Below are 212,785 nucleotides of genomic sequence, written 5' to 3' on the forward strand. Positions count from 1 at the left end.
TGCTGGCTTTCATTGGCAGCAGAGGGCTGATATGGGGTCACCGCATGCAATCTGTTCGATGACCCCCTGGCTTTTTTTTTGTGAAAACACTCACGTGGACTTGTGCACACAAGCTCGCACACATGCGCTCACACACAGGCACCCACCCACCTGGACTGAGATAACAAGAAATGCCAGCCAAGTTTTTGTGAACAGGCTTTGCATTGGGCAGCTTCGGCAGGCTCTGTTTGGATTGTTCCCTCAGCAATATCTGCCAATTTATTCTTGACACAGGGAGAGGCAGCCCGCATTAAAAATACATTCCAATCTGAGGACAGGACATATTTTTCCTATTGTTAAATCGCTTTACATGTAAATAAAGCTTTGGTACAAGAAAAAAATATATAATTATTTATTTAATTTTTTTGTTTGTTTGTTTGTTTGCTTTCCAGCTGCTTTAGTACAGCTCTGGTTTGGCCAGACATAGCTCAAGCAGCTGAATGAGAACCTGCCTCACTTAGATTTCCCATAAACCCCATTTCCTGCTATAGATAACTCCTCATCGTCATAGAGACAGCTCTGTAAATTGCTGGAATCAAGTGCCGTACAGAGGAGGGCTGCAGCTACATCTCTTAGAAGACATATGGCAATATCCATCTGAAGCCTGGGTTGAGCACCTTTGTATAAGGGCCTACATTCCTGATTGTATCATTTGCTCTCCAAGAGAATAGTGTTAACAGTCACAAACACCTCAATGTATATTAAACAAATTCAACATAAAGGGCCATTCCACATTCTATAGGCTTTAAATGTCACGCAATGGATTTCCAAAATAGTCATTAAATCAAAGATATTTTCTTCTTCTTTTTTTTTTTACCCCTCAGGAGGTAATGCTCATGATACCACGTAAGACTCATCCATTTCTCCACACCATGGTATTTCTATTATTCCTGAAGCGCTTTCTCTTGACTGATTTGGTGCCTCTGTATTTTGACAGTATTCAGATGGTAGAAAGAGTATAGTTTGTCACAGAACAGCGCACGCTTCCCCACATAAAAATGTTGTCCCTGTCTAGAAAGGAGAATAAAACGATCATGCACACAAGCCTTTTGTCTAGATTGTAGCTCTGGTTTGGAAAAATGATATTTGATTAATTGGCATGGTGAATTGACGGCAGCTTAACCTTTATTTTCTTCAAATTAATAAATATTAACACTGATCATTTTCCACAATATCTTAAAAATTAAAGGCAGTTTTCACAAAATCAATCCGTTCCTTTTATTCAGTATCCTCATCTCCGTACCTCATTCAGTCTATTCAATATGCATTTACTAATGCACTTTTGAGTTCTCTCTCAACCTCACTTAAAGGTTTGCTTTTCGAACTGGATGCCTGTCTTTTTTCCATTATTCATCCCACGTGTGCAGTGGTCCTCTGACTCCTTCCTTCTTCATAGATGAAACGCTACAGCTACTGGCAGTGGTAAGTCATGTGCAATCCCAGAATTCCCATGATTTTGGCTCCCCTTCCCCTTGCCCCATCCTTCCCAGTCCCATGTCTGCAATCTCAAATGACCAAAACCTCACTGGGTGAAAGGGGAAAAGTACACTGTATGTATGTGTGTGTGTGTGTGTGTGTGTGTGTGTGTGTGTGTGTGTGTGTGTGTGTGCATGCATGCGTGCCTGCATCCACACGGCCATTATCCCCTTGAGAGCTGAGCGGGACCCAAAGACCAGGACATTCCACTGAATGGACGGAGCCATAGAGAGAGTTGGAGGAGGGGGGGCTTCAAACAACTCCAGGGGTTACAGTGCAACTCTCAAAAGAATATGTTTAAATCTGGTTCTGTTGAAGTCCCCCCCCCCCCCAACAACAACAACACACACACACACACTATCCCAACAGCCTCCATGGACCAGTGTTTTTTTTTTTTCCACACTGTCACATTAAGCACTATAAGCCATTAAATGTAACAAAAAGGCATCTTATGACTGTAATTTTCTTTCATAGCAGAGTCTCATTTTCTTTGCTTTGGGGGGTCTTCGCAAAATGTTTTGTTTTGAATAGGTCCATTCATCTGGTAAATCTCTGCTTCACATATCTACCTGCCTTTGAGGCATCCAGTTCACAGTGCAACAGTTCTTTATCGCTCCCTCATTTGATCTCTCTCAAGTGTCATATACTGAATATTATTTATACAATGGAAGAAAAAGAAAAAAGAAAAAAAGCTTTCATTTTCTTAAAAAATATATCACCCCATCCAACTGCATTAAACATAGTGCTTCTTCTTCACGTGCCCTTTATGGTTATGGGCACCCTTACTGTTTTTAACAGCATGATGTGCATGTTTTTTATAATGGGCTCTGGGGGAATGTGATGTCCTCATCCCCCCCATGCAGTTCATATATGAAGGAAGCAGGTCACCCCCAGCTTCCTCAGGTCCCCAGTTCACCTCTATTGTCGGATCCCTGTAACTCTCACCGGGGTTGGGGTAGGATGTGGCACCACCTTGCGTGGGGAGGTTAACGTGACTTGTTTCTTGGAAAGACTGCGAGACCTCTGCTTGAAGTTCTGGATTCTGTTGCCTGGATGGCAACTGCTCAGACCAAGGATGGCACTCTTGGTCCTGGGTGCGGTAGCGCTTCTCCAACTTGTGAGAGATGGCAAGCTGGAGGAGGTGGAAAAGCTCGAGGAGGTTCAGGAGCAGGGAGATGGCCGCGATCACCTGAATGTAGATGGTGAAGATGGTCTTCTCTGTGGGTCGAGAGACAAAGCAGTCCACTGTGTGAGGGCAAGGGTACGCTATGCACTCAAACTTTGCATTTATGAAGAAGCCGTCATAGAGGATCCATAGCCCGACGATGAAACCAGCTTCTAGGACCACTTTGACCACGATGCTAAGTGCATATGCACAAAGCAGCCTGCCTTTAAGCTTGGGCAGGTGAGGAGGAGCTTTGTCAACTACTTTACCTTTCACACCAAGCTCTTGTTTGTCTGTATCCTCTGCAGTGTTTTCAGTTACATTCTCAATGTCTTGCTTACTTTTACCACCACCTTTCTCATCATTTCCCGTCTTTTTCTCCTTGCCTTTCCTAGCCCTTATAGCCACATATCCAAAATAAAAAATGGTTGGTGTGGAGACAATGATGGCTTGGAGGACAAAGTAGCGGAAGTGGGAAATGGGGAAGGCTTTGTCGTAACAGACAGCATCGCAACCAGGTTGTTTTGTGTTGCAGATGAAGCCAGCTTGCTCATCGTCCCAGGCAGATTCTGCAGCAGTTCCCAGGACCAGCAAACGAAACAGGAAAAGTACGGTAAGCCAGACGCGGCCGATGCCTGTCGAATACTCCTGGCCCTCCTCCAATAAGTGCTCCAAGAAGGTCCAGTCAGCTCTGGACATCCTCTGCTTCTAAGAGTGACAGTTAGTAGATGAAAAGTTGATAGATTGACCAGGGAGAAAGGAAACAATGTGAGAAATAATGCTAGAATAGAGATATGTATTATCACCAACAACATTTGATAAGGATTTGTTTTTAAAGAGGCACAAAAAGCAAATGCAGATTTCTTCTTTAAAAGTGTTTATGAATACTTTCCCCTTAATTATTATTATTATTATTATTATTATTATTATTATATATAATTATTAATAAGGGGAAAGTGGCTGATATGAGAACCGTAACAGTTGCAGGATAGATATTAGGAGGGAGAAACTGCACACAGGTAAAAGCAGACCCTTTGTTTTTTTTTTGGTTTTTTTTTTTGGAATTAGTGACAGACCTGGACCCAAGCTGTTACTACACAAACTAACTCAAACCACTAAATTGTGAATTGTTGTATCAGGTGATTGGATCATAGTATACCTGCTCATAAGTGTAGTTGGAGATATGCACGTCATAGAGTTTAGCCATTTACAGCTACACTGCTCAACACACTGACTTCACAGTTGCATATAAGATGTATTTGATGTGTTTGATGTCCTCTATAACATTCTCAAAGGTTTACATAAACTCACAGCCAACGTGAAAGTATTTAATCAGTTCTGCGAGCAAATGAGCTAAGTTTGCTGAACTTTTCAGTATAATGATGCCTTTCATTACTTAACATGTATCTGACTGTAGGCTTATTATTTCTTCCATGAGCTCATTCTGTTGTTCGGTAGGGCTCCAGCTTTTCATCATTAAGGGGCCCATACACTAAAATTAAGTAAAACAAGAACACCTGGCACTTCAAAGTTATTTTATATGAATGGAAACACTGCGCACTTTCACTGTTGACAGTAAAACTGGAATGAATGAGTTCAAGAGAGGGTGCTAAAACCTTTATATTATACAGGAGCATTGTGTACATTGTGGATTTACGAATCAGTCCAAGCTGATTCAAATCATCCACAGTGAGCCATTTCATAACAATAATCATACAGCTAATGATGCATTGAAATCCAGTTGTTGATAATAAATGACCGGAAGCTCTGTATGCATGCGTACATGGACACACACGCACACATACAACTGAATAAACATCCTGTGTGGGAGAGTTGAGACACTGCTGTGACACTTGTCTACTTGTTTAGACTATTTTATGGTTTTTTGTTAGTTCTTCCCCTGTGGGGGAAAAAAAAAAAAAAAAAAAAACGTGCAACTTTTTCTAATTATAAAAATGCAAACTCCTCTCACAGGAAGAGACCAGACAATGGACTGTCAGGGATTGTGCCCTGCTGAACAGGCACAAAAATGATAACCACGCTGATCCACTTCAGGGAGTATTGTCTCACAGATTATTATTATTGCTATCTCCACAAAACATACCACAGACTACCAGTTTGCCATACCAGATAGAAAAACTGTATTTCACATAAGTGTAAAGAAATCCTATGGAATTGAAAAAAACAAAACAAAACAAAACACAGCTTCACAAAGACAAGTAGGAAATAACTGGAATCATAACAAAGGATTAATGTAATTTAACTAAAACTCCAGTGGTAATTTGAATCTTCAGGCACACAGAAGTTCACAACAGGAAAACAGGTTGTAAAAAGAGTCAGTAAAGAGTGTAATAAGACTTATGAAAACTTTCTCAAAAATATTAAAAACTAAAACTTAAACATCTTACAAACTAGAAACTGTGGAACTTGACAGCCACCGAAGGCTCATGTGATTATGGTTTTCCAGGGATGTGACACACAAATACGCAAAAACAGTCCTGATATGGTGTGTTTTCTTTTTTCATTATTATTATTAGTCGTAGTATTATAGAGGACGTTCTCACCTTTCTCTCTCTTGAAGCGGGGTTTGTCTCCTCTGTGGTTTCTCTGATCTGGCTCAGCACTGGGTGTACCTCAGCTGACACTCTAATGTCTACTCGACTTTGTACGAGCGCTTTTTAAGAAAGAATCCATGCAATCGGAAAAAGTGGGGCGAACTTTCCCATGCCTGCCTCACAGGCCCTCCCTCGGCAGCCCGCTGCAGGAAATGGGATGGATGAAGTCAATGTGATTTCTGCGTGAGTGCGCACGGACATCCAGAGTTTCAGCTTTGTGTGGAAAAGAAAACAACAATTTGCATTAATCACATCGGAAAACCGACCGCCGTTGGTTATTTGAAGGTTGTAGGTGGAATTTAAAGTGGAAAAAGAGGGAGCGTCTAAAATGTGTCATGAACCAATGTAGGTCTGCTTTTACACGCACGCCTCTTGTAATAAACCCACATATAAAATAAGGCACCTTCCTGCTCTCAGCATCGCCGCTGCTTTTATTTTTAAGAACAGGGCTTGTATGATATGAGGTTCAGTAAACTGACTCAGGCAGTAATTTTCCATTATGCCACGCAATGGCGCCAGCCGCCTTATTTCTAAGAAGCACAAGAGGCGCCGATCGATGAGGAGAGAGATGCGATTTCTTTCAGGATCGATTGATCCTCCACTGTTTCTGTCGCAGAGTACCGGGTAATCGTGTTAATTGTGTAAAAAACAAACAAACAAACAAACAAACAAACAAACAAAAAAAAAAACAAGTTCAAGCACTAGATACAAAAATTATTTTGGATTATTTTGTTCAATTATTTTGATTGAATCAGCAGTTTACGCTCAAATTTCAGGGTGTAAAATGTGATGCGTTCATGTCCCCCGCTGAAACCTGTTCATCTTAACTTCAACATAGCTGACTTCCAACTGTAGCGGGACCGTCGGCCACGGTGAGTTTCCTTTGCTGAGTAAATTTGGTTTGCTGCTGGAAGCCAGCAGCCGGCGGAGATTGTCGCCTGACAAGCTTCAGTCACGAGTTAGTACATTTTAGAATGGGGGTTTTCTCCGCAGACTTGAAGTGAGCTGCTGGGAGAAAAAAACAAACAAACACAAAGCGAGACAAGCTGTGGCTAGCTGATTAGCATGCTAACGTCAGCGCAAGAAAAGACGCAGCAGGTGAGGTTGGACTCAGCTGCAGGCTGAGGAAGGATGGAAGTTAGATGTCAAACATTTCTACCAGACTGCGAAGCAGAAGCAGGTAGTGCTACCGAGACAACAAAAGGGTCATTGAAAATGCCCAAGTGTTCGTGGATCAGTAGGAACAGTCTAAAATGGCGACACAACTCTTACTGGAGCCATTTTTGTTTGTTTTGTTTTTCGTTCACTTTTTCCTTAAAGTTTCGCACAGTGTTCACTAGAAATAGAAGTTAACTTTGGTGGTTTCAGGTCAAGGTCACTGTCATTTTGTTTTCATGCTCTGATAGGTTGACTGGCTTATTCCAGTTTGTAGTTGTGTTTTGATTGGTTGGCATTCATTTATTTATTTATTTTTGCATTCTTATTTGTTGGGTTATAGCAGTATTCTGACTGGTCGAGTTTTGAGTGGTTAATAAATAAATTGGACAACAAAATAAGCTTTTAGAATTCAACACCTTGCTAAAAGTCGAAGCAGTGGTTTTTGTGCAGTGATGTTTGTGTATTTGTATATACTGAGCTCACCATGTTTTTGTTCTGGAGTCTGTCCTTTTATTTTTTTCCAGCCAGCTGCCTGTGCACAGGTTGTGTATACAGATATGTGGCTGTCAAGACCCAGGACAAGTCCCAAAATGCTTTTATCTGCATTCTTTGTGCTTAATCATTGAAAACCATTTGGAGATAATGCAAAGCTTTGAGGAATAACTTGGCAGTATATCAGACAATATAATGCATCTTTTCAAAACAAGCCCTTTCTCCTTTGGAATATGCAAACAGCATATACTGCAAGTGCAAGTTTGCTCGAGGCCTCAATTCCATATCTTAAATCAATTTTGGCACAGGCTGGGCTGCACACTGCTGTGAGTCTTAAAGCCGGTGTCACCAAGAAATTGAAACTGTGATTGATTGTAAATGAGCATTTTATTTAAATGCATTTACTGCATGACAACACAAATTCCAACAGCAAGTCATAAAACTGTTCAGCACCTTATTACATGTTATCACACAAGCTGAAAGACTCCAGCATGCTTATGGCCACTCCAGTCATCGTCTTTTGACATTACACTCAGTCAAATGTAAGTGTTTACTGAGAAGTCATCAGTACACAGCCATTGTCAATCAGCATGCACCATCATATGTGTCAATATGTAGATTGGAAAGTGAGTTATTTGGCTGGATTTCTCTCTCTGGCTGCAGACATAGTGAAGCTTTATAAAAAGCCTGGTAAATTGACAGTGAATCATTCTGACAGATCAGCTTCTTGCTCTTTCCTTCCCTGTTTCCCTGGTCATTACATCTGTGGATGAATGGTGAGGAGTGAAGTGAGGACAGAGGACAGAGAGTAATGGAACTGCTTTCATTCAGGAGATGTGTTAGGCCTTGCTGTGTTGGGTGCGTTCCTTCCAGTGCCTACAGTAATGAATGAAACTAATTGCCAGCTTCAACTTCAATCAATTCCTCACCGCTGGACACATTTAACATGCACTATTGTATTTTATGACAGATTCGGCTCTGATTCAGTGAACTCAATAATGTAGATATGAAAGTGGAATCTGAGCACTAATTCAAAGATGAGTTGGAGCACCAAATTATGAAAGTACCAAGGATGAAAGAACTTTAGTCTGTTTTGATCTGGTAAAATTTCTGAGAAATCACACATGTAAAGTGTTTCCACATGCGTTAAAATGAAACAAAAGCTAAAGCAAAAAGGTAACCTGATCTATTTACTTGAAACCCCTGGTACATCAAGGAAAAAGAAAATGCTGACAGCTAACAAATCACACTTAAGTTTGTGATTACATTAGTATGTAATGGAGGGAATGTTCAATCAACCTTACCTTGCTTTCCTAAATGACTAACTGTCACCGGTAGGAAAACAAACCTGAGCACCATCCATGGAGGTGAAAATTATGTAATGGAATGGCATTAAAAGTTGTGTGGAAATTTTTGGACTCCAAAGAATGACCCCTATTGATGACCTGCTAATGTTACCAAATGTGATGCAAATGTGCCAGAAAAGGCCACTGGATGCTGTCCTATTATCTTCCATGCAGCCAGTCAGACTCATATTGACTTCAGCTGCACAGAGAAATACCTACACCAAGTTGTGGTACTGCATTGAAGATGGCTTCAAAAGCAACCACCAATTAACTTCTGATCGACACCACAAATTCCCCCAGGAAATGCGGCCATTGTTGTAGCAGATAGCAGAGACATAGTGATATGTATTTTAAACCCGTATGTTATAAAAAGAGGTATGTGCACCAACTTGTGCCATGAATTGGAAGAGAGAGACCAGGAATGACAAGCAAATGACACCGGTTGGAACCAAACCAGAGTCACTGACTTGGACCTTGTAGCTTTGTGTTTACATGACTTGTGTGTTACCTACCACGCCACTGGCACCACACAAATAGGGTCATTTTAGGCTTCACATGGCAGAGCGCTGAATTAGAAATGAGGTATAATTTCCCTCTGGAAAATAAAGGATCAAAAGCAGATATAGCTTAGAATCTCTCAACATCAATATGTTGCAGAAAGTCCATACAAAAAAGAGGCGCAGCTAAGTTCTTGAGACATGCCATATGATGTAAAATGAAATGATCTTGTACTGCTTGTCTCTATTGTGTGCGTGGGGCTTTGCACGTGTTGACGAAAGAGGTCTGTCACGTTAACAGTAAATTTGCAGCACAGAGAGCGTTCTGTGTCTATCAGCACTGCCGGGTTAGTAAAGATGTCAAAGCTACCTGAGATATGGCTCCCACAGTCTTCCATGGTGTTTGATGAAATATGCATGACACTGCCAGAGCTGTATATCTCCTGAAGTGAGATATATATACATATGAGAGAGAGAGAGAGAGTTAAAGCTGAGTATGCTTATAGGTCAAGGATGATAGCATACCATACTGACATGCTTTGTGACATCACCACTGTGCCTTCAGAAATTAAATGCAGCTGTGTTGTGTATCCTAATCATTTTGTCAGGTTTCTCCTCATTTATTGGACAATTCAGTGCCATCACAGGCTTTTGACAGTTTTAATAGCACTCCCAGTGGCTTATATCTAAGCGACTAATTTTCTCTGCTCCTTCACCATCCCATGTGTAAACACAGTGTTGTGCCTTCCTGTTGAAGTCTGGGTCCATATCCAATCTGAGAGCTGCCTAGATCCCCCTGTGGTTTACTTACCATGTATCTCCCTCCCTTATTACGCCTAGGGAATGCTTCTCTGACAGGCGCTATTGATCTCAGCCAGCTTGGAGTGATGCCATGAAAGTGCGCATTGGCAGCTGATGACAGCTTTATTAGAAAAGGAGGACACGGCAGATAAGCAAGTCTCCCCACATCAAAAGGGTCAAAGGGGATGAACTCTGGATAGAGCTGATCACATTTGTTTGGAGTTCTTTTGAAAGTGATCAATTTTGGTCCAGTTAGGTCCAGCAGGGATAATACACTCCAGACACAGGTTATCCTAACCCATCACAGTAGGAAAACCCTGCAGCAGGTATGAGAGACCCTAACGGACAGAATTTTAATGATTCTTTGCTGTAATGTTGCTTTCAGACCTGGTTACCTTCAAAGAATATATGTGGTTTTTATTCTTTTTATATCACTATTTCGAGTTCCTATCAAGTGTTTCAAAGCATTTTACTGGAAAACACAGCTATTACAGTAATTGTGATGTATGTGCAGGTGTGTATGTTAAATTTCCTTTAGACTTTCTACAGGGCTTGTGACAGAGTAAGATTAGTGTTTTGTTTTTGCCACTGACTTCCATTTGTTTTCATGACATTGATTCTTATGGGAAATACCTGCATTGCTAACACTTGGACTGTGAAACGACATAAGAAGGGCCATATGGTTTACAAATAACAATCCAGCCAATGCGGGAGCATAAAATTGCATTTCCAATTTATTTTCTGACTGCTGCAATTCAGGATTTCGATCACAAGACCTACAGAAAAGCACCAGTTTTGCAGGAGAAAAAACAAATCCGAATTCTTGCATGAAACAAAATTGTAACCAGCAGTGTGACTTGATGTGAAGTGAGCTGTGGTCGGGGCCCTCTGACGTCTTGCTTTAGAGTGGTTTGGATGAGTGCTAATGAAGATACAAACAGATCTCCTGGCAGGCTGTGAAGCAGGTGGCACAAGGCCAAGCCATAAACAAATCCACACTGGTGATGAATGCCCTGCCACATATGAGGGGTGAGGGCGCCTGTTGTGTCATGTTGAAAATGTGGATCTTACACCTTGACCCAGTGAATTGATAAATATTCATTAGGCTGCCTTCCGTTGTGAAAGAGGGAGACAATGTGTCCAGCCGTCTCAGCTGCCTTGTTATGTCAGAAAATGGTGTGCCATGGCTAAGGAGAGTGCAGCAGACCGTGAGGGAAGGGGACACCACCAACCTAATGAAGCTAATGTCCTTAGTATACTTCATTTTGAATGGTTCACAGATGCATGTTTTTGCCATGTAGTCAATACCCAGTGTTCGACACCAGGATACCCCCATGCAGGTGATCCAGACTAGCTCCTCTTTTCAAGGGTCCGGCCCTTCTGCTATGCGGATTCCTAATCCTAGAATTTGATTATGAGGCCACTGAGCTGGCGGTGAGGAGATTCCTACCTCTGAACCTCACCTCACCAAGTAGCCCAATTAAGGTGCTTTAAAGATTCAGTTGTCAGACATGCACATTACAGACAACTCTCATCCAAATGTGCACTTGTTAATTTGTTTGATATAGTTTTATGACTTTTTCATCCTCAAAGATCTGTTGTAATTAATTGGCTGAGTTAACCTTTTAAAACCAAATAGTGTATTATACACGTAAGTAACTTATTATCGCCTTTGAAGAACCAGTATTTCAATGAGTACAAATGCACTTTAATTAACCACATGAAGGATATGGTTTAGCAAAGGCAACGCATTCAGCTGCACATCAATTAATAATCAAATCCCTTTGGTATAACTCACAAATGTGTATAATCTATACAATGATCCTAGGTAGGTTGGCTTACATCTAACTTTTTAAAGAAAGATGGAAGGTGAGACCAGCTGGCCAGGGCTGCCGCTCCTTGTCTTTGGCTGAATGTGAGATATCCTCCGATCCTGGAGAGAGTCCCAACTTCCTCTTTCGAATCCCAGCTCTTTCTTGGCCATTTAAACTTCAGATTTCAGATAGCCATCTTCAGCTGATGGGAAAATTTCTAATCATAATCCCTCCTCTTATCTTTCTTACTTTTTTCTTACTTTCAGCTGTAGATTCTTGCTAGTTGTTTACCTACCTTGTATACTCCATCTCCCATGTGGATAACCAGGGAGGGAACTCGGTTGATAATGAGTAATGATGTATGTGCTTACTTTTCTTATACAGCTCTAGAGTGTATCAGGCAATCCTACAGTAGCTTGTCGTGTAACCAGCAGCATGTGTTTTGCCTTGCATTATGATTAACAGTGGCACGTTTTACAATCAATAGCCTTTCCTAATAGCCCAATCACCTTGCTTCATTACATATCACTGCTCTATTGTTCAAATACATTTTCCTCTCATTACAAGCTAGAACGTGCATTTAAGCTTTGAAATCAGTGTTTTACAATCAACATCACAATCATTCATTTTAATCATTTACTTGGTTGTTATTTCCCAGCCTACTTACCTTCCAACAACATTCCAAACTTGGACATGTATCAACAAGTTACACTCATTTCATATAATCAATAAGGCCCTTTTAAATTGAATATCTGAGGCCTTGTGATCTCAATCCAATCTGGACAACAGCAGCCTCATGATCTGAAACACTGACTTGTTTTAAATCTGAGGAGAAATGGCAGAAGGTGTGAAGTAATATTTAACTCTGGAAAAAAAAAAAAAAAAACATGAACCCTGGCCGTGTCACTGACCATGGTGCTGAAACTCAAGCCTGCTGATGGAACCAAACCACTCCTGTTCTACAACTTCCATCGCTACTATTAATAAGTCAACAGGACTATTTCAAGCATGTAACGACACATTAAACCACCAGTAAAAACTTAAAACCATCTTCACATTCCTTCCCATAATTAATAATATTAATCACACAACAAGCTCTTTTTTTTTTTTTTACAGAAAATAAGTTTACTGTTTTTGTAGTACACCCCTTCAAAGTAATGTAAGTAATATGTAATGACCCATGAATATTTAGTAGATAAACTCTGTTTTGTTAATGAATGAGGGGGAAGATGAGTTTGAGTGTTTGCTCTTGTTGGGACTGCACTTCCTGACTGGTTATTTAAAGAGAAATAATATGGGAAGTGTCACAGAGCTCCCTGCCTGTGCTCACAATCTTCTTCAAAAAAGTACTCCTTGTTGGTTGCAGTTGAAAAATAATTTTCCTACTCAGGTGACGGTGGTTCATATGGGGTGGGCCCCAATGCACCGACTTCTCTGAGCAGCTTCTGTGAGTTTCTGTTTGCTCGGCGGCGCTGAATTCATTTAGGCAGCATCGTGCCTAAAATATCTGACAGAGAGGGAGAAACTCCAGCACCCACCTTGTCATCCCTCTCTCCTTTCTCTTTCCCTCACATATGACAACGAGACGTGTGCATGTCATCAGCCACACACACACAAACACACACACACACACACACACACACACTGAGAAGTGTTTAGACCCCTCCAATGATGAAATGAGAACAAATAAATCTAGGTCATTATTTGCAAGTATAGGCCCATTTAGTTTTCAATTGTGCAATAAAACACGGTTGCAATCAGGAAATGGGCTTAAGGCCTATTGAAAACCTGTCTTTAGTTCCACTGTTTGGCTCTGTGAGTGTGTGTGTGCGCGCGCGCACGCGCTCTGACCCATTTATGGTACCTACCGTCGAAAGTTAAGTGTTTGACGTGATGGCGTATTCACAATGGGCGGCCACGCTGCTCAAAACGCGCCTAAGAATAACCTGCAGAGTGTATGGTCCTGCCTGAGCCGATCCAGCTCCTTACTGGGACATACACCTTATTCCCAGGGAGGGACAACGCTGAAATCTCGAGTGCAAATAGAAAAAGCGCTTCCTTTTTTAAGTCACGATTCTGTACACCAAAGTATCAAAGCCTCAAGACAGTAGTGTGATTTTCACTGTATTGTATAATATACGACAGTCCAGTCCTTTCAGAGAAGTCACTGGAAAGTGAAGCGAATTAAACTAAACACAGTATGCTGTATCAAGTTTATGGCATGGTTGACCACAGTTTAGGTCATAGTCTTAACTAAAATATGTATATACTTTTTAGAGTAACGTCTTAAAAGATTTTTGGAAAAACGCGACAGAATCTGCGTGAACAATGTAAGAAAACGCATCACTATTTTTTTTTTTTTATTTAGGAAAAGAGCGAATGGCTTTGCACCGGCTGAATCATCTGTTTGCTTTCTCTGAGGTTTTTTTTTTTTTTTTTTTTTTTTTGAGGCCGCCGAGGATTCCGCGGACCAATCGGTTGCCAGAAAGAGTGAGAGAGAGAGAGAAAGAGAGCAAGAAAGAAAGAGAGGAGCACCGCTGCTCTTCATTGCCGTTTCACCATCCTCTGTTCTCCTCCACACAGCGATCCTGGAGCTGCGGGAATAGGCGTGTGTTTCTCTTACTCCAAACCAAGACTGCGTTCAGCGCCGGGCGTCGTGAGGAAAGAGAAGCGCCTCAGCCAAAGGTAAGGAGACCGGAGAGGAGGAAGGGGGGGTAAAAAAGAAGAAGAAGAGAAGGCTGAGGGTGCAGATTCCTCCTGTGCAAACGTTGTGAACACACGCTCTCCGCGCGCATTGTGCAAAGTGGGCTGTCATGTGCTCCTCCGCCTTTCGCCTCCATGTGATGGAGATGCGGAGCGGAAGAGGGCTCGCATCGGCGCAGCCTCCCCTCACACATCCGGGACCGGTCGGTGTGCTGTCAGCGGGACTCCCAGCTGTGACAAGTTGACAGGGGGAAAAAGGAGAAGTTGCGCTATTTGTGAACGCGAGACATCCCCCCTCCTCCTCTACCCCTCTCTCTTTCACACACACACACGCACACGCAAAAACAGCAGATTGTGTTTGGTTTGAACATTCAGAACGGCTCAGAGACATCGGCGATGTCATTCGTGCATGAATGTTCCTCTATGAAAGCGCGCTTGTGCGTGTATCCGGCCTGTATGTTGAATATGTTGGCCTCAGCGTGTGTGTGTGTGTGTGTGTGTGTGTGTGTGTCCCGGAGAGGAATTCTCGCCAGCTGCAGGAGTATCGCGTTTACACTGCAAAGCAGAGGTGCAAAGCGGTTTAATTATTCCCATGAGAGCCGCCTACGGAGTGTTGCTCTTGGGACAGCGGGAGGGAATGATATATCGCTAAGACTCACCCCGGTCCGAGAGGCCTCAGTGGCTAAGTGGAAGTCATTTAAGGTGCTGCACTTTTATTTTTTTACTTTTTACTTGAATGATTTTTCTGCGGGGCGGGGCTCTGTCGGCTCGGTTGGGCCTCTCCTTAACATCTGGTTTAACGTGAATCGTGTGTGCCCGCCCCTTCTCCTCACAGCACACAGCTACAATACAGCCCCCCTTTGGGGACCACCATACTGTATCTGGTAGCATTAGTTGGATTATTTGGATAATGTGTCTAAAGGTCAGATGGCCCAGGCCTGAATCCACACTCCTAATAAGCCATTGCAATGTGAAGCTCCGTCCTATAGTGTGTGATGGAAAATCAGTTGTATCAGATTGTGTAAATTTCTGTGTAAACCACAAACGTATAAGCTTCAGTTGTTGTAATCTGATACCTAAGAAGTTAACTGGATGAGCTTGCGAGCCTTTCCTCCCCTGATCAGTAGGGATCAAGGCAGCATCCTGCCTTGATCCCTGTGTGCCTTGTGTGTGTGTATGTGTGTGTGTGTGTGTGTGTGTGTGTGCGCGCACGCATTCCTGTGTGTAAGTGAGATGTAGAGTGTAGAGTTAATGTTTTACATACCTTTGATGTGGGTGATCTATGAACTAAATGCCCTTCCATCCAACAACAATGTGCCTCTAAATCCTAGAACCAAAAATCATTGTCTAACAACACTGTGCTGTTTGTGGAGCGATGACTCTGACCAGAAACTGCAGATTTTAGTGTTAGTAGCATCAATTATTAAAGCTACAGTAGAACACAAGAGCTCTGAATACTCACACCCTTGTTGACCCTGAAATGATACAAACAACAAGAAGATATTTGTATTTTCTGTTTCAGTCAGTGAAGGTGCTATCCTGCCTCGCTGTTGCTCATAGACTCAGTTTAGACAACAGTGTGACAACAGATTCTGCTGTACACCACGATACATTTTGCCCCTTAGGTGGAAAAGAGGGTCCAGCCTATTGTAGTGTAGTGTAATTGCTATTATAGTAGAAATAAAAGTTTTTTGTTTTTTTTTTTTCCACTGCACCATGTGCCACCATGTGCACAGTCACAGTAAGATACAGAATACAAGTTAAATCTCCAGTTTATTATAGTATATTACAGTATATTATGTAGATAAATACATTCAACACACAAAATAACATCACTGCAAATTCATGAAAGAAGACATTGGAATAAACCTAATCCGTTTCTGTCCAAACAAATCTCCTCTTCATTCAGCAGAAAATTTTCCGTGTTAAGAAAGCAAGATGCTATCAAAATGCCACTTGTTTGCTACTTACCAAGCCTCATTCAACCTTAAAATTGATTTTCTTCCTTTTTTGTAACCAAACACAAAAAGAAATGACTTTTTTTGCACCGTGTGTAGGGTTGAATTTGCCAGGGCTTGTTTTGGTGCATCAGCACGCCTTGCACAAATCCCTTTATTTCTTTTCACTATCGCATAAGAGGCTCGATAATGATGCTCCGACGTGATGAGTGCATATTCGTCTTGGCGTCTGTGTGATTCCTGCATGCTGTGTTCTGTAAGTTGAATTAGCCACGTTACAAGTGGTAAACGCAACACCTTAAAGACACAGGATGCTTTCTTGGCGAGATGGTATGCACTGACAGGCATTAGCTCACATTTCTAATAACTTTGTACAAAAGCAGTATCTTGAGATGCCCTGACACAATATCCAATATCTGACGAGATAATGTGATTAATTGCAAAGATGAACTGACTGTCCTCAGCAACCTCAACCGTGAATTGCTTCCAAAAGTGATGTCATAAAAACAAGTGCTAACATCAAGTGTAATAAGATTTCCAGGCTTAAAAGGAAAACTTAATTTAACTTGATACAAGGTTGTATCTGACTTAAATGAACACACTGAGTGCTGCTGAGAAATGTAATCTGTAGAACCTTTTTGAAATGTTAAGAGCACACATCAGATTTCCTCCCCACCAATAGCTGCTGTGGAGTCATTCCCCTCTAATATGAGCAGGCACTGATTGAGTATCCCTCTGCAACTAAGCACTGTGTTACCATCACTACAGTATATCAAAGCTCTGTGCTGATATCCTGAAGTAGTGGGAAAACAATAGTGGTTTGGATGACAAGGTGAAGGGGCTTTGAGTGCTTTCGCATCTCTACAGTTCTGTCTGAAGCCAACCACTGTCTGGAAACTCTGGGAAGAGGAGGCGGTGCTTTTTGAAAGAAAAGCTTTCATTGTTGATCTAGTACATTCATTTCAAATCCAGATGGGCTCTCTTTATGAGAACAATTTCAGGAAGTAGCGAGCAGCAGAAACAGACACACACATGCTTATTCAGGTGCACAGCATCTTTCCCTCCCTCCCATCCCTCTCTCTAGATGTTTTCTGCCCCTTTCAGCCTTGACTTTTATGAGCCACACTGAGTGTTAAGCCACAAAGAGGCCATCTTTGCATATTGCATATCAATATAGAGCATTCAACTCTGACGCCGGGGGTTTTATTGGACTCTCACAAACATGGGCAGCAGATCGGCAGCGGTGTGTGCGTGACATAAGTGTGCTGTGTCTTGTCTGTTTACTTTTTTTAATGCAGTCTACCTGATCGAGCCGTTGGTCAGTTAACTTAGTTAGCAGCTTTTTTTTTTAATTAATCATCTAACGGCAGCACAAATTGTTAAAAACAAATCAAAGTACAGCAATAGAGACAGAAAGGAAGTCATCTTGGAGGATCAGATGTGGAGTGGAGCAATGAGAGGCATTGGCACGGCTCTCGAGCTGAATAATCAGGATGCAGGCTTATTGCTAGTGTGATAATACAGTAATATTCAGCAGAGCTTCAGAAGATGCTACCCTAATTGATCAACAACCTAGTTTTACTTGCTCACTACTATCCCAGTAGTAATTAACAATATAAAGTTTGCCTTTGAGTTAATCAGTGGATGCAACATTTGTTCTTTTAAATGTTGCCTGTCCTCCAACTGCATCTTCCTCACTGAACAAAACAGACGGGGAGGGTAGGGTGGGGGGGGGGATTAGTGTCATTATGAAACACTGGCTGGTGGAGATGAGATGATTAGATGCAGCAGACGTTATTGAAGCTAAAATAACCAGGTACATTTGTTGTTTTGCTAATGCTGAGTGGATCCAGCTCTGGTTAAATGCTTTGATAATTGAAAAATCTGCTGCAGCTTGTTGTTGACAAACATTAGCCAGGAAGACAGTGCGTATCCTGAGGCATACTGAGATGTTCCAGTTATACAAATGGGATGAGTCATGTTATATGAAATTGCTAAAAATGTAATTGATTCCAACCTTTCACCCTCTCTGACAAGTTAAAAGAGATGCTAGCAGTTTTCAAGTGTTGGAAAAGTTAAAGGACCAGCCCATCACTTTTACACATACACAAGTCTGTTAACTCATGAGTGGTACTACAATGTTTCCAGAAACAGTTGTGTGATGTCTCACGTGGGCCTGGAAGCTGTGGAAAGCTAAGACATAGCATAACCCTGATGATGTCATGCTCTGATTTCACTGGGGTCATTTTGGCTTCTTGTGGAGGAAAAAAAGTGGTGATACATTAAAAAAACTAGGGGATTTTGAAAGGCCTACCAAAAAGATGCTTTTGCTTGTATTGTGGGAAATGTAGGATCAGAGAAATGACTAAAATTGTGGTGTCACATCCATAGTGATTGGGAAAAGTAATTAATGTCGCTATGGTCGCTCTAATATTTTCATTGGCATTAAACAGAGTTTAGGACTGTTCCAACTGTACTCAATACCAAAGTGACATTTTCTGTGCGTGTTTGTAGAAATATTCAGGCTAATCTTTACTCCTGTGTCAACAGGGCTCTCTCATCTCCTCGTGCTGTTGGCAGGCGTGGAGTGCTGGCAACAGGACAAACACTAATAAAATAGTAAAGCCTGCATATTTAATCCAGGTTCGGCAGGGCTAAGGTGTCACACACATACACATGCATGGTCACACTTTTCCTTTAATTGTCAGTAAACCCACCACCACCAAATATTCATATTCATAGACATACCTCCATTGCTGCCATGATAGAGTCACTGTTGCTGGAGAGTTAGTATCATGTTTTGGCACATTTCTGCTGGAATGATGAGTATTAAATCACACCCACTACTACAGAATAACCAGTCAACCAAGTCATAATGTGCATACTCACAGTAGTTTTAGAGACCACTCATCATGCACGGAATGATGTAATGGAAAGAAAGTACCCCCCCCCCCCGCACACACATACCACCCCACCCAACCTAACAGTCCTCCGATGCAAACTCTCGTGGATGGGACCTGAAACAGAGCTTGCAGGCGAGTAGCAAGGTTAAAGAGGCGAGGGTAATTGGCGTAACCTATCTGGGTGGAAAAATGTTTGCTCGTGTTCCTAGTGTACTCTTCTCTGATCCACTTGGGCATGAAATTGTTCCCCTTTCCACCCTAGCAAGCCCCAAGCCCAAGTCCATTGCCCATCCCTTGCCAATTGAGTTGGCCTTTCTGCATGTGTGTCTTTATCTGTTTGCCTTCAGTTGCCTATGTTAGTATTTGTTTGTGTGTTTGTTGATGTGTGTGTGTGTGCGTGCGCGCGTGTGTGTGTGTGTTTGAGGACGGAAGGGGGAAGCAGAGGATGGGTTGGTGTTGGGTGTCAGCTGGTCCTCTCCACTCCTCTCTGACTAACAGAATAAGTGAGCGAGCACCACAATGATGGGCTGTATGGAGAACTGCGGCACAATGATCACTGAGCATGTCAAGCTAAAAATTGGAAGAGAGGCAGAAATAAAACAGAGTGCGAGAGAAGCTGATTCGAGGACTGTGGCTGAAGTGCTTTTGGAGAGAAAACATATTCACATATGTCCATCTATTGATTGAAGAGGGATGCGTTTGTGTGTGTGATCGATGTGTGGATGGATTTCAAGATTCATGACCACGACTCAAAGCTTCATTACACAAGGAATATTTGAGTTCAACAAGTCATATAGTATGAAAAATTTGACTCCATTTTCGTGTGTGTGTTTGTGTCTAAGCCCTTGTACCATGAGAAAACAACAATTGCATGAATCCAACACACTTCCTGCTGTGTTATGTGCTTGAAAAATGTTGCCCAAGAGATGTTTGCCCTGGATATTCTAACTGTATATTTTATAGTTATTGTCAAGGTGAATAGACATACAGACTCCGTTCGATGTTTCTCATGACAGTCGGGTGCAGGAGAAATAATATAAGTAGTTGGCACCCAGTTGTGAAGAATATATTCTTCTTCCACATGACTGCATTGATAGATCACACCCATGAAAATGCCACAAAACGACTCTTATCAAGATTGAAATGAAATTTTGAAAGCATCTTTAAGAGCACTAGAAATTATTTTTCTCAGAAGTATTGTGTATATTGGAAATGGCAAATAAGAGGTCATGTCTTTTGCTGAAATAAATCAGTCAGTCTCCCTGATTCCTCCTGCCACACACAGTGCATCTGCAGTTCACAGTTGAGAGTACAGTTTGTCAGTGTTTAAAAGAAACAAACAACAGTAAAATCAACTACAGGTGATATCCCCACTTAAATAAGCAGCATCCACATCTAAAGAAATCAGGTGCAAAACATTGTTTGAATTTTTCTGCCTGTATCCCTTCACATGGTTTGTCCTTTAATTTAACCTTAAACTGCCTCCCTTGGTTCATTTAACTGTGTAACTGTCTTAATGTGATTGTATTTGTGTCCAAAACACGTAGAAGGCTCTAAATTTACTGCTGTGTTTTTGAGTTTTCCAAAAATAAAAACCAAAGAAGCAAATATTGCTGTCATGGAACAGTCATATAAGCGTGAAAACGTTTGATTCATGGAAAATGCTTGAAATTAATTGATGGAATATGAAGTGGTCACTTCCCAGTGGCAAGAAAATAGGGGTGACATTAGAAGAGTTGATGTCAGATTAAAGGACTTGTAAAACTGGATGTTTACGGCGACACCTTAAGCGAGATTGCATTTTACCTGGGGGATTGAGACCCGGGAGTGAGAGAGCAGGACTGAAGGACAGTGGGATGATGGCCTAATGGAGTGGATGAGCAATTGTGTCTATGACTCAGGATGAAGGGATGGCAGTCACTTGATGAATGACAAATAGAAGGGAGTGGGGTGGGAGGGAGAGAGAAATATGAAATGATAGAGAGGACTGGTCTTTTAATGTTACATCATGTTGTTCCCATCCATTTCATTTATCTCCTGTTCTCTCCTCAAGTTGTGCCTTCTTATTCAATTTCATTTCCTTGGTTACTCAGTCCTACCTTCATCTTCTTTCCCTTCTTCCCTTCCTGCGTTTTCTCTAGTCTTTCCAGTTCTTTCTCTATTCTCTTTCTTCCCTTTTCATGCCTCCTTCCCTCTCTACTCTCATCACCTCATCTGCTCCTCCCCCATCTCATCTTCTCCCTATTTCCCTAATGCCCTCTTAATATCTGCCTCCATCACTTCTTACCCTGCCTCCATTTTGTAGACTTTGTCTCCCATTTTTATTTCACTACCCTTGTCTGACCTCCCTGCTTTATTCTAATAGCTGTCATGCTCAGCTCCTCCCCCCTCTCCTCGGTCGTCATTTCTTTGCAACCTCTACCTCACTTTTTCTCTGTCACTCCCCTCCTTACAGCCTCCACAATAACATCTCTGCCTCTCCATCACTCTCCCTTTGCATGTTTTCCTACCCATTTTACATCCAGCAGTCCTTTGTCTTCTCTCTGGAGCCCTCTCCAGCTCTTGTAAGCAGGGCAGGTGGTGGTTGGAGTATAGGCTTTCAGTGGGACATGCCTGCGCTCAGATTTAAATAGATAATGGCAGAGCCCCAGTGCTTTTTGGGCTCTCTGAATAATGCAGGAGATCCTGAAGGCATTGTTGCCAGGCATCACTGATGGTGACATGCATACACCAGCTCGCCAGTTTGCAATATTGATATCAAGAGAGAGTGGAAGACCTCAAGGACTCTTCTCACCCCATAAGCCACTTCTTTGTATGGAAACTTGTGGGTCAAACCATGACTACGTTTAACCTTGCCAGGACACAAAAGGATTTTCTTTATCTCACAGAGATTTGTTGAAGTTTTGGAAGGTCCAACTGATCAGGTTGTCACTGTGGAGCTGGCGCAGCACTAAATGCACTGTCACGAATGTATGTAGCATAAATGTTTAAATTTACAATAAAACTGATAAAACAAATTGCATTTTAAATGGTCTAGTGAAATCAAAGAAACACATGGGCAGCGTATCTTCCTTCAGCTGCTGGATAAAACCTTAAATATCAGCTTGGCTCCTTTAGGGCTGCCACTTTTCCAATAACTCAAGTTCAAACCAATTCAGACTGGCATGCAGTTCATTCAAACTAATTCAGACAAAATCTTGACTGCACATTCCTGCATATAAATCTTGCTATCTTAAAATGATGCGCTTTTAAGGAGATTCAAGGAGTATACGGATGAGTATGACAAAAAAGTAGGCTGTCTGAGATGGATACATTTTTCAGATGATTCCCTTTCACTCACTTTGGTGGCAAGCTAACAATGTGAGTGCTCAGAGTTTTGTCATTGTGGAGTAAAGCCACAAATCAGGCTCGTTTTAGTTGGTAATTTGCCAACAACAACAAAATTCTCTAAATACCTAAACACATCTCATCTCAGATGGTTATCTTTTTACAACCTTATAATCTTACTCATGCGTCCCTTTGTATTATTAGTTTACTTTACTGTTACATTATGAAAGCAGCAATAACTTGTGCTGTACCACAGCAGCCAAATATGCTCAAAGACAATAAATCTTGAATTTTGAAAATTTTGGAAAAAAAAAATCATATTAAAAGTGCTCACTCTGAAAATGATTAGTAAATAGAACAGCTGTTGTTAGCTAGTTTTTCTTTTCTTTTTTTTTTTTTTGTAATTTTTCCTCATTTATTACCGTTTGTAATTTTGCATTGATTAATCATCTCTAAGGATAATAACCACTGCAGGTACATTCAATCTACATGCTCTGTAACTGGCACTGATTAGCAGTTTGCAGTGTGGGCAACGCTGCCTCAGTTGCCAGTGCAGCAGGAGATCCAAGGTGAAAAATGCATCACGCTCACCTACCACCACCTCCTCCTCCAAGTCATAACTCAGTCAAAGCATGAATTAGCATGACTTGCACTTACAGAAGTCGTAGTTCCTAAGTCTGTTATGGATAAGCATCCGTAAATCAGCTTTATCCATAAACCCTTACATGACAGATAAAGAACAGGAGATCATCTGGGGAATCCCAATGCACAGAAGGGCTGTTTTTCATTCAAAACCAAGTGCTGTGTCATTTTAACTATAAGTAGGGGAATCTTTACTCCCGGCACATTCGTCCACCCTAAATAACCATTTACATATTAACTATTTGCGTTTGACAGGTGACAAGTAGTGATCACTCCAAAATAATCATAACTTGAATATTAAAAAAAAAAAAAAAAAAAAAAAAAAAAAATATATATATATATATATATATATATTTCATCAGCTAATTCAGCTTGTTGACAGTCTTTAAATATGAAAATGACCCCCTCAATTGCAAATACCATACTGCGTCCGAGGTGATGAGAGCTACATAACTCATGTCTGCTAATGGGTTAGTGGTGAGACACCTGTGGGTGATCTGCTATCAAGATAATATTAAGACATGCTGAGGAGATAGTGCCATCTGAGAATTTACTCATTAAGAAGTGAGAAACTATACATCAATAAGATAACATCGCTAACACGGCCCTCTTTATCTTCTCTTCCCCATTTCCTCTGATGATGTGGATGGCGCTGATATTGTCCTTTGATCTCATCTCATGCTCTTATGAATCATAATCACAATCATAGGGGTGATTGTTTACTTGTGTCTATTTCTCACAGGACACCGCACTAATGAGTATCAGTGTCATCCATTCTGTCGCAATCGGTAATCCTCTGGATTGCCAGGCAGCTCATCTGAGCATTTTAGATTTGCCTGGTCTTATCAGAATAGACAGTCGTGATTAGTTAGTGCCTCAAGTCATTTGAGGGGATGATGGAAACTTGGCTTATTGGTAGATTGACAGCCAGTTATAAACGAATTGTGACTTTTCCCCCCAGTTTTTCAAGGTTTTAGGGACAGTGGAGCAAGCAGAAAAGAAATGTGAATTAAAAATAAATAAATAAATAAATAAAAAATAGGCCTTGATGCCTCCTAGTATCCTTGCTGCAAGCTATGCACTGGTGGTTGAGGAAAAAGAGAGAGAGAATGATTGAGAGACTTGTGTTTGTGATCTTATCTTGTTATTTTTCTCTTTTGCTTGTTATTCACTACTTTTTCCCCACAAAGCCATCTCCTGGAGGGAGCTTCTCACTTTTCAAGAATACCGGGTTGGTCCCTCGGGGGGGCATTTTAGGGGAGCTGTTTGTGTGTGGCTGACTTCGATTGTCTGTCAGAGAGGCAGAGATGGGAATGGTGGAGAAGACGGACCAGACAGTGTTTGATTAGCGGGGTGCTGAGTCACACTGAGTTGTGATGGAGAGATTGGTGCCTTGCCACAGATGAGAGAGAGACAAAGAGATGGACGAAACGAAAGTTTTGAGAAATAACGCCTCTGCGGTTTCTCCTGCAGAACAAACACACACACGGACACTTAAGCACAATAATCCCCTGCCCCTAGTCTTCCTCTCTTTCTGCATGGGTCTATCTTTGAGTTGGAACGTAATCACAGATGAGGCAGATGAAGTAAAAATCCTGTCATAGATTTTGCAACCCGTCAGAGGTGTGGTACAGTGTGTGCCAGAATGTTGGCTGTCAGCATTGTTCTCACCAGAGCTGATAAAATTCAAGCCCCTAAAAGCTCTACTTTACACTGGGCCTCCTCTTGAAGAATGTTGATTGTCGTGGGATTCATAACTCTGCCACACGCAGTCACTGTGCAATTTCACCAGAAATACATGATTATCAGATTTGTGTACCATGGCAGCTTTGACTTTGAGTTTAGTCCTTTAATCAGAATTATTGAAAGATGTGAACCAGTACAAGATATTTATCAAATAAGAAAATACAGAGACCATATATGAACGGTCCAACCAAATATTTTAAAAGGCTTAAGACATTCTGAAGTGTTACCTTATTATTATGTGGCCATTTGATGAAACACTGTCACATCACCAAATGAATTTCCGCAGAGTTTATTGAAAGCTGGCAGGATATATGGCATTAGCTGACACCACATTACAACTTGTTCAATGTTAATCAATTCATAACAGACTTAGTCCATTTGCTTGTCACTTTTTCCATTAAGCTAAATGCTAGTCTTATTTAATCCAGTTTATTTGAGTTTCCATCTGATGGAATCTGTTTAATTTCTTTCATTGTTTCAAATTATATTTTGACATTGGAAAGAAAGGAAATTTTTTTCTCATACCACAGATAAAAAAGGGAGGTTTGTCATTTATATTTTTCCCAAAAGGAATGGTGTCAACTCTGCAGCGTGTCATTAAAAAAGCACTGCTAATTTCCATTTGGGGCCAGTTTGGGTTACATGTGGCTCGCCTGGACTCAGGCCAGAGGCAGCAGCCGCTGGCGGGGGGGCAGCAGGAGGAGCCAACAGCTGTCATTAAGCTCTGACCTGACTGCATACTGGGGAGCAAAGGTCCAGTGGCTCGACATGATACAGCAGGGACCCTGACCTCTGCCTGAGATGTGACAGACACAGCTAATGAGGAAACACACTTCATATGAATAATAATTACGAAAGAATACAATTATAGAAACACAAAGATTGATAGTTCTCATTCAGTTATCAGGAATAGTGATAGTAATAGTATTGGTGGTAAAACTTAAAGTACCGGTTGTCTGACATACATTAAAGGTTGTGGAGAGAATAGTGTATCTGACCCCTCACTGTGTAAACATTGGTGGCAAATGCAGTGACACCAGCAGGCAAATAAGTGGGCAAGAGACAAGCTCCACAGGAGGGCCACACTCGGAAGTTGCATACAACTATACACACACACAAGCCTGCCCCTGTGACAGTCATCTGCATCGGTTGGATCACCGGAGGGGCTGCAGGACCGAGGCCATTACAGACTGAGCACAGCGAGAGTTCTGGTACCCACAGCAGCCATTAATGAAATACATTCACTCTTCCTGTGAGAGTTGGTGTGTGTGTGTGTGTGTTTGTGTGGCTGTCAGTGCATAAACGCTGTTAGTGGAAAGCAAAACATTCAATACATGCACAGTATATATATGTGCGAATAACCCCATGCCTGTAAACGCATGGATGCATTATTCTATTCCCTCATTGCCACTCGCTCGTCCTTTGCCCCGGCTGCATTGGCCACTGATCTACTTTAGGAGGAAACTCGGCATAGTCTCAAGGATTATTGTTGGAACGTTTGTACTGTGTTACAAAATTGGCTGTTGGCATTTTGTTACAGTGCGAAGCAACTGGCAAGTATTCTTACAGTCAACACATCTTTTAAGTCATTTCTGAAAACAGATTTTCTGCTTCCAGTTTATCAGTTTTTGAAATGTAGCTGTTTTTAGGTTTGAGGTTGTTGGACTAATAATAAGCAAATGAACCTATGGTAGGGATTCATGGCAAAGCAACCATAACATGATCCTTAGAACAACTAATCATGACGTTGCAACCCCATAGATGATGTTGGGTCTCATGCAAAGAGAGTTACAATTCTGATGGCATCCAGTTTAGAGTTTCTAGACTAACTCTGTTTATATTCTTTAATTTACTTTGCGGCACAGAGCTGGACGTAGATTTATAGAGCTGGAGTGACCTTGTTTCACTATGTCTAATCACTGAAAAACAGACGACCACTGTGATGTTCTTTCATACAGAGAAGGTTGGCAGCATAATCGCTTTATTAGAGTTGGCGAACACAAGAAGGCGGCTGAGGGTTTCTTTCTTTAATGCTGTCCACTGATCAAACTTCACTAGTGTCAGGAACACAGGAGAAAACACAAGCAGCCGAACACAGCTCGTTGGAGGACACAGTGTGAAAATAGTGCAGCTGCCATGAACGCAACCTTAGAGCAGAGCTGTATTGTGACATTGCTGAGGAGGGAATGGTCTGACATGAAGTTGGATACAAGAACATGTCTTGCTGAATCAAGGTGGGCCACGACTTAGATGGGAAGCTATCAAAGGATCTATGAGTCATCCTCCTCCTATCCCCCATGTGAGTAGGGTATGTTCGAGTGTCAGTTTAGCCAGAGTAAAGACCCCAAGATATGACTCATACCTCACAAGTGATTATTAATTATTTATGATTTATTTAACACAGTCACTTGTCTCCACCAGAACCAGCAACCCTCATGATTTACGGATATGGGCATCGACATCCTGTTTCTCAAGTGTTTTCTTTAATTTGCCATCTGCCTGTATATAAAGCTACTGAAAACAGCTATCTGATCTAAGTATCATAGATCCTAATTTGCAGCAACAGTCCCTAGAAGGGCTTCAAACAAGAGATAAACTCAGTACAACAACGTTTATTAAAACACACATTTAGTCGCAACATAAATGTAGAAAATTAGACGTAAGTACAGGGTTGTAGCTGAATTAACTGGGATTTGGTAGCGCTCATAAAGAGTGTGAAATAAATTTTAAGTGATCAGGTAGTGAATTCCCCCATGCTTACACAGAAAAAGGTGTTTGAGCAAAAGATGTTTTATAGAATGAAATCTGAACTGAAACTGTGGTAGCTGAGTTGGAGCTCTGTAGCCTCATGAAGTAATGGCAGAATAGAGCAAGTTTATTTAAGCACAAGGTTTATGTTATATAAACCAACACTTTGTCAAACCTGAATTCCTCTATTTACTTAAATTTGCCAATGATGATACCTTATTTGAATTTAATCTCAGGTTATTAACTCCTCCTGGAGTTTACGAGAACATAAAGCACAGACTTCTGGGAATGCCAAAGGCCTTATTTTAGTTTGAAAACATCGGTGTGGTGTTGCAGGATGGGTGTCAACAAAGACTTTTGGAAAATATGACAGAGGGCTTTTTAATTGCTGCTACTAGACAGTGGTGAAACATTGATTTCAGGTGTCAGTGCCAAGTCCTACTAAGATGGTTCCATTCAGTTTTGTGACAAGCAGGTTTGATGCTCTTAATCACAACACAATGTTCACAACATGAACCATAGCAGTGAGCATTTTGACAAATCGAGCATAGAGAGCTTTGATTTGTGATTTGATTTATTGTTAAAGGCCTATGTTAAACCAAGGGACACTGTGCCTGCTGCATTTTCTTTTCAAGTGACTGTTTTATATTTTGTAATGTTAAACAAGTGGTCGACTGTTCCAAACCAAACTGTGTAAGTAATGGCTTGTCTTCAAGTGATGGATCACTTTTCCTGTGACATTCTTCTCCAGCACTTTAGAACTAGAAAAAGCGTAATTGGTCTGCAGCTGCATGTCTCCTCAGCATCTCTGCATTTTAAAATGGACATTGCAGAAGGATTTTTCCATCCATCTGGAACTATTTCAATTTTAATGGAAATTTGAACAATATTAGGAGATACCACTGTAGCACACTTGCCATCCGGAAAGAGATGAACAGTAGAAGAAGAATGAATGAATGAATGAATGATTATATACACACAGGGACAAGCACAGGATTTTAAAGGGGCAGGTGCCCAAATTCATAAAAAGTCACCTCGGTTCCTATGTGTACTATTTTATTTAACGTGGTTAGCAGAATATTTATAAGTGTAATGTAATGTAAGTTAATGATGTATGGCAACAAACTAAGGGTATTTCAGCAAATTCTCTCAATGTTACCTAACCCAAGACCTTCCTTACACTGACTGACACCCTTGTTTGGAAGGCAGAATTGCTTCAGTACTCAAAAGTCAGTAAGAATATGCTTACATTGTGTGGCTATGATACTATAGCATTACTATATAGCAAAACATTTAAGTATAATTCACATATATCATACTACCAAGGCTTGGAAGACTTCATGCATTTCAACCACAATGCTAAAAAGCCACACAATTAGCTTTGGATAGACACTGATTTATTTTGTCATAGATTGAAGATAGAAAAAGTAAACAAATAAAATAAAAAGAGCTTGAACTTCAATTATTTTCTGTTAATATTAAGTCTGTTACTTTGTTACTTCTGTTTGTTTCTGTGTGACTAGCCTGTTACTTCCTATTTAGCTTTCACTTTGTCAGTTTGTTACTCTTTTTTTCCTGTGTGACCTTTGAACTTCTTTCTCCTTGTGTGTTCTTGTGTCCTTGCTTCCTGTCTCTCCTTACAGCAGCAACCTTCTGGGGACAGTATATTTATACACTGTTTCTCCACATACCTGAATGATGGCAGCCTCAGTCAGTTTAGACTACTTTGCTATCAACTCACGGTCAAATTGCAACGTACATAATGTTCATCGCGTCTACACTCCTGCAGCTCAAAGCGAAGGGGATAGGGTAGGGTATGGTATTATGCTTCAAACTTGTTGTCGAGGGCACACTGTGCACAATAATTTGAAGGTTATATACATGTATGTGTGTGCACGCTCTCTGTGACAAGCTGCCACTTATCAATATGGCGATCTGGTTTATATACAAAATATATTGGCTAAAACTTTCAGTTCATTGACACAAAGCAATTATATGACATGAGATTATTGTGTTCTGTGTGGGATTTAGTTTTGAGTGAAAGAGGTCAGGAATTAAGACGGTGATGGGATTGTGTTTTGGTGTGTGTGTGTGTGTGTGTTTGGAGCTCACTTGGCTGTGCCCTGGGCAGCTCAGTGTGACCATTTTCTTTGACAGCTCTTTCTGTTTTTTTTTTTTTTTTTTTTTCCTTTCTGTGTGCACTTCGAAAATAATTCCCACAGCTAACATTTATACGTTGCTAGCCTTCCAATTTATATGATTTCTGCTGTCACTCACGCTTGACATTTTGTAACTTTGCTTTTTTTTTTTTTTCAGCTGCCCCCTTCCCCCCCCCCCCCCCCCCCTCTGCTCCTCTCTTCCTCCCCTCGCTTTTCTCTTTTCCAACCTCTGCTGTCAGGGTCCCTGCTGCAGTCAGTCTCTCTTTGCAGGGACTTTGGAGGGAGATGGATAAGGTGAGGGTCAAGGTGATGTAAGGGTCAGCAGCGATACAGAGCACAGAAGGTGGGGGGGTGATGAAGATGTCAGAAGGGAATGAATCATTGAAGGAAGAGGAGGGGTCAAAGTGAGGTGAAAATGCGTTGGCAAAGAAGGGGGATGAGGAGATAATTTAAGGATAAGGGAGAGTGAATGTGAAATGGTAAACAATACTGATCCTTGTTTTGTTTTGAAGAAAGTTCTGACCAACTGGTTGATTTGCATATAAACCAAGAGGGACCTATCTTTTAGCCCTTATATATTTGGTTCATAAAACCAAATATATAAGACATATGATGCTGGGGTAGCAACTTCTTTAGCCTAGTTTAGTCAAAAGACCAAAAGCACAGAGAGAAAAGATAGCTTGGCTCAATCCATAGGAAATAATTCATTCAGCGCGAGTGAAAAGCGACAGTGCCAAATTCCCCCTTAAGGAAAGTAGATTCCAGTGGATTCTAAAGGGGGCTGGAGCTTTAGAAATGCTACATGAACACTGCCATCAAGTAGCAGAAAATGTTGGCACGCAGGCTTTCAGTTTGAAACTTCAAGATGCAGTCATTGTTTATCCAGGCTGGTTACTGACTGCTCTGTCCAGTTTTAGTATGCTCTCAGTATGCTTATCTAGTCAAAGCACGTCCTGACTCCAGCTCTGTTTCTCTAGCACACATTCATGAGATCTCATCACACTCTGTCACTCTGAGAAAGCCAGCGACTGCTGTTCCTCAAAATTTGCCCCATTCCTTTAAGATCACCGTTAATCCTGCGTATGTAACCAGCTCGACTGTCAAACATAATAATGTGATCATTATTAACCTCCATGTGCTTCATTCATACCCATCTATTGAAACAACACTTTTAAGTGTGTAGGTCATTTGTCCTTGTTGCCACTCTGCCCTTCTCTCCCACCTCCCTCCCCATCTCCTTCTCATTCCATATTCTGTGCAGCCATTCGGGTCACTTCTAATTACTGGGGTCCAATTGGAATTGGCTTTTCAATTTTTGACGCTGCAGCAGTGGAAATCGCTAGGTGCCGGTGCTGCCGTTCACCCCCACCCCACCACTCAGCACCCTGCTAGTATGACTTAATATGCCTGATACATTCACCTCACTGCACCAACGCTCTCCAATGCAGTGTGACTGTCTATGTTTGTGTTACTCTGAGCTAGAGAGGAAGAAAGATGAGGCTATTACTGTAAGTCACTACAAGGCCAGCCAGTATGTGTGGCAACAGCAGAGTGTGCACACAGTCAGCATGTGTGTATGTGCATCAGAATCCTGCACTGGGTTGGGTACCAGCAAAATTTATGAGTGTAATTATTAAAAATTCATGGGTAGGGGCAAGGGTAAAAATGAACTAAATGCAGGAAAGCAAAGTGCAATAAAACAGAAGACTGGAATGAAGACCACGCTATTTTTAAACAGGTTATCTTTCAACACACAGTTCATGATCAATCTGGAATCACAGAATACAGAGAATAACAAGAAAAGGGAGTCACTTTGGATATATGGACGGATGATTCCAGCTCGATCAGCTTTTCATCACGCTGACGTGAAGTCAGAGTTCATGGGGCAAATGATTTGGACATCTGAATGCAGTATTCTTCGGAAAAACAGCAGGCATGGTGCGTTGAGCAATGCCCCGTGGACGGGAAGCTGCAGTGTCCTCGTCAGCAACGCTGGTTCAGTTCCAGCAGGTGTCAATGGCTGCGTGTCATTCCCCACTCTCTCCCCCATGTCCTGTCAATCTTCAAGCTGTCCCAACTGATAAAGCCAGAAACAGCAGGCGTAATGCAAGTGAATGATCGTGTGGCTCATGTGATTTCATTTTACGAGTCAGGTAGCGGGACCCAGATTTAATCTACACATAATTATGGGTTGATTCCAGTTGCAGGTTTGCAAAAATGGATGTGTGCAGGACTCTGGTAAACATATCAGAGAGAGGGTGAGGGAGTGTTACAGGACAAAAATGAGCGAGAACAGCAGAAAGAGAAAAGGAGCCATTCTTTGGAAGTCAAGGAGTTATGGGAGTGGCAGAAAGCGACTGGGTCTCTCTCTTCTGTCTTTCTTTGGGTCCGCAGTGCAGGAGAAGAGAAGATTAAAGTGGAGACGTTGCTTTTGAAGTTGGGCAATGTAGAAGAAGCAGCAGTTACATACACGCATAGACGGAGAGAGGGAGTGACTTCTTCCTTATAGCCTAGTAAAGCAAGGGAATATCAATGCTGCTCAGACTGCCTTTGATTCAGACTGCTAACATTCTCTCCTCACAACCACAAAAAAACAACTCTAAAAAAATCGAATCCCATCCCCTATTTTAATGAGAGCAAGGTGATAAAGAAGCCAACTTGATTAAGTCCTGACTGAGTTGTGTTTGTGGCCGTTATGGGGATTTGGAGCCTGAGCCCACGTAGATACACTGGCAGCCCCCGAAGCCCACTCACTATCAAAGGCTGAGGTGGAAATTACAGTGGTAAATGTTTGCAGTGCTAGTAAACATGCGGATTAATTGCCCACTTTTGACACAGACACACACACACACAGATACTCTGTCACCTGAGCCCAGTGGAAGAGGCCTAAATATGAGTCTGATGCAGAAATGTCAAGAGGTAATTGTGGAAGTAATATTCAGACTCCTGAAATGTCAGACTCACCATCCCATTAGTAAGTAGAGTCCAATCTGTACCCTAATGCCATTCATTACTGGCATATGGACGCTTCGTAAACCAATGGTAAACAATCATCATTGACCACCTCACACTAATGACTCTGTGCTGCGATGATCTATATGCACCATCTGTGTGCCTGTCAGTGGGTGCTTCAGAAGTCAGAAGGATTCAGGTTCATGCACACATACGCACATTTCTGCGAGCGCACGCGCGTGTGTTTGTTTGTTTGTAGTCACATCCACTCCTACCTTTCAACTCAATCTCCATTTATGGACATCGACGTGTGCCGAGCAGCCATGAGGAGTGATCAGGCTCACATTGCTCCTGGGGTCGCGGTCAAAAACCCAAAGTGACAAATCTGAAATAATGTTCCTGATGACACTCTAGAGGAGCTTGAACTGTCTCCAGTTCATAAAGAGATGTGTTTGTCCATGTGTGTGTCTGTGTGCAGTCTGGGGGAGGAGCTGTCAAAAATAACCTCACATAATGCCCGGCCCTCTTAATGTGAATATATTGGATTTTAATGTCCTTGTCAAGTCGAATGGTTTCCCATTTGAATCCTCTGGAGCACCCCTTACTTGACCTAAAATTCCATTTTGCTGCATGAGAAAAAGGCGCTCCATCTTTTTTCGTTTCATCATTTTCTTCCAAGGCTCTTCTCTCTACCTCTCTCTAGAAGCCTCAAGACAGGGGAAGGTTTAGCGGATTTACCTGCTTTATTCACACGCATTGGGCTGAATCTGCTTACCGTGTTTCAATTTGCATTCTCATTTTCCCTTTCTTTCCTCATCCATCTATCTTTCTATCTAGCTAACTAGCTGCAAGTCTGGGCAATTGATGGATTACAAGGCATTTCATATTTGGTTTAGTTTTCTTAGTGTGGAGAATTTAAACACTGCTAGCACCAGAGGCCTGCAGAGACGTAAACAGGAGTCTGCCGCTGCAGGGTATTTTATGTTTACCATGTACAGTTGACCAACATTTGTAAAATTATATTTTGACTTTAACAAACGTCATTTTTTTTTTTTTTTTTGGCAACTGCTAGAGTTTAGCACTGTTGAATTGTTTAGCTGACTAATCACGTGTATTTATAGTATATGATAGGTAATGTATTAATGAGGTATGAGTCACTTAATTAAAAGGATTTTATGACTTATGATATTTCCTACGTAGAGATTAGCTGTTAATGATAATTATTGCAACTGCTTGCAGCAGTCACTTGTCAAAACTAATATTAGCTAACTACATTAACAGAAATAATATGAAATAGGGTCTTAATATGTTCTGTGTAGTCATGAAAAAAAAAAAAAACACCTTAAATTACAAAATGTTTTGGCATAAATGATTTCATAACAAAATCTTTTTAATGAGGCTAGCCTAACAGATAAATACCCAAATATACTGCAGCATGATGTCATTACTACATTGCTACTATGAAGCACACATTTCCTTTTTATGTACCTGTAAATAATACAGAATCAGGATAATTAATAATCTATCTATCTATCCATTATGTAGTTGAGTGAAAATGCAGGAATCAAACTACAGACGCAGCCTTTAGACTAACTTCTTGAGTGCCACTGCTACAGACACACATATTCACATCTACAGTAACAATGTGGACACACTGGCCACACACACATTTATAAATACATGCATCCGAGTCCCTGCAATCCATTTCATCAGCTTTAAACATGCAGAACATTCACTCCACAAACGCACAGTCTCCCATCAGTGATGTTCCAGCTCTCAGGCTTGCTGTGTGTGTGCCTATAGGGACTGGTATCTCACATACCATACGCCAAGAGAAAAGGAGCTTGAATTATTGAAGTCACAAAGAGAAAGATGAAGAGTGAACAGGGAATGTTTGCATAGAGGAACGAGAAATAAGTGGACAGCGAAAATGGAGTAGATTTAGATAGAACATATAGGGGGTGGCCAAATTGGTAAGAAGAAGACAGAATAAGTTCATGCACAAGGGGGCACAGATGTTGTAGGAGGGGGCGGACACAGGAAGACAGTGAGACAGAGGTAAGTAGAATGTGCAGTTTTCCTACGGCGTGCTTGGCTGTTGATGTAAAGAGGAAATGGCTGTATCAGCAGGGCTTTTTTTCCCTCTTAACCTATACTGAGTTTAACTAGTTGCGGAAATACATGTGTGCCACACGCACATAAACGTCCATGCCCCACGGGACTGGAGGAGATGAAGGGAAAGGAAAACAGACATTGTGCAGTAATGTCTTCTTCATGCTCAGGTTACACTGCTCAATAAAGCTGAAGAGGCTGTTGGGTTTTTTTTTTTTTTTTGTTGTTGTTTTTTTCCACTTCATTGCTCATTTATGTGTGCAAACTTCGTGTGTCTGTGTGTGCTCTATGTGAGTGGATAGAAGGATACTATGCATGTATGTATGGGTGTGCGTCTGGGTATGTGTGCTGTAAACTAGCAAATTTGTGTTGGCTTTGAGTCAGCACCCAGGTGATTACATTTTCTCTACACACACACACACACACGCACTCACTCACACTTTACAGTTTACACAGCAGGTGGCATAGATAACATCCACTTAATCTGCAACCATTTGGACAACTGAACAACCCAAAAAGTTATTTGTCTTTTATTCTCAATCCCATCGATCAGTCTATCTATATCACTCTGTCATTCTATCAATCCATCAATTGTTGGATATGTCTGTCTCTCTCGCTGTCTGTCTGTCTGTCTGTCTGCTGACCCAATTAACTTTTGTTTTTTATAATGGTAACCATTACTTTTGTGAACTGGAACGTTATATGCCCACCAAATTTAGGATTTTGATTCTTTCCAATTTTGGGAATTTTGGCAAGTAGGCTGAAAAACAGGCAGCACTTAGTAGCTTCAAAGAGAAACCTAGACTTCACCATTGATGCATTTGTGACATGCAAATACATAACAACAAAACTCTGACTGTGCCAAAACCAATATCTTCAAAACTGCATACAGTATCCTGGCTTACCTACTTTTTCATAACCACTCCAGTGCTGATCATCATGTATTCACCCATACTTCAGTCAGTAAAGTGGAAAGGTAGGAAAGTTTCAGGCATGGTATTTCTCTTTGACGGACAACGTTGCCTTCTCACTGTGAAAGCTGTCTGGCAGCATGTACTTACTGCTGGCCAGCTGTGGTGATGCTAAGACGATACCTCAACTGTGTGTGTAATTTAGGGGATTGGGTCTGAGGGGTCTGTGTGTGTGTGCGTGTATATGCTTCTACATGGATCCATACATGTAGAATGCTCATTGGCAAGGCATTCTCCTCCCACAGCTATCCTCTGGGAGATGCCCCCGCCCCCTCCATTCCTTTCATCAAGCTGCGCGGAAAAGTGAGAAATAATTAAGGGATGAATGGAATGAAGTGGAAAAGAATAGATGAGGTAGGAAGTACAGTGACACGTGAAAGAAAGATAGCAATTGATCGTGCTTTAGCTAAAGTATGGAAAGCCAGCAATGCTAGTTGCGAGGGGAAGGCTCTACCGGTCACCATAGCAACCCTTTAAAGGCCGATCCCCAATGCAATTAGAGTGGCTTTGAGGCAGCCAGTCTGAGGGTAGGGGCTATGAAAAATAACAGCAAGAAAGAGCAGATAGACTTAAGAGAAACAACCCAGCGGAATGAATGGAAACCAGCTATTACGTGCCATAGTGTGTCAGTAATTGCATGGGATTATTATGGGGAGGCTACCATTCATCTACAGTGGTTGTCGTAGTTTTAATAAAGACAATACCTGTGGCAAGGCTTGTTTATAGGCTTGTGCGTGAGCTGTGCAACCTTTTACCTATGTGTATGTGTAGGCGAGTCTGACTACACAGAGCTGTAGCTTATTTATTGAAATCTTTGGCCTATGAATCCAAAGCAAAAAGCAAATTTACACACGTTGTCGATGCTTCAACAAGATAAGACAGAGGCAGAAAGAGGCAGGAGAAGTTTGATACATACCAGTGAGGAATGAGAGCGTGGGCTTAGAACACCAAGGTGATATCAATGAAAATCTGGATCATTATTAGTAGTAGTAGGAGTATTGCTTCCAATCCTCTAAAGTCCTATTGAAGCCCATTAAGTACAAATAAGCACAACACATCCACACACAAACACTCTTCTATGAGGGGAATCAGATGTGGTTTGTACTTACTGCTGAAACTCTAACAAGAACTACCTCTTTCTTTTTATCCAACACAAGATTAATAGTGAGACTCAATATTCAGCGTAGCTTTGTGAGGGCCTAGGCTGCCCGTAGATAATGCTCACTCTGTGGATCACCGTCAGTAATTAAACACTGAGGATTTAATAAAGAATGCACTTAGTGCTGCATCTTATAATGGCACCACGAAAGGCATGCAGGCAGATCTTTCAATGAAATTAAATGCTAAATGAATTAGTATAGTGCAAGATTGATGTGCAGTATTTTTGCACATGGACACAGCTAAAATAAATTGTCAGCATGATTGTCAGATTATTCAACAGCGTCTCAGACCGTCCATCCTCACAGATTTCAGGATTCAGGTTGAATCCCCCCCCATAAGAGTGAATTGTCGCTCCCATCATGGTGGGCTCTGAGTGTAGCAATTCAAAACAGACACAAACACTTTTGCCCTTAGACATTGTCAGACACCATTTCATACAAACTGTTCCTCACAACCAAACCTGCATCTCCAATCATGCAACCCGAAACACGAGTCTTACCCTTTGTGACTCACGCAAGGCGACGGTGACAAAAAAAGTCAGCTGTGTCGCTGAGATGGGAGAACTTTTAATGACACAGCACCAGCTCTGCTTGCTGCAGCAGGGTGATGGTTGTGCAATTGGGAGGTTTTGTCATAAAGGGCGGCATGAAATACTCTGAATGTCGACCTTATGAGATGTGAATTATGCTGCTTGTACGAGTGGTGAGTCCACAGTGACTCCGCTCATGTGGGAAATGCTCAGGAGGGAAACGATGAGGATCTTTTTCATTGCACATCCAGCGCAAATTGATGGCTTGTGTTGTGGCCGTAGCCTACCGAGTGTTTATGATGTAACATTCACACTCCACTGCCCTGATCTTGCGACCCCAAAAGGGAATTGATTTCTGCCGCTCTGTTGCCTTCTCTCTATCTTCTCGTTGTTTTGTCATTATCGCACATTCCATCGCCATTTTTTCTTTTCCCTTATCTTTTCCTCCCGCTTCTGCTCTTTCTTCCCTGTGTCCTCCATCCTGTTCTGCCTTTTTCTTTGTCCTTCATTTCACTCGCTCTTTTGCACCCTTTGCTCCCTCTGGCTCTCTTGTCATGCCTGCTTGTTTTATAGCTTCATACAATATCTCAAAGCTCCAGCTAGTCTTCGCTTCTCAATTCCTCCGCTCACGCTCTCCGCTCTCGGCTTCATCTTTGGCCACTGTCGCTCTGTACTAATTTCTTTCATCCTCCGTCTTCCCTTCCCCTCTCTCCTGTGTTTACACCCTCCATCTGTCTCACTCAATCATCTCCTTCCAGTCTTTCATTGCTGTTTGTCTTCCCCTTGCCTTCTATCTCTTATTTCCTACACCTCCTCTCTGTTTGCGCCTCCACCACCTAGTGTTATCCCTTCCTCTTCTTCTCCGTCTGTCTCTGTGTACTGGGTCCTGTCCTCAGCCTACAGCTTGGTTGACAAATGGATTATCTCTCCAAAGACACCATATAAACATCTCCAGACCTCTTTATTTAACCAGCTTCAGCTATTTTATGGCTGTCATTTCGGCAGATTGCTGTTGGTGAGGTGATACCCTGCAATAAACACGTTCCACGGCAATTTTTCTCGCCTTTTTTTTTTTTTCTTTTAAGTTACAAGTCTCAGCACCACTCTTAAAATGTCTTAACTCTAATGAATGTTTGTACTCCCTCATAGTTCAAGTTTAGGTTGTACTGGAAGCATTCCAAGTTATGTAATTTCAGCTTTAATAGATGAAAGTCAAATAATAAATAAGTCCCACTAGCTCCTCCATATTATTCCATACTTAAGATTTAATGATTTGTTTCATGCGCTTCCTGACTTCAGTCATGCATTTGCCACATGACCTGTAGTGACCTCCCTCTCAATCTTTCTCTTATTGCTCCACTCAGGCCAAAATACTAATGTGAAGAAGATCCCAGATGGGTTCTGCTGGTATTAGAGACACATTAGCTAAGAAGTAGGCTGAAATGAAAGTAATATTATTCAGTACTGGGGGTGAATTGTCCCCTGTACAATATTGGATAGGTTAGCTAAGGTGGTTAAGGCTTTTCAAAACTGCCCTTTTGTGGGGAATAATTTAGCATTTTCACAGTGGAAGCCTCCGGTAAAGGCTCAGGCCCATCACACCTGGACCATATTTGTATCGGGGGAGTGTGAACTTTAACCATGACACCAATTGGCCCGACATTTCTCACACACTGCATTTGAAAATGTATCAAAGACAAGATCTAGAAGTAATGAAATCAGAGAATTGACCTTGCTCCTCTTAATGATGGGGTTCTGTTATTAATTTCCTGTATTATATCTTGATCGCCTGTAAGCACGTGGTTGTGTTGCATTAACCAGTGTATAACAGAACCGATATAATAGTCAAAGTTCAGCTACATGTTCCTAAGCTACAGATCGCTTGGTCAGAATCAGCCTTTGCTGCTCTGCTCCTCTGTGCCTCTGGCATGTGTGTGCATCGATGTGTGTTACCTGCACCTCTCCAGCTGATTACCTCTTTTCCCAGTAGCTTGTATTTATTCTTACTTCCTAGTTTGGATTAAAATGCATTCAATTCCTTATTGTTTAGTGCCTTCAAAGATTTCATACTGTAATGACATGGAGCATACTGAATGCTGGCAATGTTTTTGTTAGATACTTCCAAGAGACTTTAGCAGAAACTTTGTCAGCCTTTTTGAAGCCATGAATTTCCTTGGAAAAGTGAATACTCCCCTGTGACCCTGTTGGATAAGTGGTTGAAAATTAATAAATGAAACAAATTCGTCTCAGGGACATGCTAAAATAAACGATGCCTTTGATTAATTTCCATGTGTGGGGAAACTGTATAGTTTTTTGGGTTTTTTTTGACACAGTAGCTGAAACAAAAATGGAAGAGGCAATTGATGTGTTTAATAAGTCAAGTCCTTAATGATTTTTTTTTTCCAGTTAGTTTTTTACTTGATATATTTTGCTGTTCCTACGTCTTTGGTATATGCAGAGCATAATGCATGATGGTACAGAAAAGCAAATGCATAATTCAAAAGGAATATTTTCAAAGCTGGAAGACCTGGGGCAGTAAATTAGCTGTGATGATTTTTGATGCCAGGTTTGTGCTATATCATTCATTCATCTTCTACCAGTTATCTGTTTCCAGTTCACGGGGGCCTGCTGGAGCCAATTCCAGCTCTCATTGGGCGAGGACAGGTACACCCTGGACAGGTCGCCAGTCCATCTCAGGGCCAACACACAGAGACAGACAGAGACCAACAATTTTAGACTCACCGATTAACCCAAACATGATGTCCTTGGACGGTGGGAGGAAACCCACGCAAGCATGAGGACACCATGCAAACTCTGTACAGAAAGGGCCCAGGCATGGGGACCAAACCTGTGACCATCTTGTTGTGAGCCTACAGTGCTAACTACTCAATATAGTGATCAGATAGTGCTGAAATAGTGAGATGTATACAAATCAAGCAGACTTGTGTGTGTGTGTGTGTGTGTGTGTGTGTAGCTTTGTATGGATGAATTTATGTAAATTGCAGCATCAGTAAGTCCGTGCTTTCTCTTTACCATTTAATCTCCATGCCATTAATGTGCCACGTCTGCATGGCACATGTGTGTGCGTGTGTTTCTCTGCCTCTCTGATTATTACATATTGCATACATTAGGGGATGGATGACATGTTTCTGTGGGGGATTCACAGCTGAGGAAGCAGGAATTGCAGAGAGAGTGAGGAAGATAGATGGAGAAGCATACAAAAGGGAGCAGGGAGGAGTTAGATGTGATGGTTTCTGTAAAGGAAAGTGTTGGGCACTTTCTGCTTGGGACTTAAAGGGATGGGTATAACACATGTGGCCCAGACAGGTGTTGCGGTCACAGCCATAGACTGGAGTGAGAGACAGAGGCACTGTGAAAAATTGATGTGCCCTACTTACAGCAGCTGAGCGGAGACAGGAACGGGAGGGTGGGAGGCTGGAATGATGTTAGATTTTGGAAGCGAGCAAGCCATGTTCTGTTTTCTCATCTTTTGTGCATTATATCACGCCAATTTGTTTCTGGGTGTGGGCGTGCTCCTCTAACTTGTTTAGCTTCATGTTCAGCCAACATGCAGCGCTGCTTTGTTCTGGTTTGTTTTTTTTTTTTTTTTTTTTTTTTTTTTTTGGTGTGTGTAATTTGTTTTCAAACCAGCGGTTCCACGCTGTTGTAGCTCTAGTCATTTACTAGGATTAGCTGTAAAATAGCCAAAATATAACAACATTATTTTATATATACATATATATATCAGTCTTGAAGCCCTGGTCACACAGGCGCTCATTAGCCGATCTCACACTCTTCTGCACTGTTTGACCAAGTGGAGCCCTTTATCTGGCCTCCTGTTTAAATGAGGTGGGGAGAGGAACTGGTCCCCGAAGGAGTCAGCAAAACCACCTCATGTTAATCAGCCGTCCCAAACTCCACAAGAAGCAACTAAGGGGCTGTGGCGTTTTACTCCCAGGAATATTTTAACGACCAAAAAGGTTTTGTGTAGGTTTACGTTGTAGGCCATACTAGGTGTTCAGTTTTGAATTTATGCTCTTCTCAGCAGCCTGCTTAATGCACTATGTTGGCCATGACACACCTGAGGACTGAGATAACTTTACAGAAGCCTAGTCCACAGCATTTAATGCTTATCTCTCTCTATTTGTTTGGTAGATATGAAATATGATATGGAAGGAATTTGAGTCGGGTGAAATCTGTAAAATCGCCAACAACTCACCTCTAAAAAAAAAAAAATAAAACAACAAAAAAAAAGGCCTTACCTCTTTGCCCTCCCCCACCTCTTGCATTTATTCATGCCCAATCAGAAATCTGGGAGTGACAGGATTCCCATTTTATTGTGAATGCAGCCTTCGCTTGTTCCAAGAGCGCTTCTCCGTTTTTCTTCCTAGTGCAATGGGTGCACTTTAATACATGCTATCATTTCGCTGAGTGACAGATACATCAAGCCAGCCAGAAAAGTGGTACAAACCAAAAATATCAATGCAAATATTTAATATACTGTCATTCAAGATGAAACATAACGAGACAATGTTGTTATGATGGAGAAACATGTCCATCATAACATTTTATCACTTGTCACAAGTGTGAAATTCACACTTGGCTGTGGCTCAGCAGGTGGAGTGAGTTGTCCACTAATCAGAAGATTGGTGGTGTTATCTCTGGCTCCTTCTTCTGTGTCCAAGAGGCTGCAAGAAGGGAGAAATGTTGTCAGTTTAGAGACTGAATATATGGGAGACTGTGGCTTGTGGTGTAAAGCACTTCCATAAGGTTGATAAGACCAGGAAAGTGCTGTGAAGTTTTTTTTATTGATAGTTTTCTTACTGTACCAGAATTTAAGCAGTCCCTCTGAGACATTGTTATGTAGCTTTGTGGTCAACTTCACTGTGGCCAGTGTCTTATCCAACTGCTGTTGTTTTTGCTATTTGAAATCAAATTGGTATCAGTATGGGTTGAATTTTTATTTTTCTTTCTTTCTCACATTAGTATCAGACTAAAATCCTCCGTCCGTGATCAGCCATAAAAAAAAAAAAAAGGAACATCCATAGCCCAAATTTTGATTCTAGGTTGACAGCGTTGCCTGATTGGGAACACATTCAAGGTGTTTGTTGTCAAACATTGGTAGTATTTTCAGCACAGTTAAAACCAAAAATTTACTTTGTAAATAATGCTCCGACAGAGGTAAGATCTGCCGAACAGCTCATCATAACTTGAGTTAGAGTTGACTGGAAAACTCAGGTGACTAAGTGGGATAATTTTAGCACCTGCTGCCTCTTGCTAAAGTCTTTATCTGTATTTTTATGTTTGTCCATCTGTCTCACGTTCACAGCACTATTGAATAGGCTCATTTCTCTGAGGGAGAAAGGCATGCTGGGTAATTGAAGAGGGGCAACTGGCACAAGTCAAACAGATGGAGATTTAGTGTGCGCCGAGTGTGTATGTGTGTGTTTGTGTGTGGAGCAGCGTCTGGCAGGAGTCAAACGGCTGTGGATTTATCAGCTCCTCAGTGAAGGCCAAAAGCATGAGCTTGCCAGATCCCAAACACTCTCTCACACACGTGCACACGCACACACACACACACACACCACACCATGCCTTACATCTCCCAAACACCCCTAACCCACTTCTTTTGGATGCCTGTTTTCATATCTGTTTTTTGCCGGCTTGCTGTTTGATTGTTTTCATTCATCCCTCCATTTATCCCTCTATCTTTTTGTAGTTTCTTAGAAGAGCCCTGAACACTACCAGCCACTTCCTCTTTCAAGTACTTTCCCTTCTCCATCTCTCCTCACATCTTTCCGCACTCTTCATTTCATCCCGCCCTTCATCTTTTTGCTCCTTCGTATTTGCCATTGGCACACTCAGTTAAGTGACAGATGCCAAGACAGAAAGAGAGAAGGAGGTATTCAGAGAAGAGGAAGAAGAAAATGGGCAAGTCTTGATGTGTGTTCTTTTTTTTTTACCCTGCACTTTTGTGTTTAAAAGGAGGGTATTTCCTGGGTGTCAGGGCCCACACACTCATATACATACATATACATATACGCATATACAATACACATGCTCATACATATATAGTTCCTTCATGCTTCAATATACAAACAAGAGTACACTGATGCTTTTGTCTAAAGCAAAAAATTGTTCTGTCACCCAAGACAAATATTTACAAATGACTTTTCCCAGCTGCTATCCTCTCCTTGACTGTTCAGTGAAGGACATAAAAGAGCTTCCTCAAGACGGGGAAAATAATCCAGAGCTCCTATAATCCTCCGTGGATGTACTCACTCAACCGGTCACTCACACGGTCGTGCATATTCAAATCGACATACTGGCAGACACAGTCGTGTCAGAGACATACAGAGACATACACCTGCTGCAGGTGTTCACCATGTTTCCGATAACCCGCTGAGAGTGTGTGACAATCATTTGCAGCCTTTATTGAAATTGCTCTGAACTAGATTTGTCAAATGTGGACTGAAACTTTGACGTTCGCTGGGCTTTTCAAACACGCTGAGCTCTTTTGGCCTTTTCTTCTCCTTTGGCTTTTTTCATTCAGGATGAAAATGAGTAGGCTTGTCAATCAGCTGGCTGGCCACCTGGAAATCATATGATTATATTTGATGTACTTTGTAGGGCATCACTGTGTGCTGCGAAAATGAGTGATCTAAATCATGATTGAGTGTGTGGCCCCTGTGGATGGCTGTAATTGCATGTGAGGGGGATGAAATATACTGCTGATGACAAAATGTCCTGTTATAAAAAAACAAAAAACAAAAACCATGCATTAGTTTTACACTGCAGGTTTCATCCCAAATGGCGAGGAGGAAACACAGGATTTGGCATCCATATGCCCCAAAAATGGGTAGCACGGCAGTGTAGTGATTAGTGCTGTTGCCTCCAATGAGAAAGTCGCAGGTTTGGTTCCTGGCCTGGGGCCTTTCTGTTTGGTGTATGTATGTTGTCCCCCTGCTGATTTCCTGTTTAACTGGTGACTCTAAATTGTTCTGTCTTCTGACTGCTGATTGGCTAAGCTTCATGGACAAGACTTAGTATGAAGACAACAAACAGCTCAATATGTTTTAAAGTGACTCCAGAGAGGACTGAAGACAAAGATGAGGGATATGAAAGCTCTCTTTTAGATCTCTGTAATGCCATTCTGCACAGGGATGGAGGGAGAGGAAGGGAAGTATGCTGTTTTTTTTTTTGTTGTTGTTGTTGTTGTTGGTGGTTTTTTTTTTGGCTGTCTCATACCTTTTAAAAGTTCTACAGTTTCAGAGTCAAACACGAATCCATCTATTGCCTGACAGAAATGCCAGGATGGTATATCCCCTGTACACACACACACACACACACACACACACACACATACACAGAATAGCCCAGATACTCCAAAAAGCAGGCAGTCTGTGTGTCAGAGTTTAGAAGTTTAATTGGCCAATGTGTCAGTGGAGGAACAGGGTGTGAGAAAATGTGGACAATTGCAGAGAACCAGCACATTTTTCGGATTTATAGAGCATTAGCACCAAGAATGTCTCAGTTTTGTGTGTAATAGTGTAAGGAGCAGTCCTTGTGTAATGTGTGGAGGTCCTCTGAACGAAATGGTCACTTTCACAGTTTGACCCTTGAAATAATGATAATTCCCGGTCACTTTGTTTCTTGAGGCTTAGTAACATTGAGACAAATCTTAGTGAAGCTCTGTAGCTTTATTCAGTCAATAATTTCTCCATATTATGAAAATGAATTGGCATTCAAACTAAACAAAAATAGCTTCCTTCATCTGGAACTCTCTAGTTCTCTGGTTTGTTGTTGGTCAATGATGTGACAGTAATTGTCATTTAATGAGTTTCTCATACAATGTTGTCATTTCACATACAAATGTGACTAGTTCTTTAAGGCAAAGTTGGGGCACATGGCATTAAGGTGAGGTGTTGGAGATTTCCTCAGTACGCTAATACAAACCTAGCTCTTTTGTCAATGTGTTTGCGTGTGTGCGCGCCGACACAAAAGGGTAGGAGGGCTCCCTTAAGGAAAGACCTCATTCCATGGTCGTGCCTGTCGATATTACTGCTACAAATCAGGCCTCCCACACCGCTGAGAGCAGCAAATAGTACACACTCACATGCACAAGCACACTGTCGCAGACACCATTGACTAAAGGAAAGTTTTATCGCAAGCTCTTCCTGATACAGCTCCCCCTGCTACAGTTTGGACTGTAGGGGAGAGGTTTCAGTGCTCTGTGCCCTGTTTATGTATGTACATTATGTGATTATGGATGCATATGTGTGTTTATGACCGTCTTGAGCAGAAATGTGTTTTATCAGTATGCATATGCACGTCTGCATCCTGGTTTGGCCTGTTTGCTGTTTGTTGGGAGAACAGATTGCACTCTTTGTGGACAGCAATGTGCAGAGCAGCAACACAGAGAGAGAGAGAGTGGGAAAACAGTCTCACCCAATACAATCAGCCTGTTGTACATTTATCACAAGGCTTTTAATGCTCCAGGTCCAAGACAATCATTTCAGTATTTTATTATGGACTAGGCGCATAAATTGAATAGAAATATGGCCTTTACATGTTTTAAAATACGTTTATAACTATCCTACATATCAACATGCAGAATTTAGCTTCTGTCTGGCAAGCCACTGTGATTAATACGAATGTGTCCATGGAATATATCTTCTATATTGGAAAATGTAAGAGGCTAGAAAGGGATGGAAGCTCAATGTCATGAAAAAAAATCTCATAAACCAGGCGTTGTCTGTAATGACGGATCCATGATCAGCGAGTTGAGCCTCTTCTCATAGCTGCTCATCTCACCCGCGGATCTCCCTGGATCCACTGAAGACTTGCTGCTAAACCTGGGTGCCACAGGCTCTTAGTCATCATCTGCCTGTTTTAGATCCACCAGACCTTGAGGTTGCCTCTCTTCCGACTTTGTACTTTTTCTCTACACCTGTCAATGGAGAAAAACGATACAGAAACAAACCACTGAGATCCACCAAGTCTCTTCCCACCTGCCATCTTACTTTAACTAGACATAGAGGGTGTCAGGCAGATAGATGTGAAAGTCATGTCCAACACATGTACTTCTCTCGAAGTTGTGAAGTTTGACACCAAACCTGAAGTCAAACTCAAGCTTTAAAAGTGAAAATGCTGCAAAAAATGAATGGCAAAAATGTTCTCGTATTATTGTTCTATGTTTTTTTTGAAATGCAATATTTCCCTTGTGGCCAAGAAACAAATATTGTTTGGAACCGAGGACCAGTCAGTAGCATTTGGAATAGAATTCAGATTTTAAAGCTTTACATCATATTAACAAACCTCATTAGCAATCTGGTTACCACAAATTTGAGATAAATATATATTACGCAGTTTTGCAATAGTTAGTTAGTTAGCTAGTTATAAAAGAAAAATCTCCCTTACCTGTGTGGCTTTCCTTCAACACATACAATTAACACCCAGTAATACCCTTTTGTTCTGTTTAAATTAAACATTTACGACGGTTATGCACTGAATTAAATTGTTTGTATTGGTGCATTCAATCGATTGCTTAAATTTGAACACACACACATACATCTGCAGAGATCTCTGCTCCCTGGTCATGCAGTTGCTTCTAACAGCATAATTCAAGCATAATTTAAACAGAATAATTCATTGGTTGTTGACAGATGCCCATGATGACTGTTCGTAGTCCAGCATGTAGTTTTGTTAGGATATATCATATCGACAATAATCTCAGATCTGTTATTTAAAAAACAAAACAAACAAACAAAAAAAAAAACTCTCCAGAGTCTGAGGAAACTAGAAGGTCTATCTCTGAAGAGCTTGGTCACTCTGGTTGCAGTCTTTCCTTCTGTCAGCCTAACTGCCTCACCAGGCTTTGATCCACTGGCAGAGGGCTTTGGTGGTTTTGTGGTTGGTGCAGCAGTCTTCCACAAATCGATTTGGCTAAGTAGCCATCTATTTTAATTAGCTAATAAATAGACTGTTTCAATGGGATGGACGCGGGGTCATTTGACTTGATGACATTTAGAAAGAAGCAATAGCTGAGTTTAGTGGAGGGCAGTACCCCAGTTGCAATGAATCAAATGGTGTATCCCACTGGGTCTTCACTCCAAGAGATACAAATCAAATTTAGATGAATGACATATAAACTAAAGAAGCTACCAGTGTGAGAGATCTATACAAGACAGAGGCCATAGAGGAGCTGGGAGTTTCCAGAATTTCAGAGCTATCTTTACAGTCTGACAGATTGTCCTGACTCCCAGCGTGTCTTCTCTTCTCATTACAGGCTTTTCTATCAGATTAATTTTCATTTTTCATGCCGTCAGCAGTATGTGGCACTCCTGTAACAGTAAGAGTCTAGGTATAGTCACTACACACCAAGTCTCTATCAGAGTAGATGTATGAAGCAATTAAACCCATTCCCTGAACAGGATTTCCAAGCCTTGGACTTCTCCACATATTGAGACGTTCAGGCACATAAAGAGCTATATGCAGCATTTAGTACGTGGAGAAGACTCATCTTCCTTCAGTATATATATATATATATATATATATATGTATATATATATAAATAGCCATAAGTATATATTACTGGATGCAACGTTAATAATTACAGAGTAGAAATGAGAGGGCCACTTTTGTCTAGCTCTGTCCAAAGGCAAGTGAGGCAAGTGGATTTACATCATTTTTCTTCTTCTTCTTCTTCTTCTTTTAATGTCTGCCATGTCAGCAGATCACTCCACTCCACTCCACTCCAAATTCAGGTTTTTAGGTAAGAGCAAGTCTTAAGACACTGTTTGCAAAAGGCTTGAAACAGTGAGAGGTGTGAAAACATAAAGGCCCCTGTTGCACAGGGCTGCTAGCATAAACATGTGACCAGCTGTTCTCCTTAGGTTGACAGAAGGTATGTGACATAAGATACTTGTTAGACCAATGTCTAACACGGTCTTTTAAATAACTGTGAATTCAGAATTTGCTCAGAACACAGGCCTTTAGCTCACTCACTGCAATCAGATTGATGAGAAAACAACCGTTTTTGCCGGTTTTAGGTAGATGTTAAAGGTTAAATTAACATGCATCTAATTTATCTTAAATGTGTCTGTGAAGGAACATTACAGCTCCCTGATCATCATCAGCAGCTGTGCTCCAAATCTCCAGCTACTTGTTAAGCAACAAACAAGCGAAAAAAAATCCAGGCAGTGTTAATACAACTTAGTTTTGCTTTGGTAAGAATAATAACATCTTGAGCCTGCTTTGAACTCAGGGTTAAGTTACTCTGGCGGAGCTAAAGCTAAACAAAGCACAATTAGCAGTCAGTGGCATGAGAAGAGGGAAACTGCACAGCTTTGTGAAGAAAGAGAGAGGGAAAGGGACCAAAGAGAGGCTCGAGAAACCATAAGCAGAAGCCGAATGGAGGCAGACTAAGAAGAGCAGATGGTTTCAGCATTTTTCTGCCCGGGGCACTCTACATAGAAATCACTACAAGGAAGGAGACAGATGATGAGTTGAAACACTAACTACACATCTGCACTTCCCCTCCTCCAGTGCATTAGAAGGGGAAGAGCAAGTAGAGAGGAAACTGGAGGAGTTTTGACAGGCGTCACCAGCGCCGTGCTGCGTTCAGTAGCCTCAGTTTTCAGTTTGCAATCTCAGTTGACACACGGCATCCATCATCTCTTGATATGTTTTACCAACACACTTTCTTTTACACTTTGCCAAGCCCACTGGATATTTTCTTTTTTCTGTCGTGGAGATCTGCTGCGACTTTCAGACACTAAAATTTTTTTGTAGATGTAGTTCAGTGCTTGTGAGAGCCATTCAAACAGAAAGACACAGCTGACCTGAAAGCCCGCAGCTGAGCTTCAGTGTCTGCGGACCTCTTTTTGGCAGCCAATCTCCTCAGTGTCGGCCCCCCCCCACAAAAAAAAAAACAAAAAACAAAAAAGCCAAACACACCCAAACACACACGGCTTGGCGAAATGAATGGTAAAAGATGGATGTGTGTAAGGCTTGGTAGTGTTGCCAGCTGTTCTGACATAGGGCAGGGAGAGTGAAGGGCTTGTGGTTTGTTGAGCTTGAAGCCCATCACAGCATTTAGCTCATCTGCTGTATACGCTCCACTGACACGTGGGTGGGTGTGTGTGTGCGTGTCAAAAAAAAAAAAAAGAATCCACTGTATAAGACAGAGTCCCTCTTGACCAATACCATTCACGTTACTGAGGCAGAAACAATGATCACCTCAAATATGGTAATAACTGACTCTGTGAGCACATAGTCGCACCTGGATCTCTGCTCAGCAAGTGATCCAAAGTCAATTTACTCTTTTTTTTCTTTCATTGAAAATCCCTCAGCATCACACTGCCATACAGTCAATTTTCTCTGACTTGGCTGCCTGTACCTTCTCCTGCACATGTACCCTCCAACAACCTCACTCCATCTCTATTACATGCCCTGCCATTCTCTCGTTACACCTTGGTGGTCACTCTGAACACAATTGCCATCGATCGCCTCATTTCTCCATTTTACCTCTTTCTAAGAGTTCAGTCTAGGTGAGAAGAATCACAGGTTCTAGTCAGGTTTCTGCAACGTCACCTCGGATGGACTGATAACGAGAGAAAACCGCCTGAGCTTTATCCACTTTCATGTTGCTCCGTATTGTCTGGCACATTCGAATTTGTAACAGCAATGACCCACACACCATGACATAAAAGTGTGGAGAGACACCATCCAATCAAGGATATGACACACGCACACGCACACAAAGCCTTAGAAAGTCATACACAGCGTAGCACGGTGGCATTTTGAGTGTTCTACTGTTGCAGTGTTTGTGTGTTGTGATGCAGTCCTTCTCATCCCTTCACTCATCCTCCTGATGACTGGAAGGTTATTAGAGGAGTGTCATGCCCAAAAGCCAGCGGACAGCTTTGCCCTTTACAGCTCAGTATCAGTGCTAATTAGAGACTATGAGTATGCTGCTTAACTTAAGCGTGTGTGTGTGTTTCACTGTGACCGTTCATGCATGGCTGCATCAGTCTGTTACATCTAGCCACCGTGTTACCTCAGCTCATCATTTCCAATGGGACTTTTGAGGTGTGATCCTCAGTTATGAGGCCATGTCTCCGGACAGCCACACATGGCCTAAAAATGTCTGTTATTCGTCTTGCAGGGATTTATTTATTTAATTGCTCACACATAGTCCCTTTTCCTGCTTACTCTGTGTCTTTGCACATGAGTGTTATGGCCATTGACACCAATTCAGACTCCATTTTGACTACCTAGTTGTTTATACTTTTTAAATCAGTCCAAATGTTTGCACACTGCACCGACTGCGGGGTCTCTATGAAGGGGTGTAACTTGAAGATGACCCAGTCACATAGGACCATATAAAATGTACTTTCTGAGATATTGTTGATGGCAGATGACCTGAGATTTTTCAGTTTGTAAATGCGTGTCTAAGAGATGAGTCAACGGATCTGTGCCGATGCTAGCATTGTTAGCAAGCCTGTGCCATTTTTGAATCCCTTTCAGACTGGGCAGGGAGGCACAGGGGAATGACATGAAGTCGATAAAATGCTAGGTGCAGGTGGCAGATGAAGAATTTTGCCTTAATAACTGTTGCTTCCCATCATCAGAGGGTAAATATACAATGCAATGATAACAGTGGCAGATTAGGCATTCAGAATAAAAAAAAAATTCCAATGGGCTCTTCATTTCAGATGCAAAGAGACAAGTAATTTTTGCTCACTTAATTCAAAAGCTTGCTAATTGAGATATCATATTTGTTTGTTGTTGCATGCTCAAAAATGGCTGAGACTTGAATCGAATTGAAAATCATGAAAAGCATCCTGAAAGATTTCTTATAGGTATGCTACATACAAAATTGTTATTATAGTGGTCAGCATGCCTGTGTGGTATGTGGGAGACCAGGGCTCAATTCCCCGACGAGGAGCCCCAGCCACAAGGCACCCCTTAATGGTACTCTTCTGCCGGTCCCAAGGCTGGATAAATGAGAGGGTTGCAGCAGGAAGGGCATCCAGTATAAAACTGTAGCCAAATCAATCATGCAAGTCGCAGGAAGCTTTGGCGACCCCCAATAGGGATGAAAGTGAAAGGAGAAGAAGAAAAAAAAAAATGGCACATACAAAACGGCATGCCAAAAGGAAAAGTCTATGTCTAAGTAAGATGTTATTTACCTCCTTCAACTACAAGGGAAGAAGCTTATAAGAACTAATGGCTGTAAGGAAGTAATGGCTTTACTGGAGTGTGAGTGTGAATATTCCCAAATCCAACCTGGATTTGGGAATATTTGGCTACAGTTGGTCCTCCATGCAGAACAGAAACACTACACAGTGGATTCGCTAGTTATGATTGATGTCTTGTTAAAATGTGATCTGGAGCCCAGCACATTAACATAGTTCACAGAGATGAAGTTATTTTCTGTCGCTAGTTTAGGTAAGCTAATAAGCCTGGCCTGCTAAGGTTTGCAGCTCAAAATAGAGCTGACTATTTAATTAATTCCTTACTCTTGATTTGAGATGTTGGTGCTTCAAGTAGACATTTCTATGTCCAAGTGAAAAGGTTCTGATTTACATATTCATCACTTGAAATGCATACTGTACATTACGGGACATGCTGTACCCATTACCATAGTTAATTCAAGAGTTTCGGGATGAGAGCACCGATGCACAGCACTTTAAAGCAAAAAGCACGTACTTACCTTACACGTAGTTGTGTGGCTGATTTTCCATTACCACGCCTTGTCTGTTAGAGTTTCACCTTCATAATGTAATGTGTGACTTTTTCTGGCACTGCGAGTGTTGAGAATGAAAACAACATTGTATGCTGTTATAATCTGGTTGTACCGAGGTTCAGGATTCAGGAAGCCATTTGTGAGTATTGTCAGCGCCGGTGCAAAGGGACACCAAACAATACAATAGACTTTGCTGTTTCAATATTTGTGGTGGATTTCTGCTTAAAGGGGGCTTGATAGAGCCCATTGTGATGGGATAGCATTGAGGCTTATATATTAACACATTCAGGTGGAATCCAGGCTACCTTAAAATGAGACATCGCCCCATTGGATTACAGCTCATAGTGTTTGAAGGCCTCCATAGCTGCCAGCAGATGCAACCTGGCTGAGTGATAAGAGTCCCTTTTGAAATGGTCTGAAGTTGCACCCCAAGTGAGGACTTTGGATGACATTTCAGGATTTACTCTCCCTTTTGACCGTCTCCCATTGTCTCATACTTTTCCAGGTGAACAGACTGGAACTGTAGTGCACACTCACCAAATGCGAGTTAGATTCTCATTTCATCACGCTCCCATTCTTTGAGAGAGCTGCTCTGAAATTTCCTGCGGAACCACCTCATCAGGAGCAACCTTGTCTCAGCGTGAAAGTTGTGCTGGTACAATAAAGGAAATTGCTGAAGCTAAGCAAGAAAAAAATTGCCCGCCAAAAAGGCAGCAGAGCAGAGGTTCACAATCTGGTAAGTTTGCAATAAGAGTTTTAAACTTTCAACGCAGATGTCAGCTTTTGTATTGCAGATTTAAGAGAGGACATTAATTTGGGAAACGGTGCATACATTTCTATACCTAATCTGCTAAATGCAGTCAGATGAATGAGCCGAGGTGATGTACGAGGAGTCTGAATGGGCCTTGTGAAAAGGTCGATGAAGAAAACAAAAACATATTGCTCTGGCTGCCATGTGTATATTTGATGGTCTGGATCTCTCCAGGGTGGGTCAAGGGGGTCAAGTTTACACACTCTCTACCGGGAACCACACTCTCTCTGCTGGCACTCAGCCCACAACCTCAGGGCAGGAGGGGAGAGAAAATCAGCAATATGCAGCAGGCAGGGAGGAGAAGGTTAATCTAAACTGTGAAAGACAGAGAAGTGGAAAAGTTTCATAATTAAATATGTACTCGGAGAAATACTGAAATATGCGACATGCTGTTTTTGAACAGTCCTCACACTCGCTCTCCTCTCCCTCAACTGGCAATATTTCCCTCCTACTTCATTTAACCTCCATCTTTTCTGCTGGCTCGTCAACATCAGAGGTTTGCTGAGCTACTCTCTGTAGCGGCGTTCTGTTGCACTGCTCATCAGATGAAAAATAACTGAGCTGCTGGCTCTGCTGTCATGTAAGGGACAATGGGGGGAAATGTAACTATACTTTATTTGGGAACGACTTGAGCTTTTGGCACAGGGAATAGTAAGCGATGTTTAGTGGAGCTTGTGGTGTGCAACTCTCTTTCTATGAATTAATAAAACTACAAGAAGAAGAGGCACGATACGGGATGCAGCAACTGAGGCATGAACCTGTGAACCCGTGCTTTAAAATTAGTCTTTCTGTGTGTTTGTGTGAGAGAGAGCTAGCATGCTCATTCCCTTCATGGGCATCCTACATATGCATGTGGCTTTATGTGTTTTAGTGAAAAAAAAAAAAAAAACATGCTTGTTTGTGTGACTAGTTCCCAGCAATATTCTCATGTAATATGGATGTGACTGAGTGCTCTTTGTGGACAAGAAGGAAGCACGACGGGATGGGCAGCAAAGCAAAACCACAGTAATTTTATGCAAGGCTGCATCTTGTGTGAAGTGGTTGTGCAGTGTCATTTGTGTACTGAATTGTTCCAAAGATTTTTTTTACCGGCAAATGGAAAAAATGCCGGATTTTAAAATTAAGCATTAACATGCACAGATGTAGACGGCAGGCACGGGGGGGGGTATGGTCTGGCAGGTTTCATTTGCGAATTGTGCAGATTGCATTTATTTATGTTTTTGCGGAGTGATAACTCATATCCCAGATTCCAACCTATACAAAAACACACTCCTGTGAGCACAGACATACACTGTTCAGCCACACAACCCTGAATAGCTGTAACAGATTTAGCCTTCAGTATATCCACAGACTGTTAAGTATGAAAAATTGATTAGTGAAAGTTCATATGTCATCTTATTGGAAATCTAAGGAGTATGTGTATGATGGAAGGAGAAGTGGCTCCATGATGTGAGTGACACATATGGAGAGAGAGAGAGAGAGAGAGAGAGAGCCACAGTGTGTGTCTCTTTGTGTGCGATGCTGCGCGTGAACACTTTCTCTGTGTGTTTGCACTATGTTCCTGTGGAGTTGCTGACAGCGTGTGGATGTTCTTGCTCTGTTTAATGAGCAGATCTCAAGATTAACACAGGAAGATAATGAGAAACGGCATCACAGGAAGAGACTGAGAGTGCCAAAACAGTTGTTCGAATTTTCAGCACCCTGCTAGTTTTGCTTCTCATCACATTTGCTTGTGTTTCCATAATGTGCTCATGGTCCGAAAGACAAGTTGAGCACTTGCCGGCTGGCTTCACATGCTAGCTGTGACATCATATTCATTCATTCATCTTCTACCGCTTATCCATTTCCAGGTTGTGGGGGGTGCTGGAGCCAATCCCAGCCAAGAAATAAGATAACAATTACATCCACCAAAAACCCCTTAAAGTTCGCAAATTGATACAGTGTATTATGCACACAAATTGTATTATTTGCATTAGTTAAATAATGTAATTGCCCATACAACCTTTGCTTTGTGTTTTCATTTTTTGTTTATGTCTCAGCGTAGTGTGAAGATATGGAGCTGAAAATAGTATAATAACCTTAAGAAATTATAAGTAGCATTCTGATGATTAATGTTATTTCAAAGCGAACTGTGCCTAAATACAGCTTCACAGATAACCAGTTCCATGAATAAAATCTAATCACCTGCAACATCTGCTTCCTTAGTGAACAGGCATGAAAGTGATATCAGTCTTCACATGTGACCTTTGGGGAAAAAAGGAAACAGTTAATCCCAAAATGATAAGATATTCTTTCAAACATAAATCTGTGACAGGAGAGAATGAAAAGGCAGAAAGTCCACGGTCCAGTCTTTTCAGCTCCCTGATATTCAGTTGCATGAGAGCAAAGATAACTGATATAAATAGAGCCTAAAGACAAAGTAAAGTAGCCCCAGTAATATTAAAATGTTCAATTGAAATAGCCACATCCGGTATCATCTTTTATGTTTCACCTCTGAAACATCGTGTAATCATTTTCACACAGAATGGATAATAAATGAAAAAAAAAAAAAAAAAAAAAACGTTGAAATTGCGTCATAAACAGACAAACACAGTAGAAACACCAGCAATACGTTCATGTTACTAAGTAACAAGGCAGGATCCAGATCTTGCATCCAGCCGTTTTGGGCAGAGAATATGCCCCCAGTGAACCTCTGCACAACACATAGCACATAGCTACACAGCACCTTAATCGACCTAACTTTTTTTTTCCCTTCTCCAACATAACGGAGTAAAATCAAGCTTCCCTCTTGAGTTGCCAGGTAACGTGCAGGTAACTGCATCCTTTTTTCATCTACCAATCCTCTGACAATCGAGGCCTGCAAGGATCTTACACCACCATGCAATACGCCCAGATCCTGCAGCAACTGTTTTCACTGAACACCTTCATCTCTTTGTTTTGCTTCACTCAGTGCATTAAGACCCGAGCTTTCCCTTTGGTCCTAATGCATTGAGATAGATTCTTTTAGAGCACAGCCACGTAGTACAGCAGGATCTTCACAGAACAAATTCTACGCTAATCCCTGTATTGCTTAAGGGCTACAAGCCAAGCAGTGATGGCATAGCACAGTTCCACAGCCTGTAGATGAGCCTCGATAGGAAACCAAATGAATTATCGCTCTTTTTATTTTGCTTTTTGTTCCTCTCTCTGTGTGATGCTGTGTGAAGGCATGGTGACAATTTTTTTCTCATTCTGTGTCCTCTAAATGCACACAGTCTGGCAAAACAGAGGCATGGGGACATTTACACACAAATATGCGCGCACAGGTGCATCAGCATGTCTTTCTCATTATTCCATCTATCCTGCATTTCCCATTTACTGCCATGTTGACTTTTATTCACATGCTCATGAAAGATTGAAAAAGTCAGGTAGAAAACAGCGAATATAGTCTGAAAATTGACAGATTGATGGAAACGGATGATGTGTGTGTGTTGGCCACCAATTCAGTTGGCATTGTCACATTGAGTAAGATAATCACCTCCCTCTAACAATGTGGTCCCTCATTGCCGGGGGCAACCGTAGCCCATGGTGGGCTGTCTGATGTTGACATGCATCAAGACACTCACAAGCATGACAGGTAATTAATGAGAGGGATGGGATGGAGGAGGAAGGAGCGAATGGGAGATTCAAAATTACAACATTCCTCATTGTCAAAACTCTTAGTGCTGCTTTGCTCCCATCCTGTAATCAGTACATCATCCCTCTCTCTCTCTGCTGGATGTGAATGCTGGTCTTCATGACATTTCCACTGCAATTCTGATCCTTGCAGATCCTTTCCCTGCTAATTGGTATAAGCTGAATATACGGTGTCAAAATGGTTGTTTAAATGCAGGTGCTGTTATGTTTTACATCAGAGAACATGAATATGCAGACAGAGGGGCAGTTTGTGGCATTTATGTTGCAACATATTGTTTATCCCAGCAGACCAAGCGTTGACTCCAACTGACACACAAGACAGATGCACTGGATGGTATCTTTTCCATGTAATGATGCTTGCTGGATGAATGTCGAGGCATGCTATGTGGGGATGTAGATTCGTGGCACATACGTAGAGCAGTTACCTGGAGACTTACAAAGCAGCCGTGACAGAACTGGCCCTCAGCAAAGCTCCACGTGATGGAGTATTTTACCTTCTCATCTCAGAAGGTGAATCTTTAACCCAATATGACACTCTGTATGTGGCACTTGTGTGTGTGCGTGACTTTTCTCCCCTCTTTCCTCACTTAAAGGCCACCAGATCACTTGCCTTTGCAAAACAGGAAAAAAAGAAAAATACACACACACACACACACACATATATTATATATATATATATATATATATATATAGAGAGAGAGAGAGAGAGAGAGAGAGAGAGAGAGAGAGAGAGAGAGAGAGAGAGAGAGAGAGAGAGAGAGAGAGAGAGAGAGAGAGAGAGAGAGAGAGAGAGAGAGAGAGAGAGAGACTGAGGCCAACTTTCCAAACGGGGCAAATATACACATGTAATCCATTTTGATGCTCCTTATGCTGTAATTAGATCCGCAAGTCAGTGTGTATTGTGCTGGAATATGCAAATGGCAGCGGAGGCAGCCAGTCCATGACGAATGTTACGCCCAGTTGTTCCGCTGCTGAATGTGGGTTCATGATAATCTTAAGATAAATAAACTCCTCTCTTGTTTGTTTACCATCACTTTTTTCTCTGTTTTTCAGTCTCACTCTTAAATGAAAATGATTCATCAACTGTATTTTCCTCATGTGTTTTGATGCCCCATTTTCCTCCTCCCGCCCTCCTCCTCATCCTCATCATTGTAATGGGACTGTTTGATGGTGCACTTTTTGATGATGCGTCCTCTTCCAGCAGTATCTGACCACAAAATGCTGCCTGCTTCTTTGAACAGCTGAATTTTAAACGCAATTAGCACCTCTGCACATCAAGTGTACGTACGCGCATGCATGAGCATGCAATTGTACACACTCACAAATTAGATGCACACACGTACCTCAGTGGTGGATCTAATTTGGCCGAGTGGACTTGAGTGAAAGGAATAATGAGGCTTTGATGACTTCACTCGAAGAGACTCACTCCTTCGTGACATCACCAGTGACCTTGGCGTGACCCCTGCACTTTTGCTCTGATTCATTTATCCCACCTCTCCCTGTGGAAATTTGCACTTCTGATAGGCTGAAGTCCTCTGTGCCAGATAGAGTGAAAGGTGGAGAACTAGAGTTGCCACTTGTCACAGACTGTGAAATGGGATTTGGCAGAGGGGAAGAAACAGCACTACACTGCATTTGGACATATTAAGAGGTGTAAAATGTAAAAGGAAAAAGTTTCAATATAGTTCTATCATTGCCAACATTTGTACCAAATCCATCATGGAGGGTCCATTTATTCTCATGTAAAAAAGACACATTGGAGAAAGCAGAAAAATATGCATTTTCCTAAAATTATGTGTGTGCTCTCATTCTGTAAAATTAAAGTGAGAATGTCCTAAAAAAAATTAGCAGTTTAGATGTCGAAAAGGACTTTCAGGTTTAATGGTAGAACTGAAGCAGCTGAAGTGCAGTTGCAATTGAAATCAGTAAAAGTGCATTTGCTGAAATCTTAATTTCAGCTTTGAACACTGCTGGCAGTGGAGTGTCAGTTGGTATGTGGAGACGCCCCTGAAAACGAGAGTTTCAGCAGTTAAAAAGTAAAAATCAGTTTGAGATTAAATTTTTGGGATGGAAGTTGAGAACAGTTCAACTTTTAATTGATACTAATGTGCCAGATCAGAATAATGTCAAAAATATAAAAAAAAAGAGCTTACATTTTCAGATTTTGATCATTTTATTTTCTTTCTATCCATCTTTGTGAAAGTAGAAAATATGACTGTCATTATATACGTTGATGCAACAGCTGTGGGACACTCTAAATGTTGCCCTGCAGGTGACCTTGAGTGAAAGCTGATGATGCGGTTTCAGATGACACTGCAAACTCCAACTCTAACCCCTGTGTCGTATTACCAATAGTCTCCCACTAATGGACATCCTATTCATTGCATTGAGACTGTCTCTCTCTAAATGACCTCTCTGTGGGCACAAGAGCACACATGATTGCAAGTGCATGCATTTATACACACAGACACACACGCACACACAATGGGGCAAAACAGCATGCATCATTCATTTTTGTAATCAGCTCACTGTCAGTATTTTTGTTTAATGATCCATTATCAATCATCGAGCTTGGAATTGGGTTTCAGCTGAAAGGACGTGGATAAAAAATCCTAACCCTAACCTGCACAAGCAAACATTTCAAACATTTGAACACCGTCCGTACACAAAATCTTCCTCAGGTCGGCCTGAGAATAATTAGAAAGATACTGTTTCTTTGGAAGCTCTTGGTCATCATCGCTTCTGCCCTCTTCATCGGCAGCAGTAGAATTAATTAATCTCAACTTCAGCCATTCTCCAAATTGCCTGCTTGCGACAAATTATGAGAGGCAATAAGGAGGCTATGTTGAACCAAATTGTTGCCTCGTTTTACTCTGTGTTTCCTCATCAGCCTGTTCTCGTGGAGAGCAGGGAAGATAAAGAAAGGATAGAGAAAAGCAATAAATGAGTATGAGAAAGAGAGAGAGAGAAATTGAAATGCTGTGAAAAATGGTGAGCTGCCAGGTGAGTACTGGAGAGGGATTAGAGCTTCAAGTGTTTTGCCCAAACCATGGAGAATATTTGTGTGCGTCAAAGTTAAGATTAGACTAAGATTAGATTAGAAGTTAAGACTACGGAGCAAAGCACAGCTGCATCTGTGCACCTGCACCCACAAATGTATTTGAAAAAGCACATGCCATGATAACACGATTCCAGTGAAGTAAAAAGAAGATTTTTTTTTTTTTACCTCGTGATCCATCTGAACCTTTCCCCTCTGTGTCCACTTTTCACTGTCCTTTTAACCCCCCCCCCCAGGCGCTTCTCTCCATTTCTCATTTCCCTCCACTGTTCAACTATGCGGTGCGCGCCCTGATTTATGCATGAAGTTCTGTGCCAGCATAAGGGCACTGTATCACTAGCACCTCACTCTAATGTTCAGTGTGTCTGCAGGCAAGTCTTGAGCTGGTACATTCATTTGATTTGTTTACAGTCAGAATAGACTCTAAAATCCATTTAGACAAGAGACGAGGCAGCTATTCATTTTCGCATCCAATTTCCTCTCTGCCACGTATTCAGAAAGTCTCTGTCCACCTGTTTGCTGGATGAAGAAAGCGAAGGTCCTTTTGACGTGACAGACCACTTGGAGACCACATTGCCATTGTTTTTGTTGTAAAATCTTGGCTGTTCCTGCTTTAACTGAACATTAAATTGACAGCCATTCCTCTCTGTCCCCACCTCTCTTTTGCGCTCTCTCTCCACACTACACGTCTCCTGTGAAGTAGGTTCTTTTGCTCAAGCGAAAAAGGCAACATTCTATACTCAGGTGATGTGAAAACGTTCTCCTTTTTGGAGGAAATTATCCATCTTCTGTTCTCTCAAAGGTCACCACTGGTAAAGTGATTTGCAATATAGACGGGGAAACTGTGACAGTGACATGAAAATTTTGCTAATTGCTATATTTGCATAACAGTGTAGTGATTTTGTTGTTAAAGGTGATGCAGTTCATGATAGCTAGCGCATATTTTATTATAGTTTACTGTTCCTTCTTTATTTTTATCACCGTTCCTCCAGAGCTTTGTTCTCATTGCCTGTCATCATTCTCCTGCTATCCATCTGCTTTCAGACACTGCCAGGGAATATCCAGCTATCACTCCTTCCTTGAGTTCTGCTCTCCCAACTCCCTTTTTTTTTCAGTCTTTGAGAAAACCTGACCCATAGAGTTTCTAAAGCTCTGTCATCTTACTTGCAGCTTAATCAAGCTCGTTTAAGCGGGAAGGGTGCATCAGGTCTGTACAGCATGTATGTTCTCCTAGAGATGTTATTAGCATATGATCCTACAGTATTCATGTTTGATAGGCATGACACTTTAAATAACTCAGAGTGTTATTCAAAGATATGCGTTGGTGGGATTTGGAGGCTATCACATAACGTCATGGTATACTAGGATGAGGAAAATCTGAACAGCATAGACAGTCCATATGGAAGGAATACATGCAAACTGCTGTTAAACTTTTTCCCTTCTGTTAAGTTGATGGAAATCCCCTATAGGGTGTTTGTGGAGCTGAAGTCAGTGTTCTGTTAATAGGATCTAATTGGAAATGGCTGGTGTTAAGAAAGTTGCTTGGGTTGTCTGAACCTAATCCTGTGGAAATCCCTAAGAAGTTATTAAGAATCTATGTGCTATGTCCTAAATGTAGGACAGAGCTTTGCAAATGGAACTAAGCCCTCTGATTCTTTGGGTTCAGCCGTTGCCCCAAAGTTGAAACTACAATAATACAATACACTTTACAAAGGCTATTTGGTAAGAAAAAAAAGCTAAACTCTGGAATACTTTGCTGCAGAATCTGTCCTGTACAGCAGACTGTTACAGGAATTTATTTGGTTGATAGCTGCACATAACCCGAGTCCTGTCATTCATCCCGTTTTATTGTCAAGTAAATTTGGATCTGTAATTTTCATGAAAATAGAAAAAGACAACTCAATCAGAAAATGAGGATGAGTAAAAATTACATCATCACAGTTGGCTCTTGCTTGCCATTGCTACAGGATACAGCTTTTCTCAAGGCGGGATGCTAAGTCAGAGTTCCGTTAGACTGAGAAGACTGCTTGTGTTTTCCCTCCATCTGAAATAAAGGACCTATTGTTTTAAAAGTCCCTAGGAATAGAGAAATTGACTGGTGTAGCAAGAATATCTAAAAGTGGTCCAGTCAACTCACTCAGAAATCCACCAAATAGAAAGCTTTAGATGACAGACGCTGGTGTCTTTTACTTACATAATCTATAAATAATTGCCAGAGTTAAGCAGGGCTGCTGTGGATTGCTGTGAGGCAGCTGCTGCTGCCGCGGTGGTCAGGCCAAACCTGTCCTCTCCTAGCCTTGAATGAACTGGTCTTGCTCTTTGGTGCATGTCAGGCCCTAATTAATGCCCATAATGCAGTCTCTTCTTAGAGAGGGAGATGAATAAGGGAAATTGGAAGGCGAGCGAGTGAGTCAGTGGAGAATGGGCACTATCAAATATTGATTGTATTTGCATACATAGCCACAGATGTTTATAGCCCCTCATGACCCCACTTGCTAGCTTTGCGCTCTATGGGCATGCATAGAGAGAAAAAGATAAAGACAAGCTGAATGAAAAAGAAAAGAGGTGATTATAGTCAATAGAATGCAAGGGTCTCCTGCAATGCGACACAACATAGGCCTCTCAATCAAGCTGTCCCAAAGGCTACGCCACTACTTGTACACTTGGTAATTTGCACCAATTATTGTCCCATTAGTGAGCTCACTGTAGTACGGCGGACAGAACATAATGATGCTTTTCTGTTGAGTAGGTCATTAATACAATTGGTTGGATAAATGGCCTCAGCACGCAAAGTCGTCACTTGGGTTGCACTGTTAACTGTGGCATTTGAAATCAAGGAGCAAGAAGTAAAGTGCATTGAGGAAAGAAGAGTGGCCTGGTCCGTCTTCATCCCAGTGGCTCCTCAGTTTGCAGTCCTAGCTCTGGGTCCTCGGTGAGGTGACCTCCTGTGACCAGGCAGTACCTGGACTACACTTGATTCTAAAGGATTCTGTGGAGGACAGAACAGAGTGTGAGTGAGTTTGCAAAAAAGTGCTAGACTGCATGACTGTGTGTGTGTGTGTGTGTGTATCTTATGCGCTTGAGAAACTATTTAAATGGCTGTATAGGCTCTACTGTTGACTAAGCTCCAGCTTTGCAGTTGTTGGGGTTATATAGAGGAAAACTTTAAATGTTCACATAAATTTGCTCCTCCCTCCCTCCAAAGAATTAAATGGATGAAGCGCAAAACACAGATGAACACGCTTTTGAGTCATTAACTGGTATACAAAATCCTTGGAGAGTGCTTCAATCTTTTATTTATTTATTTATTTATTTATTTATTTTCAGAAGTGATTTTAAACCAAATGGCTGTAGAGCGATAAAGCCACATGGACGCGTTATTTGACAGAAAATATTATGATACTGCATCTGCAGATAACAGAAAGCATCAACAGACAAGATTTTGCATCTTTCTCTCCAAATGTTTTGGCTGTAAATTTAAAGACTGCACTAAAGAGCAGAAATATTAAAGACCTATTTCAGATTTTGTCTCAGTATCTGAGACGGGAGCATCATTCCCTTTTGGAGCTCCGATTTGATAACTCCAGTTTGCCTTTGTTAAAAGCTTTTCTCAGCGCAGTGTCAATGAAGATCATATCACTTAAAGAGGTTGATCATCAGAGTTTAAGTCGATTAAATCTCCACATTCAACTTCAATTCAAATTTGCATTTGTTTTGTTCATAGTATTTGGTATCTATCACATGACATCAGTAGTACGAATGTATAGAAACTACTGCACGCGATTATGAAGTACACATTACTGTCAGAGACGCTAAGTGCAGTTTTCAGTTCCATTGATTTGGGAGCAAATGAATGAATTTGCATTGACTGTCAAAGTGATATTTTATTTCTTTCTGCGACACAGCTGACCTGAACTTAGTCATTTGCACAATGCACTGTACTTGTGAATTGGCCTGTGGGCGTTTTTTTTTTTTTTTTTTTTTTTTTCCCAGCATTAGACAGAAACTGGTGGGTGGTTGAAGCTTTCTTTCTTTCAGCTCATTCACCCATTGATGACAGACATCATTAATACAGAGGCTATATTGTGCTTATTTCTCTGCAGCGTGCATGTGTATCATATACATGCCAGAGAGCATCCTTCGTCCTATGAATGTATGACTGCATATTTTGTCTAAAAGAGAGCTAGCAGAGCTGATCAGTGTCCATGCTGAGGGCTTTGTCACAGCTGACCTATATTAGATGAAAGCAGCTGGATCGGTGGCCTGCAGGGACAGCAAAAGAGTTGTGTTCTAATTATCTCTGCGGCTAGCTAGCGACACATAACATCCCCCGCACACACATAGGCACGCACACACGCTCTCACGGAAACGTACACTTGCATACACACTTTCTGGCAAATCAATGGGAGCCTGTGAGAGCATCTGCCATGTAGATCCTGTGTGTAGGACGGGCGAGAATACAGCGCCTCAGTTCGCATAACGCATATTAGAATCCTTTTGTCATCATGGACTGTGCCCTTCGGTCTCCGAATGAGACTGTTCATGACACAACTCTATTTGCCTTAGCCAAATATTATTACCAGGTGATATGCTGCTCCTGAAATGAAATCAGGCTCTTGGCATTTGGGAATTGGAGGAAAACATCCAGTCATCTGGTAAATGATTCCCCACATGGGTTCAAACAGTAATGCAGTCTACATATTAGCTGTTGTTGTCATGGAGCCCCAAACGCACGCTGCGGCCGCACGTTAGCAATAATGAGCATAGAATAACAAGTCAGAGAAAAGCCCAGGGTGCTAATGCTAACAGCTAATAGATGGTAATCACTGAACTAAAGTTATGTTAATCGAAGGGTAATAAAAGGCTGGAAACGCTATGGCATCCACCAATAAGGTTTCGTTTTGACAAGGGTTAATGCATAATGGCATCCTGCATCTTTTTGGCATGTTATGTCCATCTGTATGAATGCAGTTATGTTCACATATGCGCACACCAGATGACACGTTTACTTAGTGGTGAGCCTCAGCATTTTCTGTTTCATAGATTCGCTTAGCTTCAGGAAGTAGCGGTTAGTCTCTAAATCATCCTCTCCTTTTTCTTTTTTGTCTTTTCCCCCGACTTCTCTCCATCCCTTGCGCTCAACCTTTTGTTGCCATGGCTAAATTTGCTCTCTTTGCCTGTCATATCCTTCCACCGTCCCAGCGTTTGGTGCTCCAGGGCTTAGCGGTCCAAGCAGGGGAGCGGTGGTATTAGCCAGGTGGCAGTCATGGGAGCTTCTCATTTTGGGACCAACAGGCACAGGCATTCATGTTCCACCACATCTCCAGGCAACACCAGGGAACCATTTGCAGGTCTGGGTTTAAATGGGAAGGGATGCTTTTCCCATGACATTGAGAGGTGCATATCACAGAGAAACAAAGGAGAAGTGGCCATGAACGCGCTTTGCCCAGAACCATCAAGTCAGAGCTTTTTTCACAATTGGAGTGTCCCTAACATTTTTCTTGTTTTCTTTGTCTCTTCTTTTCAGCAGAGTTGACTGACTCTGAGTAATTTAGCCGACCATTTCTACCTGAAGACATGGAGCACCATTTCCTGATGAGGCTGTGGTGAGTAGACCACGTATGTGCGTACACACATGCGCACATACGTATCTATAATTTCTGTACCTGCTCGTCAGCTGTACCCTCACATACAAATCCCACTTTAGTCTTGTGAGTCCTTGAAATCCATCCCTTGAAGGAGTGCATAAAAGATCCAAGTAGAACATCTCAAGGATTAACCCACCTCAGCAGACCAGCTCTAAGAAAGGGGAATACCAAGCACGTCATTCACTCTGTGCTCATTGCACGGCCGCTAGTGTCTTGTGTTTGTTCTCAAGTGTGAGCCATCAGTGATTGAGTTACTCCCCTGTTTGGAAGCTGCATTCCACATCCACGGCTCAACAGCACATGCATCAGTCTGGGTTGTACCTAACTACATGTACCACGTACGTACTATGTGTGGGAGCGTTTTCAGGTCACAAAATGCTTGCAGAATCTTCATTTCATAGGTACATAAATGTTGACGTGACTGATGATGGAGGAAGAGAGGAGAGAGAGATGTCAGACTAGTACCGGCTGGCACAGTAGTAAAGTAAAAAATAGCAAGCCGGGCCGACCGATTGCGCTGGCCCGAGGTTGTACTACTATTCTTAGCCTCAGTCTCCTCCTCTTCCTCACTCTCTCCTCCCTCCTTTCTCCTGAGTCTTTTGTTGCCACCAGTGACGTCAGTTCTCATCAGTCCATCTGGTGTCTGATAGCACTCCATCTACTCTCACGTTCTAATTGGCTAAAACCACGTAACTGTCTCTCATCCATCTACCTCCCATCTATTTGTCATTTTATTTTTTCAGCCACCCTATTCACTTATTTATCCATCACCACTTTAGCTGATACCTGTCTTACATCCCAGTTTTTTTTTTTAGCTTAGATTCACCAGACAAAATAGAGCTCTGAAGCTCTCACTTAATTATAGCTAGAGAGCAGGCCACTTAGAGACTGAGTGTCCTGTGTGAGTGTGTGTGAGCATGTGCTTTTTGTTTTTGTTTTTTTTTTCTCTCTGATGGGATGATTGGGCAGAGTTGACTGTGATGCTCTTTAAAAGTAAAAATCACATCAAAATGTTAAGATAAGAGCAGTGCAAATTGTGTATTTGATGCTGACATGGTTTTGCACTGTTGCCACGGTGATATGTCATGTGCCTGGTTGCAGTCGGGGCAAGTGCAGGGCATTGTAATAAGTGTTATTAGACGATGAAGTGTTCAAAAGTAAGAAAATAATAGACTAGGTGGAGGAAATTCTCCCTTCTGGCTTTTCATCATTTTCTATACAAAGACATCTCAGTTAGTCTGTGCTCAGTCAATACTTAATCAATCAGTACATCAATATTGTAACTAAACCTCTGAAGATTGTCCTCAGTTCAAATCATGGTTTAATTAAGTTTCTTCAGTGAAGCATGAGCATAGTTGCTATGGTTACTGGCAAATTATAGCTTCAACCTTGTGAGTTGCAGGAAGATGAATATGAGCTGTTGTGAGATGCTACATGGGCTTTAAAAGACGAGTAAAGTGAGCAAACTGCGAAGAACTGAAACATGAGAACGAACCGTAATGTTTGGAGAGCACTGATTTAAATTTAAAACGCTTTTCTTTCGGGGTGAGGGGGGGTGTTATCCACACATCTTTACAGTTGATCGGTAGAAGCTGGATCAGGGACAGCTTGACAGTTGTACTTTGGCCATAGGTAACCAATGGCTAAAAGTCACGGGAGAATCTTCATGGCACCTGCCCTTTTGTCAACTGCTACAGTAGCAGGAAGTCAAGTTCGCTTTCAGCATCAATACCCTGCTGCCGCCACAAGTGGGCAGAAAATGACATGATGGATGAAAATAGGAAATCAGATATTTTATGGGATGGAAAGCTGTTCCGAGATCAGATATGAGGGAAAATGTAGCTTTGAGTCCATTGTTGTTCTAAATTGTGTCCATATTTTAGCCTTTGCCGGGTGAGTTCTGCTCACCTTACTTGCTCGGACGGCACATCACTGATTACCTCCATTTCCATTTATACTATTGAGGTTAAATAAGTAGTATAGATGCCGCAAAATGATGATGTCACATCTTGTATATAGGATTTTAAAATGTGGTACAAGGTGGACTTGACATCATTTAACAATACAGTCAACACTGTGGAGAACAAGGCTTTAGACTGACGTCACGTGAGGAGCATTTCGCAGAGATGAGTCACTTTCCTCCATTTCCCCCCTTTTACTAAAGTTCCTCTTCTGAATGGGTGTCTGTGTGTGGGTATGCATTCATTACCACGTGCATGTGTGTATCTGTGCTTACATGTTTGTGTGTGCATATGGTTGTGTGGCTGTGTGCCCAGTCTCCCTGCTGTCAGTGTGTGGTTTCAGGGAGAGTGAAACTTCAAACAGAAGCTTTTTGTAGCACTGAAGGACGGCATCTCATTAGGAAGCACATTAGGTGGTGTGTAGTTTAGGTTGTGTAGCTGCGAAGAAGCAGACAAAAGTGAGCCTGCAGGAGAACAGGTTATCAATTCAGTTTCTTGATTATCTGCAGTGCAGCTTATCAGCAACAGATAAGAGAATTAGGCTGACAATCGTTTTCTCTGTAGCAGTGCTGGCATTCAACTTCACACCAGAATAACATTTTTTTTTAGATTTGAATTCTTATACAAAGCAAACTTTACCTTTGTTATTATTCCTGCTGGATTTTAAAGCCGTTCAGATGAAATAAGTTGTTCACCCCCCTGCCTCCGCTTTGAACAATACAAAAAAAGAAGAAGGCTGTCACTGTCAAAAGCTCCAGCTTCTGCTTTGTATTACTGACAAGGAAATGGACACAAAAAAGATTAGATAAAAAAAAATAAATAAACAAACAACAATAACATGCAATCAGTGTTCTCTATTTTCTGCCACTGAGGCTACTGTAGAATTTTACGATCCAATTATGCTGTCTTCGAGTTCAGAGAAGAAGCAACAGCATGGACTCGAACGGTAGCTAAATGAGTAGTTGGGGAAATGTGAAAGATCTTTTTTGTTCAAAAACTTTTGCAATTGCTAAATAGAATTGTCCTAAATATGAACTGTCTTGTATAAAACATGAAGCTGGTCATGTTAGTTTGTAATATCCTATTCTCTCTGAATTTCTGACTCTTTGCCTCCCTGTCTATGTGTTTTTCCCTTCGCCACTAATTGATTTGGTGTCACTCACTCACTCACCTCACTAGGCCACTCCAAAACCCTCATTTTGTTTTTGTATGCCATTCAGAAGTGGACTTGCTTGTGTGCTTTGGATCATTGTCCTGCTGCAGAACCCCAGGGCGCTTCAGCTTAAGGTCACAAACTGATGTCCGGACATTCTCCTTCAGGATTTGTTGGCAGAGAGCAGAGTTCATGGTTCCTTCAATCACAGCAAGTCGTCCAGGTCCTGAAGCAGCAAAGCAGCCCCAAACCATGACACTACCACTGCCATGTTTCACTGTTTTAATCAAATGCTGCGTTCATTTTACGCCAGGTGTAACGGGATTCACTCCTTCCAAAAAGTTCAACTTTTGTTTCATCAGTCCACAGAATATTTTCCCAAAAGCTTTGGAGATCATCAAGTTGTTTTTTGGCAAAATTGAGACGAGCCTTTATATTTTTTGTCAGCAGTGGCTTTCGACTTGGAACTCTGTCATGCATGGCATTTTTGCCCGGTCTCTTTCTTATGGTTGAGTCATGAACACTGACCTTTACTGAGGCAAGTGAGGCCTGCAGTTGTTTAGATGTTGTTCTGGGTTCCTTTGTGACCTCTTGGATCAGTCGTCGCTGCGCTTTTGGGGTAATTTTTGTAGGCCGGCCACTCCGGGTTCACCACTGTACCACGCTTTCTCCATTTGTGGATAATGGATCTCACTGTGATTCGCTGGAGTTCCAAAGATTTAGAAATGGCTTTGTAACCTTTTCTAGACTGAGACATATCAATTACGTTTCTTCTTATCTGCTCCTGAATTTCTTTGGATCACAGCATGATGTCTTGGGTTCAATATGGCCTACTTCACCTTGTCAGACAGGTTCTATTTAAGTGATCTCTTGATTTGAAAGGTCTGGCAGCAATCAGGCCTGGGTGGCTATGAAATTGAACTCAGCTTTCCACATTAATATGATTAATCACAGTTACGTCATCATTTCACAAGGGGGGCAATTACTTTTTCACACAGGATCATGCAGGCTTGGATAGTGTTTTTCTCTTAACAAATAAAATCATCACAGAAAAACTGCATTTTTTGTTTACTTGGGTTATCTTTGTTTAATATTTGAATTTGTTTGATGATCTGAAACAGTTGAGTGTGACACACATGCAAAAAAGTAAGAAATCAGGAAGGGGCAAATACTTTTTCACAGCACTGTACTCAAGTCCCATATTGTACATTGTAAGCTAAAGTACAAATTAAAGTAAGGGGTTCTATCTTTTATATACAAATGTGTGTGTATGTGTGTGTGTGTGTGCGTGGAAGAGGGGAGACAGAGAAAGAAAGAAAGGGAGTAGAAGCAGGCACTGACTGTGTCAGCCTTCGTATGATTTAATCAAAGCCATCCATCACATCTGGATAATTAGACAGCAGCATGGATCGCATGACCAGAGCTCATCAGTTAGGGCGCACACACACACACACACACACACACACACACACACACACACACACACATACACATACACACATGTATTCAAACCCTTCTCTTTCTCGTGACAGATATATAAGAGCCAGAAAACAGCAGAGAAGTGCTTCAGCGTAGTCTGATGTTGAACTATGTACTGTCAGAACAATCACAGCAAAACCGTGTTGGCACTAAATGCAGACATAATCAGTCAGTGAAAGACCGTTTGAGCCAGTTTGCGGTCCATCAGTGGGGTTTTCGGCACTTGATTTCCAAATAAATGTGTAGAATTAGTGCTGGCATTCAGAGGACTCTTCCCAAAGCCTGCTAATGACTATAACATAGGGCTTACTGCAAAAAATGGCACTAAGCAATCATTACGTGTCAAGGCCCTACAACCCTTAAAATAAGTAAAATTAAAAAAAACAAAAAAAAAAAAAACAGATACTATAACCACTTACTTGAAGTAGACACAGAGAGATAATGGTAGTACATGTTTATGACAGTTTGATCACAAGCAGGAGATTTTTTTGACTAACTGAATGATGTAATGCAAATGTGTTGCTCATAGTGACTAACCCACATACGATTAAAATTAGTGTTTATCAGCTCAGTATGTTGGTCTTACTGCCTTTAACTCTGCACTAGTGGCTCAGTTTCCTTATTGTCATAGACTTGTTTCCAGCAGTAGCTGCTGGAGGGAAGCTGTTTTTAGCAGTATGCTATGAAAGACCCACCATGCATCACCTGCCAGACACCCAGCAACTGGCAGAAAAAGTTGGCTACATAGATGGCGCATTTAGCAGCTAAAGACCCAGATAATTATTAACTCCCAGGTGCTGGTGAAGACCAAACTGGAGTAAAGAAAGAATGTATGTTCTTCTAGCATTCATGAGGTACAAAACTGGCTAAAAATGCTCATGTTGCCCAACTCTGTGTCTGCTGAATGTGTTAATAGGCAACCAGTTCTATATTTAATCCAATGCACGTCAAGTAGAAAAAAAATGATGTCACTTTTCTGTTTTAACTATGATATGGCCAAACATCCATTAATGCCCATGTAAATCCTTTTTAAATATTCTTGTTCTGAGGTGTCATTCATTTATGCTCACAAGATTATCTCTCACTGTGCAGTAATCCAGTAGCTACATCTCATTAAATAATGTTTGACCTCCTAATATATACTTTTTAACTAACATTTGTGTTGCCATCTACAAATAACTCAGACTCTGTTATAGAATATTGTAAATTGTTTTTGCAGAGAGGTTTCAAAACTGAGATAAGATGCTGGTTAGAATATTTGGATCATGCGTTTCCTTGCTGATATGTCATGTCGGGATCTACACCTTCATTACTTTCTATCATGTCTTAATATTATGAACATGATCTCATTGCCAACCTGTCTCATTTCCAAGTGCTTTAAAGACCCATGCAGCCTTTATTCAAATTGTTTAATGATGTGTGTCTCAATAGATTGCTGAAGAATGTAGAAATTAAATCCATCCCTCCATTAGCTAGGCTGCTTATCCTTTTTATCCTTTAAGGGTCAGGGAGAGGGACCTCTAACTTTCAGAATTTTACTGTTCAGCTTTGTTTATTTCTCCAAACAAATTGTTACAAACATTAGTTTACCATGACCAAGAAATGGGAGCCATGTTGTCATAAGTAACTCGGGGCTTCAAACCTTTTTTTCTGAGGCAATCAATGATGGTGAGAACTGACTATAATGAAATAGGAATAGCAAATTACAGATCCTACTGTGTGAATGCTGAATATAGAAAAGCAACTAAATAAAGACTCTGCCAATTACATGCACATCAGAGGATGATATGTACCGTAACTACAGATTAGCTGTAATCCTGCTAAGATGCTTTTTTTTATTATTGTGTTAGCTCATAATCAACCAACAATGCTGCTCTTACACTTCGAGTGATCCCGTTTTAATGGTGACTTTGCATTAACATTGATTTTATGAGGGGGAGTTGAGTGGATCTATAGGCTCTCTGAGGATTTAAAAAACAATATAGACTAATGAATGTGTGCATACTGTAATGAGTGCTGATACACTAAGGGGTTGATCCTGGGTGGGAGCAGCGGTCTGAGAAAGCGCTATTTTCTCCTTTTTTGTTCCTCACACATTCGCGTATTGATCATGTGAACGGGTGACAAGAATGCAGCGTCAAGAATTTTCAAAGGGAGGAAAACTTCCCAGCCTGCTTTTCCCCTCTTGTCACGCTGCTTTATCACGGCAGCGCGGCTTGCTCTCATTTTCTCTCTCTTTCTGCCACCTTCTCTTTAACTAGCTCCAATAAACACACACACACACATACATAAAGCCCGCAAAACAAATCACCACATCCTCATTTGTCATTATCACCTTATCTGTTCTTGAGCTGCAATCTTTCTCGCTGCATTTCATTCTCAGTCGTGAGTGAGTTGTTGGTGCAGGTAATAGGAGCATTTGAGCCTAAAACAGATCAGACTTGTCACCTAGCGGGTAAAATGAGCTCGGCGCAGTTTTGAAACTACAATCTGCAACAGATTCCGGCCTTTCATAAAAGGTGCTTGTGTGATCATGTGCGTACATTCACGTACGCATGTGTTTGTATGTCTTGTACGCTTAAATGACTGGGTGGGTATTGTGCCTAGGGGGACATGGAGCCCCTCAGATATTCTAGTCACAACCCTGTGTCCCACAGTGACTTGCCCTGCCAGTCACAGCTGAAACAAAATATGCTTGTGACGCCACGAATCAGACACACATACAGGACATGTACACACTGGCTAGTGTGAATGTTTAAAGACGTCAGCGAGCGTGCTCATTCAGTGCTGTAAAACTGTCAGCATATAGTGAATTCTGTGAGATGGCGTTACTGCTTACACCAGTCTCCTTTGCTGTGCAGAATCACTCTGTGTAGCATATATGATTATGATTTCTTAACATAACTTTTTTTTTTTCGTAACCACATTTTTGTGACCATTTCACAAAAAGCAACTAATCTGAAGCCCTCGAAATTACTGCCCAGCCCGTCTCATTTCTGTGTAATGCATTATTTAAATTAGTTGGACTTTAAGAAAGGTATTGCAGTGAGTATAATAAGAGTCCTGGCTTTAGGCTCTTGCATTAGGTCTAAATAATACATAATATATTTATTAGCTTGGCTCATTTACTACATTTATGTTGGAAGCAGCACACTTGATGGCAATCTGTATCCAGTGATTTATAGACATTGCATAGGAATGCATCAAGGGTGAAATATCCGTTGCAGATACGGTTACCATGGTGAAAGCAGACAATGGCAGGCAACCTGTGGAGTAAATGCAGGGAGATGAGTGTACCCTTGAGCATGTGGCACAAATATAGACCTGGACAGTACTCCACACAGACAGAGTAAGCACAGGAAATGGAATAAACTCGTACTGTATGTGATAGATATATTAGCAAACCCAAATTAAAGCCCCTTCATCATACATTTACCGTTGGAAAACCAAAACAAAAAATTGGGTTATGATTGAGCTGTACTTCTCAGTTCCTTTAAATTTGAACTGCTTTTGAAAGAGTCTATGTTACATGGGAAATGTAGTTAGGCTGGCAGCATGGAGCATCTTCATCTGCCAACACATTCATGTATGGCGCTTTTCTCCAGTTGGACGAGTCCATGTAGTTGACTTGGTTGGATTCTGAATGTAGAAATGTAATAAAGCCAGGCAGACAAATTGACTCTTTTAGGAAAGGAACGAAAGGGGAAAACAGATGATAGAGAATGAGCAGAGAGGAAATAAAGTCTATGACATAGAAAAAGCATGAGTGACACTTGACTTTTTCCTCTGATCTCTCCCTTATTTCATTTTATCCCCTTGCACCACCACCACCAGCACATTTCTCTCACCCACATCCACTTATTCTCTCCGTTACTTACTTTCTTCTTCTTTTTTTTTTTTTTTTTATCTCTGTTCCCTTGACTATGCCCTGACACTCCAAAGCTCTGCTCCCCTCATTAACTTTCTTTCATGGGACTGCAGATGACAATAATTGCTTTGAAAACAGGAGACAATGGAATACAAGGATTATCCCTGGCTCACACCCAGCACCACTACCCCATACCCACACCCAGTCTGCAAGGACACAACTGCTCGGCATGCATCCCTCACATTCCTGACACCAGCTCTGCTTGTCCTTCCTTTTTCATGACCTGTGTTTCATAATTGCCTGTTGATCTCGTCTCTTTCACCTTATTTTTTACTGCTGCAGCTGTAACTTTTTTCCCTCTTGATCTTTAACACACACACACACACACATACAAAAACTTACACGTGGTATTTTTTGTTATCACTCTTTTATTGCCTCTGCCACTTTCTACCCTCCGCTTTGTTCATTTTTATCAGAGACCAAGAGAGAGATGAGGCCCATAGGGATAGATCCTCTGTTCCTGCCGACAGTGGAAGTGACATTACTGACACACTTGCACGCGTGCGCACGCACGCACACACACACACACACTCATTAAAAAAGAGTTCTGTGAAATGATAATGACATTTGATTAAACGCTGTGACTAATGTGATGTCATCTTCCCAAGTAAACCACAAACCTGTGACAAAGTGGTGGAGGAAAATGGAACAGAGGGAAGGGGAGGGGGATGAGAACAGAGGAGCGGGGGGCAGGAATATAAAACAAACCAAAAAGGTACACCAGAATGTCAAAAGTTGTCGTTCCACTCCTTCCCTGTCATCCGATTTCCTGCGTGACCTTCTCCCCCATCTGTTTTGTCCTTGTCTCCATTTGTCTGAAAGTCACTCCCTCTGTTGCTCCCTCACTTACCCCACCCCCCCCCCACCCTACTTTCAACTACACTCTCTCCATCTACTCCCTGCAGTGATGGCTCTGAGGTTTCCGCTGCAGCTGCTTTAGCACAAGGGATAATGGTTGGTAATTCACCCAGAGCTCCTCCCTGCTGGTCAGGAGGCCCGCTCCTGTGCAAGCAGAGAGAAGTAATCAGTGTGTATGTGTGTGTGTGTTTGTGTGTGTGCAACGAGGAGATTTTAAGGATTTTACATGTTACTATACTTTTATTCCTGGTTGCATTCCTGCTTATTTGGGTGAGAGATTGCAATATTAGTGTGTATTTTCTGCATTTTCTTTTTGTGTGCACATAAAAGCTTGAAATCTCTGATCCACACTTACTGACAGTGTGTGTTTGTGTGGACATTTGTAATGTACGGCCTAATGCTGCATGGTGATCATCTCATAAGTTGCATAACCCCTTGACAAAATGAAATGCTCTCTTCATCCAAAAATATTGAATAATGCACACACACAAATATGCTTTGCTGCAATGTTGTAAATGGGAAGCAGTTTCCCACTCCCTGCTCCCACTGAGGCATCATGGTGCAAGACTCCAATGCTCTTCCTCCCCAGAGTATAAATAATAGAGAGATGCCATATGCGTCGGCTTGTAAATCTAGATCACCAACTGTGGGCCTGAGGAAGCTTGGTAGGCCCAAGGGTGCCCCAGGGCCTCTAGGGTGGTGTGGGTGGGAGGCAGGAGTTGAGGCTAAGCGGGATGTAGACAGACTGTCCACCATGCAGGTCCTCAGCTCAGGGGACAATAACAGAGTTGGGACTGGAAAGGCCCCAATGAACAGGACAGTAGCTTCTCAAACATCAATGCCCTGTCGCCCACCATTACTTTTTTTGGAAGGGAATTATTACCTGACTGCACTTTTCCATGTTTTATTACTGTCCGCTGCCCCATTCAGGTGAATGCTTTGGTCTTCGGTTCTGAACAATTAATCAAAATGTTATCAATGCTCCAGCGTCACCAAGTGCAAAATCAACATAACAGGAGCTGCAGTTTTTATGATGAGCACAACATGCCATTTATAAACTGAAGCAATGAACCCATGGGGTGCTACAAATCAGCTGTAAGCGATGTACATCTGACAAGAATAATCATTGGCATCGTGTAAAAAAAATTATTACTGACAATGAAATTCCGAAATTACAATTGTGGCTCATTTGCAATATCTGTGAAATACACATTAATAGGATCTTTTATGTGTTCCGCCCTCTTCTACTGTAGCATTATTCTCAGTCTCAGCAGGTGTTTGGATTTTTTTTTTTTTTTTTGTTTGATTTGATTATTATTATTATTATTTGTTTTTTGTTTTTTTTTTTGGAAATGGCTGGATTTGTGATATTGATACAACAGAATGCTAACACTTGTGGAACACCTGTGTCGTGTCCCACTGCCAACAAGTGGCCAAAGAAAAAATCTGCTATTCTGTGGTTAAATGTGATATTTCAGAAAAAGAGTAAGTGTTAGAATTGAATATGATACTGAATTACTTGCTGAGACAGCTATTTTAATAGCGCACGCTTCACTGCTGTGTTTTCCCGAAAAAGTTATCCTTCTCAACCTTTCAACCGTATCCATTATAATCAAAGAACACTTTATATTTGAGTGAGAGACTGTTCTACATAATATGGCTTGCACCATGGTGATGAAAACTGAAGAATGAAGGATTAAGTTTGGACAAATTTAAATTCAACATGTTGGGATCATGTCTAAGTCTGCACTTTCACTCATTACAAACCAGTCCAGTTTATGTATATCACTCCAATAAAATGTCATTTCTGTGATATATTCTCATCTTAGAAAGCTATTTGTTTAGGATGAATGCAGAAAAAGATGGGACTTGGCATAATGAGGAATCTGAATATATCTACCTATCTTTTACCCCCAGATGAAGAGCCAGATTTTGAAAAGTGTCCGAGTTGCAGGGCCGCAACTGATCATAAAGTGCACTGCCACCTCTCACTCCCAGCCCATTCAGCTGCTCCACTACCCTTTTGATTTAAACCCAGAGATTTGTTTTCTTTCCCACACTTAGTGGACTTATCAGGCTCTGACATGGCTGTGTTGTCGCTGTCATGCTGCTGGCCGTTCCCTCTCTTGGCAGCAAGGTGCAGAGTTGCTTTGTTTGTCGCGATGTGCTCGGCAATTCAATTTCACAGCTCTCTCTTGTCTCAGAGGAGAGCTAGAGGAGCAGAAGGAGAGAGGGGACCATAATTGAAAGGCAGTGGAGCTCATCCTACGTCCTCTGCTACTCTTCTATGTTTTTTATATATATATATATATATTTATATTTATATGTATATTTTTGTGTAAATCTCTCTCAAATTACTGTGCTATTGGGTTTGCCTTGTTTAATGTCACTTTGTCATTACTGCTGCAGGGAATGATCTCTTTTGGACGCTCCATGTAGTTTTCCACAAATGAATGCATTATAGATCAATCTACCATGGTGCTCTCCCTCTGTTTGTTCCTGCTTTTGTCAGCAGAAGAAAGTTGTCACAGATTTGTTAAAAAAAAAAAAAAATGTGTTTGGATTTCGTCTTAGCTTCGAATCGTTGCCCTTTACTTTAATCAATAAGTGCTTTACCTGTGTGACAGCTGAAATAATACATTGCATTTAATCCGCACGGAAAAGCAAATTGTCATATGCTTAAGCAGTGATTTTTTCAAACAAAATTAAGGCTGCAGAACACATCTTTCTTAAAGCTTTTAAAAAGGGACTGGAAATCTGTTATTTTACAACTGTTCTCAAAATGATTCCATTAACAATTAAAGTCAGAAATAAACATAAAAATGTCCAATATCCAGGAATAACACAATGAACTGGAAGTCTTTTATTTGAGAAGGCAATTATACTGCAAAAGAGAATACAAATTGGTCCTGTGTGACTGTGTTACAGTAAAGTAATGACGTTTTCTGCTTTCAGCAAGTGAAATATTTATTTGAACAATTAAAAGCAAAAGCCATCAGAAATGAAAGGTGACTGGACTTTTTCTAGCATTCTTAAAATTGCCTTTCTGGTTCGTCCAAGCACTGGCTCTGCCTCCATTGTGTCACAGGAGTGTGAACCAACATGGGCTTTTAGTAGAGTGTAACTAGGTCTGAACGAATGTTTTGGCTTGAGACGAGAGGGGGAGTGTCACACTGGATAATTCAGAGGGGATGGGAGATTACACGCCATCTGGGTCCATATCTCAGCGACCTCGTCAGAATTGATCCACAACCCTTAACCTTTTCACATACTCTGTGTTTTCCACGGGCTCTGTCGTGTGCGGTTTGTTAGTGTGCTGGCATGTGGGTGTTGTATATCCATGTTTGGAGAATGAGTCAGCCTACTGCTCACTAACCTTTCCACTGGATTACAAAGTGGAGGTTAGACACACACGACTACTTTCTCTGTCTCTATTTTGTTGTTGCTCAAATCAAAGGTCAGGCTTCTTGGCCAGGATATGGGATATTACCGGCACTAAATGCAATACACACTAATAGGTCATATGAATAAAGTTTAAGGAACAAAATGACTTTTAGGGAACCAAGGTTTTGTTTTGTTTTGTTTTTTTTAAAGTGATAAATCTATGTCTGAACACTAGATATGAAGCTGTAGCTGGAAAACAGTTATCAGTGGGGGAAAAATGCTTTTGTCAACACTTTTAGTCACCATGTAGACATTTCTCTATGCAGAGAACACTCTCATTAATTATTATTCTTATTTTTTATTTATTTATTTATTTATTTATTTATTTATTTGTTTGTTTGTCTATTACTGCGGCCTATCTGGCTTTGCCTAGGTGATCATGATGGCGATTCTGACTCTCTCATACTTTGGACAACACCGTAGTACAAAGCTGTTACAGCTAAACAAAACTCATCCCAAACAAACAATATTTTATTGGCATTTAATAACACCATTTGCATTTATCTCTCACAGTCATTGGGGGAAAGAGCACAGACTGGCCCTCTCATTTACCCTTCCTCTCTGTTGTTTGCTACGTCGTTGGAAAGTTATTCTCTATAACCATGAAAAGCAAACAGGACGAGGAACCAAGCTGAGCTTGTTGGTCTATCAATCAGATCGAACCTGTTTATGAAGGCTCCCATCACATTGTAGCACTCAGTCAAAACAAACAGCACTCCACACACACGACTCTCTTTCCTTTTTTTTTTTTTTTTTTAAGTCAGAATGATTTAAAATGCATCAAAATTAAGCAAATAAGCTAATTTAGAGTAACATGCAGGCCAGTTCTACACTGTGGCCCACAGATCAAAACCAAAAGGATAAAAAAGGATTAGCTGTTCGTCCTCGGCCAGATGACCTCTGTTTTGGACTGGCCTGTGGTCCTCTGCTGCGTGTCATACCCTCTCTATGCCCCAATTTTATGGTCTCTCCGTCTCTCTGAAAGCCTGAAGAAAAAAAGACAGTCTGTCTATCCTAACTTTCTTTCTGACTGATTTTTATAGAAGTAAAAGTGGCTGAACTCGCATCTCAGTCACTGTACTGGCTATAACACCAGGACTGACTTAGCGGGCCAGCCACATACTACAACATGGTCTTGTTGTAGTAGATGATGCATAAATATAATAGACATCATGTGCAACTGAGGAAGTGTTGAAAAACAGTTTTTGTATGCATTGTAACATTCACATTCCATAAGTTTTCTTTAATATAGAGTGCACCATCACTTTGCTTTTTGATACTGTGTGTCTATGGTACTGTGGTGATGCACTTGAGGTCTTTTGTAAAATCCGATGACTTTTTATCACTTCAAGATGAAGTTCTTCTGTTGTGATTCCCACAATCTAGGCCAAGAAAGATTCTGTAAAATTATACCTAGATCGCATAGAAATAGGATCATCCTACCAAAATAAGATAAAGTGTTTGGAAACATCACTCCATCCTGTATCGTATTTCTCTGGCCAAGCTCTCAGAGCTAAAAACACGTCCAGCTTGAAGATCTCATATTAGTGTCACAGTTGGAAGCGCTTATGAACCATAAGTGGAGGACTATGAACCAAACAAAGCACTGACCTTTAGAATATACTTTTGCTTTATATAAAATCTTTTAGCTTGGGGAGCAATGTAGCATCTGCTCAGAAAATCCCTGTATACCCTTTTAATTCTGCCCACTGTACATTGATGTGACATTGTGGGTTAAAAGGCCAGATAAACAATTTCTCTACTTATGTGCACGTTGCTGTAGGCAGGAAACAGTGGCAGGAGCATTAAAATGGTATAAAATTATATGATTCTTGATATTTCAGTTTTTTTGTTTTTTTGTTTTTTTTTCCCCCCATGCTTTGAAATACAGCTTGATGTCTTTTGTTGAAACGGGCACAGCCTTAGCATAAGCATAGTCAAATGCCTCTAAGGAAGCAAATCGGCTGTGTGATGAGCTTGAACAAAATGACTATCTTACTGTAATTCTCGCCAGAGTTGGGATGCTTGAATACAAAGTATGACATGAAAGGCCGGGAGCCTCGCCTCTCGCACAGTACACATCATCAAAGAGCAGGCAGGCGAATGACACCAAGCTTTTCCTCTGATCCTCGAGGAGTCACGAATGGTGCAACGAGTGGTTGACAGTACTCCTTAAATCGCTTCGTCTCCCCACTCAAAAGACCCTCCTGCCTCTTCTCTCCCACTCTCACTCCCTCCCGCTCAGTTTCACTGATGTTATCTTTCGTTTGATTGACTCCTGATGTTTTTTGTTTTTTTTTTTTTCCCTCCACCTTATCACAGCTGGCTGAGAAGTGAAGGCCGTTAAGGATTAGTTTCGAAGTGATGAACCCAAATCGTTCCGCTTTCGTGGCACCCTTGAAAGCGTAGTGAGGCTGCACTGCTGCTCATATTCATGAATACAGTCAGGAATAAAGAAATTAAACTCATGGCCAGGTGGGCTGCACTGAAGCCTCTACGAATGTGTGCCCGTCTCTGCAAGTATGCCAGTTTGCAAGATGTTTAGGTAGCACTAATGTGTTGTAGATTCCTGTCTGATTGTGATTAATTAGATGATGAGAAGTGCGCACTGACAAGCTGCTTATTTTAATTATAGAGATCAACTTCTTGTGAGAGGCAGAACTAACGAGGCTCATGAACTTCGAAGCCAAGCCTTCTTAACACATCTGCACCTCGCCTGCACTCTCCTCCTACAGCTTTGCTTTCCTGTCGCCTCTCAGCTTCAAAGTCTGTGGCTCCCTGCTGCTCATGCTGTAAATATCACCTCTATATGTTTTAATAAAACTCGTTGTTATTCTTGGTTGCAATACTCGTGAATGTTGAGTAAATATAGAGTGTGGCATAAACATTTGCTCATCTACTTTGCATTAGCAAATCTGTTTGCTTTGCAATGCTGCTCTTTAGCTGCAGTCCGGTGACTTTGTGCCTGGAAGAAAAATAAAACAGCAATGATTGTGACTTGGAAAACTGCCACGAAGTTAAAGGTTCAATTTTTAAATGGCCGCTCCTGTATCTTATGGTTTAATGTCAACTAACAAAAGCGCACAGGCGCTAGATTTGAAGTATTACTGATTTTTTTTTTTTTTTTTTTTTGAAGTAAAAAAGTTTTTTGCTATTTTTGTCTCAAAAAGGCTAACACATGATAAATCAGAATTGCTCCAGTGATCAGTCATGTTCTCCACACCAACTTACTAGTGAGAAACACAGGAATGTAAATATCCAATATTCCCTTTCCTTGCTTTGCAACTTGCAAAATACAGCATTGAATAACTATTTTGCTTTAATTATTATTTTTTTTTTTTACATTACTTTACTTGATAAGGAGCAGTTGAGGACCTAAACATAGGACAGAAAAGGCAGACAGAATTGGTGAAGACTTTATTACTGTACGCAGCAGCTTGGGTACAGGCGGGTATGTAGGTACCATTCAGGTACCAAGACAGGTGACGTAGTCGTATCTACACCATACTGGAAACCAGGGAGGCAGTAAGTGATGCAGCCAAACCAGGAAGGGGCAGGAACAGGAGTCGTTGTCAGGGACAAGCAGCAGGGTTGTTTACCAGTGCAGAGACAAGGCTGCATCGAAACCTGGAAGTCAGAAAGGTAGTGCCGGTGAGTCTTGCATCAAGGTGAAGAACAAGCTGGCAAAGAATGCTTGAACCGATGAGGCTTGATAATACTTGCTTGATTGGAGTGTAGAGCAGCCAGGAGCACAGGTGGAAGACAGCAGTTGATAAGTGGCAGTGGCTGGCCGACAGAGTGGAGCAGAGGCAGAGTGAGAGGAAATTCACCCGAGCAGGATCGGGAGATGTGCAGGACTGTGACATCACGATCATCAATAGATAGTCAGTAATTGTGTGTCTGTCGTTTAGTGTTTGGCAGGTAGTTCATAGTGAGTTTATCAGAGCTAAGCGTGGAAACGAAATTGATGAAAGAAGAGTTTGTGGCCTGGAAAAACAGAACAATTAGTTTAAAGAAGCTCAATGACCCCATTAGACCTGGGGAGAACAGATGTGATGATTCTTTTGGAGGTTTTTTCCTTTTTATTTCACGGTTAACAACACACACTTGGAAATTTGTCAGTTTTAAGTTATGTGGATGCTGCTTTAAAATTAGATCTATGAAATATAGGGTGGCGTTGTATCAATGTTTCATAAAGCCATTAACTAACAAGAGGCAGTGCTATGACAATGCAACACTTCGCTGTGTTCCAAACAGCACCTCTGAGCTGCTCTAAAATCACTTTAAAGCACAGTCAGGGTGGTTTATTGCTTTAAAGTGCAAGTCTGTCGCAGTGCAAGTATAGCTCTCTTATAATTACAAGTAGGGAAAATTTTTACCTTCACCCTTGTGAAGCTCTGGCATTTCTAAGTGAAAAAAATATGTATATGTCAAGCTGAAAGAGTGCTTTGTGGAATCACTTCTATTAAAAAGTTTTGGTTCACTTTCGAACCGGTCATGAGTTGCTACATGTACGGCCAAATTAAAAGTAAATTGCTCTGTGGTTCTGGGATTCGTCATACAAAAATACTGACAGAATTATACATTACCATTTTTAGTTTTCATCCCGCAACTATGTGCCTGTGAAATTGTCATTACCAACTTTTAGGTTGTAAGTGTTCCTTCCTTAAAGAAATCAAAAAGATTGCAACTATCTGTGGATGTTTTCTTGTTAAACAGATCTTCATCCTCCTCATCCAGCTAATATTCACCCCTCCTGTCTTTCTTTGACCGAAGTACAGCCGTCCAGCTTGTTTTCTTGCTCTGGATGTGAATGAAATCAAAGATATGGCAAAACTATGAGCTCCAATTGCTGATCACATTACATAAGATAAACATCTAAAAACTAAAAAGCACAAGAAACTTTACTTCATCCACTTAAAATGGTTGTTCAGCGTAAGGTTCTTATGTTTTGGTGCTCAATGCTCAATAGGCTGGTGCACATCAACTAACTTCCCCTCTTATCAACCTTCCTGTTCAGAAGAGAAAATATGTAATCTTTCCTGAAAATAAGCTGGAAATAAGCATCACAGATATATCTGCAGCAGATGGGAAGACTTATCTACAAATGTGTAAATTTGAGTTAAGGTGGGTTTTATCCTCCACTACTCTGCTGAATATAGCTTCTCCCTCTGTGTGAAAAGGCTTTCTCGGCTGTAGCTGTCTCACTCATCTGTTTGCCACAGATGGCTTGTCAGTCAGACGCAGCCTCTTAACTCACCAGAGATCCACAATTCCTCTGAATTTTGGATCTTTACTAAGCATTTCCCTCTGAGTCGTCCCAGCTCTCTTTGTTTCTCTCTGATTATGGACGTTTCTCTGAGGGCTCATGGCCATCTTTTACTGTCTCAATTGATGGGTGATGGACAGACTGTCCGTGCTAGCTCTGTGACACGTGCAATCACACACACACACGCACATACAAACTCACACATTCACAGGGCTGTGAAACTGTGTGGTTTTAAAGAAATGATAAGTCCCTTAGCGCACAACACAGTTCCTGTCAGTGGAGATAAAACGAGTTAGTTGGTGAAGAAGAGACTAATGCAGGCACAGAAGTATATATAAATACAGTATCATTTTGCTGTTAGAAACACAGTAATCATGGCGATATGGTCTTCCATTACTGCCAATCAGATAGGTAATCAAGTGGCTGTTTCCATGAGTTCTCTCCTCATCAGCTCTCATTAGTGTTTTCCTCTCTGCTTCACTACTTCCATGATCTTGATTATCTGTGGATCTGAAGCTGGCTAAACACGAACAGAGACTTCCTGAAATAAGATAAAACAGCCTTCATTCGTCAAATGAGGTCTGCAAATTCTTTGCAATTCCAGGTAATCAGTGTTTATCAGCTAGGTGTTTTTATTCACAATGAAATAGCTGCTACATTCAAACGTGACACCCTCTGTGCTCAGAAGGTGATTTCATTCAAGTCCTTATAGACTCACATTCAGCTCTATGAAGTCCGTTTTCTTTAACCTTAACCCTAACCAGTTCTCTCTGAACACTCCCAAAGATTGCTCTCTAATATTTACACTGTATAATCATAATTCTGGTTAGGACTATCTCAATGTGGGTGTATAGATGGCTAACCTTTAACAGAATGGTTACTTGAGTTGCATTATGTAATTACTGCACTTGGTTGCAATGTTTTGGAGCTTAACCCTTAAGTAGGAGCTTAAAATTAAGATATTTCACCACTGCTATATTCATTTTGACTGCTGTTTATTTTATTTGTCTCTCTGTTTGTCTTCTAAAATTGAGGATTTGCAATATGAAATTGCGAAAATACTCACAGGCACAAAAAAAGGCTTTTGTTCTCATCAATCGTTTTTTATGGTCAAACTGGCCATAATCCCTTCCTCAAGCAGTTCCAGTGTAACTGGTGGTAGTCCAGTGTTTAAGTAAAGCTATGACAAAGCCTGAGTTAGAAAGAAATCAAGTGCTTATCTTTGAATGTTCTTTGCTGCAATAAGTTTAAGCGATAATATCACAAAAAGGGCATGTTGATATGATTAATTTAGACTAGTGATTGTACAGAACAAGGACTGTTTGGGACAGTGTCTTTTTCACTGGAATCACATTAGGAAGTGGTCTCTTTCCAGCTGATAGGAACAATTACAGCACATATGGACAAGCTGTACTTTGTGTGTTAATGCTGCCATAAAAAAAATTAATAAGATACTGGAATGCACATGCTAATGAAGTTAGGTTTATACAAAGGAAGGGCTGTCAGTGGCTAGCAGTGGATACATTCAAATCATGTCAATATCTTTAGGGTGTTATGGTTGGATGATAATGAGAACTGTTGGTTTTAACTGCAGGGGCAGAAGTTGAAAATTACCAAAGCCTATAAATTCGTCAGTTTCGTGCTTTCCAAAATTGGATCAGCCCTATTCAATAATAATAAAAAAAAATAATAATAATACACTGAACTAATAAAGCTTCACTGTTGTGCTTAAAGTGCTTCCTGAGCTGAACAAAAATCAATGCATTCCACCCAGAAAGTATGAAAACCTACAAGACAGCCTACCAACTTATTGCTTCTGCCCCTCAGTAGAGCTCCAGTCGCTGGATAACACAATGCTGTCGATGTAACTGTCACTGTCAAGATATGAAACGAACCCACCGGCACTGCATATGACAAAGTAATTGAAGCACTGCAGGTGAAGGCAACGGTGTCATTTTTGTGACTGTTTTTTGTGACTTTTTTATTTATTTTTTTTTTTTTTTCTCAGTGGCTTTTCGGTACCCTTTATTAAGACCACAGCTAAGGCCAAGTCATCTCTACACAAAGTCAAGCTGACCAGCTTTTTTAGGTGACATTCAAAGAAAGTACCTGTTAGGGAAGATTTACCAATAAGAAATTATATATTTTTTTTGTACATTCTATATCATTTTGAAGCGCTGTAAAAAAAAAAAAAAAAATCTGACTAACAAGGCCTTGCTTAGCTGCCCCACCCAAAAACAAACTGAGCTCCGGTGCATTATCCATTCCACGTTAGCTGAAGTAAAATCCTGCTGCTTCGCTTGAGATTTTCTTTGACAGTTTTATTACATCTGCACTTTTCAATGGATGTCAATTTTATCTCGCTAACATTGAACCGTCAGCCTTCATTGCCATGAAAATCAAAAGCACAGTGAGCCCCCAACAGCAGGAACAGCAGGGAGATGCTGTTGAGCCCTTCACTGCTGCACTGCATTCAAATCTCCCTCCTCTGCCCCATTGAGCTGCTTCCATATCCAACACACATACTAAAAGTTTCATTCCATATATATATATATATATATATATATATATAGATATGTGTCTGTTTAGGCAAATCTGATTCTCTCTCAGCATGCATTCCTGTGCACATTATCTGAGTGATACAGTATGTGGAAAAATTTCCATCATCAGGCATTTTTAAGGACATCTCAGAGGTGGATTTTGTATTGGTTTCAACAAAGGCTTGATAAATGAGGGCTGGTATCGGCACTGATTAATGAAGTCTTCATTATCTCCCGTTTTTCCCTTCTTCTTTTCATTCTCACTCTCGCCTGGTTTCATTGTTTTGCCTGGTTAGATTGCACCGATTTTGTACTTCATAATGAGACGGAGAACAATGGTAGAGTACTTTTTCACTTCTCCTTAGCGATACCTGCTCTTTTGTCTGCATCTTCAATAAATGACTCCTGAAAGTCACCCTGTTTTATTTATTTATTTATTTATTGTAATATCTTTCTCTCTTTGGCCCTCGTTCTCTGCCAGAAATTCTCATTGATTTTTAACTATGAATGGTGACTGGAATGAATGAGGAGACCTTTCTTCTTATAACGCTGCCAACTTTTCACCTCATGGAGTGTGTAGATGACTATAAACCAAAATGCCAATTTATAAAATTCAAGTGCTTGAACATACATGATTTTAATTTTATGACATGGATAAATGTCAGATATCGTCGGTGTTGGGCGACTGTCATTTTGACGGAGCAGCAGTTGTAATGCGACACGGCAGTGTGCGTATCCTATTAGATAGTATCTATTACAGAAATGAAATTACCCGCAGTTAATTTGATTTGGATAATATTAGGCTAATAGAAGTGTGCTGTGCTCTGTACAGAATATGAATTGCGTGAGAAGTATTATAGATTCATGTGGCACATGGCTGCAACCTCTGGGTGAGAGATGAGCTGGATTTCAAGGTTTTCCTTTCTTTTCTTTGTCTACCCTCTCTATTTCTCTCTCCCTTATTCTTTCCTCTGACATACACTTAACACAAGAGTACAGTAATAACAACAGCCAGCCACGAATCAGCACACACAAATGCATCACAAAATTAAATAGATTATTTTCATCCAGCAGTACACCGTGTAAGCGATGCAATAATGGAATTATTAAAGGAAAAGAGAATTCATTATAGCTTTGGAGGTCTGTATATGACAAATAGACCATATTTTGGTGACAGGCATATGCAATGTTCCTGATTTGTGTTCCTGTGCCCCCTAGGGACCATTTGTCATTTGTAAATACCAGAAAAAGACTAATACACACACTGCTGTTAAATGTTTCTGGAAAGTGCTTTGTGACCCAAGTCGATCCACAAGCCTAGAACAAAAAAAGAATGCTAGAGACTGATAAAATGAAAAACTAATTTTCCACAGCATTGTGGCTATTTAAGGCTTGTCTGTAGCAGTCTTTTTTCTTTTTTTTTTTGAGCTATGCTGACACATCCTGACTCTGGGGTGGCAGTATCTGTCTGCCAGCCTGCCACCTTGGTCAACACTAAAATATCTCAGCCAATATTGGGTAAAGCAGAAGTTGAATCTAGTGATGATTTTGATTTTGAACACTGTGTACCATCAAAAGGTCAAAAGTACAGTTTGTTCAAGCGTTTGTGCTTTCTTTACCAAATACCTGTGGAACTAATCACATTGGTCGTGTCTTACTGATGAGCTCAGAAAATGTAATTTGTTTAACTAGGATGTTTTAGCATTTAGCTTAAACAACAGTTCGGTAGCACCATCAGCATGGCTGTGCACTCCTACCCCATAATCCAGCAAGCCGCATATACTGATCACATAGAAGCGCCCAAAGGTACTGGCAGGTAGCTTCCTGTTAACTTTGTGATTGCTGAAATAACGTGTAATTAAAACCTTCCTGTGTTGCGAAATCCGATCACAAACCAACGAGGAGGATGACAGGCAGGTTAATCAAGCTGCACTGCATCATATAGATAAACCCCCACAAACACAGCCCTATGAGTTGTTGTTCTACCATTGGGCTGAATTCAGTTCCGGTCCATCTCATTTTTGTTTACTTCGCAGAGATTTTAGCAAGTCAAACTGTGAGGCTTAATTATTTTTACTTTCAAGAATCAAACTTCACAGCAGTCAAGCTCCAACCCAAATTTCACGTCCTCAAGTCCAAGTCTCAAGTGTCTGCAGTGCTGCTGTGCTTGCATCTCAAACAAGGCTTTTATTAAATCAACACAGAAAAGTCCATTCCAGCTCTGATTAGGGAATTCTGCGAGTTTCAGTATCAGGGAAAACAGCTTGATTTTAAGTACATCATTTTTACCAGCGAGAGACCTGGCATCTCTACTGTTCCCTCCTTGCAGAGCTCCATGCTCATTTCTCAGCCCCTTTGCACTTAATGCATGTGCTTCTGCACGTGCGTAGTTGACTGTGGGGACAGCTGGCTGCAGGTAAGCTGGCAATATCAAGTCAGCATAAGATGGTAGTACACAAACACACACACCCTTTTTTTCCCACGAAATACGGTGTTCTCGCTGCCTGTCACTTCTCACCTATTGCACAGCTGTGTCCCTACCGCCGGGAGTGACTGAACACCACTCAGCACGACAGAGTTTTCATCTTTATATGTATCTGTGGCGCTTGCTGTGTGTTTTTCTGAACCTGCATGTGTGCAATACCCATCCAGATATCGATTTATGCGGCATGTGGCACACAGGACGCAGAGGCTGCCTTTTAACTAAATGATGTAAACACACACTGTTTAGCCAAGATGAGATAATGAGATTAAGAGCCTCCTGCAACTGTTCAATATTAGAGTTCTGCACTTTTAGCATTAATATTGGTTTGCTTTAATAAGGGGGTTCAGGGAGAGGAGAAAAGGGAGGATTATAAAAAGTAAGAAATATTGGGAGAGGAAATGAATGTTAGGTTGGAAGGAAAGGAAACTATAGAAGTGGAAGGGAAATTAGAAAATGAGAGGAAGAAAAGAGAGAAAGAAACGGGAGAGATGGGAGAGATTAAAGGAAAAGGAGAGAAGAAAAGAATGGGAAAGGAGAAAGGTTGGCCCACCTGTATGTTGGCTTTGCCCTCACATGGCAATCCTACATCAAAGCATTAGTCTGAGCAGCCACACACATTCACACATGAATTATGCAAATGCGTGTATACATTTTGCATGTAGACTTTATTTGCATTTCAAACATGCTTACATTTGTGTTTGCAAGAGGCCCACCTAAACACACACAGGAATAAGTCCAAATGATGCTGCACTGCTGACACTGTCGAATCCGCTCAAGTCGATCCGAGGATGATCACCATTATTGATCCTGGTAGATAACTGTATTCTCACTCTCTAACAGACAATCTCTCTCTCTCTCTCTCTCTCTCTCTCTCTTGGGGGTTATTATCATCCATGTGAGATTTATGCAAATATGTTCTACATGTAGTAACCTAGTTCACCAAGTAACCTAGCAACACTAGAGTCTGCTGGTTAGAAGTGCATGTGTGTTTGCGTCGTACCTTCTGTGATTTGCATCAGTGGCCACAGCTGCAGCAAGTACCTGAGGGCGTGCAGAATTTGGAGGAGTTTGGAGTGATATGTGGCGGGAATCTGTTGGTTAAACATCTGCCAAGGCGTGATGTTGATTCGTAAGTTACTTCTTATTATGACGTTACCTTCGCTGTCCAGCGTATCTGGCTGTTATCACCTGTTAGTCAAGTGCAGGTCAAGATCCTCAAGAAACAGACATTTCTGTTTCAGTAGGCATGTTTCATTCATCAAGATAGACAGTCAATTCTCGATTATGTCCTTGTGTTTACATTTCTGGACCCACAAGAAGGCTATTTACAACTTTTTTTCCATATATGCAGTGGGTCTGTTCTACAGGATCCCTCTGTTGTGTCTTCCTTTAAGCATTTCACGTTCATTTTGGCAAAGTTTTATGCATCCATCCATTTATGGCTGTGCTTGGGTTTTATCCATTCAATGTTTTCTTTAGTCTTGTATTCTTTCATCAATGTCAGGATTTCACTTTTAGTCATACACATAAGGGTTTTTAATTCTGTTTTGGGGTGGAGCCAGTGGCAACGAAATTTTCTTCCACTTTGTACCTGTCTGGCATATATGGGGAATGACAATAAAGAAATCTTGAAGTTTAGCAAAGATTGTTGCTTGGTCAAAAAATAGGTGTTTTTATGTGTGTATATGTTTGTGAATGTGTGTTTATGTGCCTGCCAGGCATCCAAAAAAATGAAAATAGATCATTCACACCCAGAAAATAAGAAAAGAGGAAATTGGTCCTGCTGCCAGTTTACAAGCTTGTTGGCATAACAGAAAATTAACCTTTCTTGACCTTGGAAACAGCAGTTGGTAAAATCATTACTACGCTTATTTATTTTTCCTTTTTCTGTTCAACCCTGTGATTTGGTGCTGCTCATCTCGATTAACTGGCAAACAAAACGAAAAAACAAACTACCTCATTCGGTATTGTTTAGCAGACATTTGTAATGTTTGATGGGTGATCACTGTCAGCATTGAACACGTTAACAAGTTCAAGTCACAACTGTGTCTTGACAGGTGAATGGCTTTAAAATGAAATGATGTGATCGCATTAGCGGTAACGGCTCTAATAGAGTGTTAGGAGTGGAGACGATCAAGGCTAATATTCATGAGATAAATATCTGCATCATTTAATGTGAATCGCTTGTGTTTAAAGGAACTGTATCAGCTTTGCTGTGCATACCTAGCCAGTGTTAGCATTAACAGCTGTCTTGCATTGCATCAGAGGTAGTGTCACTATAAAGCAACCAACGTATAACAATGGGAGAACATTCTGGACTGCTGTTTCAAGCTCGTGTACCCATATGTGTGTGCAATTCTCTTCCGCACTGTGGTTTCTTCATCTGACTTTGATTTTCTGTCACAACAGTTTGTAAAACAGCACAAGCATCTGGAGGTAGACACGAAAGAAGAAAAAAGTAGGAAGGGGAGCTGTGAGGTGAGAAGCTGAGCAGAGACGATGCGACCGAAAGAAAAATGAAAGAAAGGAAGGAAGACATTGGTAAAAATCAGAAAAGCGAGGTATGGTAGAAGTCAGTCTGAAGGATGAAGGAAAAAAGACAGGAGGATTTTTAGGTTCTCGGTGTTAGAAAATTGGAGTGACTGCAAAAGAAAAACCAGAGAGGACAGAGCCACAGGGTTTGTTTGAACCACAAGCCTTCTGCCGTAGAAGGTTAAGACCTTACATCTAATGACTGACTCTGAATGAGCCTGTTATGCCTTTCTCTAAGTGTCTTTGATCTCTGCTTTACCTCCATCCAATATTCTCGGCCATGTCCTCTCATGTTATCTGACATAGAGAGGGAGAAAGCAGGCCAATTACAAGCGAGTCACACTCTGCTAAGTGCTGTTGGTATTTTCCCTCCCATTAAGTCACAGTGAGAAACCCTCTCAGGCTGTACTCCGTGGTATAAACATACAACTTATGCTAAATTTGTTTTATGTTCACTGAATCATATGGATGACCGTTAGATAAAGCTGGGTTGTTTTCAAGAAAAAGAGCGTACATATTATACTATAAATTAATTTGATCTATTTGTTAGCTGCAAACTAAGTTTGTTCTTCATTTGTGGCGTTCATTGGAACACACTAAAGTTTAGGGAGAGAGGTTTTTCTCCTCTTCTAGATGTTCTTTGAAGAATGTGCTTGCTGTGCACCTCTGAGATAATGTATATTTGCAGCACCAACATTATCCTTCATGCCCTGTATAGTGCAGTCCCAAAATACAGTGTTCAACCAATTTAAACAGTGCAGAGATGGATGAAGTCATAAAGAGACACTGACAGCCAGGATTTTAAAGATGACTTCAGTGGTGAATTGCCACAACACCTACTTTAATTTGATCTTATTATGCTCTCCATCTCTTGTGCAGGTAAAAATTGGCTGTTATGTCTGAGAAGCAAAGCTGGAAATAATGTGAGCTTGTCAGAGTGCCACCAAAGTCCCATTATGCATTGGGTTCGCAGTGAAAAGCAAAGAAAATGACCCAAGTGTCATCTGCAAGAGTTTGATCGTTTTACTGATGAGTTCACTATACATGCCCTTTACACAGACCTCCCTAGATAATGAGTGTAGAATAGTGGATGAGTCAACGATTTCAGACACGGCCTGCTAAGTAAAAACAGTTGATCAAATTGAAGTGATTGTGAATATAAGTGAGTTTAAAAAGCACTGTGCTGGTCGTTCATCCCTTTTTTCAATCAGTACCATGAACCCCATTTCCAAGTACTATCACTGCTTCAATACGGTAGCCAAGGAGTTCCTCAACTCCATTATAATAAAAATGTCCATGCATTAAATGAGTCAATAATATTTCATTGGTTGATCCATGTTTAGTACTGCTATCTTTATCATAATATAGCTATTGTAAGAATAATAATTAAAAAAAAAATCTAATTCTAGGTCATATCATCTTACCAGTTTTCTATCACTCGGTTACACTGTGATCCTAAAACAGGTAAGAAATTGGACTGTGTGGAAGTAGAAATGCCTTTACTTTTAATACCGTTTTCCATTTAAACCTGACAAATGTATATAAAAAAAAAAAGCAAGGTAGAACTACTTTGCGTATTTGTTGTAAATAGTTTGTAAATGATGTCATCCTAACAATAGAGGCACTTTATCTGACAGCATCAGTTATGAAGACTGTCACATTCAGGTCTGGGTACTGACGATTTATGGCTACTGGTGGAGGCCGTTCAGATCTGTGTGCAAGTTTTTTTTTACAGAGATTATGACCGTTAGCATTATGGAATCGTCTTCTGCTTCTGAAGACACTTACATGGGTAGCTCTCAAAAGAAGGGGGGAAAAAATGTTATGCTAACCTTGAATTTCTAAAGATGGAAAGGGACAGCACTAGTTTAACTCCCATTTGTCGCTTAATCATCATGAGACCAAAAACCTGCTGGGATATTTGATGACGATAAGAGAAAGAGTGAAAGATAGAAGGATGAGGAGAAGAGGAGGGGGGGGGGAAGCAGGTTGTCCGTGAGAATATGGGAGGGGTGAGAGAAAACAGGACGAGAGGAGGTGGAGACTGGGAGAGTGAGATAGAGGAATTGCCCCCTAGGCATGCTTCAATTTTGCCCTTATGATGGGAGCATATTTCCCTTGTGCTGCCACCATCATTTCTCTCACTCTGTCGCATTCTCTCATACTTTTCCTTTCTCTCACTCTTCCATTTCATCTTGCTGCATTTCTGCCGTCACCTTTCAATGATCCTGATAGACAACAGATACTGTCCACTGTCAGCCGCCTTCACCAGAGTGCGAGTGTGTGTGTACACCTGGAGCATACCTATCTGCACCACCATGTTTGTAGATTAGCGTTTGCCAATTTCCCCTTGAAAGTCTGTTGCTACATCTTCATCCAACCTAAATAGGAATGCACCTATCAGTAAATGGGAAAATAAATAAATAAATAAAAGACCTTCCAGTCTGCTTTTTTCTTCATATTTTGTTCCGCTCTATGTCGGCTTCCCTCTTCACATGGACAGAGCTGATGAACTGCGGGTGCCCTGATGCACTTACATTTTCACTGGTCCTTTTTCACAGGTCCACCTTGAAACGTTCCATCTTTCCCATCATCTTTGATTCTTTCAGGATCATGATGGGTTAGCTACAGCAGTCACACAGCTGCCAGAGAGGTGTCCGTGCACACGCGTGTGTGTGTGTGTGTGTGCGCGCATGCGTGCATGCTGTCTGTAATAGTAAGAGAAAGACTGTGGAAAAATGAAAATAGATCATTCATGGCTAAAAGCTGAGAAGAACAAATCAGTCCCCCTGCCAGATTCCCAGCACACATGAAAGTGCACACCAACACACACAGCTCGGCCAATGTCTATTATTTCTCATTCCCATTCATTTATACATTTCTCCATTGTTGTCACTCACCATAATGGGCATGAGGAGCTCCAGCGGTTAATAGCATCTTTTAAGTCTACTGTACTAGCACATATGGACAGATGTCAGAATAAAAACTTCCCCATTGTTTGACTATAATTCTGTAAGGCTCTGTGCAGTTCACATCGTCCTATTCTTAAATGAGCCGACATATCTGCCCCTGACCATGCAGTAGCTTGTATCGCGTGTCGAATAAAGTGTTCAAGGCACACAATGGTCACTGCTGTACGCTGTTGGCCCATTTCAAAAAAAGCTAATAAAACCATGGCTGCCTCGTCCAAATGATATCTGTTATTGTCTTCCATTACTGTCTGGTTGCAAATAAGTATATAAGGAAGTCATTCTTAGCGTTTTATAAATATATTTGAAGGAAAATTTTGTCTCTATGGGAAAGTTATTTGCCAAGAATTGTAGATTATCAACACATCTGTTCCTCATCTGTATTCTAAATGTTACACCTTGTAAAACAGTGAGATCCCTTGGAGGCGTAGTCTGTAAGTCAGGCTAGGACAAATTTCCCAAAGGGAGAGTGGTATCGCTGCTCTTTCTGCAAGAAAGCAAAAAGGTGTAATAACAGCTGATCTGGGCTTATTTATACATGGTGAGGGACAGGTGTGCTTATGGAAGGAATATGGTAGCTCAAGAGTTACTGAGTGTAGTGATAAAGGGAAGAGCTGTTTGATGGCACGATACAGTGGTGAAAATCTTCAAAATGTTACAACATTTTGTAGCCAGTCCCATCCACAGTAGATTGTACTCCTGGTTACCCCTCAACCATGGTGAGGGCATCGATGAGTAAATTGCATGTAATATCCTGATTACTGCCTCACACATCCCCTCTGTCACTTTGAGGCATGTCTCGCTACCAATCTTCCTGAAAATCATGTCATTTTTGATACCTGACATCATTTCAAATATTACTGTAAAATTTGCAGCATAACGCTGATGTAAAAGAATCTTTGACCCACGACTCAACAGAGGAGAGACAGCAAAGAGTGTGCGGACCCAGCTGTTAATAAAGTGGGTCAGAGCAGCTGCCATGATCACATGAATATTTAAAATGAAACAGCTCCAGACTGAAGCCGCTCTAACAATCATGCTGATGCCAAGCAGTGTTAAACAATGACAGCATGTTGTATAGCTCCAACTCTGCACTAAGCAGCTTCTGAATATTTCTGCCAACTCAAAGAGGAAGAGGGAGGAGGAATAAAAATGTAAATCAATGTAAATGTAGGAATAGAAATGTCACTTTATCATTACCACAACCAATTTGTTATTCTTGTACTTCCATTCTATTGTGCTAATCTTGTATTTCTGTATGTGTGGTTGCTGCCATAACAACCGAATTTCCCTTGTCTATCTGTCTATGTCTGTCTGTCTGTCTGTCTGTCTGTCTGTCTGTCTGCCTGTCTAAAACAATAATATGTTGGGTGCAAAAGAATAACAGTTAGGTAGGTTCAAATAAATTTACATTTTAATTTTAAGAACAGCGAAAAGACAGAACGTAGAGGTTGGAAGAAAAGAAAAGAAGCACCTTGAAAGTCTCAATGTAGTATTTGGTTTGTAAAATGTGTGTGTGTGTGTGTGTGTGTGTGTGTGTGTGTGTGTGTGTGTGCGCTGAGCTCTAATACCTTGATCTCACAAGAAGCAAAGAAGGGGGAATATAGATGTATGACAGATAGATCAGTTGAGGCCAAGAGATGAAAAATGGAAACAAACTTTGTAATTAACTCCACAGAGAGAAGAGCTGACTGGCAGAGAGCCAGACGGACCGACACATTAGAGAAAAACAAGACAGGAAAGCAAAGGGAGGACAGAGAGAGATGACTGGAGGATGGATGGAAATAGGTCAGGAGGAGAGAATGAGAGGACAGGGATGTGTGGAGGGATGGATAGAGAAAGGAAAATAGAAGACTGAGAGCTGACATTCAGTTGTGCATTTTCTACCTGTCTTCTCTCTTGGTTCGTATGGCTGTTTCTTAAGTTTGTGCACACACAGCCACATGCTCACACAGGTGTGTGTGTGTGTGTGTGTGTGTGTGTGTGTGAGATACTGTGAGTGACAGCTCCTAACCAGCAGCCTCTCTCCAAAGCCAAAGACTTCATAATAAACAGAACATGGTTTAATTTACTGCTCCAGGCAGAGCAGCACTGTTCACTTTGCCGTTTATGCAAAAACGGGCACACACAATACACACACACACACACACACACACACACACACACACACACACACATACATCCTCACAGTACAGCACGCTGAAAAAAATGTCTGTCTCAAAATTCTGTTTGATATAGCCATGTTATTTCTGAGCAGAGCACAGTCCTCCGTCAAAGTCAAATCTTGATGCCAAAAAACCTTGCAATGTTAAGGGAAGCGATAAAATAATTCCTTGCTACATCACTTTCACGTGATCCACACCCAAAATAAATGTTCCCTTCTCTTGCCCATTTTCTCTCCACCAGGTTTAGTGCAATTCTTTTTGGATGGTCCTGCTGACAATTAAAAAAACACAACCATCAAATACAGATGAAGTCATAATTTCCTTGCTGAGATGTTATGAAAAAATAAAGAACAACAACAACAACAAAAATCTTGTTTAGATGTGCCCCATAAATTATATTAAAAAAGACTGTGCAATATTTCAAAATAAAAGCTGAAATTAAAGTATGGATGAAAACAGATTTGTTGCAGCACATTGTCGCCACAAATATATCTGTGGATATATTTTTGCAGTGAAATGAATACATAGTCAATGTGAGGCAGCCCGGTCCATCCAAGTTCCATGGCTGTCTAAAATCTGTCCACGGTGTGATGCTGAGTTGGAGAGGGCCGTCGTCACGGTTACACCAATGACACGGCTAGATGTGGGGGAGCTTCTTGTGTGGCGGCTCTCATTCAGCCAATCAAGGCAAACAGGCCATGCTCTATTTCATGATTATTCCAGCATCTGTCCCCTATCTCTCTGTGTGGAAGCCTGCAAAGATGAGCACAAACACACTCTCAGGAGCTCAGACAATCCCATCCAGGCGAGCAGCTCAGTTCTGGCTTTCATTGTGTAATTTCATCTCAATTTAATCAAATCGTGCGCATTATAAACAGGCTGTGTGCCTGTGATTCATTATATAGTTAGTGGAGAACGTGCTTAATAGAGGATGTTATTATAGCAGCAGCAATTAATGCCAGTCCAATAAAATACATGATTACCGCATTTGGAGTGTAATCTTGTGTTGTTATTCATGTGTTGAAAAGGCAATACAAAGATCAGCTTTATCCTCGCTCTCGTTCTGTTTACTTTTACTTACAGCCACCGGAGTGTGTGTGGGTGATAAGGTTTACATTGTTCCACGTTGCTTGCAGCATCTTGGCAAGGTGTATTGATTTCATTTCCTGCATGTTGTTTTGTGGTGAAGATCCCGTCCCTTCCTGCATTTCTATCCTTTCAGTGGCCCAGCAGGGTCAGCTTCTGCCACCGATCACCTGGACATTTTGAATTGTGGTCTTTTTTGACTTTTACTCAAACAATGAAATCACTCTGTAATTTAAAGAACAGATGGTACAGGAGAGCAGAGAAGAAAGTGAAGGGAGGGGGAACCATTGGCTAATATTGTTGATTTATCAGCCCAGCATCGTTCAAGATGAATGAGAAGGAAAAAGCTGCCTGCGTCTGCTTAGTGCAGCCTTTGGGATGAATGCTCACTATTACACTGTTTGTCTTTGGTAGGGTAAAAAATGAAGTGCAACATCAATAAAAATGTTAATCCAAAGCAAAACATAACACTTTCAATTTATCGGGCCACTTGATAAAACAGAGAAAACGATCTGGACATCAATCTACAAAATATATTTCCTTCTGGTGTGATTCATTTGTAAGTCAAACGGTGAATTTACACTCCACTGAACCCCCCAGCTTTATGTCTCTCACACGCACTAACACTACAAGAACATCAAATAAGTTATTCATATCAGTGCTCATGCAGAACCATATCCTTAAAGTGTTATACCACTGTTCTCACATTACTACCTTTCTGATAGATGATCTCATAGATAGATCTCATTATTTGATGCTGTTTAGAAAGCTTGAAATCTAAAGCTGATGTAGAGGCTAAGTGGCTTAAGGTTATTCTGTGTAATAAAAATAAAAATCAGAAGAATATGACCGATTGCAAGACTGAACTCTAGATTCAGTCATTTGGTACAAAAAATATTAACATTGTGTTCAATCCTGGTTCCTGAGATAGCGTATCTAAAAGGTCACTTCTTCTGCTTCTCCAGGTGAGACTGGTGCAGCCCTGTCACGCCCGCAGCGCCCCCTTTCGGCCCGGACGGCCCACCACGCCCCGGCGCCTATGAAAGGGTACCATGTCAGCCGTAGCATGTCCCAGCATTCCTCCAGTGGTGGTGGAGGAGGCCCCTGCCGCTGCACACCCGAGGACTTTGATGGCCCGGGCAGAGACTACTACCAGGGTCACAGCGACGGGCACTATTATCCTCCAGGGGGTCCGACAGATGCTCTAGCTCTGGAGAGGCACCACTCCCACTCCCACTCCCACAGCCATTCTGGCACTTTCCCTCGTTCCCATCCCAGCCAGCATCCGGCCCTCCAGTCGTTTGATTCTTGCGAGGAGTGCCTGTCCTCGGGCCACGGTGGGAAGATGCACCGCATCCCCCCGAACCTGATGGACCAGTTTGAGAAGCAGGTGCCCTTTCATCCCGATGGCTTCCACACACTGCAGTACCAGCGCACTGCTAGCGGGGGTGCTGAGCAACGCAGCGAAAGCCCCTCTCGCATCCGACACCTAGTCAACTCTGTGCAGCGTCTCTTTGCCAAGTCCCATTCGCTGGAGGCACCATCCAAACGGGAATACAATGGCACAAGAGGAGGCGGGGACTACCGTGGTGAGAGAGGAGGGGGCCACAGGAGTGGTGGGGAGGACAGCGGAGGCCACTACTCAGGCCACCAGTCTCGCTCTACCAGGAGGAGCAAGTCTCGAGAGCGAAGCAAGAGTGGAGACTCGAGGCATGAGTCAGGCAGACGCCACCGCAGCAGGACAGCAGGCTGGTGGAGCTCCGACGACAACCTGGACAGCGACAGCAGCTTCCTGGTGAGCGGGGGCAGACGGGGGTATCCCAGCGGACATGAGAGTCTGGATGCTGCCATTCAGGAGCTGACCATGAAGAAGCCCAAGGAGCACGGTGGAGGGCCAGGGCCGGGGGAATGCATGGCTTGTACCACAATGGCTCTCGCTGGGAGTGAGGGAGGGGGACACCATGGGCACCACGGCCATTCTCTGAAAAGGAGCACCTGGTCAGCCATGACAGTGAGTCAGGCAAGGGAGGTGTACCCTTCCACCAGGGGAGGAGGCTACAACAAAGCCCTTGTGCCTGTGGAGAGCAAGCTGAAGGAGAGGACCTTCCACTATCTGCAGGTGTGTGCACACCTGCATGTCAACCTGTGTACTGTATGTGTTTTTGTGTGTGTGTGTGTGTGCAGAGGAAATATTTTAGTGACTTGGTTTGCTGCTCAGTGACCTGCAATAAAAAGCAGCAATACTCCATAAAGTGCAATAGGAAAACAGCAATTTATCTTTTGTTGGCTCATATATCCCCAGGGTTCAGACACAGTGGGTTCATATACAGCTATTTGCTTTGTGTTGAAACACTTTGGACACAATTTGTAATCATATGAGACTTTTGTATTTTCATGAAAAGTATCAAAAAAAATTGGTGAAAAGCAAAAACAAATTCTTCTGTATCCGCCCGTCAGAGCGACATTGTATTTTCCTGTGACTCAGAGCACAAGGATTCTCACCAACGCAGAGAATGATGTCTCTCCCAACAGTTCCCACTTCCAGGTAGCATGAATGTAATGCCTGCACATGTTTTTACCTCTGCCCTTCCCCCCATGAGATATACAGGGATTCCATAAAATGAGGAGCTAATGGTTCTTAAAGTGCACCCACAATGGAAGATGACAGAGCTCACACACACACACACACACACAATCTTCCACACTAAAAACCTCCAGCTGTGCTGAGGTAGAGCTGCCATGCAGGCTGTGTTTCTACGAAAACAGCAGGTAGCCACGGGAGTCCCTGGTGTTTTTCCAACTCTCATCCTTTAGACACAGCTGAGGCCGGCTGATAGAAGTGACAGCGAGAGCAGGGCTGTGTGTGTGTTTGGGTTTTCAAAGGACAAACCCCACACAATTTGCCTTGTGTGCCTGAGGCTACCATCACCTTCAAACCTTAGGACACAAAATCAACTTCCCCTCTTCAGCTTTTCTCATATCTGCAGGCGTCACTTGCAGTTTCGTCAGGACACCGGAGACGGTGTGTGGAGTGAATTTTGTGCCGCATTCAGATGTGCTAAAGTCAGCCAGATTGATCTGTGGCTTGGGATAAGACAGCTTCCTGGAGCTGCAGATACGGAGCTGTTCAGGTCTAGTCCACCGGGATAAACAGCAACACAGGTGCCTTGTTGAAGCAGCAGCTCCGAACTGAATCCATTTTCATGGAAGCTAAATTTTAAACATTTGCTGCCACATCAGCCCAGATAAAGAGTGTATAAAGACTGGGTCTTATGCATTTAACAACATAATTTATAACAGCTATTATTCATATTTTTACAATAAAAAATATAACCAAATGAATATTAAAGCAGTCGCTTGTGGTTAACCCGCAGGGGACAATCACTCAAATATGCAATTGCTCACAACTCTACAAAGTACTATACGCTTTAGTATATATCCTGCTTCAGCCCTTATTTGTCTGGACACATCTTTGCTGTTTTTGTTCATTCTCATGGTGTTGCTGTTGAAAATCCCTCTGTGCACCACCAGCACCAAACAGCAGACAGACCAAGTTAGCGCCTAGATGGAGGAAACAGGGGATCATAGAAAAGTTGCACCAAATGCTTACCTCAGGACGCACAAAAAAGCAAAACAAAACAATTGGAATTAGATCATGGGGTTGCCACAAGACAGTTTCAAGTGGATGCAAATGTTGCTCTGCGGCCGCTAGATGTGTAGACTTTCCTTCATTCTTAAAGGGTAATAATACATTATTTCAGCAACCAGAGTTGGTTTCAAAAATGTTTCCCCAGACTAAAATGGTATGCTGAAATGCTACATCGCAAATCTTTGATCTCAGGAGAAACCAAAACAGTGGTGAAGACCGATTTTCTTTTCATTCTTTATTCCACTGTTCAGATACGTGTTCTTTTACAGCTCGGTAGCTTCATGGGACTGTGCGTCAAATAAAACGTTTGATAAAATGTTGACAATCCTGACTGGAGAAGGAGGTAAGCGGTTTAAGTAAAATATATTATATTTTCATATTTGCCACTGTATCACCTGTTCGAACCAAACTTTACAACTATCAAGATGCAAGAGTCACAAAGGGGGGCGCCAGTGAAAACTGTGAGTATTAGAGCTGAGCCCACAACTCTACAACTGAACAACCCTCCAGTTTATTGATTCATTATGTATATTTCTTTTGAACATTCACAGATTAAAAGCTTTAAAAGGGTATTTCAAGTTATGAATATTGACATGTATAGCCCTCTGCAGTCAATTGAACAACTTATTCTTGACTTCTTTCAACATGAAAACAATTTTGAGCTGGTGGGGTGTTAGTTATCTTTCAAAGAAAAATATGAATGGACAACAGTTTTAATTCTTAATAATGTAGCCTCTTCAGGCCTAGATGGCCGTGACAGTTCACCACCAGGGAGAACACATTGAACTTGTGGCTTTTTGAAACACTGCCATATTTCAACAAGCCTTCCTTGAAAAGTCCAAACAATGAAAAGGAAGAAAAAAAAGCGCTGCAGCTCAAAGTGAAAATGAAATGAACAAATATGACTTACAGCGGTCAGAAGCGAAGGGGCATGTGCGAGGTTTTTCTCCATTGGTGTCAATGCCAATCATGATGTGCGACATCAGACCCCGTGCTCTTCATTCTCTAAGCAGCTCTCCTCCCCTCGGCCTGTGTCTCACAGATAAGGGATGACAAAATCCAAGAATATGGAGCGAAAGTGAAATGAAGACAGAACAGTGAGGGAGAGAGAGTGAGACAAAGATCAAGGAGGGAAAAGAGCAAGGTTGAGGGATGCAGAGATAGCAAAGCGAGCTCGGGGATGGAAGAGAGATAAAAGAGGTGATGGTAGCCAAGGGGCGAAGCGAGAGGAGGAGTGAAAGAGCAGCATGAGAAAATGAGAGAGATAGTGGAAGGCCAGGGGGATCGGGAGATTAGGCTGAATCATCTTTTAAGTGATGACCTTAAAAACACACGCTCAGCTGGATGCCAAACCCTGGGGCCTTGACCGTGTGTGTGTCAATGTGTGTAGGAGTTTTCATTTGGTCATCAGCAAAAAAAAAAAAAAAAAAATTTATAATAATAATAAAAACTCTTTGGGTATGGAAGTCACATGACATTTACTGCTGTTACGCTCTGAGACACTGTAAGAGCATTTACAATGTTTGGCTCAGAAGAAACCCAGCAAGGCATCAACATGACAGACTCCTAATTTAGCTGTTGATCAGTGTCATCTGATTCTCATCATTACATAAGAAGACTGGAATAAACCAAAGCTCTAAATTGAACAAACATTTTAGATTAGAAGGGATGACTTCTAATTGTCGTCAGTGTTTCCACAGTCGGGTCCAGTTGGCTTTACTTAGCCATTCCTGGATTGTTTGCTCATGGGAAATGGTGGAAGAAGAAAATCAGATTTTATTTTTTTTATGACCATACTTGACAAATGGAGTCCATATGACAAATAATAAGTTCAAGTTCCAAGACTGGATCTGTAGGTACAAATGGCTTTATCTCTTAGCTGCACTAGTCCATATTTTACTTTTTGCTGAAACAACTAAGCTAAATGACCCACAGAGAACAAATTCAGCTTTTCAACCGCTCATTGCTTTGGTTTTTAGGGTTTAACATGCGGGTCACATCGACGTAAGTTGAGCTCGCTAATGAATCTTCAAAGGCAAGAACTGTTTCATCATCTTTCTCCTAAATCATATGAATTTGTCACTTCATCCTCTGAATGAGATGCCACTTTAATATGTTTTTCTTCCGATAACACTTTTAGTAATGAAAGCATTCTGACTTGGTCATGAGGAGTCATACATTTTACATGAGGGCCGCAGAGAGAACCTGGCATTTTTTTGAGGGGGTTTAATTTCATTGCTCTTTATCAGATCTCCGCTTTTGTTTCTCGTCTTGAGTGTGTCCCTTTGTGTGTGTGTGTGTGTTTCTTTGGTTTTCTCCCTCATCTTCCTGCTCTATCGGCCTATCTGCTTCTCTGCCTTCTTGTTTCTTGTTTTGTCACGCTGTACATCTGTGTGTATCCCTACGTGCCACCTGTCCCTCCTGACTATTTGCCTACATTTTGTCTCCGTCCTCTTGTCCTCCTGCCTCCCTGTGTGTTTGTTTATTTGCTCTATCTGTCGGCTTCTGGCTTACGCTATTTTTCTTTCTCTGTCAGTGTTTCTCCAGCTGTCAGAGTTTTTCTCTTTCTGTAAGTCCCTTTGTCCCTTTCTCTCTTTCACTGACATCATCGCTAATGTGTTTGCATATGCTGTGTGCGCATGTGTGTGCGCTCCTCGTGTGCATGAGCATGCTCTAGCTCTGTGCTGCTGGGAGTGCTTTACAGTCCAGCACTATGTGCACGAGTGCCAGGTCTGAATCATCGCTGTCCTCCTGTTTGAAGTGCGAAATATCTTTCAATGATGAAACATATTTCTGTTTTGAGAAGTCTTATGACTTTAATAACAGATATGGGAAAGAAACTGCCAACAGTGTAGTGAAAACATCTTTCACATCTTATGACTCTTATATTAACAATATGATTAATCACGTTTCCCTGAGCTCGGTGTAGACAAAGAATGCCTACTTACTTTTAACGCATATTAACTCTGTGTTTAATCCATTTTTATAAACTCTATTAAGAAAACTTGACCATGTGTCAACTCAACGTGGTTGATCACTTCTGCTTGCTAAATGCCTTATGTCTTATCCTCCCTCAACATTTCTATACTTACTGAGAGCTATGTGAATGTGTCTCAGGTCCCTTCAGAAGACTGGGGAGGGGGATACGGCAGTGGCGGACCGACTGACAGCGGAGGGGAGATACCGTGCCGTCGTATGCGAAGCGGCAGTTACATCAAGGCCATGGGTGATGATGACAGTGCAGACTCAGACACCAGTCCCAAAGCGTCTCCGAAGTCCACCCTCATTGCTCAGAGAGATGCCTTTAGACGGTCTATCAGCATGGATCAAAGGTTAAATGTCACAAATGTGAAACTACAAGGCATTTGATTTGTGTATGCTGACCTACCTGACACACACTTCTCTGTAACACCCTGCTGAACTTAATTACAATACAAGCTAGCTGTCATATAGCAGTTCATTTATATAAACCTTAACCAAAACATTTTGGAGGACTTTGTATTTTGCAATTTCCTGTAACCTTTCACCCCTGAACCAGAACTTTTCAGATGGAAATGTATTAAAGAAGGTGATTGTATGATTATTGGCTGATTAGACTTACTCAGTTTCAGCTGTGCTGTGATGATAATTATTTTCAAGGTTATTTCCTCAGATTTTAAAAAGCTCTGTCCAGGACACAGAATATGCTGTACAGCTTTCACTGGCTTAGTTCAACGCTGTACAATTGATGGAGTTGCTCTTTAAGATATTCTGCAATAGATTTCAAGACCAGTGAAATACTTTATTATTCACAAAGGGAAGATAACTGTGAATTGTGAGTATGTTGAAGTATTTTCTCAAAATATGCTATGGATGACAAGAAGTATTAATAGTGAATTATCAGCAGTTCAGTATCAGCAGCATTAAAAAAAGTGAATGGATGATTTCCTGTATATACAGTACACAGAAAATCTACATGAACATAATTGCATATATGTATTTAAATAGCGGATACTTTTATACTTATTATTTGGGAACCAGTGACAGGAGCTTTTATGATTTGACTGCACATCTATCCAAAATAGTAGCACCTATATTAATTATTCCATAATGATTTCAATTAAATCAAGAAAATATATAGAATGTATATATATGTAGAGAGTATATAGCTATGATATGATGCTTCAGTTTTCTCATTCAAATTTGGAATGAAGCATTAAAGCACTCAAAATGACTCCAGCTGGCTCAGTGATAAAAAGATGACTCACTGGCATTCTATTTGATGGTCGTGGTTTACCAAATGATCTGCCGTGTGTTACAGATATGAGTTTTTGTCAAGAATAGAAAAGCAAATGGCTGTGGATTTAACAGCCAGAATGTGTTCGCAACAATGTGAGAAATGTTTCATCATGTGCAGTGCCGATAATGTGTGTTATCTGTGTGATACAGGTACTCGTGTAAGCAGTGTATAGACTCCTACCCCAACAGCCGGACCACACCCAAAACCCACACCCGCTCTCGTAGCTACACCCGCTCTTTGACCAGCTCACAGGTAATGAATAATCTGGTTCATTTTAGTGTGGCACATACAGTGATGAGTCTCTCTTTGTGTCCTACCTAAACGCATGTCTCTCCTCCAGCTGGGGGATACACTGAACCGTCAGTTTGAGGCAGTGTGCGAGACTATGTTTGGGGAGGTGGAGTCTCAAGCTGTGGAGGCCCTGGATCTTCCCGGTGTCTTCCGCACTCGTAGCCACAGCTACGTCCGTGCCATCCAGGCCGGCTGCTCCCAGGACGATGACTGCCTCTCTGTCTTCTCCATGTCAGGCCCACAGGGAAGCATCAAGGGAGGGGCTGGTGAGTGTGCATGCATGTGTGCGGCTCAGTCTTCCACTGTGTGAAAATCTGCAGTGTGTGACTGTAAGGAGAATATGCAATTGCCTTTTATCGCAGCAGCCAGGTGGGTGACACAGTGGGGCAGCTAGTGGGAGAAATTTATAATGGCTTGTCCCTGCTTGCCTCAACAGAAGGATCTACACACACACACACACACACACACACACTCACCTCCCTAAACCTCACACAGCTGTATGTAACATGTGCATCCATTTTTCATTTTCAACCTTCTTCATTCTCTGTAATCATTATTTTTCACCTTTTATCCTCCCCAGCAGTGCTTTTTTGGATTTTTTTCAGTGTGAACTTTTCTCTCATAATCCTTCATAAAGAAGTCTCCTATCCAGGCCTAATATTTACTCCATCTGCATTCATTTGGTTGTGCATATATGTGGTTGCATCTACAGTTTATCTTATGTGCGTTTGCGTTTGCAAAGCCACTTTAGTGCCTCACATGACTCAAATTTCTAAGCTTACACTAACAAATCCCCACTGAGATTTATTAAAGCCTCTGTGAAGTGTCATATATATCCAGCATAAACACACATGGGCACTATTCACAAGTTCAAAGGAGCACACACCCACATGCATGCTGGAATATACACACACACTGGAGGTTAGAGCTTCGTGGTTTGAGATGAGCTTGTGTGGCACTGAAGATGTCTGGAAAGAAATGCATTAATGTTTGATTCTTTATTCAGGGAAAATAAACTCTGCATGTGTGTACTTGCGTGTGTGTGTGTGTGTGCACGCGCAATTGAACGAAGCTTTGAGGGAGGAGAGGGGAAGAGACAGAATCTATGCTTCTCATTTCAATATTTCTCTCAGGAAATTGCTTTATCCTCCTAAGAAGCAGAGTTAAGTATGCTCTAGGGAAGAGGTTTCCTTTTGTCAGTTCTGTCTTGTCTGTCTCCCTCGCCACTTCACTTGCAGCCTCTCGCTGAAATTCACACCAAAAGCAGATTTTTTTGGGGGGTGTGTGTGAAAAGAAACATTGAGTTGAATTTATAAATATGTTGGTAATTACGTCTGAAAGATTTTTGTTGTTTTCTCTTTCTCTCTTCTTTCCTCTCTTGTAATGCCAATAAACACCCCACTTTTCACTCTCTTTACTAATTCCTGTAGTCTGTCCCTTTTGTAAGTATCCGCACCCCCTGCTCCCTGTGCATATAGTTCCCATTTTGCTTTTAACAGGCTGCTATGCCTCTGTCTTCCTTTCTCCCGCTCTTCTGACACTGCAGTCTTTCCTTATCGTAAAGGTGCTCCCCCTCCACTCCCACCTCGCATGTCCAAATCTTCACTCTCTGTGCGGGCCCAGAGCAGCACTGAATCCACCCAGGATGCCTACTTCCAGAGCAGCGGACAACTGGCCTCAGGTGCAGGCCCCGGGCGCCCCAAGCTGCACAGCAACTCTGTGGATCTGGGCAGCTCTGACGGGCCCTTGGGTCGTTCCTCCAGAGGAGGCTACTACACCGCCATGGGCCCTGGGCGTTCCAGGCAGCACAGTAATTCAGCAGAGAGCCTCGACGGGGTCAGAGGCTCACGGGAGCTGGTTCCATACGGAGGGGGTCCAGGAGTCGGGGTTAGAGCCAAACACAGCAGCTCAGCCGACAGCCTGCTGGAGGGTCCGCCAAGGCCGGCCAGGGAGAGGGACGGCAGGGTCGGGGGCAGCTTGGGGAAATCAGTCTCTCTGCCCCAGAACAGCATTGTGCTGAGCAAAGCTGGAGGGCAGGATGAAGGGCGTGCTGGAAGAAAGTGGAGTCCATCCATAGCTGTGCAGGCGAGAGGGCGATTTCATTTCCTAATAGTGTTTATTTTTTTATCCAAAGTTAGATGGAAAGATCCCTTTGACTCTGATGTTACATGTAAAACCACAGCCAGGAGCCAATAAGCTTAACTTAGCCACAACTGTTCAACAGTTCACTGTAACCTTTCTGGTTTTGCTTAGCTTGGGAAAGAGAATAACAAGATACAACACATCTGGCCTAGTATTCATGCAAACACTTCTGTGCTCTGACCGTCGTGCTTATCCTGTTGCAGGTGGACAGCTCAGAGACGCTGTCAGATTCTGACGGAGATGGAAAAGCCCTCACAGAGGTCCACTCTATAGGAGTGCAAGTGGAAGATGACAAAAGGTAAAGGAAGGACAGCTAAAAGTCAAACTGAGAAAAAAGTGTTTATTTTCAAAATAGATTTTTCAAAAACATGTACCAACTGGTAGCGTGTTTATTTTTTACGTGACATTTATCCTGTTTTAATTATGGACACAGACTCGCAAACTAAGACATCTTTGTTTATTTACTAATCTATCTTTGCCCAAAAAATATGTTGCTTCATCAAGAGATTGTGGTTGCTGTATTATAATTTATGTGAATAATCTTCATATGTAATTTGAAAAGGCCTTTGCCTTCCAGGCATCCAACAGTGCAACCACCTATGGTTGATGTCTTGGCTAGATCTTATTATTTCATTTAACATTTCATCAGACATCACAGCTTGAACTCTCTAACACTTTGTTCCAGGAATGTCTTGTTTTTTGACATATGTTACTGTAACCATGACTACTGCAAATCATACACTCCACATGACTTTCACACGTGTAGCCGCTTCTCCTAATTATATCCAGCATGGATATGGTTATAGTTCGGACTTGAACATATCCATGGATAGATAGAGAGATTAAATAGAGTTACGGTGATTGTATCAAACATACAACAAAAATAGGAGCGCTGCTACACTTGTGCAAGTCAGCATACATAACAATAATGCATAACGTAACATAACAATAAACCTGATTTGCACAGTTAAAATAGATGTTCATGGGTTGGATGAGTTAAATAAGTTCAAAAAGATGCCACGGCCATGCATATGGCTCAGTTGCATAGTGCCCTGTCATTTTTACTAGTGTGTAACTGTGCACGCCGCATGATTTTTATTTTTTCTCTGGTTGCTTGGCTTTCTCGCTTTCTGTGTGTGTTTCTGCGTGTCTTCCTTTTGCTTTTTCTTCCCCTTTCCTTTTTAACCCGTGAAGCATTTGGCGATGCTGAACTGTATGAAAAGTGCTATATAAATAAATAAAGTTTAAAGTTTAAGGTCTCAAGTTTAGAGAAAGAATAAACAACTGTGTGAGTATGGACACCATACAGTTAAAAGAAACTCTCCTGGGTATGAATGTTGCCAGGTTAAGATTCGATATTTTTTCCTGTGCACACTGATTTAAAGTGGTAATGGTTGTAGGAAAAAAAAAAAACCTTTCTCTCAATAATCCTGCTCTTGGTAGCTCTGAATCCTCTGCCAGAGGCAGAGTTCAAAAAGATTATGTCCAGGATGTTTGGAGGCCCTGAAGTTGTTTTGGAACTTGCAGAGGTAGCAGGAGCAGGCAAAGTCCTCTTGACCGGGAAAGGGGCACCCGGTGATCTTCTAGGCCACTTTGATGGTCCTTTGCAGAGCAGCCTGAATGCCAGACCGCGATGCCATCCTTTAGTGCATGCAAGTACTTGCAGCTTTGTTTACTCCCAAAACATTGAGCGAGGTGTGTGATCCTGCAGCTGTTAACAATGTTATCCCCACTTCATATCATATCAAGGGTGATAGTGTGATGTTGGTAGGTAGGGAGGGAGGGAAGAGAAAAGAGGACCACAGGAAAAGAGATCTGAGTCACACCTCACACCTCATCAGACAGCAAAGGAGGAGGATGGGGAGAGGTGGGGTATAAACTTGTAATAGAGTGAACACTCATCACTGAGTCCACTGACGTGACATTTGCCCACACTGGTGCGTCATATGCCAAGAGATTGGGCAGGATTTGTTGCACAGCTGAGTGAATCGTAGTGATTGCAGAGACAGCGTGACTGTCCCGGCTCAAACAGGAATGAGCAATTATTAGCAAAAAAAAAACAAAAAGCAAAACACAATTATTTGAAGAAGGCTTTTGCATGTGATATTGTGTGTAACTGGATGACTTCGGGACTGCTGTGACTCCCTCTGTTGCAGGCGTGCTCGTTTCAAGCGTTCCAACAGCGTGACAGCAAGCGTGCAGGCCGACTTGGACCCAGAGGGCTTCCCGGTGCTTAGCATCGCTGTGCCAACACAGGACAAGAGTCTTCAGTTTGGCTGTTCGTTCCAGAGGCACTCATCAGAGCCAGAGTCTGCTAGCCAGTACACAGAGTGCCAGCGCACGGTCCACACACAGGGACAGTGGGCCTACAGAGAGGTAGGCCTGCAGTGATAGGCAGGACATTTACAGTCATAGTTTTTTTGGGGGGTGGGCACAATGGGATCGATAGACCTTTCAGAGCAGATTTAGGCTGGTGTTCTGTAAACCTTTTAGCTTGTCACCTTGTTCTGTAGAATGGGACTCATGAAACGCATATCGCAACTTTTCATGAAAAATCTGAAACCTCCTGTGCCTTTATTACAGCCACATTGAAAGAGGAAGGGCAGCAGAGTGCCCAAAGTATAGCTCTTTCATCACTGAAGGCTCCTATCAACCATCCCCACGATATGCCATCATTCCCTCCAAATATGAACCAGTTAACCCGATTTTGAAAACCATTTGATGATGAAGCATGATCCCATCAATGACTGTCTGGAGTAATGTCAGGTAATGATGAGAAAACAGCAGAAAGCCACTGTTGTCTAAAAACAACAAACATCATTTTCATTGATGAACTCCAACGGCAGTGAATCCTGTAAAACTCAACAGAAGCTAATAAAGTGACGTCCAACACAGAATCAATGTGGTCATTCAGATCAGATTGGCTGCATGGATTCCTTCACTGAGGTGCAGATTATGGTGGCCCATTGAAAGCACTATTTCCTGCCTTTACTGAATTTCCTTGTTCTATTACAGCCAGGCGCTGTAAATCAGTGATGTGCCATGAAGCTCTTGACAGGATGTGAATTGTGTTGACCATCTGTGAACCTTGGGGAGGGGAAGAAAAAAAAAAAAACTAATTCGCCGAAATTAATCACAGTAAAAACCAGAGGTAGAGGGGATGCAAAGTGTTAACCTGTGGAACAGGGTTTGATTTATTGTTCACTAATGGATTTCAGCCATTGCTGGCAACACCACAACGCTAGACAGATGTATTGTAGATGATCGAGTTTTAATTATATTTCCCCACAGGAGCTGTATTCACATTTTGTCTGTAACTTTGTGATTCCAGTGACATGGGGAAGATCCTTGTTCTATTATTGAATACAGGATTATTTGGTGCAGTTTCCATAATTATGTTCTTTCATTCACTGTGATACAGAGTAGGATTTGCTACGAACAGGCTTGCAGCGGAAAATGGCTTTGTTAAATTACTACGCCATTATTGATGGTCCTAATTCCCACATTTCTCTTCTGTTATCTGAGGACTTTATCCAGAGCGGGTATACCACTGAGGCTTGCCCAGCAGACCCACGGCCACATCAGCACCCGCACTTGCCACCTCGCTCCCACTCGCCTCTGCCCATCACCTCTGAGCGAGCCTGGGCCGGGACACCATCCCTGGAGGGGCCCCGGAGCCTGCCTGACTCAGGCCGTGCCTCGCCCTGCATGAGAGATGGCGAGTTCTTCCTACGCCTCCTGCAGACGGAAGTAGAGAGGATGGAAGGCTGGTGCCAGAGCATGGAGAGGGAGGCTGAAGAGAACGAACTGCCAGAGGAGAGTGAGTTTTGGGGAGAGGATCAAAAAGATTAGAATAAGATAAACGATGAATAATTCTTGGGTTTCTAAAACTATTTATGTGCTGTTTCATCCCCAGTTCTCGAACTGATTCGAAATGCAGTTGGCAGTGCCCAGATGCTCATGTCTCAGAAAGTCCAGCAGTTCTTCCGCCTCTGCCAACAAAGTGTGGTGAGTATGTGTGATTGCATACAAATTCATGTCAACAGATATTAAATATGGTGTACTGTTTTGCAGAGGCTCACTGCAGCTAAATCAAAAATCGCCAGAACTTGGTCTTTCATAACATTCTTTGGAAAGTTCCTTTTGTATAACTCAGTTGTCCATCACATGTGACGTCCTGTCTCCCTGCTCGCCCCAGGACCCTTCAGCCTACCCACAGCCCACCTCTCAGGACCTGGCAGGCTTCTGGGACCTACTTCAGCTAAACATAGAGGACGTCAGGGTTAAATTTCAGGACCTCCAGAGTATCAAGGACTCTGGTTGGAGGCTCCCACCTGAAAAGAAGGTGAGAGGACCAGGGATCCGAACAGTCCCGGTTTCCCTCCAGCATCCCCCCAGAGCTAAGATGGCAACATGCAGAAGAGTAGCAAAGATGGCCGTGCCCTCCAAACCTTTTCAGACTATGAAAATACAGAACAGCAAAAGGAACTGAGCTGAGCCACACATGAGACAGTGGACCTTATACTGATAGAAGTTACTCTAACTTATATTTGCATTTTTTGCAGACAGAAGGTGCTTGACTGTTACATTATTCTCTGACCAACCACATGATTCTTGATAACAAACTAACAGTTGTTTCTCCTTTCTTCATGTTCCTTTTACATTATTTTTGTTTACCTTTACTTTTCCCATTTCATATCCTTTTTTTGTTTTGTTTTGTTTTTGCTCTCCTGATGCCAATGCATGCTGAGATACTTTGCTGATTTTTCATAATTCTCAATTCTCCTTGTCATTACATCCTGGCCCATTTCTTGCTCTTGAATTTGACCCTTTTTCTGTATTTTTTTCCCCCTCTTGGTCTCTCATTTTCTTTGTTTCTCCCCATGTCTTCACTTTTTTTTGCATGGGATTCCTACAACCCTATGAAATCATTTTCTCACCACCCCCACACAATAAATCCACTGTCCGTTTGCATCTGAACTCTGTCTCATCACCGATGGCCCAGGAGGACAGGAAGCTTCCTCCTCCCTTACCAAAGAAGCCAGCAGGAGGGGTGAGTGGCAGCCTCCGGGCCGATAGCGTTGGGGATGTGGGCGCTGGTGGAGGGGGCTCAGGGGGCCTGGTGGTGCCTCGTGTGGGTGGACACACCCTACCCATCAGGGAGAAGTCCCTGGACCTCGGGGACCGTCAGAGGACAGAAGCGAGGAGGAGGCTGCTACAGACCAAGAGAACCGCCTCCTTCAGGCAGAACTCGGCCACAGAGAGCGCCGACAGCATTGAGATCTACATCCCTGAAGCCCAGACACGGCTCTGAATGCCGTGAAAGAGTGTGCTGCCCACCTCTTCACCTCCTCACTCCACCCTGAAAAAGCAGACCTGCACCTGGTTTTGGATCTCCAGCAGGTCGTTGTCGTTTATTTATCAGCATTTTCGTTAATTCACTTATCACACCTGCAAATTGCGAAATCTTAGTCATTGAACAAGCAATGACAGCCAGTGTAATGTCTTGAAATTTGGCCATTTTACTGACACAGAGGCCTAGACATGAAATGGTGGTTAGCATTAGTCCATTTTTATAACACAACTCAACAGAGGTCCACGCAGTAGTAGCATGCCTGTGCGTGTTCACCTAGCACTTCAAAATAAAGGGCTTAACAGGCACAAACCTCTGACAGAATCTCCCTGTATGGATCCCTGGTGCCATTTGCAGCAGAGTCAGCTCCGTATTTATTATGTTTGTTAGGCTCCTGCATTGCAACACGGCGCATCCATAGTCTTCACTGAGCATTATGGATAAATAAACATGGATGATTTCCTAAGCGTCCATTTAAATGCCCTTAGAGTCAGATGGTCGGCCATCCCCAAAGAACATCCTCCAAGCATAGTCAGCCAACTACAGCAGGCACCTTTCACCCAGGTGCCATCTGTCCACCCACTCAGCACTTGGTTCAAAGAATGCAAAATCATTTTCTGTTTCTCTCCCTCACTGCTCACGTTCGGCACAACATCCAGTGACCACACATTCAGCAGAGAGGCTGTTTGAATGTGAAGTCCTATTTGTACATAGTGTGCACACTCATGTTTGCAAAAAGGAGCTTTTGGAGCATAGCATCACAGCCTTGACAGTTAGAGAGCATCACAGACAAACAAAAAAGAGAAGTAGATGTGGTTGCTTTTTACGTAGTCTTTCTGAAGTTTCATGTGTTCTGGGGGTGGGGTCGCTGGGAATTTTTTAGGGGAATATATTTTGGTGGCTTTTTCAAGACTTTACTGACAAGGCCCCCATTTCACTGTGAGACTATAGCACCCCCAAGTGGTCAAATATGAACCCAACCGATCAACAGTGGTCTGTGAAGAGTTATTTCCGCCTCAATCAGAAATTAACAGACACTCTGATGAAACAGCCATGAAAGGTCAGTTTCTTTATTATTTATTTATTTATTTATTTATTTATTTATTTCTCCTGACATGGAGTGCGTTTCCCACTTTTCTCCTAAGGAACCATTGTTTCAGTGGACTTTATGGTGTTTGCATAATTAAGTAAAGAAAGAGAGAGAACCGCCAAAGTTTTCAGTAGAATCCTCTCCCCTAACTTGAAGTGTAATCGTCTGAGTTTCTCTGATGAGTTTCGCAAGAAAACTAAAGGAGTCGCTGTATGTAGCTCCCACCAAACCCCTTTCCAAAGAAATGCCAGAGAGGAAACTGTCAGGTGTTAAATGAAAGAAAAGAAGCAACTAGATAAGATGAAGTAACAGTTGCCACGAATGGAGTTGTGCTTATATGCTTGGTGCACTAAGTGTTTCTTTCCTGTCTTCTTTATTTATTCCCTGAGGTGTAGCATGTGTTTAAGATCTTTGAAAAGAGAGAGGAAAAGGGGGGGGGGTTAATTTAACAGTATATGTCTGAACACATATTTCTTACTTAGGAAGTTTGTAAAAGTGTGGTTGTGATTGTGTGTAGTCTGAGTGTGAAGGGCTGTGTGTCAGAAGGGGCGTGTGATGTGGCTCAAAGTGCAAATCAGCCATTTTAAAGATAAAATAATATTACCAAGAGAAACATAGGTATCTTTTCGCATGACCTGTTGATTTCTTTTTTAAAATATGGGTGGATTGTGTTGGCCAAATGGGATATTTTAATGGGAGATGTATATTTTATAATATAATCTACATTTCTAGATTAGTAGAGACTATTGCGTACAGTATATGTACAAAAAAAGCATATATAAAATGTGAGATACTGCAGTATTATGATAGATTATAGCATTGTGTGGCATATCCAGATTCAGTACATGTGAAAAAGAATTTCAACTGATTATCATTATCCTGAGTTTGTGAGTGCTGGGTCAGGTTCACAGGGTATAACTGGCAAGGACGTGAATTGCCAAGTATGATCTTTCGTTGGCCTACTGTATATCTTCTGTGTGGTTCTGATAACATTTACTGCTGTATCCACTCCCTCTACTTCCTGTTTAGAACCAAATATATGTGCCTAACCAGCTATATGTGGAGGTTTCCTTTGAACACAGTTTACACTGTTTTTATAGATGTATATATACATATATGTTCAAATATATACATATGTATGTGTAGAAATATGTATATGTGTGTATATATATATGAGCATGTATATATACATATATACACATTTATATATAAAGAGAGAGCAGAAGATATGTAAATATAAAACTATAAAATCTGCAGAGAATAGTGTCAAAGGAACTGTTTGGTACGGGAACACAATCCTTTGTCTCCCTCACTTTCAACTGCAATACACACATAGGACACATCATTTTGTTAATATTGCATGTTTTATGACAAAAGAAATCAAATTTTGTAGCTTATTAACCTTTTTTGTGATTGAAACAAAAAAAACTGACAAGATTTTACAATGCAGTTATTTCAATGAGTCAATCCTTTGTACAAAGATTATATCTTTGGAAAACAGCGATACTGGAAACCTTGAAACAATCAGAAGCAATTCGTGTTTCAATTTGAGTCTCAACAGATCAGTTTAATAACCTCCGTGTAAAAAAAAAAAAAAGCTGCCCTGGCAATGAAAGGATAAAGGGCTCTAAATCTGGCATCACGTGTAAACTCATCTGCAGCGGTGTTGGTTGGGGAGCAGCCTTTGATCCCATCGTCCTTTCTCCCTTTTCTTCTACCCTCAAACTTACCAACATCTCAGTGGTGTATGACACAGCCCTTATCAAACAAAGCACAAAGACCTGCTTTTATACTGTTAACTCCACTGTGAAGGACTCTTGACTCCATCCTCAAAATCCTCAAACATCCAAAGGGATGGCAAGGTCTTTCCATTTCGGCCTCGCAGGAAACCAGGAATCATGAATGCTTTTCGGATATTTGTCCACGGTAGCAAAGACTACTGCGTTTTCAATTCCCGCAAACTTTCTCCTCTGTACCTTTGATCACAAGTTGAGGTGTTAGCTGGCCACCTTGCCTTGAAACAGGTCCATTGCAAACACACTTTTTTGGTGGTTGTGGTTTCCATGCTTTTCGTTCAGTATTTTACCTATCCATTTGTCCTGCGATATATATCTGCACAGTATAAATACAGGGGCCTCAGCCTATACTAGCGCCTGGGTGTATAGTTCTATAAACATAATTCAAGTATTCATCAACACACCTAACAACTATATGAACCCTTTCACTTCCTTCCTGGAGTGCAGAGGCCCCACGTGGACAGCCAGATGGACAAGTCAACTCAGAGTACCTCAGTTTTTAGCAGCAGTGTCTCCAACCCCAATCCAGGCCTCTGTCCTCAGGGGATTCTCTTGCACCACACAGCCGATGGACCCTGAAAATTCAGGACCAGAGCAGTCCCGCAGGAATGTTGTCCATATTCTCTGAGCAAAAGAAACGGCGGTGCACTTGTTGTTTGAATCCAGATTCTCTCGTAGCCATTTTTTCTGAGACTGGAGAGCAGCGGAGTCAAAAGCAGTGAAAGAGGTGTTGGCTAAGACAAGAGCTCAACTGTAGCCAATGTGTGTGTGTGCTGTATATTGTGCATCTGCAACAAAGTGAAGCAGGAAGGATGTTGTAGCAGCAGATTTGAGTTTTAGGTTAACATTTCTCAGAGGCAGAGCTGCTCTGGAGGAAAAAGGAACGATTGTCCTTGTTCAATCACTCTGCCGATAAAGTTTAATACCACCGTGGCATGCATCTTGCTGTTCACCTTGATACTGTCAACTTCTGAGAAGGCATGAGATGGAAATGCAAGTTTATATGCATTTTCCTTTCCTGAAACTTGGTTATATTTTATTTACATTTGGACAATATCTTAAGTACTACTGTTAACTAGGCATATCTAACTACGTAACGTAATGAGATAATATGACACAGGATTGTGTACCTACATGCAGAAATCCTATGAATCACTCAAGCACAGGAAGAAATATCAATTTAAACACATCAAGGAAACTATTGGACAAAGACCTGAAAAAAGGGTGTAGATAAACTGGAAGGATGTTGCTGAAAAAAGGGCACCTTGAAGTGGTAGCTCAACAAGCTCCAACGTGAAGAATTTGAGAACTTTAATACTTAAGTATGTCCTTTAACAAAACTGCCTCCGCTTACAGGTTTGCCCTCACTCTTTGCCTCCAGAGCAGCTCACACCCAAGATGTTTAAACTGAAACTCTAATGTGCCTTTAGCACTGAAGTGTAATTGCATTTGTACTGTATGTGTGTGTGTGTGTGTGTGTGTGTAATAACACTGTAATGTTGCTCTACGGTACACACACTGGTAACCATGTGGGTCAGAGACAACTGAGCAATTACTGTGTAATTAAAAAAAATAACACCCTGCCACCCTCATGTTTACAAGACTGTAAATACATGTTGCCAATGGACATTGTTCTTCTAAATATTACATATATTGTTATTACAATATGATTATTATTAGTATGATTATTGTCATTAAAGGATGAATTATTGCCATCACTCTCATTATTATAAATGGTGTTGTCAATTATAGCTATGGTTAAACATTGTTCTGCATTCAAGGGCGAGTCTTGTGTACAATAACAGAAAAATAATTTAATCTACAATGACAAGTCATAATCGCTGCTACTACGATGGAGTAGAAGAGAAGCAAACTGACAATAACTCTGGGAAGACATTTTTCTCTGGGATCAATGATGGACACTCCCGTGTAGAGTGTGAGATCACCAAAAGAGGAAAGTTAAGCATTGACTTGATGGACTGAAAGGAAGATCCGCACCTTCTTTCTCCATGTGCTTTCATTCCACTCTGAACTCTACTTCTGCCAGAGAAGGGAAATGACATGAACATCACACTAATACAGACTCCTACTCTCTTTAATGTGCTCTATACAGTAATGTAGCAAAAAACTAAATAGCCCCTCGGTCTCTCTCCACCTGTCCTCCTCTCACATCTTTCTTGTATTCCTCACTGAACACCATGATTTTTAATCAGACGGGTTTGATACAGCGAGCTTTTCTGTCTTTAAGCTCAGCTTTATCCTTGAGTTATCTTGTTTTATACACATTAATTCAGTGCCAAGACAGCATATTGTACATAGAAACATTTAATGCTTTTGTTTTTCCTCCTACAAAAGGAATTGACTGGAGCATATAGCAATAGCGATGCCATAAGAAATGAACTTTATTTCATAACGCCACCAGTGAATAACACAAGATGCATGAGAACACCACGGTGACCAGGAGATGCAGTCTGAGCGTGTGACAGACGGCAGAGGGTGTTGCACACTGAAGTGTAAATCATGATTATGTTTATTGTGTTGTGGTACTCATTTTGTACATACAAATTTATTTATTGATCTTTGGATTGATTTATGGATCTAGATGTGTCAAAGGAGCACGTCTGATAGCGCTGAAGCCCAGAGAGATGGCACACTGTGACGTGGTTTACCCCAACACAGAATGTAACACTGTCAACGTTGTCAAAACATTTTCTAATGGCTAATATTATTACTATTAATATGATTATTATAAAGCTATTTTAGCGAGTTAAATGAGAAGTGCAGTGTCTCTTTTGTCTTTTCTTTGGGTCGAGTTTCTGACTGTTGAATTTTTCGAAGTGCTAAAAAAAGAGAAACCCTCATTCGACTTTGAAGTAAATTAATCAGAAGCTTTCCTCTATGATATTAAATATAAATGAAGTCTGGGAAAAACATTGTCAGTTATTATTCATGAGGAGAAAACTTAATTCACTCAAACTCCAGTCAATCTGTTTCATCAGGACTGAGTCGGAAGATTTGAGTGAGTCGTTTTCTACCATTTTCCTTTGTCGGTCTTTAAGTATTTGCAATGCAAATCCAAAGCAGTCCACCTAGTCCAGTGCAGGTAATCAAACTTTAAATGCACAGTCCCTTTAGGTATCCCCTTTCATAGTCAGGTCTTCACCCAGTCTGACACATGGGAGAGATATTTTTGTCTATTCCTATGATATTTGTGGCACAGATCTGAACTCAAATATAGATGAGTGCGACTGAATATAAAGTATCCAACAAAAATTTGGGAAGCCGCAGAGGGTGCCTCGGGGTGAGGCAAGCTGAGCAAGATCAAAGGTCAGCAATAAGTGCAAAATGTGGGAGGTGACGTCCATCCTTGGGCTCTTGAGGGGCGTGCTGAAAATAACTGCTAACAGGTGCTGCACCCATTAAGACAGTCATCTGGTTCCCTAACTAGCACATGCATTTGGAGAAATAATCTATTGTCTCATACTTGTTTGAAAAGGACCCTTGAGGTTTGCATGTCTTGCAGTCTGAGTGCAACAGAGTGCCTGTGAAGAAGACCTGAGGAGGTTTTAAATGCCATATGACAAAAGATCTGTGCCTCTAATCCTAATTGTTTGGGTTTTTTTTTTTTGTTTTTTTTTGTTTGAGAAACCTCTCAGACTGTGGACATTGAAAAAGGTCAAAAGACAATGATGCTTGATGACTTTTTAAAATAGCTTTATTTTCTTTTATATGTTTCTGCTAAATCAGATAAATCAAGAAATGTTTTATCCCACCATTTTAAAAATATAGAGTAAAAAAATAAAAAGTTATTTGCAGATAAACGGTTAAAACAAATCAGATTCCACTTTCATTTTAAATCAGTCTGTCATTTGAGCAAAGAACATACTATAGAGGCACTGAACCATCAAAGCAGAGTGTGCTGCTAATTTTTTTTCTTCTTCTGATTAAGTGCAAAATCTATTAAACCAACGCAGTCCCTTCAGCCATAGTGCGTATGTTTCCCCTTACCCCACAGGATCAAAACCAGATGTTATTGCGTTCTAAACATTTAGCTCTGCAGAGATTTCAGAAACACTGAAAGCCTCATTTGATATTGTCCAGTTTCAGTGTCCAAGCCTGGCCAGGAGTGTAGGGCAGTTCGGGCAGAAGGACAATAATGCCAGAGCTGGGTGTGACTGGGGACCAGGGTAAAGGGTTTGGATGCCCCAGTAAGGTCACCTGAACATGGGAGGAGAATCACATCATACACATCTCCTCTGTGAGTTAACTGGTTGGATAAGTTAATGTTTTTCTCAGTCACTTTACCTTGGTGGCTGCAGTTGTTTTGGGCTCGAGCAGTTTCAGCGTGGCCTCGGAGGGTTTGGTTGTCACGATGGCATACACAGAAGTCCCTTTAGATGTATACCTAGTCAATCAATAGTCAATTAATTACTTACACGGGATCAAAGCAGGTATTGGTTAATCAATATCCACTTGGCTTTATATACAGCTGAAACTTTAAACTGAGCATGTAATCACTATTTCAGTTGTCTATACAACATCTGAGAATGCTTCTTACCAAACTGGCACAGTGGAATTCTCCATCTGGACCCTCCAGGGTTTTGAAGCATAGATGGCTTCTCCGTTGATGTCTAGCCAGGCTCCAACACTTCTGAGCCTCTCCTCAAACACAGGAGGGATCATCCCATCCGGTGTGGGACCCACATTCAGAAGGTAGTTACCTCCCAGAGCCACAGTGTGTACCAGATCCTGCAGGAGCAGCATCAGCAGGAGGGACAGTATCAACCAGTTAGTCAGTGGAAACAGCATAGATATTATTGCAGGTGGGGTAATTACAAATTACAAATCTGTTCTAAAATACTACTGTCTCATAGCCTTACCTGGATGATGGTGTGTAATGGCATCAATTCCTTCACCTTCATGTTCCGCCGATAACCCCAGGAAAACGTGTCCACAGATGTGCACTTTTCCCACTTGTGCTTGGGCAGCTGGCCTGGTGTATACTTGTCTTCACAGTTGTAGTAGCCACCATGTTTACAGGCACAGCCAGCTCCCCATCTGTCGTTGGTCACAATGGTATCCTACAGCAATGGAGGTCTGATTGGTACATGCTAACTCACTGTCACTCAATTACCTTTTCAGTGTCTTGTTTGATTTAAAAAAAAAACAAACAAACATTTCAGTGGAGTTATACATTGCTTCTTAGTTGTGAAAAACACTCACTTTAACGGGACTGTCATTGTAGAGCCAGGCCAGGAACTCAGTGGAGTTCCAGTAAGTGTCCGGTGCTTCCCAGTCTCCATCAGACCAGATCACTTCAGGTCTGTATCTGCAGTGAAACAGGACAATAAAGACTAGACTTTCCTTCTGTTGTAACAAAGTCTGATTGTATTATATGCCAGTGCCAAATAAAAAACCCATAACAAGAGCAATCAGCTTAAGCTATAACATCAGCAGTACAAACCTTACAACCATGTTGTAAAGCTCCGGCAGCAATTTATGCATAACAAACTCCTGTGTTTTGAACCCATTCTTCTTGTCGGCCAGGTAGAGCGGGTTGAACCACTCATACAACGAGTTGTAGAGTCCATAGTGCAATGACCTGCATCAAGAGATGACCAACTTCAGCATATTCTCTAAAACACAATAAACCACACCACTGAAACTCAAAGACAGGAATGATATCTGACAAGCCTGCTGTCATTGAGTGAATGAGCACATCAGAGTCACATGACCGGAACAGCACAGAAGAAGACTCACCTGTTGCGGACGGCCTCTCCCAGGTCTCCCACCAGGTCCCTGTGAGGACCGCTGTCCACCGAGTTCCAGTTCCAGGATCGAGGAGACCCCCAGTTAGTGAACCCTTCATGATGTTTGGCGGTCAAAACGACGTATCTGTAATTTTTTTTTAGTAAAATTTAGCAAGCGTAGCATGCAAACCGGCAGTGAAGCAGCAGACGCGGACTCACTTGGCACCCGAGGCCCGGAAAATGTCCGCCCACTCCTCCGGGTCGAAGAACTGGGCCCGAAACTGAGGCGCGAACTCCTGGTAGGTGAACCCGGCTGGGTAGTTGTCGGCCATGTACTTCACGCACCGGCTGTCCGGAGGCTTCTGGCCCTGCCAGTGCCACCAGAACCACTCGCTGTCGAAGCCCGGGACAGCAAACACTCCCCAGTGGATGAAAATGCCCAGTTTGGCTTCGTCGTACCAGGCGGGCAGCGGTCTGGCGTCCAAGCTGGCCCAGTCCGGAGTGAACCGAGCCGCCGTCAGAGGGAGCAGGGCCCCGGCCAGCAGGTACAGCGGAGACATGGCGACAGGCGGCCAGTCAGACCGGCGGCTCCTGCAGGTGAGCACACACTGGGGCCGAAACGGGGAAGCGGCATCACATGAGGCTTCTCCAGCTGTTGTGGATGCTTCCCGTCACGTGACCGTGTTCACTGGAGGAGTCACCTGACCGCGCTGTTTGTACGTCACTTTGATCCGACCAACGTCCCGCAGACAGATATTTAAATTAGAGGCGTGTGAAGCTGTTGACTCTGTTTTTCATCTACTGCTACCTTTGTCACAGTCAGGCATTTAAGTTTTAAGACACCAAGGTGTAAATCCCCAGACTCGATAGGCCTTCGTGTTAAGTACAGTCTATGAGTTATTTCGCACCAAACATCATCTATGTACAGTAAATACACCTTTCCGTTTTAATCCTGTTTCGACGAGTGGAGCAGGAAGCTCATATCTTGGAGCATTTGGTTTTTCCCCTGGGAGCCTTGTAGGCATCATTTGCTAGACAATTGAACTCCTCTAATGTTGAATGATTTCATGGATGAACCTGATAAATTAAGGGTGACGTCTTTTAGAAATGGATCGGCGTATTTCAAGTGGCAAGAAAGAAAGTGACGAAACTAGAAATATTTAACTTCCGGCAAATGCCTGGACATAAGAGAACTATTTGAATTCTGTTGTTTATTTTATAATTTCTCATCAATATCTTGGAAGGAGAGAGAGAAAAGGAAAAAGATAAGTCCTCTTGTCCCCCTTATTTTTATGTTACTCTGTTCAGATAGACGTACAATATTCACTCACTGAGCGCTTTATTAGCTACAGATGCTTATTTATACATTCGCCCAATTACCCCAAAATTTGGGAGCTTCATTTAATGTTCTGAATGAGGGAAGAAATAGATTGATGTGAATTTGATTTGGTGCCCTTTTGGTGCTGCTTTTTTATTTTTTTATTTTTACATCCAGGACGCAGGGGGTACAGTCCCATGTAAACTATTTGGCATCTGCATGATGATCAGCACGACCGTCGTGCAGACAGTCCAGGATGGTGGTGTTGGAGGTGATGTTATAGTGCGGGGAATGTTTTATCAACAAATTGCCATACAGCTTAATGACCACATCTTCCAAACTCCTGAATGATGATGCACCACCGGCACCACCAGGTGTGAATGCAGGAATCTGGTGGGATTAAAGTACAATTGACAAAACTGCTGAAATTATAATTGAGATACAATCATGTCCCAGTCCTGGGAAACCGAGGCTGTTCAGGGAGCCAATGAAGCCAGACGTGAGTATTAAATCATCTGCTGGTACATGACTGTGTGTGTACATATTTTGTTGGAGCTTTATTTAGAAATTGTAGCACGTCGTGTCAGAGGAAGACATCCACGTTTTTGTCTTGCTTTTCTTACTACATCCACAGTTCAGGTCAATCTTAACAGCTGCTCTTCAGCTCCACTGAGGACTGAATGTTGGAGTCCGTCCCTCTCTGGTTCTCACACGCAAAGTCCGCGGAGGTGTCGACCTGCTGCGGGCAGGCCGCGTACACAGCCAGGGCCTCCAGCCCAGCCACGATGAGGGAGCCCTGTCGGTGAGTCCTGCGGCTGTAACCGAGCCGCTTCAGGGTCCGGCGGGTCGTCGTGAGCGAGATGGGCTTCTCCTGCGCGCTGCTGTTGTACAGAGCCTGGATCTGCTCGCTGGTGGCCTGGCTGTTGGCCTCCACCACCTCCTCCATCCTCTTCTCCCCGCTCTCGTCGACCAGCCGCTTCCTCCCGCAGGACCCCCGGTGGCTGCTGGTCTTCCTCTTGTCGCACCACTCCCGGTAAACCCGGGACACGGCGGTCTTGGAGAAGCCCAGTCGCCTCACTGTCTCCGAGATGCTGCAGCCGGCGCTCCTCGCTCCCACGATCATCCCCCGCTCGAACTCGCTTAAATCTCGCGACTTCCCCATGTGTGTCACCGCTTCTCTCTTCCGACACAAAAGCCCCAGAGGTGGGGGGGGGTGCCCCTTTACTACAGGAAACAAAACAAAGTGCTACAAAAATAAATAAAAAATGGAAAATAAAAATAAAGCTTCTTCTTCTGTGGTGTTTCAGCACAAAAGACTGAGCGACAGCTCGATTTCGCCCCCCTCAGCTCGCTCGGTGAGCTCATGTCTTCCATCAAGCATCATCATGCAACTATGCAAGGAAAAATCAAAACTAATCCAGTCGACGCCTTCATTTTGAAGCATCACATAATGAACGAATAATAGTATTGGTTTCATACTTTTCTATTTAAATATTTGATGTAGATGCTCTTTAGGTAAGTCATGAACGCTCATTCTTTTACATTCCCAGGCAAAATATACATTGCATGCAGCTACACTGTAGTTATTTGTAAAGCCTCCAAACTGGAATTTAAAAATGTCGAACGTGCTGTTTTTGTTGGGTTTTTAAACTTCTAAAGAACAGGTATTAAAAAAAAAAAAAAAAAACTACAGCTTTCTTGTTCAGTTCACGTCATCTCTAATTTTGTGTCAAAAGTTTGTTTTAAAAAACTTTTATTTATTTATTTATTTATTTATCTTTTGATTAGGTAACTCAATTGTTATGTTGCTTCAGGGTCAGTTACTTTAGAATAAAAATTACATTTTATTTGAAGGTGTTACTTGAATTTAGGTGGGAAAAACTGGCTTGCTAAGATCAAAGCTATTCGACTAAAAGTACTTAAAACTACTAAAAGAATGCTACAACTTTGTCAAACTAATAAAGTTTATAGAATATCAAATTTAGTTTTGTAAATGACAGCTGTGAAAATATTGTCAAGTTTATTTTATGATTCCTCTGGCCAAGAGGAAGGAAATGTATCCATGATAAATTTATCTGGGTAAGTTTTTGTACATGCACTAAACTGGGTTAATTGTCTGATGAAGACTGTATGATAAATGCATTGCCTGGGCAACCATGTTTTAATTATAAGGCTTTCAGATACTTCCCTAACATTATAGGCTGTGGATTCAGGAATATTAGCAGAGATTTGCAATTAATAATGTTTTTTCCTATCTTGGGGGTTCAACCAATAGAGAGCCTAAACAATTTTTTGTGGCACAATACAAGTGGATCATCCAATGAAAATAAACTGTGTGCCTGTGCCAAGCAAAAGGGAAATGAACTTACTTGGGATTCATGAAATTGACTGGAAAATGCACATAAATACACAGAAATGAGTTCAAGGACATTCATGTCCACAGTTACACATACAATACATTTATTGTACCAACAATGAACTCATCATCAATCCTCATAAAGTAAATTATTCTGGGACCTGTAATTTGGAATATACTGAGTGTCATACTACAAGTTTGAAAGCCACATTTTCTTTAGGTAGAAGGAATACAGGCCAACATGGACTAACCAACTGTGCAAAGATGAGTATGAAAGGCCACATTCATGGTTTAAAAATAAGTAAACAAACTACAACACTGAATATACTTGCTGTCAGGAAAATCATATGAACACTTCATCTCCAACAGTAAAAGCAAATCTTTTGATGGTTGCAAATGAATCAATAAATAACAGTAATAATCACATCAATAACAGTACGGTGACAGTTAAGTGTGTAAGTGGTGATTTTCTTCACAGAGTACAGTGGGGTACAGATTCACAATGTGTGACCAACATCAGAGCAGACAGCCAGCTGCCTTTCGAGCATCTGTTTCCCCACCAAATCTTCCACTCTGCCAACCTCCACCTCATCCACATCATCCATAAAACTAGACCAATCGGTACCCCCATCTGCACGCTCCATGGGTTCTGGCTGGCTAGTTGGGTGAACAGGGGCAGAATCCTCATGAGTTGTGGTTACACAGTTGCAGCTGTCGCAGATGCCAAAGCGCCTGAGTCCTGGTGAAACACTGGATCCAGTGAAGGTTCGTCTGCAGCTCTTACAAGACACTGGCCAGTAGTGTCTGTGGACCTGCCGATGGTGCACACAATGAGAGAGACAAAGGTTTGTGAATCATTTTGTAAAGGCAGCAACAACTTGTAGATTGGTTTGCAGTAGTGGAGTACTTCCGTTCATACAACACACAACCACAGGGAAGAAAGCGCTAAATTTATCTGCATTCAAAGAGTCACATGGACTAATTACTTACAACTAACTTCCTGAATTAATGCCTTATATTAAAAAAAATGTTGAGCCATTCTTCTGTCTTTTCCCTATTTGGGGTTCCCAGAGCAAGACTGTGACTTCCATGATTGATTTGATCAGTTTTCACACCTGACGCAACCCTCCCCATTTTCTCCAGGCTTTGGAGTTTGCACCCAGGGTCTCTGCAGGCAAAGCATGCACTCTACCAGTGGGACAAGACCCCAGGCCAATGTTTCACTGAGCATAATTAGTCAAATTTCTCACATTGTGATTGCTTTTAAATTGTAATACCACATGTAAAAACAGCCTCTATGTCTACAGTATACATGTATGTATGTTAAAACCAAGTGAGATGATGAGACATAATATTCAAATTTTTCTGCAGTCATAGCTTCACTGATTTCTTACACTGAGGGCATGACTGCGAAGGTGCTCCTGTCTTGTGAATCTCTTGCCACATATAGGACAAGGGAAAGGCCTTTCTCCTGTGTGACATCGAATGTGTCGCTTCATGATGCCCTTCTGTTTGGCAGTGTAAGGGCAGAATGGGCACTTATGGAGTTTCACCGGCACTACCAAGCCATCACCTGCAGGGGGAGAAAGAAGCTAACAGCTCACATCTACCATATTACTGCAACAATGCAAGAAATGCAGCCTTTATTCTTTGCTTAAGAATTTACTGAATACAACTCAGTATTAGCCTCAAAATGCTTCTTTTATAGCATTTGGGAAAATATTCTACCCTAGGTTATTTACCTGTGTCCTCTCCAAGCCAGTCAGACTGAATCTCCATGATGGATGAGCCCACAAAGCCTAAGCTTTCATCCATTCTGCCTCCACTTGTACTACTGCCAAATGCTTGGTTAAAGCGCTGTCCCACTCTATCCCCCAGAGGACTTTGGCCTTCACCTCTAGCCAGCATCTCCATTAGCTGCCTGGCATTAAAAGAAGGGCTGTACCCCAGGGGGGAGCGCTCATTGGAGGGAGAGGGACTTGGAGGAAGCAGCCTGCTATGATGAGGATTATGCAGGGAGGGCCCAGGATATGAGGCAAGGTCTTTGGTGTCAGGAGACTCCATAAGCTCCTCGTCAGGCTCGTATTCTATCTTGGGGTTCACTAACTCTGGTGTCAAAGCAGAGGATGAGGATGATGAGAGGTTTGTCTGATCCACATGTCCCTTCTGTCCTTCACTCCCAGATGCAAATTCTTCCCTGGAATGGTAGTCACTGTCCATGTCCTCCCTTGTGCCAGAAGGGGTGGCAACAGGGACAGATGAGGAGTTTCTAGCTGAGGTCACAGACTCAGAGCCTAGACCCGACCCTCTATCTGCCTCTGCAACCTGTGAACGAGGCTCTGTTGCCCCAGCACCGCTAGGGATTTCTGCAGCTGAAGTGCCACTGTCTGCAGGACCCACCCCACCATCCTGTGCCTGCCCCTCCTTCTCTGTATTCCTCTCCTTGTCCTTATTACATATTTCCAAAGAGGAGTGGATATATCCTTTGCAGAAGTTCACCAGGTCTGTCATCTGCAGGTAGCTGGCTGCTGACATCACCTCAATAACATTGCTTCTGTTTAGGGCTAAGCGGCCAGAGTAGAGAAAGTCCAGAATAATTGAGAAAGCATCAGCTGTTACAATGTCCAGTGATGCAGTGCTGTATCGCTGGCCATTGTCCTGAAAGGAGATAAAGAGAGAGATAAAAAGAGACAAATTCAGTACCTGATTTATTTGATGCATTTCTTACATCTTTCTCAGCTGCTTTAATATAAATGTATTCATTATTTCATTCATCTTCAACAGCTTATCTGTTTCTGGGTCACAGGAGGTGCTGGAGCCAATCCCAGCTGACAACGGACAACAGCAGGGTACACCCTGGACAGGTTGCCAGTCCAACACACAGACACAGACAGACACAAACAACCACTCACAGTCAAACTCAGACCTACAGATAATTTAGAGTCACCAATGAACCCGAACATGGATGTGTTTGGACAGTGGGAGGAAACCCAAGCAGACACAAAGAGAACATGTAAACTCTTGCCAGAAAGAACCCAGGCTGGGAACTGAACCCACGACCTTCTTACTGTGGGGCAACAGCACTAACCACTAATAGTAAAATAACAAAAAATGCACTAACTAAATCAATTTGTTTCTCGCAAGTCATACGAAGCTACTACTTAAAAACTACTAAAGAAAGTAAAACTAAAATCAGGTGGTCTTACCTGAAGATAGTGAACCAAAAGAGCCCGGAAATATCCGCTCCCAGCAAACAACACATTACGATGGGCCTTGAAGACACGGCCCTCGACAAGGATGCTGCAGTCACAAAAGAAGTCCCGCTTACGTTGCTCATTGAGCTCAAACAGCAGTTTGGGCAAATAGCAAGGCACCTCCATGTCCACGCCTCAGTCAACTCTTACAGAGAAGAGGAACGGGGAGTGTGTCCGTTCAAAGGTGCAACAGGTTTACATCACTTTGGAGACAACAAATCCTGTGTGGCACATGACGTCAAATTGTTTGTTTAGGAGGAAAAACAGAATTTAAAAAAAAATTTTACACTGCAAAATGTGTCACAGAGAGAAAAGGACACATTCATCAATGAATCAACTTAGCTGATACTATTATTATCTTAGATATATTATAATAAGATTCCATTATTTTGGTCACTGAGGTGATACGACGATTAATATCATGACACCTTTTAAGCTGCAAAAGACTTCCAAGTATATAAAAGAGCAAAACAAGCAAGCAACTCACTAAAAAGGGAAATAACTTGAAAAGGCAACGAGCACGAATTCGTATCTACTAACATGCTAGCTCGTATGGCTAGCAGTTAGCGTTAGTTACAAACACTAAAAACAGTTGACTAACTACACAGAATATACTTCTCGAAGAATTCTGTGCGATTTCTGATGAAAAGGTGTAGATATTATCGGCTCACCTGTCTAGTTGTGCGGCAAAACGTCACAAAACCTTTGTTACGAGACGGAAATGGAGATTAGTGCAACTCGTTGTCTCATGTTGACATTAGCCAACAACTTCCGCCGTTTTCTTCTTCGTCTTCGCTTTAACGGTCGCTCCCAGTGTCATAGCATCGCCTACCGTTCATGAGTGTGGACAACCGCATAGCGCCATCAAATCCTACTGGGGCGCAATCCTTCACCACATCTATAAGATTCCCATGTGACATGTTTTTCCTCAAAGCCCTGAAAGCTTCGTTCCTTTCTGCTTCGTTCCTTTCTTTTGCTTGCTACACAGTCCCTAGTCCTGATTCCAGACACCACTTTCTTCTTACCCTGCCTCACTGTTTTTGGGATTCTCCAGTTTCAACACCGAGTTTGATCTTTTGTGTCCAAGTGCACTTCAGAGAGATGCAGATTTCTTGTGTGAACTGCAGGGTTAAAAAAGTTCTAATATTACAAAGCTATGCAATCAGCCTGTCGAGTGTTTACACGAAGATTTTGTAGGATTCTAAAGTATTTTTGATATGCAGATGCGGTTTGTCACTTGTTGCTGCATGTTTTTGAAAATGCATCATATTCTGGTCGGTACTGTTATACCCCCAATTGAGTGGTTGTACCTTAGTTGGTGGCTGCAAGACTGATGCATATGAATTACATGTAAATGGAGGTGAGACAGGCAGACATTATTTTATACAGTTGTATTCAACTGAGAAAAACAATAAAAAATTATACCATGGAGAAAATAGTTATATAAGTGCTATTTGCAGGAGTCTGAGTTCAGTCACACTGGTTTGCTGTAATTGCACAACACGTGTCTTAAACTGATAAAAATGTCCAAAATAACATTTAGTTAGAGAATAACCTCAAATTGGATAAAACGTTGCATTCATTCGTGATGAGATTAAACAAAACATAACCCAACTTCCTAAAATTGTATCAAAAAATGTTTCATTAATGGGTAGTTTCAAGTAACATTATCAACCTTCCTTTCATTATAAGTGCTGTGCAAGAAAGTTTTCTTTCTTGCTGACAGTAAATTACAGTAATATTTACTGTAAAGTGAAACTATGTAACTTTTTCTATGAAGCTGCAACAGCAGCCTCTGTGACAACTGATGGTCATTCCAGGAAGATGGTGCGCTCAGTACTGTTACTCACTGTGCTTCAGTCAGCTTTACCCCCCATGGCAGGGTGACAAATCAAGCTGCTGCTGCAGGCAGTGGCAGATACCTTCATGTCAGTAGGTGAGCTCAATGTGTTTACCACATTGTGAAGTTGATCCACATCATCTTCACACACAATGGAGCATAGTATGTTTACTGCTAGAATATATGGTTTTGTCTACAACTGCAGTCTGACGGCAGATTGTTTAGGGCTTGGTTTGGTCGATCCATAGCCAAGTTACATGTAGAAAAGATCACAAACTGACAAAATACCTTTACTAATGAACTATAATTCATCAGACGGTCTGATAAAGAAATGTGGTTACTATTAGTGCTAGCTTTGTCAATAAAATAAAATAAACCTATACAGGCATGCTGCACTGCGAGTAAGTTTGGATAACTCATTGTTATGTATACTTTCACAAACTAAAAGCGTAATATGAGTTTGCTTTCTGTATCATTCAAAGAGGGCCCACAACTGGAAAAACAGACAAATGAAATTTCCACATAAAAATAAACTCAGTACAGTGTTAAAGGTTGTATTACAGGTTAAATAAAACCAATGCCATTTCTGAGTCTGTTCTCAGATCCAGTTATTGCTTCGTGTCTTTCCATCCTGTTATTGTTGGATCAAGGGTTATTCTTGTCTAGCTCCATGGTTTCTCACTTTCTTTTTTGGCCCCATGACCCTCTGCCAATCTGAGCCCTTTTCCTCTTAGTTGTACTCTACTGAAGGTGGTGGTTCTTCCATTTCCCTTGACATGTTTGTTGTGGTAACCTTTTTTTGTTCTTTTCATGTTTTATGGAGGCTGGCAAACTATTAAGTGAGTCTCTACTGCCACCTACTGCTTGAGAGTGTGTCATTGATGTCTTTTCCATTGGAAAGCTTTGTCTCACCTTGTTGCTTGGAGAAACAACTTAGCTGGCATTTCTGCGGAGTTGTCTTCACTGACTTCATAATGTGTATGTCTCATATGTCATTCGAAATCAAACTTTTATTTTATTTTTTTTTCTTTTTGTGCAGTTAAACATGACATATATCTGTCTTTTTCCATTGCGGAAGTTCATAAATAGTGATGATGACAATGATCATAATGGTGATGATGCTTTAGGGAGACAACCTCAAAGTCTGCTAACGCTGAGCACACTAAGTCCAGCACGTTGCTGCGCAACCACAGGCGGCTCAAGCTTCCCCACAAGGTCTTCTCAAGAATAATTGTTTATTTGCCTCCCATCCCAGAGAGAAAATAGTTCCTTTTTTATTTTTGGACATAACAAGGATAAACAAGTAGTTCCCCAAGAACTGCACCACACCCTTTCAGCAGAATCCACAGCTCTTAGAAGTGTTTTTTACACTGATGGGTGCCGACCAGGCGACTTATTTGTTTCAGTTATTTTCCCATGGCAAACAGGGACGACACAAAAGCTTCGTGGTGGCCTGGAGAAACCACAGACTAGGCGTACATGAGTCTCAATACTCACCCTCTTTTGAAAATGAAATTTATGGCGCCTCATAAAAGCCCAATTCACGCTTATAAGCACTATATATAAACTAGTATAAAGCAGCAGCGTTTGACACAGTCCTTGTAAACTTGACCTAATGGAGCTTTGTGTCCAGCTAAAGGCAGGCCAACCGTTGGTTGACCCAGCTGCCCAACCCTAACATGAGTCTGTCCCAAAACAAAGCTGAAATAGGCTCAACTCTGAGGTAGCGTTAGTTCCCGACCTTCTGTTTGTTCTGACTCAGGGAAACACAAGGTCTTTGTTTTGGTCATGTGTTGACATAAGGGCAGGAAACTCCCTATCCACAGACATTTCACAGCCAAGCCATCGCACTGGACTTCCTGCATTACTGCCCTATCTCTGAGGCAGTTTAGTGCTGGTTTACATCCAGCAATCCTTTAGGAATAAATAATATTCATGATTTATGGTGGGGCTTTGGGTTATGCCTGTGATTATGATGACGTATGATTTAGTGATCGAAGCTCACTTTGAAAAGCAAATAGATGTACCGTTGGCTGTTATGTAAGACTACATCTAGATTTGAGACCTCACTCATTGTGTGTACTCGCCACTCTGAGACCCGTGGCTGGCACAGAGGGCTCCAGCAGCACCCCTCTGGTTCCCTGTGGTCTGCGCCTCAGCACATAACAGCCACTTAGGCCGGCATATTCCCAGGCTGAGACAACACACCACGGTGACAGCGTGAGCCACAGAGAAGGCCTGATTAAAGAGTAGGGACAATGGATGAAGAGAGAGCTGGGGACCGTGGTGGCATTTTCCATCTCCGCCGCTGTCTCCTGGGGGGACCAAGTATGTGCCGTGAAACGTTTGAATTATCCCAGAATCTCTGGAATTCAGACAGAGGCACCGCGGAGAGGACCCTCGACCAGGGATCAAAGAGCTTTCAGAGGAGTGCGGTGAACTGGTGGTGAAGTCGAGTACATAGAGCAGCAAGTGTGTGTGTGTGTGTGTGTGTGTGTGTGTGTTTCTGTGTGTTTCAGAAAGCTGACTTGAAAAAGATAAAGACAATGTTTGAGTTTGAATCACATTTTCTTTTATGGCTACATGTCTAAAGATGTTTTCTGAAAAACATGTTTGACTTCTGAGGGAGCAATGATTATTGAGCAATGAAATACAGTCATGTGGTGACAGTGTGTGTGCGTGTGTGTTGCTGTCCTTTTATCCCTCATGGGATCAGATAATGCAATCATAGCCAATCATTGGGAGTCTAATACAGTGGGCGCCCCTCTTCAGTTTAGAGACTCCATTTTCCACTGTGGTGACAGAGGAAGAGGAAGAGAAAAGCATGAGGAAGAACCTCTTCCCTCCCTCTCTCTTTCTGTCTATCTCTCCCTGTAATTATCTCTTAATGTTCGTCAGTGATCTGGAGACGTTTGTCTCTCGCTTAGTCCTGGAGAGGAAATGTATCACAGTCTGAAATAAATCTGCCATCGTTTTTATTATTGTATATTTAGCACTAGAACTGAGTAGCGAATGGAGCCATCCCAGACCACAAGCTTCCGGTAGCCTAAGCTCTGGTTGGCTGTGTCTGCCGCAGCCAAGTAGAAAAATCAAAGCCTCCTGCACATTTAACAAGTAAGCTTCCAATGTTGACCTCTGGCGAGTTTTCATGTCTGACGAAGACAGCATGTGTTTGTGCCCAAGTTTCATGCAGAGTGTATCAGTTTTGAATGAACATCTGTCATGTTAAGATTTAGATTCATGTCTGTCTGCGTTCATGTGGCGTGTGCCAAGCTTTGTCATGGCATTGTCTTGTGTTTGTCTGATTTCAAAGCAGCATAGTGTGTTTATATTAAAAAATATACAAAGCTCACGCCTGGGCAGTCGTTTCATGCCAGTCAACAAGCACAATTTGCTTTTTTGATGTGTTTTATTTGTTTTATTCATACTAATTCCAATGGGTAAGACTGAAACTCTTAACTAAATTTAATTCAGCTACTTCTGGTGTGAGAACTCAACAGTTCAATTCAATCAAGCAATGTTGCACAGTTTAAAATGAGATCTAAAGTAAATGTATAAACTACTGAAAACGCTCCAACCTAAGTGGAAATTTTGAAATATTTTGTCGAAAGTACTGAATAAGTACAAGATATTTAGCTATAAATGTGAATTTGAAAAGTTTAAGTGAAAAAATTATTTAAAACATTTCACTAAAGATTAACAGTTGAAACAGCTAGCCAAAAGAAATAGGCAGATAAAAATATTACAATAAGAAGTGATGGATCAGCAGTTCCCAAAGCTCCCCTGCTGATTATTATACAGCTTATACAGCTGGTTAAATCACAGATTAACTACACCCACTAATCAACAATTAATCTATTTTATTATTGTATTGCAGTGAAAGTATTTGGAACATGAAAGGTTGTATGGATGAAGGGGCACCGTAGGGCTCATCTGATAGATCTTTGGTCAGATCAGATCAAAAAGCCTGCGATATAGTCAAGATAGGACTACATTGTTTTTTCTCAATTGAACTATTCCACTTATACAACGCAACACAAACTTAGTTTTCTTCTAGAAAAAAAAAAAAAAACCTGGATCCAATTATCAGTATCTTTCATTTCAATTGTAAAAGTACTCATTGTAAAAGCTACTATTAGGACCAATAAAATTGATATTGAAGTCCTTCAGGAGGTAAAAAGGATGTTCGTTATTACCCTCATCCCTCATCCATCAAAGTGCTCTTTTCTTTTGCTGCACACTCACTGTAATCCCCTTCTGGGAACACTAAAAATTACCCAGCAGTGCGGTGGCGGCAAGTTTTTATGCCGGTTTTTAAGGGCTTATGCCTGCTCTTACAAGCTGCCGTCAGAATGAGGTGCCAGCAGGATGCCTCCGTGATAAGGCCGTAATCTGAGGTGTAAAGTTATAAGAGGGATTTAGGAAAGTGAGAGGGTGTGGGAGAGCTGCAGGCCTGGGGTATTCAGGGCAGCATAAAATGTCGATTACAACTCCACAAGAGCTTTTCCTGCACCAATCTTGAATTCAATTTATCCAGCTCTCTGAATTTCAAACTGACTGAGGAACAGATGCACATGCTCTATATTTTGGGAACATCCTCGCCGTGAACTCTTTGAATCTCCTTCTCTTCTGTCACTGACAAAAATAGAAAGCCGATCAAGGAATTAAGCATCACATGGCTCCATGCAATAAAAATTAGTCTCCTCCATAAATTTGAATGATAGTCGGCTTCAGCAAAACTAGTTTTGCCGTGGCTAATATTAGCCGAGTGTTAACCCCCACCACCCCCAGGTCATCAAATCAGGTACAGTTGAATGCATGGCTGAGGGGACAGAGCGGATTAGCCCTGAAATCTTTCATTTTTCACTTTCCCTTTCTTCTCCTTGTCCCTCACTGCGGCTCATAAAAGATTGCGTCCTGTGTGTGATGTGGTGGAGGGGTGCAGTCAGAATGAACTGATTACGGATCAGGGCCAGCGTGCCTTTGAGTCATGGCACTGAGCGACATTCTTCAGGCACTTAAAAATAGTAACAGTTCGTTTTTGTTTTTTTGCGCGCGCACGTATGTGTGTGTGTGTTTTTAAGGTTTGTTTTTCTCATTGGAGGAGTTTAGGGCATCCTGGCTTTTTTGGAGACTCGAATCATAACCAGATTCCTTTCCTCTCTCTCTCTCTCTCTCTCTCTCTCTCTCTTTCTCCATCCCCCTCCTCCACCCGTTTTCTTTCATTTTGTTATTGAGAGTTTGTTTAATCTTGTGAAGTAAATTGGCTTAGCGTGGGAAAGGCAGAATTCTTCTGGGGATAGGTTTTGTTGTTCTAGAGTTGTGCACATTGTTTTGTTGTTTTGTTTTGGGTTTTTTTTTTCTGTGCAGGAAGAAAAAGTGCCAGTTTGTGCCAAAACCTCATGAAGTACAGATAAAAAGGAGCTGAGCGAGAGGGAGGCCGCAACACCACGACAAAGATATGGGCTGTCTAAGCAAAGAGCTTTACAAATGACAATCTCCAGGGGGAAAACGGGGGAGTCAACATTACGGAGGAAGGGAGTGGAAGAGGAGGAGGGAGGAGAAGAGGAGAAACAAATGTGGATAGATTGGTGGGAGGAGGAGGAAGATGGGTATTGGGGGGAAATAACGCAGAGCAGTGAAGGGGGTGGGGGAGATGAGAGGGGAAACATTCCCCCTTGCCCACATTAAAGACATAAAAAAGAAAACAAACAGAAAAACATGTCTGACATAAAGAGGCTGGTTTCCGCGGCGACAGCACAATGGCTGCCTGTGGCTCTCGGGGCCCTCGCCGTCCCGTCTGGGGCCCGGCACCAGCGAAAGTCACCGCAGTCACAGGGCCCATCAGCATGCATGTGTGTTTATGTGTGCGTGTGTGTGTCTGTGTGTGAAACATGGTGAATGTCATCACGGGCCCAGTGCTGTGGGAACCGCCATGAAAGGGACCCCACTCGGCAACCACAAAAGCTCCTTTCTGCTTCTTCTCTTCGGCTTTTACCCCTCTTTATTTATCTTTGCGTTGGGGAGCCGGATGAGGAGGGAGGACTCACACTCTCTCTCTCTCTCTCTCTCTCTCTCTGTTCTCTCTCTATGTCCCTCACACTCTGACAGACAGTGTGACCCATCACTGCAGCCCTCCTGCCCCCTCGACACCTCAAATCACAGCAGCCACTATCTCAAACATATATACCGACTGTGTCTAACCCTGTTTCTCTGGCAGTTTATTCACACCTCGTATCGACTCGATCAGATTATAAAGACACAATACAGCTTTCTGAAAGCAACACATACAAACACGTACAAACCTGGTGCACCCTGGAATGACTCACATATCCAGGTTAGTCTGAGTCTGCCAATGGCCAGACACACAGTGCCACAGGTCCCAGGCATTCCTTATATGTCTGAAGGACAGATAATTCCTTCAGTGTCCAGCTTGGACAGTGCCAAGCTACTCCAGTGCCAGTTCCCATGCCAATCCAATCTTGACCCCAGTGGCTGACTTTTATAAAGGCTTCATACCAACAAGAAATCGACAGAGTTTCGGGGTATATGTCAGCTGCACTAGCATACAGCAGGGTACCATGCAGAGCTTCTTTGACCACATTTGGCCTTTCACAAATTCTCCACAGGGATTCTAGACAGTAGACAAAAGCTTCATTTGCTTATTTGATCTCATTTGATCTTTTTTAGGAGAATGTATTGCTGTTTAAAAGATATATTTACATACACCGCGTTCTGTTAACCTTATCCATTCATATATTCCTGGAATACAGGATTTGGTTGCTGTTCTAATATAAATCTTTATATTTATAACTTAAAAAATAGATTTTAAATATTAGAAACCTATGACATTTAACTTGCATTGTGTTAAAACACTGTAACTGTATTTATTTAATTTTTTTTTTTACATAAAAATTGGAGAAAGGTTGCACTATATCACAGACTCCTTGCATTGATATAAAATCCCATTGCAATGCGGCTTGAGGCCTACATGTTTTTGAGGTGTAGCCCTATTTTAGGCTTCTGGGACTCACACGTTGTGTGTTTTTGTAATTTTATTCTATAATTTTAAATCTAGGATTGATGGTGTTGATTCTGACTGTGTGTCCTTGTAAATATTAGTGACACCACAATGCTGACACTTGAATAAAATTCAGCAAAAAATGAATAAAATTATCTTTGTATGTCATAATGTTCAATAAATTACACTAATTGGCCCGTTTTTTGTTTTTTTTTCTTTTCTTTTTCAAAAGGATTTAACTCTCTTAAAAATCTTTTTATACTGGAATAGTCACAGTTTAGAACACAATAATGTTGAAAGTCAGTTTGCTGTCCCTGAAACACAGAGGACAAATAATCAAAGTCAACCACGCAACGATACTTATCTGACCATTTATTCAGTCTGACATGAATGCAGAAAAAAAGTCACAAACAAAATATCCTGTTGAGCTGGTTCCATCTCACAGATTTTTAAACAATAGCAATAGTCATGCATCAGAAACAATAATTGCAGCTGAGTGTTTGTGCCTTATAAATTGTGGGTATGCACTGTCCACATTTGCGTGAGGGAGTTGCATGTGTCTGCGTATGTGCGTTTGCATGAATTAGCTCATAGCCATGTGTGTGTATGCCCCTAAGCATTCACACGTTCATATTCTAGTTGCGCATGTGTGCGTGTGTGTGCAAATTGTTAAAGTATGAGCTTGTTAATTTCAATAAGGGATGGGGCCTTGTTGTGGTTTGGAGGGATGGGAAGAAGAGGACTTGAAGTGGCCGACCAAGATCGCCAGAAATCTCCCAGAATTCCATCCCACCATCCAGTGCCAGCTTTCACTCTCTTATGTTTCTCTCCATCACCATCCGTTCGCACACCCCCAGCATGAAACCATTTTGATAATTAACTTATTTATTCATTCATTCATTCATCTTCTTAATTACTTTCCACTTTGTGTGTTTTTTCATGCAACTTGCCTAATCCTGGAACTTGGGGCTCGTGTCAGCCAAAAGCAAATACTGAAACCATGATTTCATTTAAAAAAAAAAAAAAAAAAAAAAAAAAGAGGGAAAAAGGAAAAAGAAAAAAACATTGGTGATACATAGAAGAACGTTAATCTTTGAAGACAAGGGCGACTGAGTGGGTGACAAAGAAACAGAGCAGAGAGGAGCCTGAAGTTTGCTTCATAGATTTCTCTTTCTTCCCTGTTTTCTGATGCTGAAATGAAATCCAGATCTGAATTAAGGAGTGATTGGTAATGAAAGGATGTGGATGGGGAGGTGGGGGGTGGGGAGAGAGCGGGATTTCTCTTTTCTGTACTCATGCCCACCACACATAAGCCCCCCTGGTGATGGTCGCACTGATTACTGACACTCGGGTTTTATAAACACACACATGCATATGTTAAAAATTTGCCTATTACTTAACATGTACGAGATGACAAAATGCAGTGGGAAAAGATTCAGTTACAGATAAGTGAATGAAACAGAAAAAAAAGTGTAGTGAAAAGCATTCTCATCTTCAAGGAGACAAAGCCGTACGACCATTACATAGGCTACACCTTCACTTCAAAAAAAAAAAAAACACAAAAAAACTTCAGAAAACATACAAACATCTTGCGGTCATGCACTGCAGCATGTTTAAACTAACACACCCTTCCAGTCTGCCAGGCAGGAAGAGACACACTCAGCTGGGCATTGTGTGGAAGAGGGCATGCCACTTGGCCCCACTCCGTCTTTGACACACACACACACACACACATATGCACACACTGCTGGGTAAGTCAGGCATTGCTCCTGACAACCGGCGCCTGGGTCTCCTGTTTCCATGGCAATCTGTACCAGCAATCTTCCCACGGTGTCAGCGGAACCGAGCACTAAGTGTTGCAAGTAAGCATGTGTGTTTGTATGTATGTATGTGTGTTTGTGTGTTTTTGCGTGTGTGCGTGTGAGCGCACATGGGAGTACTATCTTGTTCAGTGAAGAGCCCAGATGTTCAGACACTCACTGGGCTGAGTTCTCTCTTGACCCCTCAGTACCTGCCTGTGGCAATGAAACACACACACACACACACACACACACACACACACACACACACACACACACACACACACACACACACACACACACACACACACACACACTTTAGACTAAAAAAGGTCATGATTGTTGCATGATTGGCATATTCTTGTTATAAATCTATGACTCCAACCTGACGGTACCATTGCAGCCCACTTGAAATACTTGCCAAAGCAACCTTGACATTGGGAATGCATGAAATAATTCACAATAATGTACTACTGTAAATTAGCAATAATCACTTATATTAGTTACATTTTTGAATATTTTTCAGGAACATGGTGGTGCTAATAACACTGATGAAACTTTGTGGCTGTCAGGCCATGATGGTTGATGATATATTTATTTACACCTCAGTTTTAAAGCAGTGTGAAGTGTAGGATAGATAATTGGAAAACCCTCAATATCGTGCTTCCAATAAGATCACTGACAGCTACCTTTAGTTTTTTATCATTGCACTGGTATTTTTAACTACTCCTGTTTATATATGTCTCTCTCTCTCTCTCTCTCACACACACACACACACACAGTAACTCAGTAACTTCATCCTCCAAATCACCTGCGTGATTGTGTGAGAGTCAAGTGTTGTGTACTGTCACACACTGCCCTGCAGATGATGAAGTGTTTTCACTTTTCACGGCCCATCATTCCCACACCTCATCTCGCCCCTCCTCCTTCCCACTGCCATTGTTCTACAACGCCGTAATTAAAGGAGCAGAAAGAGAAGGACAGAAGGATAGAGAGAAGGACGGAAGGAGAACAGGATGAGATTGGAGGCTAATTGACTGAGGATGACTGAGCAGAGGGGTAGAGAGATGGGGCGGGGGGTTGGTGAGGGAGGGAGGGTGGGAGGGTGACAAGCTAGTGAAGGGCAGATTAAAGGGAGGGAGGAGGGACAGGGAGAGGAGGCGGGGGAGCCAAAACTGGCAACCCTGCCCCAACTGCCAAAGTCCTACTTTGTCATTGGGTGGCTGTGACAGAGAGAGGGAGCCAAGAGAGAAACAACAGAGCGCGAGAAAGCAAGAGACTATGCCAGTGATATACTAAAAGACAAGCAGCTTGTGAATTTTTCTTAGTTGTCATGGGCCCTTGGGGGTTGATCAAGTGGCACCACTAACTCACAGAGGAAAGGACAGAAGACACATGAAGACAACAACAACAACAACAACAAAAAAAAAAAAAAAACGAAGTCAAGTGACAAAAAGTAACTAAGGACAACAAATTTTTTATAAGTAACAGCAAGCCCAAGAGAGTGAGGGGCACGCAGGGTGAGCGTTTCATCCAGAGGGGGAGAGAGCCTTTAGAGCGTTGCCTGAACACAGCAGAGCAAGCAGCTGACAAGATCAGCCAGATCCTTCAGTCCATCATCCGTCCATCCAGGGAGGAAGGAGCAGAGACATGAAGAGACCTCACGACTACAGCTCCCCAGACTCAGACACAGATGAGTTTATCGACGTGGGGCAGGAAGACAGCTACTGGTGAGCATCCACCAACCACACCTGAATTTGTAAGACATGCCCTCCAATTACACTTTAAAAAGAAGTTAAATGGTGCTTAGTTGTAATTAGTAACTCTGCAGAGATTTTGACATCTGTCATCAGTCCACCACCAAAGTGCAGACGAGCTCAGAGTCTGCAGGAAAGAAAATTTCAAGTCTGGTGTGGCTTATAAAGCACTAACAAACAAATGAGCAACCTCGAATATTTTCTACGGTTTTCCGCATTCAGATCGAATACCATTGCCATTTATTAGTAAATAACACAACCTGAGTTGTCAGTTTAAAATGTAAACTTTAGGCCGTGGCACCAAATTACCCAAATTCACTCATTCATAAATACTATTCATTGCATTATCCTTCTCTGTGAAACTGGGTTATGTTTGCTCCTCTTATTTGTAAGTAACTCCAGAGATTGGTAACAGTCATCGCAAGCATGACATTCATTAAAATAATTGAAAATTTATACAAGGTCTCTCATGTCTGAAGCATGTGTTTAATATAGAACTTTTATGACTCATGACTTAAAATTTACTCATCCAATATTTTATGTGTTAATATAAAATTGCAACTTGTTTTGATTTATCAATATCGCGTTTTTATTTTTCTAGTTCATAAACTGAATAGTTAAATGAGCATCAAAGCAACAAAGAGGGACCACCCCGCATAAAATATATTGAGTATTTCATAACATTTCACGGAGGCATTTGAAGCATTTGTGTGCGACTGAATACTGAAACTTTGTTTGTTTTATTGCTCTCTCTATTCTCTACATGCACACGAACAGTATCAGATTTGATGTAATTTGGTTTCAAAAATGATTTGTGTTTTTTTTTTTTTTTTCTTAGTTCATTTCATATTACAGTTAATGTGATTTCCCTCTTTGTTACAAATAATCATAGATTGGCCATTGTTCATATGCATGTAGTGACATGCAATTAGAGGGAATATTTTGGAAAATGCACAATTACAAATACAAAGAGATGTGGAAAATACTCCAGGTCTTTACTTATAACTAGTTGCAGTGTTGTGGAAAATGTCTGATAAGCAGAAATATTACTAAGCATTCTCTTTTCGTGTCATTTTAAAACTTTTCGTTGAACGTGCACTCGTCAAATTCTTTGGTTGGCAGTACAGAAACATGGACCAAAAGAAATATTCATCAGAGAGCGTTTTTAACTGTCCATCTATGTGACACAAAAACACATTGACAGGAATATTGGTTACATCAGAAGCACTCAGCACGCTAGTGACACTGAAGATGGTTTGGATAAATCCGATTGCCATGTGACGTGCAAACAGAAGACATTGCAGCCCCTTTGAAGTCAGCCCCATCAAACATAAACCTAAACAAAAACACTCAGCTAAATTGGCAGCCTTCATGTAAAACTCTAATAGAAACACAATAAGCCTCTGATGGGGCAGGGAGCTACAAGCTGACAGGCCTGTCTCTGGCCTATAAGATGAGACTTCACAAACAAACACAATCCATATTGAGTAACTGTACTCGGAGGAGCTCACATCCAATGCTGCCTGTTGAGTGAAAGCATCGCCCTGAGGCTCTATAATCATCTTTCTAAAAGTACTTTCTCTCAGATGGAAAGGAGAACAGCATGTCATTTCACTGAGACTAATGTCCAGAAATGCATTTAACCAAAAACAATCTCATCTTCCCTCTTCTCCCGGGCACTCCTTTGCCTTTCCGTGCCCAAAAAACAAATTAGATTGAAGGGAGCTGATGTGCCATCCTGCCTCTGTGTCATATTAAGCAGTGTAATAATAACAAGATGCAGAAGAATCAAAGTTACCATATTTCTGTACGTGCCAAAGCATCCTCCCCTCCTTCATCTCTCTCTCTCTTTTTTACTTGTCTCCATGGTATAGCCCAGTCACTGGGTCCATGTCTCCTGGCAGCGCCTCACAGATTCTGGCCCGAAAAAAGAGAAGAGGAGTGAGTGGATAATAACCTTGGATTGTAATCTTTTTAGTTAGAACTGCCCATTTTTCTGGTTGGCCCTAACTGTCCTTCTGTTCATCTTATTTTGTAGATCATAGAGAAGAGGCGAAGAGATCGGATAAACCACAGCCTGTCAGAGCTCCGGAGACTTGTGCCCAGTGCATTTGAAAAACAGGTAAGTGCTCATAAATCAAGCCTTAATTTAACCCTATCTATCCTAACCTGGTGACAAATCATAAACAAGTCAGCAGAGAAAAATAAAATCTGATGCAACTGAGTGATATGATGCTCTTTTTTCCGCCTGCAGGGCTCTTCTAAGTTGGAGAAAGCAGAGATTCTGCAGATGACAGTGGACCACCTCAAACTGCTGCATGCAATGGGAGGAAAAGGTGATTTTTTTTTTTTTCCTTCTGTTCTTTGTATTCTTAAAATTCTCTCTCAAGCGTTTTTGGCTTGTAATTAGTGTTCTATGGAACATAGACACTTGGAAATGACTCTTCAAAAGATCTGAGGCCTATCAAAATAGACCAACATTTTATTTCTGTTTCTTTCTTCTTTTTTTTAAACAAAAGATAAAACAACCAGCAGGCACAGTATAATGTTCACGACCAACATGCATTCCATTACCATTATTCAGTGCATGACTAAACTCAGTTTCTCTCTCAGGATACTTTGATGCGAGAGCCCTGGCAGTTGATTACAGGACCTTGGGTTTTAGGGAGTGCGTTGGGGAGGTGGTACGATACCTCAGCTCCCTTGAGGGTGAGTCCCCAGACCCAATAGGAGCCCGTCTGGTGTCTCACCTCTCTCACTGTGCAAGTGAGCTAGACCCTCTGCTCTTGCAGTCACCCCCAGCCTCTGCCTTGCCCTTCCCTCCCTGGCCGTGGGCGTCCTTCCCGCAGATCTCCCCTACCCCGCCAGCCTCCTCCTCACCTCCTTTCCCCAACGGGCGGAGAGATCTTGCCCTGCTGGGGAGCTACCCGTCACCTGCCTCCCTCCGCCTCGCCCCCCTGGCTGGCTGCCAGCAGGGTGCATCGCCACTCCTTGCGCCTACTGCTTTGTCCACCGTCCACAGGATGCCTGCCCTTGCGACATCCCCAGCCCTGGCCCCCTCCAGACCAAGCCAGCCATCCCCTCACTGCGCCACAAGGGCCTCACCTCTCCCTCTTCCCACCCCTTCCTCTTCCTCTCCTTCTACCTCCTCTTCCTCCTCTTCTACTTCATCATCTTCTGCTCCACCGCAGGTGTCTTTCAGGCCTTTTGCAACTCCCACAGCCCAGCGTCGAAGCTTGAGTGGATCAGCTAAGGCAGCCCAAGGATGGGGGACTGAGATTGGTGCCTTCTGAGACTCAACTCTCCAGTTTTGCTTTCCAAATGAACTCTGTAAATTGGACATGGAGCTCCAATGTGCACCATGTAGCAAATATGATACCTATGGAGAAATAAGTATTGGAACTTGCAGACTGTCTCCACCTTTAAGGGACTCTAAAAGCCATATCAGACTAGGGGTGAAGTTTCACATAAACACAAACAATCATATATTATGAAAGAATGGAACAATGTGAAAAAAAAGATGAGTAAATTAGAGACCTTGCTTGACAAATTCACACATGGAAGAGTGTCCAACAGAGCCATTGATGTGTGTGTGTGTGCGTAAATATATATATGTATGATATATATATATATATGCTCAAGAGGGTGATGCTGCGTTGTCACCAATCTTTTAACTGTGATATTTGTTTTTTTTTTTTCCAAACCATTTATACATTTGATTACTTTTTCCAACTCTGAAGAATGTTTGACAAAACCTCTATAAAGACTAAGTGCCTTTACCTCAGTTCATGTGTTTTTGTCTTTCCAATGTAAACATGTAATTGCAGTAATTGCATCTGTTATCAATCCAAACAGCGAAAAAAATAGTTGAAAACTACATGTTTCCCAATTCCATCCATATTAGCCATGTGTGCAATCACTGCTTACATGTTCCCCAGCCATAACCCCAGACTGTCTACGCTGTCTCCAGTGAAGGCTGATGGGAGCCGCGGTCTTGTGGCTGCAGAGGATAAACATGGTGGGAGTTGGTGATGTTTTTGGGATGCCGCGGCAAGGCAAGCAGACCCGTTGTTTTACCCTCTAATTGGTATTCCCCTGTAATTAACTTTGCCCTCATATCAGTATGTGTATCTTCCTTTCCTATGCTTGTCTCTCTGCCATTCTTTCGCTCCAATCTTGTGGTACACCAGCGGATATCTTCTCGCCCTGTTTGGCTGCACCTCAGTCTGCTCAACAATGGACAGACAGCGAAGACAAGGGCTGGAGAGAGACTAAGAGAGGGGAAAACAAAAGAAAAGATCTGAAGGGCTGTGGTTAGATGACTGATTCAGTGTAGACGTTCAATAACAGGGCGGGAGGGAGGCAGGAGACAGGGTTACGGGGAGCTGGGGGACACTTTTAAGAGTTTAAGAGGGCACAAAGGGAAATGGTGTGAATCATGGAGGATTGGCCAGCATGCAGAGGGTACATGTTGGACGCCCAATGACAAATGACAGTTGCAACAAGTTGTTTCTCATGCCGAATCAGAATAATTGCGTCGTGCCTTACCAAAACTGCTCTGCAGGGATGAGAGAGCAGAGAAGAACCTTGTGTGTGTTTACTGCTGCAAAACACTTTGATCTACTTCAGGATGCAATGTCTGTGGTCTGTGGTTCAAAAATGTGTGTGTTCCGCAAAGTCCATATTGTTTATTCGAGTGAGTGTGCTAGTGTGTGCTTAGGCCAGTCTCATGTGCTCGTACGTCTCATGCCCTCTTTGTGTGTGCCTTGCTGAGTGTTTTGTTTATGTGGTGTTGTGTGCACACGCTTGTATGTGTGTCTGTGTGTAATGTGAGTCTTCAGGGCTGGCGTCAGGACTGAACCGCGGTGGCGGCATGGCTCTCGTGCGAGGCTGGCCGGCGGTCGGACGGACGGTATGGTGGTGGAATGTTTGCAGAGGGTGAAAATGTACACCCCCACACACACACACACAGTCAACACACAAACATAGACACACACAGGCTGGCTGGCTGGCTGGCACTATTCTAGCCTCTGAGTGGAGGAGCCAGAGTCACCACCACAGCTTCCAGGAAGGACAACCACAGTCACACTGCACTGGGTTTCCCACGAGGGAGGGGAGGCTGAAGGCAGCATGGAGGAAGGAGGGAAGGGCAGGGGACGGTGTAGAGAGAAGGAGGGAAGTGCTGCGTGTCTTTCTGAGTGTGTGTGTGTGTGTGTGAGAGGCAAGAGTGTATGGAACAGACCAACAGCAAAACAGGAGGGTTTAATACGGTGTCGGAGGAGGGAGGAGAAAAACAGGAAGTGAGATTTCCCCTCCTCATGTAGAATAAAGTCATCTGAATATTTGAAGAACGATCTATTAAATGAATCTCAGTGTGTGTATATCTCAAAACATGGACATGTAGCTTTATCTGTACCCACATAAGTTGCACACATACCTGTGTATCCCCAGCTGGGACCTACAGTGCACATCCGCTGACACACCTCTTCATCATCACAGGGTTTCCTAACCAAGCGTGTTTTCAGAAGGGAGCAGGGCTAGGCTGGCTGACCGCGCCACATGGCGATTGCTAAAAGACAATATAAAGTTAGTGACTTGTGTGAATGAATGAGCATTCAGTAGCGAAGAACTCATCTATCTTTAGTATTGGACTTAATTTGTCTGATAACAAAAATAGGGCCTCGAATATCAATTGTAATGAAATAACCAATAAAAGCACAACTCCCTTTCAAGTCACCTAACATAATGACATCCAGCTATAGTTCAATGGATTGTCATGCTAATCCATAATGATCTGAGCAGGAATTGCCACAAGGGGACATTTGTTTTCTCTTGCATTTTCTATGTGAGATGGAAAGTACTTCCTTCATATAAAGCGTGCGCAGGAAATCACAAAAACAATATAACTAACATTTTGATGAAACCTGGTCATGTAACATTGCTGTAGTGTAACAAGAGTTTAAATGGGCAGCACCATATTTCTTACTTCACAGTGGGAGATATGACAGTGCTCCCATACAAAGTAGAAATGCTGTGTTTAAAAAAAAAAAAAACAAAAAAAAACTGTAAAGAAAAGAATCCACTAAGAACAGTAGTCCGTTTCTGCCACCTGCTGGTGAAAACATGCTTCTGCAAATCTCTGCCTAACAACCTGCAGAACCACCTTTGAAATAAATTATAATAAAATAAGGCCTTGAGTATTTTTAAAGGTGCATTTGATTAATAAAGTTTTGAATAGGAAGATATGTATGAAATGTAGCAGTGAAACACAAGAAATGGAAATAGAATAAGTAATTAAACAAGGAAAAAACTAAGAAATATAAAGAAATGTCTTTGAGGTGACTGTGTCACTTGTGTTCCTCCATCTGGTCAGCGAAAACAGGAAACCAACTTACTTGCTTATGTGAGCCCCGGCCGCTGCAGATGCTTCTGTAATAATCTCTGCAGAGAAAAAAAAAAAAAAAAAAAAAAAAACAAAACTTTCCTGTCTCATGTTCAGTGCAGATGTCGCTCCAGATTTTATTTTTGGCTGTCTTTCCTTGTTGTAGGGACGTTAAAGTTACCAGGAGTCTCACCTCCACGCTTGGTGCTGTCCACAGAGCTCACGGTAAGCTTGGGCTTGTTTATGGCCTCTGTGGTTATGGAGCTGCAGGTCGACAAGGCATTCTCCATCTGTCTCTCTTTCAACAGCCCAGTATGACTTTGGGTGGCTGGATCTAGTCCCAGCTCGACTCCCAGTTTGAGATTTTGAAAGAGGACTTAGCTTTTGACTCCGTTAAGTCAAAGCCCTAACCCAAGCCTTGATAAATGGGGAGGGTTGCGACAATGCAAGTCATGGAGCTGGCTTGCTGTGGTAAGCCTGAACAGGAAAAAAAGGCCGAAAGAGGAAAAATAAATCAATAAAATTACAGTGGTAATATAGTAGTCGTAGTTTTATGGTTTTAATGAACACAATCAGTTGCAGGTTAAACATCTAATTTATTTATTAAGAGCAAAAACAATAACTTGATATGACATTTGAGCAGCTGTAACAGACCATGCTCTTGTTCACGGTATGACAGGCTATAGGCCAACCCTCTGCAGTCACCAAGATCACAAGGTTCAGGGAAGATGGCTCCTGAACTTCTGCAGCTTGATTCTGCTGTTACATTTACAGTGGGATGTACTTTCCATTTGACTTTGTCCTCTACCTTTTGCTGTGCCATACATGTATTAATGATATTCAAACTAACGATAATCCAATCTTTATTAAAACGCCAAGGCAACCATCATGTTTCTCTCAACTACGATGCTAGAATTTGAAAATGACAGTTATTGTTGATAGTCATTAGAAGTGTTAATTACTGTAAAGGAATGCTTTATAATTCATCAGTAATGAATGTAGTGATTGATTGTATCTTTATATGATTTTAATTAGGTTCCATGTGAATGTGTGTGTGTTGGTGCGTGGAGAGCACTCTACACTTTACAGTTCTTCAGGGAGAAGCCAGACACAGCATTGTACAGCTTGTTAACTTTGGGAGGAGCAGGCATGGTGATGACACGCTTGAGATAGCAGCGACGCCTGGAACATAAATTTAGCAGTTCATAGTTACAATAATCGAATCATAGTTTGGACATGAACCCCTGGTGTAATTTCACAAGAGAAAAAAAACATTTAAAAAAAATTGTTTAAGCAGGTTTGTATGCGTTCATAAAGAATACTGTACCTGTAATCAGGGTTGTGGAAGGTAACATTGACGTAACTGTAGAACTGGCAGTTACGATCTGCAGAACAGGTGCTCTGACACGTCTCTGGGTCGTCCATCAGCTCAAAGCGAATGTCAGAACCTCGGAAGTCCACATCTTCGTGAATAATCTTCTTCCAACCTGTTAACAGAGAGACACACAGTTACGCTGTTCCTGTTGGCCAAACTGCACAAACGATAAAGGAAATGATAGCTCAATAAAGTGTCACCCTTGTACACATACAATGTTGCACATGTATGAATGTTGCATTATGTATGAATGATCTCTATCTTTCTGTCCTGCATCATAGATGGATTAACCATAGGTTTCTGTGGTTTTTCCGATCCACTAGGACGTTAGAAAATGGAAGAGCTGAGTATTTTAAGATGGTTTCTGCCTTCCTCTGTGTGTTTCACTCCACCACAGCCTGCAGTGAGTCTAATCTGGTTCCAGTCAAGATCCAGCTCTCCCCACCAGTCTGTCCAGCCACCTTGCATCCTTTGGTTTTGTGCTGCCTCCCCAGGAGACTGCAGCATAGAGCAGTCCACTTGCCACATCTGCAGCATCTTTCTGAAGATGTCTAAGGATCCTAACCTCCTACATAAAAAAAGACGTGTCCAAGTGCACTCCCAGATATTTTTAGGTTGGCACCACCTTGATGTCTACTGGCTGAAGAGTAAGCTCGGACTGGAAATCCACCATCAAACAATTTCTTGAGGACCTTTGTCAAGTTTGAAGTTAGATTAAACACCAGAAATCTGTGCGACAAAAAAAAAAAAGGACCAGACTCATTGACTAACTCCCGAACAACATAGCTGTTCATAGCTAACATGTCCTTGGGGTCCTCAGCTAGGCCCACAACACCTCCTCACACAAAGGCAACTATCTTACACATCACTACTATCAACTACTCTGACCTCTCACCAACTGCACCAGTGAAAGCGGGGTGGGGATACAGACCCTGGTTCGGGTAGGGGGCATGAAAGTATAGAGGGTGCAGGAGGTGGAGGACAAGCTACACTTGTAGATTCAGAAACCAAACTCAACTGAGCAGTCCAATACTCAAGCCTAATCAAACCAACACAGGCCAACTCACCTGGACTAACCGCATGGTCTCAAAGAGGCTCAAACAGGCCACACCCTCCATTTAAATACACTTCCTCTTCCTGGATTTCTTCCTGTGCTTCTCTCAAGAGTCTGTCTGTCTGTCTTAAGAGCTCCCCCTGCTGGGCCCCCAGCTACTATTACTTCTTCTAATCCAAATCCACTGACTGGATCTTACTGGCTCATCGGACATTTCCTTCACTATTTTCCTCACACTCTGTCACCTTCCTCCTAACTCCAAAACAACAAAGCAACAGCAGATCTGGCTACAAACCCTCTACATCCTACTTCCACTGGACAAATCCTAACCTTCCATCCTCGCTGCTCAGCATCTCAGATCTGCATACCTGATCTTTTTCCTTTCGAAATTACCCAGATGTTATCCTTGTGACATTACCAGATTATTCTCATCCTTAGCTAAGTCGTATGAAAATGGTAGCAGATTACCTGTATTATAACCTTTGAATGTGGGGTGTGAAGGATGCTAAAGAAATCTTGCAAAGAAATAAAGGAACCAGACATTTTGGTGAGTGAATACCAGTCAAGTGTTTTCCAGTTGATATGCGGCAACATTTGCTGCATATAATACTACTGATGCAAATCTTTACACTTTGACAGCCTGACATTGCACTCTCAGGTGTCCCCTGAACAGACATGTCTTCAAAGAATGACAATTTAACCTGAAACACAAAGTACTAATGTGTTGCCCATCTTTACCTGATCGTCGCTGGCGTATAGTCACCATTTAAAAAGGTGAAGAACTGACAGTGGGGGTCCTGTGTGCAGACCGTCTGACACTCCTCATAGCTGGCTGTGAACAAGAATCTGTAGTCCGCCCCCAGGAAGTCTCTGTTCTGGTACACCTGGAACAGACAAGGTGCTGGAACAGCGGACATTAAATGCAAGATAATCATACATCACAAACTAATAGTTTTAGTGATAGTTAGAGTGCTTGTGACCTACATGGGTCTGGGCTGCAGGATTTGAGAGAAAAGCCGGAGGAGACACCTCTCAGCGGATTCTGGGCAATGGGCTCTCTAGAGGAAGTAGTCTTGAGGTAGCAGTAAAAATGTCTACAGGGAAGATCGGGTGATCAAACACACAATGTTATTAATGGGTAAAAAGTGAAATATCCCACTGATATACAGACCCTTTCCTATGACACCTGATATTTCACTCAAGTCCCATCTCTTCCTCTTGACCAACTTTGAAAAGGCATTCATCCGTCTGTATACTCAGATTCAGAAGCATTATATAAGGACTCACAGGTGAAAACATTTTACAGAAGGCACACACATACATAGCGTCATACCTGTTGTCTCTAGTCCAGTCAGCTCGAATATAAGTAAAGAAGAGGCAGGAAGGGTGCTGGGTGCACAGCTGCTGGCAGTGCTCAACATCGGGAGAGTAGAGAAATGTTATGTCTGACCCTGGAAAATCTGTGTTTTCCAGAATCTCTGTTCTGCATTCTGATCAAACGGAGAACAGGCACACATTCATTTTACACTTTACTAAGATTTGAATTAAACATGCTCACACTTACATGTGGTTCTAATGATGTGTATGCCTCACCATCACTGAAGGAAAAGCTGCAGAGAGAGAGCAGACCCACCAAAATCAAATGAGCTTGCATGGTCTTGGTGTTGCTGATGTTCTGGAGAGGAAAATGAGAAACCACAGAAAAACTGCAGTATAAGAGATGGCTCTGCCACTGCTGGATGGCCAAAGGGCAGTTTTGTAACCATCTATTTGATCTGTTTGCACAACTGGCAGTGATCCATGACGGAAACAAACTTTCAACATCAACACGACAGTGCAGGTATCTCTTACCTGCCTACAGTTGTGCCACGGCTCTAGTCCACTTTGGTAAAATGCATGATGGTTATTGTGACATTCAAGAAATCAATATGGGCTACATACATTAGATACATTTTAGAGGTTGTCCCAAACAAGGCTTTATGTAATCGGGTGTCTTTTACATGACAGAGCTAAGACCTTGTACTGATGTCTAAAAGTCCAAATTAAAATCAACATGGATCAATTGGATATCCCCCAAATAGATCTGTTGAGTTACTCAACAGTTACTCTTCCTAATTCAGAAAACTTTTTTCTTATGGAATGAGTTCTTGTTGTCCAAGTTTTTGTAAACATCAGTTGGTGTAAAATATGGCTTGGAGGCCTGAAACTTGAAAGTCACATGAAGTAGTAAAGGACTGAGCAGCTGATTGTGACGCTGATGGAAGAAAAAAGAAAAAAAACTAAATACCACAGGGGCTTTAACAACATCTCTCTTCATGGTTTAAAGACATTTACAAATGCAACACCTTACCCTACCTTGTTGCCAAACACTGCATGAGAGGAAAACAGCAGGTCTGAAACAGACTAAACCAAAGACAGTATAGTCGGCAGTGGTTTACACAAGTTTGTGTAGTCAGAGAGCAGGAATGAAAAAGTTCAGGATTTTTTTTTTCTACTTCAACCCTCTAAAACGTGACATCCAATTTTCAAACACATTGTTAGATGAAATTTGATGCTCATCGTCAAATATTTGAGCTTACAAACCAACAATTATATCATAAAACAGAGCCTGAGTCCAGTCCACTTAAAGGTGAGCCAAAAAGACAGACAAACTAATAATGGCATGAATAAAAGAGTCAAAATCCAAATTCAAAATTTTTAATATACTTGTTTACAGCACAAAATGAACAACGCACTGCTTATGAACAAAATCAAGTAAGTCACAAATGATGCTAGTAAACCAAATTAGAGCAGTACACAGAGTATATAGATCCTACACAACAGGAACAGTTTGTGCATGTTTGGATCTCAGATGTCTTTCAGAATGCTTTGTCCCTGTGGGCTCTCCAGCCAGGTAGGAGGCCTGGTGGTTTTGATGCTGGGTCTGTCCTTCAGAGAATTATAGTACGCTGTCAGCTTAGGGTAACGCTCTTCAGACAACCTATGCAGGGGAGAAAAGTTATTTCACATGCATTCCTTTTTATTATCCTTTCACTTATGGTGTGCTGCAGGCTGCGAGTCATCTTCAGCAATTTAAAGCACTTACCCAAATTGGAAGAGATAAGCGATGCTTGGATAAACAGTCACATCAGCCAGTGAAAAGGTCTTGCCTGCCAGGAAGGAGCCAGAAGCCTAGAAAGAGGCACGGCAATCAATTCATCTTCAATTATTCCTTTGGACAGTTACACTCTACCTATATGTTATTTTATCACAGCACCTCGTTTTAAAGTCTGTTTCACTTGGTCATTGCACATTAAGAAGTGTTTGACAGCCAATCAGGTTACAGCTTGAATAATTAAACGCTACACAGACATTATTTTATCATATCATGTGTGAGGCCTGTTCCCTTTCTTGCCAAGAGTTTGAAAAGAAAAACCAGCTGCAATTTAGTTTAGCTTAGTTGAGCACACAAACTATGGAGAAAAAGTTAGACTGGCGAAATCAAAAGAAAACAAAAACCTCCAATTAACCCCTGAAAAGCTCACTTATTAATCAAGTCATCCATCTTCATGCAGTCTTAGTGCGCAACTGTTTTTCAGCAAGTAGCAAATAACCAAGAGTTAGAGCATCCATGACAAAACATCAGTAGCATAAACACTCCCTGAAGTCCTTGCACTTGAAGGTGTTAATATATGGGGCCTTGCTCCCGACAGTCACTTTAAACACTAAGCTTGCGTTGCTTCAGTTTGGTCTCTTCTAAATGTCTTACTGTACACATCTGATGCTATGAGATTTTCTGTGTTGACTTGCCTTCTGCAGGTATCCCTCCCACAGCTTGAGCTCAGCAGACAGACTCTCTTTGTTTCTCTTCACAGCAGAGTCATGTCTCTCTCCCTCTGGCACCTTCCAGTTGTAGTAGATAACGTCCCCTGATTTCAAAAAGCAAAAACAAAAAACACAGGTATTCAGCTGTGACAGTATGGCAGCTACAAGCCGTACTGATCAAATCGATGTCCACATTGGGCAACATCAACTGCCACATTGTGCTGAGATTGTTTCCATTTCCCTTGAGGAGTGGAGGGCGCGTCAGGATGTGGTTATGCAACATCAGGCTCAAACTGAATAGAGCAAAAGCTGCTCAGTTATAGTTAAAAGCAGCATAAAATAATACCTTTCCATTAAGTACAGGTTAAATTTGCATTGGGAATTCAACTCTATTGCGTCTTCCCGTCTCTTGACTTTGCATGCACAGTAGTCTGAGCATGTGAGTCTTTGTGGAATGTGACCTATAAAATCACTACCTGTTTTAAAAAGGTGCACTACACACTCTTAATGCATTTTGCCATGGTTTGATTATGTCAAAGTTTGGCTCATTAGGGCAGCTCAGGTGTCTTCAAAGTGCAGGGGAGGGATTCATGATGTCTCTGTGGTTTAAAGGTGGCAGTTTACACGGCAGAAATTGGGTGGCAACGACTTCAGTCATAATGCTATTACTGAGGAAAAAGTTCATTAAACATCATGTGATCCACTGTTATGCTGCAGGATTTACACAATGAGCAGGTTAGGTCAGCAGTTAAATATCTCATCTTTTGCTTGTCAGAGTGAACATACCCGTTTTCTGGCTGAGTGTGAGACCCTCGAACATGCGCTGGTACATCTGCGCCTGCTCCACGGGGCAGTCAGGGATCAGTTTGTTTCCCTGGGACTTAAACTGGCTCTGTTGATGGAGGCGTGAAAAGAGAAACTACTATGAACAGCTGCACAAAGCTCTGGTTACTCCTCTAGAGCGTAACGCCTCTGCCAACAATGCAACAATTCTTTGGCTTCATTAAAATTTAACTGGTCTCACCTCCAGGTACATGCAGGCGCCATAGGACTCGTTCAGGACACTGTTGCCATGTTTGAAGGAAGGAAGCTTTAAGAAGGACAGAGTTGAAGCATTGTTAAATGTTGTCATTTAAATGCACTTATATCAGGTAAAAACCCAAACTGCCGTTCAGCAAGTAAATGGAGTGTATCAGATGAACTTACTTGACCTCTGGGATTCATGCTCATGACCTCTGGAGACTTGTGCTCCATTTTCTCAAAAGAGAGCAGTTTTTTGTTGTAGCCCTGCAGGTTCTTCTCCTCCAGGGCGATCATCACCCTCCAGCAGGGGGGAGAGCCGGAGCCCCACAGCAGAGTCATGTCCTTGGCCATGGTGTCAGAGTGAAGAGCAGCACCTGGCAGTGGCTGAGTTGATGGACGGTGATGGGAGTGAAGAGTGAAGGTAGACTGTGACAGAAGCCTGTATTTATAACAACCTCCGCACCCTCCACTCCTGGATTGGTGAAAACAAGTCCCGTCCTATTTGGGCGTGCGCAACAAAGAATGCGACTCAAGACAGTTGAAATAGTTAACGCCCTGTACGAGCGTCGAAGCAACCCAAACCAGTCCCCTTCTGGAACCCAGTGCAATATCATGTGTTGTTGAAAGACACGCACATTTTAATTCACTCCGCGGATTAGCCGGTTACATTTCAAAAATGTTTTCATGTGGATGACGCCCCTCTAGCTGCGTGCATCCCCGGGCTTTAGCAAAGCCAAATGTGTGAAGGAGTGATTTCTCTTGCTTCGCATTGAAACGCTTTGTTCGATCATGAGCTGAGCAGGAAATGTGGGCAAAAGGGAAACACGAATCCAACATGAGAGCTGTGCAGTCTGGTGGGAACTTACAAAAATGACATATGAACATTGAAAGTGCAAAAATAAACGAATCCCACTCTTGTCTTACAGCTGAAGTGCTCAAAGTTCAGGTGTGTGGGAGCATGAGCAGAAAAATGTCCTATTTCTCTGCAGTGTGGAAGAGTTTATCGGTATTCTAACCATTGCTGCGACATTTTATATACATATGACGGACTGTTACTGTTGTTTTGCATTATCTTGGCTCAACGTTGCTGCTTTTTATTCTCAACTAATACTTCGATTTCTGAAATGATTTCATGTTTTCCTGATGATCCTCATTCTTGTTAACTCACAGTGACTCAGCAGCTTTCCCTTCACCTTTTCACGCGCACGCACACACACATGCACGCAGAGACATACAGAACCAGTTCTGGCCTCAGTCATACATATACTGTTATACTTACCCTAAATTAAGCAACACCACAAACCAAATTATCCCAAATATAAGAGGGAATGGGGGAAAAACAAAGAAACAAGAATATAAACAGATTACCTACCTTGTACAAGTTTGCAGCTTCTAAGTCTAAGACAAAGTGTTGAACATGAGGAAATTGAGTTAACGTGAAAAAAGGGGGTTTGCAGAAGCCTTATTCCTTGAGTGATTCAGTTTCATTTTACTTTTAGGACAGTATTTCTCCACATTTCTACTGTGTACTTCGTATTTGTACACTACTCGTCTGCTTTGCACACTGACGTACTTGCTATTTGATCCTATGACATCTCTATGCCATTTCATTTTTATCTAAGAATGTGTTTCCACAATCTGTGTTGCTACATAAACGCTTTCTGCAAAGAATGTTACTCCACAAAAGCCCCTGGCATACATTTATCTTACTGGACATCCAGACAAAAGAGCGATCCGGAGATGATCCCACCCTTTGAAAGTATGGTCATGGTTGAATAAATGCATTCACTAGTTACACAAGACTCAGGTTGTAGTTTTTGTGTCTAAAGGTGAGGATGAAGTTCCCTGATACAGACTCACACTGATTACTATGATATATTGTTCAGGACTATTTTCTATTTTGTAATAGAAGTTTGTTGGAGTTCTTAAATGTACTTGTGGTGCCAAAAATCAGTGATCTTACAAGGTCAGATGAAAATCTTAGAGAAATCCTGCTTAAACACATGTTCTTGGGTTAGCATGCCAGCAAGCGTAAGCATAATGAAGATTTTAGACAAGGCTTTGTGTCACAAAGGCCAGTTCCATATTTATCTTCAAAATAAAACATTTGTATCATCAGAGGTAGGAGCGGAATAAATGCACACGATGCAATATTGGTATCATTTATTGCATGCAAACTCATGGTGAGGCAGCACATATCAGTTACCTTTTTGAAGAGGAAAACTAGTTTGGGCACAGCCATTCTGCTCAAGACACGCCTACCTTTTTCTACCTATTCTGTTATCATTGAGTGATGTTTTGCTCACCACGGTATATAAAAGTCAAGTGCAATAAACACTACTGGTTTGCAGTGCAGTCACCTACAACGCATCAAACCCAACACAGACTGGTTTGACTGAAAGAAATGGTCATAACCAAAAACGTCAAAAAAATAAGTATCACATTTTTGTCTTAAACTTCATGAACATACTGGCCATCTTTTTTTTCCTTTTTAAAAAAAAAAAAAAAAAAAAGTATCAAATTCACAGTTATAAAGCAAAAGCAGGGGTCAGACTGCAGCATAATAGGCAGACATGGCTTTAAAGTGGACGTAAATATCAGATGTCTTTTAGTGTGTCTTGTCCCTTCGGGTCCTCCAGCCAATCAGGAGGCCAGCTGGCTTTGACGCTCGGTCTCTCCTTCAGCAGAGCGTAATATTTCCCCAGCTGAGGGTAACGCTCTGCAGACAGCCTGCGAAAACACAAAAAGGTGGGACAAAAAGGAGACTTTTGTATTGAGCCATACAGATGGCTGGTCATTCTCACAGAAACTTCTTCAGCACCTGAGACCAGCTGAAGAGAGAGAGATGAGAATATACAGCGCATTTCAACGTGTCAACACATTCTATTATTTTGTGAGTGAACTCCACACACACTACTGTACCTTTTGCAGGTAACCCTCCCAGAGCTTAAGCTCAGTACCCAGAACCTCTTTGTTCCTCTGCAGAGCTGAGTCATGCTTCTCTCCCTCAGGGACAAACCAGTCATAGTAGACCACAGCAACTTAAAAAAAGAAACAGATCCCCATACACACGCACATAAGCACAACAAATAACAGCAATGTCTCGATAAAACATTAAAAGTCAATCACAACTATATACTTTCACTCTTAAAAATATGAATACATTTTAGAGTAGCTGGGTGTTCAAGTGGTTACTTCCAGTGGCAGGTTAAAACTAATTTTAGTGCTTTAGCATTTCCATTTGCAAACCCACATGCTTAATTTGTGTTAATCTAGATAAACAGGTGCCCCACATTTACTATAATAAATGAATTTGTCACACACTGCAGCAGTTTGACTCATGTGTTTTTAATAGTTGTGAACAACAGCAACACAGAGAAATTCGCTGAGTCACACAGCTTTATGCAAAAGTCCACTGAGACATATTGGTAGTTGTAAACGCTCTTTGCAGCCACCAGTTTTCTTAAACTTCATGCTTAGGATCTGTCCACTTGTTTTACATGATGTTCCATGAGGGGCCACTTGCTGAAATTGGGGTTAGGGTTAGGGGTTGGCATTCGTTTTCCGTGGCTCAGGCAGTCACACAATCTTGAGGATTTATCCACTAATTACAGTAATTCATCCAACTTCCAAGTGCTAACAAGTAAATGACAGTGGAGATTTTTTCATTTGCTGCAGGGTTTGTATTATTTTAAAGTTAGTGAAAGTGTCCGAGGACAAAAACTATTCTGTTTAACGTTTAGTGTGTGCACCACCACTGCTTGAAATTGATATAAGATTTGTTTATTGGCCCTAAAGGTCAAAAGAATGTTCATGATGTCAGTGTGCAGCGTCTGTGAGGTAACGAAAACATAATGTCAGCTAAGTGGTCTGTTTGTATTGCAGACTGGGGCGCCACTGTGATGACACAAAATACTCTACCACATTGCCACTTCTTCAGCCACCATCTCACTCGTGCTGCGCTGACAGAAGGAATAAAGTGCGGTGCGTGTGAAGGTGGTTAATATTTGAGCCACAGCCTCACCCATTTTTAGGAGTTTTGAATTTGTTTACTGTTAAACAACAACTAGAAGACATATCAGAAAAGTAAGTTTAGGTAATGTGTTTTTTAGCTTGTAACTGGTAGTTGCTGACGGAGTCTTAGCAGCTGTGTTAAAACACTAACATTAACTCTGGCTCTTTTGTAGTGAAATGTCCTTGGGTTTATTTTGCTCCATTTCTCTTCCCTGTATTGGTTCCTGGTTATATGACATGAATCCCTTGCTATCTGAGTCCACTTGGCAAGACTGCCATTCATGCAGTGCCAGGTTGGAAACAAAATGTCAGGGCATTAATGCTTATTTCCTCATATAGCTTGTCTCATTTAACCAACCAAACCAAAAAAAAAGGGCACTGAATTTATTTGTTTGTCTTACTGAGTTTTTCGTAGAAAGTGAGCCCTTCAAACATGCGCTGGTACATCAGGGCTTGTTCTGCAGGGCTGTCAGGGATCAGTTTGTTTCCCTGGGACTTGAACTGACTCTGACAATAGGAGGGGAGAGAAAAGGCACACACACCCACACATTTCAACACTTCACACTTCGTGATACTGAATGGAGTGTTTGAACAACTCTAAGCCAACAGACCGCTTCACTGACCTCCAGGTAGAAGCAGGCTGCATATGATTCGTTGACGGTGATGTCGCCATGCTTGAAGGTGGGAAGCTTAAAAAAAAACATACATTGTGGTTAGAAGTGCAACATGTTGCTCATCCTATTACCTGTTTGTTGGGCAAATCCAGTTTCAGCACTACTGGGACCTCATTAAAACAACCTGCTGTGCTGGTTCACTATGGAGTCAACTTATCCCAGGACGATTTGGTCATGAACTGAACGAGAATCACATGTGCAGTATTATGTGGGTCTGTGTGTGCACATTAAGCGTCCTGCCCTTTGATTCAGCTTTTACAGCGCTCTATCGTGGACGGTATTGCGCCAAACCACCTTCAAATTCTAGCTAAATTGTGGTTTAATTTAGTTCTTAAATCTGGTTCCCATACCTGCAAATTAACTCATTCTGACTTTTTAGAGATATTTAGAGCCTAATAATGACTTCGGTTTGTGATAATACACAAACTTTCTCTGACTCAACGCTTACACTGGTCATTGTGTAATTGTTGGGGGGGTATATATCACCTTGATCAATTATACATGAGCCCAACCGGACCCTGTGATTTGTCAAAGACATTTTTCTAAACTCAGATGTACTTCGCTGCCTGCAAACTTAAAATGTTTAAACGTATTCAACTTTTGTGTGCAGTTTGGCGTTGTTGGCTGTTGACATTATTACGAAAGCAGCAGTCTAACTCGTCTGTGTACAGGATCCTGGTGGCGGCGGGGGTTCTGCAGGGATCTCCTACCTGTCCCCTGGGATTTATGTCTAACACTTCTTGGGACTTGTGCTCCATTTTCTCAAAGGAGAGCAATTTTTGGTTGTAGCCCTGCAGGTTCTTCTCCTCCAGGGCGATCATCACCCTCCAGCAGGGGGGAGAGCCGGAGCCCCACAGCAGAGTCATGTCCTGGGCCATGGTGTCCGATCAGTCTGTCAGCTGAGAAGACAAAGTGCGCACAGACTGGACGAGACGGAGGTGAGGAGGTTTTTTCTTCTTCCCTCGGATCAGCTGGAGCTCCGGCTGGAATCACAGCTCACACTGCCGCCTGCCGCCCGGAAGAGGCAACGCCATCATCTAAAGTCCCACCTCTTCTTTCGCCTGTCCCGCAGGAAACCTCCGCACTTGACGTTGGCTCTGTCCTTCCACAAGTCGTCATATTTGACTAATGTTTGCCACGCCAGCTGGTGAGAAGGCCCAGGCTGCATTCTCAAAACAAATGAAAGGGACGCAGTGTGTGCTGAGGCTTGCAGAGTTTGATACCAGCTGCCAGAGCCTCCCTATCGCTCTTCTTTAGGGACAAACAAGTCACAGTATAAGAGAGATGAGTGTAGTGTGTATGTCTGAGTGTTCTCATGTTAGGGAGTATAACAGAAACTCTTCATCATGCCTCGGTACATCAGCGTTTGACCTGCAGATCAGTGCGGTGCCCTGGGACACAAACTGTATCTACAGCGCAAAAAGACTGCAATTAAAACTAAAATATAGTTTAAGCTCACTAAAGAAAGGGGCCACTGTGATGGTAGCTTGGTCATCTGTGCAATATTCAACATGTTCCATATCTTGTTTTGCCAACTCCACCCCCAGGCACAAACATGCTGGACTCATTCAGTGTGTCGTCTCTGGCAGAATAAAATAAGATTTTGAAGCCATGAGAAGTCATGCGCAGCATATGGTCAAAATTATAACTACACATTATACTGTTCTGTTTTACAAACACATAATATCACATAAGGTTTTACATTGGTTGTGGGAAAAAGGATCTTCTCTCCAGAGGCAGCTCGATTTCTAATTAATATGTGCATGGCTGTAAAGAAAAACAAATGTATGAACCAGAATAGTCCTGTGCATGCCACACCTGCCTGACCTCTCGGGACGATCTCCAGGACTTCCTGACATCTGTGCTCTCCTTCGTCAGAGATTAGCAGCTTGCGCCCGGAGCCCTGCACCTTCTTTTCACAGTGATGATAACTGGCCAGCAGGGAAAAGAGCCTGCCCGCAGCAGACTCATTGGCTTGGCCATGGATGCAGGTTGCACAGAAAAATGTTAAGTCAACTAGGCTTAACCGAACAAGGAACATGAGCAGCAGTTATGCAGTTTGTGGCAGGTCATTGATCCAAAGATTGGTCACAGTTGTGCTCTGCCACATGCCTGTATATTTAAGGGCTGAGAAGGGAAAGCACTTGAAAATGCACATCAGCCTCTTCACTCCCGAGTTTGTTTTTTTTTTCTTCCATTTTTTTTATTGCAGAATGTCTATACACAGCATTTCAAGTGAAAGTGTTGGGCTCACTACATGATAATTATGCAATGACTTTTCCCAGTTTTAGCTGGACTGTGAGGGGAGCGCACATATCAGCTGGGCCGTGAATCATCCAGACTGCTCCACGACCTGATTCAAGTTCATACAAAGTACATCGTGACCACAAAGTTCAAAGCGAATGTCCAAATGTTGCTCCCATCTGTCTGCAGGGAGCGACATTTTAAAAACGCACATTTCAGCTCTGACCACATCTTTCATTGCTTTCATCTTTAATTACAATTCACAGAATAGCCTCTTTGTAGCCTTTCTCTCAGACTATAATACAAGATTCTACAGAAAATTACAAAAATAATACACAACATGAACTGCACTAAGCATGCACACTGTATCTGGCAGCTGACGAGGGCATTTACACATGTTCTGCAGGATTCTCCGCACGTCCTTCAAATAGATTATTAAAATTTAAAAAAGTCCCTATCGTTTTGTCTTTTTACACTTTACAAACAGTTCCTCTGAGATAAAAACGTACTCTTTTGTGTTTTGAACCGGTCTTTCATTTCAGCAAGACAGACTATTGATGTTGAGTAAGGTGCAAGATGTCTGAGCTTTGCGAATAAATACTGACAACAAATCTGACAAAATAAAAAGAAAAGCTAATTGTATTCAACACTCACATGCAACAAAGGTACACCTGTGAAACTGTGAGTCATCTGAGAAGCCAGGGGTGACGAGAACAATAGTGGGAGATGGTAAAAAGGTATAGCACCGTCCCTTTTAAATGAAAGGCACAAGTCAGATTGAAAACCTTTCACATTTACCGCTGAGCGACAGCCAAACCCACCGACTTGTCAAACTTGCAGCTGCTGAAACAAAGGATGATTCTTATTGAGCCTCTTTGTTTTCTTGAGATTCTTTGAAACCAAATTAGAGAACAAAGCTTCAGCCTGTTCATCTTTACAACCAAAATTCACAGCTTAGATAAATGAAACATGGTGAAGTCACAGCTGCAGAGCGTTACAAGCAGAAATGAGCCCTTTGAACTAACTCACTGTTTAAAATATGTTTATACATATGAAGTGTTTCAGCTCAGAACTATTGAATTTAATATTCCTTTTCCTTTTTATCTTCACTCCTTCTCTTCTGCAGGAACTTTTCTTTTGTGCTGCATTAAAAACACTCAGACACATTAGGCAAGATTAGCAGCCGGCAAAAACCTAAAGGGGGCATGTAACTGCTGGAGTACAGCTGTAGTGTGGCGAAGGCAGGCAGCTGGCAGAGGCGTCACATCAGTGTTTGCTGCGCAGCAAAGATGACAGACACGATGTGGAGGACCGCATCTACGTTTCCGGAGAGTCGGTTAGTCCGAGAGCAAGGGCTTCTTCTGGTGTCAGACCGTTCTTCAGAGTTCGTCTCACTGCAAGGACAGAGGAGAGGACGGGGGAGGAAAAGGGAGGAGGGGAGAGGATACTAAATATATATGCAGTTTGAGTTAGATGAACTTATATCTACATCACCAACATGAGTTGTGTCAAGGTGACTTTAAACCATTTCAACATTTTTGTATCAGTCAGTCATAAAGTTTGCGGAGCTACAGAATTTTTTAATTGGTCAAATTTATTTCCACAGAGGCCTAAATATTCTGGCTTTTAACTCATTTGCCATGATGATACGTGCGGTTTGTTTAAATGCCCACTCCTTTTAACTTACATGCCGCTGGGATCCTAATGGGACATTTTAAAGTTTCAATATAACCCTGATGACGGGGTTTGGACTTTCTAACCCCAGAATTCCATCATACTTGAGACATTAGTGTTACTCCTGCACTCTTGTTTTCTGAGGAGCAGCTCATCACGCTCCACACAATTTTCAAGCATTGCTGATCATTTTTCAACACACTATACTTAATTGATCACACTACATAGTAAAGTTAAGAATTAGTATGTGCTATGTATTTGAGTTTTGAAGTCGTACATGACTTGCGGTTGGCTCTGGATCTCCTCCTCTCTCTGGGCTGAGCTCTGGTTCCTGGCCCCTGAGTGGCCGACCTCACGATGCGCTCCATGATCTCGTCTGCGGCGTCGTCTCCACAGATCTGAGTGTCCTCCACGGCCGGTGTCCGTGCCTGCATACTGCGACCTGAATAAATCAAGCAGATGCTGTGACAGATATTGCTACATGACCAAAAAAAAAAAAAAAGGAGCCACGAGTTTTATTTAACTGTCTCGTCCTCCACTGGGCAGCCTATGTGACCGTATCACCCTCACCTCCTCGCCCAGGCCGTGATCTTGTCCGTGTGCGAAGTCCCGGTACCCCGCTGCCCTCTTTGTCGCCACCGCTGAGGCTGGTTCTCAGCACGGCTTTCATGTGCTCATGCTCTGCTGCATCCTCAGCATGTCCCAGGCCCTGAGGCTGCTCGCTCTCCTGGCTGCCACTAGGTGCGCTGTTGTTGCTGCTGGAGCCATAGCGACCACACTGATGGAGAAAAACAGGGTAAAGGAGGAAGGCTTGTACTTCAGTTATTGGCTGAACAATGCCAAACCTGAAATATCAAGGAAAATATTCAACCTGTAAATATTCCAACCCCTACTGTATATCACTGACTGAATCCAATCCGTTTGTAAGTGAAAAGGAAACTTTGATAATTAGTGGCTCATGCACGCACACACAGAGACATGCAGACAGGCAGAACACGTTGATACCTCACTCTCCTGACTCTCTTCATCATCAGACTACAGGAGAAAGAAAGAGTTAAAGTCAAAGACCAGATCAAAGAAAATGAAGGAAGAAACCAGCAGCAGATCTGGAAACAGAGGAGCAAGAAAACAGGGGTGAAAGTCAGAGTGTGTCTCTGCGTCAGGGACTCTGGCTGTGTGATACTCACAGGAGCGTTCACATCTATGATCATCTTCCCTCGGGTCTTGTTGCGCTCGCGATGGTCAGCCCTTTTCTGTTTCTGCTGCAGCACGCGGTCCCTAGTGGTCCTGTACTCCAGTGCAAACTCGCTGAGGATCTTACTGAACCTGTGGACACTGATCTCCCTCACACTGTAGGCCGGATGGCCGAGGAACAACAGGAATGAATGGAACCTTGGAGAACAAAGAGGAGGAGAGGAGAACGCTTTCCTTCAGAATACACTGTCCTTATTTAATCTTAAGGACAAAGAAAATGTAAGGGGAGCTACCTGTTGATGAGTCTGCGGTGAACAATCTTGAGGATAATGATTCTCTCGGCACAGTCTTTGAGGAAGTCAGACATCTTCTGCTTCAGCTGGGGCTTCATCTCATGTTTGGCGATCACCTTGAGGTGGTCCCATGAGGCTTTGCACCGGCGCTCCATCTGACACAGATTTTCCTGCAGCTGGTCGAAATCCACCTGAAGGAAAAGACGTTGAAACAAATGGCCAATAACTCGTATCCAAAACAAACAGCAGATTCTCTTAGCAACAGGGTCTCATGACCTCGATGGTACTTTCCGTATTATTTAACTACACTGTAAAACATCACTTGTTTAGTAGAAAAGGCTAATGAATTTATTAATAGCAAAGTGAAAATGACTCAGGTTAAAATTATATTTAATGTAAATCTAATTTCCAATTAATTGGAATCTTATGAACCATGAGGGTGAAAAAGTGGAAGAAACACTCATGGTTTCTAAATGACTGACATTTTAGGAGACTGCACAGCATGCACTCTTGGTGAGTGAAATCTCCTGGTCAGTTTCTTTTGTGCAAAAAGCACAAATGATGGAGACTCTGGTTCAGTGATGAAAACACATTTCCTACCACGGCATATTTTCATTTTGGAAGGATCACCATGAGCAGCAATTACATGTCTTTTACTAACTCCTCTGCCTTTAACAGTTGCACACAAAGCTTTGTGGTCTTTGCAGGAAGACAATGACATTTTCAAACAACATGGCTCTGACTATTTAACATAAAAAATTCAATTAAGTGGTTTTGTATTGCCGTAAATTATAGGGAAGTTTGAACTCAGTAGGACATGGTAGGAAACAACATACTGCATACAATCTTTCCAACAGTGAGTGTGGAACGTACCTTCGCAGAACGTGTGATGGCCCCGATCTCAGAGTAGAGGTCGGTGCTCTGGGGGAAGTTCTCCACCACAGCGGAGCAGGCGTGATGCAGCAGAGACTGTTTATGCACCGTGTCCTTGACCTCTGGAACCTTCTCCAAGTACGTGAGCTCGAACCCTTTAGCCTAAACCCGGAAAAATAAACATTCATTGTGAAAGAAAAAAACAAAAACATTCATCGCGTCTGTGCCTCCTCGTCTATATTCCTAACATCACTCCTAAGTGAAATCTGAACCAGAAACCTCAGGGCCTTAGAAACAGCTGTTTGTGAAAACCTCAAAACATCTGACCTCATGAATTACAGTTACTGATAAGTGATCTAATATTTAATTTACAAATTACAGCCATCACTGATTCGCACACCGTGAACATATCTGTGAAAACTACTAGTCCCTGCTGCAGAAAGACAACAAAGGAAGTTTGCGGTTGTGACCCAGTCAGATGATGTGAACCTGCTACGGTCATGACTCACATTGGTGCCATTGAGGAAGTTTCCCATTGAGAGCAGTGTGGAGAGGATGTAGCGGAGGGTTTTGTTCTTCTCCAGCTGCTCCATGCCCTCCTTCAGATCCTGCAGCGGCTCCGCTACTTCCTGAGAGGAAGAAGGCACACGCATACACACACATCATTAGTAGAGTTAATTACAGCTCCCAAAAGCATGTATTTTATTAGTCTACAGTTACATAAGTGGTGGGTGAACAGGTGCACCTCCTCTCCTGCCACAAGTCATCTGCTTTTGGTTTGGGTCATGAGGTTGTTTTAAGGTTGCTTCCTCAGCCTTCACTATCAAACGCGCCCCTGATGACATAAACCCTTTGTTTTTTTGTGAGCCTGTGTTTGCGCGTCTGCACGATATGTTGCCCTCCATTAAGTCTCCTTCGACCAAACCGTCCCGCAGAGTCCAACCGGGAACGCAGCTCCGTTGAATGTGAGGCCGGGAATTGCGCCTTTCATGGAGAGATTAAAGACAACGGCATCCTGCAGAAGGCCATAAAATTTACAGGACAGCAGTGGAGGGGAGGCGTGTTTTTCATTCTCTGGGTTTTGACTTTGAACTTCTTCTCCTGGATGCATTCTTTGCTCGAGTAAAACATGTGCCAGAAGAAGACAACGAGTTGCTGCTAATAAGCTTGTATATTTTGTTATGATGTTATTATGTAACCATGTCTGTGCATTGTGTTTGTTGACATGGGCATAAGACAGACCAATGCACACATGCTGCGCACATTTACTCAGCACGTTATCATTTAGTGTGTCTGTTTCTGCTTAGAAAAAAACACTTTCAGTTATTATGTATGACTTTAAATGTATCTTTGGTGGTGGTTTTGGTTTGGACTCCCCTTTTTTGACATTCGTATGAATTCACAATCCTTTTTCTTTCAACTATTAAAAGCACTGGCTCGCGTTTTAACTGACCTTCTCTGTGGCCTCGTAGTCCATCTTGAACGCCCAGAGCTGGAGTCTGGCAGAGAGCTCGCTGATGGAGGACAGAGTGAGGAGGAACTGCTCTGCTGAGCCCAGCGGGACGTCGGGGTTAGCCAGCTGGGCCTCCTGGATCTTCTGCTTCTCCTCCTCTGTGGGGATCATCGTCAGGATTTTCTGAGGGCAAGGGGAGGGAACGTATGGAGTGTAGGCGTCACGTATGAAATGAAAAACTCACGGTGAGCTTCAGTCATCACTTTTTCACCATCGTCTGTCTCTCTCACCTCTATTCCCTCCTTGTTCAGTGCATACTCATCAAAGTTAAGGATGGCCGTCTTGATGGTGCGAGGAGGAGGCAGCACCGTCAGACCGATGTTGATGGCGTTGCTCCTCTTGGAGTCCAAAACGATGATCTCTTGGCGTTTACCGTCTGCTGCTGTTTTCTAGGGCGCAAAACACAGAGGGACGTTGAGTCATTGCGTCTCCCCCTGTTGCTTTTTCTCTCAGTGTGGCTGGCTTTATGGGCTTGTAAGGATTATAGGGATCATTGCTTAGGTTACACTGTCTGCAGCAGGAACCATATGGTTAGTAGCAGCAGGAAATACCAGGTTTACAGGTTAGGTCTGTACTGTAAATGCTTATATGTGGGTGCAGACATGTACCACTATACCATAGAGATTATCTCACAAGCACTTGAGGCTGTCATTGGAAGGAAATATGTATGTACCACATAAAAGTGTAACAGAGTAGGCGACTCTGGGAAATTTTATCAGCGCAATATGGAGACTGGCAGACTTGACAGAACAACTTGGCCACTAATGAGCTGTTTCGTGTTTCAGTTTATGGTCTTGCAATACACGAGGCTAACATCACTTCCAACTCAATTTTGGTACAGGGCGTTATGGCTAAAAATAAATCAATTAAAGACTTATTCGAGTTAGCCGATAATGCTGCTCAAATTAACCGCACGGATAGAACATACTGAAATGGATAAGATAAGAAGGCCACATAACCAAAAGTAAAGTTCCATTTAGCCTATGAGGCCTTTGGTGTCTGAGAGACTCGCTCATGAACTGACCACACTGCTTCAACTGTTTCAATCTCGCCTCTGGATCTGGAGACCACCATCACATTGTCACATACCGCGTAGACCAGAAGCCGAGCTGAGATGTGTTATTAACTGGCTTGGCTCGAACAGGAGTTGTGGGATGAAGCAGTGGCTCAGAAGTTCAGTTTGAGGCGCCTGGGTGCAGCTCCCCTGCCTTACCAGACCATACCTTTCTTATTTAGAGGCTTTGTGAGAATTACATAGGATTCAACGCTCTCCTGTTTGATCACGATAAAAACACACATGACCCCGCTTAACCTTTAAAAAATCAGCTTCAGCTTCAGCTTCATGAAATGTAATGAAATGTCATGTGAGCCAAAATAGAATATATATGCTGCTTTCAAAAAGAGCCGGTAGCCCATATTAGTTTAGGCATGAATCCAACAATGCATATATTAGAAACAGGATTGATGTTGACTATTAATGTCCCAAAACCTTCCAGCGCCTGCCCAGGTACTGACTGTTTACCTTGGTAACTGGCATTTCCTTTGACTTTGACTCAAACAGGTGTTCCAGTTTAGCTGTATCCAACTTTACTGGTTCCAGTTTGGACCAGAATGAGTCTCCGCTCCGCTTGTAGTCCCTGTACTGAGAGTCTGTGGGACGCACCTGATCACAAACATGAGAAGAATGGACTGGATTAAGTGGAGACATGTGTTAGACTGCCATTTCCTACAATAAAACAGGCAAATGAGAGACAAAGAACCACAAATAATAGCAACGGGAACAAGTCGAGTGACTCATTGTGTTTGATGAGTCCTGTATCTTAGTCCGCTAATGGAAACATGCAGTCTAATGAAGTCTTCATCTTGTTCTGTAGCATCTCCTGCCCAATCATTATGTTGGTCAAACCTAAAGCAGGAACAGGACTAACAGCTTATCGCACAGACTCAATACTCAGTTTTCTCTCTTAGTTTTAAAGATGAAGTGAAGTGAAGTGAAGTGAAATCTTTTAACGTTTTTAACAACATAATAAATTGGAAATATACCCAGAGTGATGGAATTTTTGACTTTTTTTTTTCTGTAAAGCCTGAGCTGTATCTGGTTCAAAGGACACTCATGTCCTGACTCACCTCGCTCCAGAAAAGTCTAATTGTCTTCTTCTTCTTGTTGAATAGAGGAGGCTCTGGGGGAGGAGGCACTGGAATTTGAGCACTGAAGGAAGGAGGAGGTGGAGGCCTCATAATCCCAATCAAAGGAGGAGGTGGGGGGCAGCTGCCTAACATGGGGGGAGGTGGAGGGAAACAGGGCGGTGGAGGAGGCGGGGGAGGGGGGTCACCACATCCTCCCATCAAAACTGCATCCAGAATGTCTTTGTCATCGTCCTCGGTAAGGTCGGTGAAGTTGATGTCCCCAATGCGCAGCTCTCTGGGGCTGGCCTGGAGCTGGTCCCAGATGGTGTCTGATTCCTTTTTGGGTGGGGGAGGAGGGGGCTCATTGGCTGGGGCATCAAGGTGAGGGTGGGGTGAACTGAGGTCCTTGATCAAGTTTCCAAATTTTTCGGCAAACGGACGGATGCTCCCGCGCTGTTCCGATTTTTCAGCCCTGTTGTCGTTTTCCTGAAGAGCAGTCGGCTGCCCCACAGCATCCTCCTGGGTTTCTTTCTCCTCCCCCACTTCTCTCTCTTTCTCCTTCTCTGCATCTTCCTCTTCCTCCTCCTCATCACTGGGCTTCTTGTTCTGAGAGTACAACATGTCCAGCATGAAGAGTTTGCTGTTGAGCAGTTTGCTGCACGGCTCGTTCACCTCTGCCTCCTTAAACCCTGAGGATATAACAGAATCATGATGAGCGAGCAAATTTGAAACACAACGTGACTAAATCATTCACTTTGCAAAAAGCCACGTGTTATATCTTCTTTTTGATTTTACTCAACAATTTATTTCCCTTGGAAGAATACTATACCACCTTTCCTTCTGCACGCTTTATTATGATCTTCTCATCCCTATTACTTGAATGTTTAGGATGCACTGACAGGATCCATTTAATGGATCCTGTCAGGATCCATTTAATCTGCATCAGCACAGACTCACCTGGAGTCAGGTATCGCTCAAATGTTGAACAATGCACAATATATACTGTTTGTTGGTCAATGTCATGAAGAAATTTAGCGAACAGCGATATTCATTGATCCATTAGGGGCTGCAGGCCTGGTTTTCAGTCTTAAATGAAAAATATTCCAAGTAAATTTTACACAAATTTGGAAATTTGCACAGAAAACAATGAACTGGTTTTGGATGTGAAGTCTAAATCAAGCAGTTGCGGGGCTGGAATTGTATAGACAGGAAAAGTTAGATCATCCCTCCATCTGCAGAAATCGGCTATCTGCCATTTGGCCAATGCAGGAAGCTACAGTGAAGCAAATCAATTCTTCAGACAAGCACAAAACTACCCACCATTCTCCGCACTGCCCCTCTCCTCTCTCTCCAGAGTGCTGCTTGCAGAGGAGATGCTGGAAGCCGAGCAGTTGTCCTTCTCGTTCACTTCCTCATTCTGTCGTTCCTTGTCGCTCAGGATGCCACTGTCCTCTTCCGCCTCCTCTCTCTCCTTCTCCGGTTCCTCCTCAAGCTCCTCGACTTGCGCCTCCTTCTCCGCCGGAGCGTCCTCCTGAACTTCCTCTTCTTCCTCTTCTTTCTGTTCTTCCTCTTCTTCAGCGGTGGGTTCCGCTTCTTTCTCCTCTCTTTCTACACTGGCACTGGAGTCATCAGCCTCTCCTGCCATGAAAAGTCGATGTTAGTTTTTTTTCCCCCATGGCCCTGATTTAGCACCTGTAGACCAGCACAGGGGCCGCAGACCTTCACACAGAAGGACACTGTACTGTACTTATCTGCAATAAAATGTTCTTTGAATCATGTCTTTGATTTTAAAGGTGCCTCTGTTTGGGCTGCACATTGTATACACACTGACACGCACACACCAACAAGAAAAATAAAAACACGCAACCATACACTAATGTCTCCAATATAGCTGGCAAACAAAGCCAGGTTGTGGCAGCACCAGGATATGAACAGGAAATGAAGAATGAAGTTCCTGTTTACGTCCAAACACATTCATGTACATGGCACACAGTAGTTTAACAGTACAGCCCGTGCGAGAGACTCAGGCGGGGTTAGAATAACACAACATGCTGAGGCCTCACACACTCAGCTGTTTGAGCTACAGTACCTCAGCTTATGGCCGAGCATGCACTCCAGCACAAGGCTGTCACACAAAATGTTTTGGCATCACACTCTCAAATAGCGCTTTCAAAAACACATTTGACCCTTTCACCCATATCCTCTGTGTGTGTTTTTTATTCCACCCCACTGATGGTGTCCCCCTACTCTCCCTTGCTATTTTCCACAGACTGTCTCTGCTCTCGGCATTTTGCTCACGCCTGCATGTTAATTTAAAGAGCAGGCTGCAAACTAAAACAATTTAAGGCTAAGAATGATTGCTTTGGGGCGTCACCCCAGAGAATTCAACTGGTGACCCTCTAGTTTTAATTACAACTCCCCAAACTATGGACCAGCAGAATTCAAAGAAACTACCTATGCCTATGAAACTGTTAACACACGGACAAAACTTTAAAGTTACAATCTCCAAGATTTTCACGAAGTCAAGCCCTGTCTTGGATGATACTGGTGGTTAATATCAAAATTTTCTGCATTTCATTGTACATTTCCATGGTGGATTTCTTTCACAAGCACATGCAAACAAATCCTACATGTAAATCAGCATTATCAGCAAAAATCCATCTTTTTTACAAACATTTGGTCTTTTTTTTTTTTTTTTTTTTAACAGCAGATCAATTTTAAATATGAGCTACTAGATGAAGAGTTGCAGGCATCATGCTGCACACTTCCAGCCTCTCAGCAAGACACCCTTTCAGTTACCCCTGCTGTTGTCCATTATTAACTACTTAAAGTACTCACAGTGTGGGCAGCATTAAATCAGATTGTGGCTCCAATTACCGACTTTCTGTTTAATTACAGTGTGACTTTATTTGGCTACTCTGAACTGAACACTATTGTCTTTCATACTGTCCCCAGGCCAACCAGGACTGAAATCTATAGGATTTCAATTATACAAGTCACTCCAGTGTTTCTGCCTCCATTACATTAGGTCTGACAAGGTCCTTTGATTGGACAAGAGGCAGCGCTGACACAACAATGCCGAGGATGTGTTGCTCAGCAACAGCTGCAGAAGTATTTGTGCTGCCAGAGCCACACAAATAAAGAAATAAACAAATAAATCATAATCAGTTCATAACCAGTTGTCCTACCAGTTTCAGAGGGTGTGTATGGGCCGGCAGAGGTCTCAGTTTCAAGGTCCGCCTCAGTGTCTTCTTGGGAGGCAAAGGAAGATGGTGTGCTGCTCCGTGATGATGAGGGCCAGGCCTCTGAGGGTGTAAAGGTCAGGTCGAGGTCAGGGCGAGTTCTTGAGACCCGGACCCGCTCCTTCTCGTACTCCTCTGCTGCCAGACGTTCCACGTTCTTGTACCTAGGAGAGGGGGAGAGGGAGTATCAGACAAAAGAGGTAAAAAAGATAAAGTTTGAGGCAATGCACTGCCTGTCTGGTCTTTGCTGCTTGTGCTGCTCTATGCCAAACCACTTGTTACTTTTTTTTTTTTATTATTTTTTTTTTATCACAAACACCATCACTACTTTCAAAGCATTTTTGAATATTTTCCCCACAACAGTATGAGGCCAGCTCACTCCTCTACTTTGCCACATTATTTGTCCATAAAGAATCCAATCCATTCATCAAACATTTCCTAGGAGCCCAGAGAGCCATCCTTCTCTCTACTGTTCATCTGGCTCACCAAACACGTAACTATCATCAGCAATCCAAATATGCAACCAGAGGGAGTTTAGAGAAAAGGCAACAGTGTTAGGGAGGAGAGAAAAGCAGAAAGCAGAAAACGACAGAAGGGAAGAATGGGAGAGATGGAGGGAAGCTCATGTAAGTTTGGCTGCTGAAAGGCCAAACATCAGAAGTGAATCAGAGTAAACCTGTTCAAGATGTGCCTCGTTCAGGTCTCCTCCCTTGTCCTTCTCATTTTCCTCCCATTTTCTTGTCTTCCAACTTTCCTCTCTCCACACTAAACTTTACCATTCAACCTGCCGACCGGAGCTGAGATTTAGGCCACTGAATCAACCTTCTCTCTCTCTCTCTCTCTCTCTGTCTCGCTCCCTTTCTTTCTTTCTCTAACCCCTCCTCTTTCCCACCGTAGCATGAATGTGTGGAGCTTCTGTTCAGAGTTCATTAGCATTAGGCCACTTCAGAGGGCCGAAGAAACAAGGCACTAATATATGTGTGTGCTTGTGTGTATTGCAGGTGATCAGTAAATGAAATGGAGTGAGGAAGCCAACATGTATTGTATGAGTGAACTTGGAACACAAGTTTCAACGTGCTGATGGAATGTGTTTTGTGATAGCTTGAAAAATTACATTTATTAATACTTAATTCAGGAGAATATGTGTGCTGAATATCTGATTAATTGTACAAGTGCATATGTGCATATGTGTTATTACATAAGAACTTGTTCAAACCTGAGAACAGTGCTGCTGGACTTGATTTATTAAAGTGCTGTGCTCAAGGACAGATTTTCACCAGCTTGGATTATTTGGCTGTTTATTTGGTTTATATTTCGATTTCACTTTACACTTCTCCTCATTCCAGAAACAGCCTCATCTTATTACCCCAGTAAAATGCTGCTTAGACAATAATGCATCAGCAATTACGAACAATAAACTGCTGAGGATCCTTGCGTACCTTTACTTGTTACTTCTCAATGTTACTTCAGAGGCTACACAACACAGCAAAAATATTTGCAAGAGACTTTGGGGATATCTTTTGAATAAATGGCCATTAACAGTCATCTTTGGACACAATTGTCTGTCATTAAGGCAATATTTTATAAAAATCCTCTTTTGTCCAGGTGTTACTGCTCTGTATCTTGTCAGGCAGACGTGTCCCTCAGGGAGGTGAGCTGGGGTGAAAGCTCATGTTTTTTTGACAACCATGACGCCCCAATACACCATAGATGCATCAACTTTACGCTCCCCTTCCCATCTCCCCCTCCGGCTTTCTGTCTGTCTTTTGGTTGTTTCATCCATCTGCTCTGAGTTTGTCTTTCTTTCTGTCTGTCTCGCGGTCTATTTCTCTCTATTTTATTGTATCAACTGTGCTTAAAACTGCGAATCAAAAGTCTGGATTTGGCACAATGTATGCAGTCTAGAGTATCAATAGGAGAAAAGGGCAACAGGAGAAAAAAGTGGAGAACAAGAAGAGGAGGAAAATGAGGGAGCTTCATCTCCTCAGACTGGCTGATTGGCATATAGGATTTGGTTACTATGCAGTTGTTACAACATTTATATATTATTAATTGTGTATATATCTGGGTGCTAAATATGATCATGACCTTACATAACCTCTTGAGTAAATCTCATGTTTCCTGTGATTCCCATCTGGGCACAAACATCAATTTATTGGGCTCATGAAAATTCTTCTTGTGTTTGTGTGTGTTTAAAATTAAAAGTACATGTGCTCAACTGAGTGTGCATGTGTATTCAGTGTGAAAAGCCTGATGAATCCTGGAATCTGATTTTCTCTTAACATGCAGCCAAAGCAATCAGGCCTCTGGCAGAATGTTAAAATACAGCTCCTTAAGAAGAAGAAAACAGGCGGACATAGCAAGGAAAATCGGTTCAGCATCCCCCCCAGCCTCTGGCAGCAAAGGGCACCTTTTTAACCTGAAAACAATTACTGTATTACTGAGCTTCCCAAACCACAGGCTCAAACATATTCCCCCTGGGTTCAGCTGTTCTGAGCGTGTGTTTTGATTTAGCACACACACTTACCTCGCCTCCCGCGCAAGCCTGGCCTCTTCCATTTTATCCACATAGTCGCGGCTGCAAGAGACACACAAACGGTGAATTTTAAACCATAATAATCATTCCCCCCTCCTGCATGAAAAACCTGCCAGTATAAATACAACACGTTTGCACATCATGAGTAAAACAGTTCAGGTTGTGACGTATAATTTTTAGATTTTTTTGTGCGTTTATTTCAGAAAGTTTTTTGTCTCTTTAAATTTGGATATCTATCTTTTATGCTTCTGTATTTCAAGAAGTGACTCATTCTTTTACCTAACTTTTTTCCCCTTTTTTGTCCTTGATAGGTATTAATTGTTGTTTGAGCTCGCTTTAATTCTCTTTAATGTATTAATATTAATCCCATAGTAATCTATAAAATGTGTAATTGTATCTACATTCCCATGTATGCATTCTGCACTTAATAGGCACTTGGTATTTTATGGCTGCCAGAACTCTTCAAGGAAAAGATTGCCTAGGAAATTTAGGAAATACAGTGTATTGCTTTCTTTTTGAGGTTGAGAAAAGAAAATCAATACTGATCTTAAAGCTTGGTACATCCATCAGCTCATTATCTAAAAAACAGATACTGTTTGGTAAAATGAAGGTTAATGTATCACCACCACCACTACTAAAGCTCTCTAACTTACATGCCTTGTTTGTTCTGTACAAAAACTGAATTGTAAAGTTTGGGTATTTAGTTAGGCCATTACAAAAACCAAGCCAGCAGATCCTGACCTGTGCTTGTTTCGCTCCTCTCTCTCAATCCGCTGCAGCCTTTCCTCTCGCTCCACACGGCGGCGCTCTCGCTCGGCTGCCAGAGATTCTTGGTGTTGTCGGTAGGAGGATGACAGCAGACCTCCCAGAGCAGGCCTGAATAAAAGTTTGGTTATACCACTGCACAATCTGTGTAATTCTGCAATCCTGTCAGCTCTGTAAAACAGTGCTGCTCAGAGCAGCAACAAATGTTCCTCAAAAGACATTTTTATCTTATCACATCATTGTTTTTCTCATCTGCTCGTTTCAGTTACACTTTTTTAACTTTCTGTATTGATGTGATGCAGCATGACAACAGCAAGGATAAAACTGTACGTGAAGACCACACAGTATCTGCACAACGTCTAAGTAAGTATGTATTTAACAAGCCATAAATGCTGTTGTGACGTCTGTGTTCTCTATGGATGAAATAGGAGAAGCCGTATTAAATAAGGAAGCAGGAGGCTGAGATCACTTTCACTTCAGTGTGTCATCACCTTGACTGTGCTCCAGGACCACACAGTCTACTTTTGTTACACATGTAGTGTGCATATTTGTTCATGAAATGATGAATATAAACTGGGACTGTGTATTTTGGATATGTCTCGGTGAACATGCGCAGGCACGTGTTGAAGTCCTCTCACCTGGAGCTGGTGGGGGTACTGGGACTGTTGAGGGAGGAGTAGGACGTGAAGCCTCCATTCCTAAAAAATGGGAAAGGATGAGAGGAAAAAGGGGGGGTGACAGTGAAAGATCTCTCCAACTGTGCAATCTGTGGACACCAGGTCAACTAACTGGTCGGCGTGAAACTGCAAGGAGGGGAACCGATGTGACACCTTGTTACACAAGAATGCTGTTGCTGCAAAATAGGAGTGACCCTGCTGTGGTGTTTATTTACACACGTTTCTGGGAAATTCCAGGCAAGGTGTCTCTCCTCAGTTTAAGCCTACTTAAAAACATATATACTTTAACAGCTTATTAAGCCGCACATTTAGGGGGGCTAAGTTTCTTTCTGAAGCTTGATGTTGGTTATATGGAAAATCCATCTTGTTCAACGAGGGGGAAAAAAAATCAAGCATAATGATTTGGTTGCATCAAAGAGGATGTTCTTTAAAAACAATACATAAATAATAATGAGCAAGAAAAGATAATACAGATACATGGATGGACTTGAAAAGCATCTGGTGTTGTTCTTGAAAAGAAGGGAAATGCAGTGGCTCGGGGAAGTAAAGTGGAATCAAGTGCAGAGGACCTTCAACGCAGTGATAGAACCATGGAAAAAAAGATGAAAGTGATAACAAGCCACACACTAAAGGTGAGAAGTCGTGCAGACAAAGGTGTCAAAAGAAGTGATGGTGAAAAGGGGGAGGTGATGAATAACAAAAGTGGTGCAAATAGATCCAAGCTGGTGCCAGGATGAAAAAGCCAGAAATAGAAGTGAGAGTTTAAGAAGGAAAAGTGTAATGCCGAAGAGATAAGAGGAAAGCTTTTACTGCTTCTCATGGGAGACTGAATTGTGTGCTCCCTCTGACCTGGGAGATGTGGCTTTGGGTGAATCCTCTGTGGGCTTTGTTGGAGCCGGGGATGACGGCTCCTCGTCGAGGTCGTAGGAAAAGAGGTGGAAGGGCGAATGGGGCAGGTAGGGTAAGCGTTCGGGGGAGGAACGAGAGCTGCCGCGCAATGGGGGGCTGACTTCTTTGGTAGCGGGAACGGTGACGACAGACCTCTTCCTGGCCAGTAGGGTGGCCAGAAGGGAAGGCTGGGCTGGGGGGCTGAGAGGGGAGGAGACGGGAGGAGAGGAAGTGGGAGCAGAAGGGGAGTGGAAGGTAGATGCTGAAGGCGCAACAATCCGACTCTTCTGCTCATCCTCTTTTATGTTCTCCTTCCTGGAAGTGATGGTGATGGACTGAAGGGTTGTTCTATGAACAATGGGTGGAGGATGTTGAGCCGGGCTAGGAACAGAAGAATGGATTGAGAACAGTAAATGGATGACAGCATGTGGGAGAAGCCCTGAAGAAGGTTTAAGGGTTACAGAGTATCAAATTGATGCTATAGGTACAATCTGTGACGGACAACAGTGACAGAATTAACAGAGCCATTTAGAGACTTGAGTCTTCACATCTAAAGCGCCGAATAAATACGACCACAAAATACTAATCCATTTGCATGTCACTACCATGTTCGAAAATACCTGGGGGTGGTCTGATTAGACACTTTATCAGCCCCCTCTTGCTCATCTGAATCAGACTCAGTCAATGGAGTCTCCTCTTCCTCCTCCTCCTCTACTCCATCCTCCCACTCCTCCTCTCTGTGGAGGACGCATGAATGAAGTGGAAAATTGTAAAGGAAGATTTGATGGAGAAAGGTTATGACCCGTACGAATGGTATGCAAGTGGAAACCATCACATATAAGAAATACAGAGATGGCACGAAAGAAGGGGAGACACAGAGGGTTGGATGAGACTGACATGGAAATAATCTGTCACTGCATGACAACAAACAAGGCCATGGCATCTATCAGAGAGAGAGAGAGAAAGAGAAAAACAGCAAATGGGGAAAAGGGTGGAAGGATGTCCTTCATTACATGCACCAGTTACCCACCAGTTAGCTAATTTTACATGCATGTGAAGACAAAACATTATAACAGGGAAGGGGGGAAAGAAGGCAAAGAGGAGAACATACCATGGCTGAACAACTGACTTAGGATCAGAACTGTCTAGTGAAACCAGAGGAGCCTTGGTGTAGTTGAGTTGGTGTGCGCTGCCAGGTGGCGTTCCACAAGACCAGAGCCATGTGTGTGTGACGAATGAGATGGCTAATAAAAGTTGTGTCTGTTTTCTCCGCGTGCGCATGCATAATATAAAGCAGGATGTCGGCTCTGACATAACACAACTTTCACCCGTCACATCATTCAACAAAGCACATGCAAGCAAATTCTCACAATGCTACCCATTTTTCGATACACAGGTATCCTGGCACACACGCACGCACACACACACACACACATACACAATTTTAGCATTATCTGAAGTATGAGGCATAATCTGCACACTGCCAGGGGAGGACGCACCATGTAATAGAAGTGAAAGAGCAAAAAGGGAAGATTTACCTGAAATAAACAGCTACAAATGGCTCCAAATTCCACTTTTCGTTTCCACACACAGAGCACTGAAGTGAACCTGTGCTGGTTTAATGTCTACACTTGCATTACAACTATGATCAAACTCTGCGGCTGATGAGAACGGCTTCACTTCTTTTAGTTAAGCACAAGAGCACCAGTGTTTCATTGGGGAACAAAAAAATAAATAATAATTAAAAAAAAACCACACAGTGCTTTATGCCACGTGAGACTCATTAATAGCTGTTACAACAATTAGGTGAGGAAGAGCTGGAGTAAAACGTAGACCACCGGGGTCAAACAGCTGACCGTGTTTTTGAGTGACCTTTGAACTTACATGGATGGGAGGAAACCTGAAAGTGCCCTGGAGCAGACAGGGGTAGTATAAGACAGTCAGAACTTCTCTCGTGTTTAGGGTACCCATGAGATGAATAAATATCTGGCACCAGAACCAGTCTTTAAACAAACCCCCTTTTGTACTTTTGCTATTATTAAACCTCTAAAAATACACTTTTAACTTCTGATACTGCTACGTCTTCCTTTTTTTTTTTCTCACCTGTCGCTCATGTCCTCAGCTTTTTGTTTGCTGAAAGGCTGGAAGCCAGCTCTCTGTGGAGACGCGGGGCTGCAAGGGGAGGCATGACCCGATCGCCCTAGGGAGGCCCTGCGACTCCGCCTCCTTTCCAAGCCACGCTTTTTGTCCCCTCCCCCAAGGCTGGCCCGTCGACGGTCCCGGCGTCCCATCGGTGGGGGCTTACTGTCATCATCACCATCTTCATGCTGTAAGGTCATCTGGGGAAACATAGGTTGGGTGTGAAACGGGAGAGGTAGCAGGTGCTTCCCTCCAAAGATTTGATATGACATCATTGTACTATAAATACTACATAGATCAAATCACTTCAAAATCGTTGGACGCAAACGGCACTTGCTGACTGAAATCTGATCTTCAGTCGGAAGCAACTGCCATCTTCCAATGTTTTCCTTGTAGTCTTGTGACTGAATATGATTGTGTGTGTCTCGCACCTCATAGATGTTAAGTTGCTCAACCAAGTCCAGATCGGTGCCTTTGCGTCCCAGGTGTCTTTGGGACACCGTCTCCATGCCCTGCTCCTCCAAACCATCCACCATATCATAGAATGAATCCTGGTCTGGCAGTGCGGCAAGTGTCTGCAGAAAGATAGGCAATCAATCGATGGCTGGTGGCGAGACAGCTATTTTTGCATATCCAATGCATATTGAATAGATACCTTATTGATGAGGGTCATTGCATAAACCAGCAGCTCCGTGTCCACTCCATCCTTTTCTTGTAAGATCTCCATGGCATTTGACCATGGCTTGCAGCCTGGAAGTCATTCCAACAACCATAATCCACCAAGTTCACCAGTTACAGCATACGTTTGGCTGTTACTACTCCTTTCTCTACACTGTTTACAGGCCTGCAGCCAAGACATCGTGTAAGAAAACAAAGTAATGAACAGGACAAGTGGGGTTTGAAGTGTGTACCTCTCTTGGTATCCACAGAGGCGATGGCTTCGATCAGCAGTGGAGCGTTGGACTCAGAGTACTCCACGAACACCAGCAGCAGCTTCAGAGTTGTTTTCACCACCAGACGGAACTAGGGCAGAATTTAAAACAAATTTACCAAAGTGACTGCAGAAGAGTTGATCTTGGCACTTTATCCTTATGAATGCACAATCATACATTATTTTCGTCAACTCAGGGTGGTTTATTGATTCATATATTTCATCTATATGTTTCATCTGTACTGAAATTACCACAGAAAGCAGTTTTTATATAACTCTCACTGCGACTGTGGAAACTTTGTGAAAACTTTAAAAGGTGTGCAGTTGAGAGTAAAATGAAGGTGGAGTTCGACCATGGGTGTTGTCCAACATGTGAGTGTTGAATGCCCATGTAACTAGAGACATTTGAAGACTGATTCTTCAGGGGCAAAGCAGAATTTTAGCTTCAAAAATAATGAAAAAAAAAAAAAAAAAAACAACCCCCAAAAAAACCACAAAACCAAGTAAAGACACCATCCCTAGGGCAGAACATGAAATACAATCAGTAGCAGATGTGTTTGTGTGTGATACAGTTTATAGAACCTAGAAATAACTTCTATCAAACAATGGATGGGTTGCTCCCAGTGTGTGAGACTGAGACGGAGGTGGGAATGATTTTGTACACGTGTACGACCGTACCTTTGAGCCAACCAGAGCGTACAGCCACTGGATTGTCTCAGCATGAGCAATGACGCCGTTCATCCCGTCCACGTACAGCATAATCTGGCCCAGAGCTGAGAGATAGAGGATGAAAGAGCAAAACATCAGAAAAAACTAAATGTTTGAGAGCCAGAGCAAATGTAGAAAGCTGATTGAACATTTACCCGAAACAACCCAACTGTGTGCGGCGCAGGGCTGCAGCTGTTTTGTGCAATAAGAGAGACTCCAGGTGTAGCTGTTAGCATTAGCTACATGAGCATCACATGAGTTTTTAATATGAATCAGTTTAGCTTATTAATGAACTACCGATTCTGCACATACGTGTGCCAGCTTCTAGCCTGTTCCCGATCGTGCCCTCGGTTAGGATAAATGAATTATGGGTTGATCCGGATCGACCTTGCACCAGTGTCAGTTTGTGATTAAATTTGCATGTTTGCTGCCTTTGGAGCAGAGCTTGTGCCCAGTGGATCACTTACATCAAGCTGCAGCTGAAAAGACTGTGCTGTAGTATCAGCCTGATCATAATATTCCTTCAACTCTGCCATTCGCTACGACCCCGAACAGGCCACATGCATCTGCTGCTGTTAGTGGGGTTTACTTTTACATTCACTTATCGAAAGACGTAGACATTTTTAAGTCATCGGGGTGGAAATCAGTTTGAGCGGTAGTTGTTTTGACATGTGGTCTGAAGGACTCAAACCACCTCACTGACTAGAAAACAACAGAAGCGTGCAAATGCCAGACAGGGAGCTGGTGTGGTGGAAACTCTCACAGTCCTTTCGCTCTTGATATGCATGAAAAATTGTTTCTATGACATTTTGCTGTCATAGAATAAATGCTGCCCGATGAGGGAGGGACAAAAAAAAGAGAGAGAAATGAAAAAAAAAAAAAAAACAAAAAAAAAAAACAGAGTCAAATTCATGGATTAGTTATACCCTTTTCTTTTCTTTCAGAATATAGAGAGAGTTGTAAAAGTTCCTGTTAGTGTTTTATTGGTGTGAACCTGATGATAGTGTTTTCCTGTGCAGTGTATTTTCCCGCCCTCTAAAAAAAAAATTTGCAACTGTGTTTTAAAAGGTGCTGTAAAGACAAAGCTGATGCAACATCACAGTGTGAGGAACACAAATGGTTTGAAGGGAAGATATGGACATGTCCGTAAATGACGGTTTAAAGAAACAGCTGAGATGCTACATTTTGAGTCTCTTTGTCTGACAAAAGATGAGATCAAACTCAAACAATGTTTACTTTATCCACGCTTCTATTTACATCTTAGGTTTATCATGAAATTTAGCAAAACTCACAGCACTACAGTCACAACGTTTCAACAAGTGACTGTATATTTGAAAGTTCATAACACATCCACCCTCACCCTGTCCATGTGTAATTATCCATTCCATTTCACTCCTTACACTGGGCAAATATGCTCATGAAGCAATCACATAAGTTATAATATAAATAAAGAACTGCAAGTGCTGTCCAGTGCTGTGTGTTTTTACTGGTGGGGGGCTGTCTGGGGGGTGGTTGGCAAGTTTCACTGAGAGGTTTTGTTCTGGGATCGCAAATCTTCAGAAGTGCCTCGGTGAGATTTATCACACGGCTGCAAATGACTGGTCATTAGAAAATTAACAGGAAAAAAAAAAAAGAAAAAAAGGCCAACCTAATTTCACCTCTCCTAAGATGAACGCTGTGACACATGTTTGAATGGAGAGAAATGCCTGCATGTGTATGTTCAAAAGTGAAAAAAAGAAGGCAAGGGCCTCTCTGGGGAACACTGAGTGTATTTACTGCTGGTGGAAATTATGGAAAGCATGTGTGTAGCTCCAGGTGGAAAAATAAGTGAACTACTAGAGCTAAAGGCTCAATACATGACAGGATGACATCAACTCAAAGACGGCAAAAAAGTTGTGAAGACTTTGCTTCAATGCTTTATCTATTGTTATTAACACACCGTGTTTGGCTGCCATTATCATTTATCTATATTTTCATGGACTGTTCCTCCAGATACCTTTGTTCTGTTTGGATGTGTGGTTGTTTAACACCTTAAGTACGGTGCAGAATGGAACGCACATCACATTAAAGTACAAAAAGACAGCTGTGTAGACAGAAACAGGAAGGACATTAGCACAGTTCACCTGTAACCCCTTTTTTCTGTTAATCAGGCCCCTATTTACTATTGTTACAAGAGTAAGGACGTTTCTGTAATATGGCCCAAGGCCTTACATTTATTTATTTATTTATTTTTTGCTTTTTTTCCTGTTTCTCCACAGAGGTTTTTGTAGGTTAGAGGTTAGTATTGTGAGTCCTGTGTCCTATGATCAAAGAGATCTTATAAGTAGTTGTAGTTTTATCTGTTTTTATTTTTGACGCACACCATGGTCTGAGAAACAAAATTACATTTTATTCTGTTTAAGATTTACAACCTAATGTTTAATGTTGTATTTGCTGTTTTTTTGTTCAGCTTTCTTCAGTGTTGATTATATAAATATATAAATGTATTGTTGTCCTTTCTTTTCCATTAAAAAACGCGTGTTGACAAGGTAATCAGAGGGAGAGAGAGTGACAGGGGGCTGCACCTCGTAATATGTAGTTCTGGTAGTTCTGGTCAGCTTCCGCTCCCACTTTGATGAGGCATGTCAGACCTTCAGCCATCACAAACTCATGGACCAGATCTTTGTCATCCTGAAGTAGTGAATAGAAATAATAAATATGTTAATAACAACATCCGACCACACAAAACTCTCAGGTGAATTTGAGTTCTCCTTTCTTACCACATAGTGGCAGTAATGTGCAGAAATTCAGAAGCTCAGACCAGCTGGTACAAACACCCTAAACATCTAAAACCATTTATTTCATAATTTGTTGCTTTTTACAGAGCATCTCATTCAATGCAAAAACAATGATGCACACATTAAGTATGAGCAGCCTTGGTGTAGGCTCAGCCGACACTAATGCTGGCTTCAGGTGCGCACTTAAAGCCCCATGTTCAGACATCTTTCACATGGCTTTTTGTTCATTCAAAGGCTTTTTTGGAGAAAAAGAAAGAAATGCTGGTAGAGTCACAGTTTTGTTTGGTTTGAGATAAAAGTTGGTGGAATATGGCGAGATGTCAAAATTCACATTGCCCTGAGGCACTGGCATGTCTCTGGGGCATTTTGTGACGTTCACAATCATGAGAACAGCACTTGGATACTTCGGTAGTTACAATAGTTTGAAAGACATCCATAAAATAAAAATTCCTACACAAATACAAACAGCTCCATCTCTGCGCACGCATGCATACACATAAAAACCCACACACAACCACACATACACACAGGAAGAGAAATGCCACGTTGATGGAGCACCCTGTCTGTCATCATAGGAGTGCACAGTGGCCACAATAACCAACTGTATTCTGCAACAACAAACTGACTGTATGACTGTAATTGCATATGAAATGTGTGTGTGTGTATGTGTGTGTGTGGGGGGGTGTTTGCGAGTGTGTTACCTGAAAAATTTGCTTTAGAGAGAACAGTGCCCTTCTTAAGTCACGTCCATTAGAGTTATACAGTCTTTCTGTGGAGACAGAAACGTAGAAGTGGTTAAATGTCTGTAATTCAATAAACAGCCACAAGACATTTTAGAGTGACGGAGACTTTAAGTATAAAGCTTTCAAATTTGTTTCCACATAATCTTCGACGACCTTCCATTGCACGTCAATGGAAGTCATCACACCCCTGGGCTCTGATCACCTGAGGCAGGCACTTCATCACACACATTCACCGTGTCCACACTTACAGAGCAACACGTGCATGGTCTCTCTCACATGCACACACACACACCCACGTTGAGGCCGTGATTAGAGCTTTATTGGAATGTTAATGAGCTGCTGGCTGGACTTCAACAGTGAGGTATTCAGGTCACGACACGGAAAGCACTCAGAACCATCAGCCCTTATACCATCACACTGATATTTAGCCGAGTTATTTCTATCCTCTAACACATGATTCATAACATTCAGAACACTGCTTACAAATGATTGTTATGATCATCTGTGATGTTATTATCTCTTAAACAGTAGTATCATGGTAATAGTCCTTTTTAAATGTCCTCCTCTGAAGTCATAGTTATATGTTCGAACTTCTTTGTACCATTACTTCACTCATACTGTAGGCTTTTCTCTTTCATTTGTCTCTGAAGCTCTGTGCTCATCTGTGTATTTGTACAGGGTTGGACACAACGTTGTAAATAATATCTTTTTGAAAATTTTAAAATTCTCTCTTTTTTTAGGCTGCAAAGGGAAGATTGTGCTTATGCATTTTACTCTACGCTCCGGTTTAATTTAGTCTACCCCCATTTCAAAGCGATATTTGGATTAGAAAGTGATTAGACAATAATAATTTTCCTAAGTGCTCTGCATTAAGTTGAAAGTCTGTGTGGTTGGGAGTCCATATTGTCCATTTGTGTGGGAGAACAGTTGTGCATTCAGCAGTGTATCAGTGGGGGGTTTTGGGAACCTGTGTTTGTAAATCCCGAGTTTGCATGTTAATGATAAATCCTCCAGTTTATCAGGAGGGAGGCAGCTGGTTAAAAGAGTACGGTGGTAAGTGCAGGGTAGGACAGCAAACCCCCACCTCCGACATGCTCCCAGACATGGGCTCGCCTGGCCAAGGAGCCAACCAGTCTATCCTGTTGTCTTGAGCTCAGTGGTAACTGTCACTAAGTAAGCCAGGACAAGGCTCGCCCAAGACCAGGGTCAAAATTATTATCATTCCCCACACAGATGAAGAATTACAGGCCTGTCTGTCACTCTATCTGCAGTGAGATTAGCCTCACATTCATGAAATACATCTGTGATGGTTTACAATAGAGATTTAACAAATCAGCGAACACCATCAAATCATTCAAATTATAGTGGTGAGTGCACAGAAAGGAATGAAAAGGAAAGGAAAGGAACGAATAGAAAAGAAAAGATTTGTGAAAGTCGATCATTTCACTAAACAATTAACCCAATCAATGATTGACCAGACTCATAGATGCGAGAGTTTAATGTCATCTTTCTTGAAAGCAGATGTCATGACCTGAGTCTCTATAAGAAATGACAATGGGCTTCCAACAGTGGAGTCTGTTAACTCCTCTTCAAATTCCTAGTTGGCACTGATTGACTTCTATGTTTCACTGGAAATCAAGAGGCCACTCAGTGAGGCAGGGAACACTGTCTGGTCCTTGAGTGTCAATGGTTCATTCAGACAATCAGGCCATGAGAGGGTCTGTCAGGGTAACCTTCACAGAAACATCTGCTGTGCATCAGGAGCATGTCAGCAGCAGCGATAAGCCTTAAACTTGGCTTGGTTCTTTCTGGAGGAAGGTTTTTATTTTTGCGGTTAGTGTCCTTCAGTTACATAGTTCATATACAAAGTTAACAGTACCACCCGTTTACTGATATGTGAAAATGAAAATGAAATAATCGTGAAAGTGTAGGACAAATGTTGGGGTTTCCGCTTTTCTGCAACCTGTTCAAAGGACATTGTGCCCTTTGTTCTGCCTCGCTGTTCTGTACAAACAAGGTGCATACAAGATAACATGGGCTTTGTTGTTACACCTTTATGCCGAGGTATTCACACAGCCAAAGTGTGTAAGAGGGAGAGCCGGTGCGGAGGGAAAGGACAATGACATTGTTGTGTTGCATGCAACACCTCTGTTTCTATCTCTCTGATGCTATCTGAAATCACACACTGAGATGGCATTATGCTGGGCCTGTTTTATTCAGCGTTAACAAACAGGATGCACAGTGACAGACCTCCTTAACAGCAATATGACAGGATTTCAGTTTAAAGGGGCCTACGGACTCTCTGACCGGCTAAGATCAAGGGTTAGGGTTAGGTTTTTTTTTTTTTTTTTTTTAAGTTTTTTGATTTCTTGATATTCAACCAGTGAAAATCCTTCACTTGTTCTGACTTCTGTTAAATATAAAATTCTCAAGATGGTTTTTGAGGCGCACAGTTGAACCATCGGCCTCGAAGCCACGCCAATGTTTAACATGGCCACGGAAAAACTAAACTACTAAACTTTTGTCAAAATAATTACCCCTCTGCTCCAGCGTCAACACGAGTTTGACATGCTTAATAATCTATCGGCCTTTTTCCCATTGGCACACAGGTCTCCAGCTGTCCTCACACTGCATGTTCAAAGCGGTGCATTACAGCTGGAAATAATTCAAACATGCTCTCACCTTCAAACAGCATGGCATATCAAAACTGTTTCGGTGTCTGCATCTCTTTAGAGGAATAAGAGCAAAGGGCACAGTAGGACGATAACGTCTTTATTAGCTACCATCTACTAAGTGACAGAGCAGGAGAAGGGGAGGAAAAGATCAAACGTTGTTTTTTTTTTTTTTTTTTTTGTCTGTCCACGTGTCTTTCGCTGGTCACCCTCCTTTTTTCCTGGCACTGGGTTTTATTATTGTCACAAGAAAAGCTGAAACTCTCACTGGGATGTGTCATTGTGGCTTGTGTGCGTCTGTGTGCTTGTATTGCAGTCTATACATGTGCACGTATGTGCATGCATGCATGTGTGTGACCGTGTGCACGCACCCATGTGTAACCCAGTGCCGGTGTTTGGTGAGTGCAGACAGACAGATGAAGGGGAGACAGAAAGGCACATTTCATTTATAGGTTCGCTTGGAGTTTTACTGTTTTGTTTTGGAGGACTCACAGTTCCTGTCCACACGGTTTCACCATGACCTCACATGCACTGCAATGTGTTAGCCTTAAACGACTCATTTACCTTCATAGTCCCTCTTAAAAGCTTAATTTTCTTTAAGAAAGATGGCAAAATCTGCCAAAAGAAAGACTTATTTCTGTTTTGAACTTTCTGCCTTCATCTGATACGGCTGAAATAAAACCATTGACTCTGCGTGCTTTTAATGACGTTAAGCAACAGCCATCATATCTATGTTGCTTCAGTTTTTTTATCAGTTGATCAAGATTTAAAACACATTATTCTAATGCTCAATAATGGATTAAACAAACATACGTGCATTTGCAGAATATAGCAGATGGGAGAAGACATAAGTACATGAGAGCATATGTGTGTGTGTGTGTGTGTGTGTGTGGGAGTCTCCTCTGCAGTGAAACAGGGATTCCCCCAGTGTCAAGACTCTGCTAAGACGTTCACGAGTGGTCAGATCCCTCCTGCTCCTCCTGCCATAATGAGATTAGTGCTGTGACCCTTCAGCTTTGACTAATCCCTTAACATCTACTGCATCGGCGACACATCTCCCAACAGAACAACGCTGGGCCGACTCAGGCTACACTCCGACACTCAGGCCTAATACACCAAAATTACACTCTGAGCCACACTGTATTGTGTTATACCGGTAAGTCCTCAGTTGCGTGTAGCCTAATTTTGCTTTGTTGATCTTCGCAAAGGGCAGAAACAATCTACTGCTACTTCTCCTACGCTTAATCCTCCGACAGCCAGCTCAGCAGATGTTTCTTAAAGGCGACCTAGTTAAACATTGGTGTGAAGATGAAATAGCAAATAGAAAAGAGAAAAAGGAACAAATGCAAAGACACGCCATGGGAATCGTGGAAATCTTTCCATTTAACTTTCTGCAGACTAATATCTCAACAGGTCAACAGTCATTTAGGTCTTATCCATCTCTATTGGTAACACTTCTGTCCTTTACAGGGCTACTGCAAAACGATTTGTAGAACAGTTTACACCAACCATCCCACCCCACGACAGCTGCTCTCATGTCTCCCTTGAAATGAGCATCTTTCAGTTGAATTTTTTTGCATTATTTATACTCTTCATATTTAACCTCACCACTAACCAATCAGAGAAGGCCCAAATCAACGGTGGGAGCTCACCGTTGTCAACTATCCCATGATCTTCTGATTATCTACTGTACTTGCAGATGGTTATGGCTAAGGCACAAGCTTCCAAACTCCTAATTTGTGTGTTATTTGAGACATCATACTCAGAGTAACAGGGTGTGAAGGGGCGAGTGGGCATAATGAAGTAGGTCATGAGAGAGTTGTGTGGGATTTCATAGCACTCTTTTGATTTCCAGAACTTGCCTATCATATCTTTAAAATCCTCATATTAATCTATGCATGTAGAAAGCGGTTACTTGTACTTCAAATCAGGGTTATTGCGTGCAAAATGTCAATTTTGTGGAAATAAAGTTATTAAAACTTGAACAAAAACATTTTAAGGGACTTTATGAGTTTCCCAGAGTCCCAACAATCCCACAATCAAATATGCCAATGTTTATGCAGTCATTGTAGACCTGCGGCAGTTTATGACGCTGCTGTAACACCGTTTGGTAATGACATCTAGGAAAGTGAAAAATGACAGCAGGCTTATTTTAGTTTGTTTGTGTTTGTCGAGGGGATTTTAATCGAGATGTGAAACTGTGGAAGTCAACTGAACAGTGACTGGATATTCGTTTATTTAGTCCGTTCTGCCCGGGGAGCAACTGCAAACAGCAATCTGCAGATTTCATGCTGATGTCTGCACAAAAAAATGCAGATTAATTTCGATTAGTTCAGGTACAATGATAATTCATATAAATACACCCCCCCAAAAAAATCACTGCCACTACAAACAAGAAGCTTTGAACTCTAAGCTGTAAGTGTGTAAACCTCTTGTACTCTTTGTGCTTTTATTAGAATTATATTAGAGTGACACATCTTTATCAGGTCACAGGATATTTGCAGATAAGCACACACTGAGGTCAACCAAGAGAAGTCATTTCCAGGATGGTCCAACTGTCTGTGGGCCAGGAGAGAGAGGAGAGAAGAGGGGTGGGTCACAGCTGGTGATTCTGTATTTAAGCCCAGTTATAACCGCTGACTCGTGTTTCGGGGGGATTTCATTGCACCCCTCTAAAAAAGCCCCCACACGGCTGTCTGGCCCTATCAGTCAGTTGGCTTTAAAAGTGGGTTGTGGGTGGGATCTAAAATAAAGAAGTGAGAGGAGCATGAGGTGTAATGACACGCTGGAGAGTTTGGTTTAATCCCAGGAAGTCTTTCTACCCATGTGCTGGCATCATGCTAAATATAGGTGTATGGGGTATCAGGCATACTGTAACAACTCTGGATACTGGGTTCAATCTTTGTTCAGGTCATGGAGTGCACTGTGTGTTTGTGCTGTCCTACAGTCGAGCAAATTAGCGGATGAGTCAATTTCCCTCAAATCAAATGCAATTTTCACCTGTGACAGGAATTCCTCCGCCCAGAAATTGCTACAGTGGCAGATAAGTTTCCATTTGTTGCAGACCACTCAGTGTAATATTAAATATCATTTTATTTTTTGACCTTTTGCATGTAATATTTCTCAGTAGGGGTTTGCATTTCTGCTGCTACACATGTGCAAAGGTGCTGTTGTGGAATTCCTTTCTTGTGTGCACACATCTGTTCAGTGACATGTCCATTAATCTGAAATGAAAAGAATAAATAATCTATCAATCTGTCATGAACTGATACAGTTCGGAGAATTATGTATGATTTCACTCTTATGTCAAGTGAAGTGAAAGGGAAAAATTGGCAGGCAGCAAAGGCCAGACTGCTGAGCACAACTTGGTTATTTTGCGACCATCTATTTTTTGTCTGTTGGTCTTGGCCTGCAGTGTGAGTACTGGAAGCTGCTGATGGCACAGATGACGATAGAGGCCCAATGAGCTTAGTCTGTGTGTGTGTGTGTGTGTGTGTGTGTGTGTGTGTGTGTGTGTGTGTGTGTGTGTGTGTGTGTGTGTGTGTGTGTGTGTGTGCAAGAGATACATAGAAAGAAAGACAGAGTGAGACCTCCAAGGTTTCACTCTGGGATCCACGAGATTTAAAGAATGGCAACAGACCTAGATAAAGATTACACTAAGCTCTGCAGCGAAAAACACACACACACACACACACACACACAAGCATGTACACACATCCCACAGGCAAATACCTACTGTTAACACAAACACTATAGGCTAAAGGCTATATGTAATAGTTAACACAATGATGTCAGAAACACACACACGCACAGAACATCACTGCACTGCAACCTTGGACTCTGTAGGACATCAGCTGTGAGAGAGGGGCAGTAGGAGGAGGGGAACCCACTACCACATAAACATAAGCAAACCCATAAAAATACACACAGACCCACACATGCTTACAAATAGCACATACACAGAGAGAGAGAGAGAGAGACCAAAACACCCTGTGCCCTTCACATGCCTCTGGCACCTCTGAGTGAGGCCAAAAACACATGCACACACACATAGGAATAGTCACCTACAACACAAATATAGCCAACTTTTCTTACAGGCACAGCAATGACCGAGTCTGGTCGGCAGCTGCAGTTCTGCTCTATATTCTCACACATAAACAGGCACAGACTTCTTTGTTTACTACGCTGTATCCACAAGGACAGTCACAACAGATGATAAACTAGCATCCATAGTTCAATATTCCATTAAAACCACGATGAGTCCTGCTTACACTTTGGATTTCGTACAAGCTAAACAAGGTTGATTATTTTACAATACAGTAGAGTACAGAGTCAGGACAGCTTTTTCTATTCCTTATTCCTGTCCCTATGCTAAAATAAGATAAAAGGCTTCTGGCTATAGATTCTCATATGGCATACTTTTATGACAGTGGGATTCATTTTCCAACTCTTGCTAAGAGAACAAAAAAATTGGGCTTCCAGAAATTGCTTTTTTTTTCCTTGGTACCATTATTTACCACATTTTATTCAACTTCTTTCCAAACACTGGATGGTGCTAACATTTTTCTCCTGTGCATCCAAGTTGCCCTTTGATTGGATTTTATCTCTAATAGTAAATTTTAGTTGAATACTAAACTGTGGCCTGATTTTCTGCAGCGTGCAGCCAGAAACAAAAGTTAGTTGTGGGAAATATTGTGTTTCTCAATCCCACATTCAGCTGCGCACGTGTGAAACAACCACTCAGTGTTTTCCCTCACTCGCCCCGCAGCCTTTGTCGTTCCAACTTTGTCACTTCTCACGCTCGATGCTTGTGTCATTGTTAACTGACTGGAATCACTGGGCATGTGCAGCATTAGAGCACGGCAGAAACAGGACTGAAAAATGAAAGGTGGGTATGAAAGATAGATGAAATAAAATGAGAGACAACGACTTTATGTACAACAATGCACATTTTTAGTTGAGGTGCACGCAGAACAAGTGTTGATGATATAATAAATGACGTAGACAATTCAAATCATAATCTGAGTTAATTCAGTGTCAAAGTGTTATTTGCGAGTCTCTTCCAAATGTGTGATATGGATTGGGTGTCTAAAAAAAGAGACAAGAGGATGGGAGGTGTCAATGAGAGAAAGAAGACCATAGAAAGAGTGAGAAAGACAAACAGAGCAGAAACAGATGGAGAAACCAAAGCCGTACTAACAGCAGCCAGTGCGAGCAAACAGAGAGGATATTGGAGGATATGTGCTGCTTGCTGAGTGGATTAGTTGAGTGAAATCTTGCTCTGACTCATTCTACACATGGCTGATATTACACCCTTTCCTTTGTTTGTATCTGTCAATCTGTCTGTGTGTGTTCCAAGTACAGAAGACACGATGACATGAGACAAACTACTGTATGAAGATGGCACAGCACAGTGAGCTGAATTTAAAACTACAGGAGACATCAGCCTACTTATTTTCGATTTATCTGTTTACTATCATCTCTCTGTTTGTGTTGAATACTGACAGGAGGGAGGGTAGTGTGTCAAGTAACAGAGATGACAGATAAACAAAAATAAAATTAGGTTTCAAAGCATCCTATGGGTAAAATGGGCATGATTCACATCAGCTGTGACTGTAGGCCATTAAGAAGCCAAGATAAATGATCATAAAATGGCACTGTAAGTTGTGAATAGAAAACAGCAGCTGGAACGATGTGGTGTGTCTGTCTCTGTCTTCCCTCTCCTCACCTGTAAGTCAGCAGACACAGACATGACATAAGTTGCAGAGCTACCTGCCAGTCGCTGCGGCTGCTCCGTCTGGCAGGTGCATTTCCTCCTCGCTTTGTTTTTCCCTCTTTCTTCCTTCCCAAAGTGATTTACCATTTCCCTGGAAATCATCCATCTCCCCTTCTGTCTCCACACATTCCCTAAACCCATCATTTCTAAAACCCCATGACTGGATGAAATGCCAAGCCCACAGATTCTCCAGTGTGTGCTGGATGTTTAGCTTGTGGTACTTGTAATGTTTTATTGCATTATGTAACAGCTTCACAATGATTAAACCAGCCAGAGGTTTGTGCAGGCACATTCGGGTGGAGATACGAACGAGCCCAGACACAACACTGAGACATGTGCACAGACACACACACACACACACACACACACACACACACACACGTAGTGATATTTCTTCTGCACACTGAGGCTTGGGGAGAGAAAAAAAAAAACCCAAACAGCAGTATTCTGTGCCAGAGCACAAGACGTGGGCTGCTTGTGTTTGTCAGCATAATAGATCCCAGGGAAAACCCTGCCACATCCACAGAAAGCTGAAGACTGTGACATATAGACAGGACCCGACACCACAGCAACTGATCGCAGTCACAGCTCCAACATACAACCAGATTACACAGCAAAACCATAAAAGCCAGAAGTAATCACACTGTAGTTTCACAGCATAATGTGAAATGGTGGAGCCTGACAACTGAGTGTGGTCTCCAATATGCATCATTTAATTCTGGGGTCTTTTCTCATGGCTCACAACACGAGACACTAGGATAACTTTATTTAGTCCAGGGTCCCCAACTCTGCGCAGCACAGCTGCAGGATAGATACATGTTACGGGCATGTTATTCTACAACTTCTATTGCTCCACACCTCTATCCCCGGTGCCTCATTGGCCCATCTCTCCATCTCCCACAGCAGTAAGTAAGGCATGACTCATGTGGGCGCAATGCTCTCAGTTGCTCCTCAGGGTCTCAGCTGCTGGTGAGGGTCAAGGGAAAACTATTTGAATGATTTTGCATTCCTTTTTTCTCTCTGTGAAACAAAGATGAAAGGCGAGAAGGGGTGGCGTCTATTATGAATCATAACTGCTGATTTTAGGTTATGCTGAGGGAGTGAAAACAAAATACGGACACATAAACATAAACAAACATGCACAGAAGATTTTGTGGCTGTGCGATGAAAAACAAAGGCGGAGTGACAGGTTGAAAACTTGTTTTTATTCTTGTTGACGGCAAATAGAGAGATTGTAAAGCGCAACTCCAAGCCAAAGCCACAGGGGTCTATAAGAACAAAAAGTCACACACAGTGAGTGGAGCTGAGAGAAGTAAATATAGATTTAGAGGATAATGCATGCAAGCCATGGAAGGCAATGAAAATGCAGCGGTTAAACAACAGCAGCAGAGTGTGTCTGAACTACACCAGTTAGAAAAGAGGATGAAGGGGACATTATGCCAGATTGAAAAGCAGTTAGAGCCCGTTAGGCTAAAGGTTGTCTGGAGGTCTGGAGTTTGACAACTGCATGGCCACAGATGTCTGACTGTACACCAGCTTACCCATCACCCATTAAGTATTATCTCCATGTCACACCATGCCATTACCAGGCTTTATCTCCCACAGCAGGAGGACATCAGCGCTGTAAATCACTGCTAGAACCAGCTGTAGTCATCTCTTTCAGAGGCATCTTGAGGTTCACTGCACCCCCACGAGTGAAGCAACATCAGGTAATGACTAACGATTTTTTTCCACCGGAGACCACCATGTCAGTAAGCTCATGTTTACGGAGATTTTGATTTGAGCAACTCTCGCCGATTCCATGAAATCCCTAAAATATCTCTTTACAGTGTGTAAACACAGGCAGTGTAAACCCCCTGTTTGAAGGGAAGTGAGAGAAAGGAGAAAGTGTGTGGACAGGCCTATTTGGGGAATAATGAAGCCTGTGCTGATAGGGGAAGCTGAAGATAAACAGACATATGTAGCAACATTTTTCGACACAATGTTAATTTGTTATTTAACAACAGCACCGGAAAAAAAGTCAAAGAAAGTCAATCTTTATTCCACCTTAACCTCCAGCCCCCCTCGCCTCCCTTACAGTACTGCAGGGGGTGATTAGGGATGGATAATTGGAGCACAGAAATCTGGGAGTATATAGGAGCCAAATTTTTTTGAAAAAAAGGTGAAATTCCAGAGCTCAGTGCCGAGGGATTGAACAGGCTCAGAAACACATGCGAGGTCTTTTGTTCTGCACTCCGGTTCTTTTGTTTCACCTGCTGCACCACTCATTACAGGGAGCTTTACCTGTCAGATAGCATACCCTGTCTATATTTGATCACTTAAACTGTATTTAATTACAGCATATCCCCTCACTACAGGAGGGGCTGGGAAATGAGCCTGCATGGGAAGCTTTGGGATCCTGAAAACATTCTGGTAAGTAATATGCAGTTTACAGGGTACAAATAAGAAAATTATAGTCTGTGCTCAGCAAGTGCAGCTTGGTATGTGGTTTTAAAATTTATCCTAAAAGTTTTAGTTATCTTTGGTCTCAAATTTATGAATTAGTTTTGGCTTGCATTTAGTTTTTGTCTTGTTATGTTCTGTACTTATATACTTATATATGCAAGGTATTTTAGCCAGTAACCTTTAGCTCAGTGTTATTGTTTTTCCTTCCCTTCCTTTTTGGTTCACACTGGTAGCACTTTCATTGTATCATTTCAGCCACAAGAGGCAGCAGCGTTCAGCTGAACAACTCTAAAAACTGACAGAGGGAAGATGCTAGCGGCCACAGAGTAAAAACACTTATTAGATAAAGAGCCTTATATTTCAGGAGGTGGTGGTCCAAGAGAGTTGGCCAAAATAAGTATTTCCTGGATGTAAATGTACGACAATGTCTACACTATAGGGGCAGCACGAGGACATAGTGGTTAGCACTGTTGCCTCACAACAATAAGGTCATGGGATCAGTTCTAGGGTCTGGGGCCTTTCTGTGCAGAGTTTTTATGATCCCCCCAGACTTATATGGGTTTTCTCCCACTGTCCAAAAACATCATGTTTGGGTTAACTGGTGACTCTAAACTGTCCGCAGGTCTGAGTGTGACTGAGTGGTTGTTGGTCTCTGTCTGTCTCTGTGTGTTGGACCTGTGATGGACTGTGGACCTGTCCAGGGTGCACCCTGACCTCAACCAGTGTGAGTTGGGATTGGCTCCAGCACCCCCCATGAACCGGAAACAGATAAGCAGTAGATGACGAATGAGTGTCTCCACTATAGAGTTTTTTCAACAATCTGTATAGTGGCACCAAAGGTTTATCCCCTGGAAAAAACACAAATGTAATGTATGTAGTACCTTAAATAACCAAAGGCATTGTGTATGGGTATGTTATGTCTGTCATTGCAAGTGCACTCAAAAATATTAATTATGGTATAGTTTATTATTTAGTGTTTGCATCTATTTCATTTTATTTAAATAATCATAAACATTAAAATTGTATTTATTAAAATTTGTTAGAATCAGCATAAATCTGTTGATTGTGAAAACAATTACATTAAATCAGTTAAAACGTATGAACACGGTTTAAATATGTCTAGCTGTGTGTTCTGTGAAATTGAAACTAATTGGATGTATTGATGATAAATATATAAACTTGTTATTGTGCATTTTAATATAAGTATTAAGTTTATTAGTTTGTTTATATTAACTGTGTAATCCAAATGGATGGAAATTTTATACACATTTAAAATAAATCTTAAATATTAGGCCTAATTATTTTTGTGAGCGCATGTTGAAATGCACAGTACATTGCCATCAGATTTTTTACCTGATCTGTCAGACTGTTGGGTTCTTATGATAATTCCAATCCACATTCAAGCTCACAAGAAGATGGCTATTTCCACTTTGGACCTTCTCTGCTCTAGCTTTGCAATAATTGTCCAGTGGCCTTCAAATAATTAGGTAACAAGGTCGCTCTTTTTACAGCCGTAAGGGTTAGGGTTAGGGTGTAAGTATGACCATATAATAAATATAAATTCACATCCCTAGCAAATGAATTGTTTTGACACTTCATGCTGTGGCATGTAGGAAACACTGATGCCTTCGGAGGCAACTGATGTTTTCAGCCCAATGTCTCGTCTTGTTAAATCTTTAAAAAACTGCATGTGATAGGGATGTGAAAAAAGGTAACATTTGGATCATTTCCAAGTCTGCTTGTCAACGTTATTCCGTCTAGTTTTCCTCTGGCTTCCTCAATCAACCCCTTTTCTCACCTTTTGCTTCCTGTAACTTGTGCATTTAGTGGACAGGAAAATCAGCGCTGTGCTGCCTCCCTCACATGTTTCTGTGCTGTCAACGCTTTCTAAAGATATCACCTGCACTTCACCCTCATCCCTGTACCACCTCTCTGCAGCCGTCAACCCGTCCAGAACAACTCTGCTGTGGCAGAGGTAGCTAAAATTAAACCTCAAACAAGAGGTTCTGATTGGCACTCGAGCAGGGCTGCAGGCCGCAGGATCAGCTGAGACAGAGAGGGCCCACGAGTAGAAAAAAGGAACGAATGAAAATTGTTGAGGCACCGGCCAAACTTTATTCAACCTGAACCTCAGGACATTTCTCCCTAAGTTAAAGATAAACTGTTTTGAAAGTGACCCCAATCTCCAGGTGGGCATTATGTAGTGAGTGCTAAGAGGGATAGAGGCCTCACATACACATGCCTGCAGACAAAGCCACTGCTTCGCTACGCCACCACGCCAACCTGTCCTATATATATATATATATATATATATAAGCAAAAAAACTGTCACCTTTGCTTGCACACACACAGACACACACACACACACACACAGCATGTTTAATCCCAAGCTGGCAAGGCAGCTTGTAATATGATCTTTTGCTAGTGGTTGCCAAGAAATGCCAAGGAGAACTGGGTTTCTCATAGTCATTTTCTGAACCTTCTGCCCTCGAAAGAAGATCGATGCATGACTCAAGGAGCTTTGAAGGTCTGAGTGCTGATGATGCCAGTAAGATTATAAAATACGCAGAGAATTGATCCTTTCCTGCATTTTAATCATGAAAACTAAACATGGAGCCCGATCGGTAATCCATACTCTTAACTCTCTCCATGATGCATGTAATCCTACTACACTAACCAACTACTTGTGAGCCACAGGTTCCTGATTCAACAGCAATCTGTAGCTGTGGTTTTTCTGGATATTATGCTGACCGCTACTCCAGCGATTTGAAGGTCAAGGCCTGGAAGGATTAGAGAGCATTGAACGTTTAGACGAGTGTAGAGCTGAACCGACTCATTGAAGCAGAGGGGGTTGGAGAGTGGTCAGTAGATCTCTAAAGCCAACGGATCTTTAACCCACTCGAACTGTCTGATTATACCTCTGTGTGAATTACAACCTGCCACTCCAGAATATCATGTCCAGTCAGGATCCGGTTGCTGCTCCACATTTATGCCACTCTGAATGAAGTCTGGATAGTGGCCAACATAGTGAGCAAACAGTATGATTTCACTTTGGCACTGGGCAAAATGCCGCTCAAAAGGAAATGCATCTCATATGGTGGTGATGCGGTCTTTTCCCCAATAAAGACAAACTATTCGAATAAGGAGTTGATTCTGAAAGTAAATATAACCAGAACTGGTTTTCTTCACATCATGTTGAGTCATGGGACGATCCCTCATTAGACCTTGTGTGTGTGCATGTCTGCATGGCATGAGAGAGAGATTTAGCTGACACCAGCTCACGCTCAGGCCCGTTTAAATATAATGACAGAAATGATGTGACTTCGTACAGTGACCATGTACTTTCCGTGTGTGATTGAAATGCAAAGGTCCACTTTCTATCATATAGATGAGACTGAGATGAAAGAAAACAATATAAAACACAAAAATAAGGTTGGCTAAATACTAAATTGGACATCATGTCATTCTTTAATTTAATATACTATAGCTTTATTACTAATATTACTATAGCTTTTGGCAAATCTAACAAAAAGTGGATTAAGACCCTTTTGATTTTCATCAGAGCAAATCAACTTGTTTGATGACAGTGTTGCATTATAAATATACACATATACACATTAAGGAGAGAAAACACGCACATGCAGAAACACTAATCTTTCAGTTTAATGTGATTATATATTTACATATTAAACTGAAAGATTATTATTTCTGTATGAGCACACTTTCTCTCCTTAACACGCCCTCACTCTGACTGACCTTTCACCTCATCATGATCTCCACCAATGAGAGTGGCTTTCTCTGGGATCCAGAATTAGCCCTGCTATCACTGGCATGGAGAATGTTGACCACGCAGGAAAGACGTGGTGGAAAGGGATGAGGAGCACAGACCCCGGGGACAGGGAAAGAATAAATGGGATGATTTGGATTTATGTGGAGAGACTGAGGTAAAGACAGAGAAAGACTCAGATGAAAAAAGACAAACCACAAGACAAGAGAGAAGTAAAAGAAATGCTTGCTTTTTATATGACTGGGCTTTGACTTTAGTCCAACTTACTTTAAAGCAACATGGCCAGAGACCAAAATCCTCCATGTTCATGTTCCCAGAAGTATTACTTTTTTAAATACCATTAAACTACATCAGTGTATGTATTATGTGACAGGTCAAGTGGGTAAGCCATAAACCAAAATAAAACTTTAACCTGATGCCAGTGCGACATGAAAAGTTCAGATTTCATCAAGGAGGTGGGGGGGTTTATATGTTGGATAGAGATATGACAGAGGTAAAACATGTTTGGTGTTAAAAAATGTGATTGCGCTTTCCTATCCAATATTGAAATCCTCATCGTATCCCTGTTTTTTCTCCCTCTCTTTCTTCTTCCATCTTTCCCATCAGCATCACCTGAGCAAAAGCAAAATCAGGACTACACCAGGAGCGGAAGGAAGAAGCTGAGCTATGACAAGACAGTGCTACTGCGATGACATGCACTTATAAACCACATACGCATGTCGACAAATAAAAACGGTCACCACAATTCTAATGCCACAGCTGACATGATGTGTAAACTATGGTGAATATGGAAAACCTTCACACTCCAGTCAAACCTGCCTCAGGTCTAACCCCAGCTTGTACCACAAGTGAAATCTGGACAGCCATCAAAATGTGGAGTAGAGTCCTTGGGCTTGCTGAGGTGTCTAGCTGTGTATGTGTGTGTTTGTCCAGGGAGGAACTCATGCTAAACACATAAAAGCATGTCGCTCAATACTCACCAATACAGGCGTGTACACGGACGGTCAGCTGGGTCCGTAAAATAACACTGTGCTTCTTCCCTCTGGACCTAAAAGAGAAATAACAGAGTGATAAAGATATCAGCAATCAGATGACTTATGCTCAATTTCTGGTGTAATTTTCATGGGAGCAGAAAAATTATCTGTCTAGCTTAAAGTGTTTGTGTTGTTTGTGTCAAGAAAAATCAGATTTCAAGGCACAGGATTTGTTAAGATGAGCAAACCTGTTGGCATGATGGGAACGGTGAGGACAAATGGTGGCCTGCATAAGATAAGTACCCTTATACTGATAGACATCTGAGCCGTGAGGACAGACAGCAGAACCGCAGGAGCAGACACAACACCCATACACATCTATAGACCGCCACACACCATTGTGCGAACGCGTACACGTTCATGCACAGCATATTTCCAGTAGGAAAACAAAATAAGTGCCCACAAACATGAAAGTAAAGCGTAACGGTATTATAAAAACAAATCAAACTCTCACTTCCAACATCAGCCCTCATTCTCCAATCTGTCAGACCTAATCGCTGATATCCATCACGACAGTATGTAGTGAGAGCACCCAACACAGCTGGAAGACACTTGTTACGCATAACATGAAATAAGGATAGCATACACCCAAACAAGAGAGCAGCTGGCCTCCTATCTTGCCGTTAAGCTCTGTTATCAGCTTTTCTTGGAAATAGAGCAAAATGTTAACACGATCTCTTGAGATGCTGATAGCGCAAATTCATTCTTCCAGACCTCTCTGCTGTGCAAGAGCGGGTCGCTACAGTTAAAGCAGCAACTGAGAAAGACTGACAGGAGCAAACATTACTTGTTACTTTATGATACTTTAAATACCAGCCTCATGATCTACGACAGTTGTCATCCAATTTTTCTCTTAAGCTTCCAGTCGGCGGAAACATACTTTGAGCTGTCCAGTCACCAGAGGACTTTGTTTACTGTCAACTGCAGTCAGCAGTGTCCAACCGCAGCTGGAATTGCAACACATTTTAGATGTGTGGGAACATAAATTCTGAGTTATACACCAATGTGCTTTTTATACACTTATACACTTCTCATTTTTCTCTTTCCGTTTTGCAGTTGTAGCTTGTCAGTAAAAACTCTTTTTCCTAAAAATATACATTTATGTTTATCACATTGTTATTGTGAGAAATGAGACGGTTAATGTGACTAAATGACATTATACAATGTAGCACCACAACAACTGGTCAGAACGACAGTGCATTATTTCAAATTAAAATTTACTGCCACAGCATAGCACTTCACGATGCCTTCAAGTTGTCAATACCTTGACTTTAAAGCAAAAATAAAAGATACAGTGTGAGGCCGAAGGGACTGAGTGTGACTGGTTCATTCATTTTTGATGCTATCTAACCCGTGTTCGGCCACGTCCAACGAAGGGAGGACAGGGCAGGCTTTGCAGCAGAAGCATCCATCTTCGGTCTTTGTGATTTTTGGCCAAGAAAAGGTCAAGCCCAGTCCAATATGTGATTCATTTCCCACTGTCAGTGCAGAATGACCTGAGTTTAGCAGGAGGACAGACATGCCTATCCAACCCAACCAGTTTCTCAAGATGTCAGTCACTGCAGAAACACACACACACACACACACATATACAAACGCACACAGTCCCCATTCACCTGCCCATCATCTGTCAAATGCCCCATCAGGTGCACGACAAAGACGCACTCGCAACCGGACAAACAAATCCATGCACACATGGAGACAAGACACATACAAACAGACCCAGAGAACAGCCAGACTCTGTGGGGTCAGCCATCACTTATCATGCTGCCACCCATGGCCCCTAAATAGATTAGCATACCACAACTTTTGTAAAAAATGCTGTGGTGTGTCCAGCGGCCTTCCACTGAGGTTTGCGTGACAGTCTTTTCTGATGAGATTTTACGTGACACAACAGTGTTGGAGGCAAAAGCTGAGAACAACATATACCTCTAAAGTTGGGAGTTAACCTCGACAGCAAAGAGTAACGCAGTTTATTCAGCCAACTCCCTGATGCTACTGTCACCTGTTTGTTATACAGCTATTTGTGTTTCAACACCAGGTCAACTTAGCAACAGTGGCTCTGTTTCAAACTCCTGGTATTACACAATAGTCAGCTAACGAGGTTGTAGCTAAACCTAAGCCTACACATTGTGGGTGAGCACATTTTATTTGGTCTCTTGGTTTTTAGAATTTTCTAAATTTCTATCTTTTTAAAAAGTTGTTTGTTTGTTTTTTAAATGCTAACTGGATTTAGTCACAAAAAAATAACAATAACTAAATTTGATGTGGGGTGGTGTAATGGAAGATTGAGATTTTTTAAGATTATCTGGTAGTTTATTTTTTTGCAACTTATTGTACAAATTCTCATGCCTGCTTCTTTTTGCAAACAGTACGTACTTGTGGCTAATATTTTTCATGATAGTTTTCCCACGGTTTTTCACTGGGAAGGCAAGCCACCTGTACACTCACATTTCAAGATTTCTTAAACATTTGTTTTTATATGTATACACAGACGTGGACAAAATTGTTGGTACCCTTCAGTTAAAGAAATAAAAATACACAAAAATACACAATGGTCATTGAAATAACTTGCAACCGACAAATGCAATAATAAATAAAGATTTTGTTGCACAACTTTTTGAGTCAATCACTGCAATCAAGCGACTTCTTTAACTCTCAAGGAGACTTCTGCACCTGTTAACAGGCATGTTTCAGTTCTCACCGCAGATGTTCGATAGGATTTAGAGCAGGGCTCATAGAAGGCCACTTCAGATTAGCACAATGTTTTATTCTTAGCTGTTCTTTGGTGTTTTTAGCTGTGTGTTTTGGGTCATTATCCTGTTGGGAGGACCCATGACCTGCGACGGAGACCAAACTTTCTAACACTGGGCAGCACATTTCCCTCTAGAATGCCTTGATAGTCTTGATGGTTCATTCATGTAACCCAGTGGCAGACGCAGGAAAGCAGCCCCAGAACATAACTGAGCCTCCTCCATGTTTCACAGTAGGTACAGTGTTCTTTTCTTTGTATGCTTCATTTTTGCGTCTGAGAACATAGAGCTGATGTGACTTGCCAAAAAGCTCTTCGGTCCAAAGGACATTCTCCCAGAAACTTTGTGGCTTGTCAATATGCATTTTGGCAAATTCCAGTCTCGCTTTTTTATTTGATTTGTTTTCATCAGTGGAGTCCTCCTCGGGCGTCCTCCATTAAGTCCACTTTGGCTCAAACAGCGACGGATGGTGCGATCTGACACTCTGTACATTGACCTTGGAGTTCACCTCTAATCTCTTTGGAAGTTGTTCTGGGCTCTTTGGTTACCATTCAGATTATCCCTCTCTTCAATTTGTCATCAATTTTCCTCTTGCAGCCACGTCCAGGGAGGATGGCTACAGTCCCGTGAACCTTAAACTTCTGAATAATATGAGCAGCTGTAGTCACAGGAACATCAAGCTGCTTGGAGATGGTCTTACAGCCTTTACAGTACCTGTAACATGCTTGTGTATCATTTTCTTTCTCATATCCTCAGACAACGCTCTCCTTAGCTCTCTCTGGTCCATGTTCAGTGTGGTGTGCACTATACAGTATACTTTTTTTTTTTTTATTATTTCAGTGACCATCGCAGGTTTTTCTTTCTTGAACGGAAGGGTACCATCAATTTTGTCCATGTCTGTATATATATAAAAGCAGGCATTTAAAAAATCTGAAGAACCTTCTGGGGGAGGGGCAAACATGCTGCATCGCTGAACAATCACTTTAGTGTTGGGGAAATCAAACTGTTACATACTTCTGATGGTTGAAAGCTTTCAGATTTGTGATCATACTGAGAACCAAATTAGCACAGGGTGATAGTTATACATCTGCAGACGCAGAGGTGATATTTTTTTAGGGTCGCTATTGTTGAGCAAATTGGACAAACAATAGCAGATTTTCATTTTCCACTTCTCCTCTCACTCCAAAGAGAGATAGCTGGGATACTGGAGTAGCTGAAAATGATACACAGCAGCACTCTGACAAAGTGGCCATGTGGTTTTCCCCAGCAGCCACAGTTGACAGGTTTGTGAACTGTAAAATCTTAAGACCACAATAACGATTATTATAAAAGTACAGTGAGAGAGGAGCTGTTACTGTGGAAGTGAGGGCACATTTGTCTCGCCAGAGTGCTTCATACTTTCCATGAACTTGTGCTTCCAAGAAATCCATATCCAGCAGTTTGTGATTCCTCCCATTTTATAAGAATGGAGAAACTCACAAGTGTGTGTGTGTGTGTATGTGAAGGAGAGAGGAGAAAGGCAAGTGGATCTATCACTTTGTCTGAGATGATTACAGATATTTTGACACAGAAGAGTGAAAGTGTCTGTGAGTAAAAGTGTGCGGTCATGGCAGAGGAGATAATTGTGAGTCGCTCTCACCCTGTGTCGTCCTGCTGAAAGCCCTCCAGCTCGTCCCTTTGCTCCGCCAGAGAGGACTCCAGATCCAGATATGTGCCATTGTGGGAGAGCTGAAGCGCACAGTCATCGAGCTATGGAAAGGAAGGAAGAAATCTTTTTAATGAAACAGTTTGGATGAATGAAATCACCCTGAACTAAGACACCGAGTTAGATTTAACGTAACTACAGCTGAAGTTGTCCCCATTTCAACATCACATTTTTAGCATTAGGGATGGAAAATATGATCGAGAGCTTGCACATACAGGGTAGCATGTGAAATTTCCCTGGCAGTGATATATATACATATGAACTGCCCACAGGAATGACATTGGTCTCTGGGCTTACTTTTTTAATGTTCCCTCAATATGTCTCTCACCATTTCACACCCTTTTTTAAAACAATTTGAGCCCATAAAAAGAAGCCAGTTTACAGCGCAGGGGTTTGAACACGAGTGTGCACCCAGCTCCATGAAAAAGGAGGAGAGAGCCATATGTGGTGTGGTTCTGTTTCCAGCATTGCAAAGCCGTTAAGGGAATTAAGTAGTAGAGCTATTGCCATAAAGGCTGCGGAACATGAAACTAAAACCAGAGAAGAAAGGTAAGGCAGAAAGAGAGATTTTGGAGCTTTCAAATAGTAGCTGTAAAGACATTTAAGTTTGTCTATGGTAATGAAGTGAGCGCTTGCCATACATACATAATTAAAATATGCATTTATGTACACGACAGACAGATTGCGCTATGTTCCTGTTTATCACTTCTCAAGAACAGCCCAATCCTGTGCCCAACCATCTGTGAATGCATGAGCTAAGATAGCACCGCAGAGCCGCCTATGTCAAAATCGACCGACTCTGGTGTGTAATGAGAAACCCTGCTGAGTTTGAAACCAGGTGCACAGTAATATATCTGCACTCGGCTGGTAACGATGTTTATGAGTAGAGTCACAAGTTGATAGCAGGTGCAAGCTGCCATCCCAGAGACTAGAGCCAATCAAAAATAACATACATCATTACATGTTGCAACAACTGTCTACGAGCCTTGCAACACGGCGTTAAAGATGCTGTTGTATGAATAGGGGAGTGAGATCAGAGTTATGTGTTGAATTAGTACTTAGCACCTCAGTGGTACTGGTGGGTTGAACCTTGCCCAGCAAATGGCATGTTGCCCCCCCCGACCGGTGAGCTGTATGACGCCACTCACTCACCAGCAGAGACCACAGATCACAAGACCTGCTGCTGCTCTCTGTCTGTCCCTCCCTTTCACTTGGAAACAGAGAGATGGCCTGTCAGATGGACTCACAGCGTAAATATAACTTTGCTATATTTACTCTGCTCTGAGGCAGCATGCACACAGGAGCTCCACAGTGGGCGTGTCTACGGGGGATGGGAGTTTATTGGTGGGGGCGCCGCATGGACTTAAGTGTTACAAAGGAGAATTTAAGGAGCTCCATAAACAGGCCAATGAACTTTGTAGTGCAGTTCGGAGCTACTTTTAATTCTTAAGGCAAACCCAAGAGCATGCCCTTTTCGTAAAGGAGGTGACACTGGGATCTACTCCAATTTCCCTTTCCGTCCTCCCCACACCAACACGAATCCACCTGTGCCATATTGCTAATCTGCAAAGCAAAACAAGCATTTAGCAGATACATCCTGACTAGAAAATTTTGTCATAGCAAATAAATTGCTGTCACAACCATCTGCGATCATGTTTTTCTTTTCAACTGAGAAATAGAACTGCCATGCTGTGTGCACTAGAAAGAAAGAAGAGGGGTGGAATAAGAGCAGCACAGGACAAAAGCCTTGACTTTTAATATGTAAAATGGTAAAATGGTATCTCTAGCAGGGTATTCATGGTAAGAGCAACATGCTGATGTTCATTAGGTGTGATGTTTACAACGTTCTTAGATCAGCGTTGTCAGGACGCTGACATTCACTGATTGGAACTAAACAAAAAGTGCAAGCAGAGCAGCTAAACAAGGCCACAAGCTGACATTTTGAAATTATGCAGCGGCAAAAGAAAAGTTATCAACAGTCACTGCTGTTGTTCATCCTAATGAGGAGGATTAATGCATTCAAGTCAGTTTCGTTGCTGAGATACTTCACTCAAAACAAACCAAACAAAATTTAATCTCATGCTGGAGTGAAATGTTGAAGGCAAAGGGATTCATGGCCAGTGCTACCTGATTGGCTTCAAGCATGGCCAAAAATAACTAATCACAGAATAAAAATAACGCAAGGCCTGCAGCGCAATATTTTCAGGGTCATCTCTCTAGTCTGAACAAAATCTCATCAACTACCGCACCCCAGGACAAATTTTACCCACACTTGTCGTGTCAATGCAGCTTGTGAGATTTGGCAAATCTCTAATTGAGCTTTGACTGAGTAGGGGGGGCTGGAGACAGTGGGTGGGGTTAATCAGGCCTTGTCCCACTGCCCCAATTTGAATGAAAAAAAAAAAAAGAGACAATAAGACAAAGACATTTCTTGTGCCCAGTCTGTCAGCATTATTCCTTATTTCCAGCAATACACAACCAAGCCAGGTGACAACGCATCCTTCCCTTTTAAGCACTTCATCAGAGCTTTCCTTTATCTTTTTGAAAATCCCCCATTTTGTCTAACACACATATCTCAATACAGAGCTCCACAGTCACCTCCTCCTCCTCCTCTTTTGCTGCGCCGCTTTATCTTCACACATTATTCAACCATATAAATGCTTCTTGGATGGCGAGAAGTGATCCCCGGACCACTTTGTAACACAATATGTTAACAGCTCACCCTCCAAACGCTGTCTCTTTCCTAAAACGCTCGGTTTGGGTAATAGGAGTAATAACATAACAAAACACATCATGCTGGATGGAGCCAGGACAGAGGTGGCTCCAGAAGGAACCGCTAACGCTTCACACTCAAGGCTCAGGACAGGCCAGGGAAACACTTAGGGGCTAGTATACTTTACACTCATTTAATCAAATTCTCCCAGAAAAGCAAAAGCAAAGAGGAAAAAAGGGGGGAGGGGGGTAGAAAAGGGGGTAATTACCTCCACATTAAAGCAACACTGAGCCCACTGGCGACCACAGTGGGCTGACAGTTAACGATGCCCTTACGTAACTTACACGATGAGTTTTTAAGAAGTTTTTCAGTCAAAGTCAGACCTGCACAAGATCAGGCTCTTTGAAGAGCACAGCGGACGGCGTGTTCTACACAGTTATTAAATCTCCTTGTGTTGCTTTAATTGAAACCCCTTGGTAATGAAATAAAAGTTAAGCTGTGAAGTCTGGGCTTTGTTGTTTTTTTTTTTTTTTATGGGAATAGGAGTTTTCTATGCAAAACTGGAACTGTTTCACTGATGGTGAAGCTTCTGCATTGAGCTCAACATTTCATCTTTTATTTTAGGAGGGCAACTTGTCTTTGGGCTTAATTCAACTCACTGATCTCTGATCAAAATGTGACATTTTATAAACTCTGTTGAGCCTTTATAAAAATAATTTTAGGTTGATGTCTTTTATGCGTGAAGAGGAAGGTGGTTATCTCTTCTGTGTGAATCAGACAGAGACGTCTTTATTTAGCATTTTGGACAAAATGACACATCCCATGCACACTGGTTTAGCCTTGGCAATCCACTCCGACCTTAATTGTGTTTATGAGTGTTTGCATTTGAATGTACGAACTGGTGCACGGTCTGAGAGGTGGAAGAGGAGATGGAGGAAGAGGTCAGAAAAACCACAGCACCCAAAGTGAGGAGAACAAAGTGTCGCAGGGATCCAGGCCCCAGCCACAGGAATTCTGGGACAAGTGACCTATACTTTACATGCAGCCCAGCCAGCCATACACATAGCTCTACCATCACAGCATAATAATACAGTGGACTTCTTCAGAGAGAAGAACACAGGAGGTTGAAACAAAAAGGGAGAGCGAGTGTTTCAACAAAGAAAGTCCAAGAAATGGCTCAAAATATTCGAAGAATAGACAAAAACTGAGCACGTTTTCCAACAGTACAACACTTGAGCCTTTTTAAGCACCACCTTTTAGATCCAGACAGTCTGTTGCACGAATTTGCAACTTTTAAGTTTCATCCCTGTAATCTAAATGCAATACGTAGTTGCCACTGCGCACAGGCTTCCTCCTGATGTGAACAAAATTGCAAACACAAATGCAAGCTGTGGCATCTCTCCTTGTATAGGTTGTAATCATAAGCTTTTCTGTACTGAGGGCCATTTTTCATTTGTTTTGTGGTTTTTAAAGATGGGGCAGCAAAAGAGCAACTCAGTCTGGAAAACCACTCTGCTGTTAAACCCTAGTTTGCTGTCAGGAGTGGTGCGCCAACAGCCTCCCTTTCCTTTTGTCTCACTTTCCTTTTCAACTGTATTCAATCCACATTTACACTTTGACTTGTGGGCCATCTGTTTTCAAATGAAGAATAAAAACATAAGATCACATGCAGTGTGTATTGGACTTTTAGGGCCTCTAGGGGTGTGCGAGTGTGTCTGAGTCAACCTTGATGGTGAAGAATGTGGATTCCCTTGAACACTGAAAATCACTGACATTGGAAAGGCTTCCCCTCCACCGCACACTAATCTGACAACCAAATTGGATATATCCAGTTGCAGCAATGCATTTCAGGGCACCTGTCAGCGCAGTATGGAACGCAACTTGCTCAAAGGCACTTCAGTATGTTTGAGATTGAAAGATGAGATAATGAGTCTCAGGGGAAAGCATCTGCAACAGTCCCCAGCCTGGGGAGTCAATCACTGGTGCTTGAACGCCTTCTCTAAATAGCCCGTGAAAGGTGGATATGGAAGTTTATTTGAAGTTGGCTTGAAGTCAGAAGCAGCCTAACAACATGACGGTGTATTCACGTGTGTGTGTGTTTAAGTCTGAACCTGAGCCCTGAGATGTTTCAGAGTTCCTGTGTGTCTTTTGCTCCGTGGCAGGTCCCGTTAGTGTAAAATCACTGGGGTGTTCTCATGAAGCCAGAGCGCAGGGGCGAGCTGACTCCTACCTTGTGCGGGGCTTTGAGCAGCCGGTGGACGCCTGCTATCTGGTTGATGAGCGGGATGTCCTCCCTGAAGGTGTACAGCGGCGGTCGGGTCGGCTCCGGGAAATTAGTGCTGTTGAACGGATCGGTGTCATCCAAAAACTGAACCCTGCAGACAAACGTGGCCATGGTGCATCCATGCAAGGTGGTGAGATGGGTGGTGTGTGGGGTCAGAGGGGGAGGTCAGGCCGGTGTGCACGGAGCCGACAGCAGCTCCGCGGCTCTGCTGGCTGGCTGGGGAGCGCTCCTCTCCTGGTAACGACAACAAACCCGGGTCGCTAAGAGCGCAGTGCGCTCAGTCCGAGCCGTCCAGCCCTCACAGCCGGGGGAGGGAGAGCTTGAATCCCGGTGAGATGGCACAGGAGGCCCGTCAGTGTCCTCGCCTGGCTCTTTGGTTCCGCTGTTATTCTCGGAGAGGCAGGTGGCCGGTGAGAAGGGGGAGGCAGCGGGCGGACTCCAGCCTGGTGCTGGGGAGTGAAGGATCAGCGCAGCTTGGGACAGCCGGTCTGCTGTCTGTCTGAGTCCCTCTAAATCCAGCCTCCCCCCCCCCCCCCCCCCATATCTATTTTCCCCTCTGCCTCATCTCCCTCCTCCCCCTCCCTCCCTCCAGATCACTGTCCCCGGCTTAGCGTTGTCTCCCTGTATGAGAATGTGCTGCACTAATGCTGTAATATCTTTATTTCTGACCAATATAGACTGGAAAATGGGTAATCGAATAAGAAAGAATCTGAATCATCACCCAAAGATGCCATGAAGTTGAATAAACTGTAGACCTATTCATAGAGCTGCACTGTCACAATTAATGCTGCGGCGCCAACAAGCTGCTATCATACTGAGGTCAAATATGACCAAGAGAAAAATTTGTTTCACTATTCAGTATCAGAGACACACAACATGTCTAACTTTACTTTCACTCAGAGGAATAGTCACTAAAAAGAGTTGTGCAGCAAGTTAAAGGGACATTTTGATCAAGGCTGACCTCTTGTGTCCAACAATGGAAAGTGCAAGTAGAGCATTTTTAATTCCAACGCCTCTTCTACTTCAGACCCACAGAGATCCTTTGTCTTTGCTTCATTTGTTTCACATCACAGCGTTCCTACGCTGGAATATTCAGCCAGGTATGGCGATGGGATACGTCAAGAGGAGATTTAAATGATTATCATGGACACATTTCTGGTGGGAAGAAAAGAGACCAGACAGCTGCAATGAAACTATTTCATTAACGGGGAAAAACAAATAATGACATACCTCACCTCTGTTGGCTATGGAGAATATCGTTGTTACCACTGGAGGGCAGAAAGCCATTAACTATGATGATTATTCACCACTGATAAATTAAGAGATAAAATACAGACAGTACAGTGGACCTCATACGTCAATTGCAGGTTGTGAATTGAGGCTTAAGCCTTGTGCAGTCTTAACATTCTGTATATTCTGTCCTATGGGTCAAAAATGACCCGCCTTCACCAAAGCCCTAAAATAAAGCAGCGTAATTGAATTTTAAATCCAAAATCTATTTTGGATGATAAAACATCCTGTTATTGATCAAATCAACTCAATATTTTTTTCTGACAGTGAAAAAAGACGTTCACCAGTGAATATGACTATTATTTAGTCCCACAGGCTTCAACACAGAGGCACTACTTAACGATCCCCTAACTCAAAAATTGAGTTTTTCAAATTATTAACATATCTATATAGTGTTTGGGTTCTGCTACAAGACATTTCAGCTGCGAAGTCTCTAGTGCGCGCCATAACGGAGCATTTTAGATTTGAAAATGCGGTTTCAAAACCAGATCTGAAAAAGCTGCATTCAGTTTTTCCAGCTCCTCAGTTGGATTTCATACGTCACAAATCCTAGCAACCAATCCCGTGGATTTTCTTTCTCAGCTAGTCGTGATACCAGCCTTAATTTTTTAGCCTTCAACTGCAATTTATTTGGAATGATAATGTCCCCAAAAACATTCCAGCTAAAACGTGGGTCTGCAGCAAGCGCTTTGAGGACAGCTGCTTCAAAAACGGGTGGGTTTCGCTGCGAAGCTTTTTCGAGCATTTTTCCTGGAGTTGACAGCGCACCGCTGTTACTGAGCAACCCAGATCAGGCAGCGGCGCATTTGCATACTCATGAATATTCATAAAAACTGGATTGTTTTCACTCACTCTCACATCTTCATCCGCTTTATCTGTTTCCGGGTTGCGGGGCTGCTGGAGCCAATCCCAGCACACATTGGGCGAGGGGCGGGGTACACCCTGGACAGGTCACCAGTCCAGCACACAGAGAGAGACAGAGACCAACAACTACGGTCAATTTAACATTACCAGTTAACCTATGCATGCATGTCTTTGGATGGTGGGAGGAAACTGGAGTATGCGGAGAAAACCCACACAGACACCGGAAGAACATGTAACATGCTGCCCCTAGATTTATTTATTTATTTTTTTTTGAGCGCTTTTTTCAACAATTTTTTTGTAGGAAAGCAATTTCAATCAAAAAATAGTCATAGCAGAGCATTTTTACACATTTTTACGCATATTATTATTCCGTCACTTTTTCAGCAAATGATGCGGCCCGCAGCGTTGAGAAAAGACTAACTGCATATATCAAAACGTGCGGCTCGATCGGGAATATATATATATATATATAGTGTGCTATCTTTTTTAGTGCCGCGATTCCCATTTTTCCCCAAAGTTATTCCCAAATAACCGGCCAAAAATTTTCATTGGAAATGGATTGGAACTCAGAAAAAATCCCCACAAAAATTCACCTTTTTTCTCAGTCACCTAACTCTCTCATACCCGCATGTAGAAATGTCATTCGAACTTCAAAACGGAGGAAAACTTTTCTCAAAACACCAAACCGTTCTCTCATAAAAAGTAAACTTTTCAGACTACGAGCGTCCAAAGGAGCAGTCCAAATCAGTTTTTTCTCAAAGCTAGAGTGGAGCTGCTCGTTAACTAGAGTGAGAGAAGCATGAAAAAATAACCACCGTTTTCATTTTAAACTCGAGCTCACGGCCAAACCGAACAAAGGAGACAAACAATTTTTTGACAAAATGTATACGTAGGTGTTGGGATTCATAAAATGTGATTTTGAGAGGTGAGCTCCTCACAAAATTTAAATGGGGGGGCCCAGATCGACAGCAACACCTGTTTCTGCCCCAA

The 212,785-nt window shown here is 42.1% G+C and overlaps 8 protein-coding genes across 10 annotated transcripts in view; 2 read left to right on the forward strand and 6 right to left on the reverse strand.

Annotated features, from left to right (window-relative positions):
- Positions 1-5,368, reverse strand: part of gja4 (gap junction protein alpha 4) — a 5,789-nt gene extending 421 nt beyond the window's left edge. The window contains exons 1-2 of the mRNA XM_029514036.1: positions 5,245-5,368; positions 1-3,388 (exon numbers count right to left, since the gene is read on the reverse strand). The exon at positions 1-3,388 is cut by the window's left edge and continues 421 nt beyond it. Of these exons, the coding sequence (XP_029369896.1) occupies positions 2,249-3,379 (1,131 nt within the window). The 5' untranslated portion in view covers positions 3,380-3,388; positions 5,245-5,368 and the 3' untranslated portion in view covers positions 1-2,248. The remainder of the gene's footprint in view (positions 3,389-5,244) is intronic.
- Positions 5,369-89,413: 84,045 nt separating this feature from the next.
- On the forward strand, positions 89,414-113,601 carry dlgap3 (discs, large (Drosophila) homolog-associated protein 3). The gene is made up of 13 exons (XM_029514222.1): positions 89,414-89,504; positions 98,093-99,246; positions 103,894-104,124; positions 104,637-104,638; positions 105,205-105,307; positions 105,396-105,612; positions 106,893-107,431; positions 107,692-107,786; positions 109,645-109,864; positions 111,014-111,308; positions 111,405-111,496; positions 111,687-111,833; positions 112,494-113,601. Exons 1-13 carry the CDS (start codon positions 89,495-89,497, stop codon positions 112,800-112,802), a joined length of 3,414 nt encoding a protein of 1,137 aa, XP_029370082.1. The 5' UTR covers positions 89,414-89,494; the 3' UTR covers positions 112,803-113,601.
- A 5,823-nt stretch (positions 113,602-119,424) lies between these two features.
- LOC115051498 (tissue alpha-L-fucosidase) lies at positions 119,425-122,160 on the reverse strand. Its single transcript, XM_029514901.1, has 8 exons — positions 121,697-122,160; positions 121,488-121,622; positions 121,192-121,329; positions 120,951-121,056; positions 120,608-120,808; positions 120,286-120,476; positions 120,033-120,132; positions 119,425-119,945 (listed from the first exon to the last, which is right to left on the reverse strand). The coding sequence occupies exons 1-8, from the start codon at positions 122,035-122,037 to the stop codon at positions 119,811-119,813; spliced, it is 1,347 nt and encodes a 448-aa protein (XP_029370761.1). The 5' UTR covers positions 122,038-122,160; the 3' UTR covers positions 119,425-119,810.
- Positions 122,161-125,231: 3,071 nt separating this feature from the next.
- zbtb8b (zinc finger and BTB domain containing 8B) lies at positions 125,232-129,180 on the reverse strand. 2 transcript variants are annotated; one of them, XM_029514377.1, is made up of 5 exons: positions 129,077-129,180; positions 128,358-128,626; positions 126,894-127,809; positions 126,546-126,724; positions 125,232-125,963 (listed from the first exon to the last, which is right to left on the reverse strand). In XM_029514377.1, exons 2-5 carry the CDS (start codon positions 128,529-128,531, stop codon positions 125,649-125,651), a joined length of 1,584 nt encoding a protein of 527 aa, XP_029370237.1. In that variant the 5' UTR covers positions 128,532-128,626; positions 129,077-129,180; the 3' UTR covers positions 125,232-125,648. The 2 variants fall into 2 exon arrangements, with proteins under 2 accessions (XP_029370237.1, XP_029370239.1); XM_029514379.1 differs by lacking the exon at positions 128,358-128,626 and having other exon boundaries at positions 129,077-129,153.
- An 11,066-nt stretch (positions 129,181-140,246) lies between these two features.
- Positions 140,247-144,525, forward strand: heyl (hes related family bHLH transcription factor with YRPW motif like). Its single transcript, XM_029514483.1, has 5 exons — positions 140,247-140,795; positions 142,697-142,763; positions 142,861-142,944; positions 143,077-143,158; positions 143,436-144,525. The coding sequence occupies exons 1-5, from the start codon at positions 140,716-140,718 to the stop codon at positions 144,113-144,115; spliced, it is 993 nt and encodes a 330-aa protein (XP_029370343.1). The 5' UTR covers positions 140,247-140,715; the 3' UTR covers positions 144,116-144,525.
- A 3,755-nt stretch (positions 144,526-148,280) lies between these two features.
- Positions 148,281-151,287, reverse strand: LOC115051454 (plasma kallikrein-like). The gene is made up of 6 exons (XM_029514851.1): positions 151,227-151,287; positions 150,967-151,123; positions 150,618-150,727; positions 150,397-150,534; positions 148,532-148,691; positions 148,281-148,386 (listed from the first exon to the last, which is right to left on the reverse strand). The coding sequence occupies exons 1-6, from the start codon at positions 151,285-151,287 to the stop codon at positions 148,281-148,283; spliced, it is 732 nt and encodes a 243-aa protein (XP_029370711.1).
- A 1,027-nt stretch (positions 151,288-152,314) lies between these two features.
- Positions 152,315-160,041, reverse strand: gstr (glutathione S-transferase rho). The gene is made up of 10 exons (XM_029513582.1): positions 159,859-160,041; positions 159,098-159,163; positions 158,876-158,981; positions 157,383-157,501; positions 154,644-154,958; positions 154,462-154,527; positions 154,224-154,329; positions 153,423-153,541; positions 152,719-152,804; positions 152,315-152,613 (listed from the first exon to the last, which is right to left on the reverse strand). Exons 1-10 carry the CDS (start codon positions 160,024-160,026, stop codon positions 152,481-152,483), a joined length of 1,284 nt encoding a protein of 427 aa, XP_029369442.1. The 5' UTR covers positions 160,027-160,041; the 3' UTR covers positions 152,315-152,480.
- Positions 160,042-161,361: 1,320 nt separating this feature from the next.
- fhod3a (formin homology 2 domain containing 3a) lies at positions 161,362-210,121 on the reverse strand. 2 transcript variants are annotated; one of them, XM_029514397.1, is made up of 28 exons: positions 209,588-210,121; positions 204,579-204,688; positions 200,133-200,200; positions 184,431-184,498; positions 183,517-183,622; positions 180,923-181,017; positions 180,225-180,336; positions 179,969-180,063; positions 179,745-179,888; positions 179,278-179,513; positions 177,136-177,555; positions 176,248-176,307; positions 175,586-175,720; positions 174,836-174,886; positions 172,255-172,472; positions 170,387-170,704; positions 169,067-169,755; positions 168,462-168,602; positions 167,170-167,328; positions 166,880-167,062; positions 165,936-166,055; positions 165,427-165,588; positions 164,554-164,744; positions 164,254-164,458; positions 164,072-164,101; positions 163,637-163,844; positions 163,344-163,508; positions 161,362-162,786 (listed from the first exon to the last, which is right to left on the reverse strand). In XM_029514397.1, exons 1-28 carry the CDS (start codon positions 209,750-209,752, stop codon positions 162,710-162,712), a joined length of 4,731 nt encoding a protein of 1,576 aa, XP_029370257.1. In that variant the 5' UTR covers positions 209,753-210,121; the 3' UTR covers positions 161,362-162,709. The 2 variants fall into 2 exon arrangements, with proteins under 2 accessions (XP_029370257.1, XP_029370258.1); XM_029514398.1 differs by lacking the exon at positions 177,136-177,555.
- Between the last annotated feature and the right edge of the window lie 2,664 nt (positions 210,122-212,785).

The sequence above is a fragment of the Echeneis naucrates genome, chromosome 11 (genome assembly GCF_900963305.1).
Source record: "Echeneis naucrates chromosome 11, fEcheNa1.1, whole genome shotgun sequence".
Classification (NCBI taxonomy): domain Eukaryota; kingdom Metazoa; phylum Chordata; class Actinopteri; order Carangiformes; family Echeneidae; genus Echeneis; species Echeneis naucrates.

Excerpts from the sequence above, each read along its gene's own strand:
- LOC115051498 (XM_029514901.1), bottom strand. The coding sequence starts at position 122,037 with ATGTCTCCGCTGTACCTGCTGGCCGGGGCCCTGCTCCCTCTGACGGCG. Across the intron at positions 121,623-121,696 it reads TTCCGGGCCTCGGGTGCCAA|ATACGTCGTTTTGACCGCCA; the intron begins GTGAGTCCGCGT and ends AAAAAATTACAG. Across the intron at positions 121,330-121,487 it reads GGAGAGGCCGTCCGCAACAG|GTCATTGCACTATGGACTCT; the intron begins GTGAGTCTTCTT and ends CTCTTGATGCAG.
- LOC115051454 (XM_029514851.1), bottom strand. The coding sequence starts at position 151,287 with ATGCAAGCTCATTTGATTTTGGTGGGTCTGCTCTCTCTCTGCAGCTTT. Across the intron at positions 151,124-151,226 it reads CAGCTTTTCCTTCAGTGATG|AATGCAGAACAGAGATTCTG; the intron begins GTGAGGCATACA and ends CCGTTTGATCAG. Across the intron at positions 148,387-148,531 it reads TTCCACAACCCTGATTACAG|GCGTCGCTGCTATCTCAAGC; the intron begins GTACAGTATTCT and ends TTTATGTTCCAG.
- fhod3a (XM_029514397.1), bottom strand. The coding sequence starts at position 209,752 with ATGGCCACGTTTGTCTGCAGGGTTCAGTTTTTGGATGACACCGATCCG. Across the intron at positions 180,064-180,224 it reads CTCTGTGGATACCAAGAGAG|GCTGCAAGCCATGGTCAAAT; the intron begins GTACACACTTCA and ends AATGACTTCCAG. Across the intron at positions 179,514-179,744 it reads AGCAACTTAACATCTATGAG|ATGACCTTACAGCATGAAGA; the intron begins GTGCGAGACACA and ends ATGTTTCCCCAG.
- dlgap3 (XM_029514222.1), top strand. Across the intron at positions 99,247-103,893 it reads GGACCTTCCACTATCTGCAG|GTCCCTTCAGAAGACTGGGG; the intron begins GTGTGTGCACAC and ends AATGTGTCTCAG. Across the intron at positions 111,497-111,686 it reads GCCTCTGCCAACAAAGTGTG|GACCCTTCAGCCTACCCACA; the intron begins GTGAGTATGTGT and ends TGCTCGCCCCAG.
- gstr (XM_029513582.1), bottom strand. The coding sequence starts at position 160,026 with ATGGCCCAGGACATGACTCTGCTGTGGGGCTCCGGCTCTCCCCCCTGC. Across the intron at positions 158,982-159,097 it reads CAGCCTGCTTCTACCTGGAG|AGTCAGTTCAAGTCCCAGGG; the intron begins GTCAGTGAAGCG and ends TCCTATTGTCAG. Across the intron at positions 154,330-154,461 it reads GCGCCTGCATGTACCTGGAG|AGCCAGTTTAAGTCCCAGGG; the intron begins GTGAGACCAGTT and ends CTCCATCAACAG.
- zbtb8b (XM_029514377.1), bottom strand. The coding sequence starts at position 128,531 with ATGGAGGTGCCTTGCTATTTGCCCAAACTGCTGTTTGAGCTCAATGAG. Across the intron at positions 126,725-126,893 it reads CTGGCTTGGAGAGGACACAG|GTGATGGCTTGGTAGTGCCG; the intron begins GTAAATAACCTA and ends CTCCCCCTGCAG. Across the intron at positions 125,964-126,545 it reads TTCGCAGTCATGCCCTCAGT|GTCCACAGACACTACTGGCC; the intron begins GTAAGAAATCAG and ends CACCATCGGCAG.
- heyl (XM_029514483.1), top strand. The coding sequence starts at position 140,716 with ATGAAGAGACCTCACGACTACAGCTCCCCAGACTCAGACACAGATGAG. Across the intron at positions 142,764-142,860 it reads CCCGAAAAAAGAGAAGAGGA|ATCATAGAGAAGAGGCGAAG; the intron begins GTGAGTGGATAA and ends CTTATTTTGTAG. Across the intron at positions 143,159-143,435 it reads GCATGCAATGGGAGGAAAAG|GATACTTTGATGCGAGAGCC; the intron begins GTGATTTTTTTT and ends TTTCTCTCTCAG.